General features: G+C 40.2%; 3 protein-coding genes across 8 annotated transcripts; all 3 read right to left on the reverse strand.

Moving 5' to 3' along the window:
- Window positions 1-31239: 31239 nt before the first annotated feature.
- Window positions 31240-32056, reverse strand: LOC121365122 (atherin-like). The gene is made up of 2 exons (XM_041489096.1): window positions 31743-32056; window positions 31240-31647 (listed from the first exon to the last, which is right to left on the reverse strand). The coding sequence occupies exons 1-2, from the start codon at window positions 32054-32056 to the stop codon at window positions 31401-31403; spliced, it is 561 nt and encodes a 186-aa protein (XP_041345030.1). The 3' UTR covers window positions 31240-31400.
- A 46337-nt stretch (window positions 32057-78393) lies between these two features.
- Window positions 78394-120186, reverse strand: GAD2 (glutamate decarboxylase 2). Of its 6 annotated transcripts, XM_041488358.1 has the most exons (16): window positions 119385-120185; window positions 119076-119135; window positions 118778-118930; window positions 117550-117783; window positions 112616-112706; window positions 111681-111793; window positions 107800-107915; window positions 95982-96061; window positions 92818-92872; window positions 91351-91467; window positions 90174-90238; window positions 86341-86419; window positions 84505-84654; window positions 82667-82774; window positions 81630-81719; window positions 78394-80992 (listed from the first exon to the last, which is right to left on the reverse strand). In XM_041488358.1, exons 1-16 carry the CDS (start codon window positions 119458-119460, stop codon window positions 80819-80821), a joined length of 1761 nt encoding a protein of 586 aa, XP_041344292.1. In that variant the 5' UTR covers window positions 119461-120185; the 3' UTR covers window positions 78394-80818. The 6 variants fall into 6 exon arrangements, 5 of the variants coding, with proteins under 5 accessions (XP_041344292.1, XP_041344313.1, XP_041344304.1 ...); XR_005956908.1 differs by lacking the exon at window positions 78394-80992 and having other exon boundaries at window positions 81691-81719; window positions 82667-83222; window positions 119385-120186; XM_041488379.1 differs by lacking the exons at window positions 117550-117783; window positions 118778-118930; window positions 119076-119135; window positions 119385-120185 and having other exon boundaries at window positions 107800-107868; window positions 112616-112697.
- Window positions 120187-122388: 2202 nt separating this feature from the next.
- Window positions 122389-225666, reverse strand: MYO3A (myosin IIIA). The gene is made up of 34 exons (XM_041489108.1): window positions 225477-225666; window positions 220632-220766; window positions 203167-203271; window positions 202353-202452; window positions 188256-188332; window positions 186865-187010; window positions 185094-185159; window positions 184549-184704; window positions 175305-175404; window positions 172872-172988; window positions 171993-172097; window positions 171829-171912; window positions 170910-171112; window positions 169034-169132; window positions 168819-168933; window positions 168638-168701; window positions 165736-165946; window positions 163749-163896; window positions 156319-156472; window positions 155010-155098; window positions 153126-153255; window positions 150627-150706; window positions 149931-150008; window positions 146692-146897; window positions 144494-144605; window positions 143700-143862; window positions 142970-143056; window positions 139721-139844; window positions 138032-138941; window positions 137236-137374; window positions 128767-128876; window positions 126207-126247; window positions 124396-124536; window positions 122389-122532 (listed from the first exon to the last, which is right to left on the reverse strand). The coding sequence occupies exons 1-34, from the start codon at window positions 225642-225644 to the stop codon at window positions 122418-122420; spliced, it is 4878 nt and encodes a 1625-aa protein (XP_041345042.1). The 5' UTR covers window positions 225645-225666; the 3' UTR covers window positions 122389-122417.
- Window positions 225667-288358: the final 62692 nt, after the last annotated feature.

Here is a 288358-nt window from a genome sequence, read left to right on the forward strand (position 1 = left end):
GAAATGCTACCAGAGACAAGGACTAGAAACATCATTTTATTAAGAGGCTCAAGCCTGCAAAGGATTGAGAACTGTGGTACCGAACACATAAAACCACGGTCCAAACTAGGGCCAATCTTTAAACATGTAAGTAGTCCTATCAGTTCTCTGGGTTTGTGTGCACCTGTACTGGACTTTGTAACAAGGTTTGGGGAGGAGGGCAGCATGGCTGCAGCAGTGACTTCTGTGAGAAGGAAGTTCTCCCCACGTCAGAGAGGGACAGGAGTTCATGGTGGCTCCAAGACTTGGTGCTGGCCAAAGCAATGCTGGTGGCACCTCTGTGACAATGCACTTAGAAAAGGGTAAAAAATGCTGCAGAGCAGCTGTGAAAGAGCAGTGGGAAAATATAAGCAATATAACCCTGCAGACTCCAAGGTCAGTAGTGAGGAGGGAAAGATGTTCCAGATGCTGGAGCAGAGACTCCCCTGCAGGCCATGGTGAAGCAGGTTGTTGCCCTGCAGCCCATGAAGGACCATGCCAGAGCAGATATCCATACTGCAGCCTGTGGAGGTCCTCCTGCCACAGCAGGTGGACATGCCCTGAATGAAGATGAGGATCACAGTGTGCCACACTGCAGCAGGCTCCTGGTGGGAACTGCAGCTTGTGGAGACACAGTGCCCTCACAGCACAGGTTTTCTGGTAGGACCTGTGACCCCATGAAGGACCCACACCGGAGCAGGCTGCTCCTCCAAGACTCTAAGTGGGAAGGATCCAGGCTGGAGCAGCTGTTGCAGAACTGCAGCCTGGAGGAAGGTCCCAGGACTGTCTCCCTTGGGAGGGTCCCCATGCTGGAGCAGTGTGAAGAGGAAGGAGCAGCAGAGATAAAGCATTATGAACTGACTGCAAACCCCACTCCCCATCCCCCTGTGCCACTTGAGTATGAAAAGGTAGAAGAGTTGGAAGTTAAGCTGAGCCTGGGAAAAAGGGAAGGGTTGGGGTAAGGTCTTATTAGTTTTATTCTTATTTTGCATTATCCTACCATCTTATAAACTGGCAATACATTAATTTAATTTCCCTATGTTGAGCCTGTTTTGCTCAAAGATAGTTAGCAAGTGATCTCCCTGTTCTTACCTCAATTTCTGAGCTTTCCATTGTAATTTTTCTCCTTGTTCTGCTGAGGAGGGGATGTGATAGAACACCTTGGTAAGCACCTGGTAGCCAGCCAAAGGCAACCAACCACAGCACCTTACAAGATGAGGACCAGGTTGATGCAAGAAAGCAATCAACTGAGGACAGGAACAACGCTAATGACTATAAAGACTGGTAAGAAAAGAAAACCAGCAAGTTTCCTGTTCATCAGTCTTAATGCTTTTGCTTTCATAGAGCATGTTGAGTCATGTAACTATTCCATGGATAAATTATTAAGGTCACTAAACCGTAAAATCAGTATCTGTTTTTTGAGAATTGTGATGTAACTAAATAAGGCACACATAACCAAGAACTGAACTTTCACTTTTCTCTCATATCCCTGAAATCAAAGACTTAAAGATTTGAGAACTGGATACTCTTAAAGACGTTTTAATAGGATGTGGTTGACAGAGCTGAGGGCAGCCGTAGCCCAGCCATGGAGATTGCACAGCTCTGCGCAAGGAACAGACATGATACAGGACTGAGTGAGTGGAGAGTTGAAGTCATCTTGTCTGCTTCCTTTCCAGCTGACACATCCACACCGGGTGGCTCACTCACTCTGTATCACACTTCTCACACAGAGCCTTGTACACAACATTCTGGTTTTGTAGACTCAGCTGGGTGGCATATGATTACTGAATCTTAATTCATTTATTTGGATCAACAGCTGTGTAGCTTCCTACACACCTGGCACTTGGAGCATCAATTTTCATAGAAAGGCTAGATAAAATGGCACTTATTTGATCAGGCAGAGTGAAGATACTTTTGTTATGTGACAAAAAATGGAGCAGCAGTTCATATTGACAAGTATCTCATCAGTGTTTAAATAATGCTGAATAATTTTATGTTTTCCTGTTTTCTGATTTAGGAGATCAAAATATCTTCTAAGGAAATCTTATCAGTTCCAGTTATTTGTATGTTTTTGGTAGATTTTTTAAAGCAATAGTGACATCAGCTTTCAGGAAAAGATCCTCATACAAGTTCTTTTGACAAACTGAAATCCTCCTTTACTATATTTTTACAGAATAGAAATATAAAAATGGCAAAAAATTACTTGAGTTGTAACCAGTTACAACTTCTTATCACGAGGAGTAGTAAGAACTGTCTAAAAAGGAAAATATCAAACCTCCTCAGTAATTAACAACAGCAACAACAAAAAAGATAAAGTCATGTTGTCATCAAGCCACTGCCTGTACTGGTATTTTATTTTCTCTTGAATTTTTATTGATTTGGTTTAGGAAGACAAAATTGTTACCATCATCAACAAATATGCTAAAAATTTTTTATGTTAAAACACATTGAATGATCTCTTAAATTGGTATAAGAACTCTACATATTCACCAAAGATCTTGCCAAGAGCTAGAACAACTTAAGATAGTAATGAGTCCCCATAACATGGAACTGCAGAAGACTGTCCATCCACTCTTCTTCTCTCCATTTATATCCATTTCTTTTATTTGATTGCCACAATAGAAAGAAACAGATTAGAAAACTTGCAGATTTGGAAATTATCCTGTTGGATGTTGCTGCATTTTGGATCAGCAATTTTTTCTGAATTTTACAAATACCCTTGAACTTATTCAAACCAGAAATTCAAGGTGAAATGTGTAGGTGTATGAGCTATTATTAACAAAACAACGGAAAAGATTTAGCAAAGTGCCCAGAAGAATACCAAGTTTCATACCCAGTCCAACTCTACTGTAACTTTTCCATCGGGTTTTTCTCTATTTTGTACTAATACTAGGAACTCTTAAAATCACTACTGACTACAATAAACCAAACAGAAAAAAACCCAAACCAAAAAGAACAGTACTTTAAGTTTCACCGATTATGCATAAGATTCTAAGTGGAGAAAAAAAAGGGAGTTACAGAGCCATGTCATGTAGGTAAGAAAGAGGAAAGAGAAGGAAGAGAAAAAAACCCAGAACTTAAATAAAATGAGGAAACTGTAGTTGTCGCCAAAAAAAAAACAAGCTGAGAAGGGCCTTGTGGGAAGCCATATATGTGAAATATAACGTATTTTTAAAGTGACTGATTTTCAAACTGACACCTTCTGGACAGTAGCACAGTTAAAAGTACTCCTTGTTTTTTATCTCCCCCTTTTTCACATTCTCAAGTCTTCACAAAGCTCTCATAAAAACCTTTTTTAAAATTTTATTTTATTTAATACTCCTACCTTTTTTATGCTGTATATCTAAGAGATTGGAACATTTTCTCTTCAACTTCTTATTCTAACTACCAATGAGTCTCACTTTTAGTTTATGCAATACATAAATATTAATTCACCCCACTATTTAACAGAAGTCCTGCAGAACCACTGGATCTATTAATTTTTTTTTACCTTCCCAATTTAGTTAGGAAATTGAATTGTTGATAGAATCTTTAACACTCTACAGGAAGAGTAAAAACAGTGGCACAAAATTCACCCTGCTTAAAAAAAAAAAAAAAAAAAAAAAAAAAAGAACCTATTTAAAAATAAAATGAAATCTGAAAAAGTGACCATACAGTATACATTAAAAAACCCAGATACAGTACTATACCAAGCAGAGTTTGAACTGTTAGTATTTTAGAATCTGACAGTTCTGAGAAATACCCAAAACTAGTCCCTGTTCACAGGAAGAGTGGTCTAAGCTACATGGAAAAAATGGTTTCTGCACAGTAGAAAGAAAACAAGCTCAAAGCCCCTTTGAAACACTGAACTGGAGACACCAACAATACTATCATCTCTGCCACTGAGTCTCAGTAGAGTTGATGCAGTTTAACCAAAGGACTACAAAAAAAAGGAATGAGGAACAGCATGATGTCAGAAGATAAAGACTTACAGTGGATTCATGCTATGAACAGCCCACTTAGTGATCTGGTGAGCAGTTACAGACACACTCATTACAGTGAAAGTACTGCTGCTATTCTTAAACTGCTACATACGTAAATAGCAGAGATAAAAATACATGAAGTATATTTTGACAAGTCACACAGAAACATCAAAAGCACACCTTCAGGTCCTAGTCTCTGCACTACAGTGTGTAAGTGTCAGAGTACCAGAAGCACCAAAATGAGCACTGTTTGACTCCCCAGGTGACCACTAACAGCACTGCAACCTCCTGCTATTGCTTAACACTCAAATGCTTTCTGGAGTGGAATGAAGAAATTTTTAATATTTTAGAGAGACACAGCAGTAGCCTGAGGAGTAAATTTCTCAAATCAGAGATTCATGCTTGTGTACTGCAGACTACACAAAGTAGATCATCCCACAACAAAGACAAAAGATGGAAGAAAACTAGGGAAGCATGATGAAAGTGACAGAGTCCGACCATAAAGTGAAAAGCTGGAAAGTAACTGATTGTCACAGAAAACAGGTGTGAAACTAGTGTGATTAAAAAAATGCACCAAAACCTAGGGGAAAGTTACTGAGGCACCATTTCATCCTGACTTGAACCACAAATTCAATGGGATAGTAAATGAAAGTCAAAATAACTGTTCCAGGGAAACATGCACGGTGTAATTGTGAAACTCATCATCAAAACTAGTGAGTAAGCAAGCTGAGGAGTTGGTTTTCTCTACATGCACTTGTAGCTAGAAGTATAGAATAGCAGGGAGCTTCAGGCAAGGATGATGAACCTCATAAGACCTAAAATAAAAACTCCACCAATTTGGAACCAGAGTAAAGCTTTCACAACAGACAGGTTACACCACAGCTTCCAGAACAAAATTTCTTGTCTCTTTCTGAAGTACATGATGCCAGCCACAGCTGGGGATAACCTTCTGGCCAGATGGACTGCAGGTCTGAAATAGATCTAACCAGGTTCCTTGCAGTGATTTTACAGCTAGATGTCAAGGAAAGTCTCATACTACACACATCTCTCATATACCTCAGTGAGCCAGGATGGAAGTTCCTTAACCAGCTATTTCATCACATCTAGTAAAAAATCCTTAACAGACATTTAGGCCCACTTTTATGAAGTAAGGTACAAGAGAACATCTGTCTCTGCAGACTTCAGTCTAGAGGAATATAATCAAATTAGTTACTAATTCTAGTAGATACTAAGAATGGAAATTGAAGTTTTGGGCTGGTACAAAATAAATGGTAGCTGACCCCAAGGTTTCAAAATCACAATCAGATTTGGTAATTAGCTTGTTGACTTTCCTCTTTCTTACCTACATGACATGGCTCTGTAACTCTCTTCTGCTTTAACACTAGCTCATATTTTGAAAAGCATAGATCAAAAGCAATTAGACTGCTTCCAGCACTGTACTTACCTAGCATTGATAAGCACAGTATTTTCCAATAAAAAGCTTGCACACAGTGATAATTCTGAAAGCAATTTTTTGCTAGTATTCACTATTCTTCTGGGAAATGTAGTGTGCCAATAACTGTAGGCTTATCTGCAGCTGAAGTTACATTGCATATTTATCTCAGGGATGGTGTGACATGCTATAACTCCATTCATAAGGGAATAAAAGTGACACACTAAAACACAAGTAGCTTCAGGAAGACTGTACAACTGCAAAGTATCCTTATTAGATAATAAGTATATTACATCTTTGGATTAACATTAAAGTGGCAGATAAATACAATCAAGAGAGTCCTACTCTAATGTTAACATGAGGTACTAGAGCTTATATTCTACTAATTCCAGAATCACCCACCCAGAGGTAAACACAAACATTGTTAGATAAAAGCTCCCCAAACTCACAGATCCTACTCATGTCTCACATAAATTTTAACTATGCCATTTGTACAATTAAACCTGTGGAAAGCTTGTTCACTTTTTTGCCATTTTGGAAATACAAAGTTATGTCACATGTTTTACAGGAACAAACCTGCAATGAGGACCGATTTTAGAAGAAGTCTTTATTAGTCCAAAAGTCCCAGATTTCATAGACTTGAAAACTACACTGTTTCACTTAAATGATGGCAGCAGTTGTATTTGACTCTTGTTTTGCCAAGATGATGATAATAATAATTTAAACACTAGAGGAACTCTTATGCCATCTTTTTCAGTGATATTTGAGTACTCCATTTTCAGAGAGAGTGACAGAGGGGGTGAGGAGGGTGGGGAGAGACAGACACACAGACATTTAATATGTTTGTAAAGCACCACAGGATGTTGAGTGTCAGCCATCCTGCAGATGCTGCTGCCTCAGGAGCCCTCACCTCTGTGATGGATCCCCTCCATCTCCAGCCTTCCCCTCTCCCCTCCCAGGGTGTTTGCACTGCCCCAAACACATTTTTTTTAACACCCTTATCAAGAGTGTTGTCTGGGAGAAGCAGCTGTGGGTCCTGTTCTGAGGGTGAGGCAGGATGGCAAGATTGCTGAATGGTCACTGAGGCTCATTTAAGTGAAGCTGAAAGGAACAAGGGACTACCTAAAAGCTTACTCACAGTATGTCAGGAAGAAGTTACTCAAGGCCAGAGGAGGGGGTTAGCAAAGGGCTCTTGTTCTGCGAGAGGACAGGAAGAACATTTAACCTGTGGCTGAGGTAAAGGCATGTAGAAGGATATGGCATGCAGGCTGGGTGTGAGACTCCTCACTAAGATCGTCTCCCCAGTAACTCTCAGGCACACACACAGTCTGGATGCTGGGCTCCAGAAAATGTAATCCAAATATACTCGAGCAGCTGGGGAACTGTGAGTTAAAAGCACCTGATGAAAGGTGGGGAAAAAACCAACCTGGTGTAAAGCACATGCAAGGAGAAGAAAGCTTGGGAGCAATTTCTATGTATCAGAACTGCACTTTGTACCTTCCTGTCAGCTCCCAAAGGGGATTGTTTCTATGGGAATCAAAACAGTGCCACTTCTGTTCATTTGTATACAGTATCCTCACATCAGTCAATGTGCTTCAGTCTGGCTTGTGGGTCTAAGAACATAATAGAAATACAGCTACAGTTTTGGTAATCATCTTTTTCTTTTGTCACAGAGTTATTTGCTGCAGAATGGTCCAGTCTGGGGACCTTCTCCTCATGAGCCATACAAACAGGGCAAACTGCACAGAATAAAATGGTAGGAGAAGACATATTTCCAGCCCTTTGCCATCACCCAGACTGGTAAAAGAAACAATTCCCTATTCTGTGCCAGATTAATGGTACACAGGAACAATATTTCCATTCTGCCAACATATCTTCTCCTGGAAAAGGCAGAAGGCTGGATGGAAGTGTGTCCCTTGAGCTCATGAACCACCAGCTTTCCCAGGCTCATCCATTTTCAGTTGCTAATGTGTTTACTTCAGCTCTGCTGAGGTATAAACAACTGGAGACATAGAAGTTACCAGAACCCAGTATCAGAACCTCAGTTTTAGGTTCTTCCCCTTCCTTGCCACGATGGCAGGGCAGAATAGCAAGAGAGTAATGTAACCCTCAGTAGCAGAAATTTATAGTTTCCACATTTCTTCCCATAATCTGTAGCTTGTTGATGTTGGTGCAATGTTTTCCTTCCTGTTTTTTTTTTTTTTTTCCTGTTACCCAACACTGCTGTCCAGAACTTAGATGACAACAAGAGATTGTCTGGTACTTTAAACAATAGCCAGTAAAATAAAATAATGCAATTTCGATGTTTAGCTTCACAGTCCATGAAGTAGGCTGATCCCACATTAAGAGATGGTCTAACAAAAAGAAAACAGACAAGGAAGCCCACAGATGAGAGAGGAATGCATAGAGGGGTGTAAAATTAGGGGAAAATCCTTCCCCTCCTCAATGCCCTATAGAATCAAGAGATGTTAAAAGTGTGGAATAGTGAAAATAATAGCATAAACTTAGGAAGAGGAAAAAACGAAAGAAAAGTTACAGTGCCAAATCTGAGTGCAGGAACTGCTATGTTGGATAGTCAACAGCTCAGCTTTTCCAGCACTCACTTCCTCCCACGGCGAGCCACTAGGTAAGTACAAAATATGCTACAAAGGTCCATGACACAACTGTCTCCCCACACAAATAACTTATTCCTATGACCTATCATTGGCAAAAGCTCTAAATCACCATTTTCTTTCTTATAATCACATGTTCTTACTACTGCCAGAAAAGGTTAAGGGATGGCACAAATGGAATGGGAAAGGAACACTGAAAAAGGAAAAGACACTAACATAAAATGCTCTCACAGTAAGAGTGAAGCAAATGGATGAATCTGTAAAAAAAATTTGCATCTGTTTATTTCACACAAAGTTCATATATTAAAATAAAATAAAGCAAGTAATGCTTTAATATGGATTTATAAATATTTCACCAAAGTACCTTGCTCAGTAATATAGTGAGTAGTAGAAAAATCAAATGAAGATTCTCTTACAAATCTCAGTTTTACTACTGACTGGAGTGCCAGGTACAAGGCCCACTTCTAATTTTTCACCCAGCAAATTTGCTTCTTTCAGTTTATACAATGCAGTGATTACATGCAGCTTTAAGCAGTAGGTTTCAGATGAAGATCTGTGAGGAAAAGTGGAAGCCTGAAGTCTCCACAGACAGAATGTCTTGGTATGGCAGTGGTTGCTTTGTCATAACCCAGAGAGCCCTGAACTGCACAAAGAAACAGTTAAGAGAAGAAAATGCAGCAAAAGGAGAAGAACCTTGTGACGTTTCTATTGTTACATTTCTCTAAGGTTCTCCATGGGAAGAAAATGTCACTGCCTCCCTCTCTTTTTTCCCCAGAAGTGGAGGAGGGATGGAACAATGCTCATCTGGTCACAGCAACTCCATCACGACACAGGGGAGACAGAAGAGGCCAATCTAATGACAGATATGAAAGGCTTTGCTGGATTTCATGCAAGAATCTAGCCCCCATAGGGCAGAACTGCAGTTAAGTTTATGATGGATTCCTTCCTAGAACTGGCAGCCAAAACCACTGGGTCATTTATATTTGCCCTGTCAAACATTAGGTCTGTCACCTTCCCCTCAGTCATGAGGATATGACTAAGGGGAAAGGACAAAACTAAGCAAGTGTTTGTGAATGTTATCTGTGTCCATGTTTTTGGCATGTATTCTTGCTTGGTCAATGCTGTCTCAGGTACTTATATCCTCCAAGGCACATGTACAGCAGATATTTCAAATACACTATTTCATCAAAATGCAGAGAAGTATTTTTGTGTGTGTGTTTTTTTTTTATAATTTTAATTTTTATTTTTAATTGCAATCAGACATAAAAACCGCATCACCTTTCAAAAATATTTTTTTGGGCTGATAACCCTTATTTATGAGCTTCATTGAAATCCCCATAGCAAGTGAGGGAATGGGACTTCCAGTACTGTTAGAAAATACTTCTAAAATAGAAAAATCTTCAAAAGTACATCAAAATCTTGCTCTGATGCAGAAGTAAAGTAATCGTGTGTCTGCAGTCAGGGTTACCTGAAAATGCAGCAAGTACCAAAATGGATCAACTAAGGCCACAAAGGAGCATGTTTTCATTGCTGCCAACATGGACTTGATTCCAACAGTTTACATGACCATTCTGCTGAGCTTCTTAACTTTCCTGCTGAGTTTCCTTTGAGGCAGACACATCATTTTGCCTAAAACTGGGGACTCCAATGGTAATTTGCAATTTTTATCAGCAAAAGCATCCAGTGAGTGCCTGTATGATTGGTTTTGGCTCCTAGTGATTTTCTCTATTCCTGATGGACCAGCAATGCTGCTAAAAGCAGATTTGCTCCCCTTCCATCCCCACTCTCCCTGACAAGTGTAGGTACAATGACAAGATTTTCATCAAAATATTTACTTTATCAGTTGGATTGTCTGAGGACAACTGAGGACTTTCCGTTGGCAGTGGCATCAGCCATGCAGGGGCTGCTCACCACTGATAGCAGACCCAGAGTTTTATCCTTTAATACTGATGTCACATGGCACACTTTTACATCCGTGGCTTTAGATGACAAGCAAATACAGAGTGAAAGTAAAAATGGAAATGCGCTGAGATGTATCCAGTGCAAAACTTCTATCAGATGTAACTTTGTTTGCATTTCTAAACAGAGAAGCAGAGAAAAATTCATTTTGTATATACACTGAAGGTCATCCTTCTTCTAGGAATCATAATGTATCTACCCCCCAAAATACTCCTAATACTTCTAATGACTTTAGCCCTTATTTATTTGAGCCTAAATTTATAGCATGCTGAATCAATGCTGAACAAGAAGAAACATAGCCGTGTGCAGGCTGGAGTAGCTCCTGGCAGCAAAAATTACCAGAGCAATTAGCCAGACACAAATCTAAAAGGTCACTTTGTTGGAAGAAAGTCTTTGAAATTAATGACAGATCTAAAGTTTTTGAACTATCATTACTAAACCAGTTTGTGAATTCCCACAGTGAAATTTTAAGTCAGATTAAAGTCATCTGTGCTTCTTTTTCATTCAAAACCCAGAAGCAATACAATAAATTGAAACTGAGGGGTGTGAGGAACATGAACTCATATATGCTGCTGTAGTTGCTCAAAAGTCTCCTACAGAAACTTGAGAAGAACACAGCACCCAGTTTCTTTCACAGTACAACATACATCTTCTACACTGGTAGCTCTACTGGTAATATCTAGGGTAGTTATGGATCAATAGGCTGGACAATAAGGAAATGCCTCAACTGCCTGTTTTTCCAAGAGCCATGGAACACTGTTAAATACATATGTAAAGACACATGATAGCATTTCAATGATATCTGCATCTGACACGGTTGTCCTAAGCTCTTTTAAGACAATGAAGGGAAAGGAAGACAATTTTATAGAGAATGATTCATGGCTGCTGCCTAAAACAGGGCCACCAAAGAAAGGTTTAGCAGTATCTATCTCTCTGTGTAAGAGACTGTAAAGGTGACCCAGAACCTCATGTGACTCAGATGTTCATGTCTACAGCTGAATGAGGATAGTTGTTACTATAGGACACTAGACAACACGACGCAGACATGTTGTTGCTCTTAAGGCAGGAAAAAGGGAAGTTTATTTTCTGATTCTAACATTTATAGATTTCTAAAGGTGACAGTTGACGCAGACACGTTGTTGCTCTTAAGGCAGAAAAAGGGAAGTTTATTTTCTGATTCTAACATTTATAGATTTCTAAAGGTGACAGTGGGTGGAAAGTGCCACCTCTCCAATGACACTGGACAAACTAACAGTCTATCAAATTTCTCTTCTTCTATAAAAGAATGCAAAACAATAAGCTGTTTACAGAAAGTGTGTGAGAAAGTTTGTTACAAAAATGCAAACATCAGAAGGCTTAGAAAATCTTAAAAAATCAGGGCAACAGATAGTCCTGCCTCAAAAGCCCAAGAAGTGCTTTGGAAGGTCTGCATGGATGCACGTTACCACTGTCACTAGAGACCTTCCAAAGGAAGGCTAAAGCTCCCATATTGCTGCAGGCAAATAAGAGGTCTTGTTTTCACTTTAACCCTAGATCAGCACCTGACCATGGGAAGTCATCATCAGAACTGCAACCAAAGATAGAAAAACTAGTGTATGAGAACGAAAAACACATGTAGTTTGCAAAGAGAGCAGAAAAGAATAAGGGCCTTGATATCATAACGATATACAGGAAAACAAAATTCAGCTACATTCCTGTAAAGCAACCTCTGAAACAGAAGCATGCTTTTAAGAAAATCCATGCTCCCAGATCATCTTATCAATGGTCAGATGTTCATGAATCTGCAAGGAAGAGAGGTCCTCTCTTCAACAAGGCAATCCCTTCTCTCATCTGCAGCAGTACTACAGACTGGTCGTTTTCTCACACATTTTTCAGGGCCAAAGAGATGCGACAGCTGATCCTTCCATCCACAAGTCCTAGCTCTCTCTTCATCACTTAGGGCACAGCAAGAGAAAGAAAGTTTTCTGCCTCTCCTTCCTCTTACTGCTTTAAGACATTTCTTCTAACAGGAAAGGTAAAACACAACAAAAGCAAAATCTTAATAGGTTGGATACATCTTTTTACCTGTAAGAAATCTTGGGGCTGAGTTAAATTGTTACAACATCCAACAGGCCCATCTGCTCATACTGTTGCCTGTTTTGTTCAAATTGTTACCCTACCAAATGTGTTAGTCTCTTAATAAATTACAAAAACGATCAGGGTTACACCTGATTTACAGGTATATGAGTTATGGTGTGTGATCTACTAGACACTGCCCAAATATAGTGACTTTTGATCTGTAAAAAATCAAACTTTGCTGTAATAAACACACTTGATAACAAAATAAACCAGCACTTCAAAAGCATCAACCCTGCTTGAAGGTACTACACACCGATAATCATAGATTCTAGCATGAACAATTAAAACACAATTTACTCAATAATTACATTGAAGCATCAGTCATTATGCCTCCAAACACCAGAACAGTCTGTAATACCCACAGGAAATATTTTTAAAAGAAAGAGAATACACAGGGAATGATTAAATGTTCCTTTCAGAGATAATACATTTTCCCAGTTGTGTTCTCAGATGGATCAGAATTTTCTGAGAATAAAACAAGGACACACTTATTTGTAATACTCCATTGATTCAACCTCCCAAAGACATTTGTATGCCATGTTTCAAACCAAATGATTTCAATTTTTAAGCAATGCTTGCACAAAGCATTAAGTACAATTAAACATAATAGTCTCCTCAGAAAGCTCAGTGGGGAAAACAGAACCAAAGAGGTTCAGCAAAAAGTTAAATATTCTGTTTTAGACATCAAGTTTTAACTGAAATTTATACTCTTTACAAAGTTACCAGAAAAAAAAATACTGTAGATTTAGTGGGCACACATGATTAGAAGCCTGCACAGGTGGAGCAGGTCACTAGTATAGCTCCCTGGAGCAGCGGGGCTCACCGATTTGTCTCTAATGACACAGACGGACTACGTCCAGCCCAACAACATTTACATCACTGTTGTGCAGAAACAGGATAATTGATTAACAGTAAAATCAACAAATTTCATTTGTGAAATAAGATGGATGCAGGTTTGGAAGAGATGAGAAAACACACATGAAATGTAATTCATAAAGAACTAGAACCAAAGAGGAAAAATGACTGCCAAAGTTCTGCAAACTGGAGTTCTGAGAGGGAGAGACAAACTGGCGCCAAATTAGTCACAGAATCAGAGTCATCTCGGGCAGGAAGTGAAAAGTTTAAAATTCAAAAAGTTAAGTTGCTAGTTTAGTGGAATCCTGCTTATTTTGTTTGTAGGCTGTATTCCTGCAACAAATTTTTAATAACAGTTAAGACAGGCTGGATCATATGCTGCCTGAAAGACACTACTGGATACCTCTTCCCAGTGCGATAATGAATGGAATTAATAACTTCGCTTTTTGGTACGCATTGAAAAATCACCCCAAGCTTGTGGAGATTGCATTTCAGTTACTTCTCCGCGGTATTCAGCTGAGGGTATCATGCGGGATGGAAACTCTCTGAATCAGGCGACACTTCAGAGTTTTTCCATACACCACGGGGCCAAAGCCCAACAGCAACAGAGAGATGTAAATTGTTTTCCTTAGAAGTCTGCTCTGGCTGTTTGGCCACATCCCCACACCTTCCACACGCTTAGTTTAAGACTGATCAGCGCATTCACACGGTGCATTCTCTGTCCCCTTGGTCCGCAGTTCTCTCCCGCCCGCTTTCCCTTTCCTAACGCTGACCCTGAAACGGGGCACTGCGCGTCCCTCGGGATCCTACCGGCCTCAGGGAAGCTCTGACACCCCTGCCTTGCAATGATCAACCCCCTGCTCACTTCCCCCAGGGAGGGGGCACAGGGAAGGTGTGACCCAGCTGAGGGGAACAACGGGCACCGGGAGCCAGCACGGCAGCGCGGAGCCGCCCGGTCCGGCCTCAGCCCGCCGGGGGCACGGGAGGTCCCTGTCCCAGGGGAGCCCGGTGTGCGGGGCAGCGTGCCCTCTGCGGGGATCGCGCTGCCCAGAGCGCGGTTTGCTCCTGCGGGCTCCTCTGCGGGGATCGCGCTGCCCAGAGCGGGGTTTGCCGCACTCCCACCCCGCTGCGCCGCCGGGGGCCGGGCTGGCGCCGGGAGCCCTCGGGGGGCCGGCTGCTCCCTCCCTCCCTCCCTGCCCGCTTTACCTTGGAGGGCGGGCAGGCGGGCGGGCTCCGGAGGCTGCGAGAAGACGCGGAGGGGCTCTGCGGGACCCGGCTCGGCTCGGCTCGGAGGTCCGGAGGGAAGTGGGAGCCCCGCCGTGCTCGCAGCGCCGCCCTCCGCCCCCAGGCCTGTCAGAGGCGGCGAACGCTGCCCTGCCCGCGTCCCCCGGGCAAGCCCCGGCCGGACCGAGCAGCCCAGCCCGACCCGGTCCAGCCCGGCCTGTCCCAGTCCGGCCCAGCCCAGCCCAGCCCAGCCCAGCCTGCCGCGGTCCTGTCCAGCCCAGCCCAGCCCGGCCCGTCCCAGTCCGGCCCAGCCCAGCCCGGCCTGCCGCGGTCCTGTCCAGCCCGGCCCAGCCCGGCCCGGCCCCTGCGCTCCCCTCCCGCGGCCGCTCCGGGCCGCCCCAGCCGGGCGCTCTCGGCTGGACAGCGCTGTCAGGCGCTGTCAGGTTTTCAAACAGAATTGTGTTTCTTTCCCCGCTCCCTTTAGTGCCACTACATCTTCTATAACGTGCAAGGCAGCAAACTGCTTTCATGGCATTTTTTTGTACCACTTCGTACCTTTGGAAAAGGCTGCCTTGAAGGGTACTTAGATTTTATTCACGGAGCAGGAGTGATTTTATAACACGTTATATTCCATAAAAAGTTGGGGAGGGAAAAAATAATCGAGACGTTTCCATCTGAAGTTAAAAGAGCAAGCGTCAGAAAATTCAGTGTGGCCTTAGAAGTGTTGATGTCACCAAGTTTAAGAGAGATTTTGAGTACTGTAAGCTATGTGCAAATAGAACTCTCTCTTGATTTAAAATCCTGGTTTTGGCACCTATAACTTTGCCAAAACAATGGTTTTAGCAGTTTTTTTTTTCTTCTATATTTAAAGCACTGACAGTAAAGTAGTGAAAAAATGTGAAGTTGTCACCATCACCTCCTTCTGTTAGTTTAGAGAAGTCATCAGGTAGTTCAGCTTAGTCTCATGTTTATTGGTAATTTGTATTAAAATTCCAGATTTTGCTCCAAAGTAGCCATGAAATCCTGTGTTTCATTCCTCCAACACTGCTGGAGATGGAATGATTATAGCAGAAAGATGGAAGCATTTTAAACTACCACCATGTTTTGCACAGCAAATATGTTTCAATGCTTTAAGGGGTAATTGCTTTGAAAAAATCCAGCTGAGACAGCTTGGCCATATTTAAGAATGCATTTAGGACATAGTGCATTGTTCTTCTTATGTTGTTAAAAAAACCTAACGAATTATTTCACTGACAAGCTGGCTAAAATTTACCAGAGTCTTTAGTAAGGTCAGAGCTTCATTTTTGGCCAGGCACATGAAAATACATCTAAATTTGGCTAACAACATTTGCAAAATCATGGACATAGTTATAAACAGTTTTTAGTTGATGAACTTGGGAGTCTGAGGTTCCATGGACACTGCATATTGTCTTTGCTGATTTTATTTGCAAATAATTTTGATTTTTGGTATCATTATGGTGCCAAGGAAAGATGTAATTTCAAAAGAAATTACATTGGCATTTTTTTTTAATTTATCCCAAAGTCAATTTTTAAATAAGCACTTAGCACTGAACATTCTGCATGTATTAAGGATTTATATTGGATGGTGCATTTTGTTGTCAGAAAGTATATTTGCAGTCCTACCAGTAACACAGTCACACCCTGATAACACTATTGGTTTCACACTTATTTTGCTGTTGTTAAATACATAAACAAAATATTTGTTAAGATCATGTAGGAAACATCTATTCTGCTTGTACAAAGCAGCCTTTGTTTGCTCTGTCTCTAGATTTGTTCCTGTCCTCTCCAAGTATCCTGAAAAAGGCTGAGAGAGCTGAATGGCAGTATTTGCATATATTTGCAATATATTTGCATATATTTTGCAGCTCTCCAAAGCTCACCTGGCATTGCCTATAAGAGGAACAATGGAGATAAGAACAGCACACCTCTAGAAAGCAAAGGAAAATAACAGAAATCCCAGAAAATCTTGAGTGCTATCTATGAAGTTTTTGGTCTGTGTTCAGGAGCATGACAATTGTGCTCCAGTGGGATGGGTGGAGGCCATCTCACATTCATAAGGAAGAAATGTGGTGAGGGAAATGCTACAGCAGATACAGACTTGATTAACAGTGTGTGTTCTAGTGTTAGAGAGAAACAATTTTGTGAGAAGAGGAGGTGGAAATAAGTAAAACTTCCTAATTTGTTTTCTGTCAGATGAAATGAAAGTGCAGCAGAATCATTCCGCTGAATTCCAGCCCTACATTCTGCCTACTCTCCTCCAGAAGCTTTTAATTTTCTAATGGGAAGAGGAGACATGCACTCCACCCAGGTTACAGTTGGGCGTTTCTCAGCAGTTGCATGACTCAAGATCTAATCCTTGCAGTTAGAAATGGTTGTTTTCCTTCTCTTATCTTGGCTGAGTAGATCACTGGGTAGATATGCTGTCATTACACACCCGTTGCTGAGGAAGGAAGAAGAGAGCTTTCTTAACCTCTCCAGTCTTTTTGGATTGCATGTCCTAGTTAATGCTTCTATAAAGTTAATGCTTCTATAAAGCTGCAGATAATTTAGAATTAAAGCAGAATATCTGTTTTTTAAAGGGAATAAATAGATATATTTCTAGTGTTAGGAAACCAGCATTTCATTGGAAAAAAACCCCCAACATTTTACCATAAATGTGCTCCCTTAAATTTTATTGAGATCACTTTATACACTGATAATAATCACCTGACTTTGTAGAGACTGACCTTAATTTTCTCTACAGGGTAAATGAGACACTACATTAAGATCTTACCTGCCCAGAGTAACGCAGGCTCAGCCCATAGCCCTCAGGGTTATGAACGGACAGGGTGCAGATGTTAAATATTGCCAAGCCATTGTGCTCCTGGCCAAGATTAAAAAAGAGAAAATCAATGCAATTAATTAGAACTTTTGTCATAGCAAAACATAGAGAATGCAATTGCAATTGAAAGGGTTGTTTGTTTTGGGGTTATTCAAACAAAATAACTTTCAGGTGGGAGAATGGAAGATTTGATCATAGAGGACAAAGGCATAGATACAAGCTACAAACAGGATTAAAAATATGTGTTTAAGGCAAGTGATATCTAAAGGCTGGAGTATCCTCTTTTCAAGTAGTACCATGCAGATACTGAAAATCTTTGATACAATGGCTGGATGATCCTCTAGGGTACATCAGATAAGTTCTTTCATCAAGACACTTTTTTCCCAGAAAGCTTTGAGAAACTGCAATTAGTGAGAAGTGACTCACATCACCACAGCAGACTGTAATGTCAGAGCATTCTGGAAAAATGTTTGGCATCTTCTTAAATGGCCAAAAGTAAAAAGTATATGTATAAGGAAGTAGCAATGACAGGTTTTATATTCTTCCAATATGTATTAATTCTATTTAAGGGTGGGTTAAAAAAAAAAATTAATTTGTGATTGTGCAATACGACAGAAGACCTGTAAACCCTAAAACTTCCTTACAAGAAAGATGGAAAGCTCTCATTTAAGAGCTTATATTGAAGAAAATTCCAAAAGCGACATTAAAAAGTCACAGTAAATCAAATTGAAGTACAACTGCATTGTATACAGAAGCTAATTAACAAAAACATCATATAAAGTTCTTTAAAATGATAGCAAATTAAGAAGGTGAAACACAGTGTGCTAAAGAGAACCATGACCCTTTTGCCCATCTTCTCTTCCATCCTTTTGAAGGCATCTTTCAGCAAATCAGAACTAAAAAATAGAATTATTTCTCCACTACTCTTAAGAGGAAAGCATTGCTTCTTACAGTGGAAAACCTAAAGCAAAACAAACCAGTATCTTAACCTGGATGAAAAGCTGAAGAAGATGTTTTAATATGAAAATGTTAGCAGTGAAGCTGGCAAACTCACACTTTTAACTGTAGGAAATTAGAAGTACTTCTGAAAAGTCTATTATCAAATCTTAGTTACTAGAATTCTATCCATTATCATAATTTTAAGATATATTTCCATTCTTTTTTTTCTGTGTAGGATAGGGCCTTGACTTAGACAATGGCTTCCATTTTTGCATGTAAAATATGTTTAGGAAACTATTTAGATATCCAGGATTTACAGGATTTGCTAAAATTTCTCTAAGGTCTTGATTAATAAGTCAGAGATGCCTGAGGGAGACTTTTTCACTGGACTCAATGAGTTTTGGATCAGAGTCTAAGTTTTCCTGCTCTCACATACAAAAATCATTGTGTACATCCATATTTATTCTAACTATTCCTACATAGCAGATATCTATATATATCCCTTTCTGTTCCTTGTAGACATCTGTTCAAGTCAGCCCCCTTCTTCACTGTGAGAGCTGAGCATCTAACATAAATTGCAGCTGAGACAGGAAAAGCCTGACTAACACATCTCATTTATTACCTTTATTAATCTTATGATAAATGAAATCAGCCGCACCCTTAAAAGGAAACCTGTATATGTCGTGACATGGAATATTGAAATCTCATCTAACTTGTTCCGAATGATACATGTTATTAACTAGAAAATTGTAACCTGAGGGTCTTCATTTGAAAATGGCAGCATTTATTATTGACATAATTTCTTTAGCTGTACAAAATAGGCTTTTTGATATTGCTCAGAGCAATGTGTGCAAAAGTTAGCTTAATGAGAAGTATCATTTTAAACTGAGCATTTGATTTTACGAATGTTGTATGTTAGATTTCACATGTATGACAAACCAAGTATGAAATGAGTAAGGTTTTGAAGCTTCTTACTGAAGTAAATATAAGGTACTTGAAGACAAAAGAAGAGAGAATTATCTTACTTTATTAATAGAAAGAAATTAATTATATATTTTACTAACTTAAAGCTATTCAACCCTTTCCTTACTCACTTCTTTCCTCTGGGATTTATTTCCCTATGCACTTTTCTTTTCTGATTGTTAAAATGTTGTAAGCATGGTTTATACAGGTAGAACGTTCTTTTGAAGTTTCATCAATTCAAAGGTGGATGTGTTAGTTTGTGTGAGAGCAAGCATGGAAATTGGTCCTCTGGTCATACCAGTTTAAACTTTCACCTTTTTAAAATAAAGTTTATGTGTTTTCCATGACCTGCTACATGTTGACTGTTTCATTACATTCACATGAATATTGAATATTCCCCCATTTCCTTGAGGCCCAGGAAAAGCCTTTGGAACACTTAATAGTCTTCTTTTGACAACACAATAGTTGTTGCACACAACTTAATAACTTTATTTTGAGATTTTTTTTCTGTTGTTCAGGGTTCAAAATAAATTTGTTCCACCCCGCACTCACTTCCCAGCCGTCCATTATTTTCACAGTGATTACAGGACTCTTTAAGGAGATATTGTCAGAATTTTTTTGCTGTCAGAAAGTATCTCCATAATCGGAGTATGTATTTATTCTTCTTTTCCTCTCAGCAGGTATTTTTTAAGTACAAATGCCATGTTACATCTTTTTGCACATTTGATTTTCTGTACCTGCATGTCAGTATTAGGCTGCAAAGTTTTCTGCTGTGTGTCTGTCACTTAAAGAATATGTGTAGCATGTAATATTTGTCCAGATGTAATGTGCATACAGGGTGAGGGATAGCATGAGGAAAGCTGCACTCTAAACTACCTGTATGCTTTTTTCTAGTGTGCAGAAGTGCAGAGTTTTTGCACAATCACTTGTTTCCCATCTGTGTAAGCACTGTCTGCAAGAAACAGATGGAAAGCTTCAGAAATAGTCATCAGGACTATGTTTCACCAATGAAGTTCCTGATTGCTCCTGCAAAATACATTTTAAGTGTGTGGCACTTACTGCTCATGAGGGGGGAAACTAGAAAGCAGAACTTGCTTTCAGACCATGCACTAAATATGGAAGCAACTGTGGGAAACTATTTTTGAGTTTCATCTTCTAGCCCCACCTCAAAGGGAGGTGCATGAAATTAACTCATGCATATGAAATTCACAGCTGGAATTTGGCTACACATTCAGTCCTTCCTGGTAGGTCCCAGTGGGCCAGACCAAGTGGTGTCGTAGAAGTGCAAGTTGAGTCTACAGAAAAAGTACACGTAATGCAAAAGTTTAAGGCTAAGAGTTTTGTCATACCATGGCAGCTTTGACCTGTCTTGGCCAGCTCATATTATGTTAGATTTGTGTGAGATACAGGACAATATTTAACCAAATACTCTTTAGTTCCCAATCTACCACAATCTTGTATGATGAATCCTGAGAGAAAAGCTACGTGCTAGAGCTGCAGCAGTGGTCTCAGCTTTACATGGCTGCTGACAAATAAGATAGCAAGGGAACTTATTTCTTTCCATATTGTTAATAAAAAATTGCCTCCATAAAGTTACAGATTTTCTGAAGGGTAACATTTACCCTGTTCATGTAATGTACAGCTGAGCTCTGAACATTAAGAATTTGGAGGCTTGAGCTTTCTCTTCTCTTATTCAGCTTTCCATGGCCTGTAGCTTGTGCTGGTCTCGAACCAAATGTCTATGAGTCAAGCAAGAGTCGAGGTGAGACTCTCCTTCAACTGTGCAAAGAAATTACAATAACCCAGCTGTGGCCAATTGTGTCACTTTTACTCAAGACGCATCTCACTTGATTCCCAAGAGCATAAGACAATGAAAGGTTTACTGGGATAGAACTAGTAATCTGTGTTTTCCAGATGAAGTTGGCAATATAGTTTTTCCATAGAATACAAGTTGAATATGAGCTCCCTTTGAATTTAATAGAATCAATAATGTTTAAAAGAGGAACTTGACAATAGCATTGTGCTTCCTCTGATAGCTTTTCTTTTTTTTTAATTTTAGGAGAAGGAAGTGAATTTTCACTTCCTCTTTCATTAAACAACTTATGTTTCTACACTGCACTATTGCAATATACAATTATATTATTTTTAGTCTATGGTTATAACTAATATATTAAATGCTGTCATATTTCCCTCATATGATAGCTTGAGTGCCCATTTGTCAAAAAAAAAAAAATAGTACTGTTGCACAATGATACAGCCATCTGCTGACCACAACAGAGCTTTCTGTGAGAATAAGGAAAAACAATCTTTGACCCAGCAACAGAAATCAAAATCATTCAACAGTGACATTAGTTTTCATCTCTCGTATTACATCTGAACATAATTCAGATTGTGTACTCTTCACATTTCACTCTTCAATAGTATTTTTGCTCATTTTCAAATGAAAATCCTTTGCAGAAGCATTTAGATTATCCCCAGCTGACAGAAACTTTTCTAAGTACAGGTAGCTGTAGTAGAATAGCAAGTATGAATACTACATTATCCTGGATTGAAAAAAAAAACCCCAAAAAAACACCAACTTTTTTCAGAGACTTTTAGACATTTCAGATGTGAAAAATAACATTTGAACGCTGTCCTAAATTTTAATAAAGTAAACTCAGCAACTGGCATGCACTGCTTTTTTAAAGCAGTCAGTATTGTCATATACACAGTATACACTTGATTTGTTTCTTTTGAAGACTGTAAAGCAAACTTTGCCTTGGGGGTAAATTGTTGTAAAAGTAATAAGACTTTCAGAGATCAATGCAGCATCTTTAATTATAATTTTCTTCAGGTTTTTCTTTTCCATTTTTCTTAATTCAGCTTTTTCTTTTCCATGCCTTATGATGCATGCATACAAAAGGAACATCCCATTTATGTGAACATACTCCAGAAAAAAGTCTTCAACATTTATAACTTTGTAAATATGTTCTTGTATCATGAAGTGAAGATTGTCTTGCTTGACAACACTATATACCACTTTTCCTCTGCAAGGATCATATAAAATGAAAAATATAATCCTCTTCAACTAAAAAAGGAAAATTTCCATAGGCTTAATCTCTCTTATGAGCTTCTTTTCCTCTAGTAACTGTGGGTCTCGCATTCCTTTCTTCTAAAGGAAGCTTGTTCTTTCCATGAAAGCATATAAACGGATAAAGGAAGGGAGATGAAAGTGAAGGACAAGGGTGTGGAAGACCCGAGCTTGAGGTTTTTCAATTCTGCCACGGGATATTTGTAAGCATGTTACTAGTGGAATTAAAAACGACCCAAAAATGTCAAAAGAGCTAAATGTTGCCTCAGATTATAAAAAAAATATTTGGGTCCCATTAGCTCTGTGACTGTGCCTGAATGCCTGGAAGTCTGCACCTTAACTGTCTAGGAATAAAATCATTCTGGGTGAATAATGGAGAGAGAACACTTCTTTAAGTCTCAGATGTGTTCTGAACATTCCTGCACTGGGCTGTGACCCTCTCACAAACTCTGCCCAGGTAAGTACCTCAGAGGTCTAGACAGGTGATTTAACCACAGCCCTGAAATTCTAGTGCAGCTCCTGAAAACACAAACACAGGATGTAAGTGAAACTAATGTAGTACATGAGAAGAAAGACACATATATTTAGTCTGCTCAACAGCCTTTTTCTTTATGGAAACAACTTTTTTTTTGCCAGGTTAATATTATTTCTAGAAACAGAGGCCAAAACAAACACTCTCCTTGGACTATCTAATGAAAATCTATCTTGAGTAGAATAAACTCAGCTGGGTCTCGATCAATCAGTGTTTGAAACATCTCCAGTTTTACTGTTAATGTGATTTTTTTTGCCAAAATCTCGGGCTTTAAATTTATTTTAGAACTACATTGTTGAGGAAAAGTCTTTGTAACTGATCCTAGACTATTTTTAGGATTACCAAAATAAGGTCTTGGTGGTGGGCAAATAGCCATACTGAAAAAGATCCCAAAATGTCTCACAGCTTGGAGCAAAGATCAATGTAAACTGTTTACAAAGGGTATTTGAGAGACCATCAGACACTGGAGCACTATTGAGAAGAGCCTGGTGTGTTACTGTGCAGATTTCTGCCCTAGGAACCACAGAAGTTAATTTGCTTGTCTTATGCAGCAAGAGTGTGCTTCCTTTCTCAATGAGAAAAGTGAATCCTTATTTATAGAGAGGCACAAAAAGAAGCTCATCTAGGATGTTTGTTTCAAGAGCTTTTATAATTGCTAGGAGAACACAGAGCACCTGATTTATATTTGTAGTAGAGCTCCTTCAGATGAGGCAAATGAGAATCAAGTCTACAGTATTTAGTAACCTAAACAGTCATAATTTACTCATTTTTGCAAGAACAACTTCCCTGTTCTTAAAACTGCAAGGCTGCATATGGAAATGCACAGATCTGAATTGATTATGCTGCCTGTCTTTGCAGAAACTATTCACAGCTCTGCCCTTTCCTTTGGGTATGTCTGAAAAGCTTTTCCTCTACACGAAAAACCTCAGCTGTTCTTGGATGAATGAAGATAAAGAACTGGAAACCTATAAGCACTCCATGGTATCACTCCTGTGCTGTTTCTCCCATTGTTGGTCTGGAAAGTCAGAAGTTGTCATAAAATAAAAGAAAGAAAGGAAATAACTTGTCTTAGTAATTATTACAATTGAAGTTTTCTTCCCATTTTCACCCTGAAGGCAAAAGGCACCAAGATGCATCCCTGTCTTTCTTGTAGCTCTGCAGTCTGGCTTTTTAAAAAATTACACTGTTAAAAGTCGTGTGCATAAAGATTATCTGTCTGTCGTCTTATTTGTTCTCTTTGGCAGCCTCAAGACTGACTGGTGATATTTTTCAGCATTAGTAAAATACAGACAACACTCAAGATTTTGTCATTTTCAATTCCAGGTTCAAGTCCCCATTTTTAACATTTTATACATTTAGTGACTGTATGTCTAAAAAACAAACAGAAAGATTATCAGATTCAGACCAGGTGTGTCTCTGGTCTGAAATGTCCACTGGAAGATTTTACATAGGTTACATTTAATTTCTTCAGTTTTGGCCAGTGCTTGACGTAGTAATTTTTTCTAACTGTTAGACATAAATTGATTAGAAGGAACATTGCCCAAAACTTTTCAAAATATTAAGTATATAATTCAAAACACAGTTGGTTTTGGTTTGGGCTTTTTTTTTTTAAAGTTTCAAGAAAACTAATCTTAACAGGATCTGTCAGATAAAGTAAAATATAAACAGGACCATCTTGTCCTACTTCCATACTGACAAGTCTTGTACAGAAGTTTTGGAAGTGAATTTTAGATTTCTTAGTCTGTTGTTCTTTATAACATAAGACAAAATCCTCTACACATACAGTCTGTAGTAAGCCAAATATTTTTTGTTCTAAAAACATTGTTTTGTGATTTGAAGACTTTCAGAGATAATGAATCCAGTGTTGCACTCAGCCAGTTCCTGATTTTGCAAGGTTTGGGGGGTTCTTTCTGCTTTGATTTTCTGCATGACAGCATTTATAGCTGTGGGTGCTTTACCATTCACTCTAGTGAATCCAGGACCTTTTCCTCATTTTTCACTCGTATTAGCTTTTAAAAATATTTCCTTTAACCACCATTTTCCCTTCAAGCTCTTTGGTGTTCCAAGAGTAGTTGGTACATTTTAGTTTGACCTACACCATAATTACATACGTTTACTTTTGCAGGGGCCAAGGAGTTTTGATAAGTGGTAACCTGCCTACAATTTATTTTATACCAAATATTTAACACATAAGTATGTACAAGCCCAAAGCTTTTATTAAGGCTGTAAAATAAAACTTTTATTACTTGGGAAATGCAAAAATTATGGCTGCTGATTTAAATTAATTTCTGTCACATTTTTTGCAAACACCTGAATATGTATTGATGCAAACAGTTAAAAACTGGCAAAAGTATAAAAAAACTCAAACCAGATTTTATAATGGGCAAATCTGAGAGAGTACTACTAGCTAATGACAGTTTCTGCTACTCCTGTAATGAAAAAGAGAAACAACAGGTTAGATTTGAGGTTGTCCTCTGGCCATTAGAAGCAGTATATGGAAGGAAATATAGCAGCTAAAGTGGATACGTTAGATATCTCTTGCACTTGCTGACATTGACTTAAAACACATTATTTTTGTCCAGCTAGGGACCCTGCCCCGCAATTCTTGGTAACCTGAATGAACATTGATGTGATGTACCTCAAGCACACCTTCTCTTAGCAGATCTTCTCTATGAAGGCATGGGAACACAATAAAGTCTTCCAAAACTTAGCTCTACAGCCACACAAGAGAAATCTTCTGTCATCATTTACATGCTTTTCCCATTACCATGATATAGGGAACCTGAGGAAAAAGACAAGACTCCTTGTTAAGGTGCTTTGATCAGGAGAATTTCTGGGCAGCCCCGTGATCTGTGTTTAACCACAAGCCTTCAAAGTAGATACGCAGAAATATCAGTAGAATGCAAAAAAAGGAGATTCTCTCTAACCAAGTATGAAACCATTAACAAGGATTCTGTGCTGTGCTTCTAATGCTCATGTGGCATTACTGAAGGAGTGCAGTCAGCAATTAGGGGAACAGAAGGTGACTCAAAGATTATTATTACTTCAGGAGGCTGAGACTTGTAGAACTGAACTAATGCTGACCAGCCAGTCTAGCCAAGTCTGAGATATTTTTATCATTGTGTCATCCAGCTATGAATGCATCTCTTGGAAACACTGTTCTGTTGGCATGTTTTCTGTCAGAAGTTGCTGGTTCACTGAGAGTGAAACATTTCATGAAAGCTTATCTCAGTGAGCCTTATAATGGAATACAGATAACTTTTGATAGTCCTCTGCAAGGCGGGTCAGCTGCCAGTTTTCCATTCAGTCAGATCTACTCCTGTCTGATGGCCTCTTCCTTGTCTCAGGGATCCAGGAATACAAGGACCTCCTGGTATTCAGGGCTTCACTGCTCTTGAAAAAAATTGCTGCTTTTTGGAAATGCTGTGGATCCTTGTTTCCCAAATAACATTGTTAGCGGAACGTCCATTTCCTAGGAGATGTTTTAACAGTTTTCTTTCTAAATTGGGACAAATTAAAATTTCAAACTGGCAAGATTTCTCAGAAAATGCAAAGTCTGAGCCCTGACCAAAGTATTCATAGTACACTGCAGCTGTAAAATCCTAGATTATGTGAAGTCTGAGAGCCCAAAGGCTTATCCACAGGGCAGATACAGCTCACTTGGAGGAAGCAGTTGCAACACAGAGCAAGTCTGCAGAGCTGTGTGCAGCCCTGTGAGCCAGTGTGGAGCACATTGACACACTGATATGAGGCAGCAGACTGTTTTGCAGAGAAACTACACTGGGCTGTGGAAACAATGAAACGCTATTAGTTTCAAGCTGTGGTGTATGCATTCTCCTGCTCAAGAACTACATTGTGAAAAGGATCTAGTTTTCTCTCAGAAACTAGAGAAATATATTTGTATTTCCCGCCTATGGTCTATTTTAACCATAGATGTAGAAGTCACAAAATACTAAACTTGTACTACCAGACTAATTTGATCTGCTTTTTTTTTTTATGAACGCTCACAAAAATTATTTCAGGTGATTCCCTAAAATTGGTTGGATAACAGGTCATTCCCAAACTTAGAAAAGGGGATTCTTCATTTGTTTGTAGCTACACTGCAGAACTGTTGCTGCTGCTTCTGTGCAGGTGGCCATTGATAATTTGTGTTATCTGAGATCTTTGGCATTGATCTTCTCACAGAGAATAGTTCTTCTTTTTTCCAGTTCTCAGTACCCATGTGCCAAGGTAACAACTTCTTCTTGGGTGTAACTTAACAACAGTAAATTATGTCCTTTGAAGTATACTGTTTCCTTTTTCTATTGTTTTCATGAAACCCTGAAATCTTGTGGGGGAGGGCGGGGTTGCTTCAGTATTGTCATTATTCAGCAGAGTTTCTACATCTTCTCCCTTTGGACAGCTGTGAGTTTCCATTTCTTTCTCCATGCCATTTAGAGGGTAAACTGTTACCTGTAAAGGGATGACAGTCTAGACATCTAAGGGAGGCTGCTATCTTGTGAGATTGGATGCTAGCTCTTGATGGAGGACATAGCAGAGAGAAGTACTACTTCAGTGACATGGCTCTCTGCTCTTTCATTTAGTGGTTCAGTCATCTAAGGTATAGTTACAGGCAAATTAGCCATCACATATCATGCCATTTTGCATGACCTAAAATCATTGAAGGAAGGAAGGAATAAAAGTTTGAGGTCTATCCATTTTGTATTGCAGACTGTTTGTAATGGCTGTTTTAGGCAAAACTTGTCAATCCCTTGACATGCACTATTACCAGTTCAACTATTATTAGTTCATCCATACTTTGATTAGGAATCTGTTTACAATGTATGGAATTAATTTATTGAAATCCAGCCTAGAAATAGGGGGTTGAAGATTAGTGGACATTTAGAAGAATTTCTAAATAGGAAACTTAGCAGTTCTGAAAATATTGAAAACACCTTGGGACTTAAATTTGCTAATGTTCTGAAAAACAGTGAAGGATACAAGGCATTGAGCAAAATTAGACTGTTTCAAATGCTGCCTGATAGCAAGTTAGATACATTCTGGCAGGATTTATTTCTCCTTAGTTTCTTTTTCTTAGCTAATGTTCGTGCAAAAATCCCATTAGTTTTAATGGCAAAACTGAAAACTACTCCCATGTTTTTCATCTGGCATAAGTATTTATTTAACTATCAAACTTCTTTGGAAATCAACATTTACTAAAAATGACAGCAATACTTGGAATTTTAGCCTAGAAAAAGTCTTGTAAAAAATAAATAATTGAAAACAACCAGACCAAAAAAATACTTATTTTGTTCTGGTTTGGGTTTTGATTAGAGAAAAATGCGTATCTGGAAAGGTATGCACTGTAAGCAGTGCTGCTGGATGTAGTATTAACTCAGATAGTTAAGTTAAGCATGTCTGTAAGGCCTACAGGGTCAAATAATTGTTCAACATTGTTACTGTAAAAGATTGTTAAAGGTGGGAAAATAATGTGGGGTCTAGATTTAGATACCTGGCAGGGATTTTTTCCAAAAGTGTTGCAGGTTTAACTAGAAATTTAAGGAAAGTAAATCACGTTGAGCGAATGTGTTATGGATGACTGCTTTGGATGTGTTTTGTCATCCATATTGCAAAGTATCATCCAACTCCAAACGTTATTCAAAAATGCTTAATACAGGTTGTCCGGACTTTTCCAAAAACCGCCTCACGCACAGAGCGCACAAGAAAGAACATTTTACTTCATTCATCTGCCTCAACAAAGAAACAAGCAGAGAAAATGTGCCGCCGAGGTCTGGCCGCAGCCAGCGGCCCTTCAGGATGCCTTGGTGCATCCTCCCGGGCTCACTCCGCGCCCGGCGCCGCCGCCAGCCCCGAGAGGCGCCGCAGGGAGCGAACCCGGGCGGCAGCGGCGGGGCAGGGCGGGCGAGGCACGGGGACCGGCCAGGACGGGATGGGGACGGGATGGGGACAGCGACAGGGTGGGGGACAGGGCCGTGTCCGGCGGGCAGGCGCGGGTTCCTGCTGCCCTCTGCCGCCCGGCCCGGGAGCGCCGCGGGCCCTCCGCCCCCGGGGGCTCCGCAGGCTGCGGGAGACGAGGATGCTCCCGCAAGGATCCCGCTGGCCTCGGTAAGAGGGGTTTCGAAACGGGCAAAGCCCACCTGCCGCTGCACGGGGAGCGATAGAGCTGCTGTGTGTACTTGAAGATGGGGCTAAGTAAATCTGGTTTGGGTTCTGTCTGGGTTTGTGTGCTGGTTCAGAGCAGTAGGGCTGTATTGCAGCAATTGCCCCAGTCTTTCTTGCCTATCACATTCAATTTTGGCACTTGCAGAGGGTGCTTTTTGGGGGAATCTAACAGGATATGCTCTTTTCCGGACAGACACCAAATAGGTACCAGTGCCTGACCAGGGCTGTAGCTGTACAAACCAGTTCTATATGAATTTTAATTATTGCCACGTCTGAAGAACACTCCCCAAACTGCAAATAGTGTAGATGTAGGAGTCCCTTACTTACTTCTTTGATCTGAACTGCTCTTTTTGTGCCAGCAAACACAGCCAATCTGAAAAATGCCATGAAAAACAAAAGCATTGCTCCAAACCATCTTTCAAACTCGTGAAGTAGGGACTCTCCCTCCTTACACAGTACCCATGCAGGGAAGGAAAGCAAGAGTACAACAGGTACAGCTTTATGTGTATTTACAAACAAGTCACTGGCTCGAGTTTGGATGTTCAGCAGGTTTCCTGGGTGATTTTGGTACCTATGCACCTGTAGACAGTACCTACAAATAGTGTCATATAGCTGATACACCCTACATTAGACATCAGCAGAACACACATTTTTAAATGTTTCACTCCCTCCATTTAATTGATACACAGCTTTTCAATCATAAGGGATGGCATCCACGTGTTTATGCTACTTGTCAAACCAGTGACAGCATTTCTCACTGCTGCATTCTGTGTTATAGACACTTCCAAAGTCAAATGTGTGAATCAACATTCTTGTTGGCACTATCAAAAAGTGGTTTTTTTCCAGAAAAAAAAATTGTTATTAAGGCTCAGGTTTGAAAGTAAATTCTATTCTTATTTTTTGCATTGGTATATAAAGAGCTCAAATTCAGAAGAGTTGCTCTTGATCTGTGTAGTGTCTGAGAATATCATGTCTCATGTCATTTCATGAATTATTAGCCACTCTGGGAATCATCCCCAACTCTATAGCCTTTTTTTATGGCATTTCTGAATATGATCCAAAGATGAATCTGTATCTTATGTAGCTTTAGATGTACTGGCACAGATCCTCAAAATAATAAAGCTGTGATCGCAATGTACTGGCTGCAAAACCTATCAAGGAACTAGAGAAAACACACAGGTATTCATTTAGAAGAAAAAAAAAAAAAAAAAAACCTCATGCAGAGCTTCATACTGGATCTGGGCTCCAGCTGGGCTGTGGATTCCCCAGAGGGACAAATGGTGGAAGTTTATCTCAATTTATTCTATGCCTTTTTTTATAGACCTACTGCAAAGCCATAGGAAAACACGGGCTCTCTCAGGAGCAGTCAGCCCTGGAATTCTACTTCTGTTGAAGGTCAAGGCAAAGAGTCAAGGAGCTGTTGGGCATTTCATGTAGGATCTGATCTGGCAGAGCTGACAGGCATCCCTGACCCAGGCAGGTGTTCTGGAACCTGGCAGGTCACCAGCCCTGCAGAATTCAGCAGGGGCTACAACCGCTGTGTGTTTGAGTCTTTACTGCTGCTGCTGCACAGGGCATTTCAGTTTTGACAAGCCAGTGTTTTCAACATAAGTAATGCTTGGTCAAAAAATGGCAAGCCAGTTTGCAAGTGATGTATTTGGTATGCTTTTCCAGTAGCAAGGGAAACAGTAAATGAATCAATATGAATAAAAAAAAAAAAAAAAAAAGGTGATTCCCAAGAAGTTTCAAACCGTTTTTGTAGGGAAAAAAACCCCAAAACAAATCAACAAACCAACAAACCAATGCTATTTCTCCTCTTTCCTGTATAAGTGATAGCAAAGGGACTGTATGAGAGCATTGCAAAGATAGTCCGGAGAGGTTTTACATGTGTGTGAGCACGTGGATGGAAGGAAGCTGAAGCTAATGAATCAATAAATAGGATTTTCTGTAATTCTTCTGTTCATAGCCATTGTATCTGTGCCGGCCGACTTCCCAAAGCGGCATCGCAGTTAGTGCTGAGCTGGACACATACTTGGTGTCGCTTTCCCGCGGTAGCATGTGGAAGAGATTAGATAAGCGAGGTGGCTCCTGCTGCTGGGAGTTATTCACGCCTCGGAGCGCTTGAAAGGTATGCTGAACCTCACACCTCGGTGTGAGCGCTGCCAGAAACGGCCCGGGGAAGCTGCTTTATCAGAAAGCAAACACACACGGGCATAGCCACATGGCTGCTCTGCTCAAAATCGGTCATTCGCTTCGATTCTGCTGCGGCCCTCGGCAGCCTCCGAGAAAACGGCACCTGCGGTCGTGGTTATCTTTGATGGAAGCTCCTGACGATCGAAGTGGGAACCAAGAAATCCAAACTACCCATAACTTTTTAAGCCGCGTGAAATTTTCTTTATCGAAAACTGCGTCGCACGTGCATTTTACTCCTGTTGGGTTTGAGGTTTTGGTTGTTTGGCTTTTGGAGTTTTTTTTCCTTTTTTTTTTTTTTTTTTTTTTTTTTTTTTTTTCTTTTCTTTTCTTTTTTCTTTTTCCCCTGAGGCTCAGTAAAACCACTGGAAACAAAAGCCAGCCCTTTTAGACATGTACATATCCCTGTCTAGGCGCCGCGGGACAACACAGCCATGAAAGGCGGCGGGAGCCGCGGGGCAGCACCCGCCTCCGTCCCACCGCCGCCCCGGGCAGCCGGCAGGGGCTGGAGCAGCGAAGGAGTTAAAGGGAGGCGCTTGGGAAATCTGATGCTAACGAAGCCCCAGGAATGTTGCACATTTCCATTCCCTCCTGCTTTCGAAGGAGGTTGTCCCCGTCGCGGGCAGCCGCTCCGAGGAGCACAGCCCCGAGGCCGCACTTGCTTCTGGCGCCGCCCCGCACCGTCCCGCAGGTTACGCCGAAAGACTCCGGGGAGGGACGGGACGGGGGTGAAAAGTTTTTTTCTGGATTTGGGATGCTGTGACGGTACCTGCACAACGGAGGGAGAGAGGGGTGTGGGGGGCGGGGTTCCGCGGCTCTGCGCACCCCGGGCTAGGGCGGAGGGAGAGGGGCATCTGCCCTGACCCGCCGCGGCCTCTCTTCTCTTGCAGGCGCGCCCAGAGATGCCGGGGAGACGGCTGTGGTGGGCGCGCTGCTGGCTCGGCGTCTGCCTCTCGCTGCTGGGCGCGGGGGGCGGCTCGGCCGAGCCTGCGCCCGCGGCCCCGCGGCCCGGGCTGCGCCGCCCCCGCCGAGGGCTGCCCCGAGCCCGCCCTGCTGCGCGCCGCCGACAGAGCCGCCCAGTTCGCGGGGGACGAGTTTGCCCACGGCGCTGCCGAGCGAGGCGGCGGCGCCCCGGGGGTGCAGCTCACCTGCGACGTCAAGCCAGGTGCGGGCGGCATGAGGGAGCGGGGGCGGGAGGGCGCACCCCACACCGCACACCCCACACCGCACACCCCACACCAGCGCCGCCCTTCCGTGGCACGCAGGGCTCCTGCCGCCCGCGGAGCTCAGGGTGGTCACGGAGAGCCGCAGCCGCAGGTGCTGAGTCTCCTCCAGCGGGGCAGGTGTCCGCTGGGCCAAGGGGCTCCAGCATCTCTGAGAGCCCGGATGCAGGGACACCTGAGCGACTGCTCCAGAGCTCCTTGTTTTGGGAGAGTTAGGAAGAAACTCCAACACTGGTCTTCACACCATGTGAAGGAATTACTGCCGTGGCTCCTCTCTCTGCTCCCCTTCATCTCCCCTCTTAAACACTTGCACTTAGGAGACCCAGAGCTGAGTAAACGTGGCAGAATTTTTTTTAGTGCAGTTTTTAAACAAGTTTAAGTCTCTCTTCTCAGTCTGGTACTTCTGGTATTCTTAATTTATAGCAATATCATAAAAGGTTTCCATGGGGTGTGTTCCATACCCAGACTGGTGCCATTGGTAAGAAACCTGCTATTGGTGCCAGCCTGTCTCGCTGTAATAGCCAGGGGGAAAAGTGGTAAAGTGTCTTTTGCAGTGCATTGTTCAGAACACTTGCCTGTCCATTGTCAAGCACAGCTCTTGTGAATTCAGAATCTCTGTAGGAAGCCAGGTATGTTTGTGGTTACACTCATAGGTCAGGAGAAGGTGTCTCTAATGGTCAGGATTTGTGGATTTACTGACATGAAGAGCACCAAGATGTCTTGGAGAACCTCTGTGACCAAAGTTGGACAGAAAACAGATCAGTATGGTTAACCTCCCTTTTCTCTGCTTCTATGCATATTCTTCTTTGTACTGTCATCATAAATACCACGCCTCTGTTTTTCCGAAGAACCCAAGATTTTTGTATTTTCTTTGTCCATACCAAAGTCCTTCTCTGTCTTATACAAGCCTCAGCAAATAGCAAGAGCATTCTGCTTGTACAGAAAAGAGTAATGCTTTTGGATGGTGCTGAAAACAGATATGTTGTATCTCCATTGAAGTCTTACAAAGAGCATCCAGCTTGGCATAACCTCTGTCTCCAAACATTATCTTATTCTTTGGCTGTCTCTGGTCAGTCTGTGCTGCCCAGTCTCCAATACCATCAGCAGTTACAGCTAACATGGTGAGTTACATGCACCTCTGATCTACAGGGTCTTAGGTTTGGGCCCTTTGTCACCTCTGATGTGGGTCAGAGGAATTAAAGCTAAAGAGTCAGAGGGTGAAGATGTATGGAGACTCAGAGTTCGCTCTTTCAATTTTATGCTCTTTGCAGGCCTCATGCTGGGTGAAGTCTTGGAGGAAGAGAAGTGTGGTTAGAAGTTGCCCTTAACAAAAGGGCAACTTCTTGAATGCATCAAGAATGGCTTACGGGCAGTGATGATCATGGATTTGTGCATTCGTCTTCCTGTGGCAGAGAGAAGTTATATATATTGAGAGAAAGCAGTGTACAACACTGCCCACTAAACCATGTAATCTCATGGAAGGCACTGTCGACACAGAGCACACAGTGAGCAAACCTCTGATAACTCACAAGGTTCTGTGTGAGTTTTTAGATGAGGACCACTGCACCCTCAGAAATTCTCCTCTTGTACTGCTATCGCCTTGCGCCCGCTGCTGCAGTTGGTGTGAATGAGTCTTGCTGCAGACATGCTTTTGTCCACACTGGACAGAGGACATATATACATGTTTTGCCTATTCCAAAGAACAGGACCCAATCCAGACCTTCATAAGGCCACTTTCTCTCCTAGGAGTGGAAGAACAGCATACTGAATTCATCAACATCTAGCAGAAATTCCATGTATTTGGCATCAGGAACAAAAAATAAGACATGCTGACTGTCTTTGGTTTCCTCCAAGTCAGTGTATAGGCAAGCATCCAGCGTTCTGCTCTGCTTGTGGCCTCTGACATTCTCTGTGTTTCCCTGAGACCTTCTTTTGAGCATAGGTCAGTGGGTTTCCTACAGTAGTGCAGAGGAATCCCCATTGGCAGCTGGAGTCAAATATTGCAAATGAGCATGGTTTGTATAGCTATTCCAGCATGACTTGTCTACTGAAACAAACAGAAAAAATAATGTGATAATCAGATCTCTCATCAGGAGAAATGCATTGACAATAGTCTGTGGAGAGCTGCAACTCAGACAGGTATAATATCCATGACAAGTTGGGCTTCCAGCTTGCAGGAGAGTAGGTGTAGATAAGATATTAGGACGCAATTCTTTACTGTGAGGGTGGTGAGGCACTGAACAGCTTGTCCAGAGAGTTCATGGATGCCCCACTCCTGGAAATATTCATGGCCAAGTTGGATGGTGCTTTGAACAACCTGGTCTAGCGCAGGGTGTCCCTGCCCGTGGCAGGGGCATTGGATCTGGATGAGCTCTTAAGTCCATCTTCATTGGAAGACGAACTCCTCCAACGCAAGCCGTTATTCAGTGATTCAAGAGAAAGGTCAGTGACTGTTCCTGTCTTTCTGTGTTCTTAGAGGAACATTTCTCTCAAGGTACCACTTCAGCACATTACTAATACCAGCTGAATGGGATGTTCCTTTGCTGTTGACCTCTCCTCAGACAGCAGGGGAGCTGGAATATACTGCCTAGGTGACCCAAAGGCCATTTTTCTACTGCATTAATTCACTATGCACAGGTGGAGACCGAGTGGCCCATCCCAGTCTATGTCTGCCAGTTTTGTGACAGTGTCTGAGTAGATTTGCAGTGATTTTAGTAATTAAAATATCCCTGCTCCAGTTAACCTGCTGGAAAAAACTGTGTTTTGGTGAACCGAGTAGACTGTTGTTCAGCCTGTTAAAAAGCCCCATTCATATGAAGTGCATTCTACTCAGATGCTTGCTGAGGGCCATGCCTGATGCCAGCCCTCCAAGGTACAGGCCAGTACCAGGGACTCAAGCTGATTCCCAGCGTGGTGTCCATGTTTGCAGGCTCGTGCATGAGGCAGCTGCTTGTCACAGCCAGCACAGCCCGTCTGCAGGGTTACACAGACCTGCTGCCTGGAAGACTCCTGCCAGCTGCAGCTGAACCACCGCTTATTTTGGCCAGGTGAAGATGCTGGAGTGCAGGCTTGTAGTCCCATTTCAAATCAGATGAGCCCATTGTCCCTGCTATTTCTCAGCAGCACCATGAGTGCGACTTACTTCAGATGAAACACTGGCATCCCAAAAGAAGGAATGCACAGAAACTGGGTTTTGTTTTCTTATCCTGGTCTTTGTTTTCTCAAATCCAGTATACTGCAAACTACCTTAATGTTTAAGTTAGTGCTGAAAAATAGAAATTAATATGTGCCTTGTGCTGTGAGTAAAACTAACCAAACAGCAAAATATTTTGAGGACTCTAAACAAGAACTGGATATGGTCTTTGTTCATTGTGTCATCCTTCATGTTCTGTGCTTGTAAAAATAAAAATCAGTGCTGCTTAAGAACAGATGAGTGATTATATGGATTGAGGATTCTCTCTGGCAGTGTCCAGCAGCAGATACTGTAGAAAGTACAACACAGTGTTTTCATAGATAATTTTCTCAGCTCCAGCAGTTTGTTACTTAGATTTCCTGAATCTGATCGATGTCTATCTTTAAGCCCCAAATTGATTTTATTTTGAAGTTTTAGTGTGTATGGAACTGCTGCCTTCATTTAGAGTCCTTTAATTCTTGTATTGGAAGAAAGTCAGAAGAGTCTTTTCACATTTACTTGCTCTAGGATACCTGTAATATAGCACAGTTTGGTTTTTTTTTATTTTTCCTGATCCTGAAAAGTCTTACCTACTTTCTCATATTGCAGCAGTATCATATGTTAGATTTTCCTTGCTGCCCTTTTTGTGAACTTGTGAGTTCTTCTGTAGTCCTTCTTGAGGTGGGGAACCAGGACTGCATTCTGTATTCAGATGCTCTATTGATTAATGTAATGTCATAATGATATATTATATTCTGTTATATGTTCTTCTTCTAATTAGTCCCAGCATTTTATTTGCCTTTCTGAACTCTGTTGGGCACTGAACTGATGATTACATGGATCTGTAGCCCAACATCTATGTCTAGATATATTACTTCAAGACCATTTTCAAGTAGCAATAATAATCTACAAGTATGACATTTGATCTAAAAAAATGGGATTTTTTTTTAGTGAGAACCTCAATTCACCTTTGTCTCCTCTGAACTTCTTTCTTTGTCATTTTATTGCTGCTGCTCAGTATCATAGACTCCTTTTGCAGCTCTTTGCAATTGACCCTTACTTTTACTACCCTTAATAGCTTAGTATTTGCAGCAAGTTTTATCACTTCATTTTATCACTTCTACAGTGAAAATTGGCCATTTACTCTTTACTGTGTTTGAACATGTACATAGGAATGATTAATCTGTTATTGATGTGGTGATTAATTTATACCCTGAAGCAGGGGCAAATGATGATTTCATAAGCTTCTTATGGAATGGAAAACCTTGTGGTTCCATGAAGGGGCTACAAAGATAGTAAAGGAAACTGACCTTATAATGATGGCTTGAATTTAGTGAGACTTTTCATTAATTTGCTAAAATTTGAATGCCTTTGAAGAGATAATACAACAAGCTTGGACAATAATAGATCATTTGTATTTCAGGAGAAAATGAAGTTCCATCTGAAGATGCCCTAATACTACAACTGCACCTTGCGAAAGGGCACGAGAAATTCACTGAAATGCTGAAAAGCCAACAGCAGATCATTGTTGATTTGCAGCAAAAACTTGCTGAACAGCAGCACGTGTTGGTTAGCCAGCAACGGGAGATTCTTGAACAGCAAAGAAAAATGTACGAGCAAATGGATCTGATCAAAGTCCAGTATGGAATGCTTTTTGATACAGTGAAACAAATGTCATTTCAGAGTTTGCAAGAAGATATTCAAAATTATTTTGAAAGTCATCTTCATGGACTTCAGAACCAGGTCAGAAATCATCTCCAGAAGTCATACTCTGTGCACAAAGTAGAAGTGGATGCAAAAGTGATTAACGTTGGGGAGTCTTTGCTGGACTGTGGCCTTTGTGAGAGTGACGAATTTTGCAATTTCCAAAAGACGCCTTCACAATGTGAAAAGTGCACATTGTGTCCTGCTGGTTTTTTCCAAATGGCTGAGTGTTCTGCAAACTCTGATCGGATTTGCCAGGTGAAACATAATTTTGTATCTTTCAGTTATTGCTTATGAAGCATTGTGTTGGACATATTGGGATAACATTCTGGAAATAACTACTTGGAGAGCTAGAGAAATCCAGTTTGAATCGTGTGTTTTACTGAATGGGTCTATGCCAGGAAGTTTTGTTGTGTGTTTCTCTTTAACATTTAGTGTTCTAAATGAGGCACTGGTTTGTGCTTGTTGGGTGTGATACTTTCCCAAACCTGACAGCTGGCAGGACTTTGATTCTTTTCATTGTGGTAGGAAAAGACATCCTAAAACATTTAGACTTGCGCATGCTAAATTTGTTTATTTAATTCCATTACAGTCTACAGGAGCTTCCTGACATCTCTGAAAAGTACAGGAAAGCTTTATTAAGCATAAGTCAGACATTTCTTTCAAAGTTTGGAAACAGAAAGTTAAAACAAATGTAAGAGCTAGTTCCTTCTTAAACATAACGTACAAATACACAAATATAGAACATGGATACTTGTATTGTTAAATACATTTTATTATAAAATACATTTTATTATACAACACAAAACTAACATGCAAGCAAAATAAGATCGTTCTTTGCTTTCTGTCATTTAGAAGTCCTAAGATATATGGGCAACTTGATAATTAAAGCAGTATTTTGTTTGCTAAGTGTTGCCCCGGTTCTTAGCTTAGTGTGAGCCTGACCAGCTGGACCAGATGCTGAGAACCTGAATGTCTGTCCAGTTCCCTCTCTGCTAGCCTCAGTTTTCTTTAATGCTAGCATTTAAAGGAAAATGTAGGCTGTTTTTCTTTCTTCTCTGCCTGCTGTAGGGTGAAGGGAGGGCTTGTTGACAGGGAATATTACTTTCTAATTTACTTTTCATGTGTGTTTTACTTAGCAGCTTCCTCCCAGACAAAATGTCCTTAAAAGCCTTTCCTAACACTGTCTCAATTGTTGCAATGTCCTTAAGATCAATTGATTGATGCTCCCTCTTGGGGATGTGCATCATAACGAGAGTTACATGTGCAACCCCTCTGTTCAGCTCATCTGCACACTGCTTGCTTTCTGTGGCATCACACAATGGTTTTGGATACCTGGTTAAAACAGGTAACAAATCTAAATCAAAATTGTCCTGCTCTAACATGCTTATGGGATCAACCTGTTCTCCATCCCTACATACACCTTTTATGGACAGAAGGATGTCACACAGCCTGAAACGCCTTGCCTGTTTCAAATTTGTCATGTTAAACTGTTTCAGTGTGATTCTTGTGATTTACAGGACAGAGATGAGTGCACTGAATCTCCAGGCATTTGTGGTGAGAGGATAAAATGCCTCAATACTCCAGGTAAGCTATGTTCTCTGATAATTAAAGAATGAGAATAATTAGATCATCAGGAACAGGCCACAGAAATAGATAAGGACTCAGGCTTGTATGTTAGTGAGTAGTGACATGCACAGCTTACTGGAATCAAAGGGGTTAAAAAACACTAATTTGTAAGTTGATAGCAGTTCTTGTGGACAATGGGCTGTTTAGGACGTTAATATCCCTTAGAGGCATTGGATGGTCCCTTTTGCCTTATTTTTGTGGGGGTTTATATGCTTTGTTTTTAATTTTCTCTTTTGACCTGACTTTCTTTTTGTTTATGCTGGTGCAAATAGGGCCCAAATCAAAGATATTGTTCCTGTTGGAGAAAAATAGTTGTCATTTTCCTTCTGATTTGATCCAATGAAGACTCTTATAAGACCTCCCTCCATTAATATTATTCTCCTTAGCAACAATATTGTCAAATACTGAGAAAGATCAACAGTTTCCATCATTTGGGGACACTTTGGGAGAGTTTTTCAGACATTTAAGAACAAATCTGCCTGGTGTTTTGCACTGCAGACTTCATTATTTTATTACATTCTCATGGCAGTCAGACACAAAAGAGCAAAATTAATAGACATACTGAGTGAATTTTATCCAGGTACTAAGTTTCTTTATGTTGGTCTAATTTTTGGTCATCCAGAAAACCTTGAAAGGAACTGTGTGATCAAACAGAGCATTTCACCAGTTGTGAGCTGTACCTGAGGTCTTACAGTCAAATAACCCAGGAAGGGCTTCATTAGATGCTATGGTTTTCCTCCTCTAGGCTTCTAGACTTGTAAGAAGGGGTGGCCTCTTTGAGGGGCAAGGGCTGTTTTCAGCTGATTGCAAGTGATTTTGTGCCTTTTTTACCCAGTCACTGGTGGAGAAAAATGTGGGAGCCTAGGAAAGGATTAAAAGAGGTTGTGGGTTTTCTTACTTTGCCCTTACTTCCTCTGGACAGGAGCTGTGTTGCTTTGGATGGTGCTACTACAAACACTGCAGTAAACTGGAAATGACTTGAAGAAGAGAGCACTTAGTGTTGCCTTGTGTGGTAAATGCTGCACACGAGGTAGCATCAGTCTTACAAAAGAAGAGGGAAGACATTTTTGGAGAGTCTTAGAGGTGGACAGTTGGAGGCAAGACAGTTTAGAGCACAAAATTTGAGTCAGAGCATCAGAAAGGTGTAAGACTTTGTCTTGTCTTTAATGAGACATTGTGTTGGCTCCCGTTTGTGTTTTGTTGGATGGAAGCCCACAAGGCCTCAGCCCTAGGAAAGGAGAGCCACCAATGTGGCAGTAGTTTGGCGTTGCTCTAGTCTGTGGCTTGGAAAAGGGAAGGCTGTAATTAATTTATTCAGTGGGTTCCTTGGAGGGGAACCAGACCAAAAAAGGGTCTGTACAACTGCCCGAGGATCGTAAGTGAGGGCAGAACACTGCCAAGAAACAGATGGGTAGTGATGGTGTGTCAGACCACAGAAAGGCAGTAGCAATGTATTTGGAAGGAAAGGAATCTTCCCTCTCTTCCTCTTCTCCCAGTTTTAATGGTGGTGTGTAGATATGTGAAAGCAAGTTATTACTCATCATCTGCATAGGAATCAATGTCCTGTCAATGTTGTTCCCAATGGTCATGGAAGAGAGAGTGTTCCTGTTATTTTTTGTTAGAGGTTTTTGTTAGAGGTGACTTTCAGCCTCTCTGTTCATGGTAGCTCATTATCTTTCCAAGTGCAATTGATGTGTCAAAAGAAAGGCTGAAATGGAATGTCTGTTTTGGGTAAGGAAGGGAAGAAGGGGATGTGATGTGACATATGAGTTCCAGATGTTGCATGTGGTTTCTCAAGTTGCACGCAAAGGTTGTTGCATCTGTAGCAACTCTTGTTCAATGTGCAGTGTGAGGGGAGACAGAGCAAATAACAGTAAAGAATCATGTAACTAGGGGCCTCTCTTTCTTCACTCTTCCACTTTCCTCTACATTGTACCTTCTTCCCCTGCTGCTTTTTTTCACTTCTATGTGGGATGAGAATTGTTGATTTATTTGATTAAAGGCTAGTCATTAAGTTATTAGTCATTCAATGACAGTTAAGGGTATGTAATCAGTGAAAATAGGGTTTGGTACCTAATTTCCTTCTTAGACAGCCATGGGAGAATAGTCAGATTGTTTATCCAACAACTAGAATCAAGCAAAGGCACTCTCCCTGGAATGTCATGCAAAATAAAGGACTTACTGTAGAACTTACTGTGGGATGCAGGGGGAAGAGGAATGAAAACCTTGACAGATAGTCCTGATTTGTAATGAACCATATTGATATGTGATGATCCAAATTTGACATAGAATGTTTAAAAAGAGAAGGATTCCCATACTTAATCTGCCCATGTGTAACATTTGCATCAGGCAGTTGTGAGTAGTAGCAGCAGAAAAATACACGTGTAGCTTACAGTAATTGCCTTGCAATTACCTGGCCTCTGTGAGTGGTGAGAGCTGGGGAATGTGCTGCAGAAAGACTCAATTTCACAAAGCCAGCTTTAGGACAGCTGTGCTGCTCACTGTGAAACCAGGTGCAGCAGTGCATCAGCTAGCTGGGGAAAGCCAAGCGGCAGACAGCAGTGCTCAGAGCAAGGAGCCAGGAAGAGGTGGCAGAGGTTGTAAAGTGGTAAGGAGCAGCAGGAAGCAGTCCCAGCCTGCTGCTGTGCTGGTTTCTGATATTTGGCTGTCATTTGCTGTTGGACCCCTTCTGGGCAAAGGGTAGGGTGCTGCTCTTGCAGCTGTGGCCACAGCAAGGAGCAGTCTGTGTGCTGCTTTGAAGTCACCTGTTTGAGTAAACCCAGGGGGAACACCTGCTGCAGTTCTAACCAATAAAAGACTAGACAGTAAATTAGAGCTTATAGCCATCACAAGTATTTGTGAAACATGATATTAGTAAACACTCAAATATACACCAAAATGTTTGTAAGAAACAAATAGCATAAAAAGTGTTCCTAGGCACTGCTGAAGATTTTCTCTGCTGTGTGAACCAGCTGTAGGTGTGTACTTAGTTCATCCAGTATTTCTCAGTGATGGTGGAGCTACTGATATGAGAAGCAGAAGTGGTTAAGAAATGTCATGTGAGTAAATACCTCATGGTTAAAACCACGGTTAAAACCTTTCAGAGGGAAAGATTGTCTGGGACTTTTTCCTATACTCCCTCTAGAATGCTTTTAGTTGAAAAAAATGTAATCTTATTTATTTGGCTTTTGTTTCTCATAAGAAAACAAGACACTTTCAGAGAGGAACAAAGTGTTAAGTTTCTCTTGACTTTTTTTCAGATGGAAAAAAATCTTACTGTTCTGCAGTGAACTCTTGATAAAATGGTACCTGATCTTAGAAGGAATATTCTCACATCATAAATTGTGGAGTCTTCCATATCAATGTTAATGGAGGATCATCACTTAAGTGAATGAAGTATAAATAGACAAAGTGGTATGAGGGTGAATATATGAAGCCTGTATAAATTAACACAGTGTCTGGTGTTCTCTGCTGAATAATGCAGTATTAGAAGTGAATTCTAGCCAACATTTTGACCTCCCCTGAGGGCCAGGTTCGTGTGTACTTGCAGTTTGCAGCAAGTGTGGTGAGCTTTTCTGTCTACATCGAGGGTTAGCACAGCCAGCCCCACCCTGGGCTAGCAAGGGAGAATCCATTGTTGGGATCCATGCAAATGCTTGTAGTCCCAGTCTTAGAGCAAATCCAGCCAAGGTACAGGAAGTTTCCACCTAAAGAATAATGCAAGTGTATGGCATAGGATCTAGGTAGTAAATTATATTCAAGAAGATCTATTAGAAAGATGATTATTGAGTTTTGATCATGGTGGTAAAAAAGCACAAATGACTGCATTAGTGATTAAATTTTGGGGCACAAACTGCAGGTGGTTATTCTTTAGGATGCCTCAGGTCTTGTGTGTTGATTCAGATCCTGAAATCTCCATGTACAAAGGTTTTGGGTTCTGGTTGCTCCAGGTGGAAGCACTGGCAGCTGGTGGTGCTCCTGGAAAATTGTCACATAAAATTACAGGCTGTTTTTAAAACCTGTTTTTTTGGTGTGCATTCTTTGATCCCCTGAGGTCATGGTGTACCATTTAACAGCACAAAATTGCTTTATGTCAAACAAAGAAATTTCAAATAGCACATGTATATTCTCCTCACTCCTTGCAATAGTGCTTTAATTTACCTTGATCACAACCACTGGTGTCCTGTGTCATAGGGCAGTGGTTTTCCACTTTTTAAATGCATGGGCTACTGCATAATGATTTTAAGCCTGCTGTTTACAGTTTTGATTTTCCTATTTGTCCCTTGCAGGTTTTTTAAAAACTGTATATGGAGTGAATGCCAGGGGTCCTTGTCCCTTGGGTTGCAAAGCACTGCTTTAGCAATCACAGTGACAGCAGGGCTACCCTGTAGCATGGCTGGGCAGGCAGTGCACATTTGTCCCTGTGGAGGGGAACTCTCCATTAGTTGAAAGGAGTTGCTCAGTGTACCAGTCACCGTGCCTTTTACATCAGAGAAGGAAGAGACTGTCTTTGGAGCAATGTCATTGAATCTGATACATTACAGATTTTGGTTAGAATTGCCCTCATGTAGCTTCTTTTTCACTCCAAACCATTGTGCTTTGCTTGGACAAGGTGAGTTATGCCTAATATTTCCTCTGAAATCCTTGATAGATTAGCATAAAATGATCTAACATCATAGGTGTTTTCTCACTTATGATTAGGTATGTATCAAAGATACTTGATATGTGGAGCTGTAGAGTTCTTATTGTTAGTATTTTAAAGGTATGACAATAAAAAGAGTCCATTTCCTTTGAACAGGTGGTTTCCGATGCCTTGGAATTGCTGAGAAGGATGCAGCTTTGGGAATGTGTGGAGAGGAATATTTCTTTAATAAGGAAATGCAGGAATGCCAAGCTTGTTTAAAGTGTGAAGATGGAATGGTGGCTGTCCCTTGTTCCACTGTCAGTGACACGGTTTGTTCAGCAGCCAGTGAAAACAAGCTCTCGGAGTCTTGGGCCGCAAACATCGTTCTACCCTCTGTAAAGTCTGGCGTCTCTCAGGTCTACTCTGGCTTGAACTTGAAGATAAAAGGGAAGTTTCCCTGTGATATCCTTTCCACTGAAGAGAGCAGCCTGGTATTCAGACAACATGGTCTGTTGTGGACTGACCTAAATTTCGCAGTAAAACACAACTGCAGGAACTTTTTGCAGCTTTCCTTAAAGCTAAATGGCAGCGAGGAAGACTATGAACTGAGTGGTGTTCGGATCGAGCAGCCAGAAGGAAAGTATTTCCAGAGCACTAGTTTAAGCAGTGCTGCTGAAGTGGAGCCCAGCCAAATTCTTTCTGTGTATTTGAGGAGCCCTAATCAATTCTGCAATCAAAGCAAAGACTTAAATGTTTATGATCTTAATACCCCACTCAGTTTGTTTTGGTTGTCCCACGACACAGGTGCTGTGGCACTCAGTGCACAGATGTCAACAGCCATGCATTACCAAACCAACTATCGACCTACCTTTAAGATAATTTCTGTTTCTGACCCTTATATGCTAAGTTTATCTCATGATGGTAGAGCTATAAAGTTCACTGAAACTGGTGTTGTCAAATTTGTGTTTCATCAAGCATTGTATTCCATGGGTCATACGTGTGTCCGGGAGGGCTTCTCCTTAATTTCTTATATCAATAGGAATGGTACCAACAGAGAATTAATGAATGTATTTAAATCTGGGGTAAATTACAGGGACACATCGATATCTGCTTCTGGGGCCACAAAGGTTGCTGCTGGAGACCTGGTTAGCTTTGAGATACTTTCTCCTGCACAGTGTAATGTTCGGTATTTTGGAGATAGTTCTGGAATTAGTATGTTCAGCCTCATCTGGATCCCTTCAGCAGTTTCTAATGCCATATCAGCCACAGTTTCTGTTACAGGTCTCCCTACTGGAGCAGTGAGAAACAAACTACTGGATTTCACCCAGGTCTCATCCAATGAGAAACAGATACAGCTGGTTTCTTCTGGACAGCTTGCTCAGAAGTATTTTATTTTTACTGAAAAGGGAGTTGCCAGCATTGCATTTAACTTAAAGCTAATCCATTCGTGCAATGTGCTCAAAGTGACTCTCAATCAGTTGACCATGGATCACATGCAACCCACAGCAGTTGCTCAGCAGATTGGAGGTCAGATGCCAGAGGGCAGCATATGGACCAGTGTGTCCCTCCGTGCATCTTTTGAAGTACATAATGGAACATTGGTATCAGTTTCTCTTGACTGTGTGCGTGGAAGGATCAACCAGATCACTCATGAACATGGAACCAGCATATCTATTTTATGGATTTCATCTTAATTTCTGCCCAGTGAAGTTAGCATGGAATTGGGGTTTCAATTGTATTTGATTCTGCTCTGATTCTATACATATTTGACACTATCCTGTGTTGACTTGAGCAGGTCATCCCACAAAATGCTCTCAATTTTAGGAATATTTAAATATAATCTTAACTGATTGATCACTATTTAAAGAAAAGAGCTTTCAGTCAAGATTTTAATTCTGTTACCATCTTCAGACAGGGGAATGTGGAATTCAGATAAAATTCCCTTATTTTAATAAAACCTCCTCTTAAAATTGGTTATTTCTGGACCACAAAAAATTGCAGCTGAGGGTAAATAGCATTTAGTACCGTAACTGAAGGCAGCACAGCCAAATAATTGAAACCTGCTTTATTTTTTTTCATGCAACAGGTAAATAAAAAGACTAAATGTACTTCGGGGTAATTTGTCTACATCTTATAAAATGTTGTGCTTTCCATAAATTGAAAGAACATGCCTCAAACAGGTGATAATGTGGCAACACTGGAGTGTAGATTCTTAATATTGTGGAAAGGGACTGGGTGAAAAATAGAATATTATTTTTACAACAAAAACAGTGGAACTAATGACTGCTCTAATTTCATTTGGAAGTAATCTGCATTTAAGTAATTTAGGAAGGCTTTCCTCTGTTTTTAGTTTTGACAGTGAAAAGTTGCAGAGTGAGAAGGAAGGAAGTCTCTTCTAACAAGGAAGAGTACATAGGCAAAAAGAAACAAGTATCAAAAGAATGTCTTGAAAATTAGACTTCTGAAAATTAAGCAAATTTTTATTCCATTACTTTTAAACAGCAAAATATTTTTCTGATCAAAAAAATCCTTATTCACAAGTCTATTTATTTTGTCAAACAGGTTCTTACATTTAAAAGGCTTTTTTTTTTTTTTAATCAAATCAGTCAGTTAATTGAACGAAATGGTGTATTCATTGACACTGATTTTTATCTTCTTCCAGCTCTTCCATCAAACTAATTCATTCTTTTTCTACACTATATAGACTGTTTTATCCCATTTTCTTCTCTTTCCTCTACAAATGCTTTTCCAATCTCCTTTCTCATTTCTTTTTGTTAGGAGTAAATGGTGTGCCTTTTCACATCTCTTTCCAGCTTTCTTTCAGCATTCCTACAAAAGGATATGTTTGTGTCACAGGTGAAACTACAGAAGAGGGGTGTTACCAATGCACTTGCAGGCTGCCTTAAATTAACCCTACTGAAAAGAAATATTATGCACTATATAACTTTAATGTGTTTGCCTGAGTATGTATAGCTAAAATATATGTACATTGCTGTGTTTTAATCTGTTTTGGGGTTTGTTACACTGTTTCTGCTGTATAATGGCCTCCTATAATTTTCTGTAATAGAATGAACCCAAGTGCAAGACTTCTGTCTGGTCATTGATTTAACTTGTGACATTATAACTGTGTCCTTAACATCTGAAGTTATCTTTCCATCACTGTTGTTTTCTTCAAGAATGCTCAAGGATTCAGGCTTTTGACAAATTGCTCTCCTGCTCCAAATGGAGAACAGTAGTTTTTCTTGCTTTCAGCTGCAAAATCTAAGCAGCCTGTCAGAGGACACCTCACTGGGCATTGTGTGGCAGCCAGTGTATGTACACAAACCAGTAATCCTGGTGTCCCCAGAGTCTGTCAGAGACAGAGATCTTAGTGCCTGTGTGTAGCCTGCCTCTCATTCATTCTTGCAAGGTCATAAGGAGGGATGAATTAAAACTACTATTGAAGGTATTCAACATTTGCACAATACTGTTATCATTACAGAGGACATTTTGTAGTGGTGGAGAAGGACTCCTGGAATGAAAAGCATCTGTATCTGTTGTATGCAGAAGAGCTGTGTTATCTGGGAGCAGAGCAGTTTTTCTGGGAACTTCACTCTTGGAGTCTACTGAGTCTGAACAAAGATGAAATGGCACAGGAGTAAAAGTTCTTCTGACATACTCATTCTGCTTTCTGTACAAGGGTGCATGTGATGTAGGAGAAGCTCTGCAGAGAGCACACCTGAGTATTTTTATGGTAAGAGTTGAGGGGGAGACAATATTAGAGAAAGGTAGAAATTATAGGTTTATGTTTTTGTTCTAGAAGAAGTGAAGAAAGCCACTTCCTCACAAACAGAACCCCTCGTCCTTTGCTGGTTTGTGCTGTGCAGTTCTATTGAAGGTTGTCACTCACCAGAATGACAGCTTAAGACTCATTCTAGATTTAAACCTGTGTAGCAGAGATCGGAATCTGGTGTTAGAAATAATCTGGTACATCTTTAGCAAAGTGCAGGTGTTACTTGAATATAAATAACATTTGTCTATATGTGGCATATAGAAAATCAAATTGCATGATTTGTACGAGTATGCTTTATTTGAATGAGATTGTGAGATTAGTGGAGTTAAACAGGGAAGGGAATGATGCTGCAATCCTGTATTATGCATGCTGGTGGTACTTACATTTAAATGCACTATTATTAAAGGATACAGAAGGTACAAGGAAGGTACAAGTGAACATTATTACAACTGAGAGAAGTTCCAGAGAATAAATTCTTCAATGTAATAAAACTTTTTGGAGGATTCTGTGGGGAGTGCCCATAATTTCTCTTAAATTCAGAGTAAGTTTTTAGATGCACGGTGGCAGAAACACAGTAGTTGGCATCCATCTGGTAGTGATAATGCATCTAGTAATGTTTTACTCATGTCATCTGAGAGTGGAAAAAAAAGTCTTATCCAATATGTATTATTAGTTGCAATTTACAGCAAGATTAGCTTTATTTCAAGCAAGAGAAGGCTGATCATTGAGCCTCTTCTGAATCTCTCCCTTTGAAAAAAAGAAAAGCCTGGATCTGTCGTTGAGGGCACTCACTGACCTTGGTTATAGCAACAGGAATTTGAGTATGTTGGAGTCAGTATAGATTTATGATAGCCTAATTAATGGCATAGTATATAGCCTTTGCATCTGTGGAAATGATATATATTGCCTCATACCATGCAACATTAAGTGGTGCACTATGTCCTGAATAAGATAAGAGTTCAAGAGGAATCGATGCACAATGAATGCTAATCTTATGGCACTTATCCCATTTGCTGTAATAAACTGCATGTTTTATTGACAGGTATCTTATTAATTACTTTTACAAATTTAGAACTTTTTTATTATTTTTTCCATATTTTTTCTATTAATAGTACAATATAATACTGTGAAGTATGGAATTCATTTAAAAACTTTTATTTTGCATCTTTTGATACCACTTTCATGAATATGGTTAAAATAGCTGGAGACAGGCTCTTCAATCTTTTCTGCCAGAGAGTGTTTCCAAAGGAAGGATTCACAAAGTAGCAGAGTATGAGGCTGGTAGAATCTACCTGTACAGAGTTAGTTTAAGTTAATACATACAGGAAAGCAGGTGGTTATTTCACTGTGTTATGATAATTGTCAACATATTGTTATAGAAAACTTGACCATTACAGGAAGAAAATAATTTAGGTTGTATAGTGCTGCTCATAAAAAGAAAAAAAGATTTGGCTTACAAAACCTGCGTTGATTTGTATTGGGAAACATTTTGCAAGTTCAAATGTTTTAACTTGAATATGAATATATTTATTCATATAAAATGAATATATTTATTACCTATGAAAATTTTTTATGCTTTCTGTCAAGTCAAAACTGGGCAGAATATGTGAAGTGTATTTTAATATAATGGATATTCCTCTGTTCTGTGGTCTCTGCAGATTGCAGTACACTGTGAAAACTTACTATTTTCTAGTGGTGCTTTTTAAAAAATTTTTTGCTTTGAAATATTACCTTGTTTTAAAAATACTGTTTAGACACTTTCCTCTGTTAATATTATATTGTAATAAGTTTTAAGAGAACTTCACTGAGACAAATAAAATGATAAAACTTCATTGGTATTCTTGTTCTGTTCTGAGGAAGACTAATGGTGGTGGCTCTTATGTTTTTTACCACTGACTCTCCTGGGGTCAGCATTTCACAGATGTTGTCTGAGTTAGTCACCTGTGCCTGCTGAAGTGGCACTAAACAGGAACAGTTACAGTGGACATTTCTAGAGATCTGCCTGCCTTCTGTTCCCATGAATGGAACAGCAAGAAAGATGGAAATTGTCATAAGAGCAGTGCAGTTTATCCTGGTCATGGCTAGTGCCCCACTAACTAACACAGAAAAGAAACAAAATTGTCCTGCCTTGGTGCTTCATAAGTTCTCTGCTACATGTGAAAGCTTTTATGGTGTTGGGGGGGGGTCCACATCAGACTGGTGCAGTAGCACAGCTGTGCTTCTGTCAGGGTCTGGCCAAGTGAAAACTCATGTGTTCTCAGTAGAAACTTTACAAGTGTTTTAGATTGTACATGTTTCTTCTTTTTGGGGATGCTGTTGTTTATTGGATGTGAACAGAAAGAGAGGTGCTGTCTAAAAGGGATGACAGATCATTAATGTACTCTAAATTACTCAAAGATAACATTCAGAAGGAGGAGAAAAGAAGTATTTGTGAAATACTTCCATTGAAAGTAGGACCATCCTCCTCCAGGCTGGATCAAAACTGCCTCTTCTCTTCTGGCTTTCAGCAGCTGGCACTGTTTAAGCCCTTTCCCTAACAGCCCAAACAATCTTGATGTTTGTCTGCTCCCCAGAATGGCTCTCAGGATCACCTTACATTTCTGTTCAGGGGCCTGGCGTTCCCTTGTACAACATCCACATGTGCAGGTCTAGAAGCACACTGTGCCACCGAGCCTGGTGCCCCTTCCTCTGCTTGGAGGGTTTGCCTCCTCCGAAGATATTAACTGTGTTAGTGGCAGTGCCCTTGCTGCCTTTGCTGTGCTGCCTGGCAGAAATAAGCAGTGAATACGCCCCAAAATAGCTGGGTTGCCCATCTGCTGGACCTCAGCATCTCCCTGTCTGTACCTGTATTTACACTGTCTGATTCTGGTTGTATGAAAGCCAAATAACTTTAAAAGAGGGATCCAAGAAACTTGTTTGCATTAAATAATTAAATTGCTATTGCTAAAACAGAATTTCTTGTCCAGCTGCAGTTTGCACAGCTTTTCTCAGCCCTTCCTTGGAGCTCTGCAGGCACATCCTGACCTGACCCTTGTTCACAGGCTCTTCAAGGGGAAACAAGCTGCTCTCCAGACATTCTAGTGCAACCCAGTTAAATGGTATCTCTTGAAAGTAGCCTTTAAAGGCTGGATGTGATTTCCTGGCTAGAAGGGTGTTAATGCCTGGCTTTAGCAGAACCTTGATGTAAAAGCCTGTCATGGTTATATACATAAATACATACCTACATATATGTATGTATATATAATCATCTTGTTCTCAGTTAGATAGCACTTTCTGTAAAAGAAGAACTGTGGAAAAGCAGTTACGTAAGTTCCTGCACCTTATAAAATTAACGTCTTCAACTTTCCCCTTTGCTGTTTTTCCACTGGAAAAATACAGGAATGAAAGAGAAATTAAAAAGAGAAGATGAGGGGAAGGAGATAGAAGGGGAGAAAAGTGGAAGAAGGAAAAAGCAATCTCCATTGTTTAGGTAATTCCATGTATAGGAATTTAAACTAGTTTTGTCAGAACTCCTTGGGCTTTCAATCAGTTGTATTTAAACATTTGTTCAATCACATGTGGCTTCTTTTCTGTCTCTTCTTTGAAGCATTTCCCACCCACCAACTTTTGTAAACCAAAGTAGTATTATAGTCTCCTGAATATGTTAAAGTACTTACTCAGCTGGAACATTACGTTGGGTAATTTGGTTAATTAAATACCAGTTTATATTGGGAATTCTCTGGATATATTTGTGGGTTTGGCATAGAAACCTCAGTTTTCATCATTACCTCTTAACTATGTTTATATTGGGAACTGCTTGTCATTAGATAAATGAGCCTTCTCTGAGCTCCACGTTATCATCACTTGACTGCTAATGGTACCTTTAATTCTCCTTTGGGTATTTTTCTATTATATTGCAGTCAATAATCTAGACATGCACTAAGTGTCTTCAGGAGCTCTGTGCATGTGGAATGTTGACAGAGTGTCCTGGTCACAGTTAGTTCTTCCTGACTTGCTTCATTGTTTTAAATCACAATTCAGTTCAGAAGCCCATATGATAGCTATGGGCTTTCAAAGCAAGTTTGGCCTGGTGAGTGATTTAGACTGGTAATCACCTCTGAGTTGCATGATTGCAGCCTTCTCTTGCAGAGTATAAAAAAACATCTGAGAATACTCACAGATTAAATGCAGGTGTCTTGAGTAAAGAGCCAGAGGTGCTTTATATCAAACTCAAATAAAAGACTCATACTCTACTCAGGAGGTAAAAAAATAAAAAAAAACTTAGTATATACTGTAAAATACACTGTTTGTTGAAGGAGAAGTACATTTGTTGGTTTTATTGGGAGAGGAGAATGAAAATGTGTGCTTTATACCAAGTAGAGAAGACAAATTGCTTAAGATGCCTTTATGCTTGAAAATACTCTATATTTCATTTCTTCTTGAACAAGTACCTAGATTTCTTTAAACCTTTGCTTCAAACTAGTGCCACATCAATAACTTTAATACAGGCTTGATTTGTGCTAAAACCTTTGAGGATATTTTTCTCCCATGTGCCAGGCAAATGTAATATGTTTTAAACAGCACTGAGCAGTCCTTGAAAAATAGTGTCCAATGCTGCAAGTCTCCAAACAGGTACAAGCTCTGCTGTCTGAGGTAGCAGTTTTTATCCTCACCTGCTTCAGCCTCCTGAAGCCCTTGTCCCAGGGTGGTCAAGCTTTTCTTCACCTTTTGTCCTTGCTAGAGGAGTGCAGTGACAGCTGTATTGGGTGGGAAGCTGCAAATACTTGGGTTTGACTTGCCATAATTGTTTTTTTTTCTTCTTTATCCATTCTGCCTTTCATCCTCCTCTCATGGTTAGCCATAAGGCTGAAAATCCACTGTTCCCACATCTCCACCCCTGATGTGCACCTGCACTTCTGCTCTCTCAGGTTTTGGTGTGTGACAGGGGTTTCAGTTCTTGGTTTGTTGTCAGCAGGCTTCCTTCTCGTGCTCATCTGTGAAGTACCGCATAGAAGTATCTGAAAGCTCAGATACTGCATAACCAGAGGTGATTTGTCCTCTTTGGACCTGTACAGCCTAGGAGACAGGGAGGTGGCATTTTCATACCTAGAGAGGACCTGTTTCCATGACAGGGCTCTTGCAGCATTTCACGCTTTTGGTGTCACCCCTTGCTCTGGAAGTATTGATGTGCTTGAAAACTTCTTTCAGGTTCTGTGTTTGCACATGCACTTGAGAATTCACTTATATCCTGGGAGGAGAGGGAATACCTCTTTTTGTCTTACCTTTGCAATTACTCCCAAAGCCAACTTGTATGGAAAAGATCTGCTTTCATCCAGTCTTCCTGGTGTTTCCAGAGGCCAGAACACAAAGTGTGTTTCCTACCTTGCATATAAGATGGTAAATACCTGCAGTGTTATTGGTGTGCTACTGATAAAATATATTTCAGAACTGACAATCTCAGAATTTGGCCAGCTCTTCCAGTATATTTAAATTACAATGCAGATATCAAAGTCTTTGAAGATTTGTTTCTGTGCAGGTTGGGCACAATATTCTTTGATAAGAAACAGGCTGGAGAGCACATGGAAATACTGATTAAACAGGCCATGCTGGCTGTGAGAGAGGGACCCCTCCTGAAGCTCAGGAGTTGGCATGACTGAGGGTCCTGCTGCAGCCCAGCCCTCGCAGAAGCAGGAGTTTGTGGGACCTGAGCACTCCCCAGGACATCCAAGGTTTAGGAATGCCTGGGGTGTGTTGAGGTTATTTTGCTGTTGTAGTATTTTTGTTGCTCATTGCTGTACTCCTATGGGGAAATATTTTCCTTGGAAGGCTGCCTGTATTCAGTATCTAACAGCAACTTAAGGGAAATTTGTTCCAGAAGCCCATCCTGGTTTGAATATCTGAACAAAATGCCTAGAAATTGCAGATGATGAGGCATGGAGGTCTTCATGAAATGGGCTGAGTTTTCACAGATCAGTAGGAGCACAGGACACATCACTTGATAATAGAGATTTAGGCTGGAACTGTAACAGTTGCCCTTAGGTTTTTGTGCTTTCAAAACATGCTAAACCCACTGCAAGTATCCAGGCTAAGGTCTGTATTAGGGATTGGGGTATTCTTATGGGTAGTTCCTGGCTGATAAAAACTATTTCTGACTTAACTCAAAGAAGGCTTCCTTCTGTCTGTGCTGTAGTTCACCTCATCTGTATCCATATCACAGTGCCTCCCAGGAAACCAGCAGATACAAATTCACTGGGCTTGACACTGATGGTGAAGTGTTGAGGGCTCCTGGTCACATGTATCTGGATTTATGGAGTGAAATGTGAAATCTCCTCTGCAATTATTCCTTCCAGCTATCTGAAAGATCCACATGGATCTGCTCTCTTCTAATAAATAACCACTGTGAAGCAGGGATTTGAACGACACTATTTTTGGTAAATTGAAAATCCTTACTTCAGCAGTGCTGTGGTTACTGACAAGATACATCACTGAGGTCTGGATCAGGGAGCAGATAGTCTGTGTTCAAGGTGCCAGTCCAGACTTTAAGACTAGGACACCCTTACCCATCACCAAAGGAGCACTGTAGCCCTGTTAACAGCAGTGTCTTTGGAGCTGAGCAGTGGCAGTGCCTGTTGCTACACCAGGAGGAAGCTCCAGGCCCATCCCCACCCAGAACACCAATGCTGTCCCCATTCAGAAGCAGAAATCACACACCCAACACTGACATTTCCTCTGCTACAGCAGCCTCAGCCCATGCTGAGGAGCATCTCTCCAAACTACATCCTTACAAACAAGCCAGGCTGGGGCTGCAGCATGTGCCCAGGTAGAGGGGGTCCCTATAAGCAGGAAAGGTTTGGATGGGGCTGCTGGAGCCTATTGAGGAACAGAGACAAGAAGGAATTTTTCTGGTTTCAGGGCCATTAAATGCTGATTGTGTTCATGTTGCCCTTGAGGTGTTTCTGTGCCCTTCAAGGCTGCTAGTAGAGGTTTGTCTGCTGGAGAGGACTTTTTTTTTTTTTTTTTTTTGTTGCAGTGAAATACTCTGAGCAGGGCAAGGTCTTATTTATCACTGCCTCGGCTGAGCAGTCATAAAAGTGGCAATAATATTTAGTTGATAGGAGCAGGAAAAAGGCAGGTCTCCAGCCCTGGGGAAGGCTTTGACAAATGACTGCTCGCTGGATTGGAGGTGCTGCTGGCTTGGAGACAGATGGGCTCATCAGTTGTGTGCAGGTAATGCTACAGGTAAATGAGAGAAATTACTGTAGGCGTGGTTGAGGTCATTACAGCAACCTCTTTATCTGCCATTGGCATCTTTTGCCTTCATAGCTAACTCATTTTTCTTTGAAGGAGTGAGGGATGAGTGAACTCTCTAGGCACAAAGAAAAGGATCTCTTGATCTTGGTGCCATGCATTAAACAAGTGTGTTTGTGAGAAATATTTGCCCCAAACTGTTTTGTTGCAAGTTACATGGGCTCCTGACTTGGTTAATGACAGATTTAGTCCTTTTAAAAATTTTTGTCTTTTCTATTTCCGTAAGCATATCACAATAGGTATCAGCTGGTATTAACTGTAATCATTTGTTAAAAATTTCTGTACAGATTTAGGTGAGTGATAATTGAATGTTAAACCCCCATAAAGTCCCTTTCAAGAGGAGACAAACAGTCTGTAGCTTGCCTTGTACAAGGTTTTGAGGAGTACAGATTTATGTTTCTCTTCTCATGTTTCTGAATGAGCAAATAATTGTAAAAACAAATGCAATGTTTCAGGCAGGTATTTTGGGGGCTGTAGTCTTTTTCTTAATGTGAGATCTATGCTGATATGCCTTGGGTGCTCTGAGGTCAACAGTGAAGTCTTCAAAGACTAAATTAATCTGACAAAAGAAAATCCTCAGAGCAGAAGCTGTAAGAATGAAAACAGAGAAGGTCACAGTCACTCCCTTTTCTCATTTTCTGTGGATTCCAGCAAAACCTAAACTTTATTTGATGCAACAGGATGTGTTGGTACTTTATTAGAAAGAAAAATATTATGGGGGGGAAGAAATCTGGGAATTCCTACATCAAAGACCTTGGAAATGTTTTTTGACTTAAGTTTTAATGCTAGGAATATTTAAGAGTGTTTCTAAAGGCAGATTAGATGGGATTCTGTACTCTTGGTACTCACTTATTTTGATTTCTTTTTGCAGCTTTTTCATATTTTAAATTTGAGAAAAAAAATTGAGAAAAATATTTCTCATGAGCAGGTGAAGAAATTTCTTAAAGAAAGCAGGCAGTAGAGATTTTCAAAGATTTTTTTAGTACACTCATATTTTTTCCTTTTTGAGAACTATTGAAACAAGGTCTGTATCAATAAAGACAAATGTGTAATCCTCAAACATCTAAGTGAATTAATGGCCAGTTGCCTATTTTGTCAGACCAGACAGTCAAAAAGGAAGCAGCACCTTTGACAACCCGGCCAAAGACTGGCAGGACAGGAGGTGCCATTCCCCCCTTGCCACTCCTCACCTTGTGCTACTGAGCCACAGTTTAGAGAATCCCCTCTTTTGGAGAAAGGCTGTTGCCCAGCTTTTGGATGTTTTCAGAACAGGTTCTGACACTCAGAGCTCAGAACAGAGACACTGAACCCATCACACAGCCAGGAATCACTATGGACTACTCCATGCACTGTGGATGATTTTTTGGCTCTTATTGATGCTCCTTCTAGTTATCTCCAGATTTTTAAAAAGGACTGAAAGCCCATTACCACAGCCTGTGTTTTCAGTGCATTTCCTGTCATCCACAGCTTGCCCTGGGAGTCCTTTCTCCCTTTAGAAATCTAAATGCTCTTTCTTCTTTAGAAATCTAAAAAATGTGCGTCTCAGCATAGCAATTTCTACTATAAGAGTAATGAGTTCTAATTGTTTCTTTGTTCTAAAGAGAACAAAATTTGCTGGAAATGTGATAGACTTGGAAAGAAAATTGAAATACAGTGCAAGGAAAAGACAGCCTGAACACTAGGTAATATCAGATGGCCTTTTTCCATATAATTGGGCCATTCCTTCATCTTCCCTAAATTGAGAAGACTTTCCCCTTTCTTCTCTTCCAAGTTTACAGGGAGCTGTGCTGGTTTGAAGGCAGAAGTGAACAGAGCTTGATAAAATGTCAGAATTTTATGGATAATGTCTGCTCATTTCCTTATCTCTACCTTTCCAATTTTGTAATAAAACTACTGATATGCAGATGAGAAGAGATTTTTCATATACCCTTACTTGACAGAGCCTTGAACTACATCCATGTTTCCCTGCTACATTCTGAGAAGGAAGTGTTGCATATCCTTGGAAATGAGCATAGAACCATTCCCTGGCAGTGCTCTGGTGGCCCGTACCACAGGCTGGGGTTTTGTTACTTTTATATTCTTCCCTGGCAGTTTATTATTGAACCATATAAAAGTTATGGCACTGGCTGGATCGTAACTACAAATGCTCTGTTCTTGTTTAGATTTCAGGGATCTTACCACAGACTGCTGGGGTGACTGGGCTGGTGGCTCAATCTATTTGCTTTTCCTACTTTAAAAATGGGATAAAGGACCACTGCACCGCTACAGGGGTGTTATGAGGGTAAAATGCATTCCTAATGGCTGTGAGGTATTCAGATGCAGTGGTAATGAGGCTATATGGATGTCTGGAGTATGTGCTTCACTGCACATCTGAAGCAAAACACGTCTGTTTCCTTGGCAACACCTCTGCATCTGTACCATTGCAGCTGCTCTCCACTGGATGTGGAAATATCAAGCATCATCACTGAATCGTACTCACATTTTACCCCATCCATATTCTGCTATTAAAAAAATTCTGTTTGTTACACTGACACTGTGGGCTCTGAATGGTGCAGGCCTATTCCTCTGTCTCCCTTCCCTGTCTCCCTGCACCTCCCTCCTTCCAGCCCCCCTTTTCCTCAGCTTAACCCTCTCTTGTGCTTACAGCAGAAGCCTCGAGGTCACCCCACCTTTGGTGGGAAGCAGCAGCACTTCTCTAAGCAGTGCATAAATAGGGTAATATGGAAACACATCATGTACATGTCCATGCACTGCCCTTGAGGAAATTATAACAACATGAACTTGCTGAACAACAATTAGTGCTGCCATCTGTTACTGTCAGCAGATGTACGTGATAACCTTGTTCTCGCTTTCTTGGAAAGTGCTGTGTGTATTTAATTTATGTTATCCAAAAAATCTTTTCCTTTTTGCAGTGTAGAGGTATGTGATATTATCTAGCAGTTTTATCCTGACGTGTTGTGGTTGTATGATAAATTTTACATAAAACAAACATCACAGAGATCTGCAGCTCTGAGCTCTATGCAGTCGCTGCTTCCAGGCCAGTGAGAGTTTGTATCCCATGGGAGCTCAAGGACTGCTCCTGTGAGGAGGTGCTCACCAGAGCCTGGAGACTGTGCAGCCTCATCCTCCTAATGCAGCCAGTGTCTGTGTCCTCCTTCGAGCTGCTGTGTGTTAAGATGAGTGGTGGCTGCCAAAGATCCAATCCTATGTATGGAGGAAGGCAAATGTGTTGTGTTTAAACAGTTGTCACCAATTCAAAATAAAAACTTCAGGTTTTAGTGTCCTTCTCGCTGTCAGTCTAGACCAATTACTGTGTAAAGATAAAAGGGAAATACAGGAAAAAAGAAGTGTTGAAAACACACCTAAGTTCAAATTCTCATGCTCTGCTTATTCTCAGCCCCTGCATCTCTTCCACTCAATTTCTCTGGGATCCATTGCTCTGAGCACTACTTCACTTGCCTTCACCTCTGCTCATGAACAGCTTTGCAGCTCTGTACATTTGTGCTGGGTAATGTACCATGAAAAAGTGCCTAACAAAAGGGTTAAGGTGTTGCAAGACTGAACATAAGAATCAATTTCTGCTTAAGAAATGGAAAAGGAAGCACAGAATGTGGGCCACAAAGCCTGTTCTGTGAATCTGCCCAGTCATTCAGTGCTTATCTGAGCATGATATTACCACCATTATATCTTTAGTGTGAGTGAGACCTTCATCCATTTTCTAAAAGCTGGAATATGAATATATACAAAAGAAATGAGAATCTTCATTATTTCTGGCAAGCACTGAAGACAGATGAAGGAGACTTTTCTCTGTGAGATCTAGGAAAATCATCCTAGTAGGTCCTCCTTACAGGTTAATGTTTATACATCTCCTTTTGCATAAAATAGGTTGGTCTCTACTAAACTCTGTTTTCTAAAGCAATATCTGCTGCAAATTAAGACATAAGGAATTGCTCTACAGTATCCTGGGAGACCATTTTCCATTTAAAAATCAATGCTAATTAAGTGTACGTACTTTAATGTTGACATAAATCAGTTCCACATTTACATGCTGCCAATACCTTACAAAATATCATTTACCTTGATTCTAATGAGCTCTTACCTCAGTGTATTATGTGTGAGTAAATTAATGGCCTTTGTTTTTGCATAAACATACGTACATATGGTATCTACATATGAAGAGGAGTAAAAAATCAAGGAGATTTAGGTCTTTTGCCCAGATTTGATTGAAATTACCCTTAGCTGTAAGACTCCTCTGAAGCCAAGTCTTCTAAAACTTCCTAAGTAGGCTGTTGGGTAAAATCAGAAATCTCCTTATGTGTTTTTGTGAGAAGGCACTAACACAGATATCTAATTCTGGCAGAGTAGTCACTTTCTGCAGCTCTCCTGTAAGAATTCAAATTCCTAGAAGAAGTAGAACTTCTCCCCACTTCTTACTATTTCATGCAATTAGATGTACTAATTTTTTTTAGGATGTTCTATTTCTCTGAAAATTGTTAAAGGATTTGAGCATTTTCCCAGCAGGTATTTTAAATAGCTGATCATGGACACAGCAGCAGAGCTGTACTATAGGAAGTGTACAGAGAACAGCAGAGTGTTCTTTGCATTTGAATAGGTAGCAAGAAAGCTTTGGCTATGTGACAAAGAGATTTTATGGTACACATATCTGCTTTAATGAGGGGCAGGGTAGGAGAACATATATACATATACAAATGTGTGTATATTTATACATACAGACAAAAATATACCCCAGAAATATGGGAGCCATATGGGGGAACAGAGTAATTCCCTGTGCTGGGAAAAAGGCTCAAGTGTGACAGAAATCTCAGTGAAAATAAACTTCAGGATTCAGTAGGCACTTCTGCAAGGGATTAACAGAGCAAATGTAGACTAGCCTCTAACAAGAAACAGAGTCCAACATTCAATAAAAATCAATTAGACCATTATATTTAGGTCATGGTAAAACTGTGAGAACCAAGGAAGCACACCCTTTCATATTATAGTTCGTATTATAGTTGTGCACCATATTTCACATTGATTAGACTTCTAGATTGCCTCCAATTAAAAAAAAAGCCCAGGTTTCTTGTTTGTATGGTGCCTAATGGACTGCATTTCTGCAGGGAATCAAGTCAAGCCTGTGCACTGCCTTCAGTGGCAAAGCTGGTTTAAGAAACTCCTTTCTTCCTTCATAGCAGCCTTGAACAAGATTTGTAATGCTCTGCCAAAGTTTACCCCCTCCAAGGTGTGAAGTTAAGGCTGGCTTTGAGGCCAGGCTGTAAACCAGGTCACTGAAATGTTTAAAATAGTCACCAGAAGCTCCAGGGCAGATGGATTTGAAGGCAGATTTGTCATCACCACTAGCACTGCATAACTGCTCAAAAAATGTCATAGCTGAGTCCAAGTCCACAAAAGAAACATGGCAATCCATGGAAGCACTAAAGAATGAAGAGTGCTGTCTACCCTTTCCTTCCAGCTGCATGGTGAACAGCCACTGGGCACAGCTGCACAGAGGAAAAGAAGCAGCATCCAGACCTTGGTTTAGTTATGTGCAGCACCCCTGATCACACCACATTATTGGGAGCTACAGATTGGTTAGCAACCTGCAGTTGTTTCAGAAATTCATCCTGACTTTTAGAACTGTTGGTGGGAAAAGCTCCTCTGTGATTATTCTCAGGATGCTCTTTTCTGACTATTCCTGAATGGAATGTTTAATTTTTATTAAAAGGTATTTTAATTAATTAAATTGAATTTTAATAAATTAAAATGCTTCTTTCGATTTATTTAAAATTAAGAAGAACCAGCGAATTTAAAATGACTTTACATCTAAAAAGGTGTTTAATTTTATCCCAGCTCCTCCTCACCCTTCTGCTGATAGACTTTGGCAATTGTTTTGAGAAGGAGTGGCTTAAAAACAGATGTAGAATCTTGTATGGACCCCAATGATCCTTCTTTCAGAAAACTGACCTCTTGCAAATCCAGCAGTGACCTTAATACATTGACTTATACTTTGACCTATGATTTCAGCACCTTCTAAACAATAATCTGGAATAGGAACCTTCTTGTTGGCAGCCCTCAAATGCTTCTGTAGGATTAAGGAATGTAGTCATAGTGTCCAGACCTCTGATTTTGCAGATTTTGCCAAGCTGCTAGAAATGTACCCTGGAAGCCGCTTTGGGATGTTCTCACTTGAGTTCCTGCCCCTACAAGCAGATCTGGAGCATGGAAGTTAAAAATCTCTATCGTCCTTCAGAACAAGGATCACTTAGCACAACCTCAGTGGGGACATGCCACAAGACACAATGTTCAGTGTCGGTGTGCAGGCATTACCTTGGACCAGAACTTACTTTTAAAAGGTGCAATAATGCAGCAGTAACACAAGTCCTTTGCTGTTGGTGGTGCTACAAACCACTTCATGTGTCCAAGAGATTTCAGTGGGTGTGATGAAGGTGAGGTATGGGCTCAGGTCACTGTAGGTGTGCCTGGTTACAATGCTGGGTCATCACAGGCACACTAAGAATGGAAATTTAACCATGTGCCAAGAGGTATTGCCTTCAGCTTATGTTTTCCATAAGTTCATCTTCTTTTTCAGTGACTGTCAAGTGTTATAATCTGTCAATTTGAAAAATATTATTCCTTTGAGTCTATTCTTAAAGAGAATATTCTTAAAAAGAATCCATTCCAGCAGGCTGAAAGAGTTTAACACCATCATCTGCTCTATTCCTGGCTCACTGTGTGTGGGTAATTGCCTGGAATCCCAGCCTTTCCCATCTGCTTTCACTAAAGGACAGTGTATCTCTGCCTTCAGGAGATTGAAACCAGACACTTACTATTTGGGCTGTGACCATCAGGCATCAGAAGGAGACAACAGCGAAATTTTGTTTGAAACAAACTAAGTGTAACAGAAGCTTTCCTCAGTTGAGTTGCAGAGTCTGTGCATGTTTACCACATAAATGATGCTCTATGCTTCACCAAAGCCAAACCTCCAAAATATTAATTGTATTTGCACTGTTTGAAATTGTCTCTTGAGAAATACCCTAAAAATTCAGTTGGGAGGGGTGTAAATACTCATTTTTTTCTTTAAAGACAAAGATTGAGCTTTCCTGGGGACAAATCTGAAAATAGAGAGTCATGAAGAGTTTCAGTTTGGGTGCTTCTTCAATCAATTTGTCTAAATTTGGCGTTGAGCAGTAAGGAGGTTAAATGCCCAGTCATGTAGCATCCCAAACAATACACATTCAGATACAAACATGTCATTTGCTCTGCTCAAAGAAGAATCAGATTAAATTGTATCTTCTCAAAGCTTTTTTAAGAATAATGACTCAAATATCATTGTTCAATGTAATTGAATTACCAATATTGTACTCCAAAGGGTAACATGGGTAAGCAAATGAAAGAAGGCTGTCAACACATGTATCTGTTCAACACAGTACAAGCTCTAGGTGCAGATGTGTGTAGAGATGAACCATGTGTGTATATATATTAAAATAACATCTGAATGAAAAGACAAACATTTGCTAATTATCTTTAGCAAATAGGCACACTCATACAAATCACTCTGAACTAGAAGAAAGCATATTTTCCCCCAGGATAAATATACCTTTGTGGAGTGAGTGTCACTAACACTGTTTTACTCAAAACCCTTATATTATTTTCAGGAGAAAAAATAAAAGAAAAAGGGTTCAACAATAAGCACGTAAAACATTATAGTGCAATGTACTTTTCCTTGAGGTATGAGATTGAATTAACTGAAGCGGAGGAGACGAAATCTCTGATGGGGGATGCCTGGATAAAAGACAGAACAGCATCTGCAAGACTATGTCTGGCTTTGGCATGCGAAGGAAATCTGTGGGAGGGGTCTATGGAAGAGATTGTAAGAAATCCAGTTTGTTGTCCAGAAGGGACTGCCCTGAGTGAAGCCCTGCCCTGAACACCCACACCAACATGCAGCTCCATGAGCCATGCCCAGACACCCCCTGGCAGCTCCTGCAGACTGCTCACACCGGGGACCTGTGTGCCTCAAAGTCTCTCATGTCTCAAGGTGGGGTTGCAGATTTTGAGGCTTTATTAATGATTTGATCTAACTGGCTTTGTCCCAAGCTTCAGTGCAAATTAAGCCTCTAGTTTGCAATGCTGAACTGGCCACAGAAGTATTTCTGTTCAACTGTCTAGACATTAGGAGTCATACTGATGTTTTGAGATACACAGATTTCAAATGCTAATTGTTGTTACAACAACTAAATATACAAATATCCCTGACACTTTTTCACAAAAAAACCCCCAACCTGTTAGAGTTCTTACCACATAATGAATGTCTAGGCATGACAGGTTTTTGTTTTATAAGTATTAAGAACACTATGGTTTTGCAGTGATTATCCAAGATACCCCCTCGAAGAAAAGCACAGCTTAAGCAGCTGTTGCTGGCAGGCTTGTACATACCTTGTGGATGCACAGAGACCCTGGAATGAGAATAATTAATTAAGAATTAATTAATTAATAATCAATACAGCTTCTGGTGAGAAAGTAGAATGTTTTATGTTGCCCTTTCTCACACTTTTCTAACCCTATATTTTTTCACTGGTGAGAATTTCTTGGTGCCCCTCTGACTCCAACTTGCTCCTGAAGCAGAACAGGAGCACAAGCAGCAATGCCCTTCTACATGCACCAATAACTACATGGAAGAGGAGAAAGCTCAGCCCAAAATATAATTTTCATAGTAGTATATTTAAGAAGAGTTTGTAGTGAATAATCACCTTGGCTTTTTTTTTTTTTTTTTTTTTTTTTTGGTATAATTTTGGATTGATTTTTTTTAAAGAAAACATTACTTGCAAAATTTTCCAAACCAAAACCCATCAATTTTTCCCCAGGTAATTTCTTTTGATGGCAGAAATGTATCATTACCTTTGGCAGAGTCTGAGTATGTTCACACTTGCCTTTGCACAGCTACTTGAGCTTTCTGCAGCAGTAGCAGGTAAGATGAGGGTCAGTAACCAGAAATTGGGGTCAGTTTTCCAGATATCACATTACATAGCTCAATCACTATCTCTCTCTAGAATGTTTCATCTAAAGACAGTAAAGTTGATCTGGCTTTTAAAGCAAGGTCACTCAGTTTCTCCTGATTCAATCTCCATTCTGACTTTACACAAAGACCCAAGTAAGACTTGCTCACAGCTGTTTAGCATGTGAGTGGTTGTAGTTTGATGGGAGCTGATTTGAGTATCTACAGAAAGTGGAAACAATGCTTAGTGCTCCAGTCCAGTGTCTTAATTTAAAGGAAAGGGACTTAAATCTGAAAAAAAGCTGCAATATCACAGCACGATTTCTCCTGTGGGAATTTTGCATACAGGTCCCAATAAACGTGTGCAATTCAGAAGCATATTTCCCTGCTGTCAGGTGGGAGAGATCGATGCATGAAGCAATTGGATGACGAATAAAGCAGCAGCAAAGAAACACTTGTTCAAGTGTTGTGAAGCTGTAGGGAAAACAGAACTTTCCCTGCTGTGCTGTAATGTTTGACTTTTCCCTTGGGGAATTCCCAAGCCCTGGCCCTGACCCTCATGGAGAATGGCAGAAGGCTCCATCGGGAGCTGTGCAGCCAGCCAGGGGTGAAGGGCACAGGCAAAGACAGGGTTGAAATATCCCTGAGAGTGACTCAGAGGGGACCCATGCAGCCAGCTCCTGTTCATTTGCATGCTAGTCTTCAATGCTAGTCAGCATTTTTCACAGAAGTTGTATAATGATGGAGCCCTGAAGTATAGTCATTTGGTGACATCAGAGCAGTGAGATACAGCTCCTTGCCATTGCTGTCCAGATGATTTGTGCTTTTCATTACAGCAGTATAATAATAAAATCAGAGTCTGGAGAAGGAAAATGACAGACAAAAGCAGATGCTTGCCAGTAGTGTGCTATGACAAAGTCCCTTGTTCTGTCTGGAAATATAAGCCTTTTACCTCAATAGAAAGCTATTTAGATCATTCGCATTAAATTTATTGGTAGGGTGACTTTATATAGGTCTGACAGAATGATTTGGTAAAGCTGGCAACTGCATTTTTCTAGGTGTCTTTTGTTCTAACTCTGAAATAGCCCACCAGGAAGAAAACCTGGCTTTAGTGGTCAACTTCAGCAATTAGTGGGAGAAAATAGCCAGAAGATGCTGAAGTCTGAAAAGTAATTCCTTTATCAGTTAATCACACCTTTATGGAAAGACACTGAAAATCTGAGGATGTGCTACTGCAGGATGCAAGCTCCAGTACTTTTCTCTGTGTGTTTAAGGATCTATACTAGAGAAACAAGAACACAAGAAAAAAATGTCACATGATTGAATGGTTTGGGTAGAGGGGAGAGGCTTGATCATTGCTTAAAACAGAATAGTAAGAAATTGAAATTTAGAAAGGTTTTGGGGTTTTTTTTTCCAGTGGAAAAAAAGCTGATGTCCAGATCACAGCAATTTGTCACATTCATTTGCAGGAAAATACATGAGTGAAAATCACAGTGGGGGTAAAACTGCAAGAGGCTTGAGAGGGATGTTTAATGAAAGGGGGATATCTTCAGAAGCAGAAACAGATGATAGGCCCCTTAGGTAAACATTTGTAATGCAATTGAGTTATAGCTCAGGAGCCAGGGGCAGACTGCTCATGGTGCTCATGGTTTTATACCCCACGTGATGGAAACAGACCTTACAGACCCTGCAGCACAGCAGGGACAACAGGGCTGCTCAAACCCTGTGGCACTTCAGCCCCAGCAGGGTGGCATTCCAGGGAGCAGGAAGATGGCCCAGCCTGGCTCACTGCAGCCCTTGGCTGTTCCCAGATATTGCTTTTCTTGCTCATTGATCCATGTCTGTGCCCAGATCTTAAGGGACATTTGTTCCAACAGGAAAGCCTGCTCTTTTGAGAAGAAATAGCTTTTCTGGTTGGTATCCTGAATTAAGCAACAGCGCTGGTGACTATGCCAGGCTGAGAGAGGGAACACACACCTGAGCAACACGGGCGACAACACCTATTAGAGCATCAGATACTGCAGCAGTACCCAGAGTAAGTCCAGAAGCAAAGGCTGAGCTAAGTTAACGCTGGATAACTTCTTGCTGCATATAAAATGTCCCATTTAATTTAATGTTCAGTGTTTTGTGGTTTTAGAGCTTGGCAGAGGAAAGCTGGGAGAAGCATCAAAGTGTTTTGCTCTAAGTTAGGGCATGGTGCTGCATGTTGTCATTTAAACATTTGGCCACTTGTACTGAAAGGAAAGCAGAAGTTACCTGCTTCCTATTTGAAGAAGAATATTAAAGACTATGAAGCACCAGATAGAAAATGAGGGTTAGTGGGTGCTCAGAACACACTAGGCATTTTATAGCAAATATTCTAATGGCCATATGATTACTCAAGTGTTGAGTTTTGCAAGATTTTGTTTCTGGCACTTTATCCAAATAAGAAGTAGGGGAAAAATACAGTAGGGTATGTTGTAAAATAGGGGTGGATCTGAAAATGAATACTTATCTTTCACCATTTCATGATAATTTTATTTACAAAGAAGATTAAATAAACTGAAATCTATTAAAAATAATGAGCATATGTCTAAGAAATTACTCATACTAGAATCAGACTAACAAAATAGTTTCCATTTGTATCTGCATATGCAGCCAAATCCCTTTAATTTTCATAGTAATATGAAAACTGAATCATGACCACTTCAGAAATATCTTTATCTTCACTGAGTTTACAGAAAACTATAATGAGTTTAAAACCATAATTTAAAAACTGAAACACATGGGGTTTTTTTTCGGAATACTGGAACTGAGAGGTAGTTAAAACTACAGTTTTTGTTTTTGTTTGGTTTTTTCCCCCATTTAATCTCTGTGTAGTATGGCCTGTTGCTTACTAAATATTATGACTAAAGACAGCTGTGTTTATCTATTTTTTAAGAAAGTAGCAGCTAAAAAAAAAACCAACCTTGTTCTCTTTTAATTCACACTTAGAAAATGTAGTGATGTCCTTGTAATTTTAGTAGCTCATAAAGAGAAAAAAATCTGCAGCATATTTCTAAGCAATTTCCAAGTTATTTTGATACAGAGAAAAGTAGCAGATCAGCCACTAGCCATGAAATGCAGCTTACTGCAGCTTGTTTAAATGCTAACAATCATTAATGCCTGTTAAATAACAGGGCATATATTAATAATCCCCTTTTTTCTATACATGAAGACACATGGGCTAATGTGTACTCCGAGGTTTTCATCACCCTAGTTAATCTTCTCTTGATCCCTGTCCTTCTGCTTAAAACATCTCAGGCACATTCCATCTAAAGTTCTTCTATTAGAAAACATCAGCTTGGGGTAATGAATGAAAGACAGTGCTTCATTGACCCTGGCAGAGTTACTTTACTTCTATTTACTTTCAACAAACACTTGATTTCCATATATATGTTTTGTATATATATCTTAGGCACTGAGCACTGCTGTACCTATTCATGAGACATTTTCAAAAGACTTCTGTTACCCTTGCATTATGGAATTTTGTAGGAAATAAATCACCCTGCAGAATTAACAGAAAATGTAATCCTGGCCACAGAGGCCTTTATGTGGCTTCAAAAAACACAGGCAGGACCTCACAGTCTCCAATAAAGAGTTTCCAATAAAGAGCTCCAGTTTCTAGGGATTTTTTAAATATAGCAGTGCAGTGCTTCTGTATTTACTAAATTTTCCAAATGCTTTTTAAAACATTAGAGAGTCATCATTTTATAAGTAATTTAAAGGCATTTCATACACTCTTCTCATATTCAGAAACACAAACTTCCTTGTTTAATTTTTGGTGAAGAATACTTTTGTCACAGTACAGTCCACCCAGAATAAGTGGCAATGGCTCACTGTGTTGCCCAAGGGCTGGGCAAACTTACACAGTTCAAATTCTTGTTTCTCTTTGCCTTCCTTGGAGAATAAATCAGCATCCAGCTTTTTGGAGAGTGGCTGGCAGTCCTCTCAGGCTTTGCCCTCGAGTATGAACCTCTAATCTGTCCACCTCTGTGCTTGCCTGCAGGTTTCCACCCATCACTCTGCCTGGGAGCAGCAGGTTGGAAGCAGCTAATTTTACAGCCTCGGCTCCTTTCTATCCTTTGTGCATGCCCAGGATGGCTTTAAAGTTGAGTTCTAAAAAGCCAAATTGCCAACCTGTGGCAAGCCAGTCCTCTTGACAAGTACAGGGTCGGGGTGGGTTCCACGTTACCCACTGCCAAACGCAGCCACTCTGTCACCGGGGCTTGTGACCATGTGAAAACACCCAACCAGCTCTGGGGCCACCAAGCAGCACAGACTGGCCATTGGGTCCTGGGACTTCTGGAGTCAGCAGCACTTCGGTCTCTGACTTCAACACAGTCTGAATTTCAGTCACCCACCAAATTAGACAAGTTGTAGGAACTTACTCATCTGGAGTTACCTTGAAAGCACCTCCTATACTTGCAACTTTTAATTTTAACATCATCTTGTGACATACAGTGTCTTGAGCTAGAGGAAAGCATTGCTCTAACAGCCAGCTCTGTGATATGCTGGGATGCTCACCTGTGCTGCAGCCCAGCCCCACTTTGCTGCCTGTGGTACTTGCAGCAGAAGGCTTTGCTGGAGGTGGTGGGACTGCGCTCTCCTCATTCCAGCACAGCATCCTCACATCAGCTTGCCTTGACTTTTAAAAAACCTTCTCACAGGCCTAATTTTTATTGGAGTGGGGTTGAGAAATAAAATTATGAGAAATTTCTCTTCTCTTTGTTGGTCTCCACCAAAATTAGCACTCCTCCTATGCTTCAGCCACTACTTCTTAGCAGGCAATTAATGCCTGGAATGTGAAAGCTTGACTTCATGCCCTGCCTTAATCTCTCTGACTCACTCATCCCCAAACCAGTCCATGTACCTATGCTTTGAGCTTTTCTTTTTTAAGCTTCATTATGTAAAATATCTTCTACAGAAAATAAAATGTTTCTGGGCAGAAAGTTAACTGCAAAGTTCAGCTAAGGTGTCTTTTATTAACAGCATAGTATATTTAATTCCACATTGCTATTCATCTCTGTTGTGTGCCTCATTGATAAAAACATTATCTTTATAGACATATGGTAGTAAAATGTGGATGAAGTACAATGTAAGTATAAACATGAGAGGAAAAAGAAATACAAGAAAATCAGGTACTGATTTTCATAGTACATGAAAAAGTGACTAGGAAAAAAAATAGGAATCATTGTAATCATATATAAAATAGTGTTTTATTGTACCAGCAGCTTTCTGCAGAGAGCTAGCAGTGAAGGGTGAAGTATATCTCAGCCGCTACCAATATATTATTAGTCTGCTTACATATGAAACAATTTAATTAGACAGTCCTGCATCAGCTTGTCTCTTTTATAAATAATGACATTGAAGGTGAGAATGAAACAATTTCATGTTGTTAAATTATTCACCATGGCAAAACTCTAAGCTCTCTTGAATGTAACAAAAATACAGAGAAACTACAGGCAAGACTAACAAAGAAATACCTCTTCTTAATCATGTCACATTTAGTGGCCCTCCTGCATGGGTACCAGCGTGTCAGGTAAATCCTTCAGCTCTTCTAGGCCTGTGAAGCTCTGCATTACTGATGTCTGGTGCTTACATCAGCTTTCTGTCCCTTCTGTCAAATCCAGGCTTCTGTTAAGCAGTCAAACCTGCCACTCACTGAAGGCCTTCTTCCTGTGAGAAGAACCAGATCACAGTTGTGTGATGTAGAAAACATCTACCTACTCTGAAAACATTGTGCTTTCCATGGAGAAAAACCCATCAGGCTCAGAAGGGCCAGTACATGATACCTTTTATTTCCCTCTGCACCCAAGTGCTGCAAACACATGGCAATTGCTACCATTTGTCTCAGTGCACAGTTCAAAAATGCTTTACAGTCTGCAGTTGTGAGGGGAGGACTTTTTTCTTTCATGGTAAATGACTGATCTCAGCATAATGTGATATTGTAGCATTTTTTATGTAATATGAGCTTTTCCTCCTACTCTTTCAGCCAAATTCTTAAAAGGAGTTAGTGGAAGACACCTGCAGAAAATTAGACAAATTGCCCCCCTACCCTTTTCCCAATTTAGAAGAAGCAAATTACAGCAAGTTAAAAACACATGAACAAGGGGCAGTGGGAGTGCCTGTTGCCCTCTCTCCTGTCTCCTCCCATGGCTGTGTCTGCACTGGGCATTTCAGCTCTTACCTCTGATCTCTTCTGCTCACTGATGTTTTGAAATTAACCAAGAGCATTTGGTCATCTTTCTCTCATTTCTTTTCAGCCACAGAGAACTGTCTCTGGTCTCCAGGGTCTGAGTGGAAGGAAGGCTGCGTGGTCAGAGTGAACTTCACTGCTTCACCAAATCATCTGTGCGATGCAGCACAGCGTCCAGGCTGCCTCCACCTCTGCAAATGCACCTCCAAGGAAACTGTCACACAGGGTGAGAAACAAACTTATGACTCGATGAGACTGAAATGAGGGAATTTGCACTGAGGAAAAGCCACACCCATTGCAGAGTACTCCAGACTCAGCTTTAGTCGCTGTGCAGCGGCTGATGGGTGGTCAGGCTTAAGCTGCCTTACCCTCACCAGCTTGTCACAGGCAAAAGGCTACAAAAAGACAGAGCTGACTCACTTTGCTGTATGCAGTGCACAAACAAGGCCCCATCAAGGGGCAGTGTGAGAGCACCTCAATCTCCAGCTGCCTCTTAGCTGGCTGTGATGGGCTCTTTCCCAGGGGCTTGGCAAGTGCCTGGGGCAAAGGAGGAACTCTTCTAGAAATGAAGTGAGGTATGGAGGGAGAAAAGGGCCAAGTGGACTCCAAATGCAACTTGGATCAAACCAACTTTGACTGATCTTCTAGCTATGCTAGACAGAAGTGTGGTTACAGTCTCAACATGTTTGGGATATGTAATTTCTGAGATGAATATGGGCCATTACTTCTCAATTTTTTATTGAGAATCTTACCTGTGTAGAAAAATTGCAAGTTCAATAGACTAAATAGTCCCCAGAAAAAGTACATTAGTTTTAACATGATTTGGTTGGTCAGAAATTAAATTGTGGAGTGACACACGTATAGTATTTGTTTCCTCAATGCAAGTTCATTCAAGTCAACTTGAATAGATTTTTTAAAAAAATTTCTCATATCATTGAACTGAAAATCCATTATTCCTCATCTAAGTCTCTTCATTTTTTTATTTCTTATTTCTTTTCCTCTTAATTTTTTAAGGAAGTAGATATATTTTCTTATTTGGACTGTCAGAGCATAGTAGTTACCCAGTTTCTGGTGCCTCTTTTAATGTATGATAGCCATATCTACAAACTGAAATTTGCCTCCAAAAATGTGTGCAGGTCAGGAGCCCTGTCATTAGTCCTGTAGTCATTTGTAATGGTTTGGCAGCACCTTATCTGTCTAGAAAGCAGACAAATATCCAACACCACCTGCCACAGGGCATGAGGACCAGGCAGGATACTGCAAGGATGGGCAGTACTGGTTCCTCCCACTCCAGCTGACCCCAAAACCAACTCCCTGTTTGGGCAACCCCTTGGCTGGGAGGTGAAAAGTGAATAGTGAGTGCTGCCCTGGGAGAGTTCCCTAAAAAAAATGGCTGTGACTGAAGAGGTGCTTTGCATCAGCAGTGACAATCCAGGTTTCTACTTGGCATTTTCCTGTCAGGCCTTGCCTCGTCTCTGGGCTCAGCTGATTTGTTAGGTGCCACAGATGGCATTGAAACAAGTGGACATTAGTTCAGGTAGCCAAGACATCCTGTAAATCCTGTCTCTCATAAACTCTGTCCTAGTCCATTTGCAGTCAGTAGCAGTTTTGCCACAGATTTGGGCAGGGCTGGATGAAACTCAGCTTGTGTGGGTGGAGAGGGGTGAGATTCACAGACACCTTCTTTCAACACATATCTGTCAGTAGCTGGGACTACAGGGCTATTTTATCACCTGTTCACTACTGCCCTGGGTTAATTTTCAAGGTGAGTCAGGGTGAGAGAGCATCCAAGATCATCCAGCTGGAAATATGAATTGGAGTCATCAGCAGCATGATCTGGCTTCTGTATTTCATCCAAAACTAGACCAGAGCTGTGCTTTGATGTGTGCAGCATCAGTGCCTGTCCCCCTTCTCCAGACCCAAGGGAAATTGTACCCCCTGTCCTGCTACCTTGGTCTTACACCCATCCCTACTCTCTCTCTCCCAGTGCCCTGAAGCCAATGCAGGGAGACTGTCAACTCCATGACCTATTTTATCTGCTTAAAATTTTATAATATCTATGTAAACAAATTATTAGTGTGGTCAGAATACATAGGCAAGACAAACCAACAAACCTGAAAAAAATCAGTTTGTTTCCCTACTCCTGGTTTTAAGGAGTCAAAATGAGGACCAGGCTAATCCTCCACCAGAACTGCTGGGAGTGAATTCAAATCCACCCCCTTCTCTCCCTCTTCCACTTTTTATTTTGTTACATTCAAATTTCAGTCAAAATCTGGATTTCTGGTTCTGATCTGTCTCAAGATAGTGAAATTTGAGATTTTTTTAGGAAATTTCTGCTGCGTATTGCAACAGTTAATGATCTAGGAGACAACCAACTCTATGGTTAAGGCAGGGTAGCAGCAGTCTGGGGAGCTGGTAGGTCAGCTTTTGCCAAAGGAGGGCAATAAATACAGCTCCTTACATCTGTTATAACACTGCTTACCTGAGATCTCTGCAGCTGTCTTGCTACAGTGGATTTCCAAAAAATTTACTTCATTCTGATCCACAGCACAGACAGTCTTGAAAACTGTCACTGAAAGGCCCTGCAGGTAGTCACAGATCAACCCAGGGCTGCTGCCTTGAGGCACAGAAAAATACAGCAGGAGGGACTCAGAGAGAGTCCCTGGTCCTTGCCTCTGCTTCAAGTGGGGTCATTTGTTTCTTGCCTAACATTTGTCCACCCTGTTCTGAAGATCTCCAGCATCCTGTGGTTTCCCAAGGTAATCTGTGTTCAGGCTTTATCAGCTTTAACACCGAAAAGCTGTTTCTAATATTGATTTGCATCATTCCTGAAGCAGTTTGAACAGGTTTCTTTTCTAAGCCTTCATGACCACAAAGAAATAATCCCTTCCTCTCTACAGCAGTCTTCTAGATATTAGAGGACTTTCATCATAAATTTGACATGGTTTTTAGGCAGACAGTTCAGCTTTCACTATTTCTTTGAAGATTATATGTTTTTAGATTGCTAATAACTATTGCTCTCTTCTTAGTATCTTCCTGGAAGAGTGATGCCTAAAATGGAGTATTATGTCCTTGTTGAGGCTGTACCAGTCCTCACTGTTGACTAGGTCTGAAGGATGACTCAGTCTGTGGTGCAAGCCATTTTCCCACCCATATATTCCAGGCTGACTATGTATTTTTCTCTCTGATAAAACATTGTTCAGCAATAATTGAGATCCTTTTTTGAAAGGCTGTTACATAAAGCACCTTCAATCTATGACTGTGATTACTATGATTACTGGCAAGGTCTTGGTAGCTACAGGGGTGGCTTCTGTGAGAAGCTGCTAGAAGCTTCTCCACGTCTCACAGAGCCAATGTCAGCTGGCTCCAAGAGGAACCCACCACTGCCCAAGTCTGAGACCATCAGTGGGGGTGGTAGAGCCTTTGGGATAAGATATTTAAGAAGGGGAAAAACAATGGTGGAGAGAGGAGTGAGAATATGTGGCAGCAACAGCTCTGCAGACACAAGGCCAGTGCAGAAGGAGGGGCAGGAGGCGAGGCAGGAGCCAGAGGAGAGATTCCCCTGGCCTGTGGCGAGGCCATGGTGAGGAGCTGTGACCCTGCGGCCCATGGAGGGCCACGGGGCAGCACAGATCCCCCCACAGCCTGGGAGGACCCCACCCTGGAGCAGGGGGATGCACCTGAAGGAGGCTGTAACCCTGTGGGAAGCCAGTGCTGGGTCAGACTCCTGCCAGAACCTGCTGACTTGTGAAGAGGAGCCTGCAATAGAGCAGGTTTGCTGGCAGGGTTTATGATCCTGTGGGACAACCACCCTGGCGCAGCTTGTTCCTGAAGGACTGCACCCTGTGGTAGGACCCACACTGGAACACTTAATGGAAAACTGTAGCATGTGGGAAGGACTCAAACTGGAGAGGCTGGTGGAGGACTGTTTGCTGTGAATGCAACCCCACAGTGGAGCAGTGGAAGAGTGTGAGGAATTCTCTCTCCCCTGAGAAGGAAAGAATGGCAAAGACAACATGATGAGCTGACCGAAGCTCCCCACCCCACTGTGCTACCACAGGGAGAAGGCAGAGTAAATCTGAAGCAAAACCCAGGAAGAAGGGAGGGAGGGAGGAGGGAAAGGTGTTTTAAGATTAAGTTTTTATTTTCTCATTATTCTACGCTGATTTGATTGGTAATAATTAAGGTAATTTTTCCAAGGTGTGTCTGTTTTGACAGTGATAGTAACTGGTGGGTGATCTCTCCCCATCCTTATCTCAACCTGTGAGCCTTTTGTTAAATTCTCTGTCCCCTGACCAGCTGAGGAGGGGAGTGCTAGAGTGGCTTTAGAGGCCAGAGTCCAGCCAGGGTCAACTCACCACAGTCCTGGCTGAAGTGACACCCCTCACCTGTGTTTACTGAAACCCAACATACTTTTTCATCCTATTTTTCCAGGTTGTCAAGATTGGTTTGAATTCAGCTGTTATCTTTCCTCTGTTTTTCGCAGACTTCTGCCCCTCCTTGCGCCACACCATCAAGTCACTTGATAGAGTCTGTATTTCACAGTCTGAGTCATTAGTGAGTAGCTAGACAAAATCAGGTTTGGGACAGACTTATGCAGAGCTGTTCTCTGTGCCACCTACAGAAAACTCTCTGGCTACATTTATTAACCAGTTTTGTGCCAACCCCATCACAGTTTCACTCAGATTACATGTCCACAGAAAGGATTAAGAGCATTTCTTGCACCTGTATGCACCAATGAGCACTTTATTGGAGTGCTGGTGTGGGTTCGGATCTCATTTGACAAAATTAGATTTGGACCTGAGACCTCATGGTGCTATTTTTGGGCAAAACACTGAATGAGAGAGGAGACTTTCTCTGTGAGCCTTTCTTGATCTTCAGACCATTTTTTCTGCTGTTCTTCTTGTAGCAGTTCTTCACGAGCATCAAGTTAGTTCATGTTCAGTGACTACATAGTAGTACAGCTGAGGATGATGGACGACACAGGGGTCATGGTGTAGTGGTGGACTTGGCTGTGTGAGGTGAATTGTTGGAATAAATGTTCTTAAAGGTCTTTTCCAAACAAAACAAGTACCTAGAGGGCTCTGTTACAGCCTGCAGGATGTTGTCTTTGTGCATGACTCCAGGGTATTTTTTGTGTACCCAAGAGAGAGCAAGAGTATTTTTTAATTGCAATGTCCTCTGTGATGTAGAAGTCCAACTTGCTGCAACATTGGTGCTGTCTGCTTAGATTAGACCCTGTGGTGACCTCTCCTGCCAAATGTGTCCAGTTTTCCATAGAAGTGGTTTAATTGGTTCCCTCTAAATACAAGCCTGGAAGCAAGTGAGGCTGCCTACAATGTAGGCAGAGAGGAGGCTTTCTGTGCAGAAAATGTGACGACTAGTGATCAATAGCTGCAATTCATGTAAGAGTTACTGCCCTTAAATTGCTTTCAAGGACTGTAATACATCAGTAATTTCAGCTGTGTTACAACTGAGGCATCTACAATCAGCTCCAATCTCTGTAAGGCTTTTTGAGTTTGATAATTTTTATCTCTTCTTTCATAATGATTTGTAGCTAAACTAGCAGAAGAAAAGGAGAAAGTGATTGCAAACTCTCATCTGTAGAAGACAAAGTCTTCTACAAAAAAAGGGCAGGCTGTTTCAGAACCAATGGCAAAATGGTGAGATGATCTGTGCATACCTCTTGGGTGCCAGTGTCATTTCAACAATACATGATTTGCTTGTAGATTTTTCTGCAACACTGGCTCACAAAAACATGAAATAAGAGAAATGGCAAAGGGAGAAATGATTCAACACAAACTGAAGTGTGATATCCACAAACAAGGCCCTAAGTGTGTGCCTGAACAGATAATTTTGACCACTACCATAAATTGTACGTATTTTGTATTTCACTTCAGTATGATTATTTCTTTCAACTACTGACATCTATTGAAATTTTAGTAAATGTGAGATGTAATCTGTTTGATTAAGCAAGAAAAACACTTCTGTAGTAGTCAGTATTGCAACTCATTTGTATTGAAGGTAAAAGAACAGAGTGAGATATGGAGGCACTTGCACTATATCATAAAGCTGCCTTTTGTCATTTGCTGTTGGATATGAATTCCTGAGGCAGCTTATTGGGTCTGTAGTCTTAAAACAGGAAACAATTTTTTTTAAAATCCAAAGTTATTACAGAAAATAACACAATGATAAACTTCCAGTCTAAAAATTTCTCTTAAAGAATCTACTCAGAACTGTCATGAATTTCACTGAGTAGCAGGATCTTACTTATGGCATTTTGCATTGTATTATCATCCTGCTCATTAGTATCACTATGAATACAGTTTAATTCTCAGTCTCCCAAATTTAAAATAGATAGACTTGTTTGGAGTAGCAGCCTAAAGTGTTGGTGCAAGAGTCAATAACCATAAGGGTTATAAGCGATAAGGGGATTCATAAGGATAAAGAATAAGGGGATTCATAAGTCATTTCCTTGTGTTCTGATCCTAGCAGTGATGTGCCTGCTGCAGAAGGAAGGTGCACAGTCTCCCCTGTCCCAGGAGTCCTCTCTGCAGGCACTGTGCAGAGCTGTTGTCTTTGTTTCTCTGAGCTTTCTGCAGCCAGGAGAGTTTATCATGCTGGTGAAACATGCTGGTGGAAGTCATGCATCTGGGAACTGGTAAAAAGAAACTACCTCTTTCACAAAGTCAATTTCAATGAAAGAGGAATCCAAACAGAGAATCGCCTAAAAACTTCACATTTTATTTCCAGAATCTCTATTGGTCAGAAGGAAATACAGGTGAAAGAGAAAATTCATCATGTGAGACAAAGTCCTGTGAAAAGTTCCGTGCCCCAAGTCCTTTCCGTGCTTTCCAGACTGGAGCTGACAGTGTTACAGCTTTTACTGCTGCCAGGCTTGGGCTTCCACTGCCTGCCAGTGCAATACAAAGAGCAGGGGCTCATCTGAATGGGGAAATTAGCTGGAGCTGCTTGGCAGGGACTGCTGTGGAGTCACTTTCCATGGTGGGCATTGCCTCCCAGCAAAGGAGCACCTGGGGAGCTCTGCTGGGCAGTCCTGGTGTGTGCAATCCCCAACCACATGGCCCCATGCCTCTGTACAGACTGCCTTTAAAGAGCTGTGGGATGCAGCTGACCCTTTTAATACAAGTCATTTCCTTTTAGCTTCTCAGAACAACAAAAACATGCTTACATCAAGTCCCAACCATCTCTTCTTCCAGAACCACTTTCATTACTGGGGCAGAGGATGATGGGTAGGAAAATAGAAGTCCATCATGCAGGGAATATAGAGGTGGGAGAAAATGGAACTTTAGTGATACAGGATTATATAAAATAATAACATTTTCCAGGGTAATGGGACAAATTAAGTACACCTACTCTTATACTCCCTGTCCCCTTGTTAGTTTAATGTTTGTATTTTTCTGTTGCTATATAATTAAAATCTGACATGGTTTTAATGTCCAGTGCAGGTCAGATGTCAGTAACACACTAGATCCTGTTACTTGTAATGTGAAATCTAGAGTTTTAGAAACAATTCCTTTCTATGGAAGGTGAGGACTCCTTTAGAAATTTCACATACTGCAGTGCAGTGCATTGAACTTGCCCTTCCTGATCATTGGTCACAGACCTATAGAAAATTATCCTTGGAGCATTACAGATCACAGGCTAAAACTGAGTACTCAACAGGACTGGGATTAGGCAATCTGGGTTAATATCATTTAAAGTTAGATATTTGAATGCTTTTGGAATTTTCAGCATCAGCCATCAGCTGGAGTGAGAACATGTGCTGGGACAGCTGTTGAAGAGCAGTGGGAGAATGGGAGGATTCCATCCTTGCTTTACTTGTGACTTTTCTGTGCCTGGAGAAAACAGCCTTTGCTCTGTTCATGAAATTGGGCTGACAACTTCTTCAGCCTCTCATGTGCCGCTCAGCCACCCTCGTGGCTGACAATATGGCACCAGGGCCAAGGATTTGCAGGAGCTGCACAAGAGCACACCTACACTGGTTTTATCTGCACTAACTCCCCAGAAATTAACTACTGGGTATTGAGGCAAGCCAGTCACTTTTACAAGCCCAAGCTTCATCCAGTCCTGTGAGGGTAGTGCTCAAAAGGGCTAAACCAGTGCTCCCCTTCCCAGTGCCAAATGGAGAGTTTCACTGGGATGAGGACAGTAACTTATCCCCACAAGCTCTCCCTCTATTTCCTTACAGATCTCCTAGCTGGGCTCTGTGCAAGTATTCAGCACAGGTGTTAATCTTAAATTCTGCTAGAGACTTAAAGAAATGATAGAAAAAAATCCCATTTCAGACATGAGCTTCCAGACTGCTGTGGCTTTAACAGCATAGTTTAATTTCTCTGCTGCTGGTATTGCACTGGGCAGCACTGCAGCAGGTGGAAGAGAAATAGAGCAGATTGGTGGCAGATTTTGAAGGGACCTGGCCTTGGGCTAGAAGAGACCTAAAGATTAAAATCTTAAGTTTTATATTGGTTGTTTTGTCTTTTTTACTTCATAGCTGTTTTAAATTGTTACCATTGTATAGTCTGTGCTGTCCTGGCAAGTGCCCTGTCTGCTTTCACTGCTGTCCTGAAGGCTGGTTTGAGTCTATGGTTAATTTGGGGATAAGTACTTGTGAAATAAAAAGACAAAAACAGAGTACAAAAAAAATTGAGACTGTCTGAGGAGAAAAAAGCAACTAAATCCATCTTGTAAAGACAAGGTGCAGGAATACCAGAGGGCAGATTTACCCTTGCATGCTGGTGCTGAGCATTGCCTCCAAAAAAGACCTGGAGTACCGACTCAGAAAAGGTCTAGTGGTGGAGTTGGTATTTTTATGTTACAGTAGTGAACAAAATGCATCTTGTAATGAAAAAATCCAGCAGGAGACATAAAAAGTTCCAATTAAACATTCTCTTTATTGGGGCCTTGCTCCGAAATGGCACAAATGATAAACGCTCAGAGTGCTCATCAGTGCTGCTAATGAAAAGACCCAGAGTCACGTGTTACACTTTTATTTGGATTTAGATCAACACCACAGATAAGATACTTTGGTCAAACACAAGAACAGATTGCTATGCCGCTCCTTCCTGGCTGCAATAAGTACAGTAATGTGTAAAAAAAATATGCTGGTTCTCCTGGAACACCAAATGTAAATCTTGGATTGGCACATACATCTAATAAATAAGCTGTTTGCACTTAGCACTTTAAAACGTAATTGCACATGCAAGATGTAACCAGGCTACTGATCACCTTTGTCATTGTCCCTGTCCTATTTTTACTTTATAAGTTCTTATCTTGCCTTTTTCCCAGCAAGAAAAAATAATATAATTTGCTGCTCTACTCAGTATTTCAGTGATTAATCTGCTGATTTTAACATGTTTAGCAGAGGTCACATTGAGGCCTTCCTGACAGAATTGGTATCTCCTCTACAGCTTGGCTTGACACACAATGCAGGTGGCAATGGAAGTCCACTGAGGTGAGGTGAGGGGCGTGCCAGAAGCTGACGAGGAGAGGTTAACACAAGCAAAGATACAGTAGAGGACAGGCGTGAATGCAGTTCTTACAATATCAAGAGTCAATACTACTACCACACAAATAATGACCTATCAATAATATATTGTACAAGCTTATACAGCAACACATGTTGATTTGCAACATTGTACAGTTTAAATCTAAAGTGCACAGCCTCAATCTGAGGTGACAAAACAGTACTATCAATATAATAAAGGCAACACAATTACAGACACTATTTATTTCCTCTTACTTAATGTCCTCATATTACATTGAATCAATACTCCATTTATCTATTTTAGATGAAATTAAACTGACATTGCACTTCTTTTTTTGTCTTCAAGTATTTTAGAGACAGCAAAACCATATTGCTTTACAAACACAAGTTGGCCATTTAGGCAAAGTTAAAACCAAAACTTCAGTAGGGTTATAAGTAGACAGGTCTAAGCTGCAGAACTCTTACCAACACTTCCAGATGTTGGGGGGAGAAAAGATAAATTTAAGTTTCCATGCCAGAGACACCTCTAAAGCTAAGGAATGATGCAGCAAATAATTTGGGCAAGAGCTGTGCCCATGGTTTCTAAGGAGGTTGTGAGGCTCTGTAGGGGCTGTTCTTTGGCAGATGTAGCCATACCTTAACTTCACTGTAGACAAGGATGGAGTCCAGCACTGTGAAAATCCTTTGACAAACTGGTCTGTACTGAGACCCCATCCCTGTCACTCAGATGACAGTCACATTTAATTTAGGCTTTGTCTTGCAGACCTGTACATCTGTAAGAAATCTTCACCTTCTTAATGTAGCTGTGAGGTTTTCAATGTAATTTGGGACTGCTCACAGCAGAAATATTTTTGAGATAAGAATTTACTCAGACGTGACCTTTTTTTTAAAATAGGCTTTTTAAACACAGAACACAGAAACCATCCAAATACAACCTTATTTCAGTCTTGGTTAGCACTGTATATTGATTGTGCGTCTGCTTCGGCCACGTGGGAAACATAATTAGGAATAATAGCATCCTATTGTTGTACTGTAATTGATCTTATTAAGTGGTTGTAAGAGCTGCAGTCCTCTTGAGGTTTTTCAGTAACCAACCCTGGAGATGTACAATCCATATGACATGGAGAAAGAATGTATTATGTGGGCTTGTCTTTTAAAATAAGCAGTAATAAATATTCGAGGCACCTCCACCAAAAGAAAAAGAATCCCAGTTAATTTTCAGCTTCTGTACTTGTGGTTTTATAACCCATAAAAAATAAAAATATATAGTTTACAAAATAGGATTTTTTATATATATATATATATATTTCCTTTTGTAAAACTATACTTATTTAAATACATTTGAAATGTTACTATAGGTAAATTAGAAATTCTGTTCTAATACTACGAAAAAGGCAAAATCCTTTCACTTTTAAACATACAGCATGTATATTCCGCATCTCACCACCCCCTCCCACTTCCCCCAATCTGATTTTGTCATAATTTTGGGCAACTTTGGCATCATTCAGTCTGATTGCTGTTAATTTAAAGTAATTACTGTGTTAAAATTAGGGGTAAAATTTTAAGTATCTTCTGGTCTTCCTTATTTGTTTCAATGAAGCTTTTTTGTGCAGCAAATTATTAAGGAGGCATTCTAAAACTCAGGAAAGGACTTTAAAGGAGCCATATTTCTTGATTTTAAACTGTACTCTACTCCAACGCCACAATATAGAAATAGATTTACTTTGGAACAAACTACAAATACATTCGCACAGTTTGTGACAACTTAATTGTCTACTTAGAGGTCCAGGAACAGACTTGCACACCCAGTTATTATAAATCTTGTCCCAGGCGTTCTATTTCGTCAATCAGGAAATCGATGTCTTGGTGAGTGGCCGCAGGGTTGGAGATGACCATCCGGAAGAAGTTCACTTTGTCTCCCAGGGGCTGATAGCTCACCATGGTCGTGCCATACTCCATCATCCTGGCTTTTATCACTGGTGCCACCTGCAGAGCAACAGAAAGTAGGTGATGATAATGATGACTATTATTATTGTCATTATTATCATTATTTTCATTATTGTCATCAACCTCATTGTTATTAAAACAGAGTATACTTCCTTTTTTTTTATAGAGGATGGAGAGCTACAAGCAGCTGAAATGGAATTACATCCAATATTAAAAAAAAAAACATTAACCTCCAGTAAGGAATAAATGTCACACTGAAAAGGCATTCAATTTATCTCGTTTCTTTGTTGTGCTCTTTAAACGACTGGGGAAATTTCCCTCTGCTACTTCCTCAATATTGCTGACAGGGACACAGTAGCTGTTTTTTGTACTGCTCACAACATGGCTACAATTGTTTTCATATGCCAGGGCGCTGTAGCACTGCTGAGTTTTTGCTGCCCTTGCTGTGTTTAGTGACTGCAGCTGGCAGTACCTCCAGCGCACAGACACGGAGCAAATCCGGGCTCTGGACATCGGGCACAGCCAGGGAACACCACACCTGGGACCAGGGCAAGGTGGTGCCAGACTGGCCTGCAGTGAAATGACCGTGGGGCTGTCATTTGCCAGAACCTCCCTTGCCCTGTGCCCCGGGAGATCATTCTGGGGATTGCCCACCTGCAAGGGTTTCACCGCTCACCTTCATCAGGCGGCTCGTTCTCTCTTCGCTGTCCTCCACGCCACGCAAGCTGGGAGGTATGTACCAGAAGCAGACATTGGTGTGCTGAGGCTAAGCACAGAATAATAATGGTTTACGTTGTAAGAAATGCTCATAATATCTCAATTGAAATTAAGCTCATGCCTTCCCTCCCTGTCATACATCATCTTGTGACAGCAGTCAATGGTTTTCATTATTGTGGTCCACTGAGAGTCATCATCATTATTAATGCAGAAAAGATAATTTTAAGCAATTTATTCCCAGGGTGTCAGATGCAGAAACACATCATCCAGCTGGGCAAATATATTTATGCCTTTCTGAAAGGCATCTGGATTTTGCAGCTCCTGTCCCCTCCAGGGGCTGAAGGGATCGTGTGGCTAAGACAAGAGTCTATTACAGATAATTTAGAGGTGAGGACTGTGTCATTTACTTTTATTACATGACAGAATAATACAGAATCTGATTCTGTAAACAGGAGCCACAGGTGTTGCATAAGATAGTCTAAGATTTTCTTACATTTAATGAAATGTATTACTTCTCAATGTGATTCAGCTAGCTGCCGTATGCAGCAGCACAGCATCTTAGCTCATTTAACGTCTTTGGGACCACTAAGCAAAAAGGCATAAAGTGACAACTTAGTTGACATTTTGTGCATTTTTTGTGCATTTTGTGGGGTACTGTACACCCACTCCTAACAGACCCTGCTATTAGGAAACTGTAACTTGTTTTTATAACATAAGAGCTGGTTCTCATTGTGCCTCTGTGGGTTGTGTTACGCTGAGATACCGGTGTTTTGTTTCAGAAGAGTTAAACAGAGCAAACTGAACACCTATGCATGGCTGCCTCATCTTCCTTGTCCCTGCATTCCAGGAGGAAGAGAGGAACTGGCACAAGAGGTTTTGTTACAAGGGTTCCTCCTTTCTGTCTCATGCTGTTTGATTTGACCTGTTGGTAGCATCCCAGTAGGTAATGCAGCAAACACTGTTGACCAACTGAGAAAAAGAAGTTGTGCTACATACCTTTCCATCAAACACCATTTCATACCCTTCTCTGTTCTTTATTTTATTGTATAGGTATTCAGCAAGTTCCAAGCACTTATCAATTTGTGCTTCAAATCCTGTGGTTCCCTTTACAGAGAGATGAAGAAAAGAAGTTATGTGAATATCCATTCTATGAATTAAAAGGGCAAAAGGACTACGCAATACTTGCCAACACATCAGCAGAAGTCATCTCTCAGAAGTCTCTGTGAGATCAAGGATCTGATTCTATGTGATGAAGGGCACTTTGATAAGCAGAACTCATTTGTCTCTAGCTCTTGCCACTGACACCCCTGTAGCCAACTCTGCAAAATAAGCATCAGGTACCTGCTTGGTTCTCAGGAATATTCTGCTGAGAACCTGAATAGCACCTCAAAGGGTGACTTTGGCAGATTTTGCAGAGAGGCTGAGGGTGGTTTTGGACAGCTTGGACTGGCATGGAGCGGGGTCTTCAGGAGGTGTTGAGTTCCAGACATGGGGAGTCCCACTATTTTCAGGATAGGAGATTTTCATCTTCCATGAATGATATGCTGGGGACCTTCCAAGAATAATTTTTTTCTTTTTTAGTTAAGCACAGAGCGGGTAGATACAGTTTTAGAGCCCAGTCTAATGCCTGTGAAATGCACACTTTGTTTAGATACTACCCTGCCTCTGTAGTGTTCTCTCTTCTTTTCTAACAGATACCATACCAACTCAGAAGCTGTGTTTTTAAGAGCTGCAGAAAAGCCTGCTTTTTCTTCCCTGGCAGAAGTCATAATCCTCTCTGTGACATCATAATTGTTCCTGCAATCACCAACTGTGATGCCTCAAACAAAGGATGCAGCTTCAAGAGGGAGGAAGGGGAATAAACAGCTGGGATAGATAAACTCTTTAAGAAACACACACGCTATTTTGTAATGTTAATATTACAAGCAGAGTGTGAGAAGAGAAAAAGCAGTACAAGGCATATTGAAAAAATGGGCCTTAGGAGAAATGTCTCTGAGTAATGGATGCATGTCCCTGCTCAATCTGTTCTGGCAGTGCAGAACAGACTTAAAAAAGCCCATGTGATTATCCCTCTGTGTATAAAGATTTCAAAACAGAGTAGAGGTAGCCCTGGGAGAAAGGCTTGGAGTAAAAGAGACATGTGGCTAAAATCACCTGCCACTCTGCAGACCCCAGTTAGCACTACAGCTATTGCATCCTCCTTTACAGACTCCCACACCTCCTCAGAGGTTTAATGAAGCACATGTGAATCTTTAAGGCTTTCTGGAAATGAAAACAGTGATGTCATCTCCTCTGAACCAACCTTAGGCAACCTGACACAATAGATAAAAGAAATATACACAAGAACTTTATTTAGCAATATAGATAATCATTAGAGCTAGTGTTCACAGATTTCCCAGTGAAGAGTTTTTGATAAGTTTCCTCTACTCCTTCAAAAGATTACTTCATATCTACTGCATGCAATGAAACTAGGTATTCCCATCTTGATTTGCCATGTCTAATTTCTGAATATAATTAAAACATCTTTTTATTTCCAGAAATCTTTGTAACAACATTCCTAGGTATATGATTTATGCTGTTAGACTCCTACAGTTACACAAGGCAAATGCTATGCAAAGCCATACAGTTCAAGTTTCAAAATCATGTGTGTTGCTTTGAAGCTCCGTCCTTAAAAGCACAAAACCCCCAGAAAATAATAATGTCCTTTCTTTCATGTTATATATGTGAAATTCAGGTCAGATATTTTCTAAAATTATGATTACAGAAAAAAACCCCTCAAGTGTATCTGGTGTGCATTATTTTAATACAAACAAATGTGTAGCAGGCAGTCCTACCTTTGCCCTCCACATCAGCCATAGCTTGAAGACATCAACATGCCGTCCACACTGCAAAGCCTTGTCTCCCGTGTCGTAGGACAGGTCGTAGTGCTTGTCTTGTTGAAAGAGGTAGGAGGCATGCATCTGATTGCAACTCTGCATCAATCCCTTATGGACACAAAGACACAGGCACAGGGATGTCAGCACAGATTTGACTACTGCTCTGAGGGTTGCTTTGGGTGAAAAATTACAAACACCCAAATTCAGCTAAATATATGTCCCAGCGCAAAAGGAAGATCAAAAAACCCCACAAAAGCAGACTTAGCTGCTCAATGGATTAATACCTATCAGTTCCCAAGACACCTTGGTACCTGACCCAGCAATGTGTAATCCACTCCCAGATCCAAGTAATTTTTAAAAAAAGCTGGACATTGTGCTTCTGGCATTCTTATGCTTAATTTAATTTTTGGATCTTGCCTTTTATTCTTTGTTCTGGTTCCTTTTCCTCCTTTCCTTTGAAGGCTTCTTTTCTGAGTCAGACCAAGACAACTGGTGACTAATCTAAAGAATATCACAGCACTTTTCAATTGCTTTGGTCTCTAAAATTCTGATTTTTATTGTTTTCTTTCTTTGTAGGAACAGTTCTTTTCTGCAAAGCCCTCAGCTGTACATTGAATGCTTAAGAGGTATAGAAAGCTTTGAACAGACAGAAGAACATCTGGCCTTTAAAAACCCAGCTAGACCTATTTCTGGGCTGCAACATACCATTCTAAGAGGTAACATTGTGGGAGGGACAGAAGCCAACAAGGTGAGGAAACCTGGCTCATGAAAGCATGAGGTTTCCTTTTTAACTTTTTAAGTAAAATGCAGAGAGCCATGTTCTGGCTCTAGTTAAGATCTCAACCAATTTTATGGCACACCTTAGGGCTGTTGCCTAAAATGGCAATTTTCAGTCCAAGAAGAATCATAACATGGCTGTTTATCATCAAGTCTAATCTTTATGTGTAACTCAAAACTGAGATAGCAAAATGAGGGGGGGAAAAAGAATTGACTTTCTCCGAATCTGAACCATCTGTTCTCACTAGAAGTCAGGGATGGTACTGACTTCAGCTGGGCAGGCTTTGTCTTGGGGAATTGACCCAGAGGGCAAATAAAAGCCAGCTTCTCTCTTCCTAAGTGCAATCACTTTGTATACAATCTGTTGTACAGCTGTTAGCAAAACAGCAACCAGCTTTTTGATAGCTGGTCTATTAAGTGGTGGCTGTACGGCAGCTGTCCCAGTCAGTGATGGTTATATGAAAATTACAGGCTTGAAGGGGAATTCAAATTCTAGCACTAAATGAAACATTTACTTTTTATTCCAAGTGCACTTAGTGTTCCATTTTTACTTCCATGTGCCCCGAAGTGGATATATAGATCAAAGCTGGGTAGGAGTACTATAAAAGTCTAGAAAGTGTAATGATGCCTCGATTCTGGACCAAATGTTGTGCTGCATGTAAACCACAACTTTCACCCCAAGAGGACCAGAGTTCACCTGCAGTTACATCTTATGCTAGACAGCAACGAGTGGGGTTACACAGTCATGCAGCCACAGCTTAACCACGGACATTTAGAACAGAACATCACAAAACTCTGTACAGATATTGCCATTGATTGCCTCATTTTTGCTAGACATCTGCTTTAATTCCTTCTGCAGTCATGGCTGAAGCATATAAACAGAGGTCTTTTCTCAGTTCCTGTTATAATCCTCATCACATTAGCAAGTATTAGCTATGGCACAGTTATGAAGAAAATACCCAGGATTTTCAGAAGTAAAATGCCAGAAAAGCAAAGAAGCATGGTATTGTGACATACCTCTTCTCTTACTAGCAGGGCTGAGCACTGCAGTGGGACGCCCATCATCTTGTGAGGGTTCCAGGTTACTGAGTTAGCCCTGGGACAGAAAACCACACGAAACTCAGATATTGTACTATGTGATGAAACCCCAGAGGCATTTAGAAATAATAAGAATGATACTGAACATGTAGCAATACTCACTTTTTTCCTTTTGCTGAGCAACCAAAGCTGAAAATAATCATGGCTGATATTAGGAAAGCAATGCCTTCACAGGGGACCTAATCCACTCCAGTTGGCTTTTGGACGACAATCCTGGCAAATTACCACAGGATAATTGCTCTATCCACTAAATTTAATCAGCATTAAACTTTCTGGGGAGCCATCTATACTTTACAAACATAGGGCAAACTTCCTAAAAACACGCACTTGACTGATGAACTTTCTAAAATTGCACAGTCAATTAAAGAGGCAGATAAGAAGCTGGCAACCCAGCAGATCTCCCTCCCTCTGAGTCCAGTTTCGTCAAGATTTTAGTAACTAGCTCACACAAGCATTTTAAAAAAATCCTTGAAATACTTCTGGGTATCACTAAGTCTCTGAGTAACCCGGAAAAGCTGGCCCAAAGTAATTTTTCTTATTGCTCTGATAACGGTAAAATTTCATAGCTCCCTAATTTTTGCTTAGCTACAGCAATTCACACAACTATACTAATAAGCATGGAACTGACCCATCTTGCCAGAAAAGAGTCTGATTCTGCCTCCCTTCAGGACACATGTTGGAAAAACTTCTGTCAGCCTAGGTTTTGGGAACAAATGGAGGGCTGACACAATACAGTCTAGAGAAGAGGCATTTGGGACTGTGGTGAGGGGGGAATGGAAGATTGTCCAGTTGTTTATTATTTTAATTTTGTGTTATGCTCGAATGGCTATTTTATAATTACTATTGTTACATATGATGAGTTAGCTGATAAAAGTATATATTTGCATCCTATTTGGCAAGCTGTCAAGGGCACAATAGTGCATTGATATGATCTAGTGAAGTGATTTGTATTTTGATGGTATAAATTGGTATAAATCAGTCAACTGAGGCATGGGAATACTTAAAGGACCCAGGAAACACTTGCAGGTAACACTGATGCAAACAGAGGTGAGCAGGTTAGAACCAAGCAGTGTTTTCCTGTGTAGGACTTGGAGACAGTGCTATAGGTTTATGCAACTCCTGCCAAATTGCTTCCACTCCTTCAAAGCAAGCAACTTCAAAATTCACATGGACATCAGGCAGTACTTCTGTGCTTTCTTCTTTGCTATTTAAATGGGACTGTACAAGTGCCTGATGCAAAATCTGTAGGGAACAGTCTTCCACAGGCAACATCTGGCCACTTGGCTTGGCTTTTTGAGTATTTGGCAGCTTTTAATCAGCTCAGTCAGTCATCTGATTACAACACCAAAGCTAATGGTTCTGAACATTCACTCAGGTCTATGAATTTCCCTTGATATGATACTTTTAAATTTTATTTGTGCCTATGCAAAATCAGATGGAAATTCTTTAAGAGACTTCTAAGTAACAATAGTGGTATGCATTTTCTCAAGCAAAAGGGTTACTTACTGACAACAGCCAGATGGGAATTATCTGTCTAAAACATTTAATTTACCCTACGGTCACTTATTTACCTAATTACATACCAATTGCATGCAGAAAAAGAATTAATTATGTAAAATAAAAATCCACCGTTTTTCACTTGTTATCAGTTATTTTGGGCTTCTGTCATCAGTATGCATTTGAAGAAATTGCTGACCAAGACAAAAAGTAAAAAAATCTACAGGAATCCACAGATGTTTTCCAAAAGCATCTCATGTTTGCCCAAATAACTGAGCACCAAGAACCTATGTGATTTTTTGGCTGTGAGTCAAAGATAGAAAAAAAAGTTTTTCCTTTACAGATTTCAAATGGATGACAGGAGAGATTCATGACTGGCAGAATTTGGTCCTGAGCCATCATGAAATACAGACTGATGCAATCACTGACCAGCCACAGCCCTGGGAAGGATGCCCAGACCCTCTAAGGGAGCACTCAGTCACTGCACACAATGCAGCTGTGACCCCCTGCCTGAGCCTCTGCACAGGGGACACCAGGCTGAACTCCTGATGTTGGCCAGACCTATCTGCTCCACACACTGGGGCTTGTGCTTCCTTCAGGACTCCTTCCAGCACCTTGAAATCTGCCCTGGGGAGACTGGAGGGCATGGTAAGGACAGTCCTGCAAGTCCTCCTCCTGTGACAGGAGTATTTCTGCTGGGCTGACTGTTACCAGAAGGATGTGAGTACTCAGGGCACAGTGTGCAGCAGTAAATGTTCCCTCTCCCATCAAACATGAGTAACAGCTTCAGTTCTCTTCTACTCAGACCCGTGATGACTCCATTATCTACCATGAAAGGTGCTTAAAATGTCTGCTCTAAAGGTTCCCACACTTGAGATTTGGACAAGTTGAAATGAACCACTGTGTCCAGCAAGGAGAGGAACAGTATTCAAAATACCAAATTTCCTTAATTCACTGCCAAGCATATTGAGATGGTACTTATCAAAGCACTTAATAAAATCCAGTGGAGTTCTGTATCTAAAGCTATTATGTGGAAAATGCTCCAAAGTAGATTAAACCTGAACTTCTCATTCCAGCACAATTTGGACAGCAATTTGAGAGGCAAACCCTTTGTTTCATACTCTGCCCTCAAAGGCAATGGAGGTAGATTTTTGCTTGCTCAATATTTGTCCTTTTAATGCATGATGTATAAGTCTGGAGTACTGTAGGCAGTCTTAACTAAATGAAATCATAGACTCATAGGCTGCTTTCCAAATTTTGCATGAGAGATGTATGAGAAAAGAACTGAATCATCAAGGTATCCTCCTAATCTCCAGGATCAGGATGAGGAAGTTGTTTGTAATTTTAATTGGCAAGGAACAGCAATTTGATTTAGTGATAAAGAAGGAGGAAGGGAGTAATGCTTTACTCCCAAATATCATGAGTTTCAGTAAATACAGAAATGCAAGTGACTCCATCCAGCCCAGTATACTGCCTCTAGAAAATGGACTAAATAGGTGACTGGGAAGAATGAAAAACAGGGCTAGCACCTTTGAAATTTGTCTAAATACTCTCTGAGCTTCCACTCATTTGTGGCTCACGGAAATCCTGAATGTTTTTTGTCTTTCCTTGAATGTAGATAAATCTCAACACCTATAGAAAGGATTTCCACAGCTTAACTGTTTCTGACCAACCAGCTGGTTTTTAGTTTAAGCTCAGTCCTTCCATCCTGAACTAGCATCACTTATGTTCATCTGCATTATCTGCAATGTTTATGAGCTCATGACTACAACTGTGTGTATATCCAGGCACAGATTTACTGAAGACACCGATAACACAGTCTGGAGAGGGCTATTCTCTCCAGAAGTGACAGAGCAGGACATCTGTCCTAACTGCGGGAGCACCCACATTTTATACTAGAAGTTTTATACTTCAGTGCACAAGACCTACAAGATTCACTTCTCAGAGGAATGAAATTGCTAATTCATGTTGGATGCTGAATCAGAGAATGCTGCAGAAACTATTCTGGACCTGTGAGTGTATGGCAGGAGAAGACAGAAACAAGCACGGAATGTCTGCTGTTTATACTTCAAAACAAATTGTCACACAGGCACTCTGCAATGCTGCTTCACCTGGAAGGACAGTTTATATGATTTCTCTCAACTGTATCTCAGAGCTAACAGTGATCCTTGATTTTTACAGGCATTGCTATGGTAATCACAAGTATGTTAAAATGCATTTAATAAATGCCTTTTATTGATACTAATAAACCATACCTTTCGACGCCATTTAACTTCCATTTGTGTTTCCTCGACATCAGGAGCCCACCACCCCATGCTCCCTGCAAGGCAAGACACATCATCTTAATGAGAGCTCTGCTTTCCTCCGTGATGACATCTGTGCCTTCCCATCAGTTTGGGACCCTTTTTATCTCACTGAAGTGGCACATTCCAAAATGACCAGGCAGATAGGGCCTGAGGCATGAGCTGTGATAACAATTTTCTTGCAGTAGCTTGGAAGCAGCAGTTAATAGCCCCTAATCCAGGCTCCCACCCTCATCATCTGCAAACCCTCACTCGCCCCCTCCTCTGACACCGGCACACGGGGCTGCCCGTGCTGTAATTAATGACCTGCAGATCTGCTCCTGGGTCAGCTGCCTTTTCTCCCGTAGTCACTAACTTATAATAACAAACCAGGCTGGGATCTCAGCTGCTCAGGGGAATTTTCATCATATTTTGCACCCACAACTGCTTGCTCTCTACTCATATGCTTTCCTCACAGAGATCTGGGACAAGCAGGCATTTCATGTGACTGAGAAGTATTTAAGATAAATACAAATTCTTCCTTTGAATGGACTGATTTTGGCTGACACAGTAATTCAAAATCAAGACTCTCAAACCTATGGGAAGTCAATTACCAAGCCTTTTGGGGGAAAGGATTTGCAAAAATGACATAGAAGATATTCTAGGGCTGAAAGATGATCCTTCAGAAAGATTTCTTGGCAAGAGCCTGGATAAAGCTATGAAGCCAATCTGATAAATTTCCCTAGCACTTACATTAACCTGATCAGCAATTTGCAGTACTTTATTCCAGACAAATGTATCCTCTTCCTTATGTATTTATCTTGCAGCTGCTGCAGAAGCTGAGCCAGTGCTCAGTATACTTCTTACGTATTTCTTACTAATGGCATTTAAAGATAAAGCTGAAAGCCACAAGCACTCAAACTAGGTCAACTTAAGTGTCCCAGTTGCTACAAGTACAACTACAGTCACAGCTCCTAAAATATCCCCCTGACCTGAGCCTTTCAGAGGAGTGGGAAGTTAGTGCTTGAATGTTAGACTTAATTACAGGAACTAAATACAATGGGTTTTGTACAAGACAACATTCTCCAAAATGAATAAATTAGTGTTAATACACCTTGTAATCCAGCCCTCCACATACAATGGTACTTACATCCACATGCATCCAGATTTTGTATTTCTTGCAGATGTCTGCAATAGCTATGAGAGGATCAAATGCCCCATACACTGTTGTCCCAGCTGTGGCACTCACCAGAAAAGGAACAAATCCCTTCAAGAAAGCAGAGAGATGTTATGCAGGGTCAGATGCTGCAGCCCCCTCATCCCGTGGCAGCCCCAGCTCCCCTTGTGCTGTCCCCACAGTGACCCCACAAGTGTCTGCCAGAGGCCATCCCTGCTCTGTTACACTGATTTTCTCCACGTTTAGATGCAGCGATATTACAGTTTCTACCTTAAGGTGGCAGCAAACTTCCAAACCAGTATCCTCCATTTATTAGGATGCATGAGACAGGTAAGGGCTCAACAGAACAATTCTGCTTCACACCACCTGCCTGAAACAAGAAAGTCTGCACTGCAGGATGTCACATAAACAAACCTCAACCAGGCACCACAGTGAGAGACGCGCTTCTGGCGAACTGTGCCCTGGGCTGCACTGCAGTTATCCCCGTGAGTGTCTGGCCATGAGGTGCCCCAGTTTTGCCAGTGGGAACATCGTGTCTGGGGGAGTCTCCTGGGGCAGTGGGCAGGCAGGTGCTCCAGCCCCATCCCTAACGCACAGCAGGGATACAGCTCTTCTGAGGTAAAGCAGCAGCCTCCACAGAGGCCAGGGACTATGGTCTGCTAAAATTTATAGAAATGTTTCATTTTAATTTCATTTTTACTTATGTTGATTTTATAAGGAGTACTCAGAGATCAAGAGTGGCTATTTTTTTTTTTCCAGAACTGGGGTTCAAACTATCGAAAATTCCAAACTTCCTTCTGCAACTGTCAGTAGGTTTGAGTGGCACTCTATTACCATTTTGCCTTATTTTTTTTTAATCTACTGTATTGCTTTTATTGGAAAAATGTGCTTTTAATGAAGATTTGTGTTATTAATCACGTTTGGCTGCTGTGTGTCTAGTGAATATAAATGCTGAAAGCACAGGGCTTTCTTTAATTGCATACTTTAATCTGATGTTTTAATTCTAGCTTCTCTCAGTGAACAAATCCAAAAGTGTGTGCATTTTTAGAGATATGTGGATTTTAGTTTACCTTACATTGATTTGGTGAGTCTATGAAAACTATTTTCAATGCATTAGAATAAAACAAATTCCCCAAAATGATGACTCAGGTTTTGACAATATTCAGCTGAGAAGCTGCATCATAGGCTTATAGAAGAGGAGGATATTATGCAAAACATAATATAAAAAAGAAAGCCAAATAGCTCATGGATATTATAAAGTAGTTCTAAACCTATTTTCTCAGCAACTCTTGCCTCAGTAAGTGGCAGGCTGCATTTCTAAGAAATAAATCAAAACTTAATGAGCAAGCCTGTGTTGTTTTACCAAGGAAAGCAAACAACTGGCTTTACCATTCTTTGGGGTTTTTTCATCTTTGGAAGCAGAAAAGCTGGTAAACTTACTTTTTGTTTGGCTTCAACAATTCTTCTTTCAAGGTCTGATGGGATCATTTTCCCTCTGGAGCAAGAGAGAGTTATATCAGTAACCTGATCTTGAAATCAACTTTTGCTGTTACTTCTTCACTTAATAGGAAACCCAAAGAAGGAGCAAAGAAACTTTTTTGGCCAAGAGTTATGCTGTATCGAAGAGCACAGAAAGACTCTGTCCATTAGTCTGAGTTTTTACCCTATTTATTTAGTCAATATTTGCATCAATATAGTGATGGTAACTGAGAGAAAGAACCTCGTGGCCACCCCATTAAAGACTGATGCTGCTCCTTGTAGCCTCTTGGTCCTGTCTGAAGTTACAGTCCTGGGAAGAAGCTTTAGCCTCCCAGGGAGAGGCTCAGCCCAGTGTCCCAAGAAGTTCACTGGGTGCCAAATCCCATGTTCCTCTCTCAGCAGGCACAGAAAATGCCAGAAGAGCTGCACAGCCTTGAGCAGTGCAAGTCAGTTGTGCTGTCAGCAGCTGTCTCTGTGCTCCCTTCCCAGGGATGAACACCTTTCTGGGTGACTTTCCCACGCTTTAGTGAATTACATGTTTGCATTTCCTGGAAGCAAGGTGTGAGAAGCTGCCAGTCTAGACTTGCTAAATGCACTGCCAGGCTCTTTGCACTGATGTATTTGCAACACCTGCAGTATGAACCATCTACGTCAGATTCAGTCGGGTAAGGCTTGAAGGCTAATTTAGGAAATCCTGTAAATTAACTAGGTGCAAGGTAAAACAGTGCTGATACTGAATATTAAGGCTATGGTTTTCTTTGCTTTAGACACAAGCAAATAACACAATAAAAGAAGAGGCACTATGAATACCAGCAATACAAACATGATAGATTCCCATGTTACAGAAATAGTCTTCACCGGCTTTAAATGTTGTACATTGAGAATGTTATAAATTTTTAAAGAATTTTAAAAGACTTTTTAAAGACTTCTTCAGATTTTTTTCTTTCACTAGGCCCTCATTTCCCACTGCTACAAAAAAAAAAAAAAAAAAGAACCTTAATTGAAGCTTAAAATGAAGTGGAAACTAATAAACCTATTAGTTTTAGTTTTCTTTTGCATACAAACCCTTGAACTGTTTTCATGACATTTGGATGCATGTCCTTTTTTAAAAATTATTAATTTATTGTAATAAGGTACTATTGGTTTTGTAAGTTTCCACCCTCACAGACCTTACAGTAAGATGGTATTTATTTAAGTAGAAATGGGTTTATACTGCTGAGTTTTTTTGTGAAATCTCTCCTGCATATTCAAAACAGTGAAATATGGAAAGAATAACTAAAAATATAAAGCTCTAAAAATCTAAAAATTAACCCAAATTTTTCTTGCAGAAGTGCAAAGTCTAAAGAGTATTCAGCTCCTCGTGAGCTCCCCCCAGACACATGTATCTAATCAGAGAAAAGCAGTAGTAGTCTAATGCTCCAAAAATGTTCCGGGGATCATTAGAGGAATAAAGAAAATAAAACTATGTCAAAGGAGGGCAAGGAGTTCCTCTTCAAAACATAATTTAGATGTTGATCTTTAATAGTTTCTGATTTAGTGAGTTTGTGCACAGAAACATACACAGAACTGGGCAGATGCTTTCCCTGCCCAAATTTTTTTACCAAAGCAAGCGATTATTCAGCCTCTTGTCACATCAAAATTCATGGCAATGGAGAGTGCAATACCCAAGCAATGTCAAGGTTTACCAGGTAAACAAGGCAAACTTGGCAGGTGTGGGTCAGAATGGGAAAGAGGCACTGGGAAGTATGCTTGGTCATACTGAAATCATCAAAATATATCAACATGCTCCTTCCACAGACGCACATCTTCACAGAGGCTCTTCTCAACCACACCAGCCCACATCCTATGCAAACAATCTGCTGTGTCCCTGTGCTGTCTGTGAGACACACAGGAATCCTGCTGTTTACTTCAGCGTGGGCAGGCCAACCTTTGTGGTCTTCACAGAAAACCATCACGCTGAACTCGCACAAGGAGAAAAAGAAGACACGGCTTCATTGATCCACATCCATCTCTAGTGAACAGAAACAACTGGGGATTTATTTTGATACGTGTTGGTTGCTCTGACGTCATTAAATCCTCTTCAAGGTGTGTTCGGTCTTTTGTTAATAAAGAGATAATAGGGCCATAAGTCAATACACAGGCACTGTGATAAGCACTGTAAATTGCTTACTTGATTCGTGTTTTTTAATGTGGGAGCAGAATATTTTGATAGCAGCAAAGCCTTCCATTTCTGTTAGAGATGTAATTAATTAAATACCTTATAACAGTGAGGGACTCAAATAGCATTTTCTATTGGAAAGACTCTCAATAGAATCAGTAAGAATTGTTCTATTAATTTTTTGTCCCATAGAAAGTGTTTTCCCTAAAGCAGAAAATTTTTATCAGAACATGTTGATTTTGTTAATATATCTTTTTTTTTTTTCTCGAAATGGGTTTTCACAGCGAATTGAAACCTTTTAGTTGGGTGAGTTAAGCAGTAAGTTATCTACCACCCTTTCTCAGAGCCTGTGTGAGCTGCAGATTAGTTGCCTCCTGAGGTGTTGATTTCCAGGGACCACCATCCTTCTTAGCCTATGCTTCCCACAGTGCTGCCAAGATCCTTCTCTTCACATCCGACCACAAACGTGCCCCTGTCAAGGGCACTGAGGGGAATGAAATCCAGCTGAGAAAGAGAGTAGGGGCACGAAGTAGTAGAATTATATAGCAAATGCTCCTAAATATTTTATTCCTACAAAAGGCCCACTTCAGCTCAATTTAATGGATCAAAATGTGAGAATTGACCAAAACAAGCTTCCTCCTGGTTTCTTAGCAGAAAATGTAAAGAATGATATTAGTCTGATATCCTGTTTCACATCAGAATGAAACAAAAAAAAAAAAAAAAAATCAGAAACCTCTGAGGAAAGGAACTTTTAAGATATTTTATGAACTCCAAAAATGGACCCATAAAGAAGCTACTAACAGAGCCAGTCCCTCAAGTGGGATAAATTAGTGTAAAGCTGATGAAGATGACAGTGCTATGACAAATAGCACTGCTGACCACATCCTACATACTCTCTCTGAGATGAGCACCTGATGATTCTCTGTTATGCATCACAATAAAAGGCATATTTGACATCTTTACTTACCTTTCATCACATCTAATCAAAATCACACTGTCTGTACCAATACCCAAGGCTGCAGCTCCTTTCTTCACAGAAAAGTGACTCTGAAAAAATAAATTTATTATTATTTATTTGTTTTATTATTTATTATTTAGTTTAATATATTGCTCTTGCAAATCCTTCAGCAAGAAGTCCCACAAGGCAGTAATTACATTCAGAGCCCTTTTGGAAACCGATCACTGTAATTTGAGGCCCCAAAGCAGGTCACTACCATCAACTGGAGGAACAGCAAAATCACTCTAATCTGGGTTTACTCCTGGAATATTACAGACACAAGTGTGGTCCATGCTGGACCTTGATGCATACCTGCAGCTTCTATTGCTTGTACAGATTCAGCTGCGAGCTTGATTTACTGAAACAAAATAGTCTTCCCTAGAGAATTCATTTAGTTTGTGATGCCCAAAGTCATGTACTACAATGTATCTTCTGCCCAGAGAAAAAGAGAGAAATGAATATAGGAATCCTAATTGTGATGTCATGCCAGTGAAAGCCAGTAATAACTCCTACTAATAAAGAGAGCTAGTGAAGTTTAAAATCAGAAGAGGGCTATTATTATTATTATTATTATTATTATTATTATTATAGTAAGACTATTACTTAATCTGTATGTACAAAATAAAATGTGTAAGTTACATACTGAAGTGCATGTCAGCCTAATTTTCTCTTGCTTATAGGACTTAACTCCCAAGCTAGTGTTGGTGTATAATCCTAAACTGAATCCCAGTAACTATGATAATGCAATAGTTTTATATCAAATTATAGCCCCAAGAATCTGATTTTGTATTAACTCAAGCCCAGCTGCTAACAATATTGTCTAAAGTAATTTTAACTACAGTTTATTAAACATTGAAAAATGGAAATTCTTTAGATACTACAGTATCATTAGCTGAGGATGTAACACTATAAAAAAGTTCCAGAAGACAAAAACCTAACAAGGCTTTTTAAGTGTCCAGCATGTTAAAGAAGAAAGGAAGACCTAGTTTGCAGATCACAAAGGAAAGAAGCAATCACTATGGCTTTGTCAAGGGAGTATTTGCAAGCAGCAGAGAGCAGTAGGGGAGAGACTGGCACAATGTGGCACGTGTGGACTTCACTTAAAGGCCACGAGGGCACAGATTCACTGCATGCTAGAGGATTCTATACATAATGAACACTTTGAAAATTACAGTAACTCTAAACCAACTTAATGAAAGAGGAAGAAGAGTAGAAGAACTGAAACATGTACATCCAACTTCAGAAGTAAAAAACTTCTGTGTTTTAAAAATTTCTCAGGCAGTAGTTTTCACAGAGGCTTGACTGCTATGGTTAAGATTGCTATGGTTAAGAATTTCCAGTACAAACTCCTTTTTTTATATCCCTGTATTCTCACCATTTTGGCTGAAATTCTTAATGTTTTCATTTTGTCTGCTGACTTTTTCAATATCCAGAGATTTTAAAGAAGTTCAGATTGCTCTTAAGTCGTGTTTCACTGATGATATATGGACAATTTGAAAATGCTTCCTCAGGTAAATATTTTTAATACTAGATTTATTTTTTAAACGCACTGGGTTGGTACAGCTTTTCCCTGTGGGACATGGCTGCAGTGTATGAACAATGTGTATTGAGCAGCCAGTGAACACATTGCCTAGATGTAAAATCAGTTTTTGAAGCACTAGCACAGCAAACCACCCCAGTCTCTGAACTAAGCACACTCTGAAAAGTCAACATACACACACTGGACTGACTCTCACATGAACTGATGATAAATGAAAGGCATACTCATCACTTAGATGAGCCACAGGGGATTTGTGCCTGTCCCTTGGTAGCCAAACCAAGCTGACATCATCAAGTAGGCTTCCTCTGCACTCAGGGGGAAACAGGCACCTCCAGGCAAAGATTCATCCAGAGTAAGGGTGCCTGGTTTGGAGTGGGTGCTGAATGACATCAGGTGAAGAAGTTTCTACCCCTTCTCTCTGAACAAAGTCCTGTGATATCTTCTGTGAGAATGGGAAATGTACAGCTTTTGCAGCCACCAGTACTCCAGACACTGCAGATGTTTAACACCCAGACATCATCCAGCCTATTAAAGCCACTGCTCACTGTGGCTCAAGATGGTATGTCTATCTTGGAGTTTGCTCTGTTGTTTTTCTAGCTGGGAGTCACAAGGTGCTAGGAAGTATTTATACACTAAACATCACAGCTCAGCCATGACAATGACATTTTTCATGGCATGTTATTTCCTTCACAAAACTGAATTTTTGAACAAATGCATTTCTGTGAGTTTCATCAGCTTCAGTAAATTCAGTGAACTTTTTCCCAGCACAAAAGCACTGTAGATGAAGGCTTGGATTGTGACCAATTCAAAAACCTCTAAACATCAAAGATACAAAAGTCTGTTCCCAGTCCTGTGGGCCTCCCTGAGCCCTGTGGGCAGTGAGCACTGTGAGCAGTGCAACTTTGTGAGAGCTGGAAGAAGAGCCCATGAAATGGCTATTGGCAGGAGGAGGCTTATAAAAAATTCCAAGTTTAGGAAAGTATCTTGGAACTTTGCAAAAATTGAAAACAGAGAAAAAATATTGCCAGTATAAGGACAGTTCACAGATATGCTATATGAAGATAGAACCGAATTCATATACTTAAAAAAAATTAATCTGTTTTTTATTCATGTATTACACAAACTGATGTGCACATACTGGGTGGTGTAAATATATAAATGCAGGTAGAGATTTAGGAGTGAAGAGGCACAGATATATTTCACTGGGGTTTGAGTCGATGACATTACATTCATTAATTTTGCTCCTTACTCCACACTAGTTATAAAAGATTTACTGTTGCAATTTGTTTTTCTACTAAGAGAACCAGAACTATTCAAAGTGCCTTAAAAAAGAAAAGACAGATTTAAATGGTCTACTATGAGGAAGGAAATTAAGCCCATGTGCTCAAAGGCATCTATTGGAATATGGCCAAGCACAGCTGCCTCACTAAGAAGTCTCATGGCACTGCTAAAAGAGCACCGGGGAAGAAAAATGAATGTAGTGCTGATAGCTCAGTTGCCTGAAGGCTTTTTAAAGACTGAAGGGAATTCAGTGGTCAGGAACCAAAACTGGTTTACAAATAAATTGTAAGGAAATACAGAAGTCTGTGCACAGAAGGGCAAATACAATTACAATTTCTAAACAAACTCTGAATATGAAATGGCTCAATCTATGTACACAGTCACAGATATATGACTGCTGTTATGTTTTCATGTTTTAGGACAAGACCACAGGAATTACTCGAAGTGCTTGAGAGGCTCTAAAAGGCCAAGAATGAAAGCAAAAAATAAAAAAAATATAGTTGTAGAACCAAAGAAAACTTTCACAATTATAAGTATTAAACTTTGGTTTATTATTCCTGTGATGGTGCTGAAAGTTTGGTCACCTGTGTAATATAATGGTAAACACAGAAAACTAAAGGTCAAAGAGATGAAAAGGTTTGCAGAAATAAACCTGATCAGACAGAACTATTCACAGATGATTTAACTGGGCTAACAAGGAAGGACATTAAATGTGACCCCTTGGTAAATACCAGGGCTACAGACTCTTCAGACACACCAAGAAGGGAGCCTGAACACCACCTTTGAAAGCACAGCTGTGTAAGGATTACACGGATCTGAAGCCTTATGGTGGGAGAACCAGGGAACAAAGGGGGGACAGGTGCAGGCTGCCTGATGCCTGAAGGAAAAGCCAGGCTTGGGGACGCTGGAAGTCTGGAGTTTCACCACTGTCCTGGGCTTGCAGACAGAGGAGGACACACAGGTGGGAACGGGCTGTCACTTCAGCCTCCTGGCTTCCTCCCTACCTCTCTTCACACTCTGCAAAGGGTGCATGGAAGACTGAAAATACATCCCCAGTAGAGAGGAACCTCATTTGTATAAGGAAGGCAATGTGGTGAAATTCAGTGGTGAAGGAGAAGGAATGGATATTAGTGACTAAGAGTGTACTGACAGTCAGAAAAAAAAATCAAAAATCGGTGATTCTGAGCCAGGGGAATTTTCCCTTTATCTAAAATTTCAAATGCTGTTAGGTATAGGTTTGTTCCCCAGATAGCCATTCTTACATGGTTAGCTTTGTAAGGCAGAGACAGTGTAAATGTATTACACGTGCAATAATGAATAGGCCCCCTGAAAAATGGAAAAATAATTAAAAATGCTATGATGCTGAAAAGTACAGCATTGTTATCTAAAGTGCTTCAATATACAGATGCTTCTATTTTTATAGCTTGCTAAATTGCTCGCTCATCATCTGGCATGGTTGAAGCTGTCACGAACAACCATCCTAATGCCATGAGCCCCACAGGGCATGGCTGTTTTTTCAGATTGCTGCTTCTCCTTGCTTACATAAATCCAGAGTGGCATGAGCTTTGTGGAGGTGGCTTATCAGTAACCAGTTTCCAAATGCTGAGCAAGCTAAGACAGACATCCTGCAGCTGAAATTCCCCTGAGATCTGTCACTGGCAGCCTAGTGCCCAGGAGATCTGGACCCCCTGCCTCACCTTATCTCCTATCCACCAGCAAAGAAGAACACACTTTCCTATTCACTTCTCTTGATCTTTAAGCATTGTGCAATCCCTGGATGTGTAGGCTGAGTTATTTATCTCTTAATAATCTAAAAATGTGTTGCTAGTTTCGGCTTGCTGTTTGGGCTACCACAAAGAAGGAGAAAGCACAAAGGGGGAAGAAAAGGTACCTCCAAAAGGCACTGATCTCTTAAGGCTTTGGCACCTGCTTTAAGACTTAAGATGAGCTGTCTTCTGCAGATCTTGCTCTTTTTTACTGGCCATAAAAAGTGTATAGACTAACTCAGATTAAATGTTTACACTTCAGGCGATTAACATTAAGCAACATTAATCCTATCTTTATCATCTGATTTCAAGCTACAGCTTCTCCTTCAATTACCTACAAAAAGAGCATAGTGTGTCCCACTCAAATTTTAAATACACTGCAATGAGAGATATATTTTCTATGGTTTTATTTACCTACTGCTACTCAATTTTTAAAGTTACTTGCTAGTATCAGGTGAGAAATGAGGATATTAATGTTTCTAAACATACCAGTATACACATCTTTAGCATTTTTCAAACACACAACTTCATGCTGCTTTTCTAATCAGAAAGACTCATTTGGTTTCTTTCTAGTGCAGATAGTTTTGCAGCATTGTACGTGATAAGAAATGTTGCACTGAGTTCAGGAGAATACTGCGGCACTGTAAAAGCCATGAGGGATTTTGGTCAATACCAGATGAAGGATTAGACCCAAATGATGATTTTCTCCTTTAGGATTGACTGCACTAGATCACTACTTTTCTAGAAAATGTTTTTACTTTGATTTGAATGGTGCTACCTGAATTAAGTTGTTCCTCAAATAAGACCAAATTTTCAGTTTCCCCCTGGCTTCAAATACCATAAAAAATAATTTTCTAGTTGTTATGCAGTAAGTAATGCAAAGAAAAAAAATGTGTGAATCCATCGGTTTGATTTTAAGTTTCCTTAGGTGGAAACAACTCTAATTCCTACTTACTCTCTGCCCAGAGTGTAATTTACAGCTTTGTAGTCTATGCTACAAAATAGAAAACAGGACTTTCAGGCTCCTCAAATCTTCCTCTGGAAGCAGCACCTCACACAACACGCCTTGGACTGCTTCTGGCAGGTGGCAGTTCTGCAAAGTGTCTCCTGAGTTGCAGGGACAGAGTGCAACACTACGTATCATGGAAGTGGTAGATTAGAGATCAGATTTTCATTCATTCCACACAGAAACCAACCCAAAATCTTCCATAGCCTGTGTCAAATGGTCTATCAAGCTACAGGCACAGAAGTCACTTTTTAATTTCCTCCTGCATCAGCACCAAGAAGCTCCATAGTAGGCTTCTGGAACTGTTCAGATAAAAACCTTCCAAAGCCACTCTTCTCCCACAGATACTGGAATCATTTGACACATTCCCTGCAACTAATGGGGATTATCCAGAAAGGGAAAGCAGCATGCATGAAGCTGAAGAGGTGATTTATTGCTAACTGCCTCCTCTGAACCAGCTGCAGTGTGGATGCCAAGTGCACTGTTGCCAGAAGGGTGCTCCCCTACCACCCCAGACAAACCACCTCTCCTTCCAGTGCTCACCCAGAGGATGAGGTTCCTCCAAGTGTGTCCAGGTATCCTGCAATGGATATCTGGAGAGCCAACAGACCCCCCCTTCAGTCAGCACACACCAGAGCTGCACTCCTAGTCAAATCTTCAGCAGCAGCTACTTCAACACAGGAGCAGTGCAGATGGAGAGATGCCAGAGGCAAGGAGAGTCTCCTCTGTGTCCTCTGTGATCTCTAATAGGGTGAAGAGGTCCCTTATTGTCAGATCAGACAGAATCACCTGCCAGTTCTCAGCTCTGCACTTGGTTTTCTAAACCTATGATAAGAAGAGTGTTGCTATTCCCTCACTGAGCACCTGACAAGATGTTCCTTCTTAGGGGGTTTCTAGATGAGTGGGAAAGTAAGAAAGCTGTTGTGAACTACATGAGAACAGTCTTGCTGGGCTGGAGAACAGAGAAGATGAAAAAATGTCTGTCTTTCCAAATATGACCAGCCTTTTTTTCATTCTCTGAACTGTGGATTAAGCCCATACAGTCCCTAATTAATCAAGTCCACAGAAATTCTGCAATCCTCTTTAAGCTACTTTCTTACTAGCAATGAAAAGGGCCAAAGGCTGTTTTGTGACTTGAACCCACCTAGTTCTCTCCAGTTCTCTCTAAACTTCCCCTTTGCCTCCTCAGGGCAGCATGACTCTGTCCTTTTGCCTCCTAGGTGTAATCCCTGCTCCATACAATTTCCAGCTACTGTTGGATACTCTTTAAGACAGTGCTGGTTGGGCAGGTCAAAATCACAACAGGGAATCAGTTAAAATTTAACAGGTCTTGCCTCATGGCCAAATGGAACAACTAAAATATTCTGAGAAGGCAGCTATCCCTTTCAGCAGCTTTCTTCATGCTGAAAAAGGGATGGACTCCTCTGAACAGTTACAGCAGCCTAAAGCTGATATGCTGGAACACAGGAGGAGGCCTTCACTTCAGATTTTTCATTGTGTTTGAAATGATAGACTGAAATAGGTTTTTACAACTGGCATCCATCACTTTTTTCTGCTCTGAGTCAAGGTCTCTTGCATCATGTGCAGTCCAGAACAGCTGCTCTGAAGGACATCACTGCTCCTGCAACAGTGCAAATGAAAGAAGACTGATGATGCCCTGATGAATACAGAGGACTGAATGAAATCCTGAGTGCAAGTGTGTCATATGAAATTAAACCTGAGGAAGACCTACCCAAGTAGTTGCAAAGTACTTCACCATCACTGGTGAAACAGAAACAAACAGCACCAGGGTGTGCTAAGTTGTGGGTTGGGGAAAATTTGCTGGCTGGGAACGTGCACAGTTGGAATAATCACATAACCTATTTTAGGCACCAAATGTAGGTTGTGTATATGAGGAGGCTCTTTATGGTCAGTGCACAGAAGTAGGTGAAGCCCTCCCAAAGGTGATTTAGAACATTTAAATTCAGGAATGTTTAGGTTCCTAATTTGGATGCTCTGAGTTTCTCTCCAGAGGTACTTCTCTTCACTGGTTGTGCAGAGAGTGAGGCTCCTAATTTTGGAACATGATGCACTCCTAAATTAGGGAAGTAATTACTTAAACGCTGTGAATTGCTCCTCCCTTCCCTTCTCCCCCACTGGCAGTTGAACCTATAATGGCATCAGACTGAGCCATATTCTGATTACAGTAGTAGTGGTGGCAACCGTGACACAATTTCATTAATTTATAGTACAGGAAACTCTAGATAGTAGTAGTGAAAATAGAGTCTCATCTGGGATGCTGAAATCCTTCTATGAGAATTGCTGATATTAAAATCATCTGACTGAAAATTTCAAAACCAAAATCTCCAAGTTTCTAAACACATACAGTTACTTTAAGCTTTGTTTACTATCATTACATGCATGCAGAGCACGGGGAAATGATACTACGGATCTGCTGCTCCAGCTAGATCCCTGCAAACCTATGGGGGCCTGGTCCCTACAAATCTACTGGGCCTGAATTCTCAAAGAGCTGGCTGAAGTAATCATAAAGCCTTTCTCACTGATTTTTGAGAGGTCTTGGGAATTTGGAGAGGTCCCAGCTGACTGGAAGCTGGGGAACATCATCCCAATTTCTAAGAAGGGCAAGAAGAAGGATCCCAGAAACTACAAGCCTGTTAGTTTCACTTCAGTAGCTGACAAATTCACAGAAAGGATTATTCTGGAAAGCACTGAAACACAACACCTGGAGGACAATGCAGTCATTGGTTCATGAAGGAAAGTCCTGCTTGTCAAACCTGATTTCCTTCTACGAAAGGGTAACCCACTGATCTAGGAAACCAGCAGATGTAAGCCTTCTGAACTTCAGCAAAGTTTTTGATACTGTCTCTCACAGTGTCCTTCTGGAGAAAGCATCCAGCTCACAGCTGGACAACCCTGTTACACAATGGGTGACCAACATGGGCACAAAGGGTTACAGTGAATGGGGTGACCTCAGACTGGTGACCTGCCACTGCTGGGGTTCCACAGAACTCTGTCCTCACCCCTGTTCTCTTCAACACCTTCACTGGACACAGGACTCACCTGGATACTATGTACATTTGCTGATGACATTAAACTGGGGAGAGCTATTGACTCCCTCAAGGGCAGAGAGGGCCTGCAGAGAGACCTCAATAAATTAAGAGGACTGGGCAATCACCAACCATATGAAGTTTGACGAGGGCAAGTGCCAGATTATTCACCTGGGATGGAGCAACCCTAGTTGTAGGTGGAGAGTGGGGACTGAACTTCAGCAAAGTTTTTGATACTGTCTCTCACAGTGTCCTTCTGGAGAAAGCATCCAGCTCACAGCTGGACAACCCTGTTACACAATGGGTGACCAACATGGGCACAAAGGGTTACAGTGAATGGGGTGACCTCAGACTGGTGACCTGCCACTGCTGGGGTTCCACAGAACTCTGTCCTCACCCCTGTTCTCTTCAACACCTTCACTGGACACAGGACTCGCCTGGATACTTATGTACATTTGCTGATGACATTAAACTGGGGAGAGCTATTGACTCCCTCAAGGGCAGAGAGGGCCTGCAGAGAGACCTCAATAAATTAAGAGGACTGGGCAATCACCAACCATATGAAGTTTGACGAGGGCAAGTGCCAGATTATTCACCTGGGATGGAGCAACCCTAGTTGTAGGTGGAGAGTGGGGAATGAGATGGAGAGCAGTACCGTGGAAAGGGACCTGGGGGTCCTGGTCCATGGCAAGCTGAACCTGAGCCAGCAGTGCCCTGGCAGCCAGGAGGGCCAGCCCTGTCCTGGGGACATCAGGCACAGCATGGCCAGCAGGGCAAGGGAGGGGATTGTCCTGCTCTGCTCTGCCCTGGGGCGGCCTCACCTTGGATATTACGTGCAGTTTTGAGTGCCACAATATTAAAAAGACATTAAGCTGCTAGAGGGTGTCCAAGAAGAGCCTCCAAGGATGGTGAAGGGTCTGGAGGGGAATCCATATGAGGAGTGGCTGAGCCTGGAGGACAGACTGAAGGGAGACCTCAGTGTGGTCTTCAACAACCTCATCAGGGGAGGCAGAGGAGCAAGTACTGATCTCTTCACTCTTGTGATTAGTGACAGGCTGCGAGGGAAGGCATGAAGCTGAGTTAAGGAAGGCTTAAGTTTAAAAAGTCCTTCACCCAGAAAGTGGTTGAGCACTGTAATAGTTCTCCAGTGAGGTGGTCACCAGCACCAAGCCTGACAGAGTTCAAGAAGCTTTTGGACAACGCTCTCAGGCACATGCTGTGGTTTCTGGGGTGCCCTGCACAGGGCCAGGAACTGGACTTGATCATCCTGATGGATCCCTACCAGCTCAGGGTGTTCTATGATCCTACAATTTGCTTGTTCCATGGCCATTGTCTTTCAAGAGCATCCAACTGTGGCAGAGAGAAACCTCAGTCAGGTCCTAAAGTAGGCAGATCATCAGCATGATGTGATAAATGAGACAAATGACATTTGCATATCTTAAGTGTCTATTCAGGTCCTGCATGACACTTCCTATCTTAAAAAGCATTGTACTTCTAGGCCTCTGTATTTTCTGTAACAGCTTCTGCTGTTTTGAGGGTTAAACCAGGATCCCATATCCTTTGGGCAATTAAGGGTTAAAGAGTCCTGTCTTCACATAGTGAAGTTTCTTAACTTCTCTAGAAGATGAGAATATACTTTGTATAAAGCTTGATTGAGGAAGGGACAAAACTGCAATTTTAAGATACTTTTAAAATGTAATGGATTTCAGATGCTGTCCTATGAATTCTCTAGTATATTTGATTTTTGAATGTTTAATTTGCTAAGGGAACTGCTTCTTCCCTGGCATGAAAACACAATTATTAAAGCTCATTTCATTATTCTGAGACTGTTAGCACAATTTGGGTCATTGTTTAACACTCCATTGCTATGAAAACAATGAAATACTCTAATGATTAATAGGATTTGTTACTTTAAATAATCATGTTGAACCTCATTTGCACGACTTAGGCTCGTTACTTCCATGTGGCTAATGTATCTCTAGCTGTACATCTAGCTTTGGAAAGTTGCTACTTATCTGTAGACTGTCCTCTTTAACTGCTATGGGGACAAGAATTCTGCAATGTGGAGTCCACAGCTGTGTATTGCATCTCATCCCATCATAGTGCTACGAAAGGCATCCTCTGAGAGATTTTCTCCTGAACTTTTGTGATAACTTTTAGGGTATTTTGTTCTTCACACTTGCATAGAGTGGAAGCACATTCTATGCTAAGTCCAAACAGGGAGCAGGAGGACTTTGTTACCTAACATGGGCAGTATCCTGCTGAGCCTCAGCCACAAATGAGTCCTTTCTGGCTGAGCCCACACAGCTGGAGAGAAATTTAGAAGTGGACAATGAAGCCTGAAAACAGCTCACAGCTCCTCCTGGGGATAAACCTTCCTCTTTTCTTTCCTGCTGCACCCACATTCTCCACTGTAAGCTGCAAGGAGTTCCAAATGGTCATAAAGGCAAAAACAACCCTCCCAACAGAGACTTCTGTATGGCTGTACAAAGAGCAAAGAGCTTTCCCACAAGGACTACTCCTGTTTCTCTTGTGCCCACCTCCCCCGCCCCTGGCACTGCCAGGTCCCAGCGGTGCCTGTGATGAACCCCTGTGTGCTGAAGCTTTTGCTCACAGGCAGAAACTCACAGTGAAGCCCAGCTGCCCAACAAATACTGCAGCTGCTCTGCTGCACACACACACACACACACAGCATTGTCATATGACTGTCTTCATGTATGTTATCACCTTCTCACTAAATAACAGCAGGAGTGGTTTCAGCTGGGAAGATTTTGACTCAAAAGGATTTTCTGTTGCCCCAGAGTGACCCGAACAGATGACATTCCTGGCAGAAAGCGCTGAAGCCCAATTAGGAGCTCTCCTCATTTCATGTGGTCCTTACCACTCACATCAACATTTACATGGACACAAGTTAGAGCAAAGAAATAGCAGTGGTTTGTAGAGACTGCTCTGCTGGATTTCAGCCACAGAGAAGTGCAGAGATCATCTCTCTATAGATAAAAAGGTCAGCCTCTTCCCATGTTTTTATTCCCAGTGAAGGAATAACAGAAATGAAGACAGTTGTCAACAAATTCCTGTTCAGCTGTATTCTTCATCATAAATTCATACAAGCAGATGTAACAGATAGGAAAAAAACAGAAACACATACATGTTCCGATGTGAAGGCAACCAGTCTGGGAATAGCTGCCATTCCTTTTTCTTTAACTTCTGGGAACATCTTGAAACGTGCAATCAACATAGCATACATGTTAGATATGGCACCACCTGGAGTCCACAGTAATATACTGTTACTTTTTCTATTCATTGTAATATCATTTCAGAACAAACAAGTCTTGCTACAGTTTTTCTATATATGCGTCTCTGCCTTGTGGCAGAAACACAGATTCTTCTTCCTGATGTTCCTCACAGCTGGGCTGTGTAATAACAGGATCTACTACACACAAAAAAACACTTATGCAAGAAGTACCATTGCAAAAAATGACTGGTGCTTCCTTTCATCCTCATTCTAACTACCATCTCTCCTTCAGACCCCAGTCTTAGCTTTCCATGTGCCATCAGCACATAATCCCCACTCTATTCCATCTCCTAAGCAGATGCCCCCCACAAGACAACTTCCTAAGGGATTTCAATGTGTGACCTAATCTGTGATCTCCCCTCCTAAATCAGGGTAGGATTTCATGCCCCAGCTTTGAGCAAACCCACCCACTGAGACTCAACAGCCACTATCTTCTGGATAAGTGGAATGGGAAGAGGGAAGAGAAAGGAAAAAGGGGTCATTCTAACAAATATTTTTCATTTTTATTGTCCTCTGATGGGAACAAGGCAAAAAGATTAAATGTCCCTAACATTAACACTTGCCTTAAAATCACTGGCATACATTCACTTGAAATAGCCATTTCAAGATGGGTATTTAACCCACTTCAAGATGGGTATCTGATCTACAGCTCTGCAGTGGCCTGTTTCTCCTTTTTGAGATTTTTTACACACTGAGTTTCTGTGTCTACAGTGGAGCAATATTTGGCTTTACAGTAATGCTGCATGAGCACTATGGGAATATAATGCAGTACTTGAGGCAGATGCTGAGAATTTTTACATTTGTATGCACACAAACACACACACAAACAGACATGTATACATGAAATCCATCAAGTTTATCCTATATATATGTGTGTATATATATACACACACACATAGATTGATTGTATATCCATGTTTATGCACATATATTTATATAAAGCAAAAGTTTTAAATGAACAGGTTGAAATGCTGGTGATGTAGAGTTGAACTATTGCAACATTCATCCATCTAAAAATGGAGTGAAGAGCACAAGATGTGCACCTCCAGAGGATGGTTAGCTCATCCTATGGCAGCTGTTTGTGGTAGGTGGATCTTGCCCTGCACACACATCCCCACTCTCCCTCGAATACACAGGAGCTGCTGTAACTAGCCCAGGGTAGACACCCAATACTTGGACAGCTTAAGTGAGATAAGATAAAATCCATCCTCTGAGAAGAAGGAGGCACTGTTGGTTATCTGTACTGGCAAATTAACATTGTTTTGACTTTTGTAAGATTTGTTTTAATCTCACTAGAGATATATACTGTTCCACAGCCCACACAACTGTGCCCTTCATGTCTAATCAGCATCCTAGCTCTGCTCTTGCAGCGAGGCTGCCCTGCTGTGGGCTTTCCCTGACCTCACTGGCCCTCCTGTGAATCCAAGGGAAAATGCCACAGAAGAATGGCATTGCTGGCATATGGGTCAGTACAGATTGGGGTTTTTCTTCCCCTTTCAACTATCTTGAGAGATATGAACCTATTTCAACACCTTTCTTTAGAAATGACAAAACAAGAAATGGAGAGATTAAGAGGAAATGCTCAGGTACCTGTCCCTAAAAAATGCAGATGCCATGCAAGAGCTGCTAGTGATGATTTAGGTGACTGAACTAAGTTGAAGCAATTTGGCCTATCTTGTCCAAAGTCTTTGGCTCAGTGTCAAAAGAATCAAGACTGAAATGTTAAGTTTCTTCAATACCAGAGTTTCCTATTAGTATTTATTACTCAGTCATTTAACCTTAGTTTACTCATAAGCCTGCATTCTGCTTTTAATTTCGTAGTTGTGTTCACATGCACAGTTAATTGCAGCTAACCAAACACACCTACAGAATTTGAAAAAACTTCTGAGAAAACAGTCAGGCTCTTATGCTTCACATGTATTGATACTGCATATTTCATTCCAGAGAATGCAGAGAGAAAGAACCTTTACTTTGCAACAGTAAGGTCTTCAGCTAAAGCCATGAAGTAAGAAGACAGCACAGAAATTATTTTGATTATTGCCTAAAGAAGCAGAACCTGCACACTGAGTATTGCTGCCTTAACAGAGAAAATTATAAAGATGCACTTTGCACAAACCAGAAATTGCAGAGAAAGAAAGAAAGAAAAAGAAAGAAAGAGAGAAAGAAAGGAGAGGGGCGGCCCTGCCAATGCCAGCACAGGTACATGCCTGCCAGAGAGCCCGTTCCCACACAGGCTTCAGCTGGATGAAGTGAGCTCTGACGCACCAGCAATGCCCTGGCCCCATGCCAGGCAGCACCCTCTGCAGCCCTGGCAGGGCCAGCAGCTCCTCCTGAGGCACACACCTTTCCTGACTCATGCTGTCTCTACCTGAGTTTGCCAGACTCGGCAGATCCGGCACACGTGCCGAGCCTTTCACCAGCCCGCTGCCGTGCCCTCCAGAGCCGGCTGGGCAGCACTGCCAGCGCTCTTCTCTCACCTGCAGCCCGTGGGAAGGTGAGGAACTAAGGGCAGCTGTACCCAGTCAGGTCAGGGTTGGTAACCAACCACCACTCAGTTTCCAAAAGCTTTCCCTTTGGTCCTGGGCTCGTGAGACACTCTTAGATGCCAGGTGTGATGTAGGCCAAGGCTTTCAGGGGGATCTCTAAGCATCACAGTAAAAGCTGTCAGAGCTTTTTAATTAAGAACTCATGAAAAAGCAATGTCAGTTCTTCTCATCTATTTCTCTACATCTGTGGAAAGGGCCAGAATAAAACTCCCGCACCACTTCCCACATATGCATTCAGATGTGAGAAGCTGAAGACAAACTGAAGCCTGACCTTCATGGCCTTGGAGAGCCAAATGTCCTGGGCTGTTATCAGTGAGGCCTTCCCTCTACTCAAGAGTGCACTCTTTCTCTCTCCATTAGGTCAACTAACTCCCCTTCCAGAAAGGCTCCTTCTGCAACAGTAACAGTCTGTTCTCTTTTGACAAGCCAAGATATTATACCCAATGTAAATTCTGTCATTATTTTGCAATTTTGTAAGATAGACAAGCCAAAATTTTTGAGCAATGAAATTACACAGTCAGAGAAGAGGTGACAAAGAGTATAAACCAAAAGACCAAGTGGAATGATTAAAAAAATAAAAGTCTTAACAATGTTTGTCAATGATTTTTCTACACTAACTTTTTTGCCTTACTGACTTGCCCTGAAGAAACCAGGTTTCTAAGCCTTTAAGTGCTCAGATTAACTAAGCACCCAAGTACCCCACTGAGAAAAACAGGTCAGCTTCACATGGAAAGCTAACAGCATGCTCTAATGCTGGCAGGGTCTTCCTGACTCTACTAAAATTGCTGGAAGGTATGCTACATCTTTCCCTGTTTGCTCCAATTTCCCCTGCGGTGATGGAGAGCTTTGTTGTGTTTCTTCCCTCCGTTATTAACACAACAGCCTTTCTATTTCATGGATTCCATAAAAAGTGGGGGCAAAGCAAAACTGCAAGGCAAATGTCTCTTCTCATTATGTTTCCCATGTGCCATTACAGCTGCTCATCATGCAGTGCAATTTGCTCAAACAGACCCTCATAATCACATCCCTGAAATTCATAAACATGCAATACTTTATCTCAAAGAGGCCACTGGTGTTTACTAGCAAGTGTCCTCTCAAACATGCATATTAATTATATTTACTCTTTAGCTGCAGGGGATGTCATAAACCACAGTCTTAAAAATAGAGAAAGCTTGAAATATCATGTACCAGGTGAAAATATCCCATCGCCACAGCCCCCTGGCCAGCCAACCATCTCTCTCATTTTCCTTAGTGTGACATATTCCAAAAGTACAAACACTGGAGCAATTTCATAGGTGAACCTGAAATGTAGTAATGTCCATATTTAATGCTTTCATCTACAAAACTAACACATCTTTTTCCAATATTACATTACATTATAGCCACAATATACTCTATCTTATACTGGGTAGAGTTCTGTTTCACAATACTTTCCACAGTCTTCTTTCTGATTTGACATCAAATGTCGAGAAGGAGAAATGCACGGAGTGCTGAAGAATCCATTTCCACCCACTTCAGTGAATAAAATCTTGCCCACCTCTTCCAGGTTCAAGGCTTTGCCCTTTATCCAAGAGATGCTGGGCAGAGCCCCTTGGCCTTGCACAAACCCATGTGCATGTCTAGAGGCACATGTCAGCAGTACTATTCATAATGGCCAGACAGTGCCTGAAGCTAAGCAAGTACACAAAAATGCTTCCCAATCCCAAAGTGAAAAAAACCCCATACTTTAAATTCCACATCTCTTTCTTACAGAAAGCAATGACTTTCTGCTCCAGGTATGGATTATACATAACCCCTCTACAGGAATGCAACTGCTCACTCAGTACCCCTTTCATTTTACATATTTATGCATGCAAAATGCTAATCTGTATATATTTTTTGTGTGCTTTTGGGAGACAGCACAACCATCATCCTATCACAATGATGAAATTTTATAAATGACAGCCTACAGGACAGCACTGAAAGTCTTTCTATAAATAACTGTTGCAACCATTTAAAAAAACAGATTATTTTTCCCCAGCAATTTTAACATAAAATTATTCTTTCACTCAGATACAAGAACTAGTATTTTAGAGTATAATTATGAAATTACATTATATTAAATAAAAAAATCTTCTACTTACATATTAGTATTTGCTGCTGATGTCAGCCAGTCTGCCGCCAATCCAACCATGTCCAACCCAGTTGAAAGTTGATTAAAATATCTAGGGTGCCCTGCATAAAATGGAAAATGTTATCAAAAGGCGGATGGCTCTGAATGAAACTATTCAGTGCTGAACAGTATATTTCCCTCCATATTTCTATAGAGAAGGAAGCGCTTTCAAGGTATGAAACAAAGCAAATGGCAGTAAATACACTTCTCGAAAAAGGCAGGATAATTTCTCTTCTTTCTCATTCCAGAGTCAGTAAAATCAGAGTAATTATACTCAACACAGAATAATGAATTCCAACATTCCCTATTATCCTTTCAATATGCCTTGAAAATTAGCACATTGCTGCCTCACAAAAATAGCTGTTTGCTCCCGTTAGTGTGTCACATGTTGTCACTGGATATGGTTTTGCCTGACTAGGTTTGAAAGGCACACATGAGACACCATCTGAAAAGCTTGCCAGGACATATAACATCAGTGATGAATGGCTAATGATTGCAATAGACAGGATGAAATGAGAAAATGGAATATTTTGGTGACTGCTCTGCACATGACTCAAAGGCTGATGATTGTACGAAGATGGCAGGGAAGGTGGTGGTCCTTGTCATTTCTTCACTGTCACAGTGCAATTACAAATAGCCTGGCTACTTGCAATTGTGATTTTAATCAAACACTATAAAAACAAGCAGTGCTGCCCCAGCAGAAAGATGCACAGGACTATATTCAGTGAGCTGATAGTCTCTTTACATGGTTAATATAATTGGCTCCTGTTTTTTTTCTAAAATCCTCCTAGAAAAACGTGCCTAGAGCCTTTAAACAAAGGAAGCATTAAAATTCCATTTTTACTACTTCCCACAAGCCCTTGATAAGTGGCATAATTACTGGTACAAATTATGAATAGTCCACAATTACTTAAATGCCATCCAACTCAAAGGACGGAAGTCTCTGCTTGGAAAACACCTGTCCTGACCCTTAGACGATGCACTGTTATTGTCATCACAGAAAACAAAAGATAGAGCAAGATGATTGAGGAAATGCAGACCCAGCACTGAGAGAAAACTTATCTTCCGTCTCCTGTGGCCTCTTATCAGGCGTGGACACATGGCTGGCAGAGCAGCACCGGGAATTGCTCCCCAGCTCCCACCCTGCAGCACAAAGGCAGAGTAATCAAGCTGAGCAGGCAGATCAGAGCTGAGGATCTGGGGCAGGGGACACACGCACAAATTCCATTTGCCTGCGCCCTTAACCTGAGACCAGCCCTGTGCTACTGCCATCCAGCCTGATCGCATCTTGCACGGAGCTCCCCCTCCCAGTGACAGGAACTGCCACCCTCTCCCTGTCTGGGCTGCCAAAGACCTCCCTGGGCACCGAGGAATGACACTCAGATCCAGCAAAATGAACTGGATCTTCCTCCCTGCTCTTCACGCTCTTGAGTGGGGTTGGTGGACCTAAGACACACGCACACCCCATCACCACCATCACCACAGCCACTGACATCCTGATCCAGGGTCTCTGCCTGCAGAGAACTGCACCTCCCCTGACAGGTGATTTTGAAGGAGATTTCCATAATTTTAGCTTAGTTTCCGTATCACAGCTGGACAAATTTCACCTGAAAGCAACAGAAAATTAGGAGCTAAAAGCCTTTAGTGGATCGGGACTACAGGAAGACTCAAGGTTACAAACATTCCTGTTTTGGAAATAAATCCACACCGAAAAGCTGGGGAATAGCAGAATTTGTATCTGCAGCTGCAGTGTCTCAGCGGCTCTCTGTCAGCCCTACATCCAGCTCAAGGCGACAGCCCTGTTGTCAGTGCTGGATTCTTCAAGCACACCTCCCAGCACAGCACCTGCTTTGGCAGCGCCGCAGGAACAGGCCCGGGCGCACGCAGGGCTCGGGCCGCCGTGCCCCGGAGCGAGCAGCGCTGCATGGAGAGATGTCCGGACAGAGAGAGCAGCAGCTGCTGCTGCTGGGAGAGCCCCCAGCAGCCACACCTGTGACACTGCCCCCTCCACCCCGTGCCCTTCCCTTCTGCAGCGCGGCCGTAACACGGAAGGACAGGGAATGCACTGCCCCAGCCTGACCCCTGCCCCAGCTGCAGGGGCTTGCCTGTCCATGTCACACCTCCCTGCCTGAGCGGGCTCCCTTCCCTTGGCTGGATGGCCACGGAAAACTGAGGCTTTGCTTAGAATACAGGCTCCACTGGGCAGGGAAGAAGAGTTTGTGAGAGCTGCTCAAAAATCTCTACCCACGTACTCTTCCTGAAATACACATCCTTTGTTGAAGTTGTTCCTGAACAAAGAGGTACGGGAAAAGAGACTGACAGGGTGAAGAACTGGTCGAGAGGCGAAAATAGGAGATTATTACTTAATGGTTTGTTTAGCAATACACAATGTATTCACAGATATCCCAGAGTAAACCCGGAGATGATGGCCAAGAACCAGGGCCAAGGCACAGGGACACCCGAGGCCGGGCTTTCCCCACTAAGGGCGTTGCCTCTGCCCCACACACCCTCCCAAACACACTCCCACCTGCACCGGCTTGAGGCACGGACATGCCCAGCAGAACACCCGGCCCCCACAGCCCCCCCAGGGAAGCGACGAGAAGGGCTGGGCACGGCAGACAGCACGGATAAAGGCACGGCAGACAGCACTGAGTCTGGCCGTGCCCGCAGCCTCACGGCGTGCACCGCCAGCACCGGCGCCTGCCAGGGAGCAAGGCTGGGCCAGAACCGGCTCCTCGCACTCCTACTGGAGTTTCCAAGCTCGTATTTCAATTCCCCTGCTCATTTTCAATTGTCCAGAGCTCTACTGGAGTTTCCAAGCCATTTTAAAAAGCTCGTATTTCAATTCCCCTGCTCATTTTCAATTGTCCAGAGCACAGTAACTGAATTTCACACCCATCTTTCCCTGCATTCACAGTCACTGCTTTTCACATCCTCTCAGCAAGAATGCTGTCTCTGCTGCTAAGGGGGCAGAAAGCGCGGCTTCCCCGGGCACCCCAGTGAGCCGTGGCACGCAGGCAACACCTAGGAGCAACCCACACCTGGCCCTCGGCCGAAAAATCAGCCATCTGCCTCGTCGAATCCCTGGACCTGGGTATCCAGCTGTGAGGCTAATGCAATACAATTTATTTTTCAATCAGCCTCCCGGGCCCCTGCAGCCAAACGCCGCCCAGGAGGGACCGTGTCCGAGGGGCTTCTGCGGCAGGAGCGGAGGCAGAGGCTGCCGCCAGAAACCTCACCATACTGTCCTTCCTCGGAGGGTAATTCCAGTGTTTTACTCCGAAGCACATGCCGGAGGACTCCAGGTGCAAACCCCACGCATTTCGTGACCCCCCTCCCAGGCTGGGGCTGTCACCCCAGCGTGCTGAGGAGCAGCAGCAGCCAAGCGAGGCGGCTCTGCACCCCCTGGGCTGAACCCTGCCACACCACCACGTTTCACAACACCCCCCAGCACCCGTTTTCAGACTTCAAAAACATCATTTTCATTAAAACAAATTATAAAATGCCAAGATGGGAAAGCCTCCGATATTTATAGAGAGGAAGAGAAATGGCAACATTGTTTTAAAGGTTCTTTTTTGGATACACAAAATTAAATGGGTCTGTTATGTGAAAACAGGCCATAACAAAAAACGATTAATGAAAAACAGCTAAGAAACCCTATTTTTTGATTTCCCAGAATCACAGATCCCACATTCTTCATCATTTTGTGCAAACACATTTCCTATGCCCTGTCCAGACTGATCGACTTTGCTCCTGTGGCTATAATTTACCTAACTATTTAATCCAATATTTTACAAACATCTTGACAGCACCCGACCCATGCATCAAAACATGCGGATGGTCATTTCCACCCCTAAACGAGGAGGATTACACAGATCCCTCACAATCTTTACCAGGCTCAGTCTGTTCTGTTCTCCTCTCAAAACCTGAGATTTTTTTGTTTTCCTCTCAACCTCTAGCCACAAATCAGCCTTTTGTCTTTTTCAGTAAACTGTTTCACATTTATTTTTAAGCAATTTCTCAGTATTTCAAATTCCCACTCAGAGCTCTCTGGATTCCCTATTATTTCCCAATGACAGCCATAATTGCGGCTCCGGCTCCGCTTTCTGCCTGCTCCGCCGCAGTTTAAGGTGGCCCCGGTGCGGAGTCGGGCGCTTCCCCACGCCTGGGCGAGCCCCAGGCTCCCTTTCTTCCCTCCACAAAGCCCACAGGGGGGCACGACTAACGGGGGATCCCAGGCAGGGAGGAGTCAACCCATCGCTGCTTTCCCCAGTGAGAAACAACAAATGCTTGTTAAAACAAATCGGACTTCGGTTTTATTGCTTGAACCTAAAGTTGAAACTAAATCCTCGATATTTCTGCGTAAGGTTCTGCTAAATTCCCTTTTTATTTTATGTCTTGCAGGCGAAGTGACAGACACGGCAAATGGCCGCTCGGAGTTCGAATTTACAGGCCGTTTACTGTGATTTCGGCTGCTAAATGGGCTGGTCCCTGCTGCCCCCGTGCATGGAGCCCCCCCTGCCCCGAGCTCCGCGCCCGCCGCATCCCGCTCTGCAGGGAGCAAGAGGCAATCGCGGGGCATCACACGTGAAATGATGAACAGGAACGGCAGAAAGTGGTGAAGGTGGTGCAAACTCTGCTCAGTGGCACACTCGGCAACTCCGACGCACAGACGCATTAATTTTAAATCGGAAAGGGTGTGCGAGGCTGCACTGACAGCTACAGAGATGGAGCTGCTGGAGTGCTTTATCATTTTGGAAAACGATTTCTGCCTCTGCTAGAAATTGCTTGGAGCTGACAAAATACAGTCGCTGCTTCAATCTTTATCGTTTCAAGCTAAATTGAAATGACACCTTTAATCAATGGATGAGACCATACAGGGTAGAAAATGAGCATTGCTATTACCTGTTTTAATTGCATACTTCAGAGTTGTTCTGCAGTTCAATAAAATTTCTTCCAAGGTCTGTGGCTGGTCTGCCAGTTCCCAGTTATATTCCTGGAGCAGCTCATTTGGGTAATGGAAATCAATAACTTTTGTTGATCTATCAAAACTTTTCACCACATACTGAAGTAAAATGTCCACAACATCTTGTAGGAAAGACATAGTAGTTATTTCTCCATTGCATGTCGGCAGAAGATCTGTGAATGGAGAAATTTAAAAGTTAACTTTGTTTTATGACCACATGCATAGATTCTGAACAAAGCCTTCTCCCATTTATGTTTACAAAATCTTTGCAGTGTAGTCAATAAAAATAGGGTTTGTTTTCATTTAATAACCAAACTAGCAAGGTTGTATTTCGAGGATAACAAGATTTAATATCCTATCTAAATTCGCCATTTCTGTCCACAGTATATTTCAGACTAATTTTTAAGACAGCGAGAGCACAGAAACAAGACAAAAGGGAAAACGAATCTCACAGGAAATAAAGACTGAGCAACAAATGCTACAAGCAGCACCCTTAAAACTGTAATTTGCCTTGCAATAAAATACCTTCTTGGCGACTCTCCTATGCAAGTGACTTGTTGATAATTTAATGCCTTTTTCTGAGACAGTGCTGCACGGGGTCTTGGTGTACACAGAGCTTTTGTTTAAGAGCGATGGCTCAGTCAAAACCAGACTATAGTGGAAGCCTCTAATTTGGGATCTCGGGCTGCCGAGCAAACGGGAGAATCCTTGGCTAGCACATGTCGGCGGGGAGCTGGGATCTATTCACTGGAGGAGACGATACCTCCAAGGTCAGAAAAGATGAGGTGCAAAAATATCTCGAATTAAAGCAAATGAGGAGGAGAGCGCTCTATCTCCCTCCTCCCCTCCAACCTTAATTACATCGCAGGGTCTTCAATGAGAGGTCGATGCTTTCAGTGCTCCTTAGAAAGAAAAAGCTGCGGGCTCCAATACGCGGGATTTTACTGCTTTGGGTTTTTCTTTTCGGGATTTTTTGTTGTTTGCGTGATTTTTCACAGATTTGAGAAATGCCCGGCGGGGGCCAGGGCTGAGGGCGCAGAGCTCCGCCGCGCACCGCCGGACCCCCCACGCCTCCTGCCCGACGCGGGCGGGGGCGATTTCCCGACCGAACCGCTGTTTTTTTCTTGTTAGTTTTAGAGAAGCAGCCTGCCCCGGGAGCGCCGTTACCTGTTGAGTGCAGAAATGCGTAATTCACGTCCGCTTTTTGACAACCGCAGGGTTTTTTGTCGCAGGTGCAGGTCGGCCTCGGCTCCGCTACCCCCGGGGCTGCTGCCCTGGCGCCGGTTTCCATAGGCTTCTCGGCATCTCCGTAGAGCAGGGCTTGACAGCGACACGGACACACGGCCTCATTACCGGGACATCGACCCTCGTCCCCCGCCCCCCCGGCCCGGGGCAGGTCCCGCGGCGCTCCGTGGGCGCGCAGCCGCGCCCCCGCCGCGGGCTACCGGGGCCTCCCTGCCCTTACCGCAGAGTTTGTTTCCGATCCCTCCCGTGAACTTCTGGGCAACCTGACACCAAGCTCTGGCTGGAAGAGAAAATCGAGTGGAGGGTCCGTGGGGCGGGAGTGGGCTGAGGGCGTCTCGCCCGACCCCCGGCCCCGCTCCCCAGGAACCGCCTGCCCCGCAGAGCCCCGCGGCGCCGGCCCGGGCTCGAGTCGCCGTCGGTGCCCGCCGCCGGCACCGCTTCGTCCCGCCGATCGAGCGGGGGGCTCCGGCGACCGGGCAGAGCTGTCACGGCGGTTCCGTCGGGCCGGTCCCGCTCGGCGTCCTCCTACCTGTGCCGGGGGTCTCGGCGGCTGCGGAGCCCTCCTCGGCTCCGAAGGGCCAGAAGCCGGAGCCAGGGCTTGCCATGGCGGAGGCGAACCGGCGGGGCGGGCGAGGAGCGGCGATCTGCAGCCCAGGCGGCCCGAGCGAGTGTGCGTGAGTGCGAGTGTGCGGTGTGTAAGTGCGCGCGGCTGCGCCAGGCGGCGGCAGGCGGAGGGGCGGGAGCGCCCCGGGCACGCGTGGGTGGGAGCGTCTCCCGTGGGCGCCCCCGGGGCGCGCTCCGCCGAGCGGCTGCGGCCGCGCCCCGCAGCGCTGCTGCCCGGGACGGCACGGGCGGCTCCACGGGAAGGGGTGCCCGCTGAGGCGGCCAGCGGCGACGGCTGTTCTAAGGCGTGTTCGCACCCTGCTGCATCGGAGGAGCGAGGGGCGGCGGTGGGAGGACGGCAGCACTCGGGGCAGACCCGAGCTATAGGCGCTGCTTGAGATGGGGCTGCAGCTGCCTTGGGGGCCGAAGGCGAGCCAGGGTGCCTGTGCCGTCTTCACCCTACCGACCGTCCGTGCGGCCGCAGCCCGGCGGGGCGGGCGGAGAGGGCTGAGCCGCCCGGTACCGCCGAGCGCTGAGCGGAGCGGTAGTTATCCAGGTCTTGGCGTAGACGGCCGCGGTGGTCCGGCCTGGTACCTCGAGGGGAAGGTTAGGACTACGGGGAAGTGTCCTCAGTGCTTTAAGATGCAAAGCGAAGTGAAATCCCCCACTACACCTCCCACTTTTGCACCGGGGCCCCTCTGCACTTGCGAGCCGGGCGCACCTGGGCGGCGGCACCGAGGCCGGGCCAGCCCGTGCCCCCGGCGGTCCCGGGGTCGGGAAGAGAAAGCCCCCGAGCCCCCTGCGTCCCATCGGCCCGGCCCACAGCCGCCGGCGGGAGCCCCGTCGGGCCGGGCGGCCGCGGAAAAGGCGCCGCGGAGGGGCCCCAGGGGGCTGGGCTCCCGCTGTCCCTCCTGCTCCCGGGCAGGCAGGGGCGTGCTGGCTCCTACGGACGTGCTGGAGGAGCCTTGCGCGACGCCGCGGCTGCCCCCGCGCGTCCCTGGAGCCCCGGGGCGCTCCCGGGGCTTTCCTGCGACATTCCGGCTTGGGGACCCTGGTGGAACCGCCACCCTGGCTGCAGCCCCGAGGAGGCAGAGGGCCCGGCGGCCAGACGGGAAGAGCACGGGAACAACTGTTCCTATTCCCTTCACGACGTCTCTAAAGGCAACCAAACCTCGCTTTTCCACCCAGCCGGGTCTTCGCGGGAGCGTTTCCCTAACGCAGCTGCCTCTCCTCTGGCACAGGAGGGATTTCGAGCCCTGGCCTTGGAGGGAGGAAGGCGGGACCACACCAGGTGAGAATGTGGCTCTGCCGAGACAGCTGGTCACACAGCCAGGCCCTGTGTTCAGCCCGGGGCATCTCTCTGTTTTTTGTAGGCACACACTCGGTTATAAGAAGTGCCCACCATGAGACCTCACAGAAATGGCTCCATGCTTTAAAACACTGCTGTGATGGGAAAGCAGAAGAAAACCAGTCCACGCATCTCTTCGTGTGAAATTACAGTCTGTTCCAGTTGCTGCATCACACTGGCTTGGACGCAGACAATAACTCCAGCTTTCTACGGCCAGAGGCTGCTGCGAGCCCTTCCCTGCCTTGCTCACTCATGCCCCAGTCCACAGTGTTTTGTCGGTTCTGGATGTAATTCAGACACAATCAGCTGTATCACTGCTTTGTACATTTTTATTTACCATTTCATTGATACATGACAAAGCAACTTTAGAACAGATTTCAGAATTTTAACAATTTATAGCAAATTTTACATTGCAGTACGTTTGAATTCAGTGCACAGCCTTGTAACTAGTTAGAGATCAGGAAGCGATGATTATCTGTCTCTGGGGAAAAGGCCAAAACCCAGCCCCTGTGGCTGACTGCTGCCACCAATTGTGACATTTAGGAGGGCTGAGGAGCCGAGTAGGATCAGGCCTTTATGCTGGCATCATGAAATTTGCCTTCTCTTGCTTTGCAGCTGGGAACATGCAATTATGAATCCTGAAAGGAAGCGCTGCAATTATCTGTGTGGTTTCTGTGAAATAAGGTCTTCTGAATACAGAATCAGGGGGAAATTTGAACACTGGGGCTATTGCTTTTATTTTCATTTAATTTCTAGTGGAACTGATTAAGAATGATCATTACATTTCAGCAGCAATCAACCAGAGAGTGTATTTCTATTCCTTTCTTGGTACCCCAGAGATTAAGATTCCTAAAAATCTAATGCAAATGAGAACAAAGCAAACATGATTTAGAAGTTCATCACTTAGTCACAAAGCTCAGAGGCAGAGGAGAGGGCTGGATATAGTTCCCATAAATGGACATCTCCAACATAAAGATTATACACACAATATTGACCTTTAAAACTGGCTACTAGCTTTACAGTAAAGTCAATAATGAAATAAATTGCCATAGTATGCTATCCCATTAATTGTATATGTTTTCATTAGAGGAACACTTGCGACAAACAGGTCATCCCAAAATTTAAGCAATGTAAACTAAAATACGTAGAAATTCCCCCGTGGTGTTCTTATAATAGTTTTTTGCCTGTAAAACAATTTATTAGAAACAATAACTAAGGTTTTCTGAAGGTGAATATGGAAATTAGAAAGCTTAGCTAGGGAACTATAAAGTAAATTATTATTTTGATTGGATGAGACTGATGAAATGGAAAAAAAGAAATATGCACTGATGAAAGTAAACTAGACTTAAGCTGTTTAATAATTTTAGGATGTAGCAATGGTACGTGAAAGAAAGCTGATTTTTTTATTAGGGAAGAATAGGGTATGTGACTGACAGTGTCCCTTTGCAATGGTGTTGGGCTGTAAACCACAGTAATTCATATTCACATGAACACACACATAAACTTGAAACATTGAAGATTAAAAAAAAAAAAAAGGAAACACATGGTATAAAATGATAAAAAAAATGTATGCTAATAAAAGCCAAATGGCAGCAGGAGCAGCAGCAGCAGCTAGAACTGCTGGATAAGGCGCCGGCGCTGTGAGGTCTTCCGCAGCAGTCGTCTGTAGTCATAGGGATTATCTTCGGCTTTGCTCTCTTCCAGGGGTCTTTCTGCAACCCTCGACCTAGGGATTAAGCACAGAAGTGTTTTAGAAGTTAAAGTCAAAACATTTACCTTGCAAACACTCCTAATCGACTGCTTAACCTCCGCCCTTGTGGGGGAAAAATAAAAGGAGAAAGAAAAAAAATCAGCTGACTTTGCTAGGCCTCTTCCTGTGCTGCACAAAACAGGCACCTCGGAACAAACACATTTTATGCTAGAAGCAGATGAACACAGAAGAACAACATGTTCTCCTATGAAGGGGACATAATGAAAGGACATAAAAACGTTGAGAGCATGGGGATGCTTTGCAGTAGCATTTGCCTGATGGTTACTGCGCCAGGTTTTCAGTTGGCATAGATTTGTTTGCTCTGTATTTAACCTGCCTGTGGAGTTCACTGTAAGTGTCCATCTCATTTCATTTTATTTTCAGATGGTAAGATGCATTTTGGATGCCACCTCTGACAGGCTGGAATAGTGATGTGGCATCAGCTGTTACCATGGAGCAACATTAAAAATAAAAGACAGTTATTTAAAAAGTAAATTACTCTGAAATAATTACAAAAATTTGTAGTGTTCTACACTTAAGATGCCCTCACCACTGGTCCTATACCAGTTTTGAAGGTAAATAAAAACTACTCAATGCTTCAGTTCTTGAAGTAGATTGAAATGGCTGTACAGTCTTTATATCCTGGTGACCCTATTCAAGAGATACTGAAGTGCAGAAATGTTTATTAATTGCATTCATCTGCCCTCTGAGATAACTGTAAATTTAGAAGTTACACATATTTTTTTTCACTATGGCTTCTTAGGCTGCAATTAGAACAGCAAACAGTAAAGGGTAAGAAATTTGATTTAGTAAGCTCAGTAGCAAAACTTTCGCTCACCTAAACCAGACCTCAGGGTGACAGATTTGGTGTAATTAACCACCTTAGAAATGGAACATTTTCTCATGGTTGTAAACTATATGGTAATTCCCTGATACTACTACTTTTAATTACACATCTTAACTTTCCTGAAACTAATTTAGATCCTATGTGAAAAAAAGGCCAGAAATTAAATACATAACGTGCACAAAACATTCTACATTCTGAATGTTCTACAAACATTTCCTCTATTACTACAGATGTGTTTTCAAATTCAGTGCTCATCCCAGGCTTAGCATTTCCCTTAAGACTTTGACCTAGATAGTTTCCCAAGCTTTTCTTACATTTAGGAACATGCAAGAAGATACAATTACATTAAGATACATAGATGTATGTTTGCATGTGCAGTGTGTGTGAGTGCACTGGCAAGAGTGAGAATATGGATTTCCTTAGTCTGGCAGTGGTCACCCTCTATGAAGTTCTATGTGGGAAGAGAGAAGGTCAAGAAACCCTCCCTTTGGGGTTTTTCTCCTGGCTGTCTACCTTGATGAGGTACATGCAGGCTACAGAAACATCTGCTGCTACAGGACAGCAGGAGAAAGAGGCAGTCAAGCTGGAGTCCTACCTGCAGAAAACATGCAGAAAGTCTGGTGCACGTCCACCCTGTTTAAAACCGAACTAATCAGAAATACAGTTTTTAGGTTCTGCTTCAGTTTAATTTTATTTTAGATCAGAGATGCAGAATGTCTGTCCATCTGGCCCTTGGGAAACCAAAAACTGGCAGGTAGGCTGAACACCAATCACACTGGAATTTATCCCTCTTGTATGGGGAATATGTCAGATATTCCCATTTTGAGATGGGAAATTTTAGCTATATGTTTTGTAAGATAGTTCAGCAAAATTTCATGTCTAAATTAGTAGATTTATGTGTAATTTGAAAGTATTTTTATTTTTATTAATATTTTGAATATGTCAACAAGGATAATATTTATTTTTTCCTGTTACTATTTTGTCTGAATTACCTCTCAGTAGCTCGTAAAATGGAAGTCCTGCGCTCAACTGGGTATCTCTTCCTTCTTGTGGTAGTACTGCTGTCCTTGGAGCTGGAGTCAGTAGATGAAATTTCTTGGTAGTAGATATCTAAATCTAGCACTTTGCTCAGACTGTCAATAAATAAGAACACTAAGTTAACAGTTTCACTTTCCAATGCTGTATATTTTCAGCATACAAACCCAAGACAGCCAAATATCATTATTCTGTTTATGTGTTGAGGATCTGAGTAAAAATATATAAAGGCACAAAAAATCAGTCTCTGAAGTATGGCTGCTGTACAACATAGATATTGAGATTTTTGAAATGCTAAATACTTTTATATATTCATAAAGGAGACACAACAGAAATTTTTGGGGTTTGCCATTAGACTCAGTGAAGAGGCATTTTTATGGTATAATTATTCTGGTCTATTTTAGATATCTCTTAGAGCAAGAGATGAATAATTTTCCTAAATGTGACTATGTTTTTCTCTGAGTACAAGAAGACAGTGTAAATCAACTAGTTCAGATATGGGTGTCAATAATGCAGATATCTCTTATTTTGTTAGGTGAATGCTATCCAGGGTATTATACATACAGAAAAAAATCAATCCCAACATCCATTTTAGAATGGCTAACGAAAGAAATAATATCCTAAAAAGAAACTGAATAGAGAAGTTCAGAATTCAATCCTCACGTTGTTGGAAACCAGAAGTAATTAATTGATTTCACTTGCCGTGTTCCACTAATACAGAGTCAGCACATGAGAGAAGATGCAGTCAGGGAACTGGTTAACTTGATTTAAGATGAGTGAAACCTAACTGAGGCAAATGAGAGAAAACACTTTTTTCCCCTAGACTGGATTCAATAGGTGTGAAATTTTTTTAGGATCCAAATGACATGAGAAGAAAAGCTGAAAGAGACCAAATGTGAGGGACATGGACATAGGGTCAATCTTTTAAGCTGCGGCATAATCAAGTGCAATTTAAACTGTGCTTGAATAAAGCTCAATGCTGTGAGCATATTTTATATAAATGTAATGTCATGCAACATTCTCTAAGATACATATTTTAGCTGCAGAATTTGTATTCTGCAACAGTTAGTATTGAGCCGAGGACAGTGCAGAGAGCCCGTTCATCTGGCAGCTATGAGCAGGCTGCCACAGCAGTGCCTCAGTATAGAAACACAAATAAAATAAAACTAGGATGTATGTCAGGAGCTGCAAACCAGGTCTGCAGCACACATAAGGATCTAAGATATGGAAGTACAGAATATACCTATTGCTTCCTTATTTTCTGCAGAGATCCATCAAAATAGCCTAGTTACACTGGGAAGAAAACACTTCTGGTTCAAATTTCAAGGGCTACTCTTCTTTAGCTGTTATTTAGTGATTGTTTTAATTTTTTATTATCTATTTTCAGACACTCATATATTTTTAGGATAAAAATTTGACAGTCTTTGTATTTTTGCTGACAAAAAAGAACTGGTTGCCCATTTGCTTTGACTAGAATTTTAAGCACCTTCAATTATTTTCTGTGTCAGAACTATCTTTGATGTGGACCTTATCTTATTATAATGCATGTGTTACCATGGTAAAAGACCATGTTTTAGGAAAACTGAATGGCTGAATTCTAGAATGGATTTTAGTAAATGAAAATTGCATTTTAACTTTGTATACATGTCCCCCTGTGAATCACCAATTTACAATTCTTTTTTCAATGCTTTATTCTCCTGGTTGAAGTACAGCTAAAAACTATTCTAGAGTACTGGAGTGACAATAGTGAAATAATGAAAAAAATTACCTTTCTTTCCTTGGTTTCCGTTTTTCATCTTGTATTGATTTCTAAGAAAATAAAAAGTAATTAAAATACTAAAAGGAAAGCTTATGCAAACATACAATTCATTGGTGTTAAGTAGGAGAAGTTGTATATTTTTCAGTAAAAAAAATGATAAAAAATGAGCAAATATCCCAGAAAATCCTATTTTAAGAACCTTTAAGACTATGAATGAGATTGCCATTGTTGCTCCCAAGTTTGTTGCCATACTGTGAAAAAAAGCCGAAGTAATGATGATCAGAACAGAAAAAGGAGATCTAAAACTTTCAAATAGCTATAGCTGTTTTAATGAAGTTGACAACACTATCTCACTGAGGCAAATTTACTGTGATGCCATGAGAATTTCCATGAGTAGAAGCAATGCAGTAGGAAGAGGCATAATCCTATTCTCATTAATGGCAACATAGTCTTCACACAGGTTTAGTAGAATAAAATGGACAAAGGCCCTATTTGAAAACAATATAATAGTTGACAAAAGAACCTTTAGGATAAAAGATTTCTAAAAATGTAGAGGAGAGAAGATTTATAGGGAATTTGAATAATTTCTTATCTCTAATAGAGTTCTATCCCTACAGCCAAAACAACGCTATGTTGCATCACCTAACACATCATATTTCAAAGGCAGTATTTTTTAGTGCAGATTGTGGTCTTAATTGTGTTTCTTGCAAATGAGTGAATGTGTATTAGAACTAGGGACTGTAAAGTCACTGAGACTCAGAAATCCTGATGGACTTCAGTATGCAGGCAAATGAGCATGGCATATAATTCCAAAATGACAGGCTGATTTAAAGAAATATACCCCAAAATAAAATTCTCATGCCTGATATGAACAGTGGGCTACTGTCAGGCTTCATTTATACCTGTATACCCCTGCAGGTCATCTGATAGGCAAGGAGATGTGTGAGAATGCAAGGTGTCTAATTAATGTCTGTAGCATGATGTGAGAGAAGTACCTGATTTTGCAAAAGATAGAGAATTTGAAAAAAAAAATGCACTCATATTTTGTTTCTTCACATTCATATGATCTGGGCTTGATAATAATCTGTGAATGACCTCTGAAGGTCACAGAGATTTTTAATAAGGTAGAAAATCTGTAATAGCTGGGAAAGCTGACTGCCCTCTAAAGCTGACTGTCATCTAAAGTTAGAGCCTAATGACTTACCCAAGGTCTAAGAATTTAACAACTGGTAGGTCTCCTTTCTAAGCTTCAGTGTATAGATATTTATGTTGAACCTTTCCCTGACCAGTGAATTTCATGTCAGAAAGACATGTTTCTTTTTTTCACACCTTCTTGAAAATATAACTCATCAAAGGTAATATTGATTAATACCTTGAAAAACTGCTGCTAAAAAATTGATTAAAAATCTCCTGGCACTACTGCAGGTTTTGTTTGCACTGATGCCATGGCTGTTTTCTGGTACGGAGCTGGCCACGTAACAAATTAGCTCTCAGAAAATACTGTATTCCTGAAATTATGGTCTTAATTTCCTAAATAGGCATTTACTTCAGAATTGTGCTTCTCAAAAATTTCTGAATACAGATTTTGTCATGCCTTTCAAGTCAGTCCTTTATCTCACCAATCTTGCTTTCACAAAACAAATTTTATTCTTACGTGCAAGTTTATTTTTAAGAATGAAATTTCTTTTCAGAATATCACCGTTCCAAAGCTGTGTTATTTCAAAGTCCCAGAATAAAACATAGCTGTATTTGTATTTTTTTTGGTATGCCAGACACAACCATCCTTACAGGCCCTTGTGACACCTTCTGTTGAAAGGAGAAGCAATTGCTACGGTTAGTTTATTAGCTGGGTTCTTACTGGCTGTTAAAATAGGTCACTAAGATACAGGCACCTCGAGCAAATCAGTTTAATTGCTTTTTTTGTCGGAAGTGCTTTCTGAGCTGCTTTTACATTTTCACTCTTTCTGCTTACCTTCTTGCCTTTTTCCCTATGTTTAAGGGCAGTGAAGTCAAGAGGGGAAAGCAGCACTCAGTATCTGAACTTGGACCAAAGGCTATATATAGCGACACTCAAATCCATTAGTCCCCTGAGCTGTTGGTGTTTGCCAATGCCTTCATAATCACAATCTGACACATTTGTAAAGGAAGTTACAGTGTGCATACTAATACAACTTATTTTAATATTTGCTCTCTCTGCAAGATCAAGTACTAATTTAGATGCTCAAAATAGCTCCAAACAAACCTGTGCCTCTCCTGGTTCTCTCCTGTGACTTACAAAGAAACGACGGAGACAGGGCACTTGATTTGGGTATTGAAAATGCAAATGCCCATAATGAAAGTGTGTTTAGGTACAAAAGTAAATACTAGTCTGACATAGCTCCCCAGTCTGGGTAACTGTACTTCCATTTCAAGTCTCGTTTGAAATTTGAAGTTTGTGGCCTGCCTCCTTTCAGCAGGACACAGGTTTTATGCTGCATTAGAAAAGAATAATGGGAATTGGGCAATGAGAAAGATAGTTTAGGTGGGAATTATCTGACAATTTTAACCCAGAAAAGATTCTTAAACTCACATGTATTAGAGTGTAGTAGGTGGAGTCTTCTGGATTATTTAATGTCTTGGGCTTCCGTGGCCTTCTGGGGGGTCTCTGCATTGGGCGAGAGTCTTCTACTTTGGCCACAACTGTAAAAAAGCAGAAGACAGCAATGCTTATTTCTTCACAGAATTGGAGGCTTTTGGAAAAAAACAGGAGAGAATTTCACGAAACGGAGAAAAAAATCCACATAGTCACTTTTACTTCTTGCAGTAATTCAAGTAAGCAACTGGTTTGGACATTTTCATCAGCAGAGAATGGGTTTATCCATTTGAGTCCTGACTGCCCACAGGGACAAATGCCACATAATGAATGCCAGGCTGGAACAGCCCAGAGGTCTGCCTGGCACAGCCTCTCCTTCTGAAAAGGGCTGATGCTCCACATTCAGAAAAGGGCTTTGAAGGGAAATGGCTACTGTGAGCCTTGTAATGGGGACCTGTGTGGCAGGAGTGATGTTTTTTTCAGACTTGAGTCAATCTTTAAGGTGCTGAATGAGGGAACTAGCATTAGGCCTCTGTTTCAGAGGTTGTCCTCTACATTATCACAGTGAAGATTTTCCTCCAGGTATCCTGCTGAGGCTTTTCATTTCAAGCCAAATCATGTGTCACTGGGCAACACAGCATGACCATGTCCATCACATCCAGTGTAGTCTATGTTAGTGTACTCAAATTCTGGTCTCTATTTCTACAAAAAACTTTTTACAAACTTGAAAAATGCCTTCACTGTAATAGAAATTAAATCAAGATTTTAACACAAAATGTAACTACTGTCCCCTGGCAGTCTCCTAATTCAGAGTTAGACACTGACTTGCAGATTACATTGGCTGGCACATAGAGAACTAGAAAAATATCTTGGGTATTTGCCTGTTGAAAATGTATCTCTGACAGAGCTAAGATACAGAGCTGCTGGGCTCATAGGTAGTTTGTCATAGAGACAACACTGAGTGCAGGGTTTCTGATGCCTAGGAAGACCACAGAACTGGCCCTGGAGGGACAAGAGACCACAAATGTACAGCCTGGTAAGCCTGGTCTCTTTCCCTTCAGCTTCAGCTACAGGAAACATTAATGGCGACAGCAATTCCTTCATGAGGAAGGAGAAGGGGATGCACAGCAGCAGAACACCAATGGCAGAGATGGGTCATGGCTGGTGAATGAAGTCACAGCACAGGGAACAAACAGAGTGTCTAAGGTATCGTACAGTGAGGTTTGATCTTGTCCTAGTCCCATCACAAATATACTAAGGACAGTCCAGGAGAAAAAACGTCTCCTCATTCATAAATGAATATAGTGGGAGGTTGGAACAGGGATCTAGATCCCAGTGAATTACTAAAATGTGTTTTGCTGATACAATCAACTTCCACATGAAGTGACTTTAACACCATTTTGTTCCCCTATGACCATCAAAAACCCTTTTACATGATAGAAATAAAAACTCTCCCATGTACAGCAGACATATTTTTAATTAAGGGTAAGGTAGCACAATAATTTAAAATGAGAAATGATCAGTAATACATCAGTGTTGACTCCTGCAAAATTAGCTGTTTAAGTTTTTTGTTATGTGTGATAAATAAAGTCTTGTAAAGGTCATGGGTATACAGAGAAGCCAGGATGAATAATGTTAATTTAAATTGTAGTCGGATCATAATTACATTTACTGTTTTAGTTTCTTATCTGAAATGCAGACTGCTTCTTCTGTAATGAATGAACAAGTATCTTTTTAACATTTTGCACCTAAGAGAACAATGGTGTTTTTCTAAGCCAGGTTACAGATAATACATGTTAAACAATGAATTCCAGATGCAGTAAATTCATTTCAGTAACCTGTATTAAATAAAAGTGAGATTTCTTGATTTCAATAGGTACAGCAGGCTTGACTGGGCTCTTAATGTGGGTTGTTGCTACCTTGCTGTATTTCAAATGGGCCACCTGGAGTTATCTGACTTTCCATTTGTTTGAGAGAAGAGGCATATCTTCCCTATTTTATTTTTAAACACAATAGGAGTCCAAAGTGGAAACACTACCTTAAAAAATCCCTTAAAATTCAATGCTGTTGAATAGAAGAACCTAACTCTCTGTCTGTAGGACATTCAAAAATTTTGTCAGAGATCATGACTGCATGAAAATCTGAAAAAAGAAATGATGCCAGTTCGGGGGCTCTAGGAAAATCCCAATGAAAAGGCTCTCATTATGCTTTAAGAGTTTTTACTGTCCCCTAAGAATTCATCACTGTGTATGCTGTTACATTATTTAATTCATCAATGTCAAACAGATAAAGCATTATTGTAATTCTAGATTACAATTATTCCAACTGAAATTACTTGTATACTTCTCCTGTGTGTGCTCTGCAAAGAAGACTGCTTTATACATTCAAAAATTACCATTTTGACAATGATAAAGGTTTCAGTAAAAAAAAAAAAGCTTTTCATCTCAGCTCTTGTGTTGTACATATGTGCAAGCTGTGCACAAGAATGGAGGAGAAAGAAATGCCGTGTCGGGGCAGGCAGCCTTCTAAGCTTGGACCTCCATCATTCCTTTTTAAAACTGAATGTAGGACTGAAAATGCATTTCTGAGTTTTGCCTGCAAATTACACAGTAAGGTTTTACTTTCTTTGTTTTACCAGAAAGTGAAGCTATGAGTTCCTTTTGCACTTAGATTTGCACGTTCACTGCTACTGAAATTCAGCAGATGTGGTAGCGACTTGCATGGTAGCTACCATTCCCACAGTAGCTGTTGAAGTGCTTTGGAAGAGCCAGGTTGGCACTACCACCCCAATCCTATTAGAAGGGTAAATAAGACGCACAAAGACACATGGAGACTTCCTTAAGGCTACATCCCAGTTAGTCATTAGCAGAGCTAAGGACTGGAGGGCTGTGCTGAGGCTCCCATCTCTGCTGCCAGCACACACCTTGCTGTTGTATCCACCTGAAGAGGTGCTGTCAGTGCTGGGACACACCCTTTAGGAGCAATGTGTAGGAGAAACTGGAAACTTTGATGTGACACAGACATTCCCTAAAGGTTTATCAGGAGGAAGACAGATTGAATAGCAGGTTGAAATGGGGGGTTTTCCTCCTCAGACTTTCCAAGTGCATTGAGTCAGTAGTTGGTTAGAATAAAAAAAAAAAAAAAAATTAAACCAGTGATGATAATAAAAGTTGAAGTTCTTCTCCATGAGAAAAAATGAAATACAGAGTTAAGGGTTAGGAAAGGCATGTGAACAGTGTGGCTGCCAGATAACATTCAAGAAGGTTTAGTAAATCTAAGAAAAAATTCTTTATTCATAACAGTTTCTCAGCTAGCTCATTTAGCACTACCACAAAGGTTCCTACCTAAGTTGCACACACACTCAATTCTACAACAAATGAATACTTTCATACTCAGCCCTCACTGAAAGCTCCAAATAGGCTGAAATGTGTATACAATATGTATGTGTATCCTGAACACCATCACAAACTACATGAACTGAGGAGAGCTGCATGTGCTTGAAACGTTCAAGGATGAGCAAAAAAATGTTTGAATAAAGATGAGTCAGTATCAACAGCCCTTTAGGTTGAACTGTCTGTACATTCTGACATACAATGATAAGCTTGGAAGACAGCAATCTTGAGGAATCAACATCTGTGGAGCCTAATGTAAATTAACTATGACTTACAACAGATCTCATACTGAAGACTGGAGAAATAGTGGTTACAGCTGTGATAAATATCTAAGGGACCAAAGGTCTCTATTTATTAAGCCACCTGGAGCAACAAAGCCATCTTCACGTCATTTAAGTGAAATGTTACATGCTTGATTTAGAGCTATTCCACATCTTATGGAGACAGAAGTATAAAGCCAGGCTCAGAATTAAGCAGAAAGGAAAACAAAAGGAAAAACAGTAATTGTATAGGTTTTGTAGGGGGAGTTGAAAGTAATCAGTAAAAACAGAAATACAGCAACTGGAATTCCAGGACTTGATAATGAGAAGCTAATAGTTGTTACTGCTTACAACATTTATGTGCATACCTTTTTACAGTTCTAATTGTACACAGCATGAGGATGCAACTACTCAAGTTTGGAATTTGCACTGAGAAAAGAACTGCTTTTCAACATTTTGCTTAGTAACTTTTAGGTATTTTTAATTGATGGGATGTTTAACACAGCCAGATTTGGAAATTACAGCTGATGGCTGCAAATTCTTAGCAATCTGGAAAAAACCAGAGGAATTACTCTGGCACAGACCTAGAAGTAGAAACTGCAAGAGATGGAGAACTTTGAGCTTGGGTACAGCAGAGGTTGGCAGTGTTTGATCTCTCACACCTAAGTCCCACAGCCCCACTGAGGGAAGCAGTTTCAGTCTCTGGCTGACACTAATACAGAATGACAGAATAATAAACATTGGAAAAAACTTCTAAGATCATCAAGTCCAGCCTTGACCACCTTGCCAGGTAGACCATGGCATGAAGTACCATGTCCTGCTGTTTCTTAAGCACCTCCAAGGATGGTGACTCTACTACTTCCCTGGGAAATCAATTCCAGTGCTTAACAACCCTTTTAGTGAAGAAATACCTCCTGATGTCCAGCCTGAACCTCCCTGGTGCAGCTGGAGGCCATATCTTCTTGTCCTGTCTCCAGCTGCCTGGGAGAAGAGCCCAACCCCCTCCCGGCTGCACCCTCCTTTCAGACAGTTGTAGAGAGTGATAAGGTCACCCCTGTGCCTCCTCTTCTCCAGGCTAAATTCCCCCAGCTCCCTCAGCTGCTCCTTATTGGACTTGTGCTCCAGACCCTTCAACAGCTTTGTTGCCCTCCTCTGGACTTGCTCCAGCACCTCTCATTTCTCTGAGTGTGGTGACCTGGGATTACTGCTTTTTAAGAGAGGATATTTAATGGAAATGGCTGTATTCCACTTCCACAATCTCCCAGACCTTGTGCTCTGCCGTGGATCTGAGCAACTCCCAACACAGATCTTCTACATCCTGACTGTGTGGTGCCCAAAGGACCACTCCTGTAGCTTAGAGCCACCAGCCAGCAGCGCTTGCCTACCATTTTTCTCCAGTCCCACATCTCAGGGCTCCCTGGCCGACTACTCACTTGCAAGGAAATTCAGCTGGTGAATACTGCTCTGCTCAGCCAGTGCTATACATGCTCCCTTTCCCTTGCAAAGCCTGCCCATTAAATTCCTGTAAATAGTGCTTTGACAGCCTACAGCAGGAGGAATCCTGGATGAAAACCCTGCTTGTCTCATTGCCTCATTTAGGTGAAAATGTCCTCAGCTGCATCATTCCTCAGGGTTCCTCATATCATGTAAATTTAATTCTAAATATAGAAAATTCTTTTCCTGAGATTTTGTACTTGAGCTGTCATTTAATAAGTAGAGGGATGAGCACTATGATTCATCTGGAAAAAAAAGGAAAAAATTCCCTCCCAAAATGATCAAATTCCCCTCACTTCAGGCTTTGATCTCAAAAAACTTGACAGCAGTCATTTGTGCATCTGTTCTGACACCACAGCAACCCAAGGCTCACTAGCAGTCCAAGGGTGCAGTTCTGGGGTGCAGCCATTACATTTGGCTGAAAGCATGTAAGAAGCAAATATAACCTACTCAGAGATTCTAGCCACAGGGAATTTGGTTTTTTCCAGGAACCTTGTGCGGCTTGCCTTCTGCATTTTATAAAAACAAAGAAACTCATTTAAGAACAACTTAACCTTGTGGACTAAGATTAAATTAACCTTTTGCTCAGATGTTCTTTGAACTGCAAGCTTTGCATTTTTATTAAAAAAAAAACAAACAAGCAAACCATTTAAAAAATGTGACCATTTGTCACAGTATGCCATCAGCTGTCCCCTCAGTTCCTCCCTTCTACGGGTAGCAGATGTAATAAAATATTTTATCAGAGGAAGTGGTAAATTGTGTTACTGCACAATGGCCACCTACCTACAGACAAAGGCAGCCAAGCTCTCCTATCTATTGTATAAAATACAATTCATGTACAATTCATTCTCTAAAACAACATATATAACTAGTGAAGCTGATGAAAAAGTGTAAATAAATGTAAATGACCAGTGTAATTACAAATAGGTAAATGCCATATGATTTAAAGAACACCTAAAGCTCAACAATCCCTGCCTTCATAAGAGTAGGACAGCAAAAGCAGCCATAGAGGGAAAGCTGCAGTAAAAGCATATCCTTCTGTAAATGAGTGTGTATAAATCCTACTGTAACACATAATGTAGGCAAGTAGACAGGAAGGTTCCTGCCTGTTAATAAGGCAGTGGACCACCTCATCTACCTGCTTCACTTTAGTATGACCATATGCAGGACCTTACCTCAAATCTTTGGGGGTTTTGTAGATATTTTACTGTATTCCATAGAGGAAGAAAATATGATATCCAGAATGCTGGTATCTCCTGTGTTTTAGACAGTACAACTTAAATGAACTGAACACAGGCATATTGTTACTTAAATGTTCTCTGCATCTAGTTAGATCATGTCTGCTATAATAAACATCTACTTAAGACAATGCAGCTTTGTGATAAAGCCAGTTTCCAGCTGGCTTAGAGTCAAACTGTGGAATTATTGTCTTCACTATCTTGTGCATTGGTCATAGCTGGAAAAGAAACAGTTTGCCTGTCATGTGAGTTATGTTCAAGTGTAGAAAAAGAAAGTTCACATTCCACACCAAGAAAGGTTTTTCAGTGGACAGGTTAGCACACTTTACCACTGGAAAGCTTCTGCACTGGGACACTGCAGCGTGGCATTTTCAGTGATAAAAGGAAGTGAAGTGGCTGACTGGTCACTCCTGCAGGCAGGGTTGGATGCACAGGTGACAAACCCTGGCAAGCTTTTGTCTCCTGTAAAGCTACTTAAATTAATAGCAGTGTGAAGGGTAGACTTCACTGCATTTTGCACATGGCAGGAACATACTGGTACATTTTCACCTGGTTCACTCGTGCAAGTGATGAGATTTTTAACTGATAAAACAAGGATTTGTATATTCCCTTTCCCTCTATCTACCTCTTTTTTCTAGCTTCTCTTGGAAAATGTGTTAGAACCAAGAGGTATTTTCCTAAGTGTACATTTTTAATTTCTCATGTTTATCTTGTCAAAAAAAAAATCAGCAGTATTTAGTAGAGAACTCAATATAAGACCATTAATGACAATCACAAACCTTGCTCTGTCTTTAATGAAAGGTCATGTCACTTAGTTTTCCATTTCCCATTTCTTTTCTCTTGCAGACTTTAGTCTTGGAAACAGGCAGAACTACACAGATTACCTGCCAGCAGCCGGTTTACACTTAAAGGGGTAAACACCAAGCCCTCATTTTAGCAGCCTGCCCATTTGAGAGGACTCCAAAGCAGGATTGAAGTACTTTTAAGATCGTTTCAATGTAGTCATGGGAACAGAAAGAAGTTTCATCACACATGACAACTGAATCCACAATGTTATAATGAAAATAGCTCAACTAGCCCTGGGCAGTGAGAGACAGTCCTAGATCTTATCCCAACTCTTCCCCAGAGGCAGCGCAGTGAGCTCACACAAGCTCTGCCGCACAAACGGAGACACAGCCAGTTATCTGCCACATCTGCCCTCATCCTCCACATCTGCAGCCCAGGACATGAACTGAGAAAATTCCCTGTTACATCTATTCCAACAGAACAGGTCTGAGCAGCTCAGTCAGTTCTTTGGGGTCCTTTTGGTGGAACTCAGGTCTTAATGATCTGCATGCTCAGAATTCCATGTCCTCTTTATTCTCCCAGTACTCTTCCCAACTGCCACCCAAGCTGCTCCAAGCATGTTGGCATTTTGGGAACCTTCACTGCCCATGTTAACCAGAATATAAATAACTCAGGAGTGTATTTCTAGAGATCACACCCTCTTAAATGTGTGAGTTTAATGGATGCTGAATATTAATAGAACTTTACATGCAATTACAATTCATGCAATACATGCAACATACCCACCAACATAGGTAGGAGCTACAGGTTTTGAATAACCTCAGTTGTATCTGTGGATAGCTAAAAATTCACTCAGCATATATGTCATAAACTTTAGTAAATTGTTTGATATATTACCTAAAAACCTGTTGTGTTTTGAAAGCATAGTCCCATATCATACCAACAGCATACACAGTTGAGAGTTAACTGAGATAACAAGAGCCAATATGGAATTGTACCAAATAAAAGTATTCCTAGAGATTGTGTGTCTAGATTCACTCAGCAATCCTAAGCAGCACTGAAACAAAAGACCAAAAATAAAAGGTAAATACATAAATCCAACCAAGTTTGGGTATTTCTCTGGAAACTGTGTTCCAGACATGTACTGATATGGGGCTTAGTACAAAAATATCCAGCCAGAGTAATATGAGAAGCTGGAATTAACTCATTTACTTGTTCCCTGACATGACCAGGAGAAGCTTCTTGTCAGTCCTGTTTACCAGTGAAAATTCTGCCAACAGTAAGGTTAAACATTACCTGACTGACAAACATGAGAAGAAAGCCGGCCATTAGCTTGCTTATCTTTGGGCATCATCACAGGTCTCAGCTGATGGGACAATATCATTTCATTCAGTTTTTGCTGCAATGCTAAGTAATCCTCAGATAATTTTGATATCTGAAAAATATATTTTTACATTATTATAAGTATACATGTTCCAAGGCAATCAAAGGTAAAATAGTGGACTAGAGTATTAATTTAAAAGGTATTGCTCCACTGATTGTAGTGCACACCCCTACCACATTTACCTCCTCATTTCTTCAAAAAAATGGAGATGGGGAAAAAAAAGACACATAGGAAACTCAACACTGCAGTCCAATCCTACAGCTACTTCTCACTGGTTCACACACGTGGGCAGATAGTGCCTTGCTGATGCAAGACTGCTTGTACAGCTGTAGGTATACATCTCTGCATGTGTGCAAGTCTCTGACATTGGTACAGCAACTTTAGTTTCATTTACAGGGACATTTCACAAGTATATTGAATTGTAGGGACCTTGATGGGTAAACAAATACTTGAAAGGCAAAGCTTCAGAATTTAACTTAAATCAGATTAACATTATTTTTGCCAGTACTCTTTGACTTTTTCTCCTTCCCGAAAGGCTGTTTTCTCTTGCAACCCAAAATATGTATTTTCATAGAACACACATTACAAAATCTCTGTCTTAGTTGAGAGAGCAAAACCTTGGTGCCACAGAAGTCAGTAAAATAACTTTGCCATTCTGTCACTGCTCAGAGTATTATGCTCCACCTACATTACTTACAAGCTTCTTACCTGTCGTGAAAAGGCTGCCAAATCACAAGCCTCTTTCTCTGAGTCTCCCTTCAGTGCCTTAGAGTCTTCAGCCTCTGTACTGGTGCTTTCCCTACCTTTTGTTGTTTGGGGATTGTTATTTTGAACGTGTATTGCTTCTGTTGGCTCCTTTATTGTTTTCTCTTGACTTTTGCAAGGTAGTTTCCCTTCTTTTCTGAGTTGTCCTCTCCTTCTGTAACCCCGGTAATTGCTCTGAATTACCACTGCTGCCTTCTCTTTGTCTTCAGAACCTTGCTTTTCTGCCTCAGCTTGCTTCCATGAGCCTCTTCTTAGTGACTCTTTTCTTGTGATTCCTTTACCTCCTGTAGGCATTGCTGCTTCACGCTTTAGGTAATTTCTTTCCACATCCCTGTCGGTGCTGGGCTGGACCACAGCAGATTCTTGATTTTGCCAGTCTGCACTGAGTGTGTCTTGATTATCTTGCTCTTGCTGGGGTCTAGGTTCAGCTGAGGTTTTGAGAGAAGATTTTCTGGGTAACTCTTCCAAAGAGTCCTGTTCTTCACCTTCACTAACCTCTTCTACTGCCAGGTTCTGCTTCACAGAAGCTGCCTCTCCTTCACTAGATGTTTGCTGTTGCTCCCCTCCATTCCTGTACCTGGAGCACTTGCTGTCAGCGACAGCACCAGGTTCATCTTGAGTCTCCTCACTTGCCACTTCTTCCAGTGTATCATTTTGAGCTGGCTGCAGTTGTGCTTCAAGGAATTCCACAGCAGATAGTTCATCCTCTGCTATGGCAGCTGCTTCTTCTTCTGTTCTAGGGAGGGCACCTTCCACTTCAGCTGGACTTTCCTCAGGACCTTGAAGTTCTTCATCATTTTCCTTCTTGCTAATGGTTGCTGCATTTTCGATTTCTTGCTTTCTAAGCGATTCCCTGAATGGAACAGAGTTTTGGGCAAAAATTACAGCTGAAGGAGATGAAGAATAGAGACAACTTTACAACTACCTTTGGTGGTCTTTGTGTACTAACCAGCAATTTGATACATTGCAACATGGGAAAGATTTAATGCATATAGCTGAAAGTAAAGATGGGCAATTTCTGTTGTTATTATCATTATTATTATTTTATCTCTTAAAGTAAAAAGGGATAATATTATTATCATCAACATCATCATCTCTTAAGTTAAAAGATTGCCAGGAAGAAAATCTAGGTTGTGTGACAGCTGATAAAACAATAAAGAATTAATTTAAATGTTAACAAAAACATAAGGCATAAACCTCTTAGCATTTAAACAATATATATATACACAATCCTAAAGGTATTCTGTATTTCCTCTGTCATCACCTTTGCTTATCTTGAACAGTGACTTCAAATGAGAACAGTTCCTTGCAGATATCTGTCTCATTCTTGTCTGAACATTTTTTTATTATGTGCTAATTCCAAAAAGAGACTCATCTATAGGTTACATTAGCATTACAGGTAGGTACAGTATTATTGCTCTTTCTCCTAAATCTGCCTTTATTCCTTGGGCTTGAAAAGATAAGAAAATTGGCTACTGCCATAAAAAAACCTTCACATAAATATACATTACTTCTGTATACATATCTAGAATAATCCTAATTTTCTTCACTCTTATATTATAATGTTGTTATTCAGTGCTGTAATTACTGGAAAGGGAAACATTTGAGTGACATAAGAGAAAATAACACTACCTCCTGCTTTTGAAGACCTTCCTCTCCTTATATCCCCTGTAGTGAGACTGAATTGTTATTGCTGCTTTGTTTCTTGTTTCAGTTAGTTCTTTCCTCTTCTTCCTGAGTAAGTATCCTCTGGCAACTGACACAAATTGTAATGCAAAACAACCTTAGGCAACAAGCAATGGGTGCCACACACATTTCAGACAGTCAAATACTAACAGCATTAAACAAAAGCTAATGAGGAAATACAGACCAGTATGTCTATTATGATTATGTTTCATCTGAAATGATTCCCATAAAACCTTTTTGAGAATTCAGAAAGCTGTACTCATTCTACATGAGGATACAAACAAGCTCTTTCTTCATATTTTGTTGGACTAAAGAAAATATAGGAAGATGCAGAATAAAACAGAAGCACAGAGCGATACAAGTGCCTCTAGAACACAGTACTCTGAGCTTAATGTACCTGCTTTGCCTGATTCAGGCAATTGATTTGACTCTATCTTTCATTTCCATGGGAAATGCCTGATTATCAGCCTATAGAGATTACCAGGCTGTCAACTGGCACAGGCATGGAATTAGCTGAACATTCAATAGATCAGAGAGAAACAGAGAATTTTATAGCTCAGCAGTTACAGAAGACTTAGCTCATGCTCCTTCTGCAAAGACTGATTATTCAAAATGAAAATGCTCAGCATGAAAGATGTGCTAAACTCCCCAGTAACCAGGTGCACTGTGGCAGAGAAACTCCCTGCCTGTGCCTTGTGGGGGGCACAAGGTTAATTTTCCGGTCTGAACCAGAAATAAGGACTCAAACATGGGCCTTCCCTGGGCCACGTAGCTGCTGACAGATCACTGGGGCCTTGATGCAGTTGCCAGCACATTGGTATCTGGTGCCATCTGAAGTGCTCCAGGACAGCAAAGCATCCACATGGAGCTGGCAGAAAGAACAGGACAGATGGGACTTTCTGGATAGGAAAAGTTGGGTATACCAGGTGAAAGAAAGCTGGAGGCCAGACCAGATAACCAGGGCATCTCGAATGACACTAGATACCAGTATGAGGGCAAATGAGCTGAGAATTTGCTGATTTTGAATAAAATTATTCAAACCCTAGGCTCTACTGACTATAATAGCAGTTTAGACACCCATATCCCATTTAGATATTACACTGAAGTGTCCTAATCAGAAACTGAATTGCATTCAGAATCTTGCTTCAAAAACTTTTGAACTTGCAAATAATTTCCTAATGGGAGCTGTCACAGTCTCCACAGTGCTGTGGTTTGGACAAATCTGCAGTTCCAGGAGATCAGCACAAATCTGCTAATCTCTGGCAAAATAAAAACAACATAATGTTTTGTAAAAATATTTCTGTTGAACTCTAATTCCAAATGCAGTACCAAGAGTATGGGGATAGTGGATTCAGGTGACTTGAATACCCTGTGGACGTGGTATATATGGGACTCTTTCTTCAACTCTGCTGAGAGTGTTTTGCATCACAGTGAAAAGGTCAAGCTCACTTGAAAATAAGAAGGGAGCATTAGCAGTCTGTTCCAACACATTCATATAACTTAGTGCTAAGTTTTATGTGCTTTAGCATTCCCCACTCATAACTTAGACCAACTTAGGCTCCACTAGGTGCAGTCAATCAATGCAAGAAGCACCATATAAAATGGGCATAAATCACACCTTGATAACTGGATATAGGATAAAGAAACACAAATACTTATTGGAAGTAGCACAATTGGATTTTATATTGCAATCTGACAGTCTTAGATAAGTGGAAATTGTAAAGCACTTGGAATAGTTCTTGAGTTTCTTGAGCTTCTGAGACAATTCTCTTTCTATTTCCATATAAAAGCAATTCAACAGGAGTAGTTTTGAAACAAATCAAGTTATCAATAGGCATGGCAATATAAGCTGCATCTGGTCTTTTTAGACTATTCTGGTTCACTTTTGAGGTTTTCTGAGAAGTTTGTAACAATATAGTTACTGTCTAAGAATTGTTTTCAAACTGGAAGAGGAATTTTGTATTGCTTTAGAAATAAATGGGGGGAAATGGAGACAGCTAAGTAAAAAAGGACTTTTGTCTGGAGTTTTGGCTTCTTGTGCACTGAAAAATTCGAAATGCAACTGCAGACATGACAGAGAAGGACAAAAAGAAACATTCGGGACATTAACAGAATGAAGTGGTAAGTTTATACTTTCACATTTGCTAAATATCCTAATATAATTGGCTGTGTTCAGATGTGTAACACTTTTTGGCACATTACTGGATGTTATGCTGGTTTTAGATTGTTTTCTACACTGAAGTTCTGCCAACTGCAGTGACGTGATCTTCAGTACACACTGGTCCAGTGCAATTAACAAATGCATCTGACAATGATTAAAACCAAAACTGGTGGTGGTATATACTCATGAAGGCATATCTGAGGTTGTTTAAATCTAGATAGCCTGGGTACTGGCAGCACTAGCTTATATTTGGGTTGCCACCTTTGTAATTATTAAAAATACTGTGCAGATTTGTGCCAGCTGTTTTTATAGAATCATAAAATCACAGAATGGTTTGGGTTGGAAGGGATTCTAAAGATCATCTAGTTCCAGCCCTGCTGCCATTGCAGAGACACCGTCCACTAGATAAGGTTGCTCAGAGTCCCATCCAACCTGGCCTTCACTCCTGTATCACTGCAGCTGTACTGCTCCTGATTTCAGAGCTGCCTAGACTGTGTCTAGCTTGGGGATGTCTCTGCAGGGACAGGGGAAACCAAAGCAGGGAGGAAAAAGGAGTGTCCCACAGCAAAACCTGGGCCCAGGGTCATTATGTATGCAAAAGAGAAAAAAAGCGATGGCAAAAAAGAAGAAGAGACATGAGTGAATTTACAGCTTGCAGTCTTCCCAAATATAACCATCACTAATACACAACAAATCCAATTCCTAACTGAGCAGCAATACACACATGATATGCAGACAGTGTTGTGTGAGATTCAACAACACCCATAGCTGGGCACCTGTAGTACTCAGACTAGGAGTGACAAGGCTCGCTATGGCACTTGAACATCCCTCTTCATAGCAGTGGAAAATGCCTAAGACACTCTGAGGTACAGGTAACAGAATAGAGTCACCCATTTCAGCCATATAGACATATAATAGATAAGTTATACCTCAGAACATGCAAATGAGCATTGTCAATCAGTGTAGTGAGAATCTGGGTCAACATACTGTGTACGGATAACACATTAAAAGCCAAGAAAGCAAACAATTCTTACTTGCTTGAAATTTGGTCATATATTCTTCCACTTTTTTATTATGCTTTGCATTTTTGTATTCTTTACGAGCAACAAACCCCCTGTAAGCTGAAAAGAGATGTTAAAAAGTAGGTAATCCACTAGGTACAAAAAAGAATAAAAATATTCTTGAATTACAGACCTCTATTAAAATGTTCATAAATGTTTTGCAGGCTTTATGTTTCAAAAAACATGGCAAACAAGCACAAATAGTAAATCTACATAAAAATACATTTTCTGGTTAATAAAGTTATTATGAAATAAATGAATATAAAACACAAGATAATCAGAATGTAAAATAAGATTATGTTTGAAAGTATTAAAAAAATCCATTGATGCCTCCATCAACAGGGTAATTTGCCGTATTATCTAGGACAGTTAATATATTTTGTTTTCATTATTACATTATACAATCTTGTCAGTGCATGCCAGAATATTATTAATACGAGTATCATCTGTGCAATCACATCCTTCCATTCTTAAAATTGCCTTTTAAATATAACACTGATAAATGTCATTTCAGTAAAGAGATTGCCATAACCTGGTTAAAAGAAATTTTTTTTCATAAGAACAGATATGACCAAGTATAAGATATTTTGTCAAATGTAACAGTAGGAAAAGAGCAAAATCCACATCCAGCATGCACATTCATCTATCAACTGTACACATGCACCAGGTTTAAGCAAAATGTTAAATGTTTTAAAGCTATTACCTGACTGTATTTTAATAGCACTTTGTTCCCTTTGTTCCTTTATCTTTTTGTATCTCCTCGAACCTAGCCACCCTCTGACATAAGCTTGAATCAAAATAATCATGTCAACTGTCTCCTTCCGCATTAAATTCAGCTGCTCCACATGATAGTATTTGAGGAATACCTTAAAAAGAGAAACAAACAAAAGTTTTAGTTACTTTCCCAGTCCTTTATTTACTCAATCCATTTGACATCAGCAAGAGTTACAAGTTGGTTTCAAATGATGAACAGACCCTTCAGTTGTAGGACCTAAAGGATAATTCTTAGAGATAAAATTTTCATTGTTTGGGATATTAGTTTACCTAACTCTTCTCTTCAGCATCTTTAGTCAGTCCCTGCTTATTAATTTTTTATAGCAAGATTTTTTAAAGTTCCAGTGCAAACCTTCAGTCTGTAACTATAAATCTCTTTTCAAAACTACAAGGCTGACAGTTTTGTTAACCTCACAAATCTAATGTACGTTACATAAACATGATCCAAATCTGGAACCTTCAATTTCTCCATTTCCCAGTTTTAAACCTAAAGCATAGTTTATTTACTAAATTGTTTTTATCAAGCATGAAACTCATATAAGCCCTGAAAAATGAATCCAGCACAAGGGTTGCCAACACATTCCTGGTGTATATTAAGGACTTTGCTTTTTAAAAGAGTAGAGACCAAGAGCTACTCCAACCAAATGGGTGAGAAAACAAATTGTTTAATATGTTAACAATGGCATACTGGAATGAAGAAGATACAGTATATTAAAAAATTACTTTAGTTTTTCCAAGAACCCAGTTGTCAAGGTGGGCTTTTTCCAAGATGGCAGCACAGGTCTCCGGGCTGACTGGAGGATCATCATTTGTTTTGTAACAGATGAGGTAATACCTAAAGACAAATGCATGATTCTTTATTTGATTAATGGAGGATAATACATGCAAATACATTTAAACCATTCTTTTAAAGTAATAAAAACAATTGCATGAAAGAAAACATAGCACTGAAAAAACCAAAACAGCATATGAAAAAAGTGCAGTTATTTATATACAGTACTAAGAAACTCAATCAAAAGTGGATGAGTGACATATTGCACACCCTGGAGGGTTTTTTAATTCTATACCAACACCAGAAGGTCTTTAAAAAGAATTCAACCCAAGTAGAATAGTGCACCATTTCTTTCCTGCTCACTACATTCTGTGAAAGTGATTTCAGTGGCAATATAAAAATAAATTTAAAATATTTTAACAGTTTTTCTGCCTCAATTATATTATTTCATATTTAGAAATGTCACGAAAATTTCCTATCTTGTCTCATGTGATAGACCATCTACCTTTGAGATACTTAATATCTCAATAGATGCTGAGATTCATCCCAGCTCTTGTTAGCTCCTTGGAATCAGTTTTTCAGATCCTTTTGGAACATGTAAGTGCCATTGTGACACATCATCTGTAAGCACTTAATCTGGTAAAACTCATTACTCAGAATTAATTCTGACTAGGAAAAGAGGTCACGATGCTCACTCATAAAAATTACCTATGATACACCAGCTCAGCTGCTGGATAGAAAATACTTGTTTGTTCCAGGACTTTCCAAAATGCTCTATAACAAAATGAACCATATCTATCTTGGCTTTTTAATTTAAGAAAATTATATTAATTATGTGTGCTTCCTGACAGTACATTCTGGGTTTTTTCTTGTTATTCAGCCTTTAAACACAAAGCCTGGGTTCACCAGCTTTGAATGATGGTAACAGTTTGCTCATGGAATAATAAAAAAAGAGACAATGCTGATTTTTTCATTATCACCTACAGTTCCCCTTTTTTTTCCTTTTTGTAAAACACAATGAATTGGCTTATTTTTATTACAACCAAACAATGATGTCATTATCTCAGGTCTACCTGTAACTCTCAACTATTAAAAAACTCCAAACCCAAAATAAGACATACATTTAAAAAAAATTCTTTTTCCTTTGAGGGCCACGTCCTCAGTGCCAGGGATCTGCACAGCCTCACTGTAATCAGGGGTACAGTCTCTAGAGAGCTACCCCATTATGTTTACTGCTTTCATCTATGTTACTTGAACAGTTAAGTTTGGTTGTTTCTTTTTTAAATAAAAATCTGTTGCCAAAAGCTACAGCACATCTTGTAGTGATAAGTATCTCTTTCCATGCTGCACTCTTCTAAAAGCTGCATTCTTCCAAAACAGCAACAGTTCCAGGATTATTTTTCCAGAAACAGGGCTTTAAAAACATCCCTTTGCTGTTCCCCTCTCATCCAATGAACCTGCAGCACTCTGCTACTAGCTCTCACTTTCTAGTGCACTATTTCTTTTAAGTGCTTCTGTCCAAAGAGGTGATGCTTGCTTCTTCCCAGTTTTGATCTCCATTCCACACAAATTTGTTCTGATTGAGACAAATGCTCAGGGTCTTTATTTTCAAGAGAGAAGTACAGATTTTTGGGGTGGAGGAAGAAGGTAGCTAAAGGAATAATGCAATCACACTGAGTTCATTGCTCTGCTTCTTAACAGAAGTGACTAATACTTACAAATTATATTTTAAACAACACTATGTACTCAATGAACTTTTCAGCCCTAGACTAGGAATCCCAAATCATCATCTACCCTTGCACAAGCAGATGTTGCACAGTGCTGAAGCTTGGGAGCTGGAGAAACTGTGGTATTCCTTGGGTGCTGTGGCTGCAAATTCTTGGCTTTTTTTGAAGTAATGCATTTCTAATACTCAAGTCCTTGAAGCCTGAAAAACCATTCTGTGATTCATCGTCTTCCCATACCCATCAAAAACAGGTTACTAATCCTGTTCCTGAACTACTCTTGGTCATTCAGTCTATAACCTTCTTTGTCACAGGAAGTGTCCTTGTATTTTTTTTCTAAAACCATACCAAAAACAATGCTGGTGCTTAACAAGCCCTGGATGGCAATTGTGGGAGAGAAAAGAGCTTCTTCATGTCAATGTTACCGTTTTATGAAGTTAGCGAAGAGTATACGATGTGAATAACCCTGTCTTCGAATCCGTGCTGTCTCCAGAATTCCCGTGTAACGCAGCTGAACCAACACTTTTTCTTTGTCAAACTTGTTTGCCTGCCGGTCGTTGTTTGGCTTGATGCACCTGACAAAATGGGGCTGGCCAACAACCATTTTGGATAACAAATCCATCAGAGAATACTGCAAAAAAGTAACAAGAGATCTGTCACGAGGATACTTATCAAACTGGTATATAGGTCCATGTGTAGCTGAAATTTTATTTCATATGATCAGAATCATGTCCAAAACCATTTACATGTCATTAAGCTGATACTTTAAGAGTAGATGACCCCCAAAAAATTCTAGCTTTTCTAAGCTACTAGTTTAAAATACTTGTGAGAAACACTGATTCCAAATAAATGTACCAAACTTCATTCAGGACATTCTCACAGATTTCCATATGGAAATCATATATGTCCACCATATGACAGAACACTTACACTCCTTACATTTACTTGCTTATCTTGGAGCTTTGCTAGGTAATTACAGCCATTTTTCTTTTTATTGTTGTCACCTATTTAAAGACCCTTGTTCTCCCAGAGAGTTAATCATCCATCTACGGATGGGAAGTGGAACAGCAGCAAGCCAGTAAATATTTGAATTCCTTCACTAGGCTGGAGGAAACGAAGGCTACCCCAGAAGAAGGGCTGGTTGAACTGCTCTGATCTTGGTGTGTCCTGTTTATTGCACAGACTGATGGTGATACTATAACTGCCCTGCCAAGAGGAAACTTCCAAGGAGGGCAAAGCTAGAAGATCACAATTCCAAAGCTGCATTTTTCCCATCTCACCAGAGTACCAGGCTAGCAGAGGGGATGCCAGCTGAGGGGAATCTGACCACAAACAACCTTGACTGGTGTTTTGAAAAATTGCTTCATGGGAGGATCTTATTAAAACACAAATGAAGAGGCTCAAGATTCAACCTGACTCAACAGAAAGAGGCAGCCAGGAGGTAATGCAGCTCAGCAGTAGGCTGGTTACATGAAACCAGGGTAGGACGTCAAGAGCCATATGTTTCCTATTAAAATGTGCAATTCCCTTCTGGACAGAAGCTGCACCATACAGCAAAGTGCTTAATTAGCTCCATCACCAGTGTGCCAACTGAACGCAAACAAGTAGGACACACTAATGGATATCTTTTTTTCAATGCAGTCTGAGGTGGCATATGCTTTTCTCAGTCACCCATAGATTTCTGTGTATGAGTAAACCAGTGGGGCTGAAGGTGGATTTTCAGTTAAGAGCATTAGCTATCATGATCTGAGCAAGGATGTCCACAGCAGAAAATAGTATCAGAAAAGTGTAAACATACTTAACTCATGTGCAGCCTCTGATGCTAGAAGTGCTGATAATGCACTGAATCATAGACGTTAATTTGAATGAAATTCAATATTTTTTTCCATCTAGAATATTCGAACAGTATATAGCTTTGGACCACTGTGGTACCTAAACTGAAATTATCCTTCACAGTCCATAAAGCTGTGTATCTAAAAAAGAGAGATCTGGCTCCTCATTGTTCTGACATAGATGTAAGTAAACTCCTACAGGTCATAAAATCATAAATATATTGACTTGGAAGGAACTCATCAGGATCATCAAGTCCAACTCCTGGCCCTGTGCAGGACACCCCAAGAATCACACCATGTGCCAGAGAGTATTGTGCAAATGCTCCTGGAACTCTGCCAGGCTGGTGCTGTGACCATTTCCTTGGAGAGCCAGTTCCAGGGCCCAGCTATTCTCTAGGTGAAGAACTTTTTCCTAATATCCAACATAAACCTCCCCTGATTCAGCTTCGTGTCCTTCCCTTATGTCCTGTCACTGGTCACGAGGGTGAAGAGATCAGTGTTTGCCCTTCCTCTTCCCCTCATGAGGATGTTGAAGGTCACAATGAGGTTTCCCCTCAGCCTCCCCTTCTCCAGGCTGGACAGACCAAGTGACTTCAGCTGCCTCTCATATGGCTCCCCTCCAGATCCTTCACCTTCCTCATGGCCCTCCTGTGGACACTCTCTAACAGTTTAATCTCTTTCTTATATTGTGGCACCCAGAACTGCCCCCAGCACTCGAGGTGAGGCTGCCCCAGCTCAGAGCAGAGCAGGACAATCCCCTCCCTTGCCCTGCTGGCCATGCTGTGCCTGATGCCCCCCAGGACAGGGCTGGCCTTCCTGGCTGCCGGGTCACTGCTGGCTCAGGTTCAACTTGCCACGGAGCAGGACCTCCAGGATCCTTTCTGTAGCACTGCTCTCCAGGCTCTCATTGCCCAGTCCCTACACACAACCAGGGCTGCCTCATCCCAGGTGCAGAATTTGGCCATTGTCTTTCTGAATTGTCATATGGTTGGTGATTGCCCATCTCTCTGATTTGTTGAGGTCTCTCTGCAGGGCCTCTCTGCTTTCAAGAAGCTGACAGCTCACCCCAGGTGCAGAATTTGGCCAGTGTCTTTCTGAATTGTCATATGGTTGGTGATTGCCCATCTCTCTGATTTGTTGAGGTCTCTCTGCAGGGCCTCTCTGCTTTCAAGAAGCTGACAGCTCATCTCAATTTAGTGTCATCAGCAAACTTGGTATTCCTTTGAGCTGTGTGCTGAATTCATAATGAACATTCCTTCACTTCATGGTTTGCTGGGAGAGATAACTAAACAAGAGTTGGAAATTCAGAGCAGAACCAACTCTGTGCACCACTTCAGATGCTCTTCACTGCTATTTGCTGTTTTAGTACCAGCAGCACAGCCAGTGCTTGGGAAGGTCCAGAGCACCGCTGAAGGAGCCACAAGGATGAACCCTGGGCAGGCTCTGTCCAGTGACCATCAAGAACTTTCTCTGGAGCTCCTGCTTACAATTAACTTTGCCTTCTTTCTTAAACTCTTAAGGAAATGCTATACCACTAATATCTCCCTTTATCTTCTTTGCTGGAAAAACAAGCAAGTGAAAGATTAATATTGATCGTCATACATCATGATGACAGCAATGTGGCTGTGTAATCAAGTACAGTTAAAGATGAAACATTACAATCTCCTCGAGACATAGACATTTGTACTGCACAGACTGCTGCACCATATATGCAGTTCACAAACTCTAAATAGATCACTACTGATTCTAACTCAACAGGTGCATTTCAAAAAGTAAAAGAATAAACATTTTTTGTACTCTAGAAATATGTATTAAAAGATCTGACATCTTACTCTAAAATAAGAAGCAACTGTCTGTGTTTTCATGCTGGTTGTTTCTCTTGGATGATGTCCAGTATCTCCTGCTTCATTCTATAAAGTTGAAGAAAAAAAATTACACTTTTTATCTAGTTTATCTGCAGTGCCCTTTCCAATGCCCCAAGAAAGCACCCCTCAGAGAACATAAATAATTTTAAAAGTATTCTAAACAGCAGAAGTTACAGCATGATCACTAGCACAAATCAGTTACACCAACACTTTGCTACAGAATATACGAACATTCACACACACAAAGGGCACAAGTTGGTAACAGAGCATCTAATAACTGCCACAAATAACTGGACAATGTCTGAGGTCCTGTTTGTTATTTCATCATCACTGTTAATTTGATAGTTTTCTAAGGAACGTAGCTATACTCCACAACAATATTTTAATTCCTCTTTTTGCTACAATACAGCTGCGAAATAGTATTTTTTTCCCCCTAAAGTCGTTATAAAACTATAGCCAGAAAGAAGGGAAATGTTAGGTTTTTACCTCACGGAAGGAATATGAATTGCACAACACAAAGATATCCAGCTAAACAGAAAAGAAAATGGAAGAGGGAGAAAAACCAAGGCAGGGGTTACTCGCTTACTTTCAATACCAAAACAGCTACTGCCTTTGTAGTTTAAATTAGGCTTCATTGCAGAATCACAAAATCAGTTTTCTTACCTTTGTATGACTGATTGATTTTTGGGAGGTCCACATTTGATAACTGATTGTAGTTTTGCTTTTGGTGTGTGCCAGGTTACCTACAGGAAGATGAAAGAAAGTAACCTACCAAAGTGCTTACACTTCATCTAAAAAAAGAATGATCCTGAACCACCTTATTCATGCCTCCAGTGTAACCATATGATTACAAAGGTCATTGACTTTTTCAGAGTGTGTCCTCATTTCCCCTTTAACCCTTGGGATGGAATGAGCTCTGAAGAAGTTGCATAAACACAGAACGTGACATTTTTTCTCCTTCAACTCATATGTCATCTACTAGATAAAAAAATAAACAAACAGACTGCTGTAGAAGGTAAGCTAGATACATCTTAGAGCATCCATGTGGTTTTACCCTAAGAATGTTAGTGTACTATTCTAGTTCTAATGCTACATATTAGTTTAAAAAAAAAAAGGTGCTAATACCCTTCTCTGGCCCTGAGGAAAAGTGATGTGGCATGACTCAAGTTTATACACCTAAATTCTACTCTTCACTACTCTTTCAACCCCTGGTAAAAATAAGGTTGTATCTTTCCACGAACTTGCTGGAAACCATCACTGGCCTGTCCTTTCTCTGAAGTAGGGCTGGGTATTCCTGGGTGGCTACTAGCTGACATGGACCAAAACTGTCCCAGGGAGGCATTCTAACCATTAATCAGAATGAGCAGCCCTGTGGGAATGTTTCAGCTACTGTTCACTGGCTGTGTTTGGTTTACTAGCACAGACAAAGTCTTAAGGCTCTAACTCTGGAATTCTAAGCCAAGCAATACCTTCATTACGATGACTTTGAAGGACTAGGTGCATTGACATGCTTTACACAGACACTGGTCTTTTCAAGGAATAATGAACATTCTGCTGAGCTTTCCATCATATCTCTCTGTGTTGATAAACTCTAAACATTGCTACATGCTGCCACTGCTTCTGCTAATAACATAACACCTCTGGGATCTCCCTCTCCTCTGGGAGAGCCTGTATCTCTCAGTGCTCAGCTACTATCAGGAAGAGGTGGATAAGAGTTGGAATAACAGCTGCAAATATGTGTCATGGTAATGCATCTGGTATTATGTGATGATATCAAGGCCTAAACCTCCCTGGGGTTCAGCTGAATATCACAGGGTGGGAAGGAAAAAGAGAGGATTACTCACAGCTAACTTTAGCTATCTGAAATGAGGTGTCTACCGGATCCCTGCTGTATTCAGTGGAGAGAGACACCTTCAGAGATTTTTCCCATCCCAAGAGAAACACACCTGAGATAGGCAAGATGGGTTGTACTTTGGGTAATTCTCTAAAATTACTCTGATTCTAGATAAATAACATGGATCAAAACCCTAACTTTTAGTTGGCTATAGCTGGAAGGTTTGAGTCAGTTTTGAAATGCTACACGCAGTGTTTTACAATATTTAACAAGAAGACTAAAACAACCATCAGAGATATCTTGCAAAACACGAAGACTTGGGATCAGTTGTTGGAACCATTTGGATGCTTGCTTGGACTCTATGGAAATTATAGTTTAGTATATTAGCAGATATCAACAAGTCAAAAAGTTCAGGCAAGGGCATTGAGCTCTGCGCTTTCCCATGAACACTCACTTAAAATAAAATTCCAAGACCAAATTTTACATTCTAATAGCAAAGCTCCCTTTGTAAAGAACAGAAGCCTTGCCAAAACCTCAGCTTCTGTAAGTTATGATAACATTTTCATTTCCATTAGGTTCTTCCAATTTAGCTTTTCTATTCTGCTAGAAATATGTCTCCCATGTAATTGTACAAGAAAGTAATGTTGTAAAGTACTTACTGTATGGCATCAATGCCCTCACACAGGGAGTACTACAACACAATAACAAACTGGTTGTAAGGAGAATTACCCGTCATCCTGCAGGACAGTGGAAGGCAGGACACTTTGCAAGGACATAGTTCAAACGAGCTGCAATTTAGGAGTAATTTCTGTAGAGCCAGTTTTATTCCTCCACCTCTACTTACAAATTTCTTCAGGAAGAGCTTATTACAAGGACCCCATCAGTTACCTGTTGTAAAGAACTCTAAGACTGAAAATAGAGGAGTGTCTTCTCAGTCTTTGCAGCAGATGTTAGGAGCCCCAACCTTTGTTCTCTACCACCTAGAGATAAATTGCACTGCAGCAATTTATACATGCCCTGTCCAAAACAGTGACTTACCTGATCCTTCCTGTTCAGTCCCCAGCTCAAGAGATGCACTCCACTCCCTGTCTTGATCCCCTACCCTGAAGACAGGACCCTGAAAGAAGTTTCTACCACTTCCTTACCACTTGACCAGACAAATATCTCCCCTGCAGCTTGAGATGGCTGCAGCTCCATTCCGTATAGATTCCATGGTTGGAAAATGAAGCCACAAAGTGTATAACGTCATCAATCAGTTGTTATATGAAACTTTGCAGTGGTCATCACAAAGGCTGGAGAAAACTCAGAAGATCACCACAAAGCAATACCTGTTTTTGTGAGAGGGTGAGTTACCAGCTGTCGCGTCAGGTTGTTTTCAGATGATCGCAGCAGCAGCACAATATCAGCTGGCAGAGTATCTCTATTTTTGGCTAGGAATCCACTTGCATTATACAGAACCTGTTTAAAAAATGCATTTATATATCTTCTTGGACTTTGAAAATTAATTGTAAATTTAAGCTTTCTGGAATAGGGTTTTTACTTTAACAAGATACACAAATAGTTTTTCAGCCACCAGGCTCACTCTCACTTCTACTCTTCTTTTTTGATCACTGAAAGTTCTACCTTTTCAGTACTGAGATATGATTCAAATCACTAAAAGCAAATCTATAATTCCAAAGTAGCTTGAGACATTTATTTTTTCTAATGCAGCTAGTAGTTTTAACCAGTGTGGACCTATCACCAGGACAAGCGTATTGCAGTCTACCTTTACAGCTGTACAAGTGCTAGTGCACAATTAACCATGCACTTGATTTCAACCACATCACACAGGATTACCTATATGACTGTACAGTCTTTCTGTGCTATTCATATTATGCTGTACTGGACCCAGGACTTCCTAGGGATCTCTGTATTAATTGTAGAGGAAGTTTGCAGAATCACAAACTGCATATTGGCAACTGAAATCTCTCTAAAATCTCTCTAAAAATTCCAAGAATGGTGTACCTAAATCAAAATGTAGCTTCAGGGTTCTATCTTGATGGTCTAGAGATTCACAAGAAAACTTGACCTGTCAGGAAGGGTAGAAGATACTGGGACATATAATTTAGAAAAACCCATTACAGAACAACTCAGCAACAGTCTTAAATGATTAAAAAGACATGTAGAAGAAGAGGAAATAAATTTCTCTCCAGTTCCACAGTAAGCTGGACTAGGGGTAATGAATTTACATGGCAGCAGTAGAGACATAAGTGGGACAGCAGAAGAAACTTCTAATGAAAGAATTTTTCGAACACTGATGGGGCACTGGTGTAATTCCCCATCTTCAGTGGCTGGTAACAAGAATGGTAGAGGGAGACCTGGCTTTCCACTCCTTGCAGTGAGTTATGCTATGCTGGTGAAATGCAACTCAGCTGGAGAGGAGGTTCAGAGGAGTTACAAGAGGCTCTTTGTAGCTGGCTGTCTTACACAAGGGGTAAGGTATTTTCCATCAGCTGATGGGCAGTATTTGTCTCCTCCCAGGCCAGCTGCTCCAGCACTGCACAGACCCAACATGGTTTCCCATGTGAGACATCAGTGCTCACTCTGTACCCTTTAGAAGAGCTCAGAGGGAGGTGGGAGCTCCTGCTTTCCCAAGGCAGGTTCAGGTGACCAGTGCCCTGCTGCTGCAGTGCAACAGCAGCTCCTCCTGTGTTTGCACTGCACCTGCAGCCAATCACCTAGGGAGGGAGGGAGGGAGGGAAGGATGCTGCTCACTGCAGGAAGCAGGGCCTGCACTCTCTGTCTGGCTGATGACAGAGAACAGAACTTAGAAAGGCTTATGGTGTGTAGGAGGCAGTAGAAAGAATGGAGCTGGGTCCTGGTTAGAAACAGTGGCAACAAGCGTGGTGCAGGACTTTGAGGATCTAAGGTGAAGAGCACTGAGTTGCATTACATACCAGTTATGTTTTGGGTCTTCTATAATACAGTCAGTTCATTTACCTGGCGACATTTAAGAGAAATACACTCCTGGTATTGTTTTTTTTTTTTTTTTTGGTTTTTTTTTTTTTTAATGAGGGTAATAACTTTTCAATTTATTTTTGATATGTAAGGCAGTGACAACATTCCCATGTCTGGACTGAAGAGAACTGTTGAGAATCAACCCAGATGACCTCTTCTACTTCCTTCCAGCCTGTCATTCCACAATCCCCAACTAACATCATCAGGTGTCTTACCTTTCCTGCATAATGATAAATTCCAAAGGTTAGATCTACTCTTTTGGGTCTCCAAAAATATTTTGACTTCAAATTATCTTCAAATTTTTCTGAAAGGAAACAAATAGCTTATCTTACTGGAGTTACTGTACAATCATTCTCTTCTGAAGCCGTATCCCTCCAAGGAGATTTCCTGACTTCTCAGCCAATGCAGAGGCACAAAACAGACACTGATGTTTTCAAGGACAGAGATACCATAATGGTCTTGTAACAAAAGACACTGGATAGAGAAAATGGGAGTTCTTGGACAAGTTACTTACTTTGTTCCAATTTTTTAATGTGTGACCTCAGAAAATCATGGAATCATAGAATAATTAAGGTAGGAAAAGATGTCTAAGATCATTGAGTCCAGCCCTTAATCCAGCACCACCCTGTTCACCACTAAGCTATGTCCCCAGGTGCCACATCCACACATGTTTTGAACACTTCCAGGGCTTGTCTTTCCAAGATTTTGATCTACATATATGAAAAAATGCAGAAATCTTTCCTAAGGATTCCTTGAGGAGTTGTGAAGAAACATTCACTGATTGAGTGCTTCCATACTGTAGACTAAAAAGCATGAGGATAAAAGAACAACAAGCTCATATAATTGCTTTAACATGGACATTGTTACTGGATGTTATTAGGTTTTCTGATTGGATGTTGGCTAAAATTCTAATTTGACACTCTGCACATTCAAAAATGAGTAAAACCAGGATTTATCTGCACAGGAATATCACTGAAATAATGAAGTCAATGGTAATTGCAGCTACTCAACAGCACTGAAATATTCAGGATCTGAATTACAATTACTTTAGGTATTTTAATTTTAATTTGTGAATAGAAAACACTCAGAAAACATAATTTGTTGAAAGGCACTGAAGCATGTTTGCAGTCATTACTTTTAAAAAGTATTAAACTTCTTGATCAGATATTCCTCATCAAAAATCTCAAGAGCTAAGCATGACTGAACTTTGCAAACAGTGTTCTTGGTCTATGAACCTAGAGTTTTAACTCAGTTTGATCTTTACTCTTCAAGCTCTGCAGCAAAAAATTCCTGAAGGTGGGAGAACTTTAAACCTGGATCAGCAGCTTAGGTTCATTTGTACTCATGATGTTTCTCTACTTCAAGGACACAACCATCCCAGCATGCATGTCTCCCTCAAACACACTGTGACACTGAAATGGGGGCTCACTAAAAGCATAACTAGCATGTAGTCTGAACTGTACGTGCCAAACAGAAATTGAACAGAAGACAAGCTGTAAAACTGTGAAATGAACAAATACTCACCTACAAGTGTCTGATCTGTTGCTTGTGGGAATCGACTTTCCTCATCCAGCAGAGACAACAAACCCATTGGTTTCTGCAGGAACATATCTAGGAGGGGCCTGTTGTCCTCATATTCTATAACTCTTGCATCAACACCTTCGTAAAGGTATTCATTCTGCAGCAAGAAACAGAAGGCATGCTTTGTCTGTGTACACAGAACCACTTCAGAAAATAATTTACAAACTGTCAATTGCAGCAAATTAAAACTGCATTGAGAAAGTATGCCTCAGGGCTAAAGCCATCAAGGTTTTGCAGAAACAAATGTCAGCTGGGATTTCGGTTTGGAACATGTAAGTTCAATACTCACTCCTATAGCATATTTGGCTAAGTAAGATACTTTACAGGAATAGCAAGAATTAAAGAAACAGAGTTGAAGAAGATAAAGTATATAGTTTGCAAATAGAGACCTCAGGGTCTATTTATTTCCCTGCTCTGAAATGTAGAAAATTTCTTAACCATTTGGAGCTATATTTACATTCCCAACTCATTGCCCAGATCCAAGTGATGGCTAAGATTTACAGAACTGACTACAGGTTCCAGTGTCTTTACTCGTTTGATCACCCTCCTCAAATACATGGAAAAATTCTTAAGTGGAGAAGAAAGGTGCACATACTTTTTAAAAATTAAAAAACTGTGTACATACTTCCTAAGAATAAATTGCCTCAGATTTGCTTCTAACACATTTTCATTCCTTTTAAGGAACTAGGGAAATGTATTCCCCAAGATTTAAAAACAACAGAAAAGCTGATGGTGTGGACTTCTTTGTTTGCTTTTTTTTTTGTTTGGTTTGGTCTGGCTGTTTTTTTTTCCTGAAGACTGCAAATATCTGGATTCCTCGCAGACGAAGGAAAAAACAAAACCCAGATGTGTCTACAGTGTGTTGCGATGGTTTTATCTTGACTATAATTTAGATTATAGCTGGAAAATACAAGAATGACTTTCCTTAATCCTTTAGCAAGGCAGAGGACAGCTGCAGATTTACCAAGAGAAGGTTGCTCTAGGGACTACCACCCCCCATTATTTTTGCTTGAATTAGGTAAAGCAATAGCAGTTTTCTACCACACAATGCTCCTGTTTGTGCCAGGGATGCTTTCAGTCCTGTGCAGGCTGTACTGCGAAACACAGAGCTTTTGATCTACTTTAAAATCATCCCTCTGCCAAAGGATAGGACTTAATAAGTGTTGTATTCATGTACGGTGTTAACATCACAGTTTTGCCGTCCTGAATTCATTGTGAGAAGAATGTCACAAAAATGAATAATGGCTAATATTAAGGAGTTCAAAGACCTCTAACCTTGGAAGACCTCTTCTTATGTGTCATTCACTTGAGTCTGAGTGAGTGAAGAGGGCAACACATTGAGCATTTAAAAAAGAAGTTCACTTTCATATACAACAGAAAAGCACCTATTTCATACCTCTTAATCTCAGAGAAACAGCTAAAGGCATAAAATCAATAAGACTGGTCTGAAAATACAGGCACAAATAAAAATCTGCTGATCCATTTGAAAGAGGACACAAAATATAAACCAAAACCCTTTCAGTATCCAGATTGATGTAATTTCCCAGGACACTCTTCACTCTAAGGATAGGTTATAATTCAGTTTATATGCCACACAAGGGTGTAATCAGTAAGAATCTCACCTACAGCCCCATGAGGACTCCTCATTTGAGACAAATAACATTAACCTCATTCGTGTCTCCCCTGAAGCAGTGGACAGGTGGAGTTTTGCTTTTTTATTTAATCAATGACCTGAGTAGCAGGACAAGACAGGAGAGTAATAAATGTATCACTGATATAGGCGAGAAGTTAATTATATACCTGTAGGAGCTGGTGGCAGAAAGGGAATGAGTCTGTGTTATCTCCCAGAGATAACATGGGAGTAGGGGCAGTTTAACTGAGGGCTACAGCTACACTGACACACAGATGTTCATGGAACCAACTGTTACTGCTTAGGATTATTTAGAGTGCCCTTATCAAGGAGGCAAGAGGAAGAGACTGCTCAGGATGGATCTATCAGAGGAGAGTGTTTCGGTGACACTCAGACATCTTCAAACAAACTCTCACAGCCAACCTGTCTAATCATAAAACTTTTCCAACTACAAATGCTTGTGAGAGAGGCTGGTTTAGAGAGCTGATAAAAGTGTTCTCCTTGAAAAAGAAAAGAACTCTTAGAAGCTGTACTACTATGCTATAACAGCAACACCTGCTCCCCTCCCTGCCCAGGAGCACACAGGGCCTGACCTCCCAGCCTGCAGAGCATGTGACCACTCAGTCTGTGTCCTTTGTGTCTCACAACTGAACGAGTGTCAGCACTGACAGCTTTGGAGATGCTGCCATCTTCCCAGCAGGATAAGAAGGAGTTCACTCCATCACTTCCCACGAGCTCTTGAAGGACAGCTGATGACCAAGCCAGGCACCAGTGTGACAGATGACTCAGAAATAAATGATAATGTACTACATTTTCTAATATAGTGCTGGTTTCAACCACATCATTAGGATATAAGCAGCAAGTATAAAAGCTTTAATAACGGGCATCATAAAACTGTAATGAAACAAGTCTTATTGTTAATAAGACTTGTTAATCTCCTCCACAAGAAAGCTCCACAAAATAGCTACTTGAAATTCTAAAGCATATTCCATTAGAAAGTATTCCTGTGGATGGGATGTCAAAAGGAATAATTGAGTTACACTATTAATTGGGCTCCCATCTCATCTTAGTATTACATGGTATCTTTCCTATGATCAAAACTATGTAACATTAGCTTGTACCGCCTGGTTTCAATGGTAACAAAAGAATTACAAAATGCATTAGGAAATGGTCTTCATGTTTAATAAAGTAATGCCATTTCACCAAGAACATTTTATGAGGACACTGGGTTTAAATGGGGACACCAGGGACTTATTCAGAAGGAACATTTTCCAGCTGAAACTAGAAGATTGTCATGAGAATGTAAAATAAACATAGCATACATTTAATGCAAAAAGTATAATTCTTCTAACTGACAGCAAACTTGCTACTTTCCAAAGAGTTTTAGCTATCTGCCATTACACCTTTTACTTCTTATGGGGGAATGACAAATGAGAAAGGAATAGGAAGGCTGTTTTGCTGGACATTGTGACCTGCAGACCATGGAGCTGACAGAAAGTAACTTACAGCACTATCTAATATGTAAGGGGAACACCTTGAAGGACAGGACTGAAGGTCCAAAAATTCTGCTTTGCTTTATATTGACCAAAAAACCCCCTTGTGCTAGCAAAACAAAAAGCAGTGACTAAGTTGAGAGGGCACATTCTCTCCTCAGCCAGTAGAGACAGGGATATATCTATTTGTCTCCATTGACTAGTGGGAATCTACACTATCTTTATCTTAAACTATATACCCATTTCAGTCTTTCTGTTAAATTAGTGAAAGGGGATTGCATTCAGGCCTAAAAGCCTTTATTCTTAAATGCAAACATTAAGTCAAAAATAAAGAATAAATTCTCTTAATTTTGATTTGAGTTGTCCATGTTGGCCCCCAGACACTCCATTCCAGCTGACACCCTGAGCTTCAGGTTGGGATAGTACTACTGCTCCTTTCTTCTATCCCTGTCACTACTGTGGCCTTTTTTTTTTTTTTTTTTTTTTTTTTTGTGGGCCACACTTTCAAGGAAAGCAAAACTGTGAATGCTTTTCAGATTCAGAAACAGAAAAGAGACTACTGGCAATGAAAAACAATGTCACCTGCAACACTGAAAGTACAATTCAGCCTCATGAGTGTATTTACTATTTGGCTTCATTGGTCAAGTTGCCAAAATATGATTCACCTTCTCTGATGACATAATCACTACTTACTACTATGTGAACATGAGCTGATGACAAACTAAAGTGTAATCAACTGATTAGGCCTCAGCTCAGATCTGTCAAATTTCATCAAATTGCATGTGATATGATATTGAACAGGGCAAAATAGGGAGAGGAATGAAAAAACAATGTATTTGTACATTTTATGTTTCTTGAGAGAAGTATGAAAGAACTTAAATTCTTCAGGCTTTCTTCCTTGGGTAGATCTACAGGGTTCAATGTGGTGTGTTACAGATTTCTGAGGTAGCACAGGGCAATCTGACATGTCTGTCTGGCACTGCACAGGGCTGTGAAGGGACACTAGCATGGGTCCCCGGTGACAGGACAGCTCCAGCAGCACAACAGTCAGGGCTAAGGGAAGTCAACAAAGATCTTGGTGACTTCTGGCATCAGCCTTCTTGTAAACATAACTTCTGTCTTTTAGAGTCTGTGACACAAACCCTTGCATATAAAGTCATTTGTAAAGTCAGGCAGATACATCAGCAAAGAGCAGAGGTCATCCTAGTGTTTGTTCACATAAGTGATATTTTTAATTTTTGTTTACAATTAAAGTACATTACTGGTGTCAACACAGCAGAGTCCTTACAGTGAACAGGAAAGTGAACAGGAAAGATTCTGGAGCCACCTGCTTTCTCAAAGGCTGTTTTTGTGATGTAAAACTGGGACAACCATGTAATAAATAAATGAAAAGTGATGTCTTATAATGACTGTGAATCATACCACAAATCATTCTGTGCCACTGAGTTGTAATGCAGAATAACACATTTCTCACTTCCCGTCTCTGAAAGGGGCAAATTTACACTTGCATGAACTTAATCTATACAGCTCCTTATGCACCCCTGTAGTAATATCTTTGGGGACTGCTACAAGGTAGTATAATGAAGTTTGGTATAATCTGATATAGTGGTTTGATGCAAATTGAGGTAGACAGTCACTTGGTTGGTATTACAGGCTGGATGTGGACACTTGTAATAGAAATATTAGGACTGGTATAAATGAAATATGAATGGGAATGTGAATATAAGCACCAGAAAAAATAGTCTTAAAAGAATAGCTGTGTGATAGCCTGTGATTTGAATGAAGAACATTTGTTCATAACAATAAAACTGAGGAAAGAGTCCCTTACATCAAGAACAGAAGGCCTTCACTCATAAAAACACAATGCAGAGAGTTAGTGAGTGGAAGACCCTCTAAACCTGGCAGCAGGAGCATGACTGTGAGGTTATAGCACATCACACACAACATTCTTATGAGCTCACCAAGGAAATGGACTGTAGGCATAAAAATGTGTATGTTCCAAACAAGTAAAGCCAGATAATGACCTTGCCTAAAGGTTATGGATGCTGAAGTAAATAAGGGTTTGAGGAAAATAATGATTGCTAAAGGCTGTAAGAGATATGTCCAAAAGCTATTTCAGCAAGAAGAACTTAACAGACGTGATGAAGACTTGCCAGCTGCTGTCCATTATTCTATATGTCACTCAGAAATTTTCTTGGCCAGACCATTTGAAGACAGACACCCACCCACACACACCATGGTGTATTCTATGTATCTGTGAGTCAATGAAATCTGTGAGAGAATGAATGGAAATGGGTAAAATTGATGTACTTAGAGATTCTGTAAATAGAGATTACTTTTCCCTTCTATAGAGTCTGTAGCTGTACTAACTTTATACAGGGAGAAATGGGCAAACTATATATTGTCAAAATAAGAAGTTAATTTTTGCCCCCATGTGCTCAGTAACAGAAAAACCACCCTGACCATGGTGCAGCAAAGCACATGCAGGGAGAAAACTGTTCTTACTACACGGTGACACCACAAACCTCTGCAATAATATAGGTCTGGCCAAAAAGTTCTGTAGCAGGATATCTAGAAACAAATGAAGGCAGATTACACTAAACTTGACTCTAATTAAAAAAAAAAAAAAAAAAGAGAAGGAACATTAAAACAATGTTTGGGTGTACAGGAATAGGGCTAAGAACACCAAGGCTGGTCTCTCAGCAACAAAAGGCAACTAGGGAGAATGTGGTCCTGCTGCTGAACAAGTTTGTGGATGACATGGAAAAGGCTGAGATATTCAATGCCTTCTTTGCACTGGTCTTGACTGATAATTCCAGGTCCCTGAGAAAAGGGAGAAGTCTGGAGCAAGGAAGACTTAAACTTAGCATTTAAGCAAAGTGGACATATGCAAGTCCATGGGGCATGGTCAGTGCCTGGTTTTGACAGGAATAAATATTGTTGCTGCAGTCTGTGCTATTTCCATCTCCCAGCTGTTAGAAACAGCAATATCCAAGTGCCCTTCTTTTGTGAACTTGTGCACTTTGGAAAGAAGATGCCCAAGTAATTACAGCAGATCTAGTTAAATTTTCTCTGGCTTTTAGATGATATTAAAACCAAGGAAACATTGTGTCGGTAATCTTGCACATAAATCTATAAAAACAACTACAAGATACAAGACTGAAAGACAGCATTTCCTGAAATAATCGAGAAGAGGATAAAACACTGAGCCATAAAAAAAAAAAAATTGTCATATTACACATAGGTATATACACCTCTAGACTGACACATGCATTTATATGCATGTACACACCTGCACATGCATGTACACACCTGCATACATGGACACATTGCAAACTTGTATCTGTCTCACCTTAAAACAAACAGTGATTAACACTGACAAAATACTCTGTTTCTACTAACAATTAAAATTACAATTCAGGAGAATTTTCATACATGTATCATAAACCAAATAATTTTATTAAAATAACAAAAATATAATTTCACCTATGGTTTCAATTCTGATTGTTCTGCCATGGAGAATTCTGAAATATTTAAATTTTCACCAAGATATTTTTTTTTCCCCTAAAAATGTTATTTCTTAAAATAACAATATTGAATAATGATTAATTTAATTCTCCTGAAATTATTTACAAAGTTGAGATGAATTTTTTTGAGGTTTCTTCCCTCTCCTCTTCAAATTCATAAACTTTTATATTTACAATGCTATTCCTTTTCTCTGCTTTAAAGTAAATTATTTAGGTTAAATCCATCATTATTTAGCTGAAATGATCTAGTTTCTCAAGACGAAAAAAATAATTGTGAGATTTGCAGTTTTTAATAATGGAATTTCAGTGTTCTTTAAGCTTATTAGTAAACTAACATGAATCCTGCACTTTCAAAATTTTGTTACCACTCATTTACTCTTTTACTACAGAATCATACATTACAATACTCATTATTCCTCCAGAAAACAACATTGCATTTCCATCAATCAGATTATCACAGTGCACAGTGTTACGTTGCTTAGTTACTGTAAATTTCAAGTTTAATGCATTTTGTGTTGGCATTTTACTTGCAAATAGCAAGTACTGCTTCAAGGAAAACATACTTAAAAAACATTTTTTATGATCTGCTATTTACCAGCTATCATGGAGAAGGAACAATGTAGTTTCTTGAGACAAGGTTTTATACATTCAGTAATATTGAAAGCTTTATATATTTTATGTGTTTAGTAATACTAAAGCTTCATCAAAATAACCAACACATACCTGTTCCCAGGCAAAGACATGTTGATTGAAGTAGAACTGAATTTGCTCATTGGCAATGTTGATACACAGTTGTTCAAAAGAATTTTTTTTGAAATTCTCAAAGCCAAAGATATCAAGAATTCCAATATTCAAGCCGTCATCATTTTCACTGCAAAGATGAAATATACTTTTCATTGTTGTATCTTTATTTTTCATTAACCACATTCATTACTACTTCACAAAAGGAAATCATGGGCCAAATCCGTACACCAGTTAGACAGGATAAGTTTTGCTGAACTAGATCTCTCTTAAAATGACAATAATTGTTAGTTTGAGATACACAAATGCAGATCAATTCAAAGATTACTGCAATGCAGACCAGATACACAACAACCAAGTCAACTGATAAGTGAATACGGGATGTACAATTTTATTTTTACTCTAATATTTGTAAGTAATTATTCTAAAAAGCTGACTACAGTACAAAAAGAGCATGCAGTTCTTTTTGTTTCTCTTGGAATAACACAGGCTTTACTCACCAGTATCCTGAAATTAAAGACTGTTGTCATTAAGTATTATTTGTTCATATTACTTACTCATAACAATTAAAATTGCTTAGTTTAAGAGTAAAGTAAAAAGAATGACTAGCTAGACCTTTTATGTAGCTAAATAACTACTTTATGCACTGGGATGTGGTATGAATTTAAATTACCAATTAAATTCCAGAGAAGCACTGGAAAAACTTTGCTTTGATATTTTAAGTAGGGCATGCTCAAGATATGTGATCACTTCTGCAACTGGAAGAAACTCTAATACTTATTTGCTGAAGCAAAAAATTAAGAGGATATAATTTTATAACAAACTGAGGCTGACATTAGTGACCTTTGTAGACAAGTAAAATATAAATAATATTTTTTCTATAAAACTTCTTTGAGGGGCTATCTGTAACCATTTTTTAAATAAAGATTTAGGAGATCAGAAATTAAGAATCAGCCTCAAGACACTCATGAATAGCACTTAAACCTCTTTGTGAAGTCCATCTCAAAAAAGAAAGTGTTTCATTGTGGAGAGATCTGAATTTGGTGACTATTTAATCTGTCTCAAAATTACATTTTTGATTAATAGACTGCTAAAATTTATCTGCCCCATTTCTTTTTCAGAACTAATTACATAAAAACAGAAAAATTATTTTACTACCACAAAATCAAGCAAAATTTGTTTGGGTTTTTTTTTTTTATAGTGAGCATTTCAGGTTGAATTTTCTCCCTCTACACCAGCATAATAAGTAAGTATTGAGTCTGAAAAGGGCTCTGTACAGACAACTGAGAGAGGTACACAGGTTAGAATAGCTGCCCCATGTACCATGGATTTTACCCTATCACTTACTTATTTAAGTTCTGTTTATTGTTGCTTTGCTATAGCCAAATACTTAAAAGTTTAGACAAATTTAACTTGCAACCTTGGCTCTTCTCTGATGTTTAAGACGAAAAAATCCAGGAAATGCAGATCTGCAAACCAAAGCTATTTGTATTGATATGGTGTTTAAAATGTCACCTTGTAAGTGTGAAGTGGACAATACCACCAGTAAACGTGTTTAAAAACTATTCCCACACATATATGAAACCATGCTTATACCAACAGAGACAGCAGCATCAGTGTAAATAAGAGCAGAATTTGACCTATGTAATCAACATGACAAATATCAAAATTTTACTCTGAAAAACATACAAAATAAAAAGGGAAAAAAGTAAAAAGAGTTAAAAATACAAAAGAAAAAAAAAGGGTTAAATGAGTAAAGATCAACAGGAAAACAGCAGATGCTTTTGCCAACCATATCTACTGTATTTTCACTATATCCTATGAACGGGACAAACCCTTTTCGACATGGTGGGGTCATAAACGAAAAAGCAGCAGAGGAAAAGAACTCAATTACACTAAATGCTCTAGTGAAAGACAATATTATTACCACAGAAAGAATATCTCTTTATTCTACAAAATCTCCTTTTACCTTAAATGTTTGTCAGGTTTGAGTAAAGTGTTGATGCGATTGACTATCCAGCTGAAGAGGCGCCCGTACAGTGCTTTGGCCATGGCATCTCTGACATCAGTGGCTTTTTCCACAGTGTTGGGACGAATAATTGTTTCTCCACGAGTCACTACACAGTGAGAGGTGAGGGCCTCTTGCAGTTCATCTGCCTGAATACACAGCAGGGATGCACCTGGGAAGGAATGTCACAGGCATAGCTCAGAGACAGATTTTGGAAGGTGACTATGGGAGAAGTACCCAAGTTGTGAGGTGTAAATACCCCTCTCAGTTATAACCCACTCATACAAGTCACTGCTGTTCTCCTTTTGCTCCAAAAAGTCTCAAAGGTCTTTTCAACCTAGTTAATTCTGTGTTAATTCTGTGATGAAAAGGGACTCTGTCATGAAAAAGGCTGTTATTACTCTGGACAGTGAACTGATATATACAGTAAATTCAGTACCTATACACAAATACATACATTTCAAATAATATTTGGAATTAGTAAAATAATGCTTCCGTTGCAGGTTGGACTTAGATTTTAACTGCAAATTTTCATCTGAATAGTGAATGTTCATCATTATACCTGATGATCTGAGTGGTTTTTACTCAGAAAAATCTAGGTGTACCTGTAAAGCATACTAACAGTCTGTGACAATGTGTCTTTTGAGGCATAAAGTAATAGTATGTTTTTTAAATAGCAGGTTGAAAACTTTTGTAGCAGTTTTATAAGAAGCAGTTTTGAAAATCTGATTGGTATTTTATAACTAAGAACTTTTTATAATTGCACAGCATTTTATCCTTATTATTCAATAGTTTGCTGGTACCATGTCAGGCATCATTTACTCAGATAAAATCTCTAATTGCTCTAGAATACTTGAGCTTGTTTTCAACACTTTCAGAAGTTAATCTAGCAGTTAATAAATAGTGATTCCAGTGACAGCAAGACAAACGGGGTAAGCTCACTCTAAAAAATTATGCTGAAGATAATTGGCACACAGTTTACTTAGGATTAAGTACTCATTTTCATTTTAAGCTTAGGGACACAGTTGAAATGCAAAGAAATAGATAGCTTAACTTCTGACATCATGCTGTACAATATGTATAGCTGCTGACATTTTCCTGCCCTTTTCCAGTGTGTTTGAAATCTGGCTTGATCTGTTTCATACAACATAATTATTGTTTCCCTCAGGCAATCCTTTCTTACTAATTTTGCTGTGCAGCCTGAAATAAAACTGTGATTTTAAGACAGGGAGTACTGACAGTAGTTACTTTTAAAGCCTGTCAGTCAGTTAAAAGCAAATTTCAAAGAAATAAAGCTTTGTTTAGGTTTCAGTTTTAACCGAAGATTTTATTATGTCCATGGTTTTCTGCTAATAAAACACTGAATGTGCTTATATAGAAATTCCTCTGTGCACTGGGACGAATCTCAAAGCTTAAGGCTGCATTACTAAAAAGTGAACTTGGGAAAGGAATTCAATGTCTTATGGGATATTTTTTTCACTGAAAAAAAAAAAGTCTTTGCACATGTATCCGATATCATAACATCAGTGGGGGAAGAAGACTCTTCCTTCACTCCTGCAAGCACAGCCTCAGACAGGTTAATTCACCCTGAGGAGGATGCAAGGCATGCTGACATGGCTGGGGGTCACAAGTAGCCACAAGCAGATTGCCTATGGCACTCAGCCTGCTTCTGAAACTGCAGGGTTCTACAGGTAGATAATTCTTCACAGATTCAGCTCCCAGTGGCTTGCTGAGTTAATCAAGTGAAGATCCATGCTAGAACTGCACAATGCAGCCAGTGACCTGGTTCTAACTGCGTCTTCAATGTACATGGAAGGCCTCTTTTGGATGATCGAGATTATTGTTTCCACCCATCCAAGTGAACAAAAGAATTGGAAACAAAAACAGACTTGCTGCTTTTCATGCTTTAAATTAGGATTTATCAAGGTCTCTGGTGCTGTGACAAAACTGCTATCAGTGCTGAAACATGAATGTCCTTTCATGCTGCTTCTGGAAAGGTGAAAGCACAAGTGAAAGGATGTGATACTACAGGTGTGATATTACTAAACGCAGCTGTGAATAACATGTAGAGGAGAAAGAGACTGTGAACACCTTTGCTACTACAACCTAATGCAAAGTGACCCTGGAAGAACAAAATAGGTGAATACATCTGTTCTGCTGGCTATTTCAAATATTTACATTGAGGGAAGCCAGAAAGTGTCAACTGAAGTGAGCAATTTTCTGTGAAAAGCTTCTTACCACATACAGTTTTGTCAGAGAAATGAAAACATATGTCCATTCTGAAGCACTAGTGCTATATTTCACGGATACTGTATGGATCATACCTTTACTATTTATATTGTTTATAAATAAAGTAAGAGATAAATGACACCTGTGATGCACCACTTCTCATGGGGAAAAACTAGGTCACAGGATGGGATTTCTTTCCTTTATAAATCCAGTCCTTTTTTAATTTCAATTCTACCAAAGACAGACTGAGGAGAGGGGTTTAACAACTAGCTGAGCAATGATATGAGATCATAAAGAAAAATGGGTTCAGTTACTGTTTAGTGATGAGATTCATCTCCAAAGGGATTTAAGAACTTCATTCAACTTTATCCCCAGAGTTGTGAAAATATACTGAGTTCATCAATACCCAGATTAGCTCAATGAATTTTTAGAACTTTCACCATGGACTTCCTCTTAAAACTGAGATGAGGCTCATATTCACAGGCCTAAAATTATTGGCTAATAAACAGTTAAAACATAATTTTCTATGCATTAAATTTGTTAAAATCTCTCCCCCCCCCCCCACAAATTACTCAGCTGTTCTGTGTTCACTGATTTCAAAGCCTTGTTGGCTAATATAATTTTATTGGTTTACCAATGCCTTGAAACTTTAAAAATTTAAATGTTACTATATAACAGTAAGTTGACCATCCAAGATCCTAAAACACAAACAAAATATGCTAAAGGAATAAGGGAGATTTGAATGCTTTATATAAGTTCTTCCTGATTAAGGTAGCTGGTGAAGTTCACAAAGGAAAAGGATTATCAGCACTCACCTCCAGTGTAAAACCTATGACTTTGAAGCACTGTTCTATTAATTCAAACTGAGACTTATAAAAGCTATTGTTCATGAAATCTTGCACTATTCTGAAATGATCATTTTGCAGATATCTGAAAGAGTTGATGGATACAGAGTTAGAATGCAAACGAGGCTGAGAATTCAACACTGTGTTTCTTAGTAATCAATTTATGCAAAAATAAACTGCATTACCTGGGAGGTCTATATTCTGGCAGTTTATAATGTGCCAGCTTTTTCTTTTCTGCGAGACCAGCATAAATATAATAAAAAATATGGAAATTTTTCTCTCCTCTGAAACAACAGAAACAACAAACTGATTTAGTAATATAACCATGCTACATTTATTAATGACACACATACTATTACTAATGTTATTTTAATAATAGGCAAGACTCACACAAAGTGACAGAGGACTCTGAAAGAAGCTTTATTACACACTTGCTGTGAACACCCTTTTCATGCCATTCTGTGTTTGTCCTGACACTGCCAGGGTGGCTGCTCAGTGCTAAAGCAGCTCAGTGCTGCTCTGCCCTTGATGCAACTGGTAGATCCTGTGTGAGATCTTGCACGTTCCTCACCCACGCACACTGAAAGGGTTGCTTGACTCCAGTTATTTTAAAAAACCTTCTGACTGTGGGAGAGGTATACACTCTTGGTTCACTGAATGCAGTAGGTCTATTGTGTCTTTTAGCCCTGAACCTAGAAGCAGACATTCAGCAAAAGGGCCTTATGACTTGGCATGCTTTCCCTAGAAGCTAGGGAAAGTTCTCCTTATGAGTGCTCCCTAGTGCTCCTTATGAGAAAGAGCTAGGTGAAAATTTGCAACCATGACTGAGCCCTGAGATGCCCAAGTCAGTCACTACTGAATGGTAAAAAGGAATTGTGTTCAAACCCCTGCTTTGTGCATGAGCTTAGGTCTATGTCTCAGGGGCACCATTAGATCCTAGAAACATCAAATGGCTTGGGTTGGGAAGGACCTCAAGGATCATCTAGTTTCAACTCCCCTGTCATGGGCAGGGACAAGTTTCACTAGACCGGGTTGCTCAGAGACCCATCCAGCCTGGCTTTGAACACTTCCAGGGACGAGGCATCCTCAGCTTCCCTAGGCAACTTGTTTCAGTGCCTCACCACCCTCACACTAAAGAATTTCTTTCTAAAATCTAATCTAAACCTACTCTCTCTCAGTTTAAATCTATTGCCCCTTAACCCATCACTACATGTTCTTGCAAAAAAGTCTCAATCTTTCTTGCAGGCTCCCTTCAGGTGGAAGGTGGCTGTTTGGTCACCCCAAAGCCTTCTCTTCTCCAGGCTGAACAATCCAAATTTTCTCAGCCATTCCTTGTACCAGAGGTGCTCCATCCATCTAATAATCTTGGTGGCCTTCTATGGAATTTCTCCAATGGGTCCACATATTTCCTGTAGTGGGGACCCCAGAGCTGGCTGCAGCACTGCAGGTGGGGTCTCACCAGAGCAGAGTAGAGGGGCAGAATTCCCCCCCCCCGACCAGCTGCCCACACTGCTTGAGATGCAGCCCAGTGCACATTTGGCTCTCTGGGCTGGGAGGGCACATGGCTGGGTCATGTCAGCCTCTCATCCACTAGCACCCCCAAGCCCTTCTTGGCAGGGATATTTGACCCATAATCCCCTATAAACAAATCTTACTAGATGTTCCAAAATGGAAAATGACCAAACAAAGAAATAAGCTACAATACTATGGGAAATTTAGAGGAAGTAAATCCAAGTGACACATTTAACGCAATACTCCAAAATCCCACAATGAAATGTATACCTGAACTATTAGTAAGTTTTTAATTATTTGCACGTTCTTATTTTATATATCACATGGGCATTTTTATAAGATTTGTTTAAATAACCCAGGAAGCAACGAGAAAAAAATCTGGAGTAGTTTTCAGCTAGCTTACAGATTCATAAGCTATTAATGTAAAACTTTTAAGGAAAAACATCCAGGTAGCTCATTCATCTTAGTGTTTTGAACCAAGATGATTTCCTGCGTCATAGGCCTACTCTGCAACCCCCAAATCAGGTCAAATACAATTCTCATACTTACACTGCCTGGTGGACAACTCTGGATTTTTCAAGGAGGTACTCTGAAATCTGAGCTCCTACTACAGTGCCACCACAAGTGAATTTCATTTCCAAATATTTTCCAAATCTGCTTGAATTATCATTGATGATAGTGCCTGCATTCCCAAATGCTTCTACAAGGTTGTTCACCTGGAGAATTTTCTCCTGCAGAGTCCTGTTATTAGCCTGGATATGAAAAAGATAATTGCTTCAAATTATCAGTGATTACTCAAATTCATGCATTTTTAGGTGTTCCTTTAATCTTCTCATTGGTATTGTGAAGTGTGACATAATCAGGACAGCTATTCCCATGGAAATTACATGCAGAAAAAGGCATATATATATATTAAGGCTGTCTGGAAGAAATAACACTATAAATTAATTTCTACAGTTTCTGTGTTTTTGTGGCTCTGAGACGGCCAATCTGCTTTTAGGATCCTTGTTAGCATCTGGGTACTGCTCCACTGCACCCAATCCATTAGCTTGCTTTCATCTCACCTCAGGCATGCTAAAAATGGCATTTCACTCAGACAGTTATGGCGCCCACTTCCCAGAATGACTGTGTCCCACTGACAGCAATCTGGCTGTGGAAGAATGATAAGCTAGAGGAGGATTTTATTTAGTACTGCTTGGGTGACTTGAAGGTACTCAATTAAACAGGGATCTGACTAAGTCACAGCCCTCATTGCAGTGGGTACTTTTCATTGTGGAAACCCCAGCATATTTCCAAGTGACCGTACAAGGGAGGAACGAGCAGACAGATCAGCATCATGCTCTAATGTTCTTTGGAAAATGTGTAACAGTCTCACCCCACAAGCAATGCCCTGTCCATAGGTTCAGCCCTTTAGACCCAGGATAGCAAAGCCTTAAATCCTTACAGAGACATCCCCTCTGCCACTTACCTTGCCAAGGACAGTGAGCTGCTGAACCAGCAGATGGGCACTTTGCGTCTTGCCAGCTCCACTTTCTCCAGAAATAACAATACACTGCAGAGAACAGAGCAAGACTGAGCTCATCACATACGTCTCAGCCTGGCAGAGGATGTAATTAGATACCTCAACCATACCTGATCAGAGTTGTATGTCACCATGGACTGATAGCCTATGTCGGCAACAGCAAAAATGTGAGGAGGGTTAGCAGTCCGTTTGGCTCCAATATACAGTTTGGAATGCTAAGCGTAAGAAAAATACAAACATTATCACCATCCTTTAAAAACTTTTTTTTTTTTTTTTAAGTTTGGTTTTATTTTTAGATTAGTGTACAGCATGCTGAGGTTTCCAGCAGTGATGTTTTCTGAGGGAGCTGTTACTGCACTCACCATACCACGAATCTGTATGTATTTAGGACTATAAGAACTGCTAAAAAATGAAGTGCAATTTTCTATAATTTTAGCCCTGATTACATTATGAAACTCAATTTATTAGAAGAAAATTTGCTGTTGTCAGACATCATAGTTCCAACTTATTTAAATTTATTTGTGCTTCCCTTCCTATTAGTATCTCCGCATGGTATTGATGTTAAAACTTGAGATCTTTTCTGTACCTGCAGTATCTGACAACTAATAACCACAAATTATTGTATGATCTAACTTTAATATCGTTCCCCTTTTGTATAACAGGGAGACAAATTCCCTTTTGTATAATAAGGAGACAGATTCAAAGAAGTTAACATTTTACAGGATTGCTTTGTGTATGATCTACACTGCAGACATAAAGACACTAGAAATTAATTATTTTGGAGTTTCTGATTTCTGTGCTGAAATTCAGCAAGTGTTAAGAATTTGTGTCAATGTGCACTTGAAAGAACATCTCTACTGGTAATTCTGTTTTTCCAGAGTAAGTTAAAATAAACCTCAAGAATGGTCTTACTTTATACTTAACACAAATATTTATATTTTAGTGGAATTTGGTGCTAGTTTAAAATAGCAAAACCAAAATTTTCACACCTGTGAAGAATAAATATCTATGTTCCGAAATGGATTGACAGCGATGAGAATGTCCCCAACGTATGTGTAGATCTGGTCCTTGGCATAACCCTTCTGCAACTGTTCCGTTACTGTATTCTGATGGAGAGGGAACAGGAACCATAAATCACATGGGGGGAAAAAGAATGTTAGGAAAATATATAAAATATTTATATTGTTTCAATGGGTGAGGATGGGGAGGGAAGGTGCTTATATTCAGGAGTACAATGGATCGTCATCAAAAGTGAGTAATATTTTCAAACACACTGGCATTTCTAATATTTTGTCTTACTTTGAACAGTACATACTTACAGATCCTCAAATGGCTGTAGAAAAAGGAGTTAAGTACTGCTTTCACTCAGTTCATCAGATGTTTCCATGAGACAGTCTTGTCTACATTTCTACTACTAAATTTTCATGTAACTTATCAAGCAAGAGCTGTTTGATTGAGTCCATAACTGCCATTACAGCTGCTCTAACATTACTCTCAGTTATGATACAACACAGATGTTCAACTGTTTTGTTCCCATTAATGTAAACAATGAGGCATCTTTCCCTATTAACAAGCAGTCTCTGCTGTGATTGTTCTTTGCTGTTGCAGAGCCAGTTCCCCTGAACCAAGGAAAAAGAAGGGCCCATTAGTGGCATTCAAATTTCTTGATGTAATTTCCCTCAGCTTCTTCTGAATACACAGCTGAGTATATAAAGTGCCTGGTTAGGTTTCCAATCAAAAGAGGCCACAGAGCTGAATGAAGAAATTCAGACCAGCCTTGAGACTAATCTGGGGTACATGTGAAAACATTTAGGCTGCATACCCACTGGAACAGAACAATGAACTGGCAGCAGAGGTCTACAGAAGGAATTGCTTTCCTTCTTCATCTATCTATTCACAGTGTTGTACACTGTGTCCTGTTTAATACACTTACAAGACAAATTCTCAACAGCTGCAGAGGCTATATTTCCTTCATGAGAAAACATAAGGAGAAAATCTTGGTTTTTCATTCCCTTGATAAACTTTTTGGTTTTGAATGCTCTCTTTCCTTTTTGCCAGAACCAGATTCATGTTACAGAATTATTTTAGGGGAACTTCTGCCCTTTCTGAAATTATTTCTTGCATCAATAGAAAGAAGGTCTCTTGTCTTGCTCTGATGATGGGGCTATCTAAACTGGAAGAAAAATTTGAGTGGAAGAAAGAATACAGTTCTGAGAAGCTGCCATTCATATGTGAAAGTGGTTTTAAATTGGATTTGATTTAGTAACATCACACAGTCAAACAATGCATTTAGACAGAAGCTTCCTGAGGACTTCCATGAGAATGCTCCATCTCTGAGGAAATGGGATATATTCCAGTCAGTCTGGGGTTTTTATTGTGTAATAAAATCTCTTTAGCTTGGATTGTTTATATGTATCATGTTAAAAGATTAAAAAAAAAAAAACCCTACAACAGTCTTACTCTTCCCAATACTAAAAAACGCTTAAACCTGAACTTTGTACAGTAGATGAATTTTGTGTTAGTTCAATTGCAGTTAACAACAAGCTACTATAAAAAAAGCTCTTGAATAGATGGAATATGTTCTGTGAGCTGTCAGCAGGATACAGTTTACCAGCCCAAGTGCCACAATGAATATTCTGGACTGACAAAGTTACAATATACCAGAGAAGTTTTACAGATAAGAGAATGTGAATTATAGTCTATGCAGAGCCCAGTAGATGAAGAATGACAGTTCTTCATGATGGCCTCCTTGATGGCCTCCAAGACCTGTAGATAATGTGCTGCAGCCTGATTCTTCTTTCTGGTTTTGAAGCTTAAAGCATAAACAGAGCAGATCTCCTCCCTCCCTTATGCCATGTTTCCCTGCACACAGTGGACTAACTTTTGAACTTTGACAAACCAGTAGCATTTGTATCGGTAATTTGGTCAAAAGTTCACAAGAAGGCATTGACAGATGACAGGCTCAGCTGACATAAATTCACCCTCATGCATTTCCCCATCAAAATAAGTCAGTGAGAACCTAGTATGGGAGAGTATAGTGAGCTAGTTTAAGACAACTCTCAGTGCTCAAGCAACAGGGATGGAAGGTCTTGGACCTAGACCAATTTCAGGTTAACACACCATTGCAAACTGGATACTTAGCTGTAATAAAATCCAATGATATAAATCCTGTTTAGTCAATGGTGTTATAATACTGTTTGGTCGATGCTGTAACTCCAGAGATTGTTTTGGCTTTGAGTTGGAACCTTTCTGACACAGTTAATCTTGTCTAAAATATTTGGGATAAAGTGGTGAAATGTCATTGTACAATTACACAACTGAAGTGTGACAATACAGTTGAATTTGAAAATCAACAGCACACCACTGTGATTTAATATGTGATTACTTCTCTTCAGGAAAACATGAAAAAAAGAGGTTCTTACCTCATCCAGTACTTCCAAAGTTGCTAAATCATCTACTTCTTCTTGGTTTGAAACTAGTGACTTACTGTAGTTCCCTTTCTTTGTGTGAATACGTTCAAATCTAGAAAACAAAGAGATATAATCTCCTGACGAAAGGAAACACAGAGCAGATCTTGCATCTGCAACCATCTTGAAGGCCAAAACATTCTAGCTTTCCATTGTTCTGAATTTAAACACACAAATGTTTGAAAAGCAATACAGAAGTCAACTTCTTGGTACAGCACACGTGTACCTGACAGTTCAAAAGCTGTGATCTGATCCCAGAACTGCTACCATGAAGAACTTTGTCACTCTATAGATCCCTGCTTAGATCACACCCCTACATCAGCTGTAAGACAGGAGCTTGGCAATGCAAGTAAAGAAAAAAGAACACATTTATAAAGCATGCAAGAGTGAAACTCTGGCACCAACATGCAAAAAGATCCTGCTAACAGTTATGTATAGGACAAAACCAGGGGTGTATGATGAAATAGTACAGCAAAGATGATGCAGACAAAGCACTCAGGACAAAAACATTTCTAGCTTAGTAATGACAGTACTCTAAAGTCTGGCTGAGATGACCTCACAGAGCAAAGTGCTACAGAAACAGAACCACTGGGGTAAGTGAAATACATCTTGACCAAATTTTCTTGGACTTGCTAGGAGAAAAAGTTATACATGAGAAGGAAACAAAATTTCAAATATCTTTCTTACCAGGGTTAAACTTCAAGTTTAACTTTAAATTTGTCTTAGATTTCTTTTCTCCTTCAATCAAACCATAAACCCAACTTTATGCAGCCTTATTTTAATTAGCAAGAAAATTCCCAGAGACTTGGATCACTCTTTATCCAAGAGTAAAGGCATTGCTAAATAGAGCAAACACAGCAGAGAATGCAAGGTTTACAATTCATATTAGTTATACTTGTGTTATGAGATGAGGGAAAATAAGGGAAAGGGGAACTGGATAAGTAACAGCAGAGTTCACAAACTAAATCAAGCTCAGATATGTAAGAAGGCACAAGCACAGGAAAACTATTAATTAAATCTGATCTCCTGATATGACCTCACTCCCTTTGATGCCACTGGTGGGCAGGCAGCTCTCAAACACAAGAAACATTTACCTTGGTAAACTCAGACAGCCAGGAAACTGCTCTGTGAAGCACTCACTCTTTACCTTGATCCCAGACAAGACCAGGTAAATTCTTTATTTAATTTTGGTATTTGGACATATGGCATAGATAAAAGCAGACAGGTGTTTTCTACACAGGCAAGAATTTTGATGTACAGTGAACAGATGACAGAAGAAAGAGTGTAGTCTCACCAAGATGGAAAGTGTAGAGTGAGTGAACATCACACTGATGGGGAAAGCTGAACACCCACATATTTACTGCATATTTAATGGGCTGTACCTGTTCCATGAACATCACCTAGTTCATGAGTGCTGCTTCAGGTCATGCTGGCTGTGCACTGATGAGGGATGTAGATGCAGAAACTCAAGCAGGCACCAACTTGGTGCAATAACTATCTGTCAGGACTGAAAAGGGACTGGAAGAAATGGGCAAATGATGCCCTCCCAAAATGTAAGTGCCCTCACAATCTGGATAATGGAAATCCAGACCAGAGTGCACTTCATCTATCACTTCTTTCAATTTCTCTTGTCTCTAACAATAATTCCCTGAGGATGACAGAATGGCCTGTCCTCATCCTGGTGCCAGTTTCTTCCTCCTTTATACAGGTGCCAGCTACCACTAGAGTTTTTCAATTGTCCATAATGCAAAGGCAGGAGCTTCACACCTGCAGCTGACTAACTCTGCAACTTTAATATCAAGACACAAACATATAAGACTTCCTTGCAAGAGCTACACCATAGTTTCAGTTACTGTGCCAACACCACAGCGCAGTATCCAGTGAGGAGGCTAAGTGACCAGGAAGCAAAAGGAAACAAAGGATTGACAGGATCTACATTATCCTAGGTTTGACCTATTCTTCCTTTCCCTTTGGAATCCAGTTTTAACATGAGAGCTATCCTGATAGTAGTGTCCTTGCAACAACAGTATGAGACCACTTTTTGTAGCAGGTACCCCAGGTAGTATTAAAGAGGAGGTGGTAATGCAAAGATTTAAATTAACTCCTCAGCCTTGCATAATCTGCTGCTGTTTGATTTGCATTTAGTAGCTAAAGGACGTTTCTGAATCCAAAGTCAGAGGTATAGACAATATCCTACCCTCTCAATAGAAATCCAACCCCTCTATAATTCACACTCCTATTTATACCCCTTTTTAAAAGTTTAATTTGAAAAAAGTTAAATTTGAGCAGCTGAAACAATTTCTCCTTTGCACCTGCACGAAGGTCATTTTGTGTCCAGAAGATGCCTCTAATATCAGTGTGACTTTGAGACAGAGCTATCAATATGCACACAAGGGAAAGATGTGGGAATTGCAGGACTATGTCAAGCTCTGCAAGATCTACTGTTCTATTTTTCCCGTTGCTGAAGAAAGACTCGAAACAAAATATCTGTCAAGCTTTGCCTTCCATTTCTGGTGGCACTGTTACACATTGAACACATTTTTTTTTTTAATATGTTAGATCCTTAAATGTTACTGCAGATCAGTGAGAGAGTGGTATTTCCCAGGATTAGTTTCAATTACCATTTTTCATTTAATGTAAGAAACTAACAATTGCTGTGCAGGAAGGGAGGAGAATGCTCCAGTCATGGACATTTTTCTTTTTCTGTTTTTTTTTTTTTTTTTTTCTTTTAAGAAAACAGATCTCTGTGTATGCCAGGGAAGTTTAATTACATAAAATCGATCCTCCTGTAATTCTCCCCAGCTGACATTATAAGAACACTAGCGCTTGTTGGGCTAGATTATATTCTCCATTCTCCAGAGTACATAAGAGTGGCAGATTTGCAGAACACAATATTTTTCCACTTTGCTGTCAAAGGGCACAGACCCCTCAAGGGCAGTTATACTGCTTCACTTCAACCACTTAAAAAAACCCCACATCATTGCTGTTGACATCAGTGCTGAAATTTCATTAAGATCATGCACATAGACATTGTGAACTGAAATAACCATGCATCTCTGTTCTGCTCAAAAATATATTGGAGGCATTGGATTTTACAAGCATGCCCGACAAGCAATTCAGGCAGCTAAAGGCCAGAAACTTCAATGCACTAAGGACAAGAAAATGAGTCAAAGCAGCATTGTTTCTGTGCATTCTCTTTCACATCAATGCTCCCCTCCCCCCACCTTATCTTTCAAGATTCAGTTAAATCAAAATGAGGCAACCACAGCTTTTCTTCTTCAAATTGTCAGAATGTATTTAAAAGATTTCTGATAGTTCCAAAAATACCATGAAAAGGAAAGTGTGACTCATGATGCCCTGCTGAACTCTCTGCCTAAGCTGGTTGGAGAGTCATCTACAGACTAAGAAGTGACAGTAAAAGGGCTGGCCTTAGTCTGAGTGTACAGAAGAAACTAAAAATAATGAAGTTTTTGTAAGGTGAAGGTGGAAACAGCTGTACACCTCCCAGCAGTTACAAACAGCAGTAAAATGACAAAGAAGCAACACAGAGAAACTTCTACAGGATCTGTCATTGCTGGTGATTCTATTTCTCTGGAGGCTGAACAAAGCAGCACTAATTCACACTTAAAATCAACTTTTTTTCTTCACAGATATATCTTGTGAAATCTGCTTAAAACTACAGTCTGCTATCTATTAAAAATCTGTACCTAACTCTAGAAAGTGTAACACTTCAGTGATAAGCCTCCAGCTGCATCTGCACAATGCTTTGCAGATAAACCTGGGTTCCCCTCAGTATTTACATGATTGACAGCACTGAGACTACAGGCTGCAGTCTCAGGGGGCTGTCCTGCAGCTTATGCAATGTTCCTGAGGGCACAGTTGCCCTGCAGAGCTATGGGGCTTTTGATTCAGAGGTGGCCTGTGCCCAGCTCTGCACAATCTGTTTGACAAAGCTTGTGCTGCTTTTCCATGACCTGTAAACAAAGCAGATTATTATTCCTTCACAACAGCCTCAAGAAATTGCTGTACACTCACAAATTTTAGGGGGACGTATGTGTTCTTAACTGAGCAAATAGGAGATCTCTGAAAGGACTCTCTGGGATTAGCTCATGAGTCAGGTCCAGGCCCTGTGCTCAGAGCCATACCGAGATGACAAAGGGGAAACTCCATGGGTATGAAAAGCTGCTGAAGTGTCCCACCTTCAGGAGAAATGATTGCTGAGCAAGTGGACTGGCACAACAGTAAAGTACCACTTGCAGAGCATTTCTCCTGAGGAGTTCTGAATGCAGGAGGAACATCTTGCTCCTGTTTTCCTCAGAAGGTAAACTATTCTTCATTCAGGCATTGCTGTTGTCCATTGTGTTATATAGAAGAACATTATTCAGATTTAGAGATGTGTTTTAGCTATGGCACAAGATCTGCTTAGTCTAAGGCCTTTGCTCCCAGAACTTCCTACTGCTTCTACAGCCTAAGAGAAGTTTGCAGCACAGCCATCCTATGTAGGAGTGTCCTCAATGCAGAAGCACACACTTCTTGGTACAACAAAGCCCACACTGAGCTCCAGGAGAGGAAGAACTGGTCTGAAGGGATCAAAGATTGAACTGGAATTCCAAAGCCCCCCATTTAAGCCACTGCTCCCATTCAAATGTCATCTGGTGACCTTGCCCAAGACAGCACTGGACTCTGTGTGTACTATCTTGCACTGCTCCTCATATTGACTTTGTCAAGCCAGCATGGTGATCTCCCACCCTCTCCTACAGCCTGTCCTGCAGAGCTGAGCTCCAAGGATTGCTGTCAGCTGCTTTCCACTGGCAGGATGAGTCAGAGAGACTGGAACAGAGTGAACACCCAGAAAATGGGTGACACAAGTCTGTGCAATCAGGAAAAGTCACGAAAGGAAACTTTATGGCACTCCATGCTTTTAATAGGGGTCAATAAATTGACAACCACCTTTGTTGTACGTGAACTTCTGTGAAATTATCTCCCTGGCCTTTCCAAACAGTTAAATAGAGCAACTGTTTAGTACTCTGTTACTGATTTCAATGCCAATACAGGAGGACAAACTCCTAAGAGAATAATCCAGCTCACCCAAAACTTTGCATCATTTTGCAGTAGAATAGGTCTCTTTCCCATAGTTACTCAGAGAGTATATAAAGATAACTTAATCTGGGGACCAGTGGCATTTGCTGAAATCTAGGTGCACTGAATACCCCTCATATGTACAGCTCATTTCTGGAATGACTCACAATCCCCAGGAAATTCACAATGCACTAATCACTGCATATTTCTACAGAGATTATTGTAAAAGCAGTCAAGAAGAAGACAGCCAAACAATTCAAGATAAAAGTCTTACAAGCCTGACTGTCAGGAGTAGATGCGACAGTTCTGAAGGTTGTTTCAAAGACAGCTATTTCTGTTGCAGAGTAAAATTCTTTACAGTGCAGGGATATTTTCCCTCTTTTGGACTAGCAAGAAGTGTATTTTTAGAAGTGTTTTGGGATATATGCTGCAGTACTCATTTTTAATAACTATTTTCATAATTATTTATAAATTTTAACAGCTATACTGCTATATGGAAAGCCTTTGTCAAGCTCAGGGCCCCTGTCCTGAAAGTGACTCTCCTCACAAAAAAACCACAAAAAATAATTACACTTAGTATGCAACTTTGCCTGCTTCACCTCTCCTCTAATGTGAATTTAGCCCATATAGCATATCTCATATAGCACATTTTACATATAGTTCATATATCATTCCCAACAACAGATTTTAGAGATGTTACAGTCAGGATGCTATGGGAAAATGTTAATGTATCAAGGGATATTCTCTCCTGCTATTCCCATTGTCATTTCAGCCTGAGTTCTGAGCTAGGAAAGGTTAAGTTGCAAATAGATATTTTTAGCATAAAAAATATGATGATTTTAGAGAAAAATATACTGCATTTGCTCAAAGTAAAAAAGTGGAATTTTTAATGAAACTCATTGTTAGTATTTATGCTTTTTTGAGTCTTGAGTAGCACACGATATTCTAGTGCTAGAACACTGCTCAAAAGCTACTGAAAAACCACTATTACCTTCTGTCACTTCAATGAAACCTGGAGCCAGGCTGTGGCAAATTGCCATCTAGTTTTATCAGTGATAACTGAGATTTCTCTGATTACTCAGGTGGTTGGTGGGCTCTCTCCCTCTTGTTGTTTCTCTTGTTTCCATCTCTTGAGAGGATGCAGTACAATGCAGGACCTAAACCTTGGTTCCTGTTCACTAGAATAACAACACTGGGAAGGTTCTGAGGGCCATCATGACTCAGTGACTCCTCAGTGTTAGAAAGCACCTCAGGAACAATGGTGCCAATGGGAGAGACTTCAGGGTGGTTCCACTCTGTGCCTAGAGATTTCCCATCCTTCCTGAGCACACACAGTGCACAAGGATCGGATCTGAGGGTAAGGCCCTCTGCAAAAAACCCATGAGAACATGACACAATGTAATGAGCTTTTCTTTTTGAGCTGTATCCAACTGCACATTCAGCAAACAGCAAGGTAAGATCACAAGCACATCAACAGACTACCGCTGCAGAAAGCAGTCAGAAAATTACACCTCAGCCCAATGGGCTAAGAAGGCCAAGAAAGTGACTTGGTTTTGAGTGAAAACAGAAATAGTGCACACAATAAAACCTAGTGGCTGGACCTCAGCTATTAATTTTTTTTTCTTTTGAAATATAAAACTGCAATTAATGAATTAAATTTGATGAGGAGAGTAAACACATACAAAGAAAACAACCGCATTCTTAATTTTCAGCTTTAACTCAACATTACCAAGTTTATTGACTTTATATTCCAATGCCCATTGGAACACAATACAGGTAGCAGGATTTCTTCCCTCAGTAGAAGGAAAAGATCTTTAATCCCTTAAGCTACCTGTCTCTCACTGTTGCTCCCATTGTCAAGAAGGAGGAGAGTTATGCCTTCAAATTAGGGACTGAGATAGTGTGAGCTTGAGATCAGGAAGAAGTTTTACAAGGAAAGTTGCCAGCAGCTGATGAAAGTTCAGAAATTTCAGAGTAGGACCCTAACAGATCAGTGTAAAACAGTGCCAGAATAGCATAAACAAGAAAAGAGCAGCTCTTCCACGGGACTTGTCACTATAACGCTTATGTCTTGATTCTAAATCAGATTCACATGGTACTTCTGTACAGACTTTGCTTTTAACACCATTTGCTTTGTGCAGATTAAAGGTCAGAAGATACATATGATTAGCAATAAAAGACTTTTAAAAAAGCATGACTACTGAATTTAAAGATCTTTGCATAATCTCTTATTGTTCACAGCAGAAAAAAAACCCACAAATGCTGTTCTGTAGTCAGTCTAACAGTGTATTTCACAAAATTGCACAATCACAAAATCATTTAGGTTAGAAATACTACTTGTTAGTATTTTAAACTGCTAAACTGAAATATGAGCTATTCTCAGTTTAACCCTGGCATTTAAATGATACTCTGAACTAAATGAGTACATTTTTTTTGCACAGATTCAGATAAGAAAATATGTAATTTTTAAAATTTTATTATTATTTTGAAAGAGAAAATTCTGCTTTCCTTTGGGAAATTTGACATAAAAGTTACACTTCATCAACTATAAAAGCATAGGTAACTTCATTACCTGGTAATATATTCCTTTAAATTCTGGTTCTCATGAAGAGCTATCAGCTTGTAAAACACAGTTTAAACAGGACAGAGAAAATACCAGTAGATCATCCTGTTCTTGTATCACTTGACTGCTCTGTACACATGCAAATTGTGCCACTTTCTTTATGTTTGTAATGTACAGGAATCAAAAAAAGTTCATGTAGTTTGCTTTATGCAGCATTTACATGAAAAAAATAAAGGATTAAAAAAAAAAAGAATATGAAAACAAAAGTGAGTTCTCTAAAATGGGTAAAAAAGGTCACAATATCTAATTGACTAGAAGCTTGACTTTTTTTCCAAATCATTTAGGCTTTAAAAGGACTAATATCACAAGTGTTAACAAGATTTTAATTAATATAACCTAGTGGTTTGTACTTATTTTACCATATATCATTTCCCTGTGTTTTTTAAATAAATGCCATTTAAAGCCTGGATTATGCTGCTGGTTTAGTGCTCAGCACTGACATCTAGTAAGCTTATTTGAATTCAAGAATCTTTCTTGATTAAGCAAATGTCAAGTCTGCAATATATAGAGCACATAAATCCAGTCTGAAGCTTAAATGTAAGCCAAATGCATAGTTTTATACTGTGATGTCAGAAAGGAGAAAACACTACTCTTCCCATATCCAGTTAAAGTTGAAAAAACTTCAATGTCATAATTATTTAGAAATATATTTTTACTATCATCTTCAAAGCATAGACTAAATAGAAAATTCTCCAGAACTAGAACTGAAGACTGCTGTATATATTGTTACTCTAAATGTGTGAAAGGAAATGTGGCAGATTTTAACAAGCTTTTTCCACATAAATGATAATGCCAAAACATATTTTAAATTTTCATGTTCCTTTAAAAAAAAAAAGAAAAAGCATTGTGCTTTTTGAGCAGTCACACCAGTAGTACTTCAATACTATTCTATAACATCTCACATCTGATACATGCATGTACTGTATGGAGTTTTTTCAATTGTAAAACTGAGCCAAGACATTTTAAGTATTTTAAATAAAAGCCATCAGGTGTTAAGTGATTTGTTCAGAATTGATATCACTCAGATGCTAGTGGAAGAAAGAAAGTTTCCATTCAAGAAGACATAAGATTTGAAGTTTGCAAAACATGGTCTGCTAGGACTATCACTTATTTCAGTCAGAAAAATCCAACTCCTGCAGGAACCTGACTAGCTGGTTTTAGCATATTTGCTCAAACAAAACATTAGCTGACCATGCAAATGTATGAAAATGCCAAACATTAATTTCACCTAACCTTGGCTTTCTAAAAACTGGGGTCTAAGACTATATCTTGAGTCACAGAAGAAAGGGGAGGCACTTCCAAAGATTGTTTTATCCCACATGTGACTCATGACGCCTCTTTCTTTCCATTGGCAGTACAGGGGACCCCAAATATTAAACTTTCCATTTTTTGCCACCTAAAGTTATAAGGGTTGAATCTTTCTCTGAGTGCTAGTCATACTGAAACAGTGGAAGTATCAAAATTGACCCAGTTGGTCTACTCTTTGGCTACTTTTACCTTGCCTTTTCAGTGACTCCCATTTGTTGATGAACATCAATAAATTCCATGAGTTGCCTTTGTAGCACGTTTTCTTTTCCTTCAATTTGCTTAATAAAATCATGCTGCAAAAGAGTAGATACTGTTGGACGCTTCTCATAATCTTTAGTCAAGCACCTGTACTGACAGAAAAAAACATATGATCATTGAGGGTTAGCAGCTAAGTTTTGAAATGCTTGTCTGGAGTTCATTCATGACTCCATAATAAATGTATCTGTCTTAATCAAAACAGCTCTGCACTGAAAACTGATATGACTTCACAGAATTGATGAGTCCAAAAAGTTAATTATTGCATTTTAAAACTAAATATTCTTTAACTTAATGTCAAGGGTGTTGAAATGCTATTTCATGTATAAATACAGAGCCTCACTTGGAAGTCAAATGGATTTACTAACTAGCTTTTTAAGGGAGAGTATTAGTTGCAACAGATTTCAACAAAAGATATTTTATGCATGACATTTACACATGTTCCATATTCAACCAGAGTGGTCTCAGTTGTTACTCACTTGTTAATGAAGTCATTGAATTCAGGTGACCACAGTTCAGGCTGCTGTAGCGTTGGAGGAGGATTCCTGCAAAGGTCAGTGTGGTGATAAGTTAATAAGCTACTCGACAAAAACAATGTGTGAAGGCAGGCTGAGTAATGAGTTTTAGAAGGCCACCAAAAAAAGATATTGATTTCCACTGGTAAAAAGAGCATGGGTAGATGATGCAATGCCTTATTGGCTCTCCTACTTTACATAACTAATAAGGAGAAATAGCATCAAGATAATCTACCAAGTGTAGCTAAGAATCACTGTGATTTTTTCAATCAAATCAATAAAAAGAAATTAACAACCCATTATTCACTATTTACTTGTAATGGCAAGTTCCTTTTTTCAAGCCTGAAACAATATACTCTCTTAGGAGAAATTTTAAAAAGCAATTCTAAGTTTTCTCAGAAAGACAGAATTCATCAACTTCTTGAACAAAGTGTCCCAGGGAATTGGTTCTTTATTAATCATTCCTCATTCATCAGAAGATAATCGGAAGTGAAGGTTTAAATACAGATCTATTGTAAATGCATATACTGCTTTCTTTTCTATTGTTAAAGCTGTTTACTCAAGGAGTTATTTTAATTGAAATGGTCTTGACAGTCTTCTTCCATTCAGAGATGCCATTTTCACTGAATAAGGTCATGAAGACAAAAGGAATGACCAGCCAATAGACAAGGTGACTTCCTGTCTCTTTTCAATCAGCCATAACTGCTTTTCTTCAAGTGCTGCTTAATGTTTACTCTATCACTCTCAGGTTTTACTAAACAGAATGAAAGGTCATTGATCTTATATTTGCTCCAGGGCAGAAAGGTGCCCAGTACTTGAAAGAGTATAAGCCAGAAGCTTTTTTGAAGTCCTAGCTGCAGTGACTGACCACAATAGCTTGCAACTGCGTTTTCCATAGCAAGCAAAGGTAGGAAGACCATTCATACTCTGCTTCAGTGCCAAGTCAGCCAAGATTACTTAAGCCAAAAGGTAATTTAAACTAATTTGGGTGTCTTGGCTGAAAAGGACTCTAAGCACTTACATATGCTATGTGGGGCTCAGCTGCTGTGATACTGCTCCAGTTCTTAGGATGAAATCCAGAAACTACTACTGTATGATCATTACCTACAGACTTGGAGAATGATGTTTTTTGAAATGCCATAAGTGGCACTTCGGGTACTTATATTTTCAGCTTCAAAGCAAAAAACACAAAAGAAGTTGCTATTTGCACTGCCCAAGAACAGCAACACTGGAACTGCCAGAAGCAGCACATGCTAATGAAAAGCTGAAGCCTAAATGCATGTGAGTGTGGGAACAACCTTTGCTACAAAGGATAGAAGATAACTCCTGAAGACAAATATGGGACCTGTTCACCACAGTGGCATATTCAGACTCTGTATTTCTACCATATGTCATTCTTTGTAACAGAATATATGAGACTCAAGCAAGCCATGCATTCATGTGGCAGCAGCTCACTCAGGAGAAGGCCCTATGATTTTTTTCTCAAATGCAGCTGTAAGTCAGCTCTGAACTTGTCAATGTGTACACATGGTTAAAGCAGAGCCAGCAGAAAATAAAGCTGGGCAAGGTATTTTAAACCTACCTCCTAGTATAAATAATATAAAGAAAGTCCACAAACTTACACGGTCTAAGTGTGAAGAAAGCAAACTTTTGGGAAGCAAAAACTTTTGGAAAGCAAACTATAGGGGAAAAGTTCAGTCTAACCCATTAACAAACAAAGACATTAAGCTATTACCTTGGTATTTTGAAGAGTGCCCTCATGGGATGCAAATCAGCAAGAGGTGGATCTCCATCTCCCAACTCTATTGCGGTAATACCCAGAGACCATGCATCACATCTAGCATCATAGGAGCTATCTAGCTGCTGCTCACAGGCAATCACCTGTTGGAGAAAAAGACAGGAATGGTTAAATGTCCAGATTTAAGAGCGTACCCACAGGTGGAGGAATCTCTTACAGATTACTCAGTGAAACAAACAGATATACACACATTTAGAAAGCTAAAGTCTCCATCCAATTTTTGCTGAAAACCCTCCAACTTTGAACTAGAGAAAGCAGGTGTCCATGAACACCACATTCTCCAGCCAGATATTCTCTGACTTGGAGAAAGGGTACAAATCCATGGCTTTTTCAGCTGAATAAACTGCATCCCACAACAGAGGAAGTAGAAGTAAACTCAGCAACCCTACAACTCTTTATATGAATTATTTTTGCTAAGTATGTAACTATACTGCTCTCTCTATGAAGTGAAACAATCAGGAAAGCATTCACTATCTCTTACTGGGTCCTTATTCAACCAAATCAGCCAATTTCCAGTCAAGTGGATCTGGACAAAGTTCATTAGATCACAGCAAAGTATTTACCTTCAAATACATTTCAGCTTATCCATAATGCTGGATGAATCTAGAATTTTTCATCCGATTATTTCAGATCTAAACCAACATGTATATCATTAGTTATATGGATAGACCTATGTGTATGAACAGAGTGTGTTGATAAAAATAAATATTTATAAACAGAGTAGTTTCATGTGCTATAAACAGATGTACTTGCATGTGTTTGTGTGCACACAAATACTCTAAGTAGATAAGCTTATTTATAAGGAAATATTTTTCCTATCTCAGCTTAAAATGTATCTGTATATGCTTAAATTTCAGTCAGAAAAAACCTCCACAGAATCATAGTGCATCTTCTTCATTCATAATAACTTTTTCCATTTCTTGCTGAAGCAAGTATGGATATATAGTATTAAAAACTTTCCAGGTGCAGAAGTCAAAAAACAGAAGCTATAATGTGTCACAGTACCATCCTGGGCTCCTTCCCTCCATGGGGAGATATCTATAGTTTCAGAGCTTGAAAGGCTGGAAAGTACCAATAGTAGCACTCTATATCCTTCAACATTTTAGTAAGCATTTCAGAGTCTTGCTCCCTGCCTCTAATCTTGTAATTTCAAAAACAAACCTAGTTTTAACTTAATTCTTGCAAACATGTAAGACAGAAAGGTTTAAAACACTTTTTAAAAGGACATTGCTGTTTCATTTGGTGAAAGGACCAGGAAGAAAGACAAAGAGCAGAAATGCAGAACACAGCAGCTCGAGTACCAGTGACAAAACGTTCTGAAAGCTGACCTCTGGAGCCATCCAGAACGGGGTGCCCACGGAGGTGTTCCGACGGAGACGAGTGCTGGTCAGCTGAGCAGACACACCTGGAAGAATGAGGGGAAGCCATCATCAGAGCAGTTTCCATCCAAGACAGCCCTTCTGAAGGGTGACATCCTTGTCTTGTCATGCTACAACTTCCTGCGCAGGTGAATCTCAGATACATCTTTCCAGTTCTCTGGAAAGAGAGGCCCAGTCCTGAAAGGTTCTCTGCATCCTTTTTTCTAGTGGCTTCAGCAGGACCGGGACTTAATCCCAAATGAGCATTTGATTAGCAATCTGACTCCATATATTTTGACTGGTTAATTAAAGGTTTTCTACATCCTGTTTCAAGAGAGCAGTAAAACACCTTAGGGAGGGTGGAAAAGTACTGTACCTTCCACGCCTTCTAATGCTCACTACTGACACTAACCCTCCGTTTCATTTTATATATATATATATATTTCATGTTAACTCTATAAAAGATACTTATTCTCCTCTCTTAACTGCTCTGCCATAAAAAAGAAACAACAAAACAGTGAAACCTCAAAAATTCTTACAAAAGCAGAAGTCTCTCCATGCTCAAAGCACATTCTCAAAGCAACAATCCTGTAAATCAGCTTTGCAATATGAGCTGTAGTTTAGGGAATTAACTATTTCAGGCCAAGGGTTGGAAAGTGAACTCTGAAGTTCAAAGATTCCTTGCCGTCTTGAGTTAAAAGACACTGAAATATTAGAAATTCAGATGGACTACAACACAATTCTGAGCGGCCTGCCACCAATTTCCTTCCTTAAAAAACAAGGGTATACTGGTTGAAAATATCTCTAGTGCATGCAAAGGGGACAGTACAACATGGAAAAAAACAGCCCCTCAGCCAGCATGCCCTAAACTATTATGGATTTATGAGTCACAAACAACAGTGAAGTCCACACATGGAGAAAAACAACCCCCCAGCTAGCAAGTCCTAAACTATTATGGATTTGAGTATTGGCCAACAGTGAGGTCCACCAGGGGCATATTCTGAAGAGCTGATGCCATGGATGCATGGATGGCCAGAAAGGTCCTGTGCTCTACATACACATGCTCCAGCCTCAGTCTGACTGACATTGGAGCTCACTTATTTTGCCTTCGTACATACATTTGCTTTTTCTTTAAAATGTAAAACAACTTGGTTTCACTCTGTGAGTTCCATTTCATTGTTCTGAAACACATGAAGCTCCAGTGAGCACCACTGTCCAGTTTCAACTCTGTATTGTCTGGTTTGAAAATGCTTGATCTTCTCTTCCCTGAAAAGCCTGAAGACAGTTCATAACAAGAGCAATTCACATTAACTATCCAATGAGAATATTAACTAAACCTTTCACTGGGCAGGGTTTGGCTGTTTTGGGGATTTTTCAATATAGGTAAGAAACCATAGAGAACTTGATCTGTTTTTTCACTCTAAAGCTACGTGTTCAGCTCTGATTCACTAAATATCTGCATTTGCCTCTCACAGAAAAGTATGTAACATCTGAAAATAAAGACTGCAAGAAATACCCTGCCTGTTCCTTTGAGATAAATGCAACCAGTGTGGCTGCCTCCCTCTAGTCTAAACCAGCCTTGAGAAAGTTCCATCTTTTTCTCTCTTTATGTCTGCAGAAAGTCCAATACACAGTGTTATGCATCACGGAAAGCAGGACAATGTGAGTCTTAGCACAAAGTCCATCAATCCTACTTCTACTCAGCTAAGCAGGGGCTTTGTTTTTGCCATCTCAAGGAGCTGTCTGAGATCCAGCTTCCGGCTCACAGAGTCTGTGGCTGTTCTGAGCTCTCAGAAAAACACGTCACACATCACCTCAGCTCTGAAACCACTGCAGGGATGCCAACAGACATTATTAGGTGAGATCCTTGATTTCAGAGGGAGCTGAGGCTACTCTCCCTTCCTCCATGTTGTGGGAGTCCCCTGTGCAAAGCTCTTTTTTTGCAGTCTTGGACAAGGATATGAGATTAGATCTGCAGACAAAGAAAGACACTGACTATATTTTTATGATTCCAATGTCAGATTTTATAAATAATCATAACTTTCTGTAGAGATAAGGAACAAAATATAATAGGTACATTAATGTGTTCAGTCTTCTCTGTCTATGCACTGTTGGTTTTTGTCCCTCTTTAAACTGTAATTATTAAATGAACTGAAGATTTTTTTCTCCTCACCCTTCTTTCATTTCAGTAAAAAACTGATTTAATTTGAATTGTTCACCACTTTCTTTAGGCTCTTGGGGGTTTTGTGTGCTTTTTGTTTGGTTGGTTTTTTTAATCCTTTTGCTCTCAGCATTAAAGTGGCATTTTAGATTATGCAGCGTAGGTCTTATGACAAATGATATTTCCTTGGGCTTTTTCTGTGTATAGAGGAAAGATGATGTAATTCCACACTTAGTAACATTTCTTCCAGCATTTCAGTAACCAGTCAAGCATACAGCTGGCCACTTTTTTTAACCTACATATTTTCAGACAAAACCATCTTGCTCCTCCCCTCCCCATTTACTACTGCTTTGTTGCAAAATGAGCCAAATATTATCCTAAGAAAATCTAAAATATGTCAAAAAATGATGTTTTATTACACATGAATTATTTTTTCTTATGGAAGTTAAGAGCTTTATAAATATGTGCATTAGTAGTACCAAAACACACCAAAAAGAAAATATTGTGCATACATCTGTATTTCTTATTATTTTTTTCAGGCACCATTTTACTAATAAAAACTGAAAATCAGGACACTTAAACTATGAGTATACTATGAGTATTTTTCAAGGTTTTCATTGTGAAAAGAGGCATATTGAAATAACCTTGCAAGTAAAGCCACCTGCTTCTGACCTTAGCACTCAGTAAAAGAAAAACAGGGCAGAAATTAGTTCCCTATTATTAGGAAAGACTTGTCTCACAGTGCCCAATCTGAGCTGACAACATTATGATCTAAACTGGGAGGCTGTACAACATCCCTTTATGATGATGTCCTGAGACAGCAGTCTGCCCATTTTAGTGCCTGATGCTAGTGAAGGAAGGGCCAGCCCTAGTAAATTGTACTAATCTCCCATTTGACACACAGCAGGGAGACTGCATTCATACACAACATCCTTGACCTTACCCCCAAGGGCTTTCACTCCCTTAGCTATTTCTTCCTTCTTTATTTGTGCCTTCAGTGTACACTTCACTACCAAAGCATCTTCATTGTGATTTTCTGCAGATTAAGAACATCATTAACTCCATCATTCCTTCAGATAGTGTCTGGGCCAAAAACAGCGCACACTGTTAAACCTACAGATCTAAACAGGCCAAAATGCTTTGAATTACTTCCCGATCTTTTTTTATCTCCTAGGGAAACAGATGTAAAACAGCAGCAGTGTTTCACACTGCATTCCCCTTAAGCTCTCTGGCAGGTATGTTTTGTCATTCTTGTTCCATGTCATATGATGCAAAAAGTGGCCTCTCCTTCCACATCTCTTTGCCCAAAGGTGTGACGTCAGTATTTTATAAATCACTCAATTCCACCTTTTTTAGCAGATCTGTAGGCAGCAGGTCCTAATGGTCCCAGGTTTTCCTTTAGCACCTTAAGCTTCACTTTGAGAAGAAGCTACTATTCCTGTTAGGATGCAGACAGGGAAGTAGCTACTTCCCTCTCAACAGTGGTGGAGTTATAACTCAATTCCTCTCTAATTGTTGATACCCTTGACACTGATTTCTTCGTTTGCTTATTTCAAGTTGCATTGGTGAGGTTTTCCTTAGCATTGTGTATACATTTCAGGTCAGCTGAATGTATACAAAATGCTAAGAAAAACTTCCATCATGCAATTCCTTCATACTACGAAATGACAAAAGACAACTGGGAAAGAACAATAATAAACCAAGGCAATTCTGGTAGTCCAAATGGCAACCATCACAACACACCAGGTATATAATTATGTGCAACCACACATAGTGGCATCCCCACTAAGACTGTAAAAGGAGATCAAAGAGCTTCTCCCAGGTTTAATTACTTATCATGAATAGAAAGACATTTAATAGAAAATGTTAACAGACCATAAGGACACAAATGGTGGGTTTTATGATTTTACAAGAGATGATTCAGAACCTTTGTGAAACAATTTGATTTCATATTTCAATATTCAAAATTCCTTACAGATTATAAACTGAACCCAAAAGTAAACTTTTAAATTAAAAGAGCACAGGACTATACAGCTCAATAGTGAACTGTTGTGAGAAAAGTATGCTTCAGAACTTCTGCTCAGTGATAAGGGCTCAAATTAAGTCTAGAACTAAAAATCTGATTCTGACCTGTAAGATGGAAATAAAGAAATAAGAAACAAAGTTGAAATGATGAGTCAAAAGTATTAGAATTTTCAGCACTATTTTATGTTGGAAGGTGTTATGTTATGAGGAAGCATGACTTGCTTTTCATAAATGCATACCACCTCCTCCCAATCACCTTCTTGTCTGTCATAGTTTAGAAATTATTTCCAGGATTATTGGCTCCATCATCTTCTGTGACGGAGATCATATGTGACTGACCAGACTGTAGTTCTCTGAAACCTCCTTCTTGCCTTTCTTGACAATTGGAATGAAAATAATTTTCTTCATTGCTTCAGGAATCTCCTTCAATCTCCAAGATATTTCAAAGATTATTGGCAGTGATCTTGCAATGACATCAGCCAGTTCCCTCAGCACTCCTGGGTGCATCCCAACAGGCCCCATGGACTTGTGTCCACCCAATTCTTTTAAATGCTCTCTAACCTGATCCCCCTTTACTGAAGGTACATTTGCCTTGCTTCAGAGTTCCCCACTGGTCTCAGGGATCTGGGATTACAAGTTAAGACAAAGTGGCAAAGAAGAGATTCAGTGCCTCCAGCTTTTCCATGTCCTTTGTCCACATTCTCTGTCTTTCTGTATTATTTTGATGTACATAGTGCTTTACTGCTGAAAACTAGTGTTTCCCAAACCCTCAGGAAAACACACACTGTAGATGCAAATTTTTAACTGAAATAGAAATATCCAAAAGATAACCAAAAGGCCCAGAAAGATCAAAAGCTCAGTATCCAGGAAGACTATATATATAAACTGCCTTAGAGATGAAAAATCCATGGCATTTACTACAAAACCAAGAGACATGGAGTAAAAGGGGATAAAAAAGTTAATCTGTGCTATCAAATACAGTGTGCATTAAATATAAATATAAATGGATGTTAACAAAATGAAAGTCCAGTGGCTTTCATGGACTTAAACTCACCACAAGGTTTCAAGACAAAGAAAAGATATTTTTAAGAATACAAGGAAAATAATTAAAATCCTAAATCTGATACAGAATCATTAAAAGACACATACCGATAATAAAATGACAAACAGTGCCCTAAATAAAAGGCAGAACATTCACTACATTTGTGAGATATATAATATTTTTTAAACAAAAGGGTTTAATACAGACTGGCCTGCAGTAGAGCAGGTGACCAGACTCCCCTCCACATGCTCCTGCCAGTTCAGTGCATCACACCACCAATGATTCTAATCAAATCTCACGCTTCAGGGCTTCAGCTGGTTTCCTAAAAGGGATGAACAGGAACATTTGTTGTCCTGTTGCACAATTGGCCAGATGCACTTGGATAGGAGAACTACTCTTCTCTAGAGCCTCAGGGACTTGTACAGCTACACACAATCTGGTGCAGTATGATGATGAGGAAATTCCTCCTTCTCACATGCTGCCTTTCTTATACTTTCATTTCAAACTGACTGTTGCTTTGACATCCAAAAAGGATGGTTTTTTCCCTCTGTATGGCTAGCAAAACTCTGGAGATTTTTCTCATTGTTCTATGACAGGGTTTTCCTCTTACGATAAGCTGGAAACATCTATGCTGTTGGAACAGAATATTTAAAATACCTCCGGACTGGAATGCTCCAGTATAAATAAGTCACCGGGTTCCATCTTCAGGTAAAAAATGAATGGAGTTGAGTATACACAGATGAGACCAGAGAGTTTCTAATAACCTCAAGAGATAACTGTTTTGTGACCCATGACAAAACCAAGTGGAAGTCTTTGCTGGCCAGAAAGGGCTATTTTCACACTTCATGTGTGTCTGCCATCTGACACCAGCTTTCAGCATCAATCTTCTTTAATGCTTAAGCCACCAGTGACATCCTTATGTGAATTAATAGAAGAAAATATTTGAAAGACCAAGTGAACAGCTTATCCTGGATATAGCATTTGGCCACATGATTTCTGTTTTTTATTACTGGACAGCACAAAGGTTTTCATTCAAACATGGCCCAAAAAAATTTTCAGGACTAAGCCTTCAACAAAGAATTAAACATTCAACAATGAAAAAGCTCCACAGCTCAAGTCAATGCAATCCATCTTATCCCTGCTAACCCTGGGTTGAAAAATTTGGAATTGTTACTTTGATTGTGTGCAAAGCAGTTTGACAAGCTGCTCATGAAGAAAGCTTTCTTTAAAGTCTTTTACTTTTATTAGCTTCTGCCATATCTCCTTCTGCATTTTAGCAGCAACATGTGAATGTCATGCTATATGGTATGCAGAAATGACAACACAATAACAGCCTGGTTTTGATCTGAACCAGTGAAGCAGACAGCTTTATTATGGATGTATGCTAGAATGACTAAGACAAATACAAGTCTTGCTATGACTCATTGCTTAAAGTAAGTTAAGGGCAGAAAGAAAATTATTTTTGAATACTTTCAAATTAAATTATTTTAATTAATTGTTTCATTTTTGCAGAATGATTCAGACAGCATTTATAGCTAATGCAGGGCAAGTGCAAAAGGACACACTAGGATATTCTGACTTCTCCAGAATAAGTCATGTACAAAAGTTTGGAACACTACTCAAGGTCATGCTAAGCTCCTCTTCAATGTCAGCAGGACATGCAAAGCTGGGAATGATGATATATATTAAAAGGGACAGAAACTGAAATGCCCCAACATTCAAACTCGGATCACTCACAACTGACTTCTCAACCTATTCTCTGAGCACAAGGTGGCTCTAGACTCCCTCCGTTGCAGCCTGACCTGTGCCACGTGCAATCTGAGCACAGTCCTTGGGAGCCTTCTTGGCCTCTGCAATGCCACATGGCCCAGACACTTGCCAGGCTGAGCTGTGATCAGCCAACAAACTGCCTCTAACAAGGCTATTCATGGTCATTTAGGTCATGATAGGAATGGCCATAGCACTGTGTCACAGCAAGACAACATGAGAGCTGGTAATGTGTCACGGTGAAAGGAAGACACCCAGTGCCATGGTTCCCTGCCCAACCTCTGACCAGAGATTTCAGCTGATTTTTCCCCCACCAGACCAGCAGAAAGCTCCCTCATGCATCAGAAAACCAGGAATGCTGACCAATTAAAGAGATGGAATTATCAAGATGCAGTTGTACCATGGATTCATTATTCCATGGAGACTGTGCTCATTGTTTTGGACATGCTGTACAGGGTAACTGATTTTACTTCCCTTGCTTTGTCATTACAGCAGCTGCTGGCTCTACACTTCAAAAATTCAACTGGTTTAGCACATTTACAGAATTTTAAATATTTTGGCCTGTATTTCTGTATCAGAATAGGCATAAATATCATGGAACAATACTTAAGAGAAACACCTGTGCTTTCTAACTCATGTTGATCAATTGTAATTGGTTAGTAGTAGTGGTAAAGCACTACTAACAATCCATAATTTGTGAGGAAGAGTGGTATACCACTGAGACAATACACAATGTTGGCAGAATAACTCTTTCTAGAGGAAAAAAAAAACCCAGTGAATTTATTTTAATTACTCAATTGAATTATGAAATTAATACTTGCATTTAGTATTGCCCAAATGAAATTTTGTATACATTTTAAAGTAAACATAGAATGAATTTAAAAATACACTACTAAACCAGTGTCTTGCCATTGAGTAGTTTCACCAAATTGAAATTTTGAATAATAATAAGGCCATCTAGGAATGCCAGTATTAAGATTTCTTTCTTTCCTTAACTTTGAAAGACTTCAAATAGCTTTAAAGGGAGAATAATCATTCTCTCTATAGCAAAATAATAACCCAATTACATTCCAAACACAAAAGCTGACCTCTGTCTACGTGCAGCTTCCAAACTACATAGAAGCAATAGTTCAAGTATTAAACAAAGCAATATCAGTATGTCTAAATAGAGCAATATATATTCCCTACCCCAATTCATTCTTCCCCCAATGAGTTGTATTCAGGGTAAATCTGTAGCTGACCCTGGCTACTGTCCATGACAAAACTGTGCTAGCTATATGCAAAGTGGGATATCTGAAACTACATTTGGAATGCCAAGACAATATTCACACACAGCTTCTACATCCAACACTAACACAAAAGCAGAAAAATGCAAACTAAGTGTGTTTAAAGTAAGAAAATCACCCTACCTTCACTATATATTCCATTACTATTACAATACATATTTTAATTATGCAACCTATTTATCCACAGTTCTAAAGGAACACTTGAAGACATTCCATTAACTGCAGCAACACAGTTTGTATTTTTCCACCATCTCCCAGCAACAGTGAGATTGCATTACCTTTTTTCCATGTTTTCCACTGGAACCTCCTTTACATATTAAAAAACATAGATCTTTCCTATGTATTGCTTATCCAGAGCCTCTAGTGATAGAGAGTTTTAGGTACTATTAACAAAACACCTAAAGAGAAACTGAAAATAAACAGTGCCAACCCTTTTCAATATCCTCTTCCCCACAGTTACATTACTGGGCAAACTATGAGGAATCATGGGATCTCTTGTGTCTCGAAGTAGGCTTGAATTCTAAAGATTTAATGAGTCCATCCACATTTTATTTTCCTTACGGGTACTTGAATATTTCTAATATCAATCTAGATGTCTGACTTTTTTTCCCAGTGACCTTTCCTGGTAGTAACAGCAAAAGTCTAATTACATGTGGTATGAAAGTATGTTTGATGCATAGACAGGCATGGCCTTCAGAAAGAAACAGTGCTGCTGGAAAAATATGCATTTCTTAAGTGGGGAAGTATAATTTATATTTTTTCTGGGCATTTCCAAGGCAACAGCTGCTCATCCTGCCATATTTCTAGCCTGGAAGAGCAGGTTTCAGTAGTCCTGAAGAAGTATGAGCTACCTGTGCTCTTGGTAAAGACTATCAGCCTAAAGGTCAATCCTCAAAAATATAGCTGAAGAAAAGTTCTCCATCAGCATTACAGTCTCCTCTTTTTAGCTAAAAGAATCACTTTGCCATGTGACTGTATGTGTTTCACACAGCTTTTAGTGGAAAAATGGTTCTTTCCTCCACGGCTTTTGAGACATCAGCAACTTGTCTAGTTTGATGATAGGGAGTTTTGTCCTCTAGGATCCTCTTTGATAAAAAAAAAAAATATAAGCATGAAAACCTCTGGCTTTTGAGCTCCCAGAAGCACTGAAATGGCAAGGGATTTCAGAAATAATTTCAAATAATTTCAAATGAAAAATCACTCAGACTTTTTCAGACCAAAGTTAAAGTAATAACAACAAAAATATTAATAATATTTTATCTCTCTTCTCCCATTTTGAAACAGCACATTATAGAGCTGTGACATTAATACATGAAAGGCCCTGTGCAGCATCCTGATTTCAAGACAAGAAACTGAATTGAGAGGGACTATTCAAAGAAGCAAGTATTTGTCAGCAGAAGCAGATGTTACACCTTTAGTATCCCATGAAATTGGTTGCACATTACAAAATGCAGATGAATGTATTAAGTTTGACTACAGATGAGGTGTGCTATGTGTTCAAGTGACTCCAGGCCAGTTTTTTAACTGATGAAAAAAGATCAGACACTTAGATATTTAGGCAGCAAAGGCTGCAGATAAATTTGTCACATGACTTTCAAAACGTGTCTGGCATTAAATTAATTTCTTTAAATTTCATTACATTAATTTCCTGCCCCTTTAGAGGCTAAAATTTCATTTGAAATCTGTCCTTTTAACATCAATCTGCTGTGTGCCACCAAAGTTCTGAAACAGATGAAAAAGACTTTCTCCACAGAATGGTAATAAGAAACTGAATATAATTAGGAATATTTATCAAAAAAAAAATTAATTCACACCTTACTTGCCTCCAGTTCTTTCTATACAGCAGATTACATAGCAGTCACTCTTTAAAGTGCTACAATGAATTTAATGTAAATGTATATTTTTCTATCAAATCTCTATCTTATACTGAAAACATAGCAGCTTGAATATAATACAACTATATAATGTGGTAGAGGCTATTCCTTGCTTGAAGCCTAATTGCTGCAATTCTCAGGCAGAACATCCTACCTCAAAGGTTTCTATCAGAACAGTTTAGGAGCTAATTCCCACAAATATTCAGGTAGTGAAACTGTCTTCAGTCAGCCTTCTTTTACAAAGAAAATATGGACTATAAATGCATTTAGAAGTTTAATGACTTTAATGACTGAATCTGTGATCACAGGACATTCTCACAGTAGATCCCCTTGGCTGGTTCTCATTTTCTGTAAAAAATAAAAATAATTTTGTTTCTTCCTCCTGATCTAAATTTTCATACTGGATGGATGCAAGGCCAGAGGATGCATCCCTGGTAACAGTATTTCAAAATTTTTGTGGCTTGGACAGTTTAAACTAAAACTTTATCTGACAGCTCCTTGATAAGCAATTGAGCTCTGGAAGCATTGTTGTGGGATCTTACAGAACGGCCTGGGTTGCAAGAGATCTTAAAGATCATCTAGCTCAAACTCATCTTCCACAGCAGGGACATTGTTCACTACACCAGGTTTCTCAGAGGACCATCCAGCACAACCAGCCTGGCCCTGAACACTTCCAGGGACAGGACATCCACAACTTCTCTGGGCAAACTGCTCTAGTGCCTCACCACCCTCACGGCAAAGATTTTTTTTTTTCTACTATCTAATCTAAACTTACTCTTTTTCAGTTTGAAGCCATTCCCTGTTGTCCTGTCCCTACATGTTCTTGTAAATAGTTTCTCTCCAACTTTCTTCTAGGCTTCCTTTAGGTATTTGAATTGATTTAATCATTAATCCATATTGGGATTGGTGTTTCTTAGATACGTGAATGTTACTGGGCTGATTAAACAATATTGCAGCAGAATTTTAAGGGAAAACAAAAAATTTCACTCTTCAGAGCAATCTGAGTGAGGCATGGCTGTGGCACTGTGGTATTCTTTCAAAGTCTATCTCTTTAACTGCCAGTACCTCTAGAAAGACAAACTATTCAGAGAGTTAGCCTGGATTTTGGAAGAGCTTTTCCCTACATTTTCTGTGTCACCTCAAGCAACTCAGTCTCTCAAAGTTTCAGATCCCCAGCTGTTAACTGGGAATTAAAGTAATTTACTTCTCCATAAGGGTGTTGTGTTGGTTATCCATTACAGACTGTGCAGTGTTCAGAAACCATGGTCCCAGCATACATAAATTTCTATGATACAATGACCACAAAGCAATGTGTATAAATTGTGTCACAAAATGAAGCTTCTGAAAAGTTTGTACTGCTGTGCAGAAGGACTCACCATGGCAGAACACGATACACCAAGTTCAAAGAGTACAAAAGCAATGAAGGAAAAAAAAAACCATTTTCAAACACGATTTAATTCACTAGAAGGTAACTTTTTTCACTTATGACTCTTAAAATGTTCCTAAATGTACTTTAAAAAGAGGACAAAAAAGTGAAATGATTGCACAGCACACGCAGACTAAGAATAGGTCCTTTTCTAGCTTCGTGTTCCATAAGGCACTTCACAAGCCCGTGTTTCAGACAGAGGGTTTATGTTTAGAAGAAAACCACCATAAATAGTATCAGGGGAGGACAGCAAAGGCTTCTTCAGGAACATCTCACCAGCATCCAGCATGCAGGAGGATGGTGCAGATAAAGTTATCTTGGGAAAGGCTCACTTCCTTGGTCATGTGTGTTTGGTGGTTAAAGGAGTCCTTGGCTCCCTGCCTCTGTTCCATCTCTACACAGAAAAGCTGTGTGCATGCTAGAAAGGGTGATGTGATTATTTGGGTTGGGATTTTTTGTGTTTGTTTGCCCCATATAAAAATTGGTTCAGCCTAAACCAAAAATTTTGCTTCCCGTGAGTATTTACTGGGTGAAAAGGAAACTATACCTCCATGCCTATCTCACTCTGTAGCCTGACAATTTTATAAGCTTGTATAATAAAAGATGGCTGAGTTTAAGTCCCTGATCCAATAAAGGTTTATGTACAACAGTCTGTAGCAACGCCAACATGAGAGATTTTCATCAACTCACATTCCTAGTTAAAAAATGATCTTGGAATCTGATTAATGTGGGATTAAATCCCCTTAAGTAGAAGACACAAATCCCACAAATCCCAGCTGAATACCTTAAGCAGCAGCCTGAATGGTGAATGGTACATCTTCCATGATGATTTTATGAAGACTATAAATTTATTCCATCTGAAACTATTCATTATTGGCTTCAGATTGTTTTTCTTCCCGGGGAGGTGGGGGAAGGCCAGGGAAAATATCAATCTACTCCGAAGTTAAAGTGCCATTTGTATATTCCTTTGAGAGGATGGACTGCAGCTATTACAGGCCCCTTTTGAGTCCACATAAATGCGTGTGTATGTATATTTGTTTCTTGTGCATGTTCTAACCTATATTTTGGCATCACAATTTTCCCACAAGAATTGAAGATTATTTTTCAATTACAGCCTTATCAGGAGATTGCAATAACTGGGGAATAAAAAATTCATGTCCTCATCCCTACAGCTTGTAAGTTTGATATCTGCATAAACGATTTAATTTTTAGAAGCATTGATCCTCTAATTGCCTCCAGCACCTTAAAAATTTTTACCACTACAAATTAAAAGCCTGTGTGCAAAAATACTGGTTTTTGCCTCACAATAAACTTCCAGACTATCAGAAAATACTAGTAAGTATATTGCAGATGATTTAGGAAATACAAAGATTTTCCAATGGAAGATTTTATGTGAGGAATGTAAAAGAAATACATGATATTTCAAAAGAATTACTAACCCTGACAGTTTTGGGAATTTGTGTGTCAAGTCATGAGAGTTCCATAAATACAACCTACTGGCCAGAAGATACTATACTAAAGAGAGTTAAAATCCCAAGATTAGTTTAAACAATTGTTATATATCAGTTGAATCAGAATCATTAACAAAATAGGAGGGCAAAGGAAAAACAAAGATTTTCCATCTGCTGAATTAAACATATTTACAATTGTCTGCTGTGCTGTGAAATAGTGACCAATAAATTTACTTTTAACATAAGAAGGCAGTGTTCTACCTGAACATAATAGCTCATAACAACAAGCACTGCAAATGCCCTTGTATGAAACTAGAGTCAAACCTAACCTTTTAAGCAAATGACTGTGGTATTGCTGATAAACAACAGGTTGCATCCACTTATCCATGTCTCTCCTCTTCCCTTTTGGTGGTGACACCAAAGATGGGAGCATTCAGGAATCCTTTTGGGCCTAACAGGCTTCAACTGACCCTTTTAATGCCAATTCTCAGATTTAGATTTGCCAAAATCTGTCTTCCCCAGACTTTAGAAAGTGAAGATTAACTATATAATATTTCCTCCTCTACTGCCTTCAAATATCGCTCGTTTCAAATAAAGGAAGTATATGCATCTGAGGTGGAGCCCTCTCTCTCATTCTTCACAATATCTATTAAGTTTTAAATGCTCTCATTTAAACCATGAAGCTTTTTACTATCAGCTCTTAATTTCACTGAACCAATGTATGGTTCCTGGAGGAACTGAACACCACCCTTATTTTAAATCCTATTTTCTCACCTTGCCATTTGACTTGCTCTGTGCCTCAAAGCGTTTGGCACTTACTACCACCATATTATAATTTCTGGTTTTTAGCCATGCTACTGAAACAGCTTTACCAAAATTACTAAAACTTCTATCAAGTTAACAAAAGTAACATTGGTTATCCAAGTGATTTTTAACAAAAAATTAACACAGTTCATATTTTCTGGTTTATTTACTCTATTCTATTTTCCATACTTCAGGTGTAAAACATTGTGTATATAAGTAAACATAACATACCAAAATCCACAAGCTTGACTCCTCCTTCAGTGGTCAAAAGGATATTATTTCCCTTAATATCACGGTGGATAGTTTTGTTTTCATGCAAGTGCTGAAGTCCCTGCAAGGCAAGATGTAAACATGAACTTTTAACAACAGGTCTGTCCTCCATATTACATTTGCAGAAACAAGGTAGTGGAAAAGTATGAAAAATACTTGAAACTTTTTTTTTTAAATCCAAAACCACAGGGATGTCATTCTTACTGCAAAACCACTTGCCATATGACAAGGAAAAAATATTCTTTCATTGCCCCACTTTATGACAAATAGAAAGTTTATAATTACAGCAGAAAAATATCACTATAAACCTACATATAATACCTTTAGAGCATAAACTCAAAGAAAACTACTAAGACCTAAATTCCACCAGAGAAAGTAAAATTTCAGTTATAAGAAAATGATAACTAAAGACAGTTGATCCTAATGAGCAGAACCAAATTCTTGTAGCAGGGTTTGAATTTGCTAGATATCTGGATTATTTTACTATAAAAATAGTTTGGATCCAAACATAGGAGGCTGAACTGTATTTAGTAAGAAAATTGATCAATGGTCAGAAATCAATTTTCATTCTCTTAATAGTGAAATGAACAGATTACCTGCTATTTACCTTGCTTGCTTAAAAAGAACCATGCTAATTACACATTGCCTAGATTTCATTAAACACTGCTATAATAAAAGATAGTGAGCTGTGTTAGTGGGGACATGATCTTCATTCATTTAAAGAAAAAAGTATGAGCTGAATATTGACTGTCCTTTCATTGAAAGCTTATCTTACCATCAGAGCTTCACGTAAAATGTAAGCAATTATAAGTTCATTCATCCTTTCGCCTCTCTTCAGAAATCCTTTCACAAGATCAGTCACAGATCCACCATTGCACAGCTACAAAACATAAAGGGAATATAAAAAGGAATTAAGGAGTGTTGGAGCAGCCACCTGGTTTTCATTTTCAGTATTTTTTTTGTATCTGTAGCCAAATGAAATTCTACTAAACTGAAAAACCACATATTTGTCCTTAAGTCTACTATTTATACAAACAACATACACAGCAATTTTTGCCAATTATTTTTCACTACTTTCTGCATTTATTCTTCTTGTCCAAACACAAGTGTATCTCTTTGTTTTCCTATATCCGTGATTGCTTTTCACTGAAACAGAAGTAGATTACAATGCAATAAATTAGCTGTGAAGACATGTTTTGTGGGGCATACAAATTGCTTCTTATATTCATCTTGTGGAACTCACTACCAATGCAGATTATTACGGCATCAATTCTCAGGTACAAAAGCTATGTACAGTAAAAAATGGATTTAAGGCATCAGAAGACAGGCAGCAGAGAAATTTCCCCAGCATGAAACCTACCAAGGGTAAAGCTGCCCTTTTTGCCAAGCAGCACTTAATTCCTAGCATAGGGAGAAGTGATACACAAGTCATGGGCATTGTGGAATATGATGAAAGCACTGTGGAAAGAAAGGTCTCCCACTGAAACAAGGTGTGCTGTGGGTGTAGAATTAATTATAGCCCTTTTTGCATCAACCCTGTCAGCTCCTTGTTCCAGATGTAGAGTCACATCTGCTCTGGACAATCCTCTGCCACTCTCCAGAGGAGAGAGCCCAGCCAGACTCCTGCAAAGCCCTGTCCTGTCCCATTTATGTGGGGAGAAGATACCTGGCCTTGCTCTCTAGAAATAATAGCGAGCACACATTATATTGGTTTAGACTGTAGTACTTCTTATGTTCATTTTTATAATTTACAATTTTTCTGCTGGAGGAAGCAACAATGTAACTTTAGTGAGTACCTACTACTGTAGGAGTTACACATCTGCAAAGATGAAATAAGCCCTTAAACTAACCATAATGCACCTGACAATACTCATTGATTGAAGAGCCTCTGTAAAGGAGTAGGTGCTTCCAATAAAACAGTATAATAAACTTTAATTCTTACACAGTATTATCATCTAGTAACTTTTCACATGAAACTAAATTTCCATGTAAGATATTTTAACAATGCAGCACAAAACAGCAATTCCTTTGCACTACATTTGAAGTATATTCAAATCAAGAACATCATTTACCAGAAAAACCTTTCAACTGTGGAATTCTAGACATCAGATTCTTTTGTATATGTGTATTTTTCATCTGTTCTTCTTTATCCCTTCATTTTTTTTTTTCTGTGCTGGAAATAAAAAAAGACTTGTACCTTACAGTAAAAAGCATGTTTTATCCCTTTGTACCCAAACATAACAATAATTCTCAGACTGCCTTTGAAACCCCTAGGCCGCACTGAACTTGTACCACAGAAATGCCTACAGAAATGCCATTCAATACATAACTCTTGTTGCAAGATGTGTCCCCCACCAGGACAGCAAAGCTCTGGTCTGACAGGGGCTGAGCTCTATGGCAACTGTCTTGGAACTCACTTAACCTCACCCTTACCTAAGTGGGACAATATGCATGCTTAGAGAGGGAAGAACTCATATGCTTAAATGACGGGATTAAATGCTTTGCTGGATAAGAATAAGATTCCCAAGCAGGATTTCATTTATTGTCATTAGCCATGCTGGTCTGCCTTCTACACTGACTTTTTCTAGTTATTTTTTCACAATGACATTTTATTTTCAGGGTTTCTATCATTTTAACTTTGGCACATCACCGAAATACTTAATCAAATCAAAAGGATTATGACAATTCTGGTTAATTTAAAGCTCTTGAATTCAGAGCACTGAAACTGACTGACAAATAACAAACCAATTGTGAAATACTTTACACATATGATATTGTTCAAATTATTTTTCTTCATTATCTCATATTATATTTTGCTTCTTACAGATGGATCTTTTTTCTTCACAGAGTTGTATACCCCTTCAATGTAAAGAAAAGCAATGCAGAAAGGAAAATATTCTTTTTGTAGGCAGAAGAAGGGTAAAACTACACATCAGAAATCACCCTCTTTAATGCTTAGGCAGTAAAGCCAATACTGGCCTTATTTGCCTGGGTCAGCTATGTTAATTTTCCCTTCAACATGTTGCTGTAACTAATTTTCCTACTACTCTCATAAGATATAAATCCTCATTATGAGATAAATATCTGCATTGAAAGATAAAACTTACTTAAAATATCAGGTAATATAAGATACTAAAACTGTGATTATTTTAGACCAAGTAAAAACTGAACCTGGCTATGTAAAAGGCCAGCTAAACAGGTCTTGAAATAAAGAACCCAGAAGTCAGCCCTACCACCATGGAAACCCTCCACCAACTCCCAAGGCAGAGTGGCTGCTTACACAGAGCTCAGCTGACAATGTTATAGACACAGGTTCTTGCACACACACAGGACAACTTTTCTTTTGCTACTTCTGTGTCAAAGAGCTGTACTTTCACTTACATCAGACAATAAATATTTTTCTGAGACTGCCAGCATAGGAGGAAGAGCGCGGAAAAGGCTGGGTATTAGAATGCAAGCAGCTATAAGGAGGAAAAGGGATTATTGGAATACCACCACAATTAGAAAAGGAGATTATGGCAGACACTGCCTGTGTGTGCTCTATGCTGTGTGGGTGGGAGGAGGAACGATGACGACAATGATGACACAGGTTAGTATTAACTTTGCTCTATTTTTATCATCATGGGTAAAATCTTGTATATCTGCCCTAATTCCCTGTCTCTACTGTGCATTTTTTGGAGGTGAAGCTGCCACATGTCCCTAATCCTGCACATAACTAAATCTGAAATGATGATTCTTTCTCCTGACTCAGGTTATCAAGCTGCATGTGTACTCAATCCAGAGGAATCATACACACCTCAAAAAGCCCCTCTTCTAACAAGTCTGGCTCTTCTCTTCTATCCCAAAACAAGAAGCTACAGAAAGTTACAGTACTCCTGCCCAATATGGTGATGCACCATGCTTGCTTGGGAATTTAAGTAGAAAGGAAATAAATTATCCTTGGGGATGTTGACCAAGGTCTAGTCCATAGAAACTTAGGAGTAAAAAACCCTAAATCATTTAAAAAAACACATAACCTTGATTTATACAATCCTTTAATGAGAGATTATGGGATAAACGTTATTTAGCAGTACTGCTAGACAGAAAGTTTCCTGGGGTGTTGTTAAATATTGCAGTTTATAATTACGATATCTGCTGCTTCTTAGTAGCATGCTGTCCACAGTAAAAACACTGTTAAGCCTCTTAGCAAAGCTGCTCAGTTCAAGTTAAGTCAACTGAAATGCTTGGATGACAAGAAATCATGAAGGCAACAGAGATAATTTTTTTAAAAGATCTTTCCAGTTTTCAGTGAAGCGTCTAGAGAAGGGAGGTGCTGGTAGCTATTACTTTGTTTCAAACATTGCGAACTTACATGACCAAATAGCTGATCAGTCTGTGACATATTTGCTCTACAGCATTTGGTAAAATCTCCTCAAAAAACTTGACGGGGACTAAGCAAAGAACAACAAATACACAGAGAACTTGGAACAGCCATACAGCAGGAGCTATGTGTCTGAGCTCTGCCCCAGGGTAGGGCTGCTCCCTATCCTAAAGGTCATAGCAACTCTCCAAATCCAATGACCTTTCACCTGTCATGAGACATGACCTCTTCTGGGAGGAGAGGATCATAACTCTATTTTTCTGCCTCACACTAGAAACCCTCACACATTCACACACATTCTCTTGCATACACAGAAACATTTATTGTGGTTTATATCAGCTGAAAGCCCCCATTTATCTTTGAATATATTCAGCTTAAAGGGACAAACTCTTGGAACGTCCAGCCTGCGAGACACAGGAAGGGAAGATATTCGTGATTGTCCCACAGAGAAGTAACTTAGAAATTTCAGAACTTTGCACATGGGCAATTTCCATCAAATTAATATTAGTCACTTATTCTATTGTCCCCTTGATTTAGAGGTATTTTCCTTACCAGCAGTTTTTTTTTAGTGCCTGCATTGACAGAATGCAAATATTATGTGCAAAAACAAGCAACTAAAAGGAGGGTAAACTGAGCCTTGAGGCTATCTAAAATGGGGTGGAGAAGACAGAGACAGAATCTTCCTACTGTCACACAGCAAAGGACGAGAGGCAAAAATACCCCACTGCAAGACAAGAGATTCCTACTGGACATAAATGAAAAATTTTCCCACTCAGTGGGAGAGATTTACACAGTGAGTCTGTGTTACGTCCATCCTTGGAGATATTCAAACTTAAATTGAAAAGACAAACCTGTAACATTTCAGTTAATAGCCTTTGAGCAAGGGGATGCTTCCAATAACTTCCAACCTCCATGCTGTACTTTTATATGGTTCAGAATATATGAATTTTACAATATTCAATTCATAGTCTGGATTTTCAGACAGTAGAAAGAGTGGGAAAGAATGAAGGAAATCTTGCATACTTAAACCAATGGAAAGAAAAGTTTAATAGAAAGCTTGATTCATATAAAAATCTGCCTTAAAGAGCTGTAGCTCTGATGGCCATGCATAGCTGTACCAAAAGAGGTGCTTAGGAATCTTCTACAGTGGTACAAAAGAGCTCCTCCCTTATGATTTTCTGGCACTCAAAAAGGCAAAGACTCATACTGGGATGACATGCAGTTCTCCACCCACCCATCTGCCACAACCATGTGCCACTGTAATTGAGCTATTAGTATGCTAAGCTATCTTCAGGAAAAAAAAAATTCTAGAAAAGTATGATCCTAAGCCCATGAAATGTCACTTAAAATTGCCATCACATCACAGTCATGCAGATGTTCTTTTTAGGTCTTAGTCACTCTTCACCTGACCCAGTTACACATTTCTCCTCTTAAGCTCCTCTCGATTCTGATGCCCCTTGAAGATTCAGTATCAGCTCCCCTTTTAAGAAAACCATCAGTTGCACTTTTGCTAGGGCCATTAGAGCCTTTAATCATCCAACTGCTCCTGATTTATGCACCTGTACTAAGCTGTCAGGTACTGTTTGCTTGCACCCTGTAGTTGTCAAGGTGCTTTCATCTTACTTCAGTAGATTGGATGCAAACAATGGGATAACTACAATTACTTCCTTCCCTATCTTTACAGGCTGCTCAGACATAAATGACTGGGCAACACATCATGCATGCATAATTTATGTCATGAATGAATTACAGTTATGAAAAAAGTCCAGCATTGCTTTAATGTTATCACACACAGGAATGCTAAAACATCACAGGCATTAATCTCTATTTTTTTCCCCTGTTCTTAGACAGATCAATAATCTGACCTGCTCTCCTAAGCAGCACTGCCAGTCTCTGAGCTGACTGCACCTTTCTTTCAAGACTGACTGCTGTAAGAACAGAAGATTCTTAGTTGTTGCTGGTTTGTAGTCATAAAATTACAGAAGCAGAGGAGTAAAAGGGATCTCAAGAAATCACCTCATATGCACTGTGTAGAGACCTGGTACTTTCAGATATGGCAGATATGTGTTGAACTTGCTCCTAAAAATCTCCCATTGAGGAAGATTCCAGTCTTCCTAAGTAGCCTGTTTCTGTGTTTCTCTAGCCTGATAGAAAATTTTTCCTGCTATCCAACCTGAACCCTTTTTGCTTCCAACAAAACTGCATTACTTTTGCCCTTCCTTTCAGCAGTATCTGATAATAAATTATCATTATTTTCTATTTCCATGTCTGTCAGACTACTGTCATGATACACAATTTTTTTTCTCTTTTTTAGGCTGTACAATGTTAATTGTTGTTAAACCTTTTGAAATTCTCCACATTTGCTCAACTTGGACTGCCTTCCATTTGCCACTGATATTTGTCTCATATTTTGCCCAAACTGCATACAGAATTCCTTGGAAGTCTTGTCATTGCTGAGAAAAGCTGAGCAGAACATAATTTCCACAGATTCTCCACTTTATAGAGAATCCCTTTCTGCAGAATCACAGCCTGGTTAGGTGTGTCCCATTTCTTCTTCCTATGGATAGCAGTATTTTGCATGAATCTCTCTTCTGTGATTCAAAAAAAAATTCTCTGCTATTCACACTGTGAATCTGATGCTATTCCCCAATGTGTCTGTAATTAAACTAGGTATCTACTTCAATATTTTATGTGGACTTTTTTCATCATTCAAGTTATTACTGAACAGAAACAGACCAAAAGCAGACGCCCACTTGAATTCTCCCAGCCTAAAAGTGAACTAAATCCCGTTTCGTGAAAAAGAGGTAATTTGTTTTATTGTTTTTGTGAAAGTTATGTATTTCCACATTTTCCTCACAAGCATGTCACATGGGACCACATAAAATCCTCACAAAAGACACATTATTGTGTTAAAAGAATACATTGTACTAATATAATTTGTTCTGGTCCAGTCCGAATTGACCAGTTATGTTACTGGGTTCTGCATGTTCTACAGTGGTTTCTATTAATTTTTTCTGGAACCATTGTGTGTATCAAAGTTAAGAAGATTGGTCTGTATTTCCCTAAAACATGATTTTTCCTCAATTTGTAAAGACATATATTAAGTATTCCTATATCTCATTTCTCTAGCAACATTTATTTTACCACTCTCCACATTAGACCCTCTGAACTTGTCTTTAAATGCTTTAGTTAGCATTTTTTTTTCTTCTATTGGAAGTCATTCCGAAATTGCATTCTTACTAGTCTCTTACTGTGCTTCTCTTCTTCTCTGTACCAGCTAATTTCCTATTGTGTTTTTAATGTGTTTAAAGAAATGCCAGCTACCCTGGTATTTTCCTGTGTTTTTACATTATTTTTCATAAATACAGGTACCCACCAGCTCCTGAAGCCAGCTAAAGCACACTCTAAGCTCATTATCTTTGCCCTGCTCCCATTTTTACCATCCCTTCCTGTCCTAGGTGAGTGAAAGCAACTCTTTTGGGGCCTTTTCCACTCAAATTTCCTTCCATCTCTTTTCAAAAGAGATCTTCTCTATTAGAACAGAACAGAATCTACCTCATACAGCCATTTCCAGTCACTTTCTTTGCCTTCTCTCTCCAAACAAGAACTCCATGGGCTGTCCATCTCTCAGTTCAGCTGTGACCAGTAATTCTTACTCTCTGCCTACAGTGAGACACATTTTCATAATTATTACTGCCAAAGAGCACATTCCACTGACAGCACTTAACACCTACCACCCATACTTGAAGGTTCTTGTGAAAACTTACAGGAAACAAAATCAGTTTCTTCAATGGGCTGAATGGCTCAGTACACAGCTCCTGTCTGTGAAGCACAGTTTTAATTTCATCTCAAATGGAAGAAAGATATGCACTGTAGCTCCTATTTTTCCTAACAACTGGACAAGACAACCCATAACAAAAAGACACCACAGCAATGGTTTCTCTATGCTTTTAGACAAAGTTGATTGCTTTCAATTTAGCATGAACAAAATGTACCACTGAAACAGGCATCTTTCCTGAATTACTTTGCTCCAGTGATCAAAAACCATGGGGTATTTATGATTTTGCTATCTTATATCATCTAGCACCTCCAGCGCTGTGTTAGTCACAGCCTCACGGGTGTTTATTTGTTGATTCTGATTTCTTTCCTTTCAGTTTGGTTTTTAACTTCTCATTTTCTTTGCCATGCACATGCACTGACAAGCCAGCCAGCCAGAGGAAAAGTTTGCCTGTTTTATCTCATGCAATGCTGGCCTTCACAAACTCATATTTCTTAGTCAGATCATAGATATCTTCACATCATGGCCAAAATGGAAAAGCCTCAACTATGCAATTATTGCCTAAATTTCTTCTTTCAAACTGAACATAATTGAATGAAGACAAGCAGGCTTTACATAAACAAGAAAAAAAAAACACCCTAATCCCCAAAAAAAGGATTTTTCTGTTCTAAAACATTTGTAATATTGTGAAAAAAAGCAAGAAGGTGATAGTGCTGTTACAAAGGTTTAATGGACAGAGCCCTGCTCAATTTCCCTTCTAGCTCATCCCAACGCAAACTTTACATTACACCATCCCATATTTTATAATCTTTATGTTATATTTACATCCCCATCAAGTTGCTAATGAAGAAATCAATGTATCACCTGCCCACATCTTCTCAAAAGATTATACAGCTGAAGTGGTACCAAGTTTATTCCAAGCAATTTTCTGTAAAGCAACTGGGAGTGAAATATATTTACAACAGAAATTCTGAACAAACTTCTAGCTTCATGGCCTGGCAACACCACAGCACAGCTGTAATTTTTTAATAATCAAATAAATGGAAGGGTCATTTTGCAAAAGAAGAGCTAACCTAACGACAAAACTGAGAGGCATTGGTCAGTAAAAAGCCAGGACTTTCTGAGAAAATACAAGAGGCAGCTTACCAAGAAAGATTTTGATAAAGCAAACCTAGTACAATTCATCATTTTATCATACACAAGGAGCAGTGCTAAAAATAACATTTAGAGGGCAAAACCATTCCCTTGGCTAGGGAGAAAAAACAGGGACTAACTTTGGGATCCATAATGACAGAAGTATTTCTACTGACTGCTGCCAATCTTAGCTGAGGCTCTAGAAAACACACAGAACCCCCTAAGCAAAGGGGACAGCCTGTGGTAACAGCAGGCACTTCACAGCTTTTATTTCCTGCTCAGAGCTGCATTACTTCTGTTCACTCTTCATCAGTTAAGAAACAGTTCAAAGCACCTTCCTTTTCTGTAGCATAATTTCTATATTATTCAGGGTTCAGACAGTAGTTCCAAGTACTGCCATGTCCACACTACTCATAATCCATTTAATGCGTGTGTTTCTACACGAAGACAGTAATTTAGTCTAATTCATTGTAATTTAAATTACTGCACTATAAATTGAGTTTGAAATCATGGCTGGGGAAGCACAGATCCAAACAATGGGGCTTCTCTAAAGGACGCTTTACAAAAGGAGTGAAGCTGAAACCCACTCTTCCCTAAGGCAATTTCTCTCCTCATGGAAGTGTGTGGGACACGAAAGGAGCTAGAGGACTCTGTCACAGGACACTACTAAGCAAGCACATTCTGAAGGACTTTATAAAAGTAATTTTATAAGGCTAAACTGAAAAGCCATATTTTTCTTCTCTTTTTTTTCTTATTTTAATGAACTACTGGAATGATTAACTCGGAAAGACTAGATTGGACAGAGTTGAAATTAAGGTGTTTTTTAAGCCAATCTCTCCCTGCTCACTGTGTTATGTGTAAGGCAGTTCCCTGCTTCCAGGCTTTGATTTCAGTGAAGTCAGCAGCAACAAATGCTGGCATTATTTCTGGAGCCCAGGAAACCCTTCATCACCACTGACACCTGTCTTCTGAACCTCCCATCTCCTTGTTCCTTGCTATAGTACTTTTCTCCTTCAGTCAGCAGCTTTCATCCACCTCTGCCTGACAAAGAATGAGGAGGAGACCCCTCTGCCTACCACTGGAGTGCCTTCAGTCACTTCCTTTATAAAGAGACCCAGCATGTAAACTGAGTGCAAAAGCAGCAAAATTGTTCTATCACACTTGAATTTAAGCACCTAACCATCAGGTGTCAGAGAGCAAACGCTCAAAGAAGGAAAAAACAACTCTTAGTCCAAGCATTCTTTCAATGAATGAAGCTATTCCCCATTACAGGTAAAGGAGGTCTGCTTATCTTGGATCTAATGAAAAACTACACAAATGTGGGTTTTGGTGTTTTGTTTCTTTTCTTTTTTTTTTTTTTTTTAATTACTCTACATATTTGGTAAAAATTGTGTTCAAAAATAAAATGCATAGAAAGCAAAGTGATGTTAAATATTAGAATGTGAGAGGCATATTATTCCTATGCTACTGAATTAAATAGTGGTGGTTGTAAAACTATTTTCTGGGCTTCTGCTTTACTGAATGGTGGCAAAAATTGTTAGAGGTTACTGAGAACCAGTTTTTTGCATGTGAATATTCTCCAGCAAGGTGGGCCACAACCAGTTTAAAAGATGCAAACTGTGCAAACTAAAATGTATTATGAAATATTCATTATGCAGAGAAATTATGAGTATTTAGTAAAAGTTTAAAGCATCAAATGATAGTTGTAGCCACACATCTTTGGTCTTGAAAAAATAGGATATTATTCAAGAATGAAAAATTGCTATAATTGGGAAGCAAAGAGGGACATATTAGAAATGGAGAATCAAGCCCAATTCAGGCATGTAATGGATCAAAACATTCAGTGTTGGTCTGAATAGAGCAATTATAACCAAAGACATTTCTGAAAAATGACCTGTGTTAAGAAATATGAAAAAAGCAATTTTCAATTGTTTAATTTTTCTGCTATATATGACATTTGAAAATAGCTAATAATATTTAGGCAAATGACAGCTTCCTGCCCTTCACTCAGCCTTTTATGAAACCTAAATGGACTTGTTATTTTCCACTATACTAATTGCCTGAAACATTACTGTTTTACAGCAAATATCACATACCAGAGACAGATGCATATCTGTTTTCTTATTATAACTCTTATTATATATTCCATTAAACAGCACAACTTCCATTCAAAGCTTTTTTTTGAACTCCATAAACTTGCCTTTATTCCCGTAGATGGAAACACATCTGCATATAGCAACTCCTATATCTAAAAAAAACCTACTGCAAACATACCAAAGGAAAATCCTAAATAAATTATTAAATTGTCCATACCACAGGGTTCTCTATTTCATGCAAAAGAGAAGTAACTGATACAGTGATGTCTCTAGTTCATCTCAGGTAGGCTCATCTTTTTAGAAGTTAAAGAGAGACTGTTGGGTCTTGCTTCAAGGCACCCCCACAAATTCCTGTGGGGCTGACTCCAGCCACTGCTCATTACTCAGGGAGGCTTCACCAAAAGAATCAGGTGACTGAATTTGGATTTTCCCACTCTTGCTAAACTGTCATAGCAATAAAAACAACACTAGTTTCTATACTTCTACCCATTCCCTAAAAAATCATAGAATATTCTGAGTTGGAAGGGACCCACAAGGATCATTGAGAGCAGCTCCCGGCCCTGTACAGGACAAACCCAAGACTCACACCATGTGTCTCACAGTGTTGCCCAAATGCTTCTTGATTCATTATAATTGTATGATTTTTTACAGAAAAAATCTTCAGTCAAATGGAATTCAACAATTGAAGTCCCAACACCTCCAACAGTATGAATTTGTTTGCTAAAATTTTGCATGATCAGTGACTTCCCAGGCTCTGTGCTTTCCCTGCAGGCTGCAGAACCCGAGGCTGCGAATATTTTTAGCCAAATATCTTTGCACATCTAGAACAAGAATTAGGTGCTTTACAACACTGTCAGCCACACCTCTCTTCCTCTTTCATGCACAGAGGTGCCATAAAGCGTGACTACACCATTAGCTGAGAAAGGAAAAAGATAAAGCTAATGGAGAGAAAATGCTTTACTGCTGGCCTTCAGGACTCTTACACAGCACTGGAAATTTCAGCAAGAGAGAAGGGCAGAACTACTCATGCTGTTCTGAGCTTTGCTTTTTTGTGCCCAGCCTGCTTGGGCATAAACAGCCCCTGAAGAGGTAGCCGGTGCCTGGAAAAGGAGCAGGGGATGGATATGGTTCTGGCAGAGTGTGCTGCCACCCCCACATGGCCAACACAACAAGACCCTTCACAAGTCACTATTCCATACATGTTACAGGACTCTGCCCTTTCAGACTGTGATATGGGAATGAGGTGAAAGCATCACAAGCTTGGTCTAGGAAGATTATCTAGACAAACAGGTATTTTAAAAAATATGGATCTATTTACCTAGCTATTTTAGCCTTTTTTTTTTTTTTCTTTTTTTTTTAAATACAAATTCCAATAACTGGATCTTTGGACAGTTGTTGCTCCTCTTTTGTAGAAACCATATTGCAACCTAAAATTGCACTAACATCTCAACTCTGAAGCAAGGAAAAAAACCCTTCCATCCTCTCAGCAACTGGACTTGCTGAGACTGTTATTTCTTTACATGAACATACTCCATAGATAGGACATTATATAACAAAGCAGAGGATTTTTGTTATTGTTGTTTAAATAAGAAGGATGCACTTCTGTGAGTTTCCCCATCTATTAGAATTGCAATGTTTAAAAGGCAACATGAACAGAAGCTCTTTCACATATAGTAGGTCAGTGAAGGATTCAAGACTATTAACCATACAAAATTTGGGCATTAATTATACTCATTTTTCTCTGACACAAATGCAAATTGTGCTGTCACTGTTCATTTATGAATCTGTGAGGAAAGTTTATAAATATTCCATGAACTCTAAGGCTCTCTTTGTGACCACAGTTAGATTTCCAAACATCTGGAAGTACTGGATTTGCTACATTTCTCTCTCCAAAAGAGCAGATACAACAGTGCAACAGCACTGCAGACTCACTCCAGGCCAGATGCAGCAGTGTACATGTATTTTACAGCATTCTTAATTTTGTGCAGGAGTTCTTGCAACACCTTCTTCTCTTGGCTTTAATGAGTACTTATCCCTAACCAACCATCTCCAACCATGCCATTATGCCTCTGAACCCTCATGCTGGCTGCCCTCTCTCAATCACATCAAACATGAGCTGGATGCTTTACCTGTCAAAGCCCACAGCAGTGCTAATACCATATCTTATGGAAAAAGAGATCTACTTCTATCCTTGGTCAGCTCACAGTGGTATCCATTACTGTGTATCTGTTTTCCATTCTGCTTTGAAGGAGCAGCTAAACCAGAAAACCATAGCACCATCCTCCTTCAAATCCTCCTTAATAACTCTCCTGTACAACAGTGCTGACAAATGCCTACTGCTGATTGGGATCACAACTGACTTCTGTTATCCATTCAGTTCTCCATTTCCAAAGCTATTTTTTCTATTGGCTTAAACCTTTGAAGAAATCTCTCTGCTATGAAGAGTCACTTTTCTGACAGGAAAGGAGTGAATAACTGATACTCTACACATTGTGCTGGGCTCTCCATCTCTAGGCAAACTCAAGAATGGTAGCTCTTCTAAAGGATCTCCATAAAACCAGAAAGGAGTTCTCTCAGGGATCTCAGCTTGTTACATTCTCATTTCATTTAAACACCTCACCAAAGGCAACTGCCCTTGTGATTGGTAACTGGGCAGGAGCTGCACTGGTGGGCTACTGTGTGCCCATAACACAGCAACAGTCTGCTTTCTGGTTCTCTCTCAGCTCTTACCCTGTTGCAAGCACTTTACTGGAAGTAAACTAATAATAATGGACCAACATAACCCTGGTATAGCAGGCTGGCAGTTTGACATACTGGCATTTTGTTCCTTTTTTCCATATGGTGCTACATTTACAATTGTTACAATGTCCATACTCTGATTAACCATGGGTTTTCACTTTGTCTATGTTTGCAGAAAGAGTGGCAGGTGAACTGATGCACCAGTCTTCTGTATTCTAGTTTAATTCAAACTCCTGAGAGCTTCTACTTACTGGGTTTAAGATTTTTTTCTTCTTTCTGAAAAAACCCCATCACAAATAAAAGCATCCCAAGGACTTTAAAAGATCATTTAGATGTTTGTACATTTCACTTTTTTTTTTCCCTCTTAATTTTAACTTTAAATGATCAAAGGTAAGTAAAAAATCTGAATCACTTCAGGCAAATTATAAATCAGCAAACATAGCTGCCAACTGAATCACAAGAATCCATCATGACAATATTTCTGTAATACTTTTGAGTTATCAGTGTCTGGTTAGCAGGTTCAATTAACATCAAGAAAAACATTTAGACAATGAAACTCAAAGTATACCACTTTGCAAAAAATCCAGATTTCCACAAATTATCACCTCTTCAGAGAAGCAGATTCCAAGCCGAAGCCACTCTACACTCCCACATGATTTCTCTGGTGAAGATTACACTAGATCAACAAAAGGTTCCACATGAGAACAACGATAAATCAGGTTCACTCAGTCTGGACTGTGCGCCTGTATAAATTGCATCAACTCCTCTGCAGGTACTTTTCAACAAAAGAGCTGGCTAGAAAATAGAGCCTGCAATCCACTGGAAATTGTAACATATTTCCCCATCTCATATGAACAGGAGTCTAAATTTCTTCACACTGAAATATAATTAGATTTAGAAACATTTTTGCCATGTTGCAAGCATTACATTCTACTACATGGAATATTATATAAATAGAAATCAGCATATAAGAGTGGTGCAAAAATTCAACTTGTATGCTCATAAGAGGAGATTATAGAGCATGCCTGTATCAGCATCAGGTTTAGTGTGTCCATAAATGGATACTAAATGGAATAGTCTGGGATGTAGTCTGTAATAGTCTGTAATACAGAAATCATGGTTGCTGGAAATCATGAGGGAAGTGGACTGCAAAAACTGAATAACAAACTCTTCCTAAATAGCATCTTCTAGTGACACCACAGTACACAGAAAGTTGAGCTGCAAGAATAATTGGCCTAACTCAGCAAATGTTCTTGAAATGTTCATATACACACTTCAAGAAAAAAAAAACAAACCACCTAAAAAGAATATTTTGTCAGTCTTCTTGACATTCAGCAGAGTGAAAGGAATATATTTCTGTAACACTTGGCAATTCCCTCTACCTCTCCAGAAGTGAGAGGTTTCCACAACACGCTTTGATATTACGAAACTATTTTTGGGTGGAAACTCATTCCTTCCAAAATTTTTCCCCTACCAAGATAAGTTTTAGCCCATTAAATAAGTTTTGCGGTTTTTTTTTACTGCATAAATTATGCATACTTCCTCTCTTTCCTATACAAATATATTGATGACAATAAAATACACTAGCATACTTACATGACTCAAATTCAACCAAATTCAAATAGGGAACGCATAGCTTTGCATCTTTTGAAAATGGACTGAGATGCTTCTTAAAAGTTCTACTTGATCTCTGTAGGAAGTGAACTATAGAAATATGTTGCATTATGAATCTGGTTTATAGCAGCAAGTAAAAGCTGTGTAATACCTACCATTTACCTTGCTATGGCCTGTCAGCCTTCACTCTTTCTTGCCTAGGTTGTTCTTTGCACCAGGCAAGGCCTGTGCCATGTGCTCTCCCCACCTGTCTAAGACCTACACGCCCACCTGTAGGGGTCTGACACAATTCCTTTCTGCTCCATCTTCCATCAGATGATTTCCAACTATCTCAGATGTTTTCTCTTCTGAATTAACATCCAGAGCAGAAAGAAATGGGCTACAGCACACTGCCTCAGCTGTGTCATCATGCTGCTGTCTGCTGACATCAAACTGCTAAGCTGATTCATCCCGAGTACAAGATTTCTTTCCAGCACAGACTCAGTAGGACAGTTCCTCCTGCCTGAGTCTCTGGAAACACACGGCAAATCTTAATGCACTCGGCAGGAATCCTCCTTCCTGCAACATTCTGTATTATAAATGTGATTAGAACAGCATTCAAGGAGGAGCAGATGCTCAGCTTATCTGAGTGCAGCCTACAGAGAGAAAGGCATTTCTGAGCTGAGAGTCAAGAGTACTGTCATTCTGTACAGATATTTTCTGGTTTCACTTTCATGCCCATAGGTAGTTTTCTTAAAAATACATTGCATGGGACACATCTTAAAAAGCTGAAGATTTTTTCTTCTAGGAAAAAAAAAAAACCCAAACCCAAACATCAAAATATATGTATTCAAACACTCCAGTGAATAACATTTTTGGTAACCTGCAGTGGTGATTCTAAATTCTTTACTAAATGTTGAGTTTTACCACCTATCACAACCCATTCCAAGGGGGATTTGAGAAACTTTCTCTCCAAATCGTCTTGCTCATATATGCCATCAAAGAACAGAAAATGAAGATGACAAAAAGATACTCATTCTTATAAACTGCAGGACACCTTAATTGCTGCTGTGAAAAGCAAACTGTAACTGTAAAGCTGCACACAAGCTGATAAGAAGATGCCACTTGAACAGAGAAATCTGTTTCATGACAGTTTTCTTTCACATACACTATTATTAATAGGAAGCCTTCACCAAAGTCAATACTGAAATTTTTTTTACTGCTTATGCATATCTACACCTACCAGCTGAAATCCATTGCATTCACAGATCTACATGTGCAGTGACAGAAAAGACTGTTCTACACAGTCCAAACTTGCACATGTACAGCTTGGCTTAAAAAGAGTAAATATAAAACATAATCCACATGTAGGCTCATGTTTTTCACATAAAGAACATAATTCCATGTGAAATATAAAAGTTCAAATATAAACACTTGACTGTTTCTTCCCAGTTTGAGCCTGGCTGTTTGGCATCCATCCTTTACAGGTCAGAAGTTTCACAGACGGGAGTTTCCAATGCCCAGCAGACACAATGGACACCATATTTTCCAAGATGCTCACTTCACAAAGACCTGATACCTTTTGATGTCAATCTAACCTAATAATTTGTTATGATTTGCAATGCAAACCATTCTTAAAAACATCTTCCAATGGAACACATAAGAATTTGGAATCTATTTTTTTAGACCTTATGCATTGCTGATAGCTTCTTTCTAGAATTTGATACCATTGTATCATTGAGATATTTGGTAGGAGATTTGTATTTACTCAGCTGACACATCATAAAATACAACCAATTCTTCAATCTTAACCTTATCAAACTCTGATCAAATGACAGCAAAAGTCTTGATTCCTAGGAAAAGCACACTATTGGTGTCAGAAATATTCTTCATTTTCCTTTGGATGCAAGAGGAAGTTTTTACAGAACAGGATGTGAATCTATAGAAACTGTAATGATCAAGAACCTTTGCTCACAGATTACTCAAAACTAAAGACAAACACATTTTTCTCTGAACTTAATCTGAGGAAAATTAAGTACTCTTCTCCTGCTGCTGTCAACAGCATTTGGGCAGAAGCTGCTTTTATTACCTTACTTATCTATTTGTACATTTACCTCCCACAGGAAAAAAAAAAAGAATTCAGTTAAATAATTTCTATAATTTCATTTGGAAGAAAATCACCATACTGTATTCTTTAACTGCTATGTCATATGTTAGTGATATTTAAAGAAATGTTACTACAAGAAGATTCCCATGGCAAGCCTTTCACCAAAGAAAGATACTAGGTAGCAAATCCTAAGTGTTTATTAGAATTTATATCCTAATCAGGAAGGCACAGGACTATCAGTGTAATATCAAGATAAGAACACCGAACAGTTTAATCAGAAGAGTAAAAAGACTAAACAGCAGCATTTATCACTTTGCATGCAACTACTCTTAAAAAAAGCATTACACAAATTACTTGAATCTCATTTATTGAGTTTATACTCAACAATGGAATACCAACTGGAATAAACCTCCTTTTTTTCTATATTATTTACCTCAAGAACTAGCCAAAGCTGGTCTCCATTTTTCACATCTTTCTTATAATACATGCCGTAGAATTTGACTACATTGGGATGATCAGAGAGAGCTTTCAAAATGTTGTACTCAGCTTCAATTTCTTCATCAATATCCTAGTGTCACAAACAAGAAATACATAGCAGTTAACAAACAAATAATGATAGCCAACCACAAAGTATTTTCTGTCAATTCAAATGTAGTTTCAAATGATAGAAAGAAATAAAAAACAAATAGAACACAAATTTATAGAACTACAAAGCATGGTTCTGTTTAGTTATTTTTTTAAAATTTTATTTTGTCTTTATCAATTTTGACTAATGAACATGTGGGGTATGACAGAGTAGCCCTCAGGAAGAGCAAGGGTCCTAGAGAACAACAAGTTGACCATGAGAGAGCAGTGGGGGTCCAAGAAGGCTGATGGAATCCTCAGCTGTATTAAGAAAAGCATTGCCAACAGGTTGAGGGAAGTGATCCTGCCCCTCTAGTCAGCCCTGGTGAGGCCATACCAGGAGTGCTGCGTCCAGTTCTGGGCTCCTCAGTACAAGAAAGACATGGAGCTAATGGAGTGGGTCCAGAGGAGAGCTATGAAGATTATGAAGAGATTGGAACATCTCTCTTATAAGGAAAAGCTGAGGGAACTGAGCCTGCTCAGAGAAGAGAAAACTGAGAGGAACCTCAACAATCTCTACAAGTGTCTGAAGCGGGGATGTCAAGAAAATGGATTTAGGCACTTCTCAGTGGTGCCAAACAACAGGATGAGAGGCAACAGGCAGAAACTGATGCACAGGAAGTTCCACCTGAATATGAGGAAAAAATTCTTTATTACACGAGTGACAGAACACTGGAACAGGTTGCCCAGAGAGGTTGTGGAGTGTCCCTCTCTGGAGAGATTCAAGAACTCTCCGGATATAATCCTGTGCCATGTGCTCTAGCAAGACCCTGCTTGAGCAGGGAGGTTAGATCATATGACCCCATCACTGGTCCCTTCCAACCTTAATGGTTCTGTGATGTCAAGGCAAAGCCAGAGCAATCCACAAGCAGGTAGGTATGCAGATGCCTTGTGAAAGTACGTGCTTTCGTCTTAATGGTAACCCCAGCTAGAAATGGTGCAGTTGGGACTACCTCTCTCTTTGTGCATGAACAAGTATGACTTCAGCCGCATCTCATTCATTTGCCATCCCACTTTCTAGAATTATCTGGGAATTCTTCTAATTTTCTACTGTCACAGAAGCTGGTGACATCCATGATCTTTCTGGGATCTGCTACTGAAATCATGGTTTTTTGTCACACTTTCATTACAGACCTTGGGTTTCTTAGTGAGGGAAATCCTTTGGGAGGTGAGATATGAGGACCAGTTTTGCCAACAGATGCACTGGGAGCTGTGCAAATCCCTTCAGGCCAAAAATGGACATAGGCATTGGTAGGCTTTAGCAGGCATTGGATGACTCAGGTAAACCTTTCCCACTTGTGCACTGGAATTGCTCATTGAGGGATGATGGTTGCACTGCATTTGAGTCATGCTGACAAAATATTCAATCCCTCTTGACAACAGATAAAAGCAAATATCTGCAGCCATTTTCCCCTCATAGTTTAGATCTCAAAAAAAATAAAAAAAAAAGATTAACACAATCATTTTCAGGCTTAAAACATTTTTAATACAATTTGCTATTTACAACTACACAAAAAGAAGTGAAAAATCCATTCTAGAAGAAGGCTCCTTTATGAATGGATTTCATATTAGTGAAAAGTTCTACTCAGTGCCAAAAACCTGCCTCAGCAAAGCCAAATAGAAGTGACTGCAGGAGAGAAAGGGGATGTTCTGTATTCCCAATGAACGATGCTCCTTCTCATTCTCTTCAACACACCTGCCCCAAGAGCACTTTGCTCATTTGTTTCTTATACAGGTTTCCACTGTCCTATTCAAGTTCCTCACAGGAGCCTTTTGTCTTGAGACCAGCTTGACTGCTCTCCATGAACTTCCTCTGTCACCAGTATCTTCACGAATCAGGCCATTAAACTTTCATATTAAGATTACCAGGATAAGTCTTCTCAAAGGAAGGATTTTAGAAGTCTTGTTATTGGAACAACTGAAAAACAGCAGCAATTTCCCTCTTTCTAAAAAAGGATAAACTCATTTTAAGGTAATTTTCCCTAGCACAACACAGAATACAGAAAAAAAAATACAAGGAAGGAAGAAAGAACCAATGTACTGAAGATAGCAGTGAATGGAAAAAGAAAGAAGCAGGGATGAAGACAGAAAACACATCCAACAAAAACAAAAGAAAGAAAAAAAAAACAGTCAAAAGCCAAAAATTAAAAACAAAGCATACAATAGTTTTGACTGCCTTGGGGAAATTGGAAGAGAATTAGCCCACTGTCCTACTGTGAATTCATAGAGGTTTCTGTCTCCTGAGGGTTACTCAGATTTTATGAGATGTTTACAATTATAAGGAGAAATTAAATGATAGAATATTCATTCTGTGCCTACCAAAATGAAAATTATTCCTCTGTATTTTATGAAGGAAAAAACTTGAAATATTTTGTTGAATTTAGCATATTTACCTTCATAAAAAATCTGTATTAGAAATGGTAGACTGAAAATTTTCATCCTATATGTAGGACAATTCGGCTAAGAGTTCTAAAGTACAATGGTATTTACTTATAGTCCTGAGGACAAGACTAAGCCTTCGAAGTTCCATCTTCATAAATTCTCATTTCAACACCTTTGCTTTCTTGTTTCAGTTTTAAAAAGCTGAGCTGTTATCCAGCAAAAAGAGTCTGTGCACTAAAGCATTAAACATTAAAAGCTTATTTCAGTCTTATATCACCCATGATAATGTAGGTTCCCAGTTTACTTTCAAGACATCAGTTAAACCAAACCATGTTTCTTCTGCTTTGTTTCCCGTCTACTTCTCAAGAGGCACAATTTTGAAACAATCTCCAAAGAAAAAGAATTGTAAAATGTAAAGAAGAAAATATATAAAGTATCTTTTCCTTTATTGCAATGGCTCCCTCTGCAGCCATTATTAATACTTTCAGTTTAAATAAAAAGAACTCATTTATTGCTTTCCCTTTATTTCCAATATAGGATTGTCATTTTAGCAGTAACATGGAGGTACAGCAGCTACTCCAGACACCTTGTAAATAGAAGAGGGCAAAGAAGAATAGTGTTCTTAGAATAAAAAACATTTAGTTAAAAGTCTTTGAAAACTGATGTTGACTGCACTACTGCCATTTTTTCATTAAAATAAGGAACCTGTTTTCATCAGTTATACATTTACCCATCTTCAATTTCTTATATTGTATCTTTATCCATCCTATTTCTTCCATCTCCTTTACTTTCCTACTTAATCTATTTCTCTTTCCTCTAGCATCAGCTTTACTGTTTCTTTTTTCTTTCTATCATCATCCTTTAATCTTTTTTCTGCAACCTCCAAAGTGTACAGAATATTGAAAGTTTCACTGATTTCTTCAGGAATTCCTGCCATAGCCAGCTGCCACTTAAGAATCACTCCTGAACACTTCTGAAGCACAGGAAAGCAAAAGCATTTCCTACCAAACAAGCATTTAGATGAACACCAATCACAAGGAAGTCATGCCTATTTATTGTAAGCACAAGAACCTTGTTTACAGAAAGCAATAGAGTCAAAAATAGTTTCCAATACATTTGAACTCATCAAGATGCTTATCACTTGGCAAGTTATGTTTACTTTGGAAGAGGTTGTGGCATTGAATCCAGATGAACACCCTTTTGTGGCTTTGAAAGCATGCTGAAATAAAAAGCAGATCAGCAAGAAACACAGCATAGATAACTGACGACATTATGTCTTCACCAATGTATTTCACAGACTTTTGTGTCTATGGGATCATAATCTGACACTGTGTGATGTGCAGAGGTAGAAGAGCCCCATGTGGCTGTGCAGCTCCAGACCTGTAGGGTCCACAGAGCATGGCATGCTCACCCATTTCTGCCCAGAGGTCATGCCACGGAAGCACACGCCTCACAAACCTACACTGGGAGTGCAGAAGATGAACTTAAAAGGGCCTCCAAAATATGAACAGCTGCTTTCCCATGTTTTGGTCTCAAGAAAAGTCCCAAGCCACATGCAGCACCACTGAAGTCAGTGGGGTGCGCCTATACAAACCAGACTAGTGTTCTTCCTTATTCTTTGAGCATTAATCTGCCACCCAACAAATGTCAGTTATTGAGAACAAAACCGTGCTCTACAACTTCATAATTTCACCTTCCAGTTGCCTGGTGCTTTGTGTGTAGAGCTAATCCCTTTGCATTTTCCATTTGAAAAGATGGATTCCTCTGTGAGACCTACTTGCTTTGGCACATTCTGAAAACACAGAATGAACAATAACAATAAAGTATGCTATTTTATTTTTGAAGTATCACTCATAGCATGTAACTCAGCTACAAGCATGTATTCAGATGCTTGAAGGTACAGCTTAAGTACTTAGAAGAACATAACTTCCTTACTGGCCAGTATGTCAAAAACTTTAAAAAAGGAAAGGTAACAAGAGTAAAAATAGAATAAGCTAGGACTCCTAATAGTGAAAAGGAAAAAAATCAGCTCTGCTTCCGAAAACAAGAGAGAAGGGGTAACAAATAAAAGCAACAACGTTTAGGTATATTTCTGACTTTTACCATAAGCAACCACTTCCAAGATCACTTATGTTAAGAAAAAATGCATTGACAGCTAGCCTGATACATAGCAGGCTGAAATAGTTTATTTCACTGGCACTTCTAATACAAATTATCTACAAAGATTAAGAGAAAAAAACTCGCAATTAACCAAGTAATTTAAGTAACTTACATGAACAGGATCCAAAATTTTGACTGCTGCTTTGCTGCCATTTTTCTTATTTAACACCTTGAAAACTTTTCCATAAGTTCCTTTGCCGATAGTCTCAATTATTTCCCAGGTATCTGAAGGATCAGGAAAGCTATCAAATATTATTGTTTTCCCAGACAACGGAAGCATCTCAAATGATGGCTCCTAGGAAAAAGAGATGGCAGTGTACATTCAACAAATGGTTAATAGCAAATCACTTCCAAGAAATGGGAAGAGAAATACACATTCCAGCCTCAAACACTAGAAATGTTTTCGCATATAGTGTGCATGCACAGATAGCATAATGAATAAGAACTGCTACACTTGAATTTCCCTTCATTTGATATCATGTTGACTGCACAATATCAAGTGAAGGTATGTGCAGTCAACACAGTATCAAACGAAGGGAAATTCAAAGGATAATTTGAACTAAAATGAAGTTTGAGTGAAGCCAGTTTCCCATGCACTTCAATGAATATACATTGTAATTCCCAGATCTTTGGAGGGACAGGGGAATGACAGTCAAATTCATAAAATTCCAAAGGATTTAGCTCCATTACCAAGAACCAGGCAAGAAGTGGAAAGAAACCCACACAAAACATCTTAAATAGTAGCATTAGGTTCATTCAAACTCTTACAGCGAACAATCACTTTCACAAGCCAACTCTTAGGATTTGAAATATGACATAGATCTCAAAAGGCCAAGCAGATCTAAGTGACATATCTTTTCACAAAGCTATAGTCTTCTGACAGTCAAGCACCCTCAGTCATGGAAAATATGCTTACCAATGTACATCCTCTAACAATTGGTTTACATACTGTAAAGGAAACATCTTTTACAATGATTGAATTGCATCCATCATTGACCAGGTTGCACCAGCACCCTGGTCCATGACAGATACAATTCACCAGGAAACCTGCAGCAGTCTGTTGTGTACTTGGTACTGCAGCCAGTACTGGCCCAGCTCCTTGATTCCAAATACTGTGGGAACGAAATGACCCAATTTTACCTGATCCAATGAAATCTCCCTTAACACTGTTCCAGGTTAAGGTCAAAGCAAAAGATCAAGATTCAGACACATATAGGTGTAATAAGTATAGTCTCAGTTTTCCATTCCAGATTCAAAATTGGCTTCTTTCTTCTGTCCCATGGGATTCACAAAGAACTCGACTCAGGACACTGACTGTAGTCTCTTCCTAAGGCATGACCTTATGCCTAGTCTTTATCCATGCTTTGGGAGCTTCACCACATTCAGGCAAAGCCATTTCTTCCCCCAAAAAAGAACACAAATGAGTCACAACTTTCTTTTTCTTTACCTTTAAAGCAGTGTTCAAATACAATCATTCTGTTGGCATTTTTTATTCACTTCGTGCATAAATGCTTTGTAATTAGCTTCTGCACTCTGCTGTAACTAGAGGACTACACCAAACAATAACTAAATTTAGGATGATAAAGGGATGAGAATTCATAACCTCAAACCCTTGCTTTGAGGGTTTCGTTAATGATGGCATTTCAAAATTTCTCATTCTAAGCTTTAGTTTTTTTAATTGTGGCTAACTATTTGTTTAAGATCTTACTGGATACTACTAAACCTGTAACTAGTGAATTTTTTTTTATAAGAGGAACAAAAGTAAAAAGGTATCAAGAACTGAGGCATCCAAACCATATTGAAGCCTGTCTACATACAGGCTATTTTCTACAGAATATGTAATTTTCCATCGAAATCTAGAGCCTGCTGTGTCTCACATTACAAGAAAACACAGGAGCTCCTGACCCAGGCAGTAGGAGATATGCAGCACTGAAGGAAGATGTATTTCTTCCCTTTCAAAGATGAGCACTTCTGACACAGGAGGTCACAGAACAGTTCACATATTCAGACTGTGCCAGAACCAAGCTGGGCACTCTGATACCTTGAATCTTCAAATGAGCAAAGGATCACCCTGCTGCAGGGATATTTTAAATGAAGCAGAACATTCCAAGAAGTAACATTCCAACCTGATGCTTCAGACAGCCTCCCAGGCTTCATTAACTCCCTAAACATTGAGAGAAAGAAGCTGAAATTCATTGACTCCCAGTATCAATTGCTTATTTGTCTGCACAGACTGGTACAATGAGGACTGTTAAAGGGCTAAGGAAATGTGATCCTGCAGGTGTTATTTGGCTACCCGAGAAAAAGTGCTAGAGAAATTGCCATGTGCTTCTGTTTTCTTTTGAAAATCACAACAGTTGCACATCATCTAGTCTTAAGAAAAGTCACCACATACTTAAAAAATATGCATTCAGTAGCTGTCATATTTAGTTCAATAATTTAAGAGTGCTATTCCAGAAAAAATTATTCACCCTAGTTCTTTATTTTGATTTACAGCTTCAAAATGATAACTTGAACAAATGATAATGAATACCATGTTTCCTCACTTTCACCAAGTTTAAGAACAGGTCCCTGCAGATAAATTGTTTATTTTTCACTTCTATTATTAAAAATATATTAAATAGAATGATTTCAAGTGTTCTATTCTGGATGATGGATAATGTTTTATTACATCTCAGTGAAGTTGTCAAAGCTGATAATGATTTAACCTCATATTTCAGCAATAAATTGGACTGCTCCTGGAATATGTCTGGATGTCCAACCAACTAGATAATTTATCATACCCTTCACCATTAAAAATTTACTTAAAAGCCACCACAATTTATAACTTGATCCAAACCTCTAAGGTGGGAAGGTACCCTTGAACTGCTAGGAAAAAAAGGACTTTTTAAAATATTTCTGGTGTGTTCAGTGTGACAGTTCACTCACCTTCTGCTTAGATTTTGGCTAACCTGCTGGTGAGGCCTGATGGATGCTGGGCACAGTGCCAGTAAGTCAATGCAAGAGCACCAAGTAGGTGGTCTGAAAGAGCTCAAGAGCCATTCTGAGCATTACGCACCATTATCACTGGCAAATCTCTGTCTCCTGTCATCTTTCCTGTTGCAGTTTCTCCAGAATCTGCTCACTTATAAAAAATGGTATAGGTCAAACCTCCAAGCTGGAAGGTATATCAGCTTACCCAAAAATCTTTAGAAGTAAATCCAACAGGAGCTGGACTGCTGAGGCCTTCCTGCTACTTGGTGTGATAAAGGGAACACTTGTACTGCGACAGAGGAGAAGGGATAAGCAGTCTCTTACCCCCTGCTAAGTTTTACTTTTTTGGTTTTGCTTGGAGATGTACCAGTTAAGAGTTATAGGTTATAAATTACAAAACCTTATGGCTTGAATGGTGCATAAACAAATTCACATGATAAACTGACCTAGGCAAAATGGGATTGAGCCCCTCTTTGTAATGTTAGTTATAGCTCTTAATGAGTTCACGAAACAAAGTTTAAATCACAGAGTACATTGTCCTGTAAGTTTGAGAGAGCCAAACAGACTGACACAGCAATTAAATTCAGGATATTCAAGCCAAGGAAAAAATAGACTTGGAGCTCCAACAAAACAAGGTTTGGGGGTTTCTGGATTGTTGGTTGGTGTTTTTTTTATCTGAGAAGGGGATCTGGTGCCAGTTATAAGAACAAACTGGGTGAGAACTCTTTTGCACCATTCCTATGTGACTTTTTGCTTCACATCAAACATATGCACCCTATACAGCAGACTTCAGGGTAGAGATACCCAGAGATGCCCTGTTCAGCAGCTGTGCTGACAGACCACTGCATTCTCCATCATTTTCAGTATCTAATCAGTTTGGAGAGGGAAGGGGAAGCCTGCTAAAGAACACAGTATAGTCCAGAGGAGATATCTCACTGCTGGCAAGGCAACTCAATGAAATACATTTATCACACCCAAAGCTTCAGACACAAACCAATTGCTCTGTGGAAGGCTTTTTAGTCAAGGCCACAGAACACTAGAGACAACACAGTCACATGGGAATAAGCAATTGGTTTTGCTTCTGCCGGCTGGGTTGAAAGCACAATGGAGCATGAATTTCACATAGAATATTATGTGTTAATCCAATATTTTCATCACTGTTTCATATACCTGTGTTACTTTCTAATAAACTTTCCCCCTACAACAGTTTCCGAACAGACCTTCATCTCACTTGGATGAAAACACACCCATTTCCTCCATAAAGAGCTAATAAAATGAGAGCTCCTTGCCTCATGTCACTCATCTTGCTCCACACAGGGAGCCTACAGGATTAGCAAAGCAGACATTTATTCACATTTAACTACAATGAATGCAGCCTTTAGGCTCCCATCAGCACCTTGTCTCCTGGCTACCACAACTTTCTAGTCTTGAAAACTGGAACCAGGACCTCATCAGTTCAGTTCAAAACACACCTGCTGAGGTTGTCTTCTGGTTTATTTGCTCCCATCCCTCTCTCCTTGACATTGTAAGCATTCCTGATGTTTAACCAGACAGCTCCTTCACACATCCTTCTCTGAAATGTGCCAGACATCTTCCTCTATGTCACAACAGGCAAATGTCAGGTGCCAAGAACATTGGCACACATGGCATATCAGGTCTGTTACCTCTCTGAAGGTGACACAATGCATTCCTTCAGATTGTGAAACCTCAACCTCTTGCCTAATGGATGCCAGAAAAGTAATCACCATAACACAACCAAAACAAACAAAAATAGACAGCTTGTTATATCAAATAAAAAACTCCATCTCGCCTCACTTTTTCACACCCTTTATTACTTTATTCAATATCTAATTTGGAAGTTCTTTGGTCTGGCACTGATCACAAGGCACAGTGGGGCCTTCAAATACTTAATGCAATGGCACAATCAAATCCCAAACCACATTTCTTCTTATTTCATGAGTTATGCCACACTGACAAATAGTTAATAAGAAAGTTAAAGGCTGCCACACGGAATTCTCACAGCAAGCCAAAAAGCATGAGGCTACAATATGCCCTTCATTGTACTAGCACCTAGCAATTTCTGGATAAATAATTTGATTATTCAAGTAAGAGCATGGACTGCAGCTTAGATTCTCAGCTAGAGTTATAATGACTCATTTATACAGTATATTATCTTAGCCACTGTTCAAAGAGTAAGTTTTGCTCTGGAAATTCAATTATCACCCCCATTCAATTCTCGGGGAATATCTGGCCTCTGATTTCAACAGTGATCCAACCTGTATCTGAATGGGAACTATACTCAAATCTAAGCTTGGTGTGAGCAGATTATCTAGTTTGGCCATTAGTTAAAGATGTGTTCGGAGGCTTACAGGCTGTTTTTTTTTTTTTTTTTAACTTCATTTGTCAAAAGCTGAATGCACTTAGCATTATAATTTCACTCTAAAACAACAGATTTGCATAATTACATAATTTTTGTACTTTCCATATGTCTAGACAAATTATCCTCTTCAACTGCACATTAATTTGCTTACTACTTTCTACTCTATATACTCCCCATTGCTTTCAACTGTCCTTCCTGTCTGCAAGAAACATTCCAGAGGGAAAAAAGATCTCGTTAGTCCCAGCTATGGTAGATGAAGAATAAAAATCAACAACTTTCTCTAACAGTCAGTCCATGTCTTTCGCTGTTGTGTGCTTACACCAGTAAGAAAGACACAAGACATCAATTTAGGTAGGCTTCACCTAAGCTGATGTGCAGGATACACCTATAGGAACCTAAGTTATATGCTACAATTCCATTTCAAAGAAAAAAAAAATTGATTCACCAAATTTGGTTAGCATTTATCTTAGCATAAGACAGCTCAGTCTCCAGACACTGCTGATTCTACTGGCTAAGGTTCCATTGCCTACAACAGGAGCCCCATTACACTGCTTCAGATGCAGACATGTAAAGGTAAATTAATTCTATCTACTTAAATGCTGGAAATAAAAAGTTTTAGCTTGGCAACTGACAAAATGAGTATCAGCTCCATACTACAGCCAGGAAAACTGCAAGCCAGCCACATCTCATCACCTGAAAGCTGTCAGGCAGCTTGGGCATTGTCTGGTGATGCACAAACAAGGCAAGCAACATGCAATGACACTGACAAGCAAACTTTGAATCCAGCAACCAAACCCTAAATTAATGTCAATGCAGGAATAAATGGTCATGTAAAGCATTTGGAGGCAAGCAGTGGTGATCAATTTAGGCAATGTATCTCCTGGGCACAATTCAAAGTACATACATCAATCTTAGGGCTGTTCATGGAAGAAACTGACCTGGTTTTGAGGCCACTTCTTAATGTTTACTCTCTGAAAGGCTGGGTAACTGCTTCTTCTGTTTCTAAAAACACTTTTTTTTTTCTTTGGTGACTGTTATCCAATGACAACTTTCCCAACAAAGCAAGACAGCTTCGAGAGACATTTGATGCCTCTGGACTCCTTGACCTTTGTAAAACTTCTACACGCGGTAGAGAAGCAGTACTGTGCGGTATCAGTACCTGATCTCCTGCTATTGATAAATGCATATTGGGTGTCCACACTGACATTTCATCTGTGGATTATTATTCAGCTGATCTTGACATTTTGACTTGCTGCAGACTGAACTGGCCAGCCCTGCTCACAGGAGGCTCCAGCTCTTCACTCTGGATGTTCTCAGAGGGCACAGGTGCAAGGGATCTACTCCAGTGCTAGGTTCCACCTTGGTTTCCATCCATTTCCTGCCATGCCCCTCAACAGTGAAAGTCACACTGCATGCTGAGGCTTACAGTTCTAAGGTGTCTCCATCGGAGGAGGAGAATTTTAAGCAACAGGTTAAAGAATCAGCGAGGGCTGTAAGCATCCAATCTATTCTCATGCATAGGGGCTACCCACTAGATTGCAATCCTTCAGAGTTTAAACATGATACAAGTACAGAACCCAACCTTTTTAAAAGCCAATCTTTAGTTAAAGAAAGAGGGTATGAAAAGAACAAGGAAACAAACCACTAAATTTAATTATTGTCATTAATTTAAAAAGCTCTGATGTTTTGAAAACAAATGATATCTAAAGTTTCTTGTGGCAATTGTCCAACAGACAATATTTTTGCAGAGGCATTATAATCATGAAAGAAGATTAATAATGGTAGGGGGAATTGTCAAATTATATTTGGACTTTGTGTCACCAGAAGTAATGAACTGACATTAGCAATCCATGGACTGAATCATACCCAGCTAATTTGGTGGCTTCTAGAAGAGAGGCACTGCAAATGATGAGGATAATTTTTCAGTGACTAAACACTAGATCAATATATTAGCAAATAACTTGGTTTTCAAAGCTAAAGCATCACTTAATTTTCCTATTTTAAAACAGCAAAACCTTATAAAGCCATAAAAACCAATATGGTGCGACCTCACTCCGTATTTCTCAGAACTTCTAACTGAAAAGTGGCAACTCAAACTTAATTTGGCTGCTGTATCAATGAGCTCTGTCAGGGTTTGAAATTAAAGTGATACAGTAACTTGATAGCAAGATAAGGAAGGCATTGCAGGCAACAAGCAGACTTGCTAGCACTTAGCCGAAGCAGTTACAGGGTGTGAGTGTACAGCGGGCACGGCAGGGCTGCCACGCGTCCTGCCGAGCCCACGGTCACGCCACAGCCCCGCGTGTCCCCGGGCGGGCCGCGCCGTGCCGCGCTCCGGGAGCGCCCGCGGGGCGCCACGGGGGCCAGGCACCTCCCCCGACTACTCCGCACGCGTTTCTTATCCAGAAACTCACAAGGGGAAAAAACCAAAACAAAACAAACAAAACCAAAACAAACAAAAAAACCCCAAAAACAAAAACACGCAGCGGGCCGGCCGCGGCCGCTGGGGCTCCCGCGCCGGCCGCTTCCAGAGCCGGGGCACAGCCCCGCACCCTGATCCGCCCCGCGGGGATTACACGGTGCTGGGCGGCCGCCGAGCCCCGGCGAGGCTGCTGGCCTGGCAAGGGAGAGGTGCGCTGGTTGAGGGCTGCCCATTGTTGCTCCTCGGGGCTGCCTACGGCTGCGCTGCCCTGAGGAACCTAATGGACCTACCTGGCCCTCTAAAAGTAATTCACATCTGGTGCCCGCCCCGAGCTCACGTAAGTACCTGTTGCAGAGAGGTGACCGCACCGCAACAGCGCAACATAAGTGTAATAACGTAATAGCAGGGTGAAGTTGCAAGACAAAGTACTCAGAAGTTGGAAATGGATGAATTTTAGAAGTACGGCTGCTATATGGTACATGAACCAGGTTTTAATTATGCTGGTTAGATTTTCTTTGTGAGATCCCTAACAAATTCACTGCAAAGAAGCAGCAAAACTCTGTCAGCACTCGGGACCATGTACTTCCATCAGAGACTGTCTGTTGAGTTTGTCTCCTTTCATTGTTCTGATAAAATTTGAACCTGGCTTTTGTTTTCAGACAGGTTTGACACAAGGGGAAAACTGTTTCAGAGCTATGTTTTACATCTTTCTTAAAAGAAGACTAGACACCAGGTAGCTCCTCCTCCCTGAGCAAAGCTCTCATTGCTTTCATTTGTACTTGGGAGTGCCTGGCACCTCATTGCCTTTGGGCTGTGTGTCTAGTGGATGGCAAGTCATATGCAGAAGCATGACAGTCTGATCCTCTGATCATGCAGAAGCTTGGCCAGAGTGCACCATCAGAAAAAGGCTAGAAGCCTTTCAGTGGTAATTCAGGTGCAAAAAGGAGTGATGGGTACTCATAGATCTAGAAAGAGCTTGCATGCATCCAAGACATGGAACAAGGAGCTGAGAAGTGTTTAGACACAATCATGGGAACCAGAAAAGACAGTAACATCAGTGATTAGCTGATATGTTCCTTTCTACTTTCTAGCAGTGCTGTCTTAAAGCCACTGCTGCTCACCTCATCTAACTGTCGCTGTGTGCCAACGTTACCATCCCTTAGCTGATGACCTAAAATTCTCTATGAGCGCTCCCTCTGTCAAATGGGCCCAAAGGCAAAACCCCATGATAGGGCTCAGATAAACCACTTGAAGTATTGAACACATTATGTCTTCTGCATTAATTTCACAGGTGAACTGTGAAACTCCAAAAAACTTCTATCTGTTTCATTTAGGTAATCCTGAATGATATATAAGTAATGGCAGCCTGTTGCTGCAGAAAGGGTCCTAGTTTAAACCAGTTAAAGTTTAAAGACCAATGTCCAGGGCCTATAGAGCTAGGCACTGTTGAAACAAACAGGGAATTTATGCCCTTAGGTAATCTGTGTGTCAAATGGACACTGACGGTGCTGGAAAATTTAGTCATGAAATGATTACGTGACAGTCAGTGTCATGCAGCCTAGCCACATTCCTCCTTTGCCTTTATTTTCACTCCTTCATGTTCTTTTTCTATCGCTACCTGCCTTGGCTGTTGCCCCTCATTTTACCAAAAAATTACTGCTTTGCTTTTATCTAGAAAACCTTTCAGATGAGATTTTAAGGTTCTAGAGTAAATATGGGTATATGCTTTCTCTGCCCCAAAATAAATTTGAAAAAATTAAGGACAAATATTATGTACTGACAAAATCCAGATATATATATTAAAAGATAAATGAAGTGTAATCATCTCCAGCTGTACCTGGTATGAGGTTGTTTGCTTGATGCCACAAAACAGCATCTATACTACACTCTCTTTTTAACAGATTGTGATTAGATTAGTTTCAGACTTTCTCCTTGCCTTTCAGCATGGTTTTTACCTTCATTAGAAGCATTGTGGGTGCAAGTCTGAAAACTGTTTTTAAATTACAATGTGACAAATATGAAAGCAGTATGAACACACAACCTTTCAAAGCATCTTCAACATTAGATCACATTAGGGAATTGCTTTTAGAATGTCTTACTCTTCATTATTAAAATGTAATGGACCTGCAACATACATAAGTATAATAGACCTCTTTTACTCCAGAACTGATACATTCAGACTTCTACATTCTTAGAAGCTTCTAATAACAAAAAGGGGTGGGGGGTGGGAAAGATGCCCTTGTGATTAAGGCACCAAATTAAGGCTATAATTTACTTAAAATAATATTTTATATATTGTGAAAGATCATGCTACATCCAAATAAAGTGAGAATGCAGATAGGCAGGACACGGTGGATCCTCCCTACAAAAGGAGGTCCTTGGCTGCTAGGCTCCAAATCCTGCGCAGAGTTCAGCCATAGAGAGTTTGTGGGACTTAAGACATATATTCCTGCTTTTCGTCTATTTTTCTCTTTATAATTGATCTTTTAATAGTATTCTACTCAAGAGGAGTTGTTTTGATGGCTAATGAGGTACATATGCAAATAGCAAGTGATACACAAAAAGATCAGGAGGTATATAAATGATAACTTAAGAAAATAAACAAGCATGCTTAACTAGCAGAAGACCACCACTATAAGAATCAAAGAACTTACCTCTCTGGGGAAGTGCTTTTTGACCTCTCTGGCTGCTTAACTGAGCACAGCCTGTAGCAAATATAGGGAACTCCTCCCCTTTGGTGTTTATTACAGAGAAGCAGTACTTCCTGCAACACCTGAGTAAATATCCTCCAGGAAAACCACCACAAAGTTGGTTTACATCTAGCTCAGTATTCTTTTGATCATAAATACCATCTACCATAATGAATTATCAAGGATGTCCAAAAGCATAAGTTATTTATTGAATGCGTAGTTTTCTCTAAAGCAATCCTGAGCTTTGCCAGATATTTTCTTTAGTTGATCAAAAGAGCTCTGTAACCCCTTTTGAAGGTCTTAGATGTGTGATCCTTGTAATCACATTTAAGGGGCTGGTTAGCTCAGGAGATTGTTAATAGGATACAAAACCTTTAACATCCCAGATCATTACAGATGAAAAGCTGTGACTATTCAACAGCTTTTTCATGTCCCATGACCTAACTTAGTTCCTAAAGGAGAAATGTTTGTATTCCTCCAAATTTACAGAATGTGCTTTTCAGACTTGTTTTTAACTGCACATGTAATACAGACCATTTGACAAACAGGAAAATAATTTAAAAGTCAGTGGTAACTAATGAATCCAATTAAATCTGCAGTCAAAAACATTTTGAAATTTCCCATTTTAAAACTGTCTCCACAGTCTCAATAAGCCCATAAGCACAGAAATTGCCAGAAAGTAAGAGTGGTTTAGGAAGCTGACAGTTCTTCATTAAAATGTGTCTCTGTAAGTCCCTGTCATTAGACCCAGGAGCTGCACATCTAGCACAAAAGTGTTACCTTTGAATGGTGATAGCCTAACTCATGCTTATTGATTCATACCCTGTAGGGAAAAAAAAATATTACAAGTAAAATGTGCAAGGCATTGTATTGAAATTTCACAGCTGTTTCTATTTCACTGGGTTTGGGGTAGCAAAGTTTTAGGGTTTTGCAGGTGTTGTTTTCCATCTAAGAAAGTCCTAAGTTAGACAGAGCTTGAACTCATGTTTCAAATTCAGTTTTTAAAAGGTGCTCTTAATTTTTTCAAACAAAATACTGAGAAAAGATGCATTGGAAAATTTGAGATATAAAACCTTCTACAGTTCTAAAAAATTGCAGTAGAGAAGCTCAGGGACCAAGTGATAACTGCAGAGAAGTATGCTGCAAAATGTGTCCTGGCCTTTACTTACTTAGTACCCTTATCCTTTTCTTGGAACACACTGATCACTAAAATAACATTAAAGGATTTTGCTTACGTGCAGTGATGTCAACCAGTAAGAAGCTGTTGGGACATCTGAGGATTGCTGCTTTCTGCATACCTGGAGGTAATAGAAAGTGCCAGCCTTGAAAATGTGCAGGTAAAGATCTGGGGTTGTGGTACTGCCATTTCGTAGTGTGCACAACATATCCTTCAGTCATGAAGCTGTTTTAAAAATGGTGGGATTAAAAATCTAAACAAAGCAATAAACAACGCCGGTCATATGATGATATTAGTCACATGGGTCATCTTGTTGGTCATGTTGTTAATACAGCAGTTCCCAAACTAGCTGCTTAGAGATTTCAGGTTTGGTTTTTATAGGTTTTTTTTCGCAACATTTTCTTGAATCAGTTGTACAGAGCTTCTCACTTGTATCCTGGAATAGCAGTGCCTGTCTTATGACGTGTTATGTGCATTTTTTCAGAGTTGTCGTTCTTCCCAGCCCTTAAAAGTTTTGGTGATCAGCAGTCTGACATTAGGTAGAATACCTATTAAACAAATACCACTATTGACACTACTAAACACAAGTGTATATAAATAGGACTGTGAACTAGTGAAGTATAAGTAGCATCAGGATATTGATAACTGAAGCAGTTAAACTGATTTTTGATATGTGCATCTAATTAACATCTAGCATTCATTCTCTTCAATTCATTGTCTTCCAGGTCCTGCTATTTAACCATTTTTTAATGGGGCAAAGAGAGGTGATAAAAGAAGACCCAGTGTTGAACAAGTGTAATTTTTCTTCTGTCTCTGAAGGGGTAACAGTGCACAAATGGAAGTGTTAGCCAGCAATGATAGATGCTATTCTGTACAAATCAAATGGAGAGACAATTTTGCTAGTTTGGTAGTCAGAGCACACACATTTCTGTGCAGGCACTAAAGACATTATGGTTTATCTAACACAAACTTCTCTCAAGACTGTATCAGTTCCAGCAGTCCCAGCAAGAGTCACAAGGCACCAGATCCTTAATCTGTGGATTAACTGGATGTTGAGGTTACCATTTGGAAAAATTATACTACTAATCCTCATAGTAAGGAACTGTAAGATGTAATTTAGGTATTCAGCAACAAGATGGAAAGAATGGTAACCTAAGCAATTTCATGAGCTTTATTTGACTATACCTTCTTTTAAATAATATTTTTTAAAGTAACTACCTTGATTTTGAATGGAAATTACTTGTGAGGTTTGCAAATTTGAGGCTCAAAATACTATTCTTGGACAATTTGAAGTTTGGAATATCACATCATGTCCAGAATACTTCCAATGGATTAACAGAATGTGTCCAACATTCTTTGTTTTCCACATTATTTTCCCCTGTTTCAGACATACCAGTAGCTTGCTGTCAGTCTATTCCTTCCCTTGGAGGTAACAATCACACTGCCAGACTTCACACACTTCACAAATACATACTTCATTAATCCCAAAGAGTTACAATAAATAAATAAAACCTAGAAAATTATTTTTCTTTCAAGCAAAAGACGAAACAGATACAAAAAGAGAATGACAACATAATCTGAGAATAACCTGGAAAGCTTGTTCTGGAGTTTTTCTCCATTATTCTATCCATACTATTTTGAGGTCCTCAGCCTCCTAATCTAGAGGCATGCCACAAATGAGTTTTTATAAAAAGTTTCCTATTTGTGAGCCTGTCATTAATCTCTGAAGATATTCCAAAGATAGCCCTTGGAGGATTTGGATTTGTCTTTTTCTTTTTAATCCAGTTAGGGAGTATAGCAAACAGTAGCACAAACAAGATTACATTTGGAAGGGTTCTGTGCCTGGTTATGTGAGTGCCCCACAAACACAGACACACTGAGTTCTGCTTTCCTGCTCTGCAGTTTGTTGTCTTCCCAGCTGCTCCTCCTCCTCTTTTCTGGTTGATTGTAAACACATTTGAAAAAAAAAACATATATTTTATTTTAAAAATCAGATTTAAAAAAAAAATAAAGGAGGAAGAGGGAAGCTGTGTGCCATCCTGATTTTAAACATATCTGTCTTTGTTACCACATTTGTGTCCCAGTGCGCTCCTGAATGATGAGACAGCCTTCTAATCTCGTCTGGTAGCAGGAGCAGAACCTAAGGTCCTCTGCTTCCACAGAGTACTTCCAACATTTCTGTGGTGATGGTTTTTAGAAGCAAATTGTCATTAGGGTTTTGTAGGTAGCAAACACTTTTTGAAATAAAAACATGGATTTTTAAACACTGAGGATGACTTAAAACACTTAAAATAAAATACAGAAGGTACCAGTATATTGTCCACTTCAGATTACCTTCAAATCAAGGCAAAGAATTTAAAACAATGAAAAACTGTAAAGGCATCAATAATTCTGTGTTCCTGGAAATAGTAATTGCATATTCATTATGGCAGCTGGTGTGCTAAATCTTCCAATTGCTCGATCTATGATCATCTCTCTCCATTATTTGTGACTCCCTCAATTTCTACCATTAGCTGCAAACTGTATCAGAAAATAATTTTGTTTCCCAGGTATTGTCAGGAATAAAATTCTTTAGGAGGCAGAGTGATACAGACTTCCATTAAAAACATGCCTGGTTTTGAATGGATTTTAATCTCTTAAGATTTTGAAACCTACATGTAGCCAGATTCAAGTCTGTCAAATGGTGGTGGACTGACTTTGTAGATTCTTAGGATTAACAGATGATATCTAGAGTGACTGGCTTTGGTATTTCATGTAAGTTGTTATAGGTAGCAAGGGTCCACATTTAAGAAGATACCTGATAATATATTCTGTCAAAACCACTCATAAGATAATCAAGATAAACTTAATAACCTCTTGTGTTTTTCTGACTAGAAATTTAGTTTTTAAATACACCTTATCTCTGTGTTATGGTTTGCATTAAAGTCGCAGAATGCATTTTATAGGAAGTTTATGTAACATTAGGTAGTATTGATTTTGCTGCTGTACACTTATACTTCAGATGGTAATCTGACGTGATTCAATATGAATTATAAGTCACAACAACATGGCAGTGTTAGTCGTCCAAATTAGCTCTGAAGGTTTCAATAAACAAGATCTAAACTAAATGAAAAAGCCAATATTCAAAACCTCAAAGCCAACAGTCAGTAAAAGTCAAGTAAAAATTTTTCTCCTTCACATTTTCTAGATAAGAAGGAAGACTGTACTCTGTGTGTTTGTTAAATAATACACCTTTGCAAAGCTGAGGTAAACTTATCTGGCTGTTCTTTAAAACATTTAAGTTGCAATTAGTATAATGGTCCAGCAGTTTCTGTGTCTAGCTGCCTTCCAGTGCCAGAGTTAGATCTTCAGTCTGCCTTTTAAAATGTCTTTTTAAAAGGGCTTGTTAAGGAAACCTGAAAAGGAGCTGTAATGGATCTAACCCTGTGGAAGTTTTCAGTCCTGAAAGTGAAAATGGTCTTTATGAAAGTGCTGTAAGGCACAGGTTGAGTGGCATAAACTCTGTTCCTCAAACTCAGCAGCCTTTGCAACTGCTAGTGCCGAAAAGTCTCAGAGGAATGGATCATGCAAAGTTGAATTTGATTTCAATCCACCCTATGTTATGAGCATCATGTAATCAGCACCAAACCAATCAAGTGATGGGTTTTCCCTTACAGAGTCCTATGCGAACTGGACTTTGAACTGGTTTTCACGCCATAGCATAGTGTCTCAAGGGGTGAAAGAGTGGAGCTGAAAGTGTGTTGCTGGAAGTAAAGGTAGGGCTGTTTCACCCCCCATTACAAAGGTAGCACTGAGAAGAAAAGCTGTTTTTAAGATATGGTCTGGTCTCACTCACAGGCAGTCTGAAGCACAGCCTATTCTTGACTTTGTGACCATAGTAATATTCTCTTCATAATATTTACTATTATCTATATAATATATAATAAAGATATATAATAATTTATAACAACTAATGCTCTTTTCACCTTCTTGACCTGTCCTTACACAACTGGGAATCCACAAACACACTATTTGGAAAGACCAGACCATAAATTCTTATTCCAGATGTCAAGCCAGTCCCAAATGAAGAATTAGGATGAGGCATTTCATATGGGATTGTCTCATCCCATCTCTGCCTTTTACAGTGCTTCATGCACCTTTCTGTGATGGACCTGAAACTGCTCACTGTTGGGGGTCCAGCCCTAGACTGGGTAGCCCACAGGTTTGGTTCATAGCTGTGAAAATGTGGTGTTCCTGCTGCAGCCTCTTGGCCTCAGGATTAGGGTGTTTTCCTACCCTGTTGTTGCCTTACACAATCTCCTGTGGAGAACATCCTCAGAACAAGCCACAACTGTTTGCTTTATCCCTTTTAGCTAAAACATACTAGTTAGTCATTGTTTTCACACACAATTGAGACAACAATGATTTTTGAGTTTTGATAAGTCATGCAGAGGTCAGGGCTGCTGTGTGCACTGCCATCCTCAATCAGCCTGTCTAGTGCAGAAAGGTTGTTCTCAGAGATGGTTTTGTGTCCTGAGGTTCTGACTTTGATTGTGGCAGCTGCCTTGCTTAGCAGGCACGGTGGGATGCAGAGGGAAAGCAAATCAGAGCAGCGGGGGAGGCTGGTGCTCACAGCAAAGAGCAGGGCCACCCACCGCTCCCCTGCTGCTGTCTGACAATTGAGCTCGGATTTTCAACTTCAGGTCTGCTTGAATCCAAAGAAAGGAGCCATGTGTAGCAGCAAATTGCATACAAACTTTCGGCAAATACAAACAATTATTTTTTGTTTTGGTTTGGTTTGGGGTTCTTTGTTAAAAACAGACTTCATCTTAGGAGAAATTCCAAATGTCACCTAGGATAGCTTTGCATGCATTTGCCATGCAATGCAAACCTCCTGCCTGCTCTGTTTGGGAGTGCTGGAAGGACAGTGAGCCTAACTCTATGCTCTCTGGGCCTGTCTGACTCAAGAAACTCCCAGATTTGTTATGTGAAATCCATGTCCTCTGGTTTCGTGTTCAGAATGCAACTGCATGAAGTATCGAATAGCAAATTACTGTGGTTGTGTGAGGGAGTTCACTATGGCAGTGTTCTCTGTTTGGGGGAGCACATGTGTGTTTCTGATTAGCAGATGCACCTACTAAGATTTGCATTCCTAACCCCAATGTCATTCAAGCAAACAGTAAAACTTGTGTTGCTTTGGAATGGGCTGGGGACTGACACTTGACAAGCAATACTTTTAAAAGAAAATGAGTTATTTCCCTTATTGCATTTTTAGATTAAGGACAACAATAAGGAGCAATACTTTACACTTTCTGGTATTGTTTATTCCTAGGATTTCTTAATATGCTTCAGTCCCCATGCACATCATCAGCCCATTGCCAAAGGTGTTGCAGTAGGCAGTAAAGATCTCCATGCTCACAGACAGCAGGAAAGATTTTGCTTTTGAAATCCGATAGAGAAGACCCACTGCACAGAAAGCATCAGAGATCTCGGATGGCTGTCTCAGAAGGAGCAAGGCGCAGGATATGATGTGGTTTGCACCTGTTATGCAACAGAGAACAATTTGCCAATTAATTCAGGTAGAAGAGATAACATGTCTTGGATTTCCTGCTCTTAATTTATTGAACAGCTAAGCCCTTGGGACTAATAAAAAGTATTTCATCTGCCTGCAGGAGGTTTGCAGTTTCTGATAAAATATAAAAATACCAGCTCTCAGAATGGCAAAGTATCTTTAACTGATGCAGACTTTGCATTGAGAGCATTTGTGGTGGGCTAATTAAATAAATGTTCTACCTTACCTTCAAACTGTACTCCCTGATGGGCAAAATGATAACCAACAAGGTACATGGGTAAGCATTTCCTCATTTTCTTACCACTGTTTCTTGACCAGCCGTGAGAAAACAAGGTAGGAAATAGCCTTTCCATCTTCCACTTTTTTCTGGCACATAGGTGATTGGAGACTTTAATTTTGTAGGCATTTTTTACATAGGATTGCATCCTGGGACCTAGTGACAAGCTCAAGTGTTTTAGGTGACTGAGGGAAAACCATGACTGAGGGAATATGAATACAAAGGACTCTATGTGTTCACTTAGGAAATAACTGAAAATAACTCATAAAAGATTAATTCACTTGCTAGTTTTTTCTTCTCTGCAGCTTCATTATACAAATTGGAAGAACAGGTAATACAATAGAAAGTCTTCTGGCTTGACAACAAATTCCCAGAATCTTCTCACTTTCAAACTAATAAATAAATCAAATGTTCCTTATTCATGAAGATGCCAGTACCGTCTTACAATGCTTGCTGTGATGCCAAGTGCAGTTTAACTAAAACATAGGGCCTTTTTTTTTTCACTTGGGGACAGAGGGCTTATTGAGGTCACCAGTTGCTCTAAAAGTGATAACATTTTTCTGCAAAAAAAAACATTAAAAAATCAATGTTGAGTTAATGTTCTTCAAAGAACTGGGATTTTTAAAACTACTTCTTGTTTGTACCGCATTTATTGAGCTTCTTCTGGAGGGCCTGTACCAAATCTCAGATGATTATGCATCTCCTGATTTGTGGTCTTCTTACACAGTTATGATAGGATTTATTTATCAAGGTACCAGTAGAGTTATGATCAGCTAGACCAATGAACCACTGTCTTGCCTCTTTTAGTAGATGCATTCTCTTTTTCTCTCTTTTCAAAATAGGCATCTCTCTCATCTCAGTAGTTTTGAGGACACATCCTCAGTCTGTAAATTTTGTTTCACAATGTAGTGAGGTTCAGTCTCAGTTTTATCATGAGATTCATGACTGAAACCTTCAAACCAAACTGCAGACGTGTCTGTTTTTTTAGATAAAATAGTTGTACTTTCTTCCACAGACAGGCAGCTGTATTCACTGAGACGTGAGATGTCACACATGAGATTCATCTTACAGAATACTGAGAACCAAACAAAACCTGTTTAGTTTGCAAAGTAGCTGAGATTGTAGTCTGTAAAAACCACCCTCACTGAAGCGCCTGGTGGTGGACTCCCCCAGCACAGAATGAAGTGCTTACAGTCAAAGACACGGGAGTTTTATGTCCAACCTCCAGCTTTCCAAGAGCTTCTGAGAAGTCAAACTGATTCATGTGTCTTCCAGGCAAACCTCACTGGTAGCACCTTTCTTATAATTCTGACTGGAGCTGCTCAAAAAATTAATTTCAGTTTCTTTCAGGCTTCTTTGAGTCTCCATTATGTTGGTCACCCTAAGTTAGGTTTGTTGTCATCCAGGTTGGTTGTCTTTGATGTCCTTGCCAGTACCTCAAAGGCTGTTCACAGGATAAGGGCCTATGCTTATGTTCTCTGGATAGCTTGAAATAATTTTTCTTCTCATGTATCATATATTCTGCAGTTTCTAAATCTAACTAGGTGAAGTGGGATGATCAGTCACTTTAATTATTGTTTATAATTTTGCCTCTATAACTTGAGCAGATTCCTATTCAAGAAGAGAAACAAGAAAGTTACATTAGATACTCAGCAGAAATCTTTGTCCAGTTATACATAACACTGAGAATTTTTTTCTGCCTTTTTATGTTCCATGAAATCTTTCTCAAAAAGAAAAGTGATAATGGAATGGTTTTATTTACTATTTTCTTCCTGTTTGCTTTTTTTCCATGTTTACTATGTACTATTCTCTGTATTTACTGTTTCTCCATACTTTTGGAAGTCTGAGTTGAGATGTTCCTTGTTTTGTTGTTTTCTTTAAAGAGACAAAGAAAAAAATGTGGAGTACAAAATTCAAGACTCGTTATTTTAGAGAATGCTCCTCAGCTTCACTCTCATTCTTCAACAGGGTGACTTGCAAAGAATCCAACACAGCACACTCAGTCTGCAACACCCTTTTTTATTCATTTCACACAGATCTGTAGACAGCATCCAGCTTCCTCCAGAGCAGAATTAGGTCTGCATTGCTATTGCATGACCTGGCTAAACATCATCAAAAGATTTTTGCAAGCAGCTCCTATTAATTCTGTTAGAAATGTGACATATTAATCTCTCATGTGCAGGGGAGAGAACAAATCCATTCAGTTACAAAATAAAAATAGTGTTTGAGGAATTATAAAAACCTGAACCATTTAATAACAGCAACAATCAACAGAACAATAATTTTGGCTAGTTAGTACCATGCAGTACAGTACAAATTAGTACAGGTACAAAGATAATGCAGTGTGTCCCCCTATTCTTCCACCTCTCCTGAGATGTTTTTTGCTGTTCTGTCATATTGTTAAATCCAGCAGCATTATTCCAGCTTCTAAGAAAACCTGGGAATGCATAATATAAATATTCAGCCCATTGTAGAGGCAGAACTGAAGACAATGAAAAAAAATAGGTCTTGATTACCTTTGTTTTGGTAAAACAAATTAATTTTGCATTCATTTGTTTAAGCAGGTATTTTCATCCTATATTCATGTGCTTATCTATAGTAATCAGCAAGTTACTCTTCAGCTATTTTCTGGTTTTATAGTGTGATTTCATACCTTCTTCCCAATAAATATTATTTGTTTACGGGAACTCAACCATAATCCAAATAAAGCAAACATTCTTCTGAAATCCTGCATCTTTACTTTTATCTTGGAACCAGTCTTACCAGTGTATCTTTTAAATTTCTAGCTCCACTGTTTAAAAATGGTAACTCAAAAAGTGAACATTATAGGGACAACTGTGAGGAAGATTTAAATCTGTTGACTGGTTAGTAGAGGACACATAGGTATCTAAACCAGAAAAAAGAGAGTAAAATCAAATGTTGGGAGACATCTGAAGATGCTGCAGGGACAGATGAAATTCTAAGTCATGGACGTTTAAATGTTTTGTATGTGCTTCTAAGATACAAAAGTTTTTTGTCCTGTTCTGCCACTTGTATATTCATGAGTAAATTGCCATATTATGAGAATGTTGTGCATGTTGTGAACCAGTACAAACCTCTCCTGGATATATCTGCCCAGTGAAGGGGACTAGGATGTCTTGCCCAGGAGAGTCCCTAGGAATGCCTTGCTGTCTACAGGTGAGATACGGAATTGAACAGGCTCAGAGGGGACTCAGACTGGCTGGGGGCACTGCAAGGACCAGCTGCTCCTCAGGTTTCTCCCTACCAGTGCAGTGGGAGCATGTATAAAACATCCCAGAGGAATCCTATGGACTGAACAGGAGGAATTGGAAAGGCCCTTCAAGGGCCCTGTTTCCTTCCAGTGGACATGCAGCCTTGCCTGACTGGCACACTAGCAGCACTTCTTGCTGGGAATGGGGAGCTAACCAACTCAGCCAGTTTTTCTGCATACATTTGAATGCCAAACATAGTTCTGATTGCAACAGCATTTGCTAAAAATATATAAAATATAACTTACGGCTGTAGCCGAATTCAAAGCCAATCAAGAAGACACTACAAAAGGCACCAGCTAAGACAAATCTCTTGTGGTGCACTGAAATAAAATTGAGCCCTATGCAAAGCAGTGTGTTCCTTGGTGGTCTGCTTTGATGTTGGCTGGTGTTGAGTCAAGGAGCACATCTGAAGAGCTCTGTCCTGCTGTCTGAACTGAGAATATTGCCAGTGGGGTGAAGTTCAGAGTGTCTCCTCGATGTCTGAAGACCTATCTTATGCAGCCTATGGATGCCTTGGAGGTCTTCCAAAAAGCTGAGGATCCCAGACAACAAAAACAACTCATTTCTTGAGGAAATGAAAGAAGAGATAGCTCGTAAGGGAAGAGCTGGCCAACCACACTTGAAGAAAATCTTCAGGCACTAAAATAATGTAACCGTCATACATTTCTTGTCACTGCTACAGCTGCATGGAATTTACTTCTGTTTATGCATTTTAACATATAAGCCTGTGTTGGTTTTGCATGGCATGGCTCTTTGTAGTAGGGGGTACGGGGGAGCACAGAGTTGCTTCATTTACCAGAAAGTGTAGTCTGGCCCCCCTAGAGGAAGTATGAACACTTGTGAACTCTTTCCAAAAAATAGTTTCAAAATGACAGTTCATCTTTCACCTACATCCAGTTCATTTACTATAGATTTCAAACCTGTAAAAGACATTTTTCATGTGATTTATACTGAACATTTGTTTGGTTTCCCTAATGTGTCTTCTGGCCTGCAATTCAAGCAGCATCCATCATGCATTTCTTTGGCTAGAACTGAATCTTTCTGGCAAAGTAAAATCTCAGGACTTTGGGAATTTTGCGGTAACATTCCATTCTGGAACCAAGAGCAGCTTCTGGGGCTAAATTAATAGACTACCTTCTTGGTTTAAGACATCCAAAATGGAATTTCTAGATTTTGCCTACATAAATTTACCTGTAAGCTCCCGCCTATCTTTCTGGATGTGATCTGATGCCCCGCAGACAGTTTTTTTACTATAAAAAAATGCGTGGTCATGCATGTGGATTTGACACCACGTCTGCAAGTTAGCTGTATCATTCTTGTTAGCCTAACTAACTCTCCTTATAAAGGTCTCAGCTAATCTCACATGTACAGATGAGACAGGCATTTGCATCCAGCTGGTGGCTGCTGTGGTGTGCTTTTTCTGTGGCTTTGATCTCCTCACCAGCATCTCAGGCTCCTGGCAGGATCAGGGCCTCCGCTTTAGGAAGGAGGGAGGAGGCTGCTGCAAGGTGCTTCATCTGTCACTCCGGCTGGTGGTTCAGTAATTTATTTTCTTCCCCTTTAATTTTCATCCTATAGAAGGTCTAGAAATTTTACTTTCTCGCTTCTGCCTTGGAGCTGCCCTCTGTCACTATGAGCTGCTAAGATAATTTCTTTAAAACTGCAGAAATGGGAAGAGGACTTCGTAATCATCTCAGATCTATTTTGTCACATCAGCCTTTTGGCTTATATTTGCATTTGAGGCCAACCTCCCAATTTTTCCTGCTGCCCCAGTTTTGGAACTCTGACTTGAGTATGAAGTGAGCCAGTAAGTCAAGAAACAGCAAAGCATTGGAGGATACAGTTGGCTGAAGCTCAGCCCATGTCTTGACAGGGCCCATGGCCATAACCATCTTTGACAAAGTCCTGTGGGGTTCTCTACTCAACACTGGATTAAAAGGAAATAACAACTTATCCACTTAAGAATACCAAAACAAAATTGATGGAAATGGTGATATTCTAGGAGAAAAATGTTGTGCTTAGGACTCCCAAGACAGTGCAGTTTTACAGCCAGAGACCTGGCCTAGGGAACGAGTCTGGAACATTCATGGTGTGTGTTTGTCATCAAGTAAGAAATGTTATCAGCTGCCAGAGTTTGAGATATCCTTTAATGAAAGGAAAGGAAATACAGAGGGCAAAGTGTATAAGGATTGGCCAAGCATACCTATATTTCTGTTTGTATAACCAGAAACTTCTTTCTGGAGTGGAGACTAGCTAATCACATGGGTTTAGACAGTCACACACCACAGATGGAGTGTGATGGAGCTTAAGATGCAGTGTGCTCACTCGGCATGACTTTCCAGATCACTGAAAAACACAGAACAGCCATGGCCATGGCTCCAGTCATTACTACAATTTCCTTTGCTGCATCAGCTGACAACATATATCTACACCTGCCCGTGTGCATTCACATAGGATGGCAGGAAGTCCAGAGCAAAGCAGTAAAGTGTATTTCACAACTAAGGCAGCCCAACAGATATGAGATCCATGTATAGGGCAATGTGAGAAATATGCTTGGCAACTTTTGATGGAAATCATCAGAGGCAAAGGGCCAAACATCCACATGCTTGTTAGGTGAGAGACAAAAGGCCCTGGAGTAGTTAAAAGAGCCATGATATGTCAGGAAACTAAGACAGCAGAAACTGCTATGAGACTGTCTAACAAACACCCTGCTGCCACCCAGAAAGAAAATTCAGCTGTGGAGACAAGATCGAGAACTGCACCAGTGCTACAAACAGGAGAGAGTGTTGAGCCTGCAGGAAAAACAGAAAGCATCTTTTTGATTTCTATCTGGAAATGCTTCCGTCTTTACAAGAGCAGTGCAGGCTCACCCAGCCAGCTGGGACTGTGAAACAGCCACCAGACTAACAGACTCTGTGAGACAGAATGAGCTCTTTGGTCTTTCTGTTTTGTGAATAAAAACAAGCATCTAAAATTGATCATGACACCCAGTGTTAGTACCTAACATGCTCAGTGTCCCCCCTTTTACAGTAGCTCTGCACAGTATTCCCCCTTTACTTCATGTTGTTGGATTCTTGGACAATTAAATAAGTGATTTCAGGCAAATGACTTCTACTAAATTTTTAAAAATTTTATTTTAATTGCTACGTTACAGAGTCACAAATCAATGAGTTGCCAGGCTGCTAATGAACATTCAATGAAAATATAGGGCAGTCCCTCATCTACAAAGGATAAAACCATCTACCTATGGTGTCCATTCTCACATCCTCACAGTTAACCAGCTGGCAAACAAAACTTGGGGATTTATCAGCACTAGTGTGTACATTGTGCTGTCTCTGCAGGAAGGAGTCAAGTGTTATTTAATTCCACATCCGAAGCATAACAAAAAAGGGTTTTGAAACCAAACTTTGTATTTAAATGTACAGATGTGTACTTATACTGCAAGTGGATGGGTGGTGGTTTGTAACTCAGGATGACATTAACCAAAGCAGTACCTTCTGTCCAGGAAAAATCATACATAATGAACCATAGGAAGACATATTCAAAACCAATAGAGTGTTGAGGCAAACACCCCATGTGTGGAGACACGAGGCTTGACTCCATTTTCTCAGAAGGTTGATTTATTATCTTATATATTATATTAAAATACTACATAAAAACTATACTAAAAGAACAGAGAGAAAAGAATGATCAGAAGGCTACAAAGAACAGGAATAGAATAGAATGCATAAAAAAATCCTGTGACTGCTCACAGCCTCGGCACAGGTGGCTGTGATTGGTCATCAATTGAAAACAATCCACATGGACCAATGGAAGATGCACCTGTTGCATTCCACAGCAGCAGATAGTAATTGTTTACATTTCTCTCCTGAAGCCCTCAGCTCTCAGGAGGGAAAAAATCCTAAGGATTTTTAATAAAATATCATAGCTACAATAGAGTACCACAGTGTCCTTTGAGAAAGTCTCTCTGGAACACCAAAGGACAGAAAAGCCAATAATCAGCTTTTCATCAATGAATTAATATGTTGTCAAAGGACTGATCACTGCTAACTTGTCTTTGTACGGAAGAGAAACCTCAGCACCTTTTATCTCGCTCCATGAGCACTGACTCACCTTTTCTGCCTACGTTAAATATCTACTGAACTAATCTAAACCTTCTGTAAATGTCTCTCTTCCTTAAAAGAAAGCGGTTTTCTGTATTAGACCTGGCTGCATTTTTGTGAACCAAGATAAATGAGAGTTGTTAAGACACCCTTCAAACGCTTATGCAGGTTTTCAGGCTTGAAAAATCAAGCTAAGTACATCAGTAAGAAGTCGGCATTCAGCACACACAGCACCTCTGTCACTGGATCGTAATTCCTCCACTCTGGGATTAAATTCCAATGGACCTTGTCCTGCAAGTCTTACAGAAGGTAATTAATGAAGAGAGGCTATATGAAAAGGTATAATTTTGCATAAGAATGAAAGATCACATACAGAGGACCAACATGTCTCTTGATTCCTCTCATACTTGGCTTGCAATTGCTTGCTGAAGTGTTAGGCTATGAAAAAGTCCAGGTGGTCTGTTAGCTCTGCCTTTTTTCTAAATGCTCAGCTAAACTTTTCTTCAGTCTGCTCTGACCCGTTTCTGGAATCAAAACTCTATGACTTTAAGCAACTTTGTAAGGTCATCAAAACTTTAACTAATGCTTGTAAAAAATAGTAATTTTCCTATGTGCAAGAGATTTAGTTTTCCAAATTATATCTGCATATGCATATATAGATGTTTTCTGAAATTGTATTGGATTTGTGTGGCTGGGTTTTGGTAGTGGTGGAGGGAGAGGGGGACAGACTACAGAGGTGGCTTCTTTGAAAGTCTGCTAAAAGCTTCCTCCATGTCTGACAGAGACAATTCCAGCTGGCTCCAGGACACACCTGGAGCTGGCCAACCTGAGTTCATCAGCCATGGTGGCAGCGCCTCTTCGATAATGTGTTTAAGAAGAGAAAAAGAAGGTTTTGCACAGAAGTAATTGTAGCCAGAGAAGAGAGGAGTGAGAATATGGAACACAAATGATTCTGCAGACACCAAGGTCAGTGGAGAAGGAGGGGAAGGAAGTGCTTCAGGCACCAGAGCTGAGCTTCCACTATGACACGTGATGAAGGACATGGTGAGGCACCTGTGCCCCTGCAGCCCATGGAGGAGCCCCACGCTGGAGCAGGTGTGACCCTGTGGGAAGCCCATGGGGATCAGGTTTGATGGCAGGACTTGTGGGGCAGGCTCCGTGGGGAGCCCACACTGGAGCAGGTCAAGAAGCCCTGGTGCATGTGGGAAGGACTCACGCTGGAGAATTTAACAGACGACTATCCTGTGGTAAGTGCCCCCTTCCCCAGACTGGAGGAGGGGATGAGCTGCTCTCCCAGCAGAGGAAGCAGAGACGAAACCAATGTAATGAACTGACTGTAAACCCCATTCTGAGAATCAGGAATAAAAGTTAAGCTCAGGAAGGAGAAAGGAGTGGGGAGAAGGATCTGGTTTATTTTCATTATCATACTCTGATTTTGATTATCAATGAATTTAACTAACTTTCCCAAGTCAAGTCTGTTTTGCTCATGATAGCCACTGGTGGGTGATCTCTTCCTGTTCTTATATCAGTTTATGAGCCTTTTGTTGTATTTTCACTCCCCTATTCAGTTGTGGAGGGGAGTGATAGAGTGGCTTTGGTGAGGCCCTGGCCTCCAGTCAGGATCAAAGCAGCACAGATATACAGGCAGGTTGTCCTTGAAAATAGTCATTGGGTTGGTTTGGACATTGCTTGACTACTTCGAGTCTTGTGGTTCATGCCTGGGACAGAGTACACACTCGTTCAGTGAGTGATTAATTTTCCCCTATTAAGGTTCACCTTGAAATTTCAGTCAATAATACAGTAAAGCAGAACTGCAAATGCTCTAATCAGCTCTATCAGCACCAATATTTGCAAAGAGTATCAAAGGGACTTAATTGTGTTGCTCTGTGCAGTAAACTGCTCCAGTAAAATGCTCTGCCTTAGGGGCAGGTTACAGCTGACACCTGGCAAATGGTGTGAACCAGGCTGGAAACTGTAATGATCATACAGTAGCATGTGTGTTGTATTTCAAGAAATTACTTCTGTCCACCCACAATATTGTTTTAAGTGAAGTACTAAATGAGCCCATAGCTCAACAGATCTGTGTGAAATATTTTAACAGTCTAACTGTTTCAGATGAGGCAAGGCTAAGGGCAAGTTGCAATGTCCATATGTGTGAGAAAAATCACTTTAGCCACATTTGAAATTGAGTTTGCCAGTGTAACTCCTGGAGGCTGATTACAGTTCATACTCAGGCACACAGCAGATTACCATGACCAGGTGAAATTGCAGGGGGCATTTTACTACAACAGGACACAATCATGCAAAGACAAAATGGGAAGTTGAGCCTAATGATCCTTTCATATGCCAAAGGTATATATGGTAAGAAACCACAGACAGACAACCCCAAATTTCTACAGTGCCTGAAGTATCTCTCCTTGTTTTGTAAAACTAAAGGGACAGTAATATGATGTTCCTAAAGTATTCTAAGGTGCCACATCAGACTGACAGAGAAGGAAGAACGCTACCTGGTGCTTTTTTGAAGGATCCAGGCCTCCTTCACTCAGTCACTAACCCCAGGCTGGCAGTATTTATATTAGAACTGATACAGTCACAACCTATGCAGGCAAGGCTGGAGACCCAGCCCGGGCAGTAGAGATAGTGCCACAGGTCATAAATATAAAACTATTATTATATAAAGTCTCTGAAAACACCTGAAGCTAAAAAGTGGCTATGACTATTTAGTGACCACATAGGTTTTATCATCACTAGGGACATATTTATTTGTCTGTTTCCTGTTTCCCAAACTAAAAGTGACAGACAGCATTTGACTTAGTTCTCCTCTCTGGAGGAAACACTCTTAACCTCAAACCTGTAGGCAACAGAATCTGGGTCTGACAGCATCTCACTCTCCATCTAACAACTTTTCAGTTGTTAGATGCAGTGTAGTGCAGAATCCTACTTTTCTCAATATTTTTGCTTCCTTGCAGGACTTTTGCATTCTCCTCTACCTTCATACCCCCATGCCCTGCCTGCATGTGTTTGGGAAACACCTCCATCTCCTAGCTGGCTGCGTGGCCCCAAGGGATGGCACAGCCTCCTCTTCCTCTACAGGTTTCCTCAGACTAGGAGGGGAGCCATCAGGATGAAGAGCAGCCTTCCACCCTGCTGCCCTTTCTCTCAGGCCTTTTCACAGAAACATGTTAACACACAATATACAAGAAAACATTTTAAACAGCTGTGCCACCCATTCACCCATTTAAGCCAGAGTTTCCTAGAAGGAGTCTTCCCTGGCTAGTGTGAAGTGCACTGAAAGGGCTGTGGTGGCAGCTGGCTACCAGAAGACATTATCTACTGCATCAGTAGAATTTCCAGACCCATGAGACATGGGTGCAGTTTCAGCCCTGCAACCTCTGAAATGAAACAAACCAAACTTCTTCTCATGTTCAGCCAGAGGTCTGCCCGAGGGGCCAAGAAGGCTGGTGGCATCCCAGATTATATAAAAAATAGTGTGACCAGCAGGACCAAGGAAATGTTTGTCCCTCTGCATTCAGCACTGCTGCTCAAGTTGTGGGTCCAGCTCTGGGCCCCTCATCACAAAAGATACATTGAGGTGCTGAAGCATGTCCAGAGATGGGCAGTGAAGCTGGTAGATAGTCTAGAGAGTGAGTTACATGAAGAGAATCTGAGGGAGCTGGGGGTGCTTAGCCTGGTGAAAGGGGGGCTCAAGGAACATTATTGCACTCTACAACTGCCTGAAAGGAGGGTGTAGCCACATGGGGTCAGTCTCATCTCCCAGGCAAGTGACAGGACAAGAGGACGGCCTCAAGCTGTGCCAGGAGAGGTTCATTTTGGGCATCAGGAAGAATTTTTTCACTGAAAGGGAGGTTAAGCTTTGGAGTGGGATCTTCAGGGAGGTGACAGAATCACCATCCCTGGAAGTGTTCAAGAAAAAACTGGATGTGTCTCTCAGTGCTTTGCTTTAGTTGACGTGGTGGTGTTTGGTCAAAGGTTGGACCTGATGATCCTGGAGATCTTTTCCAACCTCAATGATTTTATGATTCTCAGAGGGCATGGCAGGCTGTGAAGTGCCTGGGCTTTCCTTGTCAAACCCTCTCTGCTTTTTTTCCAGTGAGTAGAAGAAAGAAGAGTCAAGACCTAAAGAGTCTTTCCTACAATGAAAGGCAGCCCTGCTTTAGAAATCCCTGGTGCCATTAGGAATAATTTTTCAGACAAGGACCATCAAGATGGCAAGAGAGCTGATGGCCAGTGGTGAGTGGGGAGCAATGATGTTTCTGGGTCCTTGTGCAGGGAGCCCGGCTTGCCGTGGCCCAGCAGAAGGCAATCCCAGTAAATAGGAATCAGTGCTGTTGCTGGGGTTCAATTTTACAGCAAAAATGAAAGGTTGAAAAAATAATAGAGCCACAGCTACCCAGCTGCTTGCGCCCTGGCCCCTGCCACTCAGCCTGTGAGTGAGTGTGAGGTAGGAGCTGGGAGCATGGAATGTGAGGAAGTGACCCCATTTCTGCCAATTTTGGGTCAGCTTGTGACCTCAGGAAGTGTGCCCCTTTCAAAGATTTAATGGGATCAAGCCCTGCTGGAAAGAAGAATTCTGAAAAGCAGTCAAATTCTGCAGACATATGTATATGGAAAGATGTAGGAAGAACTGTGCTACACCTTGGTTTTGCCTCTCTTTTTTTGTATACCTGACTTGTACAATGTCAAAAGTTTTCTAGGCCTGCCTGGAAGAATATTTGCAAGTAAAAGAAAATCAGAGCAGCTTAGTATTCAGACAATTTCTGGGTGCTTGTTTCCACTAATAAATGAAGTGACTCACTTCTAAGCCTCTGAGTACACTGAGTTTACTTTCCCATGCACTGGCATCAGCAAACATTTTCACCGTAAAGCATATTAGCTAGTCATAAGGTTTTTTGCCTATAATTTGATGAAATGTGTGCAAACCCCTGCTCATCTACATAGGTACTTGTTTGTTATTCTAGGCAGTTGATTAGCACTGAAAGCCAGAGACACCACAGAAATCACACAATACCAAGAGTCACTATACCAATTTTCTATATAGAAGGGAACTTAATTATCCTTAGCAGTATAAACATACACAAGAGAGATCACAGAAAAAACACATACCTATTTGAGGTAATGTTGCAAGAAGGCTTTTGATGTTCCCTCCATCAGCAGCACTGCTCAGTGAACGACCTAAAACAGTTGCACTATGGTAGACAGACCTGGCAGAGGCAGAGTCATGGATGAATGCTGTGAGGTCTGCAGTTTCTTGGCCAGCCAAAGGTGATTAACACAGCACAGACCTGGGTACTGCTTCTTAAAAGCTGCTGCAGGAAAGCAGGCTGGACAGGACAGAGATAATTCCAGGAAGCACCATTAAGTGGAGATCTGTACCGTTTGGAGAGGGGTCTCTTCTAGGGCCACCTCTTGTTCCATGCAAGGAGGAAGAAATTACCTGGGATGTCTTGTGACTTTCACATAGGCTGTCATTTATCCCACACTACCAATGGGTTCAGAAGGAATGGCCTTGGAGGTACATCTTTGGATATTTTCTCTCTGACTTTTAGATCTCATCTCTTTTAGATAAGATTCACAAAATCCCTCAACAAAGGAGTACAATTGCTGAACTCATCTCTTCACCCCATCTTTGGAGAAAATCTACTAAAATCAAAGTCTTCAAGAAATTATTTACCCCAACCCTCCTAAAAATATATATTTATATTATGTATGCCAATAGATATAGATATAGATGATATCGATATAGATAAATAAATTATACTTAAAAAACTCTCTCTCTATATATATAAATAAATAAATGTATGTATATAAAATGTATGTATTCCATACCATTTTCCTAAGCATCCTGATGCACTCTGTCTTATCTATGCTCATCAATGCACAGTCAATTCAAATGTTAATGAGATTTAAGAATTGTTTAAAACTTGGCTGGCTCATTCAGCAATACTCCTTCATTTCATAGTCAGCCTAATGTGGGTTAGAAAATTATATCAAATCATCAAGCTCATCTCACAAGCCCTATAGAGAAGGAAATAATCACTAGAGAACCAGTTTGATATCAGCTGACTATTGAATTAATTAGTAGAAAAAGAAAGATGAGTATAAAATTTCTACTAGAAATAATTTCTGCAGAAATCAATATCACTAATACATTGATCATAAAAGGAAGCTTGGTTTTATAAACCCCTGCACTGCATGTTTCATTTGAAACTTCTTCAAAACATTTTTTCAAGCAATTAAACAAATATTTTTGCTCCATGTGACAGCGTGTTATTAGGAAACAAAGAAAAGTCTAATGCTGTCAACGATACAGTGAAATGACTGCATCATCTTGAAATACGAATATAATACAAGCATGCCCTTTCAAACCATTTTAGTTAGGCCCTGTATATGCTATTTTTCTGAGTGCAGTGACTTTTGCTGAGGACTTTGAACTCAGCAAGAAAATATTTTGGCCACATATATAGGCATGGAAACATGTGCTAACATTTTGGTTGTTTCTATCATTCTCTACTGAAAGAACAAGGAAGGAAAATACTGTCATTTTCTCATTTGAAGGAAAGGGATGGAAAGAACAGACAGAACAGACCAGAAACAGATTATTGAAAGTGTGATGATAAGAAGGTTCACTAATGATAAGAGAACTGCAGAGATGGATGATTTCTACTGTCACATTTAAAAATCAGATATTAATATTATAATTGTGTAAATGAATTGTGTTGTTCTGATACCAGTGCAAAAGTGAAGACATAAATAAAACCCCCACCATTTTGAGTTTATCTCTCATAGTTTTTCAGGCTATTTTTTTTGTGTGTGTGTGTGTTTTTTAATTGTACAAATGTACTGGGTTGCAGCCAGCTGTTATATATTCACAGAACTGATGATTGGCACATGCCTGCCCCCTTCTCATGTGGAATTGCCCAGTCCCCAGGCCAGTGTGCTCACAATGCTCTTTTTTTTCTGATGTGTCCCCAGCTCCTTCATATTAATCACAGTGGAGCATGGGGCAGTGGTTCATGTCATGCCAGGCCAGAAGAAACTCCTTGCCATCAAGTCCTGTGTGCCTTGTGCAATACAAAGGTCTGGTGGATGTGCTGACCCTGGAGATGTTCTGTGTCTAGGCTGTGCCAGGGGAGGTCAGCTGCTTTAAAACATATGGACATCTGAGGCTGAGGGCTTGGCCCTGAAGTGTTTCATGTTATTGTACAAAATAGGCTTTAGAAGAAAAAGAAAGATTGAATCTGCATTTATGCCTGCCTTTGATTTCTCAGTTTGCCACTCTGCAAGTCCTGGACGGACAGGTCCCACAGCAAATAGGGCCTGCAGCAATAACCCACAGTGCTGACAAAGTGTGTAAGATGTGGCAGATCACAGAAAAAAGTTAATGTGTGGGCTGCGGTAGTAATCTGCTACTGAGAATTTCTGCTCATGGCATTTGCAATTTAAAGATATCCTGGCTTCTGGGGGCTTTTCTCTTTACACTTTTGAGTGTCCCCTCCTTCCAGAAACTTTGGTCATTACCCTCTATTTTGTCCTCTTCCTCTGCGCTGTCAAAGTACCTTCAAGCAAAGAAACATTAACAGAAGTTCGTCCAAGAGATTCAGCTCAGGAGAATTCAGTCCCTGATGTCTAGGGCAGAGCATGTCAGTCCCAGCATTTCCATCCTCCTCTCTGGTCATCCTATGTCCATTTTAAACTTTGCATCTCTTCATGTAATGTCTCTTGGGGTTCTTACTGGTGCTAAGAAGGTGATCATTAAACTTTAATTTCCAAGTATGACATGCTCTGGTATGTGTACATCTCCTCAAAATCCCAGCAAATCAGATCCTCCAGCCTGGTTCAGCTAGGGACACATCCAGTGGGGAGTGTGAACACCTCCTCCACGCGGGCTAGCTTTGCCCTCAGGGCAGTTGCTACATGGACAGCAGACTCATGACATAGTTCAGGTGGTGTGTACCGTACCAGGGAGATACCCAGAGTCAAGAAGGAAAGGTCCAATCCTGAAGAGGACGACTGCTCAGAAAAGGCAATGCAAACAACACAGGAATGGTGAGTTTGGACCATTGTGGGGAGAAAGGAAGGGCAAAAAAAAAAGGTAAGTGAAATGGCATGAGTGAAAATACTTGACTTTCCCGTGGAGTATGGAAATGCCATGGCTGATCCAGATAAAAGTTACAAATATTAACTAAAAAATAATCTGGGAAGCAACTTTGTGCAGAGTAAGAGGTTCCAATGCTTTGCATCAGGTGATGATGTCACTCTTGTTATGAAAATCTTTTTTCATTGGAAAGAAACACTGAGTATTTCATACTGCCACTAAGCCTGAGAACAGTTATTGCAGTACACTGGAACAGGCATGGAAACATTTAGGCAAAAACCTCTCTTAGTTTTATACAGTCAAATACTTAAAGCCTCTACTAGAAGCTGGTTGACTCCCTGGTTTTCACACAGGGCTTACCCACAGGCAGTGAATCAGGCTCAGTGTTTTGCAGTTGCATTCTACCTTTGAACTTGGTAATTCTCTCATCTCTTAATCTCCTTTTCTGTAGGAACTGGCAGCCTGCCTGGCTTTAAGCAGAAGCTCAGGCAATGATTTTGCATTTTTTGTGTGTGTGGCTTTTTTTTTTTTTTTCCTGCATTTTTAGGGCACTGCTCAGTCTTGAGTTTTGGATCTCCCTACTGATATTCAGTTGCAATGACAGATATAGGGAAGAAAACAAGTTACAGTCAGTCCAGTCTGTCTCACAGACCGATGCTGTTATTCCCCAGATTCCCATGAATTGTATGCTTTCTTTGATTGTCATTTGGGAAAAACAACAGTGACAGCTATATATCACAGCTATCTATTGTGGCATGATGAACAGTTATTTCCAAGGATCACAGCTGATTCCTGGGACATTGCATACAAGATTCAAGGTATCTGTCCTCTGATTAGATGTTGTGCTCTGCTTCCTCCTGCACAAAGGTGGCAGACACAGGTCAGATATGTCCATTTCACATTTGGGCTGTCCTTCAGGTTCTCACTCTGTGTTATAGCATAAGTTTTTGGTGGCAGCTTTTTAAGTGTATATTTTGAGATGTAAGAGACAATCTGGAACATCTGAGAGTTAAATCAGAATTGAGATCTTCCTTACTGAAGGCACCAGTTTTTGAACACTAAAGCCATGGGTTTTGTTAAGGAAGTTCATTTTTTTTTTCCCTTGGATATCTGGGCTCATGATACTTTCCCCAGACTATTAAAAAAGAGGAAGACATCTTTTATCACTCTTCCAGTGTGGCCTCTGAAGGACTTTGGCACATTGCTGCTGGATAAAATTTGTCTGCTTCCTGAAATACATCCTGACTCTGATGTGGTTCCTGATTCCATCCATCCAGTAAGGTACCTACCTGATCCTCTTCCAAGCAGTGCAGAGGAGAATTTTCAAGGGTATGAAGAACATCTACATCACTCCTGCAGCATCACATGAAGTACACTCTTAACAGAAATATTGTGGATGAAAATAGCAATGACTGTATGATGACAACAGTGCTTTTGACCTTGGGATTTACTTTCCTAGTTTTAATGTTCCTTTTTATCCTTTAAAGTGATAAAACTGTACAAAATCCTTCACTATTTTTTGTTTCTCTTTTTTAACAGAATCAGCCACGTATCAATGGTGGGCTTAAAAGACATCTAAGGAACTGAAATGTCAGTCTCATTTTTTTTTATTGCTAATTCTTCATTATATGAATTATTAATCAACAGCTTGAGGCTTAGGGATGTACAGTGGAGAGATAGAGAAGTTGCTCAGTAAGAATTAGGTTGGATCCCTGTCCACTTGGAAACCTGGAATTTTCATTGTAATGGATGAAGATGGTGAACAAAACTAGCCCAGAACTGGTCCACACTTCTCCTCATCTTAAAAAGGGACTGTGAAATACTAGTGCTTGCTTCTTACTCCTTATTCATCTTTCAATCTGTAAGAAGGCCTTCACTCCAATCCTTTCTTTAATATTTTTGGGGAACAAACCCAATACAAACTCTCCAGATGCTGGGACTGATGTGCAGGAAGCCTGTGCCCTGGTGTGGCTGGTTCTTCTAAAAAAATTTGTGTCATGTGGTGATGCATGTCTTGCCAAGTGCCAGGTAACCCCAGCACAGCAGGATAGTAAATGCTGTTATTGTTGTGAAGATTTGAAAGAGGGACAGTGATACAACAGAGGAGACCCTCACTGAGAAGAAGAAGAAAAAATTGCAGCCAACATAAAGCAGGTCATCAGTGAGACATGGCCTGAATACCCTTTCTCTGAAAAGGGTAAGCAGAGATCCAGCCAAATAGAGTGAATTTTTTTGAAAGAAGCAGATGTAGGAGGCTGACATTGATAAGTCTTTATCACACACATCTGCATAGATTCATAAAATATGAAAAATGGTGAAAAAAGAATTCAAAGACAAAAGTCGATGAGATTCATTAATCAATGATAAGGAGTGGAAGGATATAAGACAAATGAAAAAGCACAGAATAATGACTTTGACACTTTATCACATAAGACTGGTATTTTATTTCATAGGAAGAAAAAAAAAAAGAGAAAAAAACCAAAGAAAATATTCATATTAGCACAGTTGTCTCCTTCTTCATAAACTGTGAGGAGTGAAATAACTATTCCTACAAGAGAAAATGGGGCTGTTATTGGTGACTGGGTGGGCAACAGTGGAAAGCTCTCAGCATGTGCAGATTTGTGATGTAATAGCCAAGAAAGACAGAGATACAGAAATACATAAAAGTAAGTATTGTTCTGTAGTTTCCATAGGTAATTGCTGCCAGCCTAGAGAGGAAATTGAAATTATGTGTGTTTCAAGAAAAATGTTAGTCAAGGCTTTGAAAAGTTGTGTGAGAGAAATAAAATGAACAAAAGTTGTGTGTTAGAATACTCCTACACCTGTGAAGAAGTTTCCAATGGGTTGGTACTTCTGCCCAGATTGCAGATTGCAAATGAAATTATGTGTTTTAAAGGTAGAAAGAGATCACCATTCCTTTAGTTATGACTTCTTGCATAATGTAGCTGCACTTTCATTCAAGAGAACTCTTTTAGAAAAACTTGTACCTTAAGATTTCAAATAATTGAGAAACCACTACCTTTCTTTTCCATTTACTTGAATTATTAATTGGCACATACCATGAAGGGCACATAAATCATAAGAAGGACATGGATCTACTGGAATAAGTCCAGAGAAGGGCCACAAAGGTGATCAGAGGCTGGGAGCACCTCTCCTATGAGGACAAGCTGAGAGAGTTCGGGATGTTGAGCCTGGAGAAGAGAAGGGTCCCAGGATATCACAGAGCAGCCTGCCAGTACCTAGGGGGGCTATAAGGAAGATGGGGAGGGACCTTCTACAAAGGCATATAATGAGAGGACAATGAGGAATGGCTTTAAACTGAAGGACACTAAGTTTACGTTAGATGTGAGGAAGAAATTCTGTACTGTAATGGTGGGGAAACATTGGACCAGGCTGTGGATGCTCCATCCCTGGAAGTGTTCAAGGCCAGGTTGGATGAGATTTTGGCAACCTAGTCTCATGGGAAGTGTCTCTGATCATTGCAGGGGGATTGAGTTAGGTAATCTATGAGGTCTTTTCCAACACAAACCATTCTATGGTTCTTATCAAGTTGACAGTGTCCAGTTCTAATTTCTCACTATTGGTGGTATTGCCTCTGTGTAATATGACAGTTGGACTAAATACTTTTATTTCCTGAAAAAAATGAGCATGTGTTCATCACCTCTAGATGCTTACTGACAGGAGGCAAGTCATATTCAGTGGTATATAAAATTTAACAAAAACATTTCTAAAATATTACTGTTCCACATTGTTGTATTTGATAACTTAGTTGACAGTGTTCAGTTCCTTCAGATAAAATAGCTTTTCTCTCTTACTTCTTCTTTTTCTCTTACATAAGTTCTCTCTTGGCCTCCTATCCAGACTTTCCTTATAGAAAAGAAAAAGAAAAAACAGACCAAAAAATAGTTTATTATTACATCATCTTGTCAATATGTGGTGAAAATTGCCTTTTGTCAACATGTGACATGTCAACATGGGTGACATTTCTCTCTCAGTCTGTAACAGTGCACCAGCAAAACCTTCCTGCCTAGGATGTGTGTTATGAGTACACTTTCTATGCAGAGAGGGTAAAGAGAGGGTTGTCTAAAGTGAAGTAAAATAGGTTTCTAGATCTCTAATTCTACTCTTTTTGCCTTTTCTGGAAGCACCTTCTCCCCAGCTTGTCGCATCCATTAGAGTCGCAAGCAAACAAGTCAGCAAACATCTTTGCTCACTGATTATCATCTCTGACTCTTTAGAAATATGAACCACAGAGATATACTATATTATATTATATTATATTATATTATATTACCCTGTACCAGCTTTCTCTGTCTGCCCTGTCTTGCACAGGACACACGTGTCTCTCAAATCACCTGCCCTGCCATCACATCCTCCCACTGATACCCAAGTGCTGAAACACACCTTCCTTCACAGCCAGCACCACCCTTCTCCTTCCCTCTTCCTCCGTATCTCCCTCTGCCCTGCACCAGAGCTAACTCTGGCCCCAGCCTCTTCACACCTTGGTCCTTTGCTACTGAAATGCCTCTTGAAACTACAGGCTCTGGAGAAATTTTGTCAGGTAATAATAGTACCTACATAACTAAGTGGATTAAAGTTGTATCTTTTTCCTATTAATGACTTATTTATATTTTAAAAATACTTAGACCAATCAGAAAAGGAAACCTGCCTTTGTGATATGGCCTTTGCTGGCAAGGCTATTCTTCTGCATAGCCTCGGAGACTGAAGAAAATTCCATGGAGGGAGAGTTCAGACAAATCCTATCCCTCAAACAGGAATCACATTGAAAGTCTAAATATTAAAGAGATTTCTTTAGAGGGCAGTCTCAGAATGAATACATAATAATAGAATACATAAGGAAGACCTTTCAAAAAGTGTATTAGAAGGAAAATATCTGTATTTGGATTACAGGTTAAGAACACAGTTCATTATTCAGTCTAATTTAATTGCTTTTCTACTAGGGGACACCCAGTCATAAAAATGCCCCAAAGCAGCTCTTTACAGGGGGAGGGTATAAATATGATCGTGCAGCTGAACTCTTCCATTTGCTGCTAGATGCCCAGATACTGGAAGAGGGAACAACAAACCCTACTTGACACACAAGCCCCTTCTGGTAGAGGAAAGTCCTTGTTTATGTAAATACCCTTTTCTAGCAATTTGGAAGCAGCTGCTAACCTCAAGTGTTTTAATTGCCACCACGCTATTACAATTACTAATTTTTGAATTGTTCCCATCTCCCTATGGACGTGTTGCAAATTATTGTAATTTATTATGATGGACAGCATTAGAATGGCATCTATTAGCACTTCTATAGATGAAAGACCTTCCTAATGTCTATTAGCAGCCCTTGCAGGTGATGGCAATGATGGAGGGGAGGCACACCATCCTACATCTACTGTGAGCAGTAATTCAGCCACTGAGTTCTGAATAATTACTTCTTTTAATTTGTCTGGGGTTTTTTTCCCTTTTGTTTGTCTCTCTTCCAGACATAAATATTGAAATGTGTAAGTAAACTCAGTCATCCTAAAATTCCAGTAGAAAGAGTCTGCAGTATTTTACTACATTCAAAATTATTTTAAAATCAAGCATTTTACAGAAAATGAGCTCCTCATATACTTAATGCTAATTTTTGACAATTTGTTTCGAATATTGAAAGAGAACAAGTTAGGATTCTAAAAGGTAGCAGGAGGCCTATTACACAGTGGGTGGCAACACAGAGTGGCATAGGAGAGAGACAGCTTCCCTACAACCTTAGTGACCCCTGCAAGCTGTAAAAATCAATAAGAGAATCCAAGCAATTAAGGGGTACTGAGAAGTTTACAGAGGCTGAAAATGGAACTGAGGGATACAGCCATTGATTTATTGTCATAGTGTGTTCCCAAATAATAGATTTATAATTCCATTGTTTGCCACTGGATTCTTTTTCTTCTTTAAAGTAATCAAATACGAGGCCCTCTTCTGATGCAGGTGCATTATGTAATTATCCTTGTGAAAGGTGCTTTTGTCCTCCTTGCTCTTTAAAATTCTTGAAGATTCACTTAGACAAAAAAAAAAAAAAAAGACTGGAAGCAGCATATGGCTCAGTAGATGAGAGCATCATTCTCACTCCATTTCTGTGTGGGTGGAGGAAACATAAATGCTTTTTAAGAAAAAAAAAATTGCAAGAAATGGGTTTCCTGCTATCACTCCTTTGCTAGTGATGAATACTTTAGAGAGTACTCTCCTGAAAATTGTTATGGTCTTGGATCCATGCAGAGGATGGCACCAAACTTTGCTCACTTCCATGGCATGTCTGTTCTCCTAATGACCCAGCAAGTGTCACACCTCATCCCTCAGCTGCTCTGTGTTCCTGCTCCCTCACAAGACTCCCTTTTTCTTCTATGTACCCAAAGAAGATTGTTTCACTCTGAACCAAAGGGAGCATCCTGCAGCAAAGCAGGTGTGAGGCTCTCAGGGCTCTCTAATGACAGCAATACAGTACCAATGACTCACTGCAGGTGTACTGGTCCAGGGCACTGGCTGGCTGATGTTCAGTTCAATAGCACTGGTGCAGGGCTTTCTGTTCTCTGTGTGTTTGGCTTTGCACTGCAGAAATCTGACTGCTTCAGTTTTGATGTTAAATAGATACACACTTGAATGAAGAGGTCCTTCCCTCGGTGTCACAGCTGTGCTGTGCAGGAGTGATAGATGCTTGCAATCAAGGTATTGCAGCCAATACACAAGGCAGCTGCCTCAGTTTGCTTTGAAATACACCCAGATTCTGGGGAAATGCTCCAGAATTATCTTATGTTTTAACCTCTCTGGCATCCCTCCTGGCTGCCCTTTCTCATTTCTTGGACAACGGAATGCTTCAGCCCAGTGCAGGTACTTTCCTTAGATGGGAATTTATGTGCAGCCCTCTTTGTATCTCCAAACTTGAAGATGCTATGGGAAACAACTGAGTAATTCAGGATCACTTTGGGAAATGAATGGCTCCATTGTTTGAAAAAATACCCTTCTCCACTTTGTATTTCGTTAGAAATGTCTAGTTCTACCGAAGAGGTAAGACACAATTGTGTGATCCATGTATAACTGCCCTCTTTATTCTGGCATACAATCAGGGGACTCTGAACCTACACCAAAATGCAATTTCTACTCTGATTTTTTTCTGAACTCTGTTCCTTCTGCTGCCCTGCCCATGTCCTTTTTCTTCTCAAACAAGATCTATTTCTGGAATGCAATTTCTCTGTCTTGCTAACACAAGCACAGGATGCATCTAGAATCTAGGCAAATTTAATTATTTAATCCTCCTTTAAGGGAGAGGGGCTATGAAGCTATTGGAGAAGCAACAGAATGAGGATAAGGCTGGGTTTAAGAATGAGGAAAGAGGAACAGTGAAAGGTGCTTAGCACAACTACTCTGCTGCTGCTATGTGAAAGAGAGCAGTGAGTGCTTCTGGGAAAATATATCCAGATAATTTGAAAGTAACTGCTTCTCTGCTGGTGTTCACATCTTCCTTCCTCAATGCCAGCAGTTGCCATGCAGGGCTGTAGGGCTCAGCACAGTCAGAGCAGGCAGCAGGGCAGCACAGGCAATTGCTTTACCTTGTCTTTGTGGGTCCTGAAAGTTGCTCCTAAGGACACAGAAAGTTCAAACCAGAACTTGTGTGTGTGGAGATATCACCCTACTTAAAACAGTTTTCTCTAAAAATCAATCTGAGCTGCTTGCGGACCTTAAAATTTTTCCAAATACATGCAAATTCTGTCTTAAGGGTCTAGAAATCACTTTAAATTTCTTTGATTATATATGATGGAAAGTGCTGAAGATTACTTAGTTAATCTTTGCAAACACTTTAAAGATAGAAAATGTCAATTATATGGTACTAGTAGCAAAAAATACACCCTTACGTTATTCATTTCAGTAGACAAACCTGCACTTCAGTGAAAGCTGAGAAAGTAAAGGGGAGGGAGCACTGTTGGACGAACTGCTATCAATTGCACTCCACTGCTTTGCATTTAAAGTTAACTGAGATTTGTTTATTCATCTGTTTGCTGATTTAACTATGTGACTATGTGACTCCCAAAGCCAAATAAAATTCTGATGCATTTCCCTGACAAACTTCTCCTTAAATTGCTTCTTTATCATTTACTGAAATATAACCATGCAGAGTCAGTTCACTGATCCCAGTGATACTGAGGAGTTTCAGCCTTGCTAGCAGCTAAGTGGCACTAATGTTATACTGAATTTGGGAAGCAACTTATTTGCATGGAAGAGCTCATTGCTCAGCTGTAGTTTGTAGTCTGTGGAAATTCAGCAGCATCTACTGGATGTAGGGGCCCATGAGCTTTGTATTTTTCACAAAAATTTTCACAAAAGGGCTAAAATAGTTGCTATATACCAAATGGTTTCACAAAGCCTTTGTCCAGCATTGGCATAATCCTGTTTATAAAAAGACAAATATATTTGGTATTTTGTAACATACAAATGAACAGAAAAAATAAAGTATCCCACATTCTCCCAAACACACAGAAAGGATTAAAACCACCTGTTGAAATACAAATATTTTACAAAAAATGGGGCTACTTCTTGTTAAAGCAGTTCAGGGTTATGACTCTGCTCAGTGATATTATACAAAATGAACAGGCATAGCATATTCCCAGTGATTAACCATTTATTTTTTTTTGTTAGATACTAATAATGGTATACATTTTTCCAATTAAAATGATAATAGCTATTAATTTAAAACTGTCTTAACATGACTGATGCAATTTCATATTGGCTAATAATATTCCTCCATTTGTCTCTCACCTATTTCTGTGTTACCGCTTAGTGTTAGTGAAGCGTGACCCTGCCAGATGTGCCTGCAGAACTGAAATGAGTGCACAGCAGCAGTGAAAGCCTTGCAAGCCCTTCAGCTAATTGACATTATTATGTGTACCTGAGGATGCAGGAGGAACAGCAGAACAGCAGTTTGTTTCTTCACCAGACTTCCACTGCAAAGCCACAGTCATGTCATCCTGCCAAACTGAAATGCCTTTGTCAGGAGATATTCCCACCGGTTTAGTGTGAACTTTTAAAGATTCAAATTCTTTATTGACAAGAGGGTCTTAATCTTTACTTTATTTACACGTTTTATTAGAATCCAAGCAATTGTCCTGGGTGGGATTATGCAATTTAACTTTATTTGGATACAAATTTTGAAAGACGGGACATAAGAACGACACTTTCCTCCCTCCACACATCCCTCCTCATTCAAAGGCCACCTCATGGGAGAAAATGTCCAGTAAGACACAATATTTTTAAACCAGTATAACACACAATTGTCTAACTTATGTTTTGGAGTTTTTTAATCTCTTTGATACAGAGCTGGCCTTTACATTACAAATACCTGTGGATGCTGATGCTAAAGTCCAGAGGGATTATTCACCTTAGGCAGCAGCTCCTCACAGAGGCAGCCCTCGGTTCCAAGGCTGAGATGGTTCTGAGTCCATGCCCATGTCTCAGAACTTTTTGGTAGCACCTGGAAAACAAATTCCTTTACTACATGCATTGCTTTGCTCCAGATACCTAGACCAACAATGCCTCAAGGATAACCCACTGGTGAACCAGCTGGGAAATTGTCTAGTCACCTGCAGAGATAACACATTGCCTTTTCTCTTGCTGTGGTGCTCAGGGAAAGGAGCTTAATCTTCAGACTACTTCCTTTCTCCTCAAAAACTTTCTGTGTTGCATGTGGCAGGGACAGCAAAGATCAGGAGTGCAGCAACAACCCATGTCCAAACATGGCTGGAGGCCATGGAGAGGATGAGTTGGATGAAACATTGGCTGGACATGGATCGGGCAGCCTCAACAAGACAGTCCTACAGCAATCCAGGATGAGCTGACTGCTACACAGATGCAAAGGTGATCTGCTGAAACTCAGCAAACTGAGCAGTTTTGAAATAAAACCTTTTTTAAGTAGGGAGAGTAATAAGCCATGGAACAAATCTTTACATATAAAATGTCCTTGCTGCCACCACTTGAAAATGTAAAATCTTGGGTTTCTTTTTAAAAAATATGCCCTGCTTCCTCCAGCTTTTGCAGGTGTTATGACAGGGTAGTTCAGACATTAATGATGGGAGGGATCCTTCTCCTTTGCCATATACAACAGTGAACACAGCATTCTCCGCCCTTACAATAGACTGGCCTGTGAGTCCTGTGGCTCCTACCAGTTGCATCTCAAAATACCTTCAGTTTCTCATCGAACATAATTTTCCTGAAACAGGGAATAAGTAGATAACTTCTCTCTTTGTTGGCAGGAAGAGTGGCATGACAGAAGCAGTGGGTGCTGAGGGCCAGATTTCCATGCTGCCCACAATTGGTGGCCACTTTGGGCAGTCTCCAAATGCCCAGGGCTGATCAAAGCACCTGAGGTGTTCCTGCAGAGCCCAGCTTCTGCTGTTTCATTCCTGCAGAGCCCAGCTTCTGCTCTGTTTCCTCCTAAGGGGAGACACTTTGCAGACTCTCAGATTACCCTGCATGACAGGTGGTGATGATTTGCTTAAACTGCAGTCTCATGGTCAAACCACAGTGGTGATGTGGACACACAACCACTAGCATGGCACAGAAATGCCCCAGTCCAGGAGAAGCCTTGACTCTGATACTAATCAGCGCTGGGTCCTCAAGAAGCAGGAAAAATTGCATCTTGTGATTCCCATGGCAAATAGCATGACACTTTGATATGGACTTTGACTTAATCCATTTTGAGATGATGACAGGATCTGGCTAATCTCTAGAACATATGGTTTAAGTCAGTTATGTAAAAAGAAAAATATTTACAACACTAGAAATGCTGAAACATATGGAATATTATTTCTAACAACATGAAAGAAAAAGTTGCTTAATAGCCGTTCTTGTCTTCTCTTTAGCAAGGCTATTCTTAGTCTTCATTTGTTTTCCAAATGACATTATTATTCAGTAAATAGAATATGAAGCCAAGGAATTTAAATTGCTCAGTTCCTGGCAAACTTTATTCTCATCTTGCTCAATAATCATGATTGTAATGATTTTATTCATAAGTCACATTAAGTTTTTCCCTATGGTAAAATTAAATGCAATAGGAATTGAATGATCTGTTCCCTAAATGCAATACTTCTTGCTCCTACATGAAGCAACTATATTTATCCTCTGGATAGTCAATGATTGAATCAGAAATAGCTATTCTGATGAACACTGGCATTCAATTCTTCCTTTTCTTTTTGTTTCATAGCAGAAGAAAATGTCAGTCTAATAAATTAGAGCATTGATATCTCTATCTATGGAGATCCCAGAATGTCAGAAAGATTGATACTAAATGGCTGGATGCAGAGTAATCAATGCCGTCTGGGAGATCAGAATCCAGAAGTCAAACATGACACTGAACAGATTGATTTTTGTCATGTTTTATTATAAAACATGTGCCATCAGCTTTTTACATTTCCATCAGACTGAAGGGGACCAATCTTAGGACTAACTTTGGAATGAACATTTTGTTGAATTGGGGTATCCTATAAAACCAAAGGCTGGACATAATTTGCTGAGATTTTGGTTTAGTAGAAAGTAATTTCTTACAATTGGACAGAAACTCTGAAAACCATACACCCAAAGAAAAGTACCTGGGGTCTGAGGTTAGCATGCAAAATGGAAGAAGTCACATCCTCTCAGTTCACTGTTGCCTAGTGAAGGTATATTGGGGTGTGCCAGGACACGTTCTGAAGGAAGCAGGCTAACTGCATGAAAGTTAAATAGTCTTTTCCTTTGAAGTGAAGCAGATGATTTTTGGAAGTGTAGGGCAAGAAGAGCACATTCACTTGGGGCTTGACACAATCCTAAACCTGGCAAAGAAGACAGAGAACAAGCGGTAGGAAAAGCTGCAATAACTTAAATCAAAAACTTGCAGCCTTGGGAGATGAGTGACTGATGTGTTTGCAAAAGGCATTGCAATGTTTTTGTATTTGCTTGGCATTTATGAAGGGTCAGTTTTCCAGGTTTATACTTGTCACATACAGTAAACGGTGAAGATTTGAGGGAAGAAAACATAATAAATCTGCTAAGGATCTATGAGTATAAAAGATTCTGTCATAACAGTGGCAGAATTTACCTGAGATATCTGCATTATTCTGGATAAATGCTCTCACAAAATTTATGGTTATGGTGTTCAGCAGCTCACCAAACTTAAAGCAGGTTTGATAATGGTTGACTATTGTATATTGCTTTAATTGAGGCTATGGCTGTCCATGACACAAATCTTGGAGAACAAATGTCCCCACCAGAATTTTGAAAGCAAAATTAGTTAAATGCATGGGATCACTCAGCATAAGGAGGTTGTTTTGTCCTATCCAGGTGTTGTGGTTTGACCCCAGTCAGCAACCACGCACACGCAGCTGCTCACTCTCCCACCAGGGACTGGAGAGAGAAGTGAGAGGGTAAAACCTACAAAACTCAGGGGTTAGCATAAAGAAAGTTTAATAGGGAAAGCAAAAGCTGTGCACACAAAGTAAGGAATTAATTCACTTCTTCCCATGGGCAGGCAGGCGTGCAGCCATCTGCAGGAGAGCAGGACCCCATCATGTGCAATGGTTACTTGGGAAGAAAAATGCCATAATTTCAAATGTTCCCCTCTTTGTCCTTCTTCCCAACAGCTTTATATACTGAACATGATGTCATGTGGTTTGGGGTATCCCTTTGGTCAGTTTGGGTCACCTGTCCCAGCTGTGTCTTCTTCCATCTTTCCACTCACCCCTGACTTCCTTGCCAGTGTGCCCACAGGAAAAGCAGAAAAGGCCTTGGCTCTGTGCAAGCCTGCTCAGCAACAAAAAAAAAAAAAAAACCATCTCTCTATTATCAACTCTGTGTTCAGCACAAATCTAAAACACAGCCCTGTACCAGCTGCTGTGAAGAAAATTAACTCCACCCCATCCCAAACCAGCACACCAGGTTACACAATAATAAAAGTTCACTGGAGAGCAAAGCAATATAAACTAGACTTACTACATTGTGTCTGCCTCGCAAAGCATATTTTATGGTGTATGCTGAATTTTCCTAAAGTTTTGTCCTTTTAGGATTACCTTTTGGTGGCTTGGGAAAATCGATGCCAATTTCCTTGGTAGATTGAGACCAGGGGGACTTTTTAAGGCAGCACAGGAGCACAGCACCACGTCACTGGCTCTCCTATCAGTGAACACAGTGGCCAGAAGCAGCTGTGGCAAGGCAGATGTAGGCCAGCCCCATCTGACATGTGCGGGGCTAAGGCCACACTGAACCCCTAGGGGCTGAAATGCCCAGGGTAGGCAAAAGGAAATGAGGGACCAAAACCATAAAACCACACTGGGCACTGAGCAGTCCTCCAAAAACAATAGCTTGGTTTGCTCAGGACTCTGTCTTTTGAACATAAACCTAAGCAAATAATGACACCTATTTCTTCATTAATTTCTCTCTCATTTAAAGTGCAGTAGATACCAAGAATCCATGCCTGTCTAGTTTATGCTGAACTTACGGCAAAAGGAAAATGTGATCAGTGTTGAAACCATGTTCCCCCAAATAACAGAACTAATCCCATAATTCAACCAGAGCACCATGGAAGCAACACATTTAAAAGAAAAACAAGTTTTTTATTAACTTATTTTTGTGTATTTGCATGCATATGTGTATGTAGTATGTATAAAAGCTGGCATGCCTGTGGAGTGCCAGATATTCCCTTACAGGAAAGAATATGTCCTCTTTTTTTCCATGAATTTACCCCTTGAACTACAGATGGAAGAACATTAAGATTTACAAATATATTACAAATGACATATTAAATTTCATGGGAATATGTATTTTAATTGATAGCCATAAAAGCAGCGCAGTAAAGGTTATCATGCAACTATATTTGGAAATCAATTTCATAACATTACTTAATTCCTCTAGAAGATACCTTTAATCAAAGAAAATCTCTGCTGATATTTTTACATTTATTTTATCTGAAAGTGACCCTATTTTGTCTTGTTGTGACCTTCTCTTATGCATGATTCAACAAGAATGGGAACTCATTTACTTCCCACAGATCCTTTTGCTTCATATATCCTGCGTAGATTTTCTATCCCCAAACAGACCAACGCAAGAATATAAACACTGGCTATGATATACCAAAATCCCTGCTCAAAAAAGGGCTGGCATGTAATGGTGCAGCTGACTGCAAAGTGTTGGAAAACTGTGACAGAAGGCTGACTTTTTTCCTGCTGTTTTTGTAAAATAAAAACTTTGTCAAGGAAATGTGTGTTGACAGAAAACAAAAATAATGTTGTAGTGTCATTTACTATATATAACATCAAATTGTTTTTGCCATTAAAAACAGAAGAAAATAAAGACTGTGCTTTTTAACTTGTAACTCTGCGTCATGTCTCTCCCCAGCTGCCGCTGGACAGCCCACATTTTGCCATCAGCACAGTCTGTCCCTCTCTGCTATCGGGTATCCACAACCTGAATAAAGGTATTGTGAGAAATACCAATTTACAGTTCTCCCTAGGCTGTGTAAGAGCATCACCATTTCAGGGAAGTATAACAGCTTGGAGGGTGATTTGACTGGCAGTGGTTGCAGTTTCAGTCTGTGTTTTCCCTCCTCCCACATTAAAACACGCTGTCTGTTCAGCTGTGCGTGGTGTGGGGAGGCTGGGGCACACAAGGCTGCAGGGCTGTCTGTAAGGGTGTCTGCAGGGGTGGCTGTGATGGTGCCTGTGGGGATGTCTACAAACACGACACCTTTTTCCTTTTTTCAACATGACAGTTACTGTATTCATTAAATAACTTATCCAGCAGTCAATAATGAACAAGTGTGTGTTAGAACTGTATCCAAGTTGTTCATGGAAGCACAAGTGTTAGAAGCACTTTCAAAAATGAGAAAGGTGTGAAATGAGAGCCCTGGTAAAGCTCATGTTGTTTTACCTTCAGTGCTCTTGCACAGCATGTGTCCCAACCCATCTGTGCTCCAGGTCCGGGTTGTGAGACATTGGGCTGTGCTAGTGACACTCAGCTACAAATACCTGTGCAAAAACACGAGTTTGCCAGTAAGCAAAGTTATGGAGCAAATATGGACAAAGCAAACTGCAACAACTTGATAAGATCAGATCATTTCCAGTCAGCATCAAGAGATACATGATGTCATGAATTTAGACACCCAAAATTTCTTGGATGACTGCTGTACAATGGGCTTGTCAAAGTAGTTCATCTGCAAGGGAGGAAGAAAGATGGTTCTGGCCTGAACATTTTCATTGGTTTCAAGGTACAAAAAAGAGAATAAGTGACCAGTTTTAACAGTAGAGGTGATTACAAGTGGGGTGAACGGTGCAGTGTAATCATAGACAACCTGGAAATGGAATGAGCGGGGAGGAGATGTGGTCTGCTAATGACACAGAGTTATGAAGAAAGAAAAAAACTAGGGCTGGTTGTTAAGAGCAGAAGAAGAACCTAAAAGTGCTGTTGGACTGTGAAAAAAAAAAAAAAAAAAAAAAAAAAAAAAGAAATTAGGTTGAATTCAGATAAACATAAAGCACAATGAAAACTTGTTTGACCTGACCAAGCAAAAACTTGGGCTATAAGTATCATACTAAAATTGCAAGCTCAAAGTTCAGCAGTCAAAGAAATGCACCAAACATGAGGAATTACAAGAAAGGAACAGAGAACAAACTAGTGAACATGGTTGTGCCTCTGTTGCAATGCATGATGTATTTGACTTTTTTTATGTAGTTCTGGTCCACAGATTTCTGCCCACAGGGAACATAATGGAACTGGAAGAAGTTTAGAGGAAAGGAAATTGGATGGTTATGGATATAATGCAACTTCTATTCATTACACTAGAATGCATTTGCTTAACAAAAAAGTAGAGTTACTCTGTAAGAGCACAAGTGTCCTGGACAAGGTGAACATAACAGCGAGGAAAGAGTAGATGGACTTCAGATGAAAAATTCACAGGCCTAAAGCAAATCAAATAAGGGGGTTTTCCCCCCATGATGTAGAGTAAAACTGCTATTCCTTGCTGCAGAATTATGTTTTCTAAGTGTCATTTCCACAGGACCAATGAGATAAATTCCACAAAGAAAAATCCACTGACAAAAGTGAAATATATATTTATTTCTCTCTCAAAAAGCATCAGAGGTGTAATTTTTCAGAGGCTGGGATGGTAAAGCTTATTCCAAGCTTGCCCTGTGCTTTTACTGCTCTCTGGCTGCTGGGTACTGCTCAGGGCAAGGCCCTGGGCTGCCTGGGGTTGTGATCTGGCCACTGCTATCACTCTTGTCAGAAAAGTGTTGAGCAATAAATACACTTTCCCACGTTTTTCAGTAATTATTTATATACAAATAAAATTAAATATAAGAAAATAATTGACAAAAGTAGTAAAGTGACAAATGTCTGACCACTCAGTAGTGGATCCTGTGGTAGTTGCTGTCCCACTAGGCTCTGTCTGAGAGATACATATCTACATGTTTTGTCCATCTGTGCTAGGCTTGAACCTTTTGACCAATGATCGGACTGACCAAACAGGGACTTTCTGTGAAGTTAACCTGCAGTGTTCAGCCTGACAAAGAGGTCAAAACTGGTATTTTATAACTGGCCCAGCTCTGCAGCTCTACTCTGCCAGCACAGAACTGATTGGAACCTGGAGGTTCCATCATGCTCATATTAATTTACCAGCTGGAATAAGTGAAAAAATTTTGCTTGTATAAGATAACCAAATTAAATAATTGCTGGCCTTTATGCTACTGTTTGCAGAAAGTGCACTGGGGCTTTGTTATTCTTCTGTTATTTCTTAGAATTAATTCAGATTAATTTGAAAGCTCCTGAAACCTTTGCACAGTATTACAGAGATCATGCCAGTTCATCAGCAAATTTAATCACAAGTTTTTTGACTGCATAACAGGTATACATCCTTCCATTAATCCCTTTCAGAGCTGTACTTTCAGTGAATTAAACACATAGAGGCTGAAAGAGTCAGAAAAGTAGAGATGGGGAAAGAGAAAACAAACAAAATTGAGTGCCTGCTTAGTGACTTCAGAAGTATATAATCTCCCTTTGGTCCCTGGTTAAAGGCCAGACAGCCTTGGTGAAAACACATCTGACTCAAAAGAGGAACCTGAACACTGGAAAAATGCATTGTACAGAAAGACACAAAGTATTGTGACACACCATTTGGGGGGAAAGTGCGTGGATTAAATATGAAGAAACAAGTGTTCTCCTGAGGCTGAAGCTTTTAGTCATCTTCTGGAACCACATACTGTATGATATATTTAGCATATATGTTATCTCACAGTTCTGCATTCAAAAATCCTATAAAAACACATCCTACTAAATTCTGGTGTCCTTTTCCAGAAAATAATTATATCTTGGTGTATATCTTCTTTAAAGGTTTGTGGTTGACTAAAGGTTCCTTCTTCAAAAACCAGACACTGAGAAAACAGCACTGCCAAGAAATCCTAATCAATATTTAGAACAGCCTGTTGCTATGGAAATAGCCATGGCATCCAATATGACTTCTGCTGGGCTAAAAATAGGTTGAAAAAACAGGAAAGTCTGGCCTGAATAAAAAAAAGCAACAGAGTAAGCAAATTGAGTAAATTACATCAACAATACATTAATGGTGAAAATTTAGGCTTTATTAATTATATTTTCATTGGCTCATTTTTGCCTGCAGGCAGAGGAACTGCCTCCCACCAGGCTGGGTGAGTACAACAGAGAGGAATTACTTGCCCCCAAGTACCCAAAATGAGTTCACTATTTTGCTGAGTGTACGTTTAGTTGGAGTGGTTGTATCTGCTCTCACTCAGCAATGCTGACACTAAGGGTTGGGAAATCAGGACTTAAGTGTGCAAAAAATAATGTAGTTTTTGGAGAGAAAAGGCTCCCTGCTCTGGGGGACTGAGTGAATGGGGACAGCAGTCGGGGCTACTGATTATTCTCATGGGTTGGCAGGGCCCCATAAGGTCTCAGCCCCACAGAAAGCCTGTAGCAGTTTATTCTACATCCCAAATTAAACCAGGTGCACTGTACCAGTATCTTTTCTGTCCCATCAAACTCCAAGACATGGTAGGCTGTGTCTCCAGCCCACCCATCTGACAACCCTCCTCTGACAGTTCTGTCCTTTCAGCTCCATCACATCCCATCCATTGACTTAATTTTGACCTTCTAATATTCAACAGCTGTGCCACTTAAATTGATGCAAAGCATCATGCTGCAAGGAAAAAACTGACCACAAGTTCAGGAGTAGCAGGGTCTGATCCTGAGTCTATTGCAACATCAGTTCTTGAGACTCTTGAGCCCTTCCTTGTTTAGTTTGATCCCTAGTTAAAAGATTACGGAAGATAGAAATTGTCATTTGTGCCTGGAGAGTTAATGTCCTTGCAGGTGAATCAGGGTGATTTGCACCTCCTTCTGGTCCTGGCTGTGGATATTTTCGACTCCAGGTAGATCTCATCACTTTGACAATGCTCAAGAATGTGGAATCAATTTAAAGATGGAAGCTCAGATGACGGAACAGGAGCTGAGTGACTCGTGCCAAGGATGATGTGTAGCACATCCATTTTGGGGCTGTTCATGGACATATGGAGATTGTGGGTACAATGGGGACTTAATTCTTTACAGCAGTGGGTTTACAGCACTTCCACATGCTAGGCAGGATTGCCTTGTGCATGTATAGCGCAGCTGCATATACAAAGTGCAAATGCTGCTTTTCTGTGTCCCCTGCACCTGAATATCTGATTTTAGACCTTTGCAATCATGTGGCTGCTATATGTTTTTGGAGAAAAATGTGATATTTGATGTACAACATGGAAAAACCCATATTATATGGGGTGCTTAAACCTAGTGTTGGCAGATGGATCTTGGAAGTCTTTGGACTGTGCATTATGAATCCAAATCTTAATATCCAGCTGATCCAATGCAGCTCCTTCTAAGCCATCTTATGCCAGTGATGACTACAGTGAAACTACTTTTACAAACTAGAACAAAATTGTCTAGTTATTTCAACTGAAATTTCCACCTTTAAATTTAACCTGATATGGCCTCAGGATCAAAAAAAGAAACAGGAAGAGTTAAGTCCAATATTGGTAGAAGGACATGCTCTAAAAGTCTGATTATCCAGATGGAACAGATAAATCTGTTACTTTTTCTCTAAATATCAACACTGCATAATTAGCAGCTGCTAAAATAATGGAAGCCAATTGAAGGAAAACATGGTATACTCTACATTCATTTATTAAATACCTTATGTTTCCAAACACAGCTTTCCATATTTGCTACAAAACTTGGTAGCTTCAAGCTTTACACAACTGAACAAAGATGACAGCACTGAAATGAGCTATTACTATTTCCATCAGGAAGATATGGGAAACTAGTCTGTGTCTTTGAGGTGAAAATATATATTCATCAAATGGAAAAGCTTTAAAAAGCAGCACTATCTAAGATATCAGCATCCCGTCTCCCTTGGAGACAGCTAAACCCCATATTTATCTAAATTATCTTGGTAATATGACAGAGTGATTGCTCACTAATGGTCAGTAACAGTTTTCTTTGTCATTTTCCTAGTCATTACCTCCTCAGAATGAACTCCAGAATAAACTGCTGATGCATCGTGACTAGAATATAAAGCTTATCATCACAACAGAAACCATTTCTATTAAACTCACAAACCTGTACATTGGACTTCTGACATTTTCATTTAAAAAAAATAATACCCCTCTATTACAAACTCTAGAGATGAGCTCCAGATGAGCCTAGAGATAAGTTATAATAAGATATCTTATTCTTAAAACAGAAGTAAAATAATTATTTTGCACAGCTGTCTTCTATTTTCTTTCTTTTCTCCTCACAGCTATTCATGCACAGGAGCCACATTCTCTGCAAAGAGCACAACTCAAACCAGACTAGTTTTGTAGGTACTGTATTTCATGGCCCGTTCAGCTGCATGTTTTAATTTGGATGTTTGAGTCTATTTGCCCTTTTTCAGGAGCTGGAAAGAATCACTGATTACACAGTCTGCCTGAATCTCATTTTCCCTGCTGAGTCTGAGAAAAGCCCTCACAGAAGGCTTGTGCATGTGGCAGCTGCTTGACTCCTTCTTCTGCTGTCAAAGACTGGAAATTTTCAGTGCTGACATCCATTGTCTTTATTTCAAATTAAATGGAGCTGATTTTTTGAGCTGCCAAGATGGAGGGGACAAAAAACTCAATCAGAAGAAGCCAAAGTGCTGCCATATGAGGTTGCATGACTTTGACGTAGTGCATCAGCCTAGAAGAACAGCATCAGGGTGACCATAAAGCAGGATTGTATCTTCCCCAGAGTTACAACAAATGGATGTGTACTGATCCTTCAGGGAGTCCTGAAGGCCAAAGTGCTGGGGAAATGCTGTGGAGCTTCTTTCTACCCTGCACTGTCTGACTTTCTTTTCTACAAGAGGCAATCCTGTCTGTTGAGTAAATGGTCACTGGCATCATGGGCAGCCACAGAATGACAGAGGTACTTCCACCTGTGAGCCATCAAATGCTCTTCTAACCTTGCAAAAAAAAATTGCACAAATAAGCTATACATATAAAAAACTATCAATGCTACTTATAAGCTCTGCTGTAATTAGGAGGGAGGAGAGAATCACAGCACACTCTGACTCTTGAGGAAGTGGGACCCACCTGGAAAGTCTGATATTTCTAAGTCACTAGAATGAATCAAAGAGATCAAAGAGACCAAATTTTTATTTCTCTTATAACAGGCTACCAAGCCACATGATTTCCCTTGAAGAAAAGAAAATTCTATTTATCGTTGCTCCAGTGCTTTGGGGGGTAGGAGCATTTGTGATGTTATCAGACAGCACTTTTTGGAAAAACTTGGATGCATTAATCGCCACCTATTCTTGGGGGTCAACTATGAAAGGCACCTCAGGAAGCTCTGTGTCCTCTTTTTCTTTTGCAAACTGTGCACCTGTGGATTAGCTAAACTGAGGACATGACCTGAACTCCATGGTCATGGACTCCAACGATCTGATCTGAACTCCGTGGCCAAGCTGGGTTAGCAGACAGCTCAGGGAGGAGCAGCCCTGAGCTGGGCTTCTCTGCTGAGAATCCTGGGGCTGTGCAGTGCTCCCCTCACCAGGCTTGCTCATGACAGTGGATGATGCAAAACACTTACTGCTAGCAGCTTTCAGGCACAACTTTGCAAGAAACACAGATATATCCTTTCTTTTTTAAAGGGAGGGGAAAGACATGAATCTGAAGTCTGACCATGATTAGACTTTTCAAGTCAGGGTTGCTTCATTCCTCTTGCCTTCCCTGGAACGCAGTGGTGAAGGTTTGCACATCTCTGTTTATGTGCAAAGAGTAGATCTCCTTGGCAGGCAGTGTATTTACCCGACAGGGCAGTGAAGGACTGGCACAAAAAGGAAACATTTTTCCCTGCCAAAGTGTTGATGCATGTCTATTCAACTTCTGTTTTCTTATTTTCAAAAAGCCATCTACCATCTGAGTGTAATCAGTCTCCTTGAGGGCTAAGAAACAAAAAGGTGAATCTGCTTCACTTGCTGAATGGGCCATGAGGGTAGGCTAGGAAGCTGTGCTGAGCCTTATGTGTCCTGCCCCCATGCAGTGAGGGAGCTGTGCCTTCAGCATCTACAGGGAGAATTCCCACTACATCCATGGATTAGCATGAACTTGTTATCTATTAATCTGAAACTAGATTAATTTTCTATAAGAAACACAATAGGAGTCTGAGAATGTAAAACCCAACAGGCTGAGCTGGACAAAAGCTCAAGTGAGCTCATTGCCATATCTCCAGAGCCCAGCATTGCATAAGTATCCACATTTGGCATTTGATGGCAGCAGCTGATTCCACAGTTTCATTACGGATTCTGTAGCAAATTGCTTCATCTTTTGAGACTTGCTGGAAATGTCATTTAACGTCCTTTAGTTGCTTTTTAGTGAGAAACAGTCACTACCTTTTCACCTCCTCTATATGTTTCTTTCCCAAATTAGGACTTTTAATCTGATCTTATATGGAACATATTCCCACAGACAAGATTTGAATGTTAAATGACTAATTTGCAAATCAAGTAACGTAATGAAATGTTTTTAAATAAAGCTAATATGCCTCAGAAGAATACCTATTTTAAGATGGAGATCAGTTCAGATTGCACTCTGAGATAGGTAAGATTATTTTCACTGTTTGATCCTTTGCTCTTGGGACGAATTAAAACACTCAAATATTTGAAAATATATATATTGCAATAAAGAAGCAGTAAGAATATCAGCAGGAACCAGCTAAGTATGTGTGGGAGAAGTGAGAGGAGGCAGGAGGAAAGGGAGTAGGAGTTTAACCGAGCATAGAAAATTCCCTCCCCAAAATAATTTGAATGAAAAAAGAAATTAATCTATTCTATATATTTCCCATTATAATGAGTCATTTTTGCTTCAGGCTGCCAGTCATTTCTGCTGACAAGGACTCCAAACATTCAGATGTCTTGCATCATGCTATATTGCATGAACTAAAATTAAATGTAAAAGATGGTTAAAAATAGATATTGAAAATTTTGCTAAATTTATCAACTAGAAAATGGCAAAGGCTAATTTATAAGAAAATAATTTCATTCTCCAAGGTGATTTATCTTTCATGACTGTGTCTAAGAAATTAGCAGGTTATGTCAGCAAAATGGCTCTTTTCAAAATGTGCAGTAGATCTGCAGACAGATGTTTTGGTCCTTAAGGAGATTTTAATTCATGTTTGCACAACCCTGTACCCAAGTTTTAGGTGGCTTTGCCGGGGGAAAAACAAGGTAGAGGAAATAGGAATACATGAAAGAAATACCACTATCCCAACTTGGTGAAAGGAGAAGTCTCATAAGAAGCCAGCCCCATGCCTGGGATGCGCCCTGCTGGTGACACCAGGGTGCCAAAGGGGATTACCACCCAGGAATGAAGGCTGGGGGTTCCTCAGGGCATCCCCTCTGGCAGTGAGAGCACACAGCAATCACTGCTGAGCATATGTGGGGGGCTTCCCTTACCAGCAAGGCCTCTGAAATGGAGAAAATGTATCCTAACTTTCATCATCATCATCATCATTATTATTATTAGTATTAGTATTATATGTACAGGAAGCCAACATTTTTAAGAAAAGAAGTTTTGTTATTTTAAAAATGGATGGGAGGTCTTTTTGACCTTAAATGACATGCACAATTCTCTAATCCTCTCAGAAGCAGCCTCGTCACGCCACACAAACCATTTAGAGGAACTCCAGGCCACTCTAAAATCAGGGGGCATATGATTAGCATTAAACCAAAAAGCATTTTAATCCTGCTGCAAGATTAAAAGGGTGCTGAAAAACAAAGTGGTGTTCCTGTTTCCCTCTGAACAAAATATTTCATAGCAGCAGGAAGCTCTAGAGAAGAAACACCTGCACACTGAGGACGATGAGCACGTGGCTGGAGGACTTTTCCAGCTTTTGTCCATCCAGCTATTAACTCCAGGGCAGTTGCTCCAAATCTGCATCAGCCTCACTGGAAACCACCTCTGGTCTCCAGCCATCAGACCTTGCTCAGTTCTCAAATGGCTTATCTGTAACTCCCTAATAGAGAGGCTTACAAATAAGTGGCTCAGCTTGGTAAAAGCCACTTTATAAGCTGCCTGCTACAATACAAAGCTTCCTTCTTTGATTAAAAGGTACTAAATTTATGGGATGACAGCAGTGATACACCTTGCTGACTCTTATTGGGAACAAACTGACTTATGAGCATAGAGAATACAATAAAAATGTATAGATTGAGTCAAAACCTTTTTGGTGGAGCTAAAAGATATGCTTTTAGATATTTGTAAATTATTAACTGCTTCCTGGACTTAGAGACACAAACTGAACTCTTTTAAAAATCTCTCCCTACTTAAAAACTGTAAACATGGGGCTGAAATTATCCTATTTAATTATAACACCTGGCTGACCATCAACATCCTGGGCTATCTCTTGGTGCAATGGGATCAGAAATGCTCTGAAGCTGAATATTTCTTTACTCAGGACTGAGGGATCCAGGGTGATCAGGCTTCTATTTTTTACAATGCACAAAAATACCTGAAGCTCCTAAATCCAGGTCATAGGCTGAAAATATAAGGAGGCATTACTGCCATGTTGCCATTCCTTTGTTATTTTATGTGTTGAATTTGGTCTTGAACCAAGATTGATTAGGGATTTGCCCTTACTATCCATCAGTTTGTTCAATATCTATAATACATGCCATGATAAGAAACAAAATCCAGAGTGCTGTGCTAAGATGGAGCACCTATATTTATTCTCTTATCCATTTTCCATTGTTCATGGCAAATTTCCACTCCAGCTAGTGGAGATTGTAGTATATTGATGGAAGATGATTCAACATCTGGAGAGAGAGGAGACAGAAAAATCAAAGGGAAACTTCTGCAGATTCAGCATCTTTATTACAATATAATAGTATCAGAGTGTATATTTTCTTTTGAAGACATTCCATTAACATGTCACTTGCTTTGGATTCTTGGATGTAAGAAAAAAGATCTTAACCAGCACTTGATGGAAAATGTGCTGCAGGAGAGCCTGGTGCTATGGTAACAGAGCTGCATGCCCCTGTGAGCTGCACTGAAGCAGGAACCATCAAACACCAGCTCTGCTCCCATTCAGTTCCACTGGAAGAGCCACTGTCATTTCAAGCATCATGAAATCACTCCTTTTGTTTCTGTGTCAATGCAGGATCGTCTTTCTCCAGACAATTTCCCTTCAACATAAAATTTTTAAGGGAGCATGCATAGAAATGATGTCAGTTAAAACTGAAAATTTCTTTGAAAATACTCAGGGTTGAACACCCAGATACCTACTTCTGCATCTTAGATTTACTCATGGTTCTATTACCCTACTTTTCAAATTGCTCATGAAATACAAGGAACTAAATATGTATGCCAAAGATCTGAAAACAACAGACACACTTTGCCCTATATTTACCAAGCAGCCAGTGGCCTCACAAGTCTGCATTTTTGAGGTCTGATTTCAGGCACTATAGTAGGTGTGTGCAGGCAGATAGCTATTCCTTCATATTAAACCTCAATGACCATTAGATGTTTCTGAAAATGCAAGCTGCTGACTGTGTGCATAGAAGTGGTGGTGGGATCAGGGCGCAGTGGTGATTGAAAACAGGTATCTTTTAAACAGCCCCAAATCCCTAAGGAGATTGCCTGACTTGAACTATAAACCTCTACAATTATTTCTTAATTTGCACTTACTTTCAGACCCTTGGTAGTTTAATTGATAACAAACAAACAAACAGACTGAAGTTGCTAATTTTAAATTGATTGCAAATGCAGCAGTAAAACTAATTATGTCTAATGTTCTAACTCAATAAATAGGTCACAACAGAGAAGGGAAGGTTATCTAGCACTCTGTGTTTCTAGGGCATGTGTGAGGTAGACCTGTCTTCACTTTAGGGGTTTAATTTGGCTGCTGTGTCCTCAGAACTCCAGGGCAGGGATTGTTGGCTCTCCCAGCTTCTGTATCCCATGGAGAAAGGTTCTGTAGGTAAAGACCTGTGCCATCCCATGTGAGAGCCTCACTCCCTGCACTGACAGCCTGGGGAGGCCTGAGGGACCACGGTGCATCCCAAAGAAGCCTGCAGAGGAGGCAGCTGTTCCCTGTTCCCAGCCTGGCATGCTTCTCATTCATTCACGGGACCACGGGGTCTGGGAAGCTGAGACCAGAGGTCCAGCAGAGGTGAGCAGTGGATAAAGCACAGCTATAACACATCTTGTTAAAGAGAAACAGCCTCATGATTTTAAAACTGTTCTAGAAGCCTGCTTTCATCTTTTACCAGACAAGACAATAGTGCTCATTTTTTTCCCCTTTGAAAGAAGAATGGAGACTGCAAATAACACTGTAACCCTTAAAAAAAAATTAAGGCACAAACACTGAACAAATGTACTGAACAGCACTTCAGTAAAGACCTCCAGATACATGAATACCAGACCCTGGTGATGTTAGAGACAGTTAAGAAACAGATCTCTCTCAGAGAATTTTTTTTCAAGGAAATTACTTTCTTTTTGCTTGCAAATTGCTCCTCAGAAAGTTGTGCCCAGAACTGCATACAGCTCAGGCTGCTATTGCAGCAGTTTCCTCACAAGTGAGGCATACCTTGAGAGCAAGTGTTTACACATTTATTATGCAACACAGCAACTATCAATGCAGAGGTGCAGAACAATAATAGGATATTGCTTGTCCAACTTCCTTCAAGTGTTTTTGAATGTTATTAGATCCTGGTGGGACTTGCCATTTGATAAAAGTTAAGCAGGTGCATGGATTATAGCAAGAAGTGGGCCCATGTCATGATAAGAACACTACAGGACATCTTGAAGATATCTATAGTGACTTTCACCCTGCCCATGTTTACAACAGGGTGCTACTTTGCTGTCCTCTTATTTCTCTCCAGTTTCCTCCTGCAGTGCTCAGGCAGCCATTGCTCTCCTGGCTCTGAAGGGTGGAAACCCAGAGCAGTCATTGTGGGGAGCAGCACAGAGCTATTTCAAAAACTCACTGAGAGTCAGAGCAGCTGAAATTAAGCTCCTATCAGTCAAATCTGTGTCTGATGTGCAGGTCTAAAAATAACCCTGCACTGTCTGTGAGAGGTCCATTACAGCCTCCGCCTTGCCTTTGCTCAGTGTGTCCTCACAAGGCACAGAGCAGTGGAGCTGACCGGGGTGAGCCTGCCTATACTCCACGAGGAAAACAAGCAGCCACTGAAAAATGAAGGCAGATCCTTGTGCGTGGTGGTTCAGTGCAAATAGCTGTCCAGGCAGCAGCCGAAGACAAATCAATATCTGTAATAAGGCTCATCATGCTCCAATAACCGCTGCAATCTGCATAGGAAGACTCACGCTGGATGAAGGGGAAATGTGTGTTCCTGAGGGAAAAGGCCCTTAAGAGTAAATTCTCATTAAGTGAAAATTATTTGCTGATGAAAGATTAGGCCAGTTGGCAACTGGACAAAAGACGGGTGTATGACAGGGAAAGAGCACATAATGTTTTCTAATAGATTCAGCTGAGGTTTGTGGTGGTGATATTCAATGGGAGCTGCACTAAAAACTGCAGCTTTGCTCCCAAGCATAGCTACTTTTTAATTCCTTTTTAAGAATTTTCCTAATATTTTCACAGAAGGAAGCCAAGACAAATCTATTGGAAAATAGCTGGAGAGACTATTTGTATATCTTTAATTAAATATTATAAAGAAGTACACTTCTGAGAAAAAAAAAATGTTATAGTGTGGGGGTTTTTTCCCAAATGTGTGGTTAGGCTGTTAGAGATAAGAGCATTTATGATTTTCTATATAGATCTGATGAAACAGTTTCTTCATTTACATTTCAAGGAAGGAATTGAATGGGTGAATTATGCAAGAAAAGAAAATAAGATAGAAGAAAAAGAAAGAAATCAAAAGGGAAAGGAACATCATACAGCTACAAATACCTCCTGGAGTTACCCTGGAAAGAAGAGCATTCACAGCTCGCGGTAGCTTCATGCCTGACAAACAAACGTTGACCATTTTACTCTGGAAACAAGAGCATGCATTATGGTTCAGGGGTGAGGGGGAGGGTTTCAAATGCTTTTGTTGCTGAGTACTGGCTTCACACCACTAGTTAATGGCTCTTTAGATGTGCCCTGGCAGATAACTCTTCCTCGACAAAGCCGAGGAGTGGCACAGCCATGCAGACAGCGCCTGGCTCCCATCAGTGTCCATGGGAGGCTGGAGCATCCCTCGGGATGCTGCCGATCCCATGTCTCCGGCACTGCGCTCTTCACCCACGGAGCCGGCACCGAGACTGGCACAGAGGAAAGATCTGCGCTCCCACCACTTGCTCCGGGCACAAGTAAATAAGTGAATCCCAGGCTGGGGAGGGCGTGTGGCCCTGCCTCCTGCCACCTGATCTCGCAGCCATCCAGCCCTTCCTTCCCTCCCTTCCCAGCCAGCAGCAGGGAGAGCCAGCAAGCCCCAGCTGGGAAGGGAACAGCGTGGCCGAGACAGAGTGAGTACAATGATTTAAACGGAGCGAGCTGGACAGTTGTCAATGGAAAGGAAATTAGTTGGAATCTAAATCTAACTAAAAGAAACGACCCAGATTACTGACACTGTAAATTGGATTAAAATGAAATCCTACAGGAAAATCGATGGGAAGCGATAAGTGAGCAAGTCAAAATGACAGCAGAAAGAGGCAGACGCTCCCTGAGAGCTTATTCAAGAGAACCAGTCAGAAGTAGAAAAGAAAATTTAATTGAGCCAATCCAAATCTAAATGGTAGAAAAATAAGGGGAAATTGGAAGAGATTAGCGAGAAAGCCCAAGGAAAATATTTTTTAAGAAGGTTATAAATCAGTACACAAAACAGAAAATGGGAGGAAAATTAAAGGAAGGGAAAAGGCAATTTTAATTATGTCTTAAAGTAAGTGAAATTAAGCGCCTGGGAGTAGGTTTTTTATAGGATGCATTTGTTTACGTGGAAGTAGACTTTAATTGACATGAAGATGTTGTTTTTCTGAAAACCGGCTGGGTTTTTTTTTACCTCTGTGTGCTGTTACAAAGCCTCTGAAATGCATGTGTCCTCACTCCGTGCTCTGAAAAACACCGGGGTTTTTTCTCTCTCTTTTCCTTGGCAGATTCATCACTTACAGAGGAGCTGCTCAAGGCAGTGGGCAGCTGGAGCTGCCAGCCTCCCACGAGGGGCAGGGAGCCTGTCCCAGGGTGAAAAGCTTTACCTTTCCTTGGCTACACCTACAGAGCCACTGGATGTCACTGTTGTTTCATAAAAGACAAAAATCTTACTGTGATCTTTTTGACAGATAATGTTTAGTACATAAATATATACATCTTTCCCACAATTTTCTTCACAAGGATTGAAATTACAGAAAGTCTGTGCAGCCTTGTGGCTCTCACTCACATTTTTGATGACTATTTTTATAGAGACTGTGTTTATGGGTCCTTTTGTGGCACTCCAAGAGGCATCTCTTCCATAAAGGATTGCTTTCTGCTGTGGTAGATGCAGAGTGTGGCAGAGCTGCCACAATAGATTTCAGTTGTTTTAGGGTTTCTTTTCTTCCATTTGGTCTATTTCCAGGGAATTATTTCAACTCACCTTGGCTGGACTGATTGCAGAGGTGTGAGCTGCCTGTGGAGCAGCAGCATCTGGTGCTGTCTGTGTGGAGCCCAGAGCTGGGCACTGCCAGGGCAGTGCTGCCCATACATCAGGATTATCCTGGAGGTGTCTGCTTCCCTCCCCTGTTACAGAGTGTGCAGAGACTGACCCTAAATCTCCTGTACCTCCTGTACTGAGAGTCAGTGAGAAACTCAGACCCTATTCCTTACAGAGGGAAAAGCTCTTTTTTCTTCCCCTTTGGTTGCCTGAGGTTATATTTAGCTGGCCAAATGAAGACAAATAACTCTCTTTAGAGTCAGTGAAGAGGAACAGGCAATTCCAGGAAAGTGATTCATCCCATCTGAAAGAACACTTGTAACAGACAGGTGAGGTAGGCTTTTAGGCATCTATTTCTGCCGAGTAACACTGCAGAAACCTTCAGTGACCAGTCACACAAGATTCCTACCCATTGTTCCTGGTATAGGCACTTCTACAGCAGGTTTTTTGTGAACCAGTAGGCAGACCTTTTCTACATAATCTCCACTTCATTACTAATCATCTTTGAGGCAACCTTCTACATATTTCCCTAATGCTGAACATGCCAGAAAAGGCCCACGATGCCCAGTGACTCACCCCAAACTGCCTATCAGGAGCTCTGCTATCCCCATCCAGGGACTGGGAATGAATCAGGAGAGCCCTCAATAGCCCTACTGAAACACACCAGGAGCTGAACCAACAATTTGGGTCAGCACTGCTGTGCCCAACAAGGCTTCTGGTGCTATTTCATAATCAGTGCTGCAGCTTAGGGGAAAAAAAAAAAATCTGTTGGTGGCAGCTACATAGAATTCTTTTTCAGTCCCCAGCTCCCAGAGGTTTATCTGGTACACTGAGGACAACAAAACTGTTGT

The sequence above is a fragment of the Pyrgilauda ruficollis genome, unplaced genomic scaffold, assembly GCF_017590135.1.
Source record: "Pyrgilauda ruficollis isolate IOZ18807 unplaced genomic scaffold, ASM1759013v1 scaffold12, whole genome shotgun sequence".
Taxonomy (NCBI): domain Eukaryota; kingdom Metazoa; phylum Chordata; class Aves; order Passeriformes; family Passeridae; genus Pyrgilauda; species Pyrgilauda ruficollis.

Bases quoted from the DNA above. Each gene is read 5' to 3' on its own strand.
- LOC121365122 (XM_041489096.1), bottom strand. From the start codon at position 32,056: ATGCCGCCCGCACCTGGCTTGACGTCGCAGGTGAGCTGCACCCCCGGG. The intron at 31,648-31,742 runs GTCAGGGCAGAT...TCCGTTGTGCAG, and splicing joins GAGAAGAGAGGCCGCGGCGG to GTACCGTCACAGCATCCCAA.
- GAD2 (XM_041488358.1), bottom strand. From the start codon at position 119,460: ATGGCAAGCCCTGGCTCCGGCTTCTGGCCCTTCGGAGCCGAGGAGGGC. The intron at 112,707-117,549 runs GTAATAGCAATG...CATTTTATGCAG, and splicing joins GAAGTATGCAATTAAAACAG to GGCACCCTAGATATTTTAAT. The intron at 81,720-82,666 runs GTATGTAGCACA...TTCTGTGCTTAG, and splicing joins AAATGGTGTTTGATGGAAAG to CCTCAGCACACCAATGTCTG.
- MYO3A (XM_041489108.1), bottom strand. From the start codon at position 225,644: ATGCTTCCGTTGTCTGGGAAAACAATAATATTTGATAGCTTTCCTGAT. The intron at 150,009-150,626 runs GTAAGAAAACTG...TCAACTTTATAG, and splicing joins AATCAATCAGTCATACAAAG to AATGAAGCAGGAGATACTGG. The intron at 144,606-146,691 runs GTAACATTGACA...ATTTGTCTTTAG, and splicing joins TTCGCTAACTTCATAAAACG to GTATTACCTCATCTGTTACA.